Genomic DNA, 288,358 nt, shown 5'->3' with positions numbered 1-288,358 from the left:
CTTCAGTTTTAGGTGTTATTGTTGACTTTGACTTTTGGGCAATGCAGGATTGATTAAGATTATGGACCCATGGAGATGGACTAAATTCATTTTGCAATGAAAACTGGACATGTGATTTTGGGAACCAGCAGTGAATGTTATGGAGGGGATGTGAGGTATTTCCCAGATTTCCTGATTAGTGGCAAGAATTTTCAAAAGTAAATTGATTGAGTTGTGAGAGCTACAAACTAATCTGCCATCTTGGTTTGAATGAGGTGACTGGGTGGTAGCTTAGGCATATGGGGACATCACTGGATAAGATGGACACTGTTGTTAAGCCCTGGAAGCATCCATCTTCCTTCCATCCCCTTTTCTCTTCCCTATCTTTGCTTCCCTGCAGCCACATCCTGAGCAGCTTCCCTCTGCTGTGTCCTTCCTTCATATGGCCACACCATAGGAACAAAGTAGTGGAATTTTCCAGTGATGACTAAAACTCTGAACTCCTGAGCCAAAATAGTAAAAGTATTTGTGAACAAGTTGTAGTTGGAAGTTCTACAAATTTGTCCTGTGGAATATAACACTGAATTGATGCTATGAAATGTTACAATGGTTAACTTTATGTCATGTGGTTTTCATCTCAGCAACAAGACATTTTGTTGCTGAAATGCAGACAGTGTTAGATGTTTCCCACTGTCTGGTTCATGAGTGAGTGAGTTTCTCATCTCCCTTAATGTTAACTGATCCCCATAAAGTCTCCTAACTCAGAGGTGAAGGATGCAGAGATGAGAACACAGAGTGAGACCACCAGCCTCTCCTCAGTGCTACTCACTTCTCAGCAATGACTAAGGGCGATGCCCAGCAGAGGATTCCCCTGTGTCATCCACTGTGCATGCTGGCATGTGGCCAAGTCCTCTCCCCTGGGCTCTGGAGATGCTGCTGCCTGGTGCTGTGCTCACCCCTCCAGCTGCCTTTGCAGGTTGAGCTCTGGGCTCCTGGAGTCCTGCTCCCACTGGAAACTCAACAGGTTTACATAAAACAAAAGTGACTGAGCTCTCCACATCCCACATGACACAGTGCTGGCTGGATAGATTCATTGGGGTGCTGACACAGTCGATGGTTGAAGCCAAGGACAGACACAGTTCTCATCTCACATGGAGAACAGGCAACACTCAGGAGTGAGTTATTGGCCCCTAGAGTATAAGTGCATCTGAGCCTCACTGTGTTCTGCCCATCATATTGCAGTCCCATCTAGAGAGTCAGCCAGCCCAGGGAAGGAATGAAGGGTTAAATCTGCAATGAACAGCAGGCACAGAGATGTCTTCTAAACACAGTAGTATTTGCTATGATATCAGGTGCTTGAGTTGTAAACATATCCACAGTATGGTGGGTGTCTGCACAGTATTTGCAAGTAAGGCAGGTGATAGGTCTTTATGAGTTTAAAATTCTTCTTGTCAAATGACTTTTACTTAACACAAACTCAGAAAATGAGCAGAAATATCTGCACAGATTCGAGAGGTCTCAAAGAAATACATTCTGATTAAGGAAAAAGGAAGAAAAAAGGCCAAATATCTTGTAGGTGACAGGAAGGTAGATGAGAATTCATGTATGCAAATGATATACATTCATGTTTTTAGTAGCTGTGTGAAATAAAAATGTATAGCATTGTACTCATTTTTCATTGAAGCATTTTGAAATCATCAATCTCATTTTTTTGGAATTCATCATCATATCTTTTACTGATCTCAATTATGCCCTCATTTCAATAATTTTTTACATTTTATATTAAAGTTATATCAGTTGTGATTATAGGACATGAGTGTCCAGTGGTAAAAATGTAAAAACAGAATTGTGCAGCCTTTGGAGGCACATTTTGAAGGTAAGGATATAATAAAGTGTGCTTTGGCTTTCCTCAAAGATTGATCAATAGCACTAAGTGATAATTACTAATGAAAAATGTAATTGAGAAAATAATTAATTCCTTTGTCTTACAATCCAAGCTAGACTTTGCATTTTTATATGAAATTGATTTACCATATTTTAAGCACTATAAAGAGAGGATCCAAAGGGAAAACACCAGCAATCACCATTTACAAAGGAAAGCACTGGAAAAATTCCTCTTCAAATTTTGACCATAACACATGCTAACTTCTGCTCCTACTTATTTTCCAGATCCTCATGTTACCAGAGCTTAGTTGTACTTCTGCCCCATCTTTTTGTTTTATGAGGGAATTTTCAACAAGCACTTTTCACATGTTAATAGAGAATGTAGTCTTAAATACTCCAAAATGATTGAGATCAAACTGCAAAAATTAAAGCTCATTTCTAATTTCATGTGACCCTACAATATGTACAATCAGAAAAGTGAAAAATTGTACTCCATTTTTGTATCATTTATCAAAATGCATAAATGCATTCTACTGTCATGTGTAACTAAATAGAACCAATAAAAACAGTTAATAAAAATCTAGATTCATAAAGTAATCATATTTTGTAGATTCCAAGTATATTCTAAGTGCCAGTAAAATTTGGGTGGTAATTAACGTATTTATTTTATTACATCCATAATCTGAAGTTTCCTATGAGACTGATCCATGAAAAAAGTAAAACAAATTTAGAAAGGAATATTTTAAGTTGTAGTTACACCACGTAAGCAAAGAAGGACATCTATTAAGTTGATACAATTCAAATGATTTACTGGAGAATTTACTAAATTCTTTTGGGAAAACAAAACATTATTTGGTTTAGTATTTAAAAAATTGAAACTAAGAACATGTCTCCATTGTTCTATGCCAGCTTCCAGATCCTAAACACAAAGTTAATTTTCCATCTTATATTTGACACCAATGCCTGGGGTTGATCAGCAATAACCCATGTAGGGTCAGGAGGTCAGTAGGGAGAGTGAAAGGCTGAAGGTATTTAACATGGATTTGTCTCATCACGCATCACCTTCTGAATTTGTCATATGTATTTACATACTTACACACTGTATATTGTATTATTTTCTCCCACACTAATCACATTATTTGAAAATACCAATATTTTTATTCTTTAAAACCTCAAGATCTGAAATACCTGTGACCACATCTGTGTCATCAGTTAATTTATTGAGGTAGCACTACTCTAAAGAGACTTACCTGGCAAGTACCCAGGCCCCTGGGCTTGATGACCTCCCTCCAGCCTGCACTGTGTGTGCTACAGCAGTGAAGAAGGGGCAGAGCCTGCTTGGGGGCTCTTCCTCTGTCAATCAGAAGAAGAAAGAAATTCAGTCCAGGTGAATTGTCAGTCAACAAAACAACCAGACATTTTAGTTCATTAACCACTGTCCAGGAAGTCATGCACTTGCCCCTAAAAGATAAAATGATGAATGATACATGGACCAGAATAAAGTAATTTGCACCAGCGACCTGGGGTGGTGGATACATACAGATTTAGGAAAGGGTAGTATAACATGTTCATTTCCAACACTTCACAAAATTGGAATGAAAATTTGAGATTATGAAGAAGGTTTCAGAGGAAAGATTGCATTGGAGAGTCTTTTAAAGTCCAGTACTTACTAATGGTAAAAATTAAATCAATAGCTCACTGTAAAGAAGTCAGTAGTGAACAGGTGGCTCCCTCAGCCTGAAAGCCAAGTTTGTGTTAGGAAGGAATGGTGATGGGGAGACAAAGTCTGCAATTAGACTGCATAGGACCACTTGAATTTCACACTGGCTATGAAATTAACACCATCCTACCTCTGTCTGAGCACCCACATGTGACAGTGGGGGACACACATTTTTCCTTAGGAGCCCAGACAGGCTCATCAGGATCACTTTTCTAAGAGCAAGTGAGGTTAAACTGGCAAGGTGCTAAGGAGGACCCAGGTTTCCAGAGGGCACAGGAAATGATGATGCAGGGGAATCAGGACTGAACTGTTCTAAGATGCTGCAGAAGTGCTGTAACTATGAGCAAAATCCTCCTTTCAGTGTAAATACTCAGTGTCTTTTTGTAGAATTATGACAGTGAGAAGAAAGGAATATAATGGATGGTGTCAACAAGAACAGGACAAATAAGTGTTTAGATAATAGAATATTCAGTTTCATGGTGCTGAACACAGAGTAAAAACATATTAAGGTAAAAAGTAGGAGTTAGGAGAATGTCAGCTGGGTTGGATGATGGAGGCTTTAAACACCTTACACTGATCAGTTGGAGAAGAAAACAGAGCCCCATGGGAGCTGCAGCAGGTCTGGCTGAGGTAGTGGCCAGAAGACAGCACCAGCCATGTCCTGAGAGCAGTGGGGAGAGTGTGGGACTGAGGGGAGTCCAGGTGCAGTCAGTCACCTCAGATCACCACAGCACTGGACTGGTGGGCCTGGAACAGTAACGTGTGCTTTTTAGAGATGCTTACTCATGAGTAAAAATTTTTCATGTTCATACTGATAAATATTCTGACACTGTGAATAGATTCCTACTTAAAATATTTACAAATTGTAATTTGAATAATTTAGTGTGGATACAATGACAAAATTACACTGAAACTGTATTTATGGAAGAGAAAGAAGGTTACTAAATCACAGAGCATTAAGACCACACTGTCACTCAGGTGGCCCTGCAGCAGAGAAGGTGAGCATCACCTGCAGGTGTTCTGCAGGGGAGTCTCAGGAGGTCAAGGGAGGCATAATGGAGGAACTGAGGACAACCCTGTAGGTCACACCCAGACCCTGGGCTTCAGAGCTCCACACCTGCATGGGGAGTTGCTCTCTGCTCAGAAATGATTGAACATATCAGAAAACCAGGAGTGACATTTCCTCTGCAAGAAAAGAAAGTGCAAAGTACAAGAAAACACTGGACATGGTATATAGAGTAATTCCATTAATAACTCTTTGCCTCCCATTCACCTCTTTATCTTCCCAGTCATCCAGAATTTGCAGAACATGGCAAATTCCACCATGGTAATGGAATTTCTTCTCCTGGGATCTCCTGATGGCTGGAATATGAGTTTCCTCTATTTCATGGTATTTTCTACTGATGTATTTGAGTACCTTGTTAGGGATCCTGCTCATCATCGCTGTCACTTCTGCTGATCAGAAACTGCACACACCTACGTACTTCTTCCTCAGGAACCTGTCCAACTTTGACATGTGCTTCATTTCCATCACTGTACCCAATGACTGTGTCAAATCCATCACCATCAACAGGGCCATTTCAGTGGCTGGTTGTTCAACCCAGATCTTCTTGGTCATTTTTTGTGCATGTGTTGAACTTCTTTTTCTCTCCATCATGGCCTGGGTCCACTATGTCATCTGCCAGCTCCTCCAGTACCCAATCATCATGAACCCTCAGTTTTGTGTCCACGTGACCCTGGCTATCCTGCTCAGTGGCCTGGTGTATGTATGCAGGTGTGCACACTGGGAACACCTTCCGGCTGTCCTTCTGCAAGTACAACATGATCCCTCTCTGCTGAGGCTCTCCTGTTCTGACATGACCAGCAACAAGGTCCTTATTCTTGTGTCCACTCTGGTGGTCTGAGTTGGTTGCTTCATTTTTAATGCCATGTCATATATTCACATATTTTCTACTGTTCTAAAATATCCCAACAGAGTCCCAGGGATGGCCTTCTCCACCTGCACCCCTCACATCCTTGTGGTGTCTGTCTTCCTCAGTTCTGGGACAGGTGTGTACCTGAGACCTTCAGCAACCTCTGACACACTCCAAGACTTGATTCTCCCTGCCTTTTACACCATGGTTCCTCCCTTCTTAAATCCCCTCATCTACAGTCTCAGAAACAAACAAGTAAAGGAAGCTGTGAGGAGAGTCATGGGAAGACAGTTGCTCTCAGAGAAATGATAAGGATGGGTTTCAGCATTATCCTAATTTCACTGATTCAGATTCTAAATTAGGTACAATGCTCTTCATAGCTATGCTTTACAAGTCACACTGCCTTCTCTAATGTCACCTATTTGGTCCTGGATACTTGATCTTATGAAATATTTTTATTTACAACAACATTTCTATTTATCCTTCATAAAATGTATAATGTTAGCAAATGCATCTTTTAATGAATGAATATAATTTACATATTTACTGAAATCTTTTAAAATTATATATGTTTATGATTCACCAAACTGTTTGCAATAGCTCTATCTCATAATGTCACAGAGGGAAACTTCACAAAGCAAACATGGAGACCACCTGCACTCACATCATTTGATCTCATTCAGTGGTCTTATTTGGTGATGAGTGAAGTAAATATGGAAAGTCTGTGGTACACATCTGTGTCAATTTAATTACATTGGAAATATGCAAAAATCAAATCCTAAGGCAGTTATCACCAAAATTATAGAGAGAAAAACAGTAATAATTTCTTCCTCTGGAACATGGAAAAAGAAGTATCTCCTTGTCTCTGAAGGAAACAGAGGGCTGTGGTTATGGCACCCTCCTTCCTGACATTCAAATCCACCCACTGGGGAACAGCACCTGCCTTCCTCAGCCACATTAGCTGCCAGTCATCTATTATGTCTGAGATTGACCCTGTGCCAGGGACCCAACCTCAGGGCTGAGGGGAAAGTCAGTTTTCTGACAGTTTTCCTCCCACTCATTTAATTTTGTAATATTTAAGAGATGTGTCATGTCTGATAAAGATGAGGAGATGGACTGCAATTGACTGGCCTCAGAGTCTCACCCATGTCAACTGTCCACTCTCTCTGGACATTGTAAGGTAAACCTCTGTATTTGTTCCCTTGCACCCTGTGGCAATCTTTCAACCTTTTACACCATTTATTTGTTTCAAAAACTTCAGTGTCCTCACTGGCATTTGCTCTGCAAATTATTAATTGCAAATGACATATACTCACTGTCAAGCTATCCAGGAAATCTAATATAGCAAAATAAGAACAAAAGAATTCATAAAAATCACAGTCAATGCATCAAATTCCAAATTCTGAGAAGAGTTTTGTTCACCTGTAAGTAAATTGTGGACAAAATATATAAATGCATTTACTACCTAGGAAAAAACAAATGCCTAGACATACATGATTAATGAATAAAAGCATTTCTTAATGTTTGCAGACAAGGGAATGCTTGCTTTAGGATCCTGTGAGCACCCCAGTGATGGCTGATGCAGGAAGCTTTGACCTGCTGTCACAGGATCCAACCCAGAACACAAACCCCATCCACCAACTGTGTCCCATGGCTTCTGGTTCTCATTGTTCCATGTTCTCTGCTAGAACAGAAGGACCTTGAAAGAACCCCAGTGAGTTCTGCACACTCCACCTTGACATGCATTTCCTGGTACAAATATAGCTCATTGAATCCTAGTTATTGAATTTTGTCATAGTTGAGGTATTCCAGGTAAATTGTTTAAATTTAATGGATAAAATCAGGAAGTAATTAAGTTGCAACCCCCATTCCTATTGAGAGGTATCTCTTAGAGGCATAGTTTTGGACATTTAACTTCTGTTTCTTATTGAAATACCTGATAGCAAAGAGATGAAAAAATGAAATATGATATAAGGACCTCATGACATCTCAAATTTTGTGTCAAATAATGCAAAATCCTGTGTATGTGGATGTGGTAAGGAACTTCTTCAAAATTTAGTAAAAACTTTAACTTTGCATATTAGGTATGAACCAAGGAATGAATATTTTATAGTAAATCACTTATGTCAAAGATACATTTTTGAAAGTCAGTTTTTCTCAAATATTAGGTCTATCCTAATAAGGACACTATTTAAGAGTACTTATTAGAGCATTTTTTGTGTTTATGTGCTTTGAACTGCACAGATGTTAATTCAGATACCAGTGAGGGGTGATGTGGGATTATTAAAAAAAACATACTAACATTTAAAGACAGATGGAATCATATGGGATACTCATTTCTGGTTGAGAACAGTGACCCAGAGCTGGCTCAGCATGTTTATTATATAGGTATATCATCAAAAGGTTATTTCTGAAAAAGTTTCTGCATAGCAGGCAGGCTTGAAGGTCACAGCACTGATGCAAAATTATGGTTATTTTGCTATTCTCAGAATTCCCTGTCCCAGGGGACTAGTTCCTCAGTTTGAAGGTTATGACTGATCTCTGAGCCTTTGCACAATTTCCCTAGGCAGGACATCACCATAGCAAATGGACAATCTTAAACCTTACTTTTGCTCAGAATGTTCCCAGCACAAGCAGTCACCAAAACAACAGGGAAATCAAAAGCCTTGATCCACATCACCACTTCCCATGACTAGGTTTGTCAGTGCTTTGTAGAATCAAAACTGCAGAAGACAAAGATTTACCATAGCACATAGTCAAAAATTTGATGAGAGCTTAGCAAACAACAAGACAATGCAGAAGCATTGTATAGATCATTTTAAGGTAATATCCCTCACTGAAAACATTAGACCATATCCTTCAGAATTTCTCAATTTTATTTTTGTAAGGCCTTGAGAATATTTCTATCAATACAAAAGACATATAACATTATAAGAAAATTGTTATTTCTATCAGTAGATTTAAAAATCAGATTTGACCAAAGTTTAAAACAGATCATTTTTCAAAACTGGTATCAAAGAAGAAGTGTTTGTAAACAGAATGCAGACCCTAAAGAAATGCTAAGTATTTCATACCTAGACAACAGGAAAGGGGCTACAGCTATCTAAGGAATTGCAAGACCACAACCCTTGCACACTGAAGAATATAGAAGTGAAGATTATCTGTAGAAGGTTCTTGGGGACACCCTGCTTGCACAGGGGACCCTGCTAGTGAGATTACTATACTGAGCAAGGAAGACATTCAGAAACCACCATGAAATTAATTTTAGAAACCCAACGATGGTGTGAGCTGCCATCAGACTTAGCATTATTTACATGGTGCTGGCTCTGCAGGAATGCCGGGTAATCATGTTAACAGATCATGATGATTTCCACCATCATTTCAAAGAAAGGCCTGTTAATCTAAGAAAATTGTAGCATAGTCTGAGACCTGGAAGACCGTCCCTGACAGGGTAATGGGAGAATCTCTGAAGGTGAAGCCAAAGTCGGAATGGAATCCCCAGAAATTAATTGTTCCAAGTAGCATGAACTGTCTGCCAAGAAAAGCTTCTGGCTGCAGAGAGAGCTAAAGGCAGAGAGAACACTTCTGCTCTACAACTGGCAAGACCACTAGGGCAGGAATTCCCAGCCCTTTGGAAGGAACATCTTTCAGTCAAGTGTCCTAGATGGTATATGAGGAGTTACGGGTGGAGTTATGTTTGCTCAGCTTGTTTTGGTTTTCCTCCTGACCATCCATTCTTTCCATAGCCCTACCATTCCCTTTTGTAATGGGAAGGTTTACATTTTACCAGTGGATGTTGGATGTATGTAACTCGATTTTGATTTTTATTGGGGCTCAGAGTCAAGAGTTTACCTTCAGCTTCAGGTGAGATTTTTGACTTGTACTTTTGGGCAAAGTTGGAATTTTAAGACTATGGGAACCTTGGAGATAGACTAAATTCATTTTGCAATGTGAAATGGACATGAGATTTACATGACCATTGGTGAAATGTTATGAATAGGATGTGAGATGACTCCCCAAAAGTTCCTATATTTGGGCAGAAATTTTCAATTGTGAAATGATTGATTATGAGAGTTAACACATAATCAGTGCATCCTGGTTTGAATGAATTGACTGGGTGGGAGCTTTAAGCATGTGGGGGCATTGATGGAGGAGGTGGAACACTGTCATTAATCCCTGGAACAATCATCTTCATTACAATCCCTTTCCCATTCCTGGTCATTGCTTCTGACAGCCAATCCTGAGCAGTTTCCCTCTGCTAGGTCCTTCCTCAATGTGCCCACAAAATTGGCAAAAATTCATGGAATTGGTTGATGATAAACTAGGCCTCTGAACCACATGAGTCAGAATATGATTTGCCTCACATGAGTTAGCATTTGTTTATTGTGGACTTTTTTAAAACAGGTACTTTGGTCACAGAAATAAAAATCTGACTGATAAAAATTATTCATCATAATCATACAGAGTACAGAATGTGTACCAGAGATATAAAAATGGCAAAACAAATGACAACTAATAAATCAGTCCATTATATTAATAGACTGAGGAGAAATAGGTCCAAAATGGAAGTGTTGATTAAAATATTTCTGCATATGCATATAATGGAATGTCATTCTTCTTTAAGGAATGAAATAATGAAACAGTATAAAAGGTGGAGTAACTTTGAAAAAGTTAGACTAAGTCAAGCAAGAAGAAACATCATAAATTGAATGCTTTTATTTATATGAAATCTGACAAATATTTAAATTCAACTGTATAGAATATACTTAGTTTTCAAGTGGCTGAAAGTAGAAGTAACAGGGACAGCATCTGTAACAGATTAGATGGGTCATCTGAAGTAATAAATATATTTGGGAACAAGTTGTAGCTGGATTTTGTGCAATTTTTTGATGTGGTAAATAATACTGATTTGTTAAACATGAACTGTTACAACTGTTAACATTATGTCATGTGGATTTCATCTCAAAGATAAGAAATGTTGCTGCAGGATTCAGACAGTGTTAGATGTTTCCCACTTGCAGTTTGCTGAGTGACTGAGAGTTGCACACCACTTTAATGTCACCTGACCCCAATACATACCTCTAACTCACACTGAGATGAAGGAGGCAGAGATGAAAACACTCAGTGAGCACCATCAGTATCTCCTCAGTGTTACTCATTTCTCAGTAATCACTTCAGACGATGCCCAGCATCACTGTCTACCCTGGCACATGGCCAGGTCCTCTCTCTTGGGCTCTGGAGATGCTTTGCCTGGGGTGTGAGATCAGGCCTCCTACTGTCTCTGCAGGCTGAGCTCTAGGTTCCCAGAGACCATGCTCCCACTGGGAAGCACAGGTTCACATGAAGCAGGGTTGACTGAGCACACCACATCCCATATGGCACTGGGTTAGAAGGACAGGTCCTCACTGGCTACAGACACAGTTGATGGGAGAAGCCAAGGAGAGACAGGGTTCTGCTCCCATGTGGAGAACAGGCAGCACTCAGATGTAAGCACTTGGCAGTAAGAGTTAAAAGCATATGAAGCCTCATTTTTATTCTGCTTAGAAAATTGCAATCTCATCCAGGGATTCAACTAGGCCAGGAATTAATTTGTTAATTCTCCAAGATAAGAAGCACAGAGATGTCTTGTAAACACTCGAGTATTTTCTGATTCCTAGTGCTTCATTAGTAATGTAACTGGAGTGTGTTGAATGTCTACACAGAGTTTGCAAGTAACCCCTGTGATAGTCCTTCATGCTGCCTTTTATGGGTTTAAAATTATTCTTTTCAAGTTACTTTTACTTACCACACACTTCAAAAATGCACAGAATTCTCTCCTAAGACTTGAGAGATGACAAATAATTTCATTCAGATTAAGGCAAGAAGGACAAATTGTCAAGGAGTTGGCAGGTGACAGGTAGGTAGATTTGGATTCATTTAGCAAATGACATATTCTTATTTTTCAGTAGCTTTAGAAATAAAGTGTCTAATATTGTATACATTTTTTACCAAAGTAGTTCAAAATCATCAACCTCACCTTTTGGTTCTGATCACAATTATGTTCTCATTTTTAATAATTTTAAAATTTGTTCTAATTAGTTATACATGACAGCAAAATGCATTTATTTGTTTTGAAAAATCATACAGAAGTTAAATACAATTTCTAACTTTTTTCATTGTGCATATTGTAGGATCACACCTGTCATGGAATCCTATATATACATGAGGTAATAATGTATCTTCACTCTACTATGGTACCTACCCCTTTCTTCACTTCCTTCTACCTAATCTAAATTAAATGTATCCTTCTTTAGCACCCCAGCATTATTGTGAATTAGCATCTTCATATCAGAGAAAACTTTTAGTCTTTGGTTTTTTGTGGTTTGGCTTATTTCACCTAGCATGATATACTCAAACTCCATCCTTCTACCAGCAAATGCTAGCATTTCATTTTTCTTTAAACCTGGGTAATATTCCTTCATACACACACACACACACACACACACACACACACACACACACACACACATACACATTGTCTTTTTGGTTATTGAAAATTCCCTCATAAAAACCATAAGATGGGACATAAATAAAACAAAGCTCAGGTAGCAAGAGGGTCAAGAAAAGAAGTAGGAGGAGAAGTTAGCACATGTAAAATGCCAGAAGGATGAGGAGGGAGTGCTCCAACTTCTTTCCTCTATAAGGGAGAAAAGCTGGGAGTTTTCCCTTTCGGTTCTTCTCTTGATAGTATTTAAAATTAGGAAGGGTATGGGAAGCAGATTGCATTTAAAAATGAAAAGGATTGCTTGGGTTGTAAGATACAGGAATTAATTATTTTCTAAATTACTTTTTCCTATTAGCAATTATGGTCTAGTGCTATTGATCAGCCACTGAGAAATGCTGAGAGGCAATTTGTCACATCCTGACCTCCATAATGTGCTTCAAAAGCCTTGTGATCTTATTTTTATATTTTGCCAGTGGACACACATACTCATTACACCTGATATACATTTAGTATGATGTGAAAATTTATTGAAAAGGAGAACATAATTGTGATCAGGACAAAAGATGCGCTTGAAGAATTCAAAACACTTAAGTGAAAACACAATATTAGAAGTTGTGTTCCCAAAGCTGCTAAAACACAAGAATTCATGTCATTTGCTAAGTAAACTCTTATCTATCTACCTGTTACCTTTCAGTTGTTTGAGATTTTGTCTTTCTTGCCTTATTATGAATGTATTTCTTTGTCAGCTCTCTTATCTGTGCAGATAATCTTGTCCATTTTCTAAGTGTGTGGTAAGTAAAAGTAATTTGAAAAGAGTAATTTTAAACACATAAGCAGCAGCATGAAAAACTGTCACATGTGTTACTTGTAAACACTGTGCAAACATCCATGACAGTCCAGGCACATTACTACAGAAGCACTAGGAGTCATAGCAAATACTACGGTGTTTACAAACTTCTCTAGTCTGTTATTTTGCATAATTAAACATTTGTTTCCTGGGATAGCTGACTCTCTTGATGAGATTGCAATTTTTGAACAGAATAAAAATGAGACTTCAGGTGCATTTAGATCCTAAAGGTCACTCCTAAATAATCCTAAAATAATCATTCCTGAGTGTTGCCAGTTCTCCACAGGGAAGAAGAATAGAGTCTCTCCTCAGCTTCTGTCAATTGTGCCTGCAACCAGTGTGGGTCTTTTCATCCAGCACAGTGCCATGTGAGATGTGAGAAGCTCAGTCTCTCTGCTTAAAGTAAACATGGCACCTTGCCAGAGGGAGCAGGGCCCTCGGGACCCCAAAGCTCAGCCTGCAGAGGCAGCAGGAAGTCTGAGCAGAGCACCAGGCAGTGCATCTCCAGAACCCAGGAGAGAGGACCTGGCTACCTGCCAGCATGGGCAGTGGATGGCACAGGGGAATCCTCTGCTGAGCATCACCCTAAGTCTTTGCTGAGAAATGAGTAGCACTGAGGAGAGACTGATGGGCTTACTATGTGTTCTCATCTCTGCCTCCTTCACCTCAGTGTGAGTTAGGGGTGTTTATGGGGTCAGTTAACATTAGGGTGGTGAAAACTCTCACTGGCTCAGCAACCTGCAAGTGGGAAACAGCTAACACTGCAGTTCAACAGCAAAAAATCCTTACAATTGAGATAAAATTCAGGTTACATAAAGTTAACTGGTGTAATAGTTCATGGTGACCAGTTCAGTGTTATTTATTGTACTGCACAACTGTACAACTTCCAGCTTCATCTTTTTCCCAAATACTTTTATTACTTCAAATGACTCATTGATCTATTACTCAACATTGTCCACATTATCTCTAACTGCAGTCTCTGGAAAACGCTAACTGTATTCTGTGTCTTTGAACTTACATGTTTGTGAAATATCATATAAATAAAATTATTCAGTATATGATCTGTATTCTGACTGAAGTTAGCCTAACATGATTGAAATTAATCCACTTTATAGCATGTACCATTATTTCATTACTTAAGGATGAATGGCATTCCATTAAGTATATGTGCCAGAAATATTTTAATTAACATATGCATTGGTGGGCATAATTTTTTTCATGCTGCTAATAAAAAACAACTGATTTATTCATTATCATATGTTTTGCCATCTTTGAAATTTCTGATAAACAATTAACACTCTCTAAGATTATGTTGAATAATTGTGTCTGACTGGTTTGCGTTGTTGTGAAAAAAATACTGGATCAAAAACCAAAAAATAACCCAGTGTAGTGGTGCATAGCCATAATCCCAGTGATTCAGGAGGCTGAGGTAGGAGGATCATGACTTCAAAATCAGTCTCAGCAACAGCAAACTGGTAAGCAACTCAGTGAGATGATGTCTCTAAATAAAATACAAAAGAGGGCTGGGGATGTGGCTTAGTGGTTGAGTGGCCCTGAGTTCAATCTCTAGTACTAAAAACAAACATCAAACAACAACAACAAAAACCACACCCCAAACAATAAAACAACTCAGATCAAGGAAAGCACATTTTTGCTCACAGGTTCAGAGTTTTCGTCACCTGTCTTCTGCTAATTCCATGGCTTTGTGCCAAAGGTGTGGGCACATTGAGGGGGACCTAGCAGAGGGAAACTGCTCAGGAAGTGGCTGCCAGGAAGCAAAGACAGGGAAGGAAAAAGGGGATGGAAGGAAGATATTGCTTCCAGGGCTTGACCCCAGAGGCACCTCCATCAGCAATGCCCCACATGCAGAAATCTGCCACCTGGTCAAATCATTAATTCAAACCAGGATGGACTGATTAGTTTGTTGCTCTCAAAATCCAATCATTTTACCTTGGAAACTCCTTGCCAAACAGGAAATTCTGGGAGACATCTCACATTCCATCCTCAACATTTCAACACGAGACTTACTACACTCATGTCCATGTCACAATGCAAAATGATTTTAGTCCATCTGCAAAGGTCACTAGTCTGTGCAATTCCAGCATTTCTTCAAAGTGCAAGTCCAAAATTTCACCTGAAATTCAAGGTAAATTCTTGGCTGTGAGCCCCTGGAAACATTTTTAACACTGGACACACTGCCCCACACTTACACCTGATGTACCTTAATAAAGAATGTAAAAATATATTGAAAAAAGGAAAATGTAAATAGTGAGCAGTGAACAAGAATATTCCTCAGGTGAAAGTCAGGTTTGTGTCAGAGAGGAATGGGAGATGGGGAAAGAAACAGATTGCAGGTAGTCTGAGTAGGACCCCTTGAACTTCACCCTCACTGTGAAATTAACAGCAACATACCAGTATCTGGCCACCCACCCTGAACATGGGGAACACACACCTTCCCAGAGTGGCCCAGGCAGGTGCAGCAGAAAGATAACTTTGAAGGGTGTATGTGGTGAGGAGGAGGATCCATGTTTGCAGAGGGCAGAGGATGATGATGTAGGTGACTCAGGAATGAACTTGCCTGAGATGCTGCAGAACTGCTGTAACTGTGAGTGAACCCTCATTTTCAGGATATACAGTCAGTATCATTGTAAATAATTATGATCAATTGAGAAGAAAGGAATATAATGGAAAGTGTCAACAAGACTGAGGCAAATTGTTTTTAGACAAAGGGATCTTCTGTAAGGTGAACTGGTGTCCAGCTGTAAAGATTAAGGGGAGAGGAAATAAAAAGAAAAGCCCACAAGATGGTGAAAGCAAGAAGTGGCTCCCTTGTGAAAACCAATTCAGTTTTGCTATCTATCCCAGGGTTATATCAATTTACATGAACTTATATTTGTGCAGTTAGCCTTGGGCATTTGTAGACACATAACTTGCTTGCTTCTCAGAGTCCACTAGTACCAAATGATTTTATAATAAGATAATGTCTCCAGGCCTCAGGGGCAGAGGAGTTGCAGAGCATTTCTAACCTATTCAAACAGAAAGTCTTACTGTCCTGAGGAGTTTGCTCACTTGAAGGACGTACACTCCTCTGAACATTGACTGACCTAAAACCTCCACAACTCCCCTTTTTTGTTGTGTATGGCTTTTTAAATAGACATGACTTGACTTTTGTGTAAGGAAGGTGGAGGAAGAAAGCAAGGCAGAGGTTGGCAAAAAGTGGCACAGCATAATAAGGCAAGTAACAATAAACATTCTCCATAGAAAAGTTGTTTGATCCATGGAAAATTTGATAGTCATGAGGTTAACCAATCTAATAATTCCCAACCTCCATCATCTTTTTGATCTTTTGTTACAAAGCTTTAAGAAGATCCAATTCTTTTTGGATGGGGTTACTGTTCTCAGTTAAATTGATAAACCCACATATTATTAAGTTCCTGGCATCCCTTATGATGCAACAGCACCAAATAATCAGTAGTGATCCTATTATAATGAATAGCTTGATGATACAAATTTCAGAAGAATTAAAATTTTTACTAAGTTGACCCAAATATTATAATGAATGCAGGAAACCAAAGATGAAAGAGTACTTTGTACAGGGCCAACAACAACAGGGGTGCAAAAACAGAGAAAAAATGCAATAATAGGCTCAAGAGAGTTGTGGAATTTGGGGTAACATTTATAAACAGAGTTATAAACATTTTCTGGGGTACATTTCAAAATGTCTATGCTAGAATTCTTGGTCAGATGTTTTTAAATGCTTTGTGTCCCTCAAAGTCACTAGTTGATTAGAAGACATATTCCCTTGGGTCTCTTGTTCTTTGAGGAGTTTCCTTCTTGAATTAGGGTCCTCTTCATCTAGTAACAACTGGAATTTGGGAATCAGGTTTCAAGTCCTTGATGCCAACTCATGATTGGCATCACATACCTGGCAGGAATTAAGACACCACCTGCAGAGTAAGAACAGCAGCATATCCCTTCCCCCAAGGAATCAAAGGTACAGGGTCCTACCATTTTGGATCTGGTGGAACTCAGGATCTGGTGGAACTCAGTATTTTACATAAATTTTTGGTAGTGGTTCCTTAGGTGATAAGTGTCTGTTCAAGACAGAGGACCAGCACTGTGTACTGTGAACAAGGCAATATTGACAGCATTATTAACATGAATAAGGCTAGATACCCTTTTATGTTTTTGTTTTAAAAGGCACGTTTTAAGCATGCAATGTGCATGTTCAACTAAGGCCTTTCCAGTAGAATTGTGGGGAATTCCATGGGTTAGAATTATATTATATTGATTACAAAACTGAGCAAAGGCATTGGAAGTATAAGCAGTATTAACACTGTCAGTTTTTAAATGATGAGATTTACCCATGGTGACACTGCAGAAGAGGAAATGAGAGATACAGGCTGAGGCCATCTCTGAATGATGTGCACTGGCCCATATAAGGCCGGAGGACATATCTATCTATGGTAACATGTAAGAAAGAATAGGATTGGAAGCGAGGAAAATGAGTTGCATCTATCTGCCAAAGTGCATTAGAATGTAAACCTGGAGGGTTTAGAGTTTCCCAAGTAGGGGAACAACAGGGTGTGCAAGGAGAGCAATTATTAGTGATGAAACAGACATGTTAAGAGAAATAGAAAAGGATTTCATTAAACAGTGAGCATATTAATGAAAAAAATTGTGTGATTCCATGGCATCTGAAAAGAGAGAATAAAGTGATTTCATAGCAGCATCAGCATGAGCTTTTCCATCAGTGGGCAGTCTCGGAATCTTAGTGTGACTACATATGTGAGCAAGAAATAATGGAGCTGTAAGATCCTGTAAAAGAGATCAAAGACTGATAAACAGGGATAACACATTAGAGTCCAGATGAGGTGACAGAATTGCAGAGGAAATATGAGGTATCAGTTTGGCTATATACTGAGAATCTGCCATGATGTTTAAGGTGGTGGGAAACATATGAAGAGCCAAAATAATTGCAGCTAATATGGCCCACTGAGGAGAAGCTTGAGGAAATGTGTAATAATCAGTCCATTTTTTATCAGTCAATATGGATACCATGTCCCATTGTTTTCCTTCACCAGTGTAGACAGTAATCTCACTGGAAAGTGGAATGGAGGAGATTATAGAAGAAGGAACACAGAGACTTGACACAATAAGGAAAGGTGTTCATCTGGAGGTGCATGGAAAGCAACAAGAGCTAAAACATCAGTTAAGACAACTTGATGATATGAAGAAAATTGTAAATGTTGTGAATATAAAATTTTTCCATAAGTTTGAGAAAGTACATGAATATCAGTTCCTATAAGAGATAAAATATGGTTGTGACCATCAGAGATCCATTGAGCATAGATATCAGCATAAGGGTGACTACTTCTTCCTGAAAAGTGAGGAGCATATAACTACTCTATTATATACAAGTCTTGATTATAAATGGCATCAACTGCAGCAAAGGGATAAGGATTTCCTGTAAAGATTATTAGAGATAAAAGAGCAATGAATGTTGGGAGTCTATCCATAAGAACTGTATATAATTTTTCATTAACATGTTGAAGAGCTGTAATCAGTGCAGGAATTAACTGGAAAAACCTGGAGGGATTATGTTGCTTTTTCAACACCTGTAAAAAGTAATAGCATATCAGTAGTTAAAGAAATAACTGAACAAAAACTATAGAACTAAATAATACAATCAATGATATAGACCTAATGGATATTTACAGAGTATTTCATCCATCATCAAGTGAATATACTTTCTTTTCAGCAGCTCATGGATCCTTCTCCAAAATAGGCCATAGGGTATGCCACAAATAAGCCATTAGTAAATACAAAAATATAGAGATTCTACCCTGTATCCTGTCAGACCATAATGGAATACAATTAGAAATGAACAATAAAACAACAAACAAAAACTACTCATATACCTGGAGACTAAATAATATGCTACTGAATGATGCAATGATAACAGAAGACATCAGGGAAGAAATAAAATAATTCTTAGAAGTAAATGAGAACAATGACACAACAAATCAAAACCTCTGGGACACTATGAAAGCTGTACTAAGAGGAAAGTTTTTGCATTGAGCTCATACAGTAAAAAGATAAAAAGTCATCAACTATATGACCTAACATTACACCTCAAACCCCTAGAAAAAGAAGAACAGATCAACACCAAAAATAATAGAAGACTGGAAATAATCAAAATCAGAGCTGAAATCAATGAAATTGAAACAAGAGAAACAATTCAAAAAATTGATAAAACAAAAAGTTGGTTCTTCAAAAAAGTAAACAAAATTGATAAACCCCTAGCCACACTAATGAAGAGGAGAGAAAACTCAAATTACTAGAATTTGTGAAGAAAATGGAAAGATCATGACAGACACCATTGAAAGACATAACATAATTAGAAGCTACTTTGAAAATCTGTACTCCAACAAAATAGAAAATATCAAACACATCAACAAATTTTTAGAGACATATGATTCTCCCAAACTGAATCAGGAAGACTACACAATCTAAACAGAATAATTTTAGAAATAGAAGAAAGTCTTAAAAATCCTACCAACCAAGAAAAGCCTAGGACCAGATATTCTCAGCTGAATTCTACAAGACCTTTAAAGAAGTACTGATACCAATTCTCCTCAAAGTATTTCAGGAAACAGAAAAGGAGGGAAACCTTCCAAATTCATTCTATGAGGCTAGTATCACTCTGATACCAAAACCAGACAAAGACACATCAAGGAAAGAAAACTTTATACCAATATCCCTGATGAACGTAGATGCAAAAATCCTTAACAAAATACTGGCAAATTGCATACAAAAATATATTAAAAAGATAGTGCACCATGATCAAGTGGGGTTTATCCTAGGGATGCAAGGTAGGTTCAACACCCAGAAATCAATAAATGTATTTCACCACTGTTGCTTGCTGCCGCTTGCCGCTTGCCGCCTGCCAGTGGGACAAATGACACGTACTCTTCAGAAGTTCAAGAAGCAGCTTCCCCTTTATTCAGATAACATCCTCAATATATAAGCAGTCTCATGCATATGCAATTGTAACCAGATATGTCCATCCAATCCTATTAAAGGTCAAGCGATCACAAGCTCAAGCATACATGTAAGATATATCTGTCCACGTGCTAGGCAGCTGAACTAATTATCATACAGCCAATGGTAAATGCTTCCTGTTTTTCTCAAGGCACATTCAGCACGCCTGTTGGCTCTCTGCCAGTCACCATCTTTGGATGCATGTGGCGTAACCCTGGGCCCTGGGTCTCGCCCGCTACATTTCCCCCTGTCTGTTTATAAAGGAGACTGTGCCTGTCTTAGGTTGTCAATGGCAGAGCAACATTCTTACCTGTCATTGGACAATGAGGCTCTAGCCCTCATTTCCTGTCTTAGGTCGGTATGAGCTCCCCATGAATCTTATCCATCTTTGACTACCAGTCTAGCATATTTAACCAGACTTGGGGGGATGAGCCAGCATCAATTGCGATGAGAGCTTGGTGAATAATGGCTGTTTCTCTTCACCAATGTATATGCATTTTGTATAAACGTTATATGCACAGAAGAGATACAACACACAATAGACCTTCCCCAGACAAAAACCCAAACCATTCCTTTCCCCATTGAACAGCAGACTGGAGAAATGTGGCCAATTGTAAAAAAAGGAGGATATAGAATAGAGGAGTTGGTAAGGGGTACAGGATAGGGCCACATCTTTACTATCCCCCATAGTTCACGTGAGTCTCCTCCATTAACTTGGTGAGAAATCACCAACACCATCAGCAGGAGAAGCCTCCTCATCTTCTTCCTGTTTTGGGTCTCTGTTGAGACCTTGACCAATCTCTCCAGCACCCAAATTGGCAATTGTGCGTCCTGTGGGAAAACACAAACAGACCCTCTTGTCCAGATTAATACCGGATCTGGGCCTTTCCATTGTCCCGATAGAATGTCCTTCCAGAGCACTTGAGATAGATGTTTTTTATTAGGCTCTGAATGACGTTCAGCAGTCGATCAGCCCTCAGAATCGAGATTTTAAAAATTTAAGATGAACAAGGCAACAAATAATTTGTCTTTTTGGGATCTGTATGATGTCCCTATTCCCCCTTTTTGTTTAAAAAGCATGTTTTTAAGCATTAAATGGGCATGCTCAACAATGCTTTGTCCAGTAGGATTATAGGGAATTCCTGTGACATGTTGAATACCAAAGGTGGAAAGGGATACTTTTAACCTTAAGGATTAATTCTGCCACAGATTCAGTAAACAAAGATAAGACCTTGTTAGGGACATAACTCATGTGAACCCATAGAATAGGACACTTTTGCCAAAACACTCCTGTGGGTAACTTATTTGTGGCCAAGACAATGAATGATAAAGGCTTAGCTAGGTCAATACGATCAAGATGAACATTTTCCATAACTGTTTCAACAAGCTTGAGAGCGGTTCAAGCCTTAGGGGTAAGCACCCGCTTAGAAAGGGGGTCAGAATCACCTTTAAGAATATCAAACAGGGGGCCCAAACTTGAGATGGGTAAATGAAGGTAACATTGCTCTAAGACAGGTTTTTCCTTATGAGCTGGCAAAATATCATCCATATAATGATAGATTAAAAGTTGAGGGTTAATTTGTTGATACACACTGGGGTGGAGATTAATCTGATTACCTTGCCCTTCATATGGTCCTTGGCCTGTCAGCATGTTTAGATTCCATTGAGGATTGCCCACAACTGCATAACGTCGGGCAGTATCAGAACATAACTCCTGGTTAGCCACCTTCCATTTTAATATGACTGCACTTTTGTTAGGATTGGAAGCCATACCCAATCCCTTTAAAGTCTGATCTGCCTGTTGAAGTGGCCAGGCTTTGGGTCATTCTGTAATTTTGATAATACTTTTGTCAGCCCCAGTATCTAATAAGCCCTCAAAACTTTTGCCTTCTATCACTAACTTTGTTGTAGGTCTATCTTTTAAGTCCAATGTTAACATGACCATATTTTGGCCAGTAGAACCTAATCCTTTATTTCCCCTAATAATATGCTTTGATGGATATTGATCATGGCAGCTGGGTAAGACCAACAATTGTGCTATGTGATCACCCTGAGCTATTATTGCTACACCTCTTGGTGAAGAAGCAAGGATTTTTATTTCTCCTGTAAAATCAGGGTCTATAACTCCAGGGACAATATTTAATCCTTTTAAAGCAGAAGAACTCCTCCCCAGAACTAGTCCCACTGTTCCTTTAGGTAAGGGGCTGACAACCGAAGTTGGTATTGCTTGTACTCCCATCTCTGGAGTTAATACTGCTGTGGCGGAGGCACAGAGGTCTGAACATCTACTTTCTCTTTCAGAAGCTCGACTAGATTCTTCTTTTACAGTTTCTAATATCTTTTCCCCTTCTCTTAACCGTTCTTGAAATTTTGATTTTTTGGAAGTCAGACAGAAACGAACTAATGTCCATATCACCACAAAAACAACAAACAGAAATGAAACAAGAAAAGGTAACACAAACAACACCTTACGTGCCACAACAACAACAAACAGAAATGAAACAAGAAAAGGTAACATCTTACACATATTCATTCACCACAGGTCGTCCTTCGCTGTCTCTTGGGACAGCCTTTCATAACATTCCCTCTCTAGGGAAATCTTCCGTTAAAACCTTAAGGCCACCGTTTCCTCAAATAGGGAAACCTTCTCATTAATTACACTAGCGAAACTGTCTTTTACTTACCTGAGTGCTCACCATTCCTGGTACGGACCGCCACTTGTCGCTTATCGATACCCTGTCTGGGCCACCACTTGTTGCTTGCCGCCGCTTGCCGCTTGCCACCTGCCAGCGGGACAAATGACACGTACTCTTCAGAAGTTCAAGAAGCAGCTTCCCCTTTATTCGGATAACACCCTCAATATATAAGCAGTCTCATGCATATGCAATTGTAACCAGATAAGTCCATCCAAACCTATTAAAGGTCAAGCGATCAGGAGCTCAAGCATACATGTAAGATATATCTGTCCACGCACTAGGCGGCTGAACTAATTGTCATACAGCCAATGGTAAATGCTTCCTGTTTTTCTCAAGGCGCATTCAGCATGCCCCTTGGCTCTCTGCCATCTTTGGATGCATGTGGCGTAATCCTGGGCCCCAGGTCTCGCCCGCCACACACCACATCAATAGACTTAAAGTTAAGAATCACATGATTATTTCAATTGATACTGGGAAAGCATTTGATAAAATACAGCATCCCTTCATGCTGAAAACACTAGAAACAATAGGAATAGTAGGAACATACCTCAACATTGTAAAGGCTATCTATGCTAAGCCCACAGCCAACATCATTCTTAATGGAGAAAAACTGAAAGCATTTCCTCTAAAAACTGGAACAAGACAGGGATGCCCTCTTTCACCACTTCTATTCAACATCATCCTTGAAACACTTGCCATAGCAATTAGACAGACCAAAGAAATTAAAGGGATATGAATAGGAAAAGAAGACCTAAAGTTGTCACTATTTGCTGATGACATGATCCTATATTTAGAAGATCCAAAAAACTCCACTAGAAAACTTCTAGAACTAATAAATGAATTCAGCAAAGTTGCAGGATATAAAATCAATATGTGTAAGTCTAATGCATTTCTATTCATAAGTGATGAATCCTCTGAAAGAGAAATTAGGAAAACCACTCCATTCACAGTAGGGTCAAAAAATAAAATACTTAGGAATTAATCTAACAAAAGAGCTCAAAGACCTCTACAATGAATATTACAGAATATTAAAGAAAGAAATTGAAGAAAACCTTAGAAGATGGAAAGACCTCCCATGTTCTTGGATAGGCAGAATTAATATTGTCAAAATAGTCATTCAACCAAAGGCACTATACATATTCAATGCAATTCCAATTAAAATCCCAATGACATTCCTCATAGAAATAGAGAAAGCAATCACAAACTTCATCTGGAAGAAAAGAGACCTCAAATAGCCAAAACAATCCTGAATAGAAAAAGTGAAACAGGAGGTATCACAATACCAGACATTAAACTATACTACAGAGCAATCATAACAAAAACAGCACTGTATTGGCATCAAAATAGGCAGATCAATGGTACAGAATAGAAGAAACCATATAAATACAGTCACCTCACACTAGACAAAGGAACCAAAAATTTACAAAGGAGAAAAGATAGTCTGTTCAAAAAATGATGTTGGCAAAACTGGAAATCCATATGCAGTAAATGAAATTAAACCTCTATCTCTCACCCTGCACAAAACTCAACTCAAAATGGATCAAAGACATAGGAATTAGACCAGAGACCCTGCATCTAACAGAAGACAAAGTAGGCCCAAATCTTCATCATGTTGGCTTAGGATAAGACTTCCTCGACAAGACTCCCAAAGCACAAGAAATCAAAGCAAGAACCAATAAATGAGATGGACTCAAACTAAAAAGCTTTTTCTCAGCAAAGGGTACAATCAAGAATGTGAAGAAAGAACCTACAGAGTGGGAGAAAATCTTTTCCACACGCACTTCAGATAGAGCACTTATCTCCAAAATTTATAAAGAACTTACAAAACTTTACACCAAAAATACAAAGAATCCAATCAATAAATGGGCCAAGGACCTGGACAGACACTTTACAGAAGAAGACACACAGACAATTAATAAATATATGAAAATTGTTCAACATTTCTAGTAATTAGAGAAATGCAAATTAAAACAACTCTAAGATTTCATCTTACTCCAATTAGAATGGCTTTTATCAAGAACACAAACAATAATAGGTGTTGGCGTGGATGTGGTGAAAAGGCCCACTTTTACATTGCTGGTGGAGTTGCAAATTTGTGCAACCACTCTGCAAAGCAGTATGGAGAATCCTAAGAAAACTTGGAATGGACCCACCTTTTGATCCAGTTATCCCACCCCTTGGTTTATACCCAAAGGACATAAAATCAGCAAACCACAGTAACACAGCCACATCAATGTTTATAGCAGCTCAGTTCACAACAGCTAGATTGTGGAACCAACCTAGATGCCCTTCAACAGATGAATGGATGTAGAAAATCTGGTATATATACACAATGGAATGCTATTCAGCCATAAAGAAGAATAATATTATGGCATTTGCAAATAAATGGATGGAATTGGAGAATATCATGCTAAGTGAAATAAGCCAAGCCCAAAAAAACAACGGCCAAATGTTTTCCCTGATAAGTGGAGGATGATATATAATGGGGGTGGGGATGGGGAATGAGAGAATAATGAGGGAACTTTAGAATATGTAGAAGAAAATGAGAGGGAGGAGGGTATTAAAAATAGTGGAATGAAACACACATCGTTGCCTTATGTACATGTATGATTACACAAATGGTATGAATCTGCATTGTGTACAACCATAGAAATGAAAAGATGTACCCCATTTGTGTACAATGAATCAAAATGCAGTCTGTAAAAAATTAAAAGTTTAATAAAAATAATTTTAAAAAAAGAAATATATCATCAGGTCCAATTTAAATGTACTAATAATTATTGCAAATAAACTAAGAAAATTTTGGAAGAAAGAGTCAATTTTGGAATATGAGGAACATAATAACATTGGAGTATTTTATGTCCTAAATAGTTAATAGGAAGTTGTCATTTAAATTTTTTTCTGTGACCATATGGAGGACAGATTGTAATAGAATGTGTTGCAATTTAGTAAAGTACCTTCTGTGTTAGTATTGGCCAAGAAATCAAAGTATCAATCTTATAATGATAAACATGAATATGTGGGGATAATTGTCAGAAAGGCTGAAGAACCTTATTCACAAAATGTTGACATAATGTGGGGCTATTGAACATACCGTAAGGAACAACTTTGCACTGATATCAATCAGGAGGCTTATGATCATTGAAAACAGGAACTGGGAAGGTAATTTTTTCTCTATCATGATGAAAGAGAGGAATGGTTGAAAAACACCCAGTCTTTTAGGGCTATTACATGGAAGAAAAAATCCTAAGGAATTAGATTACAGTGAGGCAATCCACACTGAAGTAGACCCATATGTTGTATACATTTATAACTTCTCTTAATCTTGTAATATTCTCCATTACCCTGACTTCTTTTTTATGATAAAATGGGCATATCTCATGGGTGAGTAGAATGTTCAATATGTCCCAATTGAAATACTTCTTGATTGAGGGCCTCTGCAGCTGCCATTTTCTCCTTAGACCATGGCCATTTTTATAGCCAGACAAGAATGGTGACCTTCCATCCATTTTAGTTGCAAGGCAGTCAAATCTGCAGAGGCCCCTATGAAAAAGGAGATTCCATAGGCATTTGGAACTTGAGCAAAATGTTGCTGCCCCATATAGGAAAGGGAATTTCATAATGTATGGTTGAATATGAGTAATACCTTGCTCTGAATTGGAAGGGTGGAGCATCACAACCATAGAGAGCTCTTAAGCACCTGCTTATTATTGTCTTCTATGCTCCAAACTGGTGAGGCCCTTTGTAATTTCCATGCACAAGGATACATTGAGAGAGGTCTAACTCTAACATCAACACCAATATCCGATAACCCTGTGATGGACTGCTCATTCAAATAAAGGGTTAATTTTGGTCTATTTTCATAATACATAAACCTGCCCCAATAATAGGACCCAAATCTTACATTCCCCCTTTCATTGAGGAGCTATTGGGCAATAATATAAAGAATCACAAATAATTGAGCTATGATGGATACTTTGGGGAGATTTAAGGGCACATGAAACCAAATGTGAATGTGCATTACACCAGTATAATCAGAATCAATTAGTCTAGGAATTATAATTTTTCTTCTTTAGTACCATGGGAGTGGGAAAATTAAACCAAAGGCATCTTTGGGGAGAAGTCCTTGAATTTGGGTAACAAAACTGCCCCAGGAACACATATTTGAGCAACTCAGTAGTAATCAAATCTACGCCTGTGCTCCCTCTAGCAGCATGAAAGAATTTGTGGAAGGAGTTTCTGTTTGAATTGGAAACATTTGTGAAAGAGACATCTGCCTCTGCAGGTAAAAAGGTTTCCTCCTCCTTTGGTCCTGGGTGGGGAGGTGACCCGTATTTGGACCTTACATTATTTAAACTAAGGGGACAAACAGTCAATGCATGAGTTTCTCCCTCAGCAGCTCCCTGCCTGATACATTCAGATAAATAAAACTGGCCTGTGGGAGAAGAAGGAAGAGGATGAGGTGTGTGAGAAAAAACTTCAGTAGTAGAATTATCACAGAAGTTGGTAACGCTGTCATGGCTGTTTTTGAGATATCATCTCGACACAATTACCAAGCACATAATACAGGTATAGCATCCTTGTCTCCACACGCAATTTTTTACCTATATCTTCCCAATCTTTGGTTCTTAAGGACCCACTCTCCGGATATCATGAACCACAAGAATCTACTTCAGACAGCAAGGTAGCAAGATAAGCATTAGTTACACTATGTTTAGGCTTACAAAACAGAAAAGGAAATTCAGTCCAATGACGACATTGTGCATCAGACAGGGAATTCCCATAGCTTACCAGTGGGATCTGTACCAGCTAATGAGCAACACCTGCATGCATATTTCAGGTAGTAAGCTATCCCCTTTTTCTGTCAATGTCAGGGGCGGGCTCTGAGGGCCCCAGAGCCACACCGTGGCCTGATCTCTAAGATGGCGCCTGGCAGCTTGCCAGACATAGCTGCAATCATATACAAATTTTAGGAAGTAACTCTGGTTGGCTGTGTACATGAGGCAATCCTGGTATCTGCCTGGAGACTGTTCCTTGATAGGCTGACTTTCCTGGTAGTCTACTCTCTGATAGGCTGATGTTCTCAATATAAGTCTGAGACTTGTGGAATAAAGCCCTTTTTGGTTCCTGTGATCAAGAAGAGCGTACGTGTTGTGATTGTCCCCGCGGGCAGTGGGCAATCATAAGTGGTGCCGAAAACTGGGAACTCGAGTTACAAAGAAGGAACTGATCAGGTAAATACAGGGTAAGTAAAGTACAGTCTGACCAGGTTAAAGTTCGCGGGATAAGCGACGGAGTTAAAGTTCGCAGGATAAGCGACGGAGTTAAAGTTCGCGGGATAAGCAACGGAGACTAAGTGTTTGTGTGTGCTTTCGCTTTTGTTTTATTAGTTAAAGTGGTCTGCTTTTGGTTTGTTTAGCAGTAGCTAATGGGCACTGAAATGTCACGAATGCGCATGGAAGGTCCCTTAAAGGATTTGCCCTACAGACCTAAAAGGTCCCTTACGTCCTGATACTGTTGGAATTTTATTAGGTAGGACCTCTAGTGCACTAAGGGGATTTAGTTATCCCTGGAGTTATTGACTCTGATTTTACAGGAGAAATTAAGGTTCTTGCACATTCTCCTCAAGGAATTATCTCCATATCACCTGGGGACTGCATAGCTCAGCTTTTGATTATTCCCAGCCTTTATAATAATTTTCCATCAACCACAGCAACCAGGGGAACTTAGTTTGGGATCTTCTGGGGTTGATTTTGCCTGCCTTACCATGGACTTAAAAAATAGGCCAATGCTTAAAATAAAGATTAAAAATAGAGAATTTTCGGGAATCCTAGATAGAGGAGCTGATACTAGCATTATTACCCTAAAAGATTGGCCAAAAGAATGACCTCTACAAGTAGCGGAACAAACCCTGAGGGGATTGGGTGTAGCTACTAGCCCACAAAGGAGTAGTTCTGTATTGACATGGAAAAACAATGAGGGCCAACAGGGAACATTTCAACCTTATGTCTTAGACCATTTACCTGTTAATTTATGGGGCAGAGATATTCTCATGCAAATGGATTTAGTACTCACTACAGAAGGCCATTATAGCCAAAAGGCTCAAAATCTAATGGTAAAACAAGGTCATAAATGGGACAAGGGGATAGGCCGCTATGGCCAGGGAAATACCCAGCCAATTAGTGATAAGAGCAATCAAGGTCGCCAAGGCTTGGGTTTTTCCTTGGGGCCACTGAACAAAAGTTTGTAAAAATAACTTGGAAATCCAATGCACCAGTGTGGGTCTCTCAGTGGCCCCTGACATTAGAAAAACTTAAAGCAGCCCAAGAACTGGTACAACAACAATTAGAAGCAAATCATATTAGACCTTCAACTTCTCCTTGGAATACCCCTATTTTTAATACTCCAAATATATTATTATGCCACTCTGAGGAAGATATTTTAAAGGATATTTACTCTGAATTAAAAGAACAACTCAAATTATGGGGACTCATTATAGCCCCTGAAAAGGTTCAAGTTGGTACTACACAAGAATTCTTAGGAGCCCAATTAATATCTTAAAAGGGGATCCCCATCCCACATCTCCCAGAGAGCTCACTCCTGAAGTGCGTCTGGTTTTGAATATTATACAAAAAAGATTCGATGAGGCCCAAGTAGATCGTATTGATCTCTCTCAGCCATTACAATTCATTGTTATTCCTAACAAGAAACTACCCACTGTAGTCTTTTGGTAAGAGGGTCCCTTGTTTTGGGTTCATCTAGCTTGTTCACGCAATAAAACTCTCTTACCCTACCCTGAAGCAGTAGCTCAAGTAATCTTAAAGGCACTTAAATCATCTATCACAGTGTTTGGAATTCATCCAGCTACTATCATTATTCCCTATGATAAGCATCAACTTTCTTGGTTATGTAATTTCATGGATTCTTGGACTGTTGTTAGATGCTCCACTCAAGCTAACTTTGATATTCACTATCCTAAACATCCTTATATACAATTTTGTAGTAATAATTCTGTAATATTCCCAAGAGTTACCTGACAACAACCTATTCCTAAGACTCCTGTGATTTTCACTGATGAATCCAAAACAGGGACTGGAGCTATTTGTTATCTAGATAAAGTCCAAACATTCCTTTTCCCTACTCAGATAGTTTATATGTAGTTCAAGCTCTCAGTAACTTAGAATGTGCAGGGCTTAGAATATTGCCTCAAACTTCACTATTTTTTATACTTTACGGACTTTACAACAAATGTTTTGGGATTGTTATAATTCTTTCCTTATTGGACATATCAGAGCTCATACCAATTTACCTGGACCTTTAGCTCTAGGGAATAATGTAGCAGACATAGCAACTAAGGATTCCCACATTTTTTCTGCGTTTGAGGCAGCAAAATATTATCATCAACAATTCCATGTTAATTCTACAACATTAAAACTGAAGTTTCCCATTACTAAAGAAACTGCACGTGCTATTGTTAAATCTTGTGGTCAGTGTACAGTCCTCCATCATCCACCTTCTATAGGAGTTAATCCTAAAGGACTGTTACCTAATCATCTATGGCAAATGGATGTTACTAGTCTGCATGGTGGGGAAACTGAGGAACCTTGCAGGAATAGGGCAAGGGAAAATTCAAGATCCGACTCCGGGAATAGGTATGGCAGGAAAAGTAGGAACCTCCCAGGAGTCTCTGGCCAGAGCAATTTAAGGGCGAGGGATAGTAAAAAGAAATAGGGTCAATCAAAAACTAAAGGTCGCAAAGGACACTACAGTTGAAGTGTAAAAATGCGTGTATTTTGTGTTTGTGTTTTTGTCAAATTCAAGAGTCTTGCTCTAAGTAGCGAGGTAAGCTGAGGACCCTGTCTCTTTCTCTGAGGCAGTTAGGTACTCAGGTAAGCTGAGGACCCTGTCTCTAGGGCAGTTAACCCCTGTCCTAGGGCAGTTAGGTACTCAAGTAAGCTGAGGACCCTGTCTCTTTCTCTGAGGCAGTTAGGTACTCAGGTAAGCTGAGGACCCTGTCTCAAGGGCAGTTAACCCCTGTCCTAGGGCAGTAGGTACTCAGGTAAGCTGAGGGCCCTGTCTTCTAAGGCAGTTAGGCACTCAGGATAGCTGGCCAGGTGATGAAATATAAAGAGGATCATAAAGGAGCTCCGGAGTATGTGTATTGAGTGTTGTTTGTGTGTTTGTACTGCTGTTAGTGTGGCCTTTGTACAGTGAAGAATGGATTCAGAAATATCACAAAATCAGTCTGAAAGGATAATTCAAAAAGAGGCATGAAAAATATATTACAAGGAGAAGAAGTGCTGGGAGAGATTAAAGAGGAAGTTAGCTGGGGTAACCAAAAACAGGAAAGTTCTGGGGAGGAAAGAAACACTGGGGAAGAATTAGAAAATAAGGAAACCACTGTATGATCATATGTTCAAACTCTAGTAGAAATAAGCCCAGGTTTATAGAAGAAAAGCTGCTCAGTGTGCCACAGGGGGATCTTCATAAACAGGATCTAATAGCAACAGAAAAGAACTCGTAAAGAGAACAAAGTGAGGAAGAATTGAGTGGTAGTAACCTAGAAAACAATTTCTCAGAAAATTTAAGAACAAGGGAAAAAGGAGAGCTAAATCCAATACAAAGAACCCCCTAAAGAAATAACCAAGTGGTAGTGAAAACTTAAGAACAAGGGGAAAAGGTAGTAGAAAGCTAAACCTAATATAAAGAGCTTCAAAATTTGTAGAACCTGCCCGTATTTGAGGACCAAAATAGAGATACCATCAACCATTAGAAAAACTTCAAAGAGGCAGTTAAGACTGATTGGAAACAGGTATGCAGAGCAGTGTTATCTGGAGGACAATGTCTAATTGGAGAGCTCAGTGGCAAGAAATAGCTGTTGAAACTGCTTGCAGAAACGTAGTAGCAAGGTTTCCTGGTAGAAATGTTGATATGCTAATAGAAGGTTAATATAATACTCAAAATCAATATGATCCTGGAGTGTATGCACAGATATACAGCAGCAAAGAGACAATGCCCTAACAAAAGATAAGAGATAACTATAGTAAAATCTGTTACACCTTATGCCCCAGGTCTTTGTCCAAAGTGTAGAAAAGGAAAACATTGGGTTAACGAGTGCAAATTACTGATGTTGAGGGCAAGATGTTACCAAATCATTTAAGAAACAAGGCACAGGGCTCTTCAACTCAAGGCTCACAAAATGGAAGCAGCCGTCATAGCCCTTGTAGAATTTAAGGAGTAACAGATCTTTTTGCTGATAGTGATTGCATCACTCGGGCAATTCCCAAATTGGAATTGGTTGGACCCATAGCCCCTCATAAGCTTATTTAGCCACATAGATGATTTTCATCTTTTTCTCAGTAAAGCAAGCTGCTTATTTTCATCCTTGTAACTTTTTAATTCTTCATGTTGGTACCTCACCTTTAAGGAGGGTTTATAAGTAAAGGGAAGTTACACTGATTAGAAAGTTAATGGAGTTAATATTGAAAAATGTAGAGAGGGTGAAATAGTTTTTTTCAGCATAATTTGGCACCAAATATTGGGGATTTTTAGGTTTTACACTAATAGGCTTGGATGTGCTTGTATTAATCCTATTCTGCATCTACAAACGCCTCAAAGCCAGTTAACAGGCTTATAATGTGATCTTAAGATAAGATTTCTGAAAGTGTAGTCTCTCTCTCTCTTAAGCAAAGTCTTTCTCTTTTATGCAAAGCTTCTCTCTCTCTCTCTTCTCTTAAAGCAAGCAAACCTCAGTTCCTCTATCCTCTATACCCGCGCAAAGTGTTGCTGCAGGCGGTGACAAATTGCCATGGGCAGCGACAGTTACTCACATTCCTGAATTTGGTAATCTTAAACAACTTAAAACGGACAATGGCCCTGCTTATACTTCAACCTCTTTTAACCAATTTCTCACTAAATTTGAAATAACTCTAACCACAGGTATACCTTATAACCCACAAGGACAAGATATTGTTGAACGTGCACATCTCACCCTCAAAAATACTCTTTATAAACAAAAAGGGGGAATAGGGGAGACTTTCGGGTCCCCTAAAGATAAACTTTCTCTTTGCCTCTTTATTTTAAATTTTTTAACTCTGGATAATGAGGGTCGCTCTGCCACTGAGAGACATGGCAATCATAAACAACATGATAGAGCAATGGTAAAATGGAAGGATGTTCTTACTGGACAATGGAATGGCCTGGACCCGGTGCTTTACTGGAGCTGTGGCTCGGTTTGTGTGTTTCCACAGGATAAAACGTCACCTATCTGGGTTCCTGAACGGCTGACTCGACCAGTGGCAATGCTACCAACAAGTAATTCGGATCAACAAAATGAAGACACCAAAGACACTCCTGACGATCATGCTGTTGACTGTCTTTCACCCCTTAGCCACGCTTTCTTTTCGCCCAGGTGAAAATGGTTCTACATTTCAAGAATACATAAAAAACTTAACAGGAGATGCTGTTTTACTTTCAGGATGGGTACCTCGCAGACATAATGCTACAGGAACTACTTTCAAAACCCCTAGAATCTTCCCTCCTTGTACCAGTGACTCCTGTACAAAATGGATTTTTTTTTTCACACCTCCTATATGGACAGGTTGTCAACTTGCAGGAACTTACAATCTTTTTTCAGTCTCTTAGGAGGGGCATTTCGGCTATGTACTTGGAACTCCTCTACATGGACAAACAGTTCTAGGTTCACTGGTGCTGCCTCACAATCTACGTGTACCAGAAATATTACCTTTCCACCTACCCCAGTTTGTGTGTCCCCCCCTTTTTTATGTTTTTAACTTCTTCTCTTCTCAATTGCACCTCAAGCAAATGCATATTCCTACCTTCCTACCTGTTCCAGTCTCTGTTACAGATACAGAACTGCCAGTACTACTATCTAGAGACAAGAGAGATTTTGGCATCACAGTGGCTGTAGTCACTGAAATAGTGGTTTCTGCAACAGCAGCACTAGCAACTGCCATACCTACAGCAACAGCAGTCAATCACTTGGCCAAAAATACAGCTACAGCCTTACAGACTCAAGAAGCTCTAAACAACCATTTTAAGGCAGGCATACTCCTTGTAAATCAAAGAGTGGACTTACTACAAGAACAAGTGGATATCTTGCAAGAACTTTTGGGACTGGGATGTGTTTATCCTTTAAGAGCAGTGTGTGTCACCCCTATTGCTTATAATAACCTTAGCTCTGCAGCTATGTTATCTAAAAATCTGTCTACCTTACTGGCAATTGGTCATCTACGTTTGATAATTTAACCAGTCAGATACGAGCTGAAATACTCAGAGTCAATGCCACCAGGGTTCAAGTTGCATCGGTATCTAAAGCCCTGGGATTGACAAAACAGTGGGCTGGAACAGTAGCTGTTCTATTATCTGCTTAGGGATAGCCTATGTTATACGCAGCCAAATCAGAGCTCGCCAAGATGCCTGATGTCATCGACGGGCTATAGTACAGGCTTTGACAGCCATTGAGACAGGCACATCCCCCAAGTATGGCTAAGCATGCTGGACCAGTAGTCAAAGATGGGTAAGATACATGGAAATGCATACCAACCTAAGACAGGGTTCTGACGCCTGGAGGTCAGAATTCCAATGACAGGTAAGGATGTAATTTGCCATGGATGACCTAAGACAGGCATGGTCCCAAGTCATCTTTTCTTTATTTAAAGAATAAGGGGGAGATGTCAGGGGCGGGCTCTGAGGGCCCCAGAGCCGCACCATGGCCTGATCTCTAAGATGGTGCCTGGCAGCTTGCCAGACATAGCTGCAATCATATACAAGTTTTAGGAAGTAACTCTGGTTGGCTGTTGTACATGAGGCAATCCTGGTATCTGCCTGGAGACTTTTCCTTGATAGGCTGACTTTCCTGGTAGTCTACTCTCTGATAGGCTGATGTTCTCAATATAAGTCTGAGACTTGTGGAATAAAGCCCTTTTTGGTTCCTGTGATCAAGAAGAGCGTACATGTTGTGATTGTCCCCACGGGCGGTGGGCGATCATATGTCAACACATCCAGAAGAGTGCCTGTGCAGGAGCCAGCTGTAAAAGTTAGATGGGATGCAGCTGTATATATTAAGGAGAGGGGAAATAAAGAGGCAAGCACACCCGATGGTGTACAGCAAGAAGTGGCTCCTGTGGGAAATCAGTTCAGTTTTATAATCTATTCTAGGGTTGTATCAAGTTACATTAGGTAACATAGTGTACTTGGCTTTGTGCATCTGCAAATCATATAACTTGTTTGCTTCTCCAAGCCCACTAGTACAAAATGATTTTATAATAAAATATTGTCTCCAGTCCACAAGGACAGAGGAGTCACAGAGCCTTTGTAAGCCATTCAAAGAGGGGGTCTATTTTCCTGTGGAGTTTGCCTACTGGAAGGACTTTCTCTCCTCTGTATATTGACTGACCTGAAACCTCTACAAATTCATCTTCATGGTGCTGATCACAGAGCAAAAGTAGAAATTTAGTACAACGTCAGTTTGGCTGGAACCCACAGGCTTTAAAAACCTCACAATGAACAGTTGTAGAGGAAAAGAGAGTCCCACTGGGAGTTGGAACAGCAGATGTCTCAGGGTGTGTGACTGTGAGACACAACCAGCCAGGGCTCTGGAACAGGATGGAGAGTGGGGAACTGAGGGGAGTCCAAGAGCAGGCAGGTCACCTAGTTTTACACAACACCAGATCTGTGAGCCTGGAATGGGAAAGTTTCTTCAGTCTCCTGATGAGTAAGAATTCTTCATGTTCATGGAGATAAATACTCCCACATCATGAATATATTCCTACAAAATATAAAAAGTGATTTGAATATGAAGTGTTCAGACAATGGCAATATACTGTTGAAAATGTATTTGTGGAAGAGAATGAAGGTAACAAAAGTACAGAGCACTAAAGAAAACACTGTCAGAGAGGTGACCATGCAGGAGAGGAGAGAGCAACCCCTGCAAGTGTCTGCATGGGAGACTCAGGAGGTCAAGGGAGGCATGATAGAGGAGCTGAGGACAACCCTGCAGGTCACAACCAGACCCTCAACAGCAGACCTCCACACCTGCACTGGGAGGTGCACCCTGCTTAGAAATGATTACACAATCATAAAACTAAAAGTGGTCCATTTTCTGCAGGGAAAGCTACTGAAAAGAACAAGAAATCAGTGTGGGCAAGAATAAATACAGTAATTGTGTTTTTGAATTACATTTTTAGTTGTTGAAGTAATTTTCATTTTATTTTTTTAATTTACATGCAGGACATTGACTCAAACCCAGTGCCTCACACATAAAAGGTAAGTGCTCTACCACTGAGCTACAACTCCAGCCCCTAATAATAATATTAATCATTCTTTGCTTCCTATATCTTATCTCTTTATTTTCCTGGACAATTAGAATTTCAATAAAATGTCTGGCCTCACCATGGTAACTGAATTTATCCTCCTGGTCTCTCTTAGTGGCAAGGAACAGAATTTTCTCTATTTTATGGTATTCCAACTGACCTTCCTGGGTACTTTCTTAGGGAACCTACTCATCATCACTGTCACCTCTGCAGACCAGAACCTGCACATGCCCATGTACTTCTTCATCAGGAACCTGTCCATCTTGGACATGTGCTTTATTTCCATCACTATCCCCAATGCCAGTATCAACTCTCTCACTTGCAACAGGGCCATTTCAGTGGCTGTTTATGAAACTCAGATCTTCTCTGCTAATTTTTGTGCATGTGTTGAACTTCTTTGTCTTTCATCCATGGCCTGGGACCACTATGTGAATATCTACCAGCCCCTGCAGTACCCCATCATCACAAACAGTCAGCTTTGTGTCCACATGACCCTGGCTTCCATACTCAGTGGCCTGGTGTATGCAGGTGTGCACACTGGGAACACATTCCAGCTATTCTTCCCCCAGTCAAACGTGGTCCTACAGTTCCTCTGTGATGTCCCCTCTCTCCTGAGGTTATCCTGCTCTCACACCACCAGGAACAAGGTCCTTAATCTTCTCTCTGCTGTGGGGATTTGTGGTGATGGCATTATATTTATTGCCATGTCATATATTTGCATATTTTCTACTGTGCTGAAATTTCCCTCCAAGCCTCAAGGAAGGCCTTCTCCACCTTCCCCCCTCACATCCTCGTGGTGTCCATCTTCCTAAGGTCTGCTACAGGTGTGTACCTGAGACCTTCAATGAACTCTGACACACTCCAGGACATGCATCTCTCTCCCTTTTATACCATGGTTTCCTCCCTTCTTGAATCCTCTCATCTACAGTCTCAGGAACAAACAGGTAAAGGAAGCTGTGAGAAAAGTAAAGGAAGACAGTTGTTATCAGTGAAAAAGAAAAAGATGAATTTCAGGATTACACTCCTTCACTGAGTGGAGTTAAATAACATCAAGTGCTCTTCTTATGTGGGCTTTACATGTTACACTGCCTACCCTAATGTTACCTTATTTGAAGCTGAGTTATTTTATAAAATGATTAATTTGTCATTTACCATATCATTTTCATAGATCCTTCATATAATGTAATTTTATCAATACATTGAAATATATAAATATAACAATATATTTTCTGATATCATTTGTCTTTATATATATTAAAATTTTATTTAATGCTGCACAGCACTGTATCAAATACTGTCACAGAGAAAATCCTTCACAAATAAAACATGGAAATGACCTATACTCACATAATCTGCTCTTATTCAGAGAAGTACTAAATAAATTTGAAAGCACTGTGATATATATATAATTGTGCCACGTTAATTACTTTGAAAGCATATAAAAATCAAATCCTAAAGAATTTATAAGCAGAAATGTATAGAAAACCACCATATTACTCCTCTCCATTTGGAACATGAAAAAGGAAGAAGATCCTTGTGCATGAAGTAAACAGAGAGCCATGGGTACCATACCCTGTATCCCGAGAGTCAAGCACATCCACTGGGAAAAGCACCCTGGGCTTCCACAGCTGTGACAGCTGTCAGTCATTTTTTATATTCATGAGTGACCCAGTGTCCAGGCCCAAACCACAGGGCTGTGTTGCAGGTCATCCATCTGAGCGTTTTCCTCCCATATACCTTACTTCTGAAATATTCATGCTAATGTGTCATGCCTGATAATGAGGAGAAGATGGACTGTAATTGACTGTCCAAGGTGTCTGACCCATGTTAACTCCACAATTTCTCTCAGATTACTGAAGTTCATTAGGTAAAGCTCTATCTGTACTTGTGGAAATCTTTGTTTTTCTAATTATTGCTTTTGGTAGGTTTTGAACCCAAGTGTACATCTCTGGCCCTTTGTTTTATTACAGAAAACAGGGTTATTCTAAGTCCTTAGGGCCTCATAAGTTGCTGAGGCTGGCTTTGAACCTGAGATCCTCACATCTTAGACTCCTGAGCCACTGAGATGCAGGTGAGCACATCTGTGCCCAGTTTGTGGCAACACATCATCTCACACAAGTTATTTTGCTCCAAATATTTTAGTGTCCTCACTGGCATATGCTGGGCTAATCATTAATTATAACTGAAATATGGTCAATGTCAAGTTACCCAGGAACATTTACATAACACAATGGGAAAAAATTGTTTCTGCATTGTCAAAATCAATGCATTAAAATCCAAATACTCAAAAACAATTTTATTCACCAGTACAGTAATAGAAAAAAAGTGAAGAAAAGCCTAAATGTATTTATTACCTAGGAAAATAAATAAGACTAAACTTACCTGATCAATTCATAAAGCATTTCTTTTTTTTTTCTCTATAGGTAACTCATTTGTATTTTGGGGGGTGCACAACTGTTCATTTTTATGTTTGCACTGTGACTGCCTGACAGTTTTCACTCCACGAACATGTTGTAGGCCAGGCTATATGGACAATGACTAAGCACACTCCATTTTGCTCTGAGACTCCATGTTACACAGGAAATGCTTCTCCCATGGGTAAACCAGTCCTCTGTGTCCATCTATAGTTGCTTAGCTTCTCCCATGGGAATACCCCACCTCTGTACCCATAAGCAGTTGCTTAATATCACTTGGTTGGCAATATAAAATGACAAAAAGGCAATTATTGTGTAATAAAATTTGGTCTCTATTTGTTTCCCATTTTTCAAAACAATGTACTATATCAACAGTAATGTCAAGTGCAATTGCTTAGACATTAGTAACCATTCTTTAATTTGTACCTAAATAAGGTCATTTTGACCCACTACCCACTTCTGCTAATGATTTCAGATTTCATGATATTATTTATAATTTTAAGTCATAGCAAAAGACACTCACGAATTCTGTACTGACTTATGGTATAAATCCCCTGCAACCCTGTGGTTGTGGCTGTTCTCTCAATAGCCATTTTTGGGGCATTGTGTGAGACACTCAGCTGGTGGGTTTAATAAAGACCCTCAATTTGGATTCTCAGTGGTGATCAGTCTGTTCTTAAGTTGTGCCCCTAACAGTACATGATGTAGATTCACACCATTCATGTAATCATACATGTATATAGGGTAATGATGATCTTCCCTTCCCCCATTTCCTCCCCACCACTCACTTCCCTCTACACAATCCAAACATCATTCATTTCATTACATCCCCAAACCTCATTATGTATCATCTTCCACTTATCAGAGAAAATATTCGTGCCTTTAGTTTTTAGGGATTGCCTTATTTCACTTGGCATGATATTCTCCAATTCCATCCACTTACCTGTAGAAGCCATAATTTTATTCCTCTTTATGGCTTGAATAATATCCATTGTGTAGATATACCACTGTTTCTTTATGCATTTATCAACTGAAGAACTTCTATATTGGTTCCACAATCTAGACCTTATGAATTGAGCAACTGTAAACATTGATGTAGCTGTGTTCCTGTAGTATGCTGATTTTAAGTCCTTTGGGTATAAACAGAGGAGTGAAATAATTGGATCAAAGAGTGGGTCAATTCCAAGTATTTTCAGGAATCTCCTCACTGCTTTCCAGAGTGGTTGCACCAGTTTGCAAATCCACCAGAAATGTATGAGTGTGACATTTCCCCCACATCCTCACCAACACCTATTATTTCTTGTGTTCTTGATTACAGTCATTCTAATTGGAGTTAGGTGAAATCTTTGGGTGGTTTAGATTTCTCAATTACTAGAGATAATGAGCACTTTTTCATATACTTGATGATCCCCTGTTTATCTTCTTCTATGAAGTATCTGCTCAGGTCCTTAGCCCATTTATTTATTGGGTTCTTTGTATTTATGGTATAAAAATTTTAAGTGCATTATAAATTTGGAGATTAGTGCTCTATCTCAAGTGCATGTGTAGAAGATTTTCTCTGACTCTGTAGGCTCTCTTTTCACATTATTTATTGTTACTTTCTTCAGAAAAAACTTTTTAGTTTGAATACATTCAATTATTGATTCTTGCTTTCATTTCTTGAGCTCTGAGAGTCTTGTTAAGGAAGTCTGGTCCTAAGCCGACATAATGAAGATTTAGGCCTACTTTCTATTCTGTTTGCTGAAGGGTCTCATGTCTAATTCCTAAGTACTTGATCCCTTTTGAGTTGAGTCTTATGCAGGGTGAGAGATAGAGTTTTAATTTTATTGTATTGAATAAGGATTCCCAGTTTCCCAGCACCATTTGATGAAGAGGCTATCCTTCCTCCATTGAAAGTTTTTGGCACTTTTGTCTAGTATGAGGTAACTGTATTTGTGTGGGTTTGTCTTCATGATTCTATCTTGTGCAATTGGTCTACCCATCTATTTCAATGCCAATACCTTGCCATTTTTGTTACTATTGCTCTGTAGTATAGTTTAAGGTATCATATTGTGATAACTCTTGCCCCACTCTTCCTTCTTAGGATTGCTTTGGCTATTCTGGGTCTTATTCTTCCTGATGAATTTCATGATTGCTTTCTCTATTTCTATGAGGAATGTCATTGGGATTTAATTGGAATTGCATTAAATCTGTATAGGACCTTTGGTAGTATGGGCATTTTGACAATATTAATTATTCCTATCCAAGAACGTAGAAGATCTTTCCATCATCTAAGGTTTTATTCAGTTTCTTTCTTTAGTGTTCTGTAGTTATCATTGTAGAGGCCTTTCAATTCTTTTGTTAGATTGATTCCTAATTATTTTGAGACTATTTTGAATGGAGCAGTTTTTCTAATTTCTCTTTCAGAGGATACCTAACTTATGAATAGAAATGCATTAGATAAATCAGTGTTGATTTTATATCCTGGTCCTTGGAAGAATTCATGTATTAGTTCTAGAAGTTTTCTGGAGGAGTTTTTTGTATCCTCTGAATGTACAATCATGTCATTTGCAAATAGTGATAGCTTGAGTTCTTTTCTTATTCCTATCACTTTAATTTCTTTGGTTTACATAATTTCTCTGGCTAGTGTTTCAAGAATGATGTTTAACAGAAATGGTGAAATGACATCCAAATCTTCTTTCAGATATTAGAGGAAATGCTTTCAATTTTTCTCCATTTAGAATAATGTTGACCTTGGACTTATCATAGATAGTTTTAAAACATTAAGGTGTGTTCCTACTATCCTTATTTTATCTAATGGTTGATCATGAAGAGGTAGTGTATTTTAGCAAACACTTTTTCTGCATCTATTAAAATAATCATTATTCTTAAGGTTAAGTCTGTTGATGTAATGAATTCCATATTTTGATTTCTGGGTATAGAAACCTTGCTTCCCTAGGATGAACCCCACATGATCATGGTGCACTATCTTTTCTTTATTTTTTTGTACATGATTTTCCAGAATTTTGTTAAGAATTTTTGCATCTGTGTTCATCAGGGTTATCGATCAAGTTTTCTTTCCTTGATATGTCTTTGTCTGGTTTTGTATCAGACTCATACTAGCTTCATAGAATGAATTTGGAAGAATTCCTCCTTTTCTATTTAATGAAATACTTTGAGGAGTCTTGCTATTGGAACTTCTATAAAAGTCTTGCAGACCTCAGCTGAGCCTCCATCTTCTCCCCGATTTTTTTTTGGTTGTTAGGCTCTTGATGACTTCTTCTATTTTATTGCTTGAATTTGAACTCTGTAAATTGTGTATGTCCTCCTGATTCAGTTTGGGAGAATCACATGGCTCTAAAAATTTGTCAGTTTCTTTGAAATTTTTTGTTTTGTTTGAGTATAGATTTTCAAAATAGCTTATAATTATGCTTTGTATTTCAATGGTGCCTACCATGATATTTCCTTTTTCATCATGAATTTTAGTGATTTGAATTTTTGCTCCTTCTTTTCATTAATGTTGCTAAGGGTTTATCAATTTACTTTTTCAAAGAACCAACTTTTTGTTTTGTCAATTTTCTAAATATTTTTTGTTTCAATTTTATTGATTTCAGCTCTGATTTTTATTATTTCCTGTCTTCTTTTCCTTTTTGTGTTGATCTGTTCTTATTTCTCTAGGACTTTGTGATGTAATATTACATCATTTACTTGTTGACTTTCTATTCTTTTATTGAATGTGCTCCATGCAATGAATTTCCTCTTAGTACTGCTTTCATAGTGACCCACACATTTTGATATGTTTTATAGTTTTTCTCCTTTACTTTTAAGAATTCTTTTTATCTTCTTCCTGATGTCTTCTGCTATCCACGCATCATTCAATAGTGTATTATGTAGTTTCCAGGTGTTGGAGTAGTTTCTGTCTTTTATATTATCATTTATTTCTACATTCATTCTATTATGATCAGACAGAATACAGGATAATGACTCTATTTTATTTGTATTTACTAAAAGCTGCTTTATTTAATAACATATGTTCTGTTTTAGAGAACAATCCATGTGCTGCTGAGAAGAAAGTATATTTGCTTGTTGATGAAAGTATATTTGTTTATTCTACATAAGTCTGTTTAATCTAATTTATTGATTGTGTTATTGAGTTCTATGGTTTCTTTGTTTAGTTTTTGTTTGGAATATCTATCCAGTGGTGAGAGCAGTGTTTTGAACTCACCCAGTATTATTGTATTGTGGTGTATTTTGCTCCTGGAATTGAGAAGGTTTTCACATATATGGGTGTACCATTGTTGGGGGCACAAATATTTATGATTGCTGTGTCTTGATAATTTATGGTTCCCTTGAGCAATATAAACTGTCCTTCTTTATCCCTTCTAACCAAGTTTGGCTTGAGGTTTGCTTTATCTAATATAAGGATGGAAAAACCCACATTTTTACTGAGCATGCATGGTAGGTTTTTTTCCCATCCTTTCATCTTTAGTCTCTGGATGTATTTTTCTATGAGATGCATCTCATGAAATTAGCATATTGTTGGGTCTTTCTTTTTAATGCCATCTGCCAGTGTATATCTTTTGATTAATGAGTTTAGGCCATTAACCTTCAGGATTATTATTGATATGTGATTTCTATTGCTGGCCATTTTGGCTTATTTTTGATCAAAGGATTCTCCTTTGATTGACATTTCCTTTAGGGCAATTCTTCCCTTTACTGACTTACATTGTAATTTTTCATTTACTCCTCATGGAATATTTTACTGAGAATATTTTGTAGTGCAGGTTTTCTATTTGTAAATTCTTTTAACTTTGGTTTATCATGGAAGAATTTTATTTTCTCATCAAATCTGAAGGTTAGCTTTGCTGAGTATAAGATTCTTGGCTGGCATTCATATTCTTTCAGAAGTTGAAATATGTTGTTCCAGGCCCTCCTATTTTTTTTTTTTTTTTTTTTGGTCTGGGCTGACATATCTGCTGATATACATATTGTTTTCCTCCATATGTTACCTGGTACTTTTCTCTCATAACCTTTAAACAAAAATGCATTTATTACCTAGGAAATTGCAAAAGCCTTAATGCATGTGTTTGATTATCAAAGGCATTTCTTAAAGTTTGCTGACAAGGAAACACTTATAAAGGGAACCAATAAGCACCCACATGTTGTTGACAGCAGGGAAGTCCTTGACTTGCTGTGACATGATTCAACCAGCAAGCAATCTTCATCCAGAAACTATGTCTCATGGATTCTAGTTCTCACTGTTCAAATGTTCCCTGCTAGAGCAGATGAACCTTCAGAGGACCCCAGATGAATTCTGCAAACTCCACATTACTTGCATTTCCTCTAGAACTATAGCTCACTGAATCCTAACTCATGAGTTTTTCATGCTTTAAGGTTGCCAGGTAAATTAAGTTTAAATTAATGATAGGGTTGGAAATCAATTGAATCCAAATCACCAGTCCAATTGAGAGGTGTCCCTTTGATGAATGTTTTTCGACATTTAACTTATATTCTATATTGAAAAACTGTGTGGCCAAGGAGATGGGAATAAATGTAATATTGATATAATAACTCTGAGCTATGGTGTAATCTGGCAGCAGGTTTTAACAATATTTATGTGCTACTGGCTCTGCAGGAAGACAGGTTGGTCAAGTTAAAGGGTCATGAAGGATTCCACCATCATCTCAAAGAAATTCCTTAGAGGCCAGGCAAACTGTAGCAGGATCCAAGGTCCTGTAGGCTGCCTCTGATGTGATAAGAGGTGAAGCTGTGAAGGTGAAGCCAAATTTGGAATGGAATCCCCAAAAATTAATATATGCAAGTAGCATGACCTGTGTGTCAGGAAAATCTTATACCTGCAGAAAGAGCCAAGTAAAGAGATTCCCTTTGCAAGATTCCACTTAGCAAGACCAAAGGATAGTAATTCCCAATCTCTTTGAATATAAGGTCTTTCAGTCAAGGATCCTGGATGCTAATGAGGAATTGCGGGTGAAGTTATGTTTGCTTATCTGGCTGTTTTTTTTTTTTCTCTGACCCACCCATTGTTTCAATAGCCCTATTATTCCTGTTTGGAATGGAAAGGTTTGCTCTCTACCAGTGGATATTGAATTTATGAGACTTGCTTTTGGTTTCACAAGGGTTCACAATCAAGAGTTTCCCTTCGGATTCAGGTGAGATTGTGCTCTTGGACTTTGGGAAAATCCTGGAATTTTTAACACTGTGGAACCATTGGAGATGGACTAAAATCCATTTGCATTGTTAAAGGAACAAGAGTTTTGGGGGACTAGCAGGGGATATTATGCATTGGAAGTGAGGTGTATCCAAAAAGTTCCTGAGTCAAGACAGAAATTTTCAAAAGTAAAATGACTGGATTGTGAAAGTTGCAAAATAATCAATTTATCCTGGTTTGAATGAATTAACTAGGTGATATCTTTATGCATACGGGGCATTGCTGGAGGAGGAGGCCACTGGGGTAAAGCCCTGGAAGCATTCATCTTCCTTGTATCACCTTTTGCCTTCCCTTTCTTTACTTTCTCGTAGCCACATCCAAAGCAGTTTCCCTCTGCTGGGTCCTTCCTCAGTGTGCTGACACCATGGGTCCAAGGTCATGGAATCAGTCAATGAGATTAAGTCTCTGAACCCCTGAGCCAAAATATGCTTCCCCCCATCTAAGTTGTTTTTTTGAAGTGGTATTTTTTTATTGTTTCTTTATTTTTTGACCAGGTGTTTTTGTCAAAAAAATGCAAAGCTAACTCAAAAAATTACATAATCATACAGCATAATCATACAGTGCACAAAATGTGTACCAGAAATTTTAAAGATGCCAAAGCATATGAGAACCAATAAATCCACCACATTATATTAATGGAATGAAGAAAAATATGTCCACCAATGAATGTATTGATCAAAATATTTCTGATATATATATACATATATACATATATATGTATATATATACATATATATATATAATGGAATGTCATTCATCCTTAGGGAATGAACTAATGATACATGCTACAAGTTGGATTAATTTTGAAAACTTTAGGCTTAGTCAAGCCAGAAAAAAATGTCATATATTGAATGATTACTTTTATATGAGATTTCACAAACAGGTAAAGATTCAGAGTAAATTTAGTGTTTTCCAGTGACTGCAATTAGAGATAAAAGGTACAGTGTGTGTAAAGGATTTGAAAGTTCATCTGAACTAATAAAAGTATTCGGGAAGAAGAGGTATTTGGAAGTTGTACAATTTTGTACTGTGGTAAATGACACTGAACTGATAACCATGAACTGTTACAGAGGTTAATTTTGTGTCAGGAAGATTTCATCTGAATTATAAGAGATTTTCTGCCAAACTGCACACAGTGTTAGATGTTTCCAACTTGCAGGTTGGTGAGAGAGTGAGAGCTTTCATGACCCTAATGTTAACTGATCCCCATAAACACCCCTAACTCACACAGAACTGAAGGAGGCAGAGATGGGAACACACAGTGAGCCCACCAGCCTCTCCTTAGTGTTACTCACTTCTCAGCAATGATGTAGGGTGATGCCCAGCAGAGGACTCCCCTGTGTCATCCACTGTACATGCTGGCATGTGGCCAGGTCTCTCCCCTGGGCTCTGGGGATGCTGCTGCCTCCTGCTGTGCTCGGCCTCCTCCCGTCTCTGCAGGCAGTACTCTGCCCCCCCCCAGGGCCCTGCATCCTCTAGCTGGGCACCAGGTTCACATAAAGCAGAGGTGACTGAGCTCCTCACATCCCTCCTGGCACTGTGCTGGCTGCACAGGTCCACCCTGGATGCAGACAGAGAAGCCAAGGAGAGACTCTGTTCTGTTCACGTTGGCAGCAGGCGATACTCAGGAGTGAGTAATTACATTATATAAAGACACTAATCATTCACTTATTTCCCTAAAACTCAGAGTTTAAAATAGGTGTGGCCATAATTATGTCATCAATAATGTTTTTGATCAACTACTGCTTTAGATTTTACCTTATGAATGCATGGGGGGTTAGGCTTTCATTATTTCAAACCAGTCTGAGCTTATCTGTTACAGAAGTGAAGATGGTCTGCAGCCTATTTGGGTGCTATTCATTTGTATATCAGTAGAATAAAATCAGTCCCCCTTACTGGTTATTTATTAATATAATGATATAATTATTGACTAATTACTAGGCAGGGAGTCATGTCATTTCTACTAAATGTGTAAAAAGATGAACATTACATTGTCTAAAAGTCAAAGGGTGATGAACACATACTCATTTCCTGAAATTTAGTATGATATGCCAATTTTTTAAGAAAAGAGACCTGTGGAAAATAAACTAGAGGTTATGAAGAAGGTTACAGAGGAAAGTTGCATGTAAGCCTCCTCTCTATTCCATACATTATAATTGGAAAATCTGATCATTATGTGACAGTAGAAAAAGGGGCTCTGACAGCTGTGACAAGAGTGTCACTGAGGTATGAGTTTCAAGATTGTGTCAGGGAGGAACAGAGATGGGGATCAGATAAGATTGCAGGTATACTGAGTAGGACCATTTCAACTTCACCATGACTCTGAAATTAACAGCAACTTACTTGTGTCTGGGCACCCACCCCTGACCCTGGAAGACTCTCACACTTCCAGAGGAGTTCAGACAGGCTCAGCAAGAAGGTCTCTTTTGTATATGTGAGTGTGGTTAACATGGCAAGATGCTGAGTGGGACCCAGGTCTACAAAGGGAAGAGGAAAGGGTGATGTAAGTGAATCAGGATTGAGCTTATCTGAACTGCTGCAGCAGTGTTATACCTATGAGAAAAATCTCCCTGTTAGGGATTACAGTCAATGTTTTTTTTAATGATCATGATACCATTGAGAAGAAAGGAAGTAAATGGAAAGTGTTAATGAGAAAAAGGCAAATTGTCTTATGTAGAAAGGAATCCAACCTCATGGAGTAAAAACACTGAGGAAAAGACAGTATTACCACTGCATAGAATGGTAAATAATGTTCTCAGTTGTAGTTCATGGAAGAGAATGATGTTAACTAAATTACAGAGCACTGAAGAATGCCCCATCAGATAGGTGGCCCTGCAGAAAAGAAGGTGAGCAACTCCTGCAAGTGCTCTACATGGGAACTCAGGAGGTCATGGGAGGCATGATGGAGGAGCTGAGAACAAGTCCTGTAGGTCACGCCCAGACCTGGGCTACAGACCTGCACACCTGCACTGGGGGATGCACTCTACCTAGAAATGATCAAACATATGATAAAATTAGGGGTGACCTTTCCTTTGCAAGGAAACACTTTGGACATGAATATGTAGAGTAATTGTATTAATCATGTTTTTTGCTTCCTATTATCTCTTTATCTTCCCAGTCACAGAAAATATCCTATAAATGGCCAATTCCACCATGGTAACTGAATTTCTTCTCCTGGGCTCTCCTGATGACTGGAATATGAGTTTCCTCTATTTCACATTATTCACAGTGACGTACCTGGGTACCTTGTTAGGGAACCTGCTCATTGTCACTGTCACCACTGCTGACCAGAACCTGCACACGCCCATGTACTTCTTCCTCAGGAACCTGTCCATCTTGGACATGTTCTTCATTTCCATCACTATCCCCAATGTCTGTGTCAACTCTCTCACTGGCAACAGGACCATTTCAGTGGCTGGATGTGCAACCCAGATCTTCTTGGTCCTTTTTTGTGCATGTGTTGAACTTCTTTTTCTCTCCATTATGGCTGGGGACCGCTATGTGGCCATCTGCCAGCCCCTCCAGTACCCTACCATCATGAACCCTCAGTTTTGTGTTCACATGACCCTGGCTTCTCTGCTCAGTGGCCTGGTGTATGCAGGTGTGCACACTGGGAACACATTCCGACTGTCCTTCTGCCAGTCAAACGTGGTTCATCAGTTCTTCTGTGATGTCCCCTCTCTACTGAGGCTCTCTTGCTCTGACACCACCAGCAACATGATCCTTATTCTAGTCTCTATTATAATACTTGGTGGTGGCTGCTTTGGTTTAATAATCATGTCATATATTCGCATATTTTCTACTGTGCTGAAATCTCCCACCACAGCCTCAGTAAAGGCCTTCTCCACCTGCACCCCTCACATCCTCGTGGTGTCCGTCTTCCTCAGCTCCAGCACAGGTGTGTATCTGAGATCTTCAGCAAACTCTGACACACTCCAGGACTTGATTCTCTCTGCCTGCTATACCATGGTTCCTCCCTTCTTGAATCCTCTCATCTACAGCCTCAGGAACAAACAGGTAAAGGAAGCAGTGATGAGAGTCATGGGAAGAAAGTTTATCTCAGGAAAAAGGTAAAGATGCATTTCAGCATTATCCTAATTTACTGATTGAAGTTCATAATTGTATACAATGTTTTGCACTTCAGGACTTTACAAGTTGCACTACCTACTCTGTTATCAGTCATTTTCATTTTGGTATGACTTGTCCCCCAGAAGCCCACGTGTGAGACAATTCAAGGAGGTTCAGAGGAGAAATTATTTGGTTGTAATACTCTCAACCCAATCAGTGATTTAATTCCCTTGAGGTATTAACTGAGTGGGGTGTGACTGGAAGAGGTGGATATTGGGTTGTGACTTTGTGGTATATATTTGTATCTGGACAGTGGAGTCTCCCTGCTTTCTGATCACCATGATGTGAGCTCCTTCCCTCCACCACCCTCTTCCACCATGATATTCAGCCTCACCTTGAGCCCTGAGGAATGGGGAAAGCCTTTTATAGATTAAGACCTCTGAATCTGTGAACCTTCAAACAAACATTCCTGCTTGTTAATTGATCTGGCCAGATCTTTTAGTCCTATCAGTGAAATAGCTGCATTAAGCTTCACCTTGTTCATATTTGTTTTTGTATGAAATAAGTTTATGGGATTACCACATAATTTCCATGGATCCTTCATAATATGTGTAATTTTTTCAGTGCATCTTGTTTTTGGTGGGTGGGTACCTGGAATGAAATCAGGGGCACCCATCCACTGAATCATATCCCAGTCCTACTTTTCATTTTATTTAGACAGGATCTCACTGACTTCCTTATTGCCTCACTGTTAATGGGGGAGGGTTTTGAACTCAACATCTTGCTGCTTCAGTTACCCAAGCCATTGGAATTACAGGCATGCACCACCATGCCTGACTCAATTCATCTTTTAATGAGTATATATAATTCAAAATATTTGCTGAAATTATTTGAGTTTACATATATTGAAGATTCATTGAATATGTTGCAGCACCTATATTTAAATATGGTCATACAGGAAAAGTTTACAAATCAAATCCGGAGATACTTACACTCACATAACTGGTTCTTTTTCAGATCATTGTCAATATTTAAGAACTGCAATACATAATTTTGTCAATTAACTACATTTAAAATATTCTAAAATCAAATCCTAAAGCAAATATCTCCAAAAATGTGAGAAAATCACAAGAATAATTCTGTCCATCTTCATATGAACATTAAAAAGATACTCTTTGTTCATTAAATAAACACAGGGCCATTGTTACCACACCATCTTGACAATAAAATCCGTACACAAGAGAAGAGAACCCTGACTCCCTTGCCTGTGAGGACTTCCAGTCCTTTATGTTATGTCCATGGGTTGCATAGTGTGGTTGAACAATCCAAGAGGTTGAGTTGCAGGTTGAATTAAGTGTGGGCTTCATCCCACTCAACTAAATTCTGTAAAATCTATTCTAATGTGTCATGTCTGATAATGAGGTAAAGATGGACTCTAATTGGCCTGCGTCTGACCAAGTCAACTCTTAAATTACTCTCAGTTTACTGGAATTCATAAAGGTAATATCTATCTTTCCTTGTTCCCTAAATCTTGAGACAGACTATTTTTTTTCTTACACAGCAATTGAACACAGGGCATATTCCCAGACTTTGTTCTGTTTAACATAGAGACAGGGTCTTGATAAGTGGCTTAGGGCCTCTCTCTGTTGCTGATACTGGCTTCATACCTCCCATCCTCCTGCATCAACTCCTGATGCACTGGGATTGCAGGCATGTGCCACCATGCCTGACCTGTGGCTCTCTTTCATCTCAAACAACTTATATCTCTCCAAATAGTCTAGCTTCTTCAATAGGATATGCTTTGCCAAATATTAATCATAACTGATATATGCTCAATTTCAAGTTGGATAGGAATACTTATATCAAAAATGAGAAAAATATATATGTCATATCACAATCAATACACCAAATTCCAAATTTAGAGAAACAATTTTTTTCACCATTATACTAATAGAAAATAATTGGAGAACACATAAATGTATTTATTACCTAGGAAAATACAAAACCTAAAACTATGTGGTATATTAATAGAGGCATTTCTTAAAGTTGACATAGAAGAAATAGGAACCAGTGGGCACCCCTGCACTGGCTAATGCCTAAAGCCTTGCCTTCCTGTAACAGGATCCAATCACAACACAAGCTCCATCCACAAGTTCTGTCCCATGGCTTCTGGTTCTCACTGCTAGAGAAGAAGGACCTTCAGTGAACTCCAGGTGAATTCTGCAAACTCAAACTTTATGTGCATTTCCTCCAAATCTACAGCTTTCTGAACCTCAATACATGACTTGTATCACCAATTGTTGAGTTGTTGGGCAGGTAAATTGAGTATATACCTAATGTATGAATTTTGAAAGAAATTAAATTGCAAGCACCAACCCTAATGATATGTATTCACCTTGACATAGATTTTGGATGTTTAACTTATGTTTTAAACTGAAAGACTTGGTGACACAGGAAATGAAAAATAATAATGATATATGAACATCAAATTATCTCACATCTTGTGTCAAAGAATGGAAAACTCTGTGGGTATGTTGGTGTGGTATTGAACTTCTCCAGAATTTACCAGAAACATTTACTTTGTTTACTATTCTTTAATCAGCAAAGTGATTTTAGTAATATGAATTAAGTCAAAAGTATCTATTGGAAAGAAATCTTCTCTGAATAATAGATCTACCATTATAAGTAAACTGTATTTAGGAGTCTTTGTTAGAGTCTATTTCATGATATGTTTGTCAATACTTTATAGAATCAAAACTGCAGAAGACAAGAGCCTTGGAGCAGCCTGTAGTTAGAAATTTGATCAGAGTTTAACCATCAAAAGGACAATATTGCCACATAATCTATGGACCATTTTAAGGTAATATTTATGACTAAGAACATAAAGTCAAAGCCATCAAACTATTCCAAGTTTCATAAAATCTTTAGAATATTTATATCAATATCATAGACATACAGCATTTTAAGAAAGCAGTTATTTTTGTTAGTAGTTAAAAACCATTTTTTTTTAAGTCTTCTTTTTTTTTTTTTCTTTTTATTGTAAACAAATGGGATACATGTTGTTTCTCTATTTGTACATGGCGTAAAGGCATACCATTTGTGTAATCATAAATTTACATAGGGTAATGTTGTTTGATTCATTCTGCCATTTTTTCCCTTCCCCCCTCCCCTCCCACCCTTCCCCTCCATCTATACAGTCCTTCCTTCCTCCATTCCTGCCCCCCTCCCTAAACCCAACTCCAACCCCAACACTAACCCTTCCCACCCCCCATTATGTGTCATCATCCATTTATTAGCGATATCATTCTTCCTTTGGTTTTTTGAGATTGGCATATTGGACAGAGTTTTAAAGGAATCATTTTAATAACTGGGCCAAAGGAAGTTATGGTTATAAGAAGATTTCAGCCCCTAAAGGCATGCTAAATATGTCACATAGAAACAATTGGAAAGAAGCTGAGAGTATGTAAGAAATTGCAACCCCACACACATTGGATATTCAAGGATGAAAAAGGGAAAATTCTCTTGAGAGGTGTCTTTGGGCACCCTGCTTGCACAGGGGAGCAGAAAGTGTTTTTAAAATTCCCAGCAAGAAAGATATTTAGATATCACCATGGCAGTAATTTCAGGGGTACCAATATGGTGTGCTGGCAGCAGACATCTATGTGGTTCTGGCTCTACAAGATTGGAGGGTGCTCAAGTTAAGGGGTCATGGAGGTTTCCACCATCATTTCAAAGAAAGGCCTGGGAGACCAAGCAAACCGTAACAATTTCTGAGCTCCTGCAGGCTGCCCCTGACAGGGTGAAATATGAACCTCTGAAAGTGTGCCAAAGTTAGACTGGAATCTCTGGGAATTAACACATGGAAGTAGCATAGACTCTTTACCAAGAAAAGTTGCTGGCTGCAGAGAGGGGCAAAAGAAAACAAAACCTTTGCTCTATAACTGGCAAGGCCAAAAGGGCAGGAATTCTCAAGCTATCTGGAAATATCACATGAAGTTAAGGGTCCTTGATGCCTTATGGTGAATTACAGGTGGACTTGTGTGACCTGTTTGCTAAGTTGATTTTGGTATTCCTCAGGTCTAATCCATTATTTCTATGCTCCTAGTAGTTCCTTTTATACTTGGAAGGTTTACTGTTTTCCAGTGGATATAGGATGTATGTAACTTGCTTTTGATTTTTACAGGGAGTCACAGCCAAGAGTTTATCTTAATTTTCAGTTGATATTTTGGACTTGCACTTTTGGAATGATGGAATTGTTATGACTAAGTGACACCTGGAGAGGGACTAAATTCATTTTGTATTGTTAAATGGACAGGGGACTTGAGGGACCAGCAGTGAATGGTATGGATGGAATGTGAGGTGTTTCCCAGTAGTCTCTGTGTTGACACAGGAATTCTCAAAGTTAAGTGATTGGATTGTGTGAGTTGCAACCTAACCAGTCCATCCTGTTTTCAATGACTTGCCTGGATGGTAGATTTCAGCAGGTGGAGGCATTGATGGAGAAGGTAGCCACAGATGTTAAGCCCTGGAATCATTCATCTACTTTTTTTTTCTGGTTTGCTTTAGTATATTTGACATCTTTCTAATATAAACTATGAGAAAACAAGTCCAATTTAATGGAAGAGATGCTGTAAGTGTCAAGATTAAAGTTATCCATTATTAGCTTGTAAAAGTAAGGGAAAAATTAGTGAATTGTGCTCATTGAACTTTGTACCCATGGGACATGTAAGGGTCAATCCAAAGACATTGATGAAAAGATGAAGAAAGATGGACACTCGTAGCATGGGTTTCTGGGTGTAACTTTTTCATTACTCACTATGTCAATTTTTTTTCCCAGTCCCCTCACGCTAATTCTCTAGGTTAATATGGTGGAGATCATGTTTGCTGTAGTAGAGAAAGGAAGTGATGGACTGAACCCAGTGGCAGTGTTTAAAAGCCTCCTGAGTCACATCTGGCCCAGGCTTCTCCAGGGAGGATGGACAGAGGGAAAGGAGGTGCTGGCACCAAGTGAGGGCTTGGCATAGGGCTCTGGAAAGTACAGAGGAGCTGGCAGCACAGGGGGCAGGACACACCTGGATAGAAAGAACTACTATGGCCATGAAAATCTGCAGTGCCCATACAAGGGACAACAGCCCAAACCCTATCATGCATAAGCAGATGGAGCTATATGGGGAATGACAAGGGGACTTGCCCTAACCTGTCTCCCATGTGGGACTGACCCAGCCCCATTAAGCCCATGGTGGGTAGCCTGGGAGAGTGCTGGTCAGGGTAGCCCAGTGATGGACAGGATACCATGGCAGACAGACCCCATTTTGTTTCTGAGGTGAGTTGATTCATCTCCATCCCTCAAAGCCTTTGGACATGCACAGACCTGAAGGAAGTCTTGCTGACTGAAAACTTTGAAAAACTCCCTCTAGTGACACTGGGCAGGGGTGGCAGGGTGGGGACTACCTTGAGAAAGCAGCTGAGGAATGGATGGATTGGAATTTCCAGAGACTTCAGTGATGATGTTTGGTATGATAGAAACCATGATTCAATGCTCTGACTTGGGGCTAATTTGTTGAATGAGGTAGTTCCATCCTGAACTCCCCTGGCAGGGTTGGTCTGGAAAGAAAGGAAACATGCCTTCCCAAGACTCATGGGTATAAAAAGTGGACAAGAAAAGCTAGATTTGGGCTTCAAGAATGCAATGAGAAAAATGAATCCTATAAAGGATTCTAGGTGCAGGCTGATTTGATGGTGCCTTCTATCAATGATTCTGATTCTGACATTGGCTTGGAGGCAGAGGTGGTCCTCCCCTGATCTGTCAAAGTCCCTAAGGAGATAAAGTGACCAGTTGAAGGATCGACCTTGGGGCATCCAAGGGCATAAATGTGTGATGGCCACCCCTATGCAACTCAGCAGGGACCACAAAGTTCCAGACTCAGTCTGTTCTCAGAGCAACAAGCATGGAGTTTGGGGGGCTTCAGTCATGGAGACAAAGGCAGCATTGCAGGTCTTTCTTCTTGGCCTGGGAATATTTGAGATTTCCCCCAGGTAACTCTACTGGAATCACCTCTCTCTCCTCAGTGGACAGGAGATTGGTTGGGAGGGAAGCTTCACAAAGCAGGAGCCACCATCTCCTCTCTGTGGGATACTCTGCCCCTCTCCTGGGCAGGACCTCTGGAGAGACACAGGCTTGTATAGATCTCACTGTCCACAGGGTGAATGTTGCCCATTTTGTTCACTCTGACCCACAACTCTCTGTGTTTTCCCAGGTTCACTTTTCAAAGCAGTTTTCAAAGCACTTTTCAAAGCAGGCTCAACTCTGCTTTGGTTGAACGTGTCCTTCTTGTGTGGCAGCTGTGTGTACTGGTACAAATGTTGCCAGATAATCTCCACCCTCTCTACTTTCAACCACTCCAGCTCTTGGTGGTCACCATCTCTTCAAACCACTTGAACTGGACCTGGTTGTAGAGGTCCACACAGAGCATGAGGTCATCACCAGCCTGTGTGGGCTTCCTCTGTGCATGTCCTCCTCTTTCTTGTTGCTCAGTTTGATCTCCAACTGTTGAGTCTTCATCTCCAGGGCTCTCTGCCACTCTGTGAGGGCTTTCTGAACCTTCTCCACAAATGCATAGCAGCTGGCGAGTTGCTTGTGGAGGTCAGAGATATGGTGGTCACACTTTTTCATGTCTTTCTTGAAGTTCTCATGAAAGTTTATTAGGGGCTTTTCTACCTTGCTGTGAAAGTTGGTGGAGAACTTGAGATGAACTTCAGCTTCATCTGCCAGTCTCTTCTTCACCTGAGTCCCTGCTTCTCCCAGGGAGCCTTCCTCCTGTGTTGCCAATGAATTCTGAGAGAGCTTAACCAAGTTCTTTGCATATTCTTCTTCAATCTTTATCCTCTCTAAGACAAACTAAGACATTTCTTTCTGCATTTGTTTGCTCTTCAGTTGCTTTTGGAGCAGCGGTTCAAACCCTGCCTCAGTGCCATTGCCTTGGGGGTCTTTCTTATCAGCCCAGAGGTAGTCACAGTAGCTCCACTCCGTTGGCTTCAGCAACTGCTGTTCAGGCATTATGTCTGGGTGAGGGAACATCACACAATTTATCATCTTCTCTGTGTGGTCAAATTAATTTTCAAAGTTATATATTTTGTCTTCATTGCCTGAGGCTCTGTCTTCCAAGTGGTCTCCTCTGTTGGTGCTACATTCCATTGAATTTTATTTTGGTTTATTGATTCCTTCATTTCAAAGATTTCTTCTAGATTTCTTTTCAGGATCTTCATCTCTTTATTTAAGTTATCTTCCATCTCCTGAAACACAGCTCTGATTTCACTCTTTATATCCTCCTCAAAGTCATGGAGCGGTTCTACTAATTAAATTCTGAACTCCTCTTACATTTCTTCTACTCTGCTATAATTGGAGCATCCTGGTTTGTTTGAAGTGTTTATTCTCCGCCCCCCCTTTTTTTTTCATTTTGTTTGTGTGTCTTCCCATCTAGCCATAGTGATCTAAAGCAGTACAGTTTCTACCCTTTAGACTTATAGTTTCCCTGAAGGTTTCCAGTACCTCACAAATCTGGGTTTCAGTTTCCATAGGCTCTGCCACTCTACAGTCCCAAGATGGTACCTGGATTGCAAGCACTCATCTTCTTTGCAACCCATTTCCCCTTCCCTATCTTTGCTTCCTGAAAGTCACATCCTGGACAACTTCCCTCTGTTGTGTCCTTCTTCAGTGTACCCACACCATGGGCACAAATCCATGGAACTGGCCAATGACAGAATAAAACTATGAACTCATGAGTCAAAATAAGTTTTTCTTTATCTGAGTTGTTTATGGACATAATTATTAAACATAATCATACAGAGTTTTAATTGTATACCAGAGAAGTCAAAGTTGGTAAAATATATGAATACCAATATATCAGTCTCATTATATGAACAGTATGAAGAAAAATATGTGCAAAATGGAATGTTTCCAGCATATACATATAATGAATAGTCATTCATTCTTAATGAATGAACTAATGATACAAGCTACCAGGTGGATTAGTAGTGAAAACAATAGGTTTAGTTAAACCAGAATAAGGATCACATAATGAATGATTTTATGTATATAAAATTTAACAAATATTGAATTCAGATACCCAAAGTACATACTCAATTCCCATGACCGTAATTAGGAATAATAGGGACAAAGTGTACAATGGATTAGATGGATCATCTGAAGTAATGAAAGTATTTAGGAACAAGATATAGTTGGAAGTTATCCAATTTTGAAAATATGATAAATAACACTGAATTGACATCATTAACTCTTACAAAGATTAATTTTATATCATGTGAATTCCATCTCAATGATAAAAAATTTTGCTATTGAACTACAGAGAGTGTTAGAGGATTCTCACTTGCTGGTTGGTGAGTGAGAGTTTCTCATCTCCCTTAATGTTATCTGGCCCCCATAAGCACTCATAACTCACACTAAGGAGGAGTGCAGAGATGAAAACACACAGTGAGACCATCGGTCTATCCACAGTGTCATTAGTTTCTCAATTACAATTTAGGGCAATGTCCAGCACAGGAGTTCCCCTGTGTCTTCCACTGCCCATGCTGGCACATGGCCAGGTCCTCTCTCCTGGGCACTGGAGGTTCTGCTGCCTGGTGCTGTGCTCAGGACTCCTGCTGTCTCTGCAGGATGATCTATAAGCTCCTGGGGTTCTACTCCACTGGCAAAGCACCAAGTTAACATAAAGCAGAGGCAACTGAGCTCCCCACATCCCATATGGCACTGTGCTGGCTGGACAGATACACTGTGGTGCAGACACAGTTGATGGGAGAAGCCAAGGAGAGATTCTGTTCTGCTCCCACTTGGAGATTAGACAACGCTCAGGAGTGAGTATTTGGCAGTTACAGTCCAAACACATCTGAGCCTCAGTTTAATTCTGCTCAGCAAATTGCAATCTCATCCAAGGGTCAGGTAGACCAAGAACAAAAATTGGTTAGTTCTGTGAAGAACACAGCAAGTTCAGAGGGTCCTTAAAACTGCATAATTCCATTTTCTATGATTGCCAAGTTTGCAATAGGAACACAGGGAACTTGGGAAATGTCTGCAGGGTCATGCAAATAAAGTGTGTGAGAGTTCCTCAGGTGGCTTCTGGTTGGTTTCAATTTCTTTTCTTTAATTACTCTTACTTATAATATACTCAGAAAATTCACAGAATAGTCTACACAGAAATTCCAGAGAGGACAAATAAATACATTCATTTTAAAGCAAAAAGTATAATGTGGAAAGTAGCTGATAGACAATAGGTAGGTAGAATACCACAGTATGTATGTGTGTGTGTGTGTGTGTGTGTGTATATATATATATATATATTTATATATAATATACATTAAAATGTGTCAGTTACTGTAGGAAAAAAAATTCAACATTGCATACAATTTTTATGGAAGCATTTTGAATTCATCAACCTTATCTTGTTGTATTGATAAAAATTATGTTTTCTTTTTCAACTAATTTTACATTTTTTACTACCAATATATGAGGTGTGACTATGAGGAAGTATCTGTCCAGTGGTAACCATACAAAAAATGAAATTCTGGAAGCATACTATTAATTTCAGAAACTATAAATATCACCTTAATGTTTGTCAAAGATTTATCAATAGCAGTAATTAATAATTTTAAAAATGAAAAAATGTGATTTAGAAAATGATAATTCCCTGTGCCTTGAAAACTGAATAATCCTTTGCAGTTTTAAATGACCTTTTTATCATTCATTTCCTTGTTTTAAGCACTATCTGGAGAAATACAAGAAGTGAAACTCCCAGCTTTCCCCACTTTTAGAGGCAGCCCTGGGCACGCCCTCTTCATGTTCCTGGCATTAAGACCTGCTTGCCTCTCCTCACAGGCATTTCCCTGCCTTTCTTTTCCACCTTTTATTTTATTTTCTATTTATCTAATTGTTTGTAGATTGAAATTTTTTGATAGGCATTTATCTGCACTTAAATATTAATACTGTTCTGAGTAACACTAAAATTACTGTGGAGCAGATAGCTGAACTAAAGCATGTTTGATTTTTTAAAAATCTGTCTTCCTGAAGAAACGATGTTTGAAGCCTACTGAGATTGACTGAGGCTTTTTGTAGAAATTAGGGGGTGTTTCCTATTCTTGTTTTTCCCATGTTACACATGAGGATGGATCAGTGCTCCATGATCCCAGATAACCTCTGAGACTGAAGAAATAAGAGACAAAGTCAAATTCAGGAAATTTCTAAAACTACAGTTAAATCACATAAATAACAAGAAAAACAATTAAGTTCATATAACTCAAACTACTTAGTGGGGAAAGCACTAAGTTCTGTTGGAGAAATGAACACAAAGTAGAGTATATAGTGTTCAACATGAAGGAAATGGTTCCATGGTTCAATGCACCTCCTGGATTTTAAACACATATTCTGCTTTTCCATCATAGATTTTATACAAAGAAGAAAAGAAGAAAACAAATCTCTCCTATAGTCCTGCAATTCACAGCAAGGGTGAGAAGCCTGACCCATGTTCATATTCATTCATCACATCACTCATCACCTTCTGAATTTTTGTATTTATTTGCATTCTTCTATAGTCTGTTATCATATTTTCCCTCTAGAGTAATAAAATTATGTAAAATTCCAATAATTTTCTTGTTTCCCTAAACCCAGCATCTGGAATAGCTGTGGCCATGTTTGTGTCAGCAGTAATGTTTTCTGAGCAATTACTGTTTTAGATCTTACCCTGCAAAGGCATGGGGGGAGGAGTATCCTCTTATATCATTTCATACCAGTGTGCATTGTATCTGTTACCGGACAGAAGAAAGTCCAAAGCCTATTGGGGGACTAGTCATTTTTAAATTAGTAGAATAAAGTCAGTCCACATTAGTAGTTAGTCAATAAAGTTACAATATTTTTATTTATTAATTACTCTGCAGAAAGTCAGGTAATTGCTACTAAACATGTAAAATGATGAATATCACATGGTCAAAAATTCAAAGATGTGCACAGTGTTGTGGGGATGATAAACACACATATTAGCTGCAATTTGGAATAATATGTCAATATTTCAACAAAATACAAAAGTGGAAGAATGAATTAGAAATTACGAATAAGTTTTCAGAGGAAGAGTGAATTGGAGCCACCTCTCAGGTCCAGTGCATTCTCATCGTTTGTCTAGTAGAAAAAGGCATGTCTGTCAGCTCTGAAGAGTAGGTCACTCAGGAGTGAGCTTCAGGTTTGTGTCAGGGAGGAGCTGAGATGGGGGCCAGACACAGATGACAGGCAGACTGGATGGGATCCCTTGAACTTCACCATGACTGTGAAATTAAAAGCCACTTGCCTGAGTAGGGCCACCAACCCCTGGCCATGTGGGGCAAACACATTTCCAAAGGAGCCCAGACAGACTCAGCAAGAAGGTCACTCTTAAAGAAAGAGTGTGATTAACATGGCCAGGTACTGAGGAGACGCTGCTTTGCCGAGGGCAGAGGAAATGATGATGTAGGTGACTAGAGATTGAGCTGCTCTGAGCTGCTTCGTAAGTGTTGCAATTATGGACACAACCTTACTTTAAAATATAGAGTCAACATGCCTTTAAAAGATTATGATGCCATTGAGAATATAATGGAAGGTGTCAACATGAATAAGGAAAATTATCTGAGATAAAAAACAATCAAATATCATGGAGTGAAAACACTGAGTAAAAACATTACTAACACTAGATAGAGTGGTAAAACATTCTTTTCATTTGTAATTTATGGAAGAGAATGAAGGTACCTAAATTACAGAGCATTGAAGAATGCACCTTAAGACCAGTGGCCCTGCAGGAGAGGAGGTGAGCAACCACTGGAAGTGCTCTGCATGGCAGCCTCTGGAGGTCAATGGAGGCATGATGGAGGAGCTGAGAACAGGTCCTGCAGGTCATGCCCAGGGACAAGGGCTACAGACCTCTGCATCTGCAGTAGGAGGTGCAATCTACTTAGAAACACTTAAAAAATCAGAAAACAAAGAGTGACCTTTCCTCTGCCAGAAAAGTAACTGCAAAGTACAAAAAACACTGGATGTGATATGTAGAGTAATTGCATTAATCACTCTTTGCTTCCCCTTTCACCTCTTTATATTCCCAGTCAACCAGAATTTCCAGAACATGGCAAATTCCACCATGGTAACAGAATTTCTCCTCCTGGGCTCTCCTGATGGCTGGAATATGAGTTTCCTCTATTTCACGGTATTCCTACTGACTTATCTGAGTACTTTGTTAGGGAACCTGCTCATTGGCACTGTCACCACTGCTGACCAGAACCTGCACACACCCATGTCCTTCTTCCTGAGGACCCTGTCCATCTTGGACATGTGCTTCATTTCCATCACTGTCCCCAATGCCTGTGTCAACTCTCTCACTGGCAACAGGACCATTTCAGTGACTGGTTGTGCAACCAAATCTTCTTGGTCCATATTTGTGCATGTGTTGAACTTCTTTTTCTCTCCATCATGGCTGGGGACCGCTATGTGGCCATCTGCCAGCCCCTCCAGTACCATCTCATCATGAACCCTCAGTTTTGTGTTCACATGACCCTGGCTTCCCTGCTGAGTGGTCTGGTTTATTCAGGTGTGCACACTGGAAACAGCTTCTGGCTGTCCTTCTGCCAGTCAAACATGGTCCATCCATTCTTCTGTGATGTCCCCTCTCTACTGAGGCTCTCCTGCTCTGACACCACCATTAACAAGGTCCTTATTCTTTTGTCTTCTGTGGTGCTCTGTGGTGGTTGCTTCGTTTTTATTACCATGTCATATATTCGCATATTTTCTACTGTGCTGAAATCTCCCAACAGAGCACCAGGGAAGGCCTTCTCCACCTGCACCCTTCATATCCTCATGGTGTCCGTCTTCCTCAGTTCTTGGACAGTTGTGTACCTGAGACCTTCAGCAAACTCTGATGCACTCCAGGACTTGATTCTCTGTGCCTTTTACACCATGGTTCCTCCTTTCTTGAATCCTCTCATCTACAGTCTCAGGAACAAAGAAGTAAAGGAAGCTGTGAGGAGAATCATGGGAAGACAGTTGCTCTCAGAGAAATGATAAAGACTGGTTTCAGCATTATCCTAATTTCACTGATTCACGTTCTAAATTAGGTACAATGCTCCTCATAGCTATACTTTACAAGTCACACCGCCTTCTCTAATGTCACCTATTTGGTCCTGGATACTTCATCTTAAGAAATATTTTTTTATTTACAACAACATTTCTATTTATCCTTCATAAAATGTATAATGTTACCAAATGCATATTTTAATGAATGAATATAATTAAAGTATTTACTGAAATATTTTAAAATTGTATATGTTTATGATTCACCAAACTGTTTGCAATAGCTCTGTCTCATAATGTCACACAGGGAAACTTCGCAAAGCAAACATGGAGACCACCTGCACTCATATCATTTGATCTCATTCAGTGGTCTTATTTGGTGATGAGTGAAGTAAATATGGAAAGTCTGTGGTACACATCTGTGTCAATTTAATTACATTGGAAATAAGCAAAAATCAAATCCTAAGGCAGTAGTTATCACCAAAATTATAGAGAGAATCACAGTAATAATTCTCTCCATCTGGAACATGGAAAAAGAAGAATCTGCTTGTCTGTGAAGTAAGCAGAGCGCTGTGGTTATGGCACCCTGCATCCTGACAGTCAAATCCACCCACTGGGGAAGAGCACCTGCCTTCCTCAGCCACATTGGTGGCCTACCTTCTATTACATCCATTAGTGACCCTGTGCCAGGGACCCAACCTCAGGGCTGAGGTGAAGGTCAGTTTTCTGACAGTTTTCCTCCCACTCATTTAATTCTGTAATATTTAAGAGATGTGTCATGTCTGATAAAGATGAGGAGATGGACTGCAATTGTCTGACCTCAGAGTCTCACCCATGTCAACTGTCTACTCTCTCTGGGACATCGTAAGGTAAACCTCTGTACTTCTCCCCTCACAAACTGTGGCAGTCTTTCAACCTTTTACACAGTTGATTTCTTTCAAAAACTTCAATGTCCTCACTGGCATTTGCTCTGCAAATCATTAATTGCAACTGACATATACTCACTGCCAATTTATCAAGGAAATCTAATATAGCAAAATAAGAACAAAAGAGTTCATACAAATCATTCAATGCATCAAATCCCAAATTCTGAGAAGAGTTTTGTTCACCAGTAAATAAATAGTGGACAAAAAATATAAATATATTTATTCCCTAGGAAAATACAAAAGCCTAAACTTGCATAATTAATGAAAAAATGTATTTCTTAATGTTTGCAGACAAGGGAATGCTTGCTTTAGGATCCAGTGATCTCCCCAGTGCTGGCTGATGCAGGAAGCCTTGACCTGCTATCACAGGATCCAACCCAGAACACAAGACCTGTCCACCAACTGTGTCCCATGGCTTCTGGTTCTCACTGCTCCATGTTCCCTGCTAGAGCAGAAGGGCCTTGAGAAAACCCCAGTGAGTTCTGCACACTCCACCTTGACATGCATTTCCTCTACAACTAAAGCTTGCTGAATCCTATTGAGTGGTGTTCAAAGTTTTTCATGAGATGAGGTGGCCAAGTAAATTATGTTTAAATTTAATGTATTAAGTTAGAAAGAAATTAAATTGCAAAACCAGTCCTATTGAGAGGTGTCCATCTTGATGAAAATTGTTGGATGTCTAACTTGTGTTTGAAGATGTTTTATACTAAAAAAGCTGGTGGCAAAGGAGATGCAAATAATTAAATATTGGTACAAAGATTTATGGAATCCCACATTTGATCTGAAAGAATGCACATCTCTTCCCCATGGTAAAAAAAGAAAGAAAGAAAGAAAGAAAGAAAGAAAGAAAGAAAGAAAGAAAGAAAGAAAGAAGAAAGAAGGAAGGAAGGAAGGAAGGAAGGAAGGAAGGAAGGAAGGAAGGAAGGAAGGAAGGAAGGAAGGAAGGAGAGAGAGAGAAGAAAAAGAAAGAAAGAAAGAAAGAAAGAAAGAATGAATCAGGTTAAAATAAAAAATCGATTGGAGCAGTAGCTAAGTATTCAGATATTTCTTTCACATATAAAATCAGGGATGATTTTAATCTATTTTCAGTTTGTGGTTCCATATTTAACTGAGATCTTTTCTGGGATCACCAAATTATTCAGAACACATTAAAGAAAATGAAAATATGAAAAATTATTCAGTTTAGCACACTAAATGGAGCCACGTCATGAAACATGAATTCCAGTTTCAGTAGCTGCACACCATATTCCAACTTGGTCATGTGAATGTAAGAGAATGAACTATTTGTGCATACACATCCATGTCCACATCAGAGTTGCCTCAGGTACATTCAGCAACTCATCCCTCACCGCTTCAGTTAATTAATGTACAGGTTAAATCTGATAATGAAATGAACAATGTTGATGAAATGATCTTCACTTTCAAACTAACCTTTATGAAGTGATTTTTACTCATTGATGTTCCTCTCTCCTTCACATGTACTATAAACAAAGAAAAAAACAGCATTTGCCACTGTGCCTCCTTTAAAATTCTTTTAGATTCACTGCAAATAGACTTACATTACTATACATCTGATAAGAATGGCAGCTTACTGATTCATTATCGATTTACCACTCTTTAACACACATGCTGTCTTAATTCACAAGCCAGCAAGTAGTCAATATGATCAAGTTTCTTTATTAAATTCTCTGCAACAGGCTGTAGCTCTAAGCTCAGTGGTAGAGCACTTGCCTAGCATGTGTGAAGCATTGGGTTCAATCCTTAGCACCACATAAAAATAAAAAAATAAAATATATGTATTGTGTCCATCTATAATTATATATAAATATGCATATATATTAAAAATTCTCTGTATCAAGGGACAATATCACCTTCACAGAAATGGATATGGAAAGATTTACTAAGAGTATGAATTTGGGGGACCTACATTTAAATGTTTTAAAACAGAGTGAAAATGTGAGATTATACTCCATTCACATATGATCTATCAAAATGTAGAAATGCATTCTACTTACATGTACAACTAATTTGACAAAGGAAATTAAAAGAATGAAAATTTTAAAAAATTCAATGCCCATTCATGATAAAAATCTTCAGAAAAGTAGTAAGAAAAGGACACTTTCTTAACTTTATAAAGAGTATCTACAAAAATAACCATGGTTAGAATTATATGAAAAAAAAAAGAATGATCAAAAACATCTGGCACCTTGGTGAAATTGGCCGTGTGAAGGCTGAGACTGGGGACCCCAGAGGCACAGGTCCTGGTTGGGATCTTGGGTGCAGGGGCAAGTCTTAGCAGCATGACTTCACAAGCCAGTTCCTAGGCGGGTTGACAGCAGGTGAGGTCACTGGGCCTGACTTACTGAATCAAACGAGTTTCCTGAGCTAATGCTCAAGTTACTCTGATGTTCCAGTTCCGTTTTCTGAGTAAGGACTTACAGGAGCCCAAATTGTGTTAGTGCATCTAGTGTACAAAGCCGGAGTGTAGAAAATGCCCAGGGATAGAAGAGGTCAATTCAGATATGCACCAGGATTTGCTGAATCATCTGTGCAGATCGATATTTACATCAAAGTCAATTCAAAGTCTTAGATTTTCTTTTAATTTTTTTGATATTATGAATGACAACTCAGTCTTTCAACATTTTAGAAAATGGAGACACGCCAACAGAAAAGTAGGATCAGAGTTTGTGGTGTGTTTCCACCTGATCCAGCAGCCAACCATGCTCAGGTCAAAGCACACAAGTCCCTTCTCTAATGTACCAATAGAAGTGCATTTCCTGTGAGAAAAAGTACTCATCCCCTGATTTCAAGATATTGATCCAATGCAATAGCATGGAAGACCATGGACTTCTGTAGGATGTAAGCAGAAGATTCCCCCTAAGACAGGTGTTCTTCCATCCTAGGAGTTTGATGCCATATCCAGAGTTTGCTCTGTCAAATGAGCACGAGTCCAGCTCTGTCTACTCCTGAGGGTATAAGGTTTACACTATTGGGAGCATCGGAACTCTGAATCATGGCATGTAGCACTTTTTGCTAACTTAGCAAGCCCTAATTAAACCTGGAATTGAATAGGATTTAGGACATAAGACAGGGTGGAGAACTTCCTTTCAGAAGTTAAACTGTTGGTTTTTAAACTGGGACTGAGGTTTCCTCCTCCCTGAGTCACATTGCTTATGATGAGAGTGGAAAATGAATTGCCAGTATCAGTCCTGGATGACTACAGGGTTTATGTGAATGTAAGAAGCCATCACAGGAATCCCCCGCCTGGCCTAGGAACAGGAACCACATTCTCTCAGGGGCTGGGATCACATACCAGTCCCTGTAGGAATGCAAATTATTTTTGGAAAAATACCTCTTTGGGATTGTGTGATAACACAGTTCAAACCTCACTTCCCAGAACTGGAGTTTTATTAGGTGGAAAGACTTACAGTAGAAAGATCAGTAAGCAGAAGTAAAGCTAAGCAGAAAACCAAAACTAATGAGTTTTGAGTAATGAGTTCACTAATGAGTTTGTGAGTAATGAGTTCACTAATGAGTTTACCACGAGGTTATCAGATGGAAGATTTGAAATTTCTACATCCATAGTCACATCCACAGTCTCTCCCAAAACTCAGTTTTTGTGAAAATCTGAATAAGTGACTAGGGTGTACAAAGTACCCCCTTGTTATTCAGCAGTCAAAATCTATTCTGTCTTTGGTCGGGGTCCAGCCCTAGCAGGGGTCAGGGGTCCTAGGTGGATGGGAGGCGTCAGCGTGGTGGAGAAACAGCAGACAGAGACACCAAGTGTTCTGAGGCTGAATCTGAATCTTTATTTTTCTGCCAGCCTTTTCATAAATATTTTTCTTTAGTAATGATTACATCATTTTACAGTTAGTTTAAAATAAGAAAAACCTTCAAAAGTATAATCCATGCTTCTTCTCAAAGTACACATCCCCTCTGTATGACAGCCCAGACCAAAACAACCTTATTTACCAGCTAGATTAGAACAACCTTGTCTCCCAGCTAAACTAAAACAACCTTGTCTCTCAGCTAAACTGAGGGCACCATGATCTGCCAGCCTTCAACCTTCAGAACAAACACGTCACTAGATTTTCTGAGAAACCACCCCCACCATGAACTCCACTGTTTAACAGGGAAAATTTTTTACTATTATTAAAGGGCAAAGAAATCAACTTATAGTTAATATTTAGTCTATTCCATTTCATATAATGGTAAACTACAATCTTATTCTGATTCTCAAAGAATTAGACTAAACATAGGAAAAACACAAATTATATTTATGACTAACCTAAATATTTTTATTATGTAAAGTATCTCTAGAATCAATTATTAAAACTAGGAAAGCAACAAAGGCTAAACACCGCATCCAAGCTCAGAGGAATGCTTCTTTATCCATCTATATTTAGAAATTATTATACCAAAGCAATCACAGGCTCCTTTTAACTTGAGCATAGCTACAATTTTTTTATTTTTATATATTTTATCTATGTATTACTGCTAAATTTTTATTGTGTACTATTTTGTGTCCCAATACAGTAAAACCTTCCCAATGTTTTTGCAATAAGTTTCTAATGATATATTGATTATTAATACTAAAAAGCAACTACACATGGAGACATGGTATGCCTGTGGCCCCCAAGAGGGAGGATGATCAACAGAACCGTGTCAAGTGTTGAGTCCTCTACTCCAACAGAACCGTGTCAAGTGTCGGATCCTCTACTCCAACAGAACTGTGTCAAGTGTCGGAGTGGCAGGAAATAGATGCGGCAGGCTTTCACTTAGTAGGACTTACAGAATTGTGGTCACTTCCATTTGTGGTATTTTTATCTAAAATGCTGTTTCAAGTTCGAGTGGAGTTACTTATGAAAAAAAATTCACCACTAAATCTTAGTAACAAATGGGTCTTGGTGGCACTCAAAGAGAAATAAGGACAAACACAACATTTGATTGACAGTTCTCAGCAGATTCTAAGTCAAATGAAGTCACATATTGTCTTTTTCATGGAGGAAGTAGGAGCACTAAGAACAGGAAAAGAGTGATGGGGAAGAAGAGCTCCAACTGGTAAAAATGCTGTCACACATCCAGAGTCTTAAACAGAAGCACAGAAAAGCAAAGAGCTAGGAAAAGCACAGAACACTCAGCTAAAGAACCATGAAGGGCAACCTCAGTAGGCTGGATGGTGCCCATCTGGAGTCTCAGGATCCAAGTAAAGCTTCCCTTTGGATGGGAGTAAACACTGGCTCCATGAGGTCTTTACTGTGTCTGAGTTCTCCCACCTGGGTAGCCTCCAGTCATTTCAAGAGTGATTGATTAGGTTTAATTGTGAAGGAGGATTCTACAGGGCACCCTTTGGGGATCTCACTGACACACTACCTAATAACAATTGATAAAGGCTCTTTCCCAGTGGACCCAAAGTCCATGTTCCTCTGCAGACTCTTCTAAAAGTGAGGTCTCTTACTGTGCCTAGTGTTCATCATTGTCAAGAAGTTTCAAAACCATCATATCCAAACTCCTTATTGTTTAACATCCATTCACTTCATTTGTATCCCTTCTCTTTGGGGTTAACTAGGAGCAAGTTAAAAAAGAATGATCGCCATCTTGAACAGTGGATGTGGACATCTCCCTGGAAGGATCCCCTGTTCCACTTTCCATGTGTCTTTCAGAAACATGTGGCCAAAGTTCATGGCCACAGGAGAAGCGCCATCAGCGCCCAGGCCTCCTGCTTCACACACCTCTATGGCAGCCTCACTGCAGGGAGCAGGAGGCTGCGTCAGCAAGCCCACCTTCACAGACACACTGGGCATGACCCACACTGACCTCAGAATCTCTTCCTTGTCCTTGGGTTGGCTCCTGCTGTCCTTGTGTTAGGATTCACCCATCAGTACCAACTTACAATCATGAGTTCCAACTGAGTGAACAAGTCTTCATGGATCCATGAAACCCAAGAGCCACAGCTTCACAGCACATTCTTCACTTGAACCAATATGCAAACTTTAATCCCTAGTGAATCAGAGATTGTGTTCCACTGGGAAAGGCCACTGCTGCCCTGCCAAAGCTATACAGGAGCTGTTAATGGTTGCCCTGCCTCTCAGAAAGATATCTCTTCTTCCAGGATGACTGTGCACTGAGGAAAATAAAATAATCAGAACTTTCAGGGCTCTCTGGCAAGGCTCTGAACTCTCACCAACTCAGGAGACCTGAAACGGTGTGTGGACAATCAGTTGAAATAAGAGGTTGTGAAATTATGTGATGGATTAACGTTCAACTCCTTGCACTCACAGATCTGGAACAAAGCACTGGACCAACATGCACAGCAACCTGTGGAACTCCTCCCTGGCTGCCCGGCCTGTGCATGAAGACCACCTGTTGGGAACTTCAGGCAGCACCTCCAGAACTACTTCCTCACACAACTCTGGTGAAGAAGGAGCAACACCTGACTCCCAGGAGGCTGCAGAGTGGGTGCCACCACCAAGTGTGTGAGGGACACGGTGCTCATTCTCACCACGTTCTCACTCAGCACTGCTGTCTGATGAAGACATCTAGGGGATGCCTGTGTACTCTCAGAAGCTTAACTGGGTGCCAAATATGGATTCATTGCATCAACAAATAGCACTTTTCTGGTCACTGGTGCACAGCTATTGACCCTGCCTTTTCTTTTTCCCGGTATAATTTAGTACAGAGCACCGGAAGCAGTCTTCTTTCAGATGGAAAGCCCAAGTAGACACCCTCAGTGTCCTAACTCAGAAACATATCAATATATCAGCATTGATTCATGATTTTTAGCAGTGACCTTGATCACCTACACCTTTACGAGACTTGCAATGGGTCAAAACAGGACACTGAATGGACCAACCAAGGAGCAACTGCTCTTGACTGTCTGGCAATCATTTGTGTGTCAGAGCCTGGATAAAATTCAACAGAGCTCAAGAGTCTTACACATCAGGGAAACAGCTAGGGATATGGTGGTCTGGGTCATGAGAGTTGCCCTCTCACATGAAGAACAAGTTGTTGCATCTGGTCTCCTCTATAACTGAAAAGAGCCATGCTGGCCAGGAGTCCCCTCTGAATTTTGAAGACAACCTACTAGTTACAGGGGTGAGCTGATTCAGCCCATTTACCAGGTGGCCATGAAGCCTCTGACTCTGTGAGGAGGAGAGCAAAGCAGGTTCTGCCACAAGTCCAAGGTGCCACACAAACTTCTCAGTCACTTGGTCCCCATGCTCCAGTAGATCCAGATGTGTCTGAAGTGACAGTGGCTTCCAGGGACACAGCTCAGAACATTTGGTAGGCCAGTACAGGTGAAGAACAGTACAGACCCTTGGAATTTTAGAGCAGATTTTTGTCATATTCTGTGGATACACTTCTGTTTTTTAATTGGAATCTATTAATTAATTTAACATATAGCAAAAAATGCAAGCAGAATCACTTCTTTGTGCACCAGCTAGCTTTCTTACATCAAATTAAAAAGGAAAAGCTTCACATATACTAAGCACAAGGAATCCCCGCAGACTATTTCCATCTCTCAGCTAGTAAATAAGTCATGGTGGGATTCTAACTCCAGAATGTTCAGTGCATATTTGTGATGTTGTGTTAGCAATAACATATTCCTCAAAATTCAATCAGATAGGTCGTGTTCAGTTTTCTCTTAGCACATAAAATTTGAACATTTTTTGTGTGCCATACACTGGTATTACTTTGTACATATAGTTAAAATGATGACTTATGAAATCATAGAGGTAAACGATAAGATATAATCGACAGTGTGTGAGCTAAAGCCACCTCATATTTCAGAGACTCCCTTTAGAAATAAATGTGCCTGTCCATGACTGAGCTTCCTTTTGGATTCAAATCCTCCCTTATTTGCTTTTCCATAGGCTGACCCACTTTCTCATCAGTCTCAGCCAAGCATCCTTTACCTCTTTGTTCCTCAGTGTGTAGACAAGAGGGTTCAACAGGGGTGTAACCACAGTGTAGAAGAAGGTGAAAAACTTTCCATTCTTTGAAGCAAAGTTGCTCTTAGGGTCAGTGTACACCATGGCCACTGTCCCATAAAACATGAAGACCACGAGGAGGTGGGAAGAGCAGGTAGCAGTGACTTTCTTCCTTCCCTCCTCTGACTTCATGTTCCTCACAGCCTGAGCTATGCAGCCATAGGAAGCCAGGATGAGTCCCACAGGCACCATGGTGAAGATGACAGTGGTGATGGTCATCTGCCACTCATTGACAGAGGTGTCTCCACAGGCCAGGCGTAGGAGGACGGGCACCTCACACAGAAAGCCATTCAGGAGGTGATGGGGGCAGAAAGGAAGCTGGAAGATGGTGGAAGACTCGACCAGAGACACTATCAGGCCAGAGAGCCAGGCTAAGAAAACCAGCTTCCAACAGAGTGGACGGTGCATGAGGGCAGTGTAGCGCAGTGGCTGGCAGACAGCAACGTAGCGGTCAATGGCCATTTGCACCAGCAGCACACCTTCTGTAGCTCCCACACAGAGGAACACACACAGCTGGATGACACACCCTGTGTGGGTGATGCTCTTGTCTGACCCCCACAGGTGGACCAGCATCTGGGGCACAGAGGCTGAGGTGAGGCAGAGATCCAAGAAGGAGAGGTTGCTAAGGAAGAAGTACATGGGGGTGTGGAGACGGGGGTCCACACAGGACAGCAGGATGATGCTGGAGTTGCCAAGGATGCTCATGGTGAACAAGAAGATCACAACCCAGAAGAGAGTCCTTTCCAGCTGGGGCCACTCAGAGATCCCGAGCAGGATGAAGCCAACTGGGAAGGTCTGGTTGGTCCTTCCTGTGGTTTTTGGCATCAGGTTCCACATAATGATAAAGAAGATTTTGTGTACAAATTTTGAGAAAGACTCTACTGGAATTAATTTGAGAGGACAAGCACTGTTGTTTGAACAACAGGATGCAATGACTGTCCTATACACGTCTGCTGTTTAGACCAAAGGGGTTTTGCAGTATGTCTTGCAATTGCTCTGTAAACTCTGCAACCTTGGCATTCCCAGCAGAAAAACTCACACAGTCACTTAGAATACTTACATGCTCCTTCCAGATTATACTTTCAGTCATGTTTATATACATGGAATTAAAAGCTGAAAAAAGTGTTATCTTTCATTTATCTACATGTTTTTCTCCAAAAGAAGCGGATATTATTGTGCATTATTTGGTAATATTACTAGCAATTCATAGGATGGAGAGTATCCCAGAGCCAACAGTCATGTGCCCTCAGTGTAACCTTCAGTAAGTGAGACTTTGGACTGTGTATCGTTCTCTGAGTGACTGAAGAAATACTTTGGCATAGAAGACATAATGTTTAAAGAGCACAGACCAGTTGAGCCCACTTCCTTTGCCTTCACGAACTTAAATTAAGGAAGGAAACAAGCCTAGCAACCCCATCTCTGCTCTTACCTGATCAGTGGCTACAACAACCCCCGCCTCAGAGGATTCTCTTCCAGAAGAAGGGGGAACACAGGGTAGCAGCCCTGCTGCCTGTCAGCACAAAGCACTGAGAGTCACAGGACTGGTGGGACTGAAATCACCATCACTACTAATTTGCCCCACATGTGTCCATCATTGTGATCCTCAAAACCATCTGGGCATGAAGAATAAATACCAAGAGATTACCTTCACTGAAAAATAGAGCTGGGTTGGGCACGGTGGACATGCTTGTAACCTCAGTGGCCCAGGAGGCTGAGGTAGGAGGATCATGAGTTCAAAGCCAGCCTCAGTAATTTAGTGAGTCCCTAAACAACTCGGTGAGTCCCTGTTTCCAAATAAAAAATTAGGAAGGACTGGGAATGTGGTTCAGTGCCTAAGTTCCCCTGGGTTCAATCCCCAGTATCAAAGAGAGAGAGAGAGAGACATGGATCTAAGTGAGAAGTTCATGAAATGGCTATTATTTAAACATTGCTTCTTGGGAAGGTGAAAAAGCTTTGGTAGACACATTGGTTAGATAATACTCACTGGGACACTGGACTTAGCAGACAGTGCACCAGAATACTGATTTTTTTTTTTTCTCTTCCCACAAAGGAAGAAAACTTCAAAAGAAATCAAGAACATGAGAGGCACAAGACACCAAACCTCCGTTAGGGGAAAGGAAATTGGAGGTGTTCATTTGGAAATTAAGCTTCGAATGTGGCCAAATGGTGTAAAAACTTGTGGAACACTCTGGGGACCTGTCTCCATTCATTAGAAATCGACCCTCTTGAGCCAGGTGCTTTGCTGTGAAGCCCATGGGGAAATAAGTGAATAGATGAAGAAATCGATCACAGGGTCTGGTGTCTTCAGACAATGTGCTTCATAAAGGAAAACAAGGCCAGTTACTATGACTGAGGGTGGCCGTGGAGGAGCAAGAAGCAGAGGATGACCGTGTACTGCAGGAGAAACCAGAAGCCAGGGCTGAGCAGGCAGGGCTGGATGGCAGAGCGGAGCGCAAGTGGCCTGTGGCTGAGCTCCTCCTCTGCTGAGGAGCCCACCGCCTCGCCCGGGACTGCCCCGCGCAGAGTGGCCTGACGAAGTCCCTTTCTCCCTTACTCCCTGGTTCCCCGGTGGAGGAATTTCACCTGACCGCTTACCTCCTTCGACTCAGAGTGCAGTGCTGCGAGAACCGCTGGCATTCGGACAGAAGCCGGCAGGTTATCCCCCGGATTTTGACTTTTGGAATGATACCCACAGGTTCTGGTTCTTCATACATAAGGACGACAATAAGTCTAGGTCAATGATATTGCATGGTTACTTTGTTTAAAATTGCATTGAATTATATTTGTAAAATTATGTATACTTTGCAGTATGAATGAATTTTGTGAATATGATAAAGACATATAAAAAGAAGCAATAAAAGCAACTCTAATCCCACTATGACTTATAAATTAAAATATTTACTGTAGAAGTTTGATTTCTCATTTTCAAAATACATTTTAATGCATGCTATATGTAAATATATGCAGCCATTGTTTAGAAAAGATATCAGATATGGATTAGAATCATCAGTCCACAAGTATCATAATTGTGCATGCGACCTCATGTCAATAAAACTTTCATAAGTAGCAATCCTTGAGAACAATTCAGAACTTCATAGTACTTTACCATAGTACTTCACATAGCAAAATTTGTGTAATGATTTTATCCTACTTTGAATATTGTTCTTAGTCATATTTTTCTTGTCTAAACACTGAGAAAAATATCTGTGTGAGCAATCCCTTCATTCTAGCTGTGAGTCCATTTTTTATGAGAAGGACCCATCTCTTTTCAGATCTTATATTGACAGAGCCTCCCTGCAGGGATGTGGGATGCCTCCCCCGGGAGCAGCTGATCTGATGCCTAACTCACCACAACACCAATGCCCGTCTGCGGGCTCCTCTCTCTGATTCAGCAACTAAGACAACCAGACCCTGGTGAGCGTGTCAGGTGCATTTCATCATAAAGCTATTATTTTGTATTTGAGATCACCTGGTAATTCTTCCTCACTAAAATAAAATATTTATGATTCTTATTTAAATTCACATATTTTTATTTTTCTAAATAATGCATAAATTAACAGTACCCTTTACACAATGTAAGAATTACCTTGAGTTGATGCCTGTTATTAAATTGTCTTTTGTTTCTTTGATTTTATAGTGTTCATGCTCAGCCTGGGATTTTTCTATGACCAACACAAGACCCTAATTAAAAACATTTGATATCCTTTATCTCTCTTTATTCTCCTAAGGGTTTTTTTTTTTCTTTCTTTCTTCAGTTCCTAATTCATTTTTATTGGAATTTTACTCATTGCCTTTGCTGGTAATTTAGGTAGATTTTTACTAATACATTTGTGTACTGGTTTTTTAGTTTCGTTTTCTGCATCTAAAGTTTTAAACAATTAGATTTTGAAACATTACAAAATGAAATATGAATGCAGTTCCTCACTTGTTATTAAATTTTCAGAGTACTTTACTGAGAATCCTTTTTCACTTCTCTGAAACATAATGGTCGTTTTGACACTAGTATTTTCCAAAAGTCACATATCTCATTGTCCAGTCTATGGCCCCAAACTACCTGGTGTGCTGAGGGAGGATCTCCTTCACTAATACCTCCCTCTGGAATTTTCAGTTTATGGTCCTAGAAACTCGGGGCAATTACATCAAGTCTCATTAAATGAAGAAACCTGTGTATTTCAGTTCTACCTAGTCATGGTTTCATTAAGACTGATTCTGATTCTCACAAGCACGTAAATTGACCAAATGTGATAATTAATCAGTAGGATTTCTTGACAGTGATACTTCACTACATATTCCTCGACCTAATTTTATACTCTCAATATGAGGGATTTCTAAATCCACTGCTAAGGCATAGTAAATAAAATATGCTAAGAGATTTCCACACAGTCATAAAAACAGTAGTGTGTGTGAGTGTGTGTGTGACAGTGTGTGTGTGTGTGATTGTGTAACAGTGCGTGTGAGACTCTGTGTGTGTGTGTGTGTGCCACAGCCTGGAAATTCTGCAATGCAAGCTCCGTGTTCTTGGAGTTGACAATCTGTGTGTGTTAAGTTCGTGCTGCTCCACAGTCGCACATAACTTAAACTCCCTTCAAGTCTCGGTCATCCTACCCCTTCTGAGCCTTTTCTAGTCTTATCTATTCTATTTTTATTTCTACTTTCTGTCTCAGAAGGTGAGCAGCTTACCCAGCTAGGCAGCAGGTCAGCAGTGAAGCTGGGCAAAATGAAAGTCCCTGCCAAAAGCCACCTACAGACATGCCTGTCTTGGGGACCTTCCTCAGCCCTTGAGTAACTCTCATTTAAATATGAGTAGGGCACCGACAGTAGATCTGGGGAGAAAACATGCAACAAGTTTTTTTTTTCCATAAAGAAAGAAGGAGATGAGAAGAAACTGTCTCCAGGGCACTGTTCCTCACAGTCCTTAGTGGTCAGTCCCAAGACTTGGCAAAGTTGAAAGAATGAAAATAAAATGTTTCCCTTGTCTTCAATGAATAAATTCCCTGTACCTTTCAATGCTTTCACTAGAGAGTTTAATTCATGGCCCATGAACCCTGATCAGTGGTTCAGTGATTACATGTCCTCAGAGTTGCGAGGCACATGGTTTGTTCATTCATGGCATCGGGGTTACCGGGTGCCTGTTGCACAGCCCTCCCCGTGACAGCTGTGAAGACAAAACAGAGACAGAAGAGAGCCAGAAGAGCCAAAGAGCACTCTTGCCAGTCTGACACAACTGCACATGCCATTACAAAACTAAAAACAGAGGAGGTTGAACAATTCAAAGAAACGTTACATCACAGAGACAAATTTAAAATGTGGGTTTGGATGCTTAATGACAAAGTAGAAGATAAAGACAACCGGGCTCATCCCAGGCATAAAGTGATGGACAGCTGAAGCAGACCCAGGGCTCCAGAGCCCATCCATCGTCCTGGGAAGGTCCACGCACAGCAGTTCCAGGAGGCAAAAATGCATCTCAAAACTAATTTCTGAATATAGACCTTGATGGCTGGGAATAAAAACCTTCTCCTTTAAAGTGTAAGATACTTCACTTCAGGCAACATCAAAATCAAATGTAAAAACGTTGAAGGAAATATGAGAAGAAAGTTAGCAAGAGCAGGATAGAAATGCACAGACATGAGAGTAAACATGGTTTCCTTCAGAGAGAAAGGGAATATCAGGTAATAGTCTTGTGAAATAGAATCCAAATGTAATATATGAGGTATCAAAGCAGAAATAGAAAACAAAAATTGAAGTTAACATTATACGTCAGCAAACTTTAGGTTTAAATACAAAAGAAAATATAAAATTATGTCAAGAATAACTGAAATCACAAAACTGCTGCACATATTTAATAATTTGAAAAAGACACTTAAAATCTTGAGTAAAATAAGACAAAATTCAAAATATTAAAAGGAAAACATTTAATTTGGAAGACAACAAAAATTTAAAATATAATTACTACTTCTGAAAAAGAAATGAATAGAAAGAACAGAGAAATTCAATCAAAAGTATTACACAAAATTCTAAACCACATTGATTGCATCAGAATACACAGGCAGACCACATTTTGTTTGGCTGATATTGGATATTTACGGTAAACCATGCCAAGCTGAACAAAGTTCTTGCTGAATCTTGGTTTGAACTTTGTTCTGATCGGGACACTTAGAAGATGGCTGTCACTCTTTGACTTTGGATCCCTCCAGAGGTCCTGTGGCAAAGAGCAGCTACCCTAGTTGCCATGGACCTCCCACCAGATGGTACTCTTGAGACAGGGTCTTGCTAAGTTGCTCAGGTCCGTGCTTACTTGCTCAGGTTGGCCATGAACTTGTGGTCTTCCTGCCTCTGCCTCCCACTCACTAGACTGACAGGCATGTGCAAAACTGCCCATACTTCCCCCATATTCAAGTGGAATATCAGGGCAGGAAGCCAGTTTGTGAAGGTCACAGCTTGTAAGGCTGGGAAAATTGAACTGCAGAGTCTTTCTCACTTAATGCTGGACAGAAAAAGCAAACATGGAGACACATGAAGTCATAATATTTGATTATAATATAGATGTTTATTATTCTAATGTTGAATCCAGGAAAGGACACACACAAAAAAAACAAATAAAATTACACAAATGCAAATTGCAGAGATGCAAAAATCCTCAACAAAATACTAACAAACCAAAACTCAAGAGCACATTTAAAATATTGTACATTATGATCAAATGGGATCTTTCCCAGGGAATATCATTAACTGTTATGTTCAACACATATACACAAATACACAATGAATGTGATATATCACATTAAAAGAAAGGATAAAAGCTATATAATTATTTCAAAGGCACATAAAAATTACATGACAAACTCAACTTCTCTTCATGATCAAAAGAAAAGAATTCCACAAATTAGAGGTAAAAAGTACATATTTCAACATAATCAACAGCATATGAGACAAACCTTCAGCTAACATCATACTGAATGTGGAAATTTGAAAGCTTTACTCTAAAATATAGGAGGACAAGATGATCCCTCTCATGACTTTTCTTTAATATAGTACTGTAAGATCCATCCAGAGCAATTGGATAGGAGAAAGAAATAAGAAGCATCCAAATTGGAGAAAAGGAGATCAGTTATCACTGTAGGTAGATGATATCATTTTATACATTAAAAAAAACTGAAAACTCCACCAAAATATGTTATAAATAATGAACAAATTTATGAAGTAATAGGCTACAGAATCAACATACAAAACCAGTATACTCTGTACAGAGGAATAGAATAGCAAAATATCTGCAAAAGAAATTAAGAAGTCAATATATTTTAATGGCTACAAAAATAAAAGATACTTAGATATGGAAATAAGGAGAAGAAACCATGGTACCAAAATTCCCTACTTCACCATGTCCTGAAAGACAGGTCCCACGCTCAACATTTTCCTCAGAGCAGCAGTGACATCCTTGTTCCGGAAACTGTAGATTAAGGGGTTCAGCACTGGAGTGAGTATGGTGTAAAAGACGGACACCACCATGTCCTTCTGTGGGGTGTGGTAGGAGCTGGGGAGCATGTAGGTGTAGACAGCAGCCCCATAGAAGAGCGTGACCACCATCATGTGTGAGGAGCAGGTGGCCAGGGCCTTCCTCCTGCCCTCTGCTGAGTTCATCCTGTGGATGGTGAGCAGGATGCAGGAGTAGGAGCCTGAGATGACTGTCACGGGGATGAGGAGCATGAGGACACAGCACAGGTACATGAGCGTCTCGTAGAGTGAGGTGTCCGAGCAGGAGAGCTTCAGCACGGCAGGGACTTCACAGAAGAAGTGCTGGATCTCCTGGGATCTGCAGAATGGGAAGGTCATGGTGACAGAAGTCAACATGAAGCCATCCACGGATCCCAGGAACCAGCACCCAGATGCCAGGAGGAGACACACCTTTTGGTTCATGAGCACAGAGTAACGGAGTGGATGGCAGATGGCCACGTAGCGGTCATAGGCCATGGCTGCCAGAAGGAAATGTTCTGAACCACCTGAACCACCTAATGTCACATAGAGGAACATCTGCAGCCCACATTCAGGGACCGAGATGGTACTCACGCCCAGCACCTGGTCCAGGAGCACCTTGGGCACAGTGATGGAGATGTACATCATGTCCATGAGGGACAGCTGGCTGATGAAGAAGTACATGGGGGTGTGGAGCTGGGTGTTGGAGTGTATCAGGAGGATCAGGAGCGCATTTCCAGACAGGGCCATGAGGAAAACCAGGAAGATGACCACACAAAGCAGAGCTGGGCTGGGATTGACTGAAGAGTCCCACCAGGATGAAGTCTGCCCACCCCGTGTGGTTGGTCATCCAGGTGGTGAGGTCCATGAGCTTCCACCTGGGCCACTCAGAAAGCTTTGGGTAATGTCATGCCACAGGCTGAAATAAAAGCCTAGTGAGCAGGTACAGTCATGTGCACCAGCCTGATTGTGCCAACAGAGGATATTTCAGGGTCTACAGATCCCAGGAGGTTAACTTATCTGTGATTAGACAAACTGTAGAACAATTATCAAAAGGATTGGTAACTCATAGTGAGGTTGCCACCACTCAAGGTCAAGAACTTCTTGATGGCAGATAGTGACCATTATCACAAGTATTAGAGATTTGCGGAATTGCTGCCCCAAGATGCTGCCAACAGAGAAGGAGGCCGTTATTCCAAGTCTTCTTTTGATTGAAGGGCAAAGAGGTCCAGACCTCCCAGCTTAAGGATCCAGTTAGGATATTAAAACCCATGAGGGGCATGTTGCACATCAGAAATATTCAGAAAGAAATGGAAAAGTGATTTGGGGAACATCCCTGTCAAATCTTTGAGCCTCCTCTTCTCACAGGATTGGGTCACACTGCAGGGTCCCAAGTCTGTGCAGTGAGCCTCACTTCCCCTGGGCAGGACCCAGAGGCCCTTGGACTCCCAAAAGCTGGGTGGTGAGGGTTGTAGACTACAGCTGGATCTCACATGGGTCCAGCTACCCTGGACCCTCCAATCCTCTGCCCACTCTTCCTAGAGCACAGGAATAATATTTGGCTTCAAGTTTGGTGAAAAATATAGCAGTGAGAGTTCTTAGAATACTGCCACATGCAAACAAACAGATCCACACCATGTTAAAATACTAATGCATACACTGACTGTTCTGATGAAGCTATCCTGGAGAAGGCTGTTAATATTATGATATTGTGGGATATACTCATTCATTTCCCTGATTTGAGTACTTACTTGAACTTTTAAGAATGTAACTTTCAAAGTTGGAGATGAAACAATCCATAAATAAATGAAGAATACAGTTCACTTTAAAAAATTGAATTTGGAATTTTCATTATAATGTGCCGTGGTGTGGGTCTGTCGTAATTTTGTGTATTTGGAGTCCTATAAGCCTCCTGAACTTGATTTTCCATTTCATTCTTCAGATTTGGGAAATTTTCTGATATTATTTCATTGAATAGATTGTTCATTCCTTTGGTTTGTTTCTCTAAGCCTTCCTCAATCCCAGTAATTCTCAAATTTGGCCTTTTCATGATATCCCATAGTTCTTGCAGATTCTGTTCATGATTTCTTACCATCTTTTCTGTTTGTTCAACTTTGTTTTCAAGATTAAATATTTTGTCTTCGATATCTGAGGTTCTGTCTTCCAGGTGTTCTATCCTATTGGTTATGCTTTCTATGGAGTTCTTAATTTGGTTTATTGTTTCCTTCATTTCAAGGATTTCTGTTTGGTTTTTTTTCAATATTTCTAACTCTTTATTGAAATGATCTTTTGCTTCCTGTATTTGCTCTTTTAACTGTCGATTGGTGCGATCATTCAATGCATGCATTTGCTCTTTCATCTCATCATTCAATGCCTGCATTTGCTCTTTCATCTCATCGTTTGCTTCCCTGATCATTTTAATTATGTACATTCTGAACTCCCTTTCTGTCATTTCTTCTGCCATGCTGTTGTTGGATTTTATTGATGTAACATCTAGATTTGTTTGGGGCATTTTTTCCCCTTGTTTTCTCATATTGTTCAGGAATCAGTGGATCATTAAGATATTGCAGATTTCCTCTATTGACTTATAATGTCCCTGAAGATTGCTAGTATATCCCCTCTTATCCTTCAGTAGCCTGAAGTCTTGGAGGAAGTTGATAATGCTGTGCTCCACAAGGAAACTGCCTCTCTAGGGGTGGTGACCCTCAGGTGGGGTATATTCCCTGATAGAGGGCAGAGGTGTCTCCACTTGTTGACCAATGGTCATCCAAAGGGGAACTAGGCTGCAGGCTGAGGCAAGGCCTGTTTGTGCCTGTGTCTCTGGTTTTACCATCCTTGTGGTAAAACCTCACCCGGCGGGGAAGACTCACCCGGTGGGGAGGTCTCACCGGTCAGTTCCCCTCCTAGAGGTTCCCCTCAATCTACAACTACCACCTGGGCTGGGCTGTCTTCCTCTGCAACGTTCCCAAGGGCCTGGACCTATCTCCTGGGCCTGGGAGCCTCACCCTTCGCAGACGAGTTTCCTTAGGCTGCCTCTCCTCAGAGAATCTGCCTGCAGTCCTGGAAATTTCGCTCCGCCCTAAGCGTGTCTCTGTGCGGCTCTTCCACCAAGAAGCTGCCTAGGTCTTAGGACCCTGCTCTGCACCTAATGACCTGGCTATGCGGCCCCTCCTCTGAGCCGCCACCTGGAGCCCTGTACAGTCGCTCCGAGACCCAGCGACCCGCCACACGCCTCTTCCTCCGGACAGCCACCCGGTGTTCCGACGCAGTCACTAGGAGTCCAAGCAACTCACTTCGCGTCCCCTCCTCCCGCCAACCGCCCATAGCCCTAGGCAGTCACTCCGAGTCCAAGTGACTCGCCCTGCTCCTCCTCCTCCTCGGGGTAGCCCCCTGGGTGTTCAGGAGCAGTCGCTCCGAGACCAAGCGACCCACCATGCTCCTCCTCCAGGCAGGCCACCGGTGTTCAGGAGCGGTCGCTTTGAGTCAAACAACTCACCACTTGCCTCCTCCTCTGGCAACTGCCTGTAGCTCTGATGCAGTCACTCCTAGACCAAGCGACCCGCCGCGCTCCTCCTCTGGGCAGGCTCCCAGTGTTCAGGAGCGGTCGCTTTGAGTTCAAACAATTCACCACTCGCCTCCTCCTCTGGCAACCACCTGTAGCTCTGATGCAGTCACTCCTAGACCAAGCAACTCGCTGCTCTCCTCCTCTTCCTCCGGGCAGCCCCCTGGTGTTCAGAAGCGATCGCTCTGAGTCCAAACAGCTCGCCACGCAGCTCCTCCTCAGGCAGCTGCCCGGAGCCCCAGTGGTTGCTCCGAGTCCAATCGCTGTGCTGAGCAGCCACCTCTACGATGATCCCAGTTGTCCATGTTTACCGCTCCAGCGGGGGTGGGGGGGCATCTCGCTGGGCAGCTCTACTTCACAAAGTTCCCTGCGTTCCGGGACTACCGCCCCATCCGGGACGCCTCCCCAATGGGAAAGACTCACCCGGTGGCTTTGAGTTGGTCCCAAGTCTCTCACTATCTCCTCTTTTGAATCCTGCGTCCTGGAGCAACATGAAATGCAGCCGCCCTCTAGTCCACCATCATTTCCTGGTGCTCAGAAGCCAGTCTTTGTCCCTAGGATCTTCAGCTCCTGTGCGGCAGAGCAACCTGGGGCTCTGAAGCGGGAGAGTAAAATGTAGAGTTGAATGGCTAATATGGCTGTCTCAGGGAAAAACCGGAATTTTCTGTTATATGCATACTTATGTTGTATAACTTTGTATAAACTTTACACATTTATATAAACATGCTCACATGAACATGTAAATATAACCAACATTCTGAGATGTTTATTGGTGTGACACTGACAAAACATGGCTTCCTGGAAAAACTCATCGGTCTTCAACCTACCCCGACTCCCCCACACTCATCTTAAGACTCTGTCACATGCACAGAATCTCAGGTGGAGAAGCATAGGATGCAGAGGCTACTCACCAGTACAGTTTTGGCTGTTTCTTACATCATGTGCTTTATGGACTGCCACAATCAATTGTCATGGAAACTGAGAGCAGCGAGTTAACAACAACTCAGAGTGGTCTCAGGAGCAGCTGACCATTGCCCAGTCTGTCTTGATGCTTAGTTACCTCCGTGTAGATGCTAGACACAATCAAGGACTTGTTTACCTGGCCTACACTTCAGAAGGTCACTCTCAGTCTAAGCAGGAAAAACACTACCTGAATGACATTTGAGGTGGGATTTTTAAATGGTGACAAAATAAGTTAGGAACAGTGGTGGACATATAATTCACCTAACCTTTCTTAAAGAAATCAATAATTGCTTCTTCCACATTTTCTGTTAAAGAGATTAAACATTCTCAATTTTTCTATTTCTACATGCTGTGTATTAAACTTTGGTGCCCTTGCCACATAAAGAAACTAACATCTCCTTGTTCTGAGGAGACTGTAGCATGGGACATTTCAGCAAAAAAACACAGGTTTCAAGAACATTTCATGATCTTGTGATAATTCCAAAAACTAGTTGTGACGTACAACTCATCCAGAGCTCAAGGTTCCGAGATGTTAATGGAATAGGCAACAGTGCAGACGAACTTGTTGCTTAATATAAATACCCAACTGCAGATGACAGGTGAGAGAGACATGATAGACAAATGTCGATTTCCTCTCCATCAAACCCTAGCCTGTTAACAGAAGAAGGTTGAGCTCTGTGGAGGATGAACTGGAATCACACCTGCTGCTCTGAGTTGCTAAAAACTGAAGACAACTATATATTCATCAACAATAGGAGGTATTAAGAAATAATGGTATAGTCATGCAATTTAATCCTACACATAAAAATCAACAAATCCTTGGTACTTAACAACAGGGATCAACTGCAGGTGCCATGGTAGAGCCAGGGAAAGCACATCTCAAGAGACCACACACAGTGGCTGTGGACGCACACACACTTGATGGCATGTGGTGGGCTCCTAAGGTCGGGAATTCCAGGGCAGCAGACGCTCAGGCCACCTGTGCAGCTGCCCAGCGTCCTCCTTGGGGAACTTGATTAGGAAGTTTCTCTTCCTCATCTTGAGAGTGATGTGAAGTCTCAGGCTCCCAGAGGTCACACAGCTCTCCATTAGCCAAGTGGCAGTGCCTGGAACTCAGAGGGTGATGGAAATCCTCCCCTTTCCCTTCTCCACCTAAACACCAGAGTCCTGACCATCAGCAGCTTCAACAAAGTCTTCAGTGTTCCTGTGCACATTGCTCTCCAATAAACAAAGCACTTGTTAAAAACCAAGAATACAAAAGCCAAATAAAAACCCATAGATTTGATGGATGGGGGATACAGGACTTCCCAATGACACCAGTAATGCAATAGTAAGTGTGGTGATATGAACAAGGTCCTGATGGGGTTAGGATGGTTTACAGCGCTGGTGTTCACTGGGGCAGCCTGGCTCCTTTGGTCTAGTTAGTTTGATCACTTCACTCTACACCCAGAATTCCAACCGCCTCTAGATCAGTTCCTCTTTCTTCACCGATGATCCCTTTTTTCCCCAATTCAGGCAAATTCCCCTGATACTTTGCAGAACTAATGGTCAGTTAGAAGCACCCACCTCCCCTTCCTCGATGGTAAATGGTGAGACCAGCATGCCACCTGGCATGACTGATGAGCTCAGGACTCCATCACCTTGTTCCTCAGTCAGAGATGATGGGTTGCCTTCCACCTCCTCCATCCCAGAACCACTGGATACAGACTCTGTTGGTATTGAGAGCAATCATGATCTGCTGCTGGTGGACACACAGTCATGCCCGTGGCAGTATGACACCTGGCAGAGGAGGCACAGGCTGGTCACAAGCCCAAAATCATTTTATTGACTTCCCCAGTATCAAAGAAAAAAGCTTGTTTTGGGAGACTAAAGCATAAGAATGATGGGTTTGAAGTCAGCCTCAGCACCTTAGCAGGGCTCTGCATGACTTAGTGAGAACCTCTCTCAAAATTTAGAATAAAAAGGTCTGGGGATGTGACTCTGTGGTTAAGCACCTCTGCGTTTAATCCCTGCTACAAAAAATATAAAAAGAGAAAAGAAAATTGTAGAGGAGTCTAAATTTCCTAAATTCCCATCCTCCTCCATGACACTTTTCATATTCACTGTAAATACAGTGCACCATTGTCTACAGTAGTATACATTTCAGAGAATTATGTATGGAACCACTTTTATTTATGTCCTGTGAAATTAGATGAGCCTATTATCTCCCTGGATGTCAATATTAATGACATTTTGAGTAGTTTTTTGGTCACATGGTATTAAAACCACTGGTGTTAATACCATAAGGCTCACTTTCTAAAAATTTGTTCTTTTTAAATATAAAGTGTATTTCAACATACTACACATAATGGAGTATGCCTTATTCTCACGAGGACCCCACTTTTTTGGTCATTCACTTTCCACATTGTGAAAACTGTGCTCCTCTGTACTTACCGTGGTGACAGACTGCTGGGCACCTGAGGCTGTCACAGGTCAGCGATGGCTTACAGGGCAGCTGAGAGTGAGGGAGCAGCCAATGTCCCTCCAGAGCTCTGCAAGGTCTGGATCTTGCACAGTGAGTCTCTGTTAGGGCTAAGCTGGCACCTAGGTCTCAGAGGATATGCCCCGTGAACCCAGGATGGAGAGAGGTTAGTAAAAGCCACTAGGTCAGCTACTACTACCCAGTTTAATGGATTTTAAGAAGTAAAATACACTGAGATAAACAAGATAAATAAGCAGCATGGAGGAGAAGCTGCAGGCAGGAGAATGGGACTGTGGGAGGGTGCCACCTTGGGCCCCGAGCCCCAAGGAGAGCTGAGAGGACAGATCAGGAGAAGAGGAGGGAGAGGGGAGAAGCAGCTCACTCCTAGGCACTCCCTCTTACGCTCCTCTCACGACCCACCGGAGGTGCCCCCTTGACTCAACCAGGCTCCTCAGAGCCGCCATGACGTCTTTGTTGCGCAGGCTGTAAATGAGGGGGTTCAGCACGGGGGTGAGGATGGTGTAGAAGGCCGACGCCATCACGTCCTGCTGTGCTGTGTGGTAGGAACTGGGGAGCATGTAGGTGTAGACGGCCGCACCAAAGAAGAGCAGCACCACGGTCATGTGGGAGGAGCAGGTGGCCAGCGCCTTCCTGCGGCCCTCAGAAGAGCTGGTCCTGTGGACGAGGAGCAGGATGAGGGTGTAGGAGCTGGAGATGACCAGGCTGGGCACGAGGAGCATGAGGACACAGCACAGGTACATGAGCAGCTGGTAGAGAGAGACATCAGAGCAGGAGAGCTTCAGCAGGGCAGGGGCCTCGCAGAAGAAGCTCAGGATCTTCCTGGACTCACAGAAGGGGAAGCTCATGGTGATGGGGGTGAGCAGCAAGCCATCCAGCGTTCCCAGGAGCCAGCATCCGGACACCAGCAGCCGGCAGACCCTCTGGTTCATCAGCAGAGGGTAATGCAGAGGTCTACAGATGGCAGCATACCGGTCATAGGCCATGGCCGACAGGAGGAAAAACTCAGCTCCTGCCAGGGTCAGGTAGAAGAACATCTGGATCCCACAGTCTGCCATGGAGATTGTGTGGTCTCCTGTGACCTGGGCCACCAGCATCTTGGGCACAGTCACGGAGATGTACATGAGATCCATGAGAGACAGCTGACTGATGAAGGAGTACATGGGGGTCCAGAGGCGGGGCTCTGAATGGATAAGAATGAGGAGGGCATTCCCAGCTAGGGCCATCAGGAAAATGATGAAGGTCACCGTGTAGAGCAGGGTGGCATGTTTGGTGTCCCCAAAGAGCCCCACGAGGATGAACCTGGTGCTCAAGTTTGATTCCATGAAGTTTCCTTCCCTGCATGCATGTCTAGCAGGTAGTTTCACCTACGAACAGGGAGGGCTGTGACTTTACCTCCACCACACCTGTGTGACTGTCCCAGGCTGCTGGATAAGACATGCACCTTGAGCCACTTTCCCAAACAGAGGTGGAATCCCAAGTTCAGATCTCAGGGAAGTGAAGTTGTGCATGGCTGGGTTAAGCTGCTCCTGAATCCTGGGAGCCACTGGCTCACCCAGCACTCAGTGCTGAAATCAGAGAGAGGAACTGTCAATATTAACAATGTCAGTGGACCTAAAATCACACCTCCAACCCTCTGAAAGCTGCACTCTCCTCCAGGAGTCTCCCCTCTGTCTTCATCATGTGGACCTGGCACAGGGAAGGGAGCAGCAGCAACTGGTTGCCCTCACAACCCACATGACATCTAAGGAATTTAATCCACTAACCATCCTGCAGGGACATGATATTGACAAGGAATGGCAGAAATAAAAGCTGAGATGTCCTAAATACCAAGTACTTAGTTTAAAATGAATTAGGCACTTATGTTTCCTTCTGAGGATGCCATTTCTCCCCTAAAACAGGGCCGGGAGTCCAACATTCCATGCACAGTGAGTGGGTGAATGAATGAAGCTGAAGGACCAGGGGTAGCCTTTGTGTTAAGACTCAGCGCTGCAGCCCCAACCTGTCCCGGGATCCCTCCTGCCCTGCAGTCCACTTAGAAAACCAGTAGTGTCCTCCCCTGGGATCCACAGCTTGGTTCAGGAACAGCTTCACCTGAAGATGCACCTGGAGGTTTTCAGTTGACTGGTGTGAGCCACAATGGGCACATGGACAAGTGTCCTGCACTCAAGTTAAGGAGACTGCAGAGCACTGAGGGCTGAAAGTCCCGTGAGTGTCGGAGGCTGGTCAACCCACAGCTGCTGGACCCCAGGGTAGAGCAGCATGCAAAGGGGAAGCAGAGCACAGTGAATGGAGGGCAGGCAGAAGGGGTGAGCCTTCAGGAAAGCCGACGTGGGATCATGCAGGAGACAGCAGTCAGGATCCACGTCACTTGTGTTGCCTGGCCCCCTTCCCAGTGCAGAGTCCAGCAGACGGGCAGAGCAACCTTATGCTTCCCTCCTCTGCTCCCAGTGAGTGAATCTGCACCACAGCAGTCCAGGAAGCTGTCCCCTCCTAGAGCCTGGCGACTGGGTCCACTTGGGAGGCCAGTGGGGAGTTACATCAGCAGGTCCTCCTCCTGAGGGAGCTGAGGCACGCGCCTGCTGTGTGACCTTCACACTGCTGAGCAAGGTGCCCCAGTTCCCCGGGAGCCATGGGACCTGCAGCCACCATATGTCACCCATCCATCTTCCCCACGCTTGGCCTGTGCTCAGGATGGGGCACCAGCTCTCCTAAGCCTCTCCAGAGGTCCACCTCTCTGGGCTTGTTGTTGTGGTGGTTTTGATTTGTTCTCCATTTTATTTTCCAAGTATATTGTAACTTTCCTCTCATAATAAACATGGGAGTTGCACATAGTTGTCGTTTATGAAGTGAAACTATAGAAAACTCCACCTTAGTGTCTTGAGAGGCTTTTATCTTGAAGAAGTTCTTTCCCTGTAAGTTAGGCATTCCAAGGGAATGTCCAAAGATATAAACCTTGAAAGAAAGGGGGAAACCCTAAATATTTCTCTATGGAAAATGCATGCATAAGTAATAATATTAAAGTCAATTAATTGAAAACTCTTCAAAAAACAGGGCTAACAGAGGTCACAAAATGATCACTGTGACACCATTTAACAAAACCATCCTGCAAGATATTAAATATGAACACATGTATTTGCTGCAGTTGTTAAAAACTGATTAGCAGGATACACCTACTGCGAGGGAAGTGCTTTCTCTGAGAACAGTGAAGCGACACAAAGGGGTCAAGGCAGGGCTCAAAAGTGTCTGGAACATACTTTAAGATTTGATATTTATTTCAAATTTTTGTAGTGAAACTTGGGCAAGGTGAACATTACATTAATTTATATGTATATGTACCTGTATGTATATATGTGTGTGTGTGTGTGTGTATATATATATATATATACACACACACACACATAATATTTCTTGGTTATGAAATATTTTCTAATACATTGTATTAAATAGGTTATTTCCATTCAAAAGCAGAAACACTATTTCCTAGTGGCATGGGTTATTAATCGTCATTAGCATTTGCCCTTATTAGGGGGAAATGATATAGTAGGCAATACTATATGTAAATCATTAGGCTTGATAAATATGCAAGCAACTATCAAGCCTCAAAGACAAAATGAAGATAGAATACACCAGTAGTTATTCTCTCCTGTAGGAAACCACCCATAAGCCATCAGAGAAAGAATGTGTTGGTTAAATTTCAAAACTTCACATCATGCAAAAATGTTTAAATCCTGCTTTCATACCTGTGACAGTGACTTTATGCTGAAACTTCACCTATTCTGGGTTAACATCATGTATCTTACAAATTAATGTTTAGAGGTAGTTCATTTCTTATGGAAAGTGTTCATTGCCATAGCAATTTAATTATTCTAAAATTGAAATCACAAGCCAAGTATGTTGGCTTGCACAGTTTCAGTTACAAACCACCTAAATACACCTTGTTCTGTTGAAAGTTTTCATATAGCCTTTGGCCATTTCCATGTCTTCTTGCAGATCCTTTGCCATTCTGATCTTTTTTTTGGGGGGGCATCTACCAGGGATTGACTCAGGGGCACTCAACCACTGAGCCACATCCCCAGTCCTATTTTGTATTTTACTTAGAGTCGGGGTCTCACTGAATTGCTTGGTGCCTCACCATTGCTGAGGCTGGCTTTGAACTCAAGATCCTCCTGCCTCAGCCTCCAGAGCTGCTGGGATTACAGGCATGCGCTACCATGCCTGGCTGGTCTGTTCTTGTATGAAATTATGTTCAGTAAGCATAAGACTAGCATCCTCTCTGCACATACTGGTGATCTGTGTCACGCGGCTTCTCACGTCTGCCTGCTGAGTGCCATCCCTGGTGAGGGAAGGGCAACCAAGTTGTGCCCTGACTCAGGACAGAGAACCCTGATTTCTGAGACCATTCTGCTGCAGGCAGAGACTTACACATCAGCATTGTTTTTTTTTTTTTTTTTTTGTTCCAAGGATTGAACCCAGGAAGATTACAAAGATTAAAAACATTATTCATAGAAAAGAATAAAGATACATAAAATGTCAAGAAAGCAAAAACCTGATTGCTTAGGTTGGATCAGTAATATCCTCAAAGGCCCAGGATCAAAGGCTTAGTCCCCAGGGTGGTGCTACTGGGAGGAGAGTCACCTTTAAGAGGTGGGGTCTGGTGGGAAGCGGTTAGGTTGCTTAGGGTGTGTCTTTGAGGGGATATTGGGATCCTGGCATCTTCCTATCTTTCTTTGTTTCCTGGCCACCATGTGTACATCAGATGTACACCAGATGACATTCTGCCTTGCCACAGGCCCAAAGTGATGGGACCAAGCAACCACAGGTGGGAGCCTCTGAAGCTATGTGCCAGGATGATCTTTCCTCCTTGTAAGTTGTTTATCTCGGGTATTTTGTTACAGTGATGGAAAACCAACACGCTGATTATTAAACAAAAAAATCAAACAAATGGATAAATTACCGGCCATATCCAGAAAGAGAGAGAGAGAGAGAGAAAGAAATCAGTTACCCCCACATACATTCACATTCCACTTGCAATGGAATTGGTCTTACGGTGAGAACAGGGGATAAAACAATTCAAGTAGAGAACACAAGAGACAAGTTAGAGTAGATTGGTTCAACGTATTTTTTAAATATTGCTTTCATTATTATGCAGGTATTATGAGGCCCAGATCAGGAGAAGGCAATGAATGAATGTGGATAGAATGCTGTACCACAGATCTCAGGAGAAAAGGGAAAGTGGTGCCCTGGAGGAGGGTGAGGGAATCAGGACATGTTAGGAGGGTGAGAGAGTAAGGAGAAAATGCAGACAGGATGCAGCTCAGACACACGAAACCTCCTAGGGTGAGGTGTCAGCTGGTGGAGCTTCAATATTTCAGGACCTCACAGGAGTGGCCAGTCTTCCAGGATCTGCCATGGGAACAGTCACCATGGTGAAATGTGACGCCATCTAACCATCCCACACAAACCAGCAGCCAGATGCCAGGAGGAGCCACAGTCCATGGTCTGTGAAGACAGTGGAACAGAGGATGGCAGATGGCCACACAGTGTCACGGGCCATGGCAGCTAGAAGGCAGTAGTCTGCACCTCCTAGCATCAGGGAGAAGCACACCTGGGTTTCACACCCAAGGACAGAGAGGCCCTTGTTTCGGCCAATTGGTGAACCAGCATTTGGGGCACAGTGACAGAAATATATATCAGTCCTTGAATTGAAAGCTGGTTGATAAAGAAGGATGTGGGAACATGCAGAGAGAAGTTGGTGCATATCAGAAGTATCAATGCAATGTTCCCAGACTCGCCCATCAGAAACGTTCTTGAGGACCAGCAGAGGCAGCCAGGCTGGTGCAAGGACTGGCCAAGACCCTCAACAGGAAAAAGCCAGTACCCAGGGCCTTTCTGCCAGCCACATAACAGACCAAGTGGTCAAAGTGACTTTAACCAGAAGACGAAAGCAAACTTTATGTTATTTATAAGCATGCAGGTATCATTCCTGGTAAAGTTTCCATTAGTGTAATTTATAATCTCAATTTAAAAAAAAAAAACTCAGTTTCCAAGATCAGATGTGAATTTTCACACAAAAAAGAGACAGTATTTTAGATTATGAAATGGATTCCCCAACTAGAATAGGAATGTACCCTTTATATTTCCAACAAGGTATGCCACTGAAATCAAATATCATTTTTATGAAAAAGAAATTGAAGCCAGAAAACATGATTCCTCATTGAGAAAGATTTGGTGATATCACTAGGCAGCCTGTGGGTTGACGCTGAGGGTGGTCCTCTGTCTGTTACTGTGTGTCACCCACCTCAATTGTGGCCACCAAACAGCAACAATGAGATCAGAAACCTCTCCCTGTGTGTGGGCTGAAGTTACTGGCTAGGAACTGAGAACGAGAACATGGGAACAGTTATGTCATTTTGCAGGTAGGTGATTAGAAATCTGTGGTTTCCACCTCACTCATTCCTGCCTGCTCTCACTCACTTGGTTGTCCACTCAGAGGGAAACTGGCACCATGTTGTGGATGACTGTAGAAAGGCCCAGGTGGCCCTGGCCAATGGCCATTCAGGACCCAGAGTCTGCCAATTGTCATGGGAGGAAGCTTGGAAGGGGGTCATTCCCATCTGGGCCCAGACAGAGTAACTGTTCTAGTCAATATCTTCACTTGTTTTTGAGAGACCATGGACCAGAGATACCTGCTGAGCGGCACTATATTAGTCAGGGTTCTCTAGAGGAACAGAATCAGCAGGCAGTATGATTATAAAAAGGGGATTTATTAGATCAGCTTACACAACCAGAAGCTGGATAGTCCACAATGACCATCTGCAGCTGAAGAGCTGGAAGAACCAGCAGCTGCACAGTCCAAGATGCAGAAGTCCCAGAATAAGAAAGATATAGTGCCACCCTAGTCCAAGACCAAGGCTTCTGGAAACTTCCTGGAGAATCACTGGCAGAGTACATTTTGGAAGAGTGAAGAAGCAAGAGTATGATATCCTCAGATTATCAAAGCAAAATCAAGAACCTAATCAAGAAGAACCAAGTTTGCATCTGCTTCTGTTTCATTGTTCTTCCAACTTTTATTCCATCCTATTGAGCAGTGCTGCCCATGCTTAGGGAGGGGCTCCACTTCATTTCACTATCCCACGTTCAAATCATTCCTAGACACACCCTCATTGACACACCCAGAAGTGTCTTAATCATTGGCATCTCCTAATCCAATCAAGTTGACAATTCAAATTAACCATTACAAGTCCACCCCTTGTCAACTTGATATCCACACATGACTCTTTACATCATACTTCATCTCCAGATCAATACATTAACAGTTCATAATTCCACCTAATATAACTATCCTTCATACAACTGAAAACATACTAGTTCTCTCCCCAGAATATAAGAAAAAACAGAAACATTACTGATGTTAAGTCAATCAATACTACATTACATGATGAATAACAGGAGAGTAACAAACACTTCCTCTTAATGCATGTGCAAGCATACCTAAACATATTATTAACAGAATAGGAAAGAAAGATCCATGGCAATTACAACCCTTCTTTCTGTAACTGGTTACATTGCCATAGTTGCTATTTGTGACTACCTTCTTTTACTACCCATTCTGTATTCCCTCTACCTTCAGCAAGCACCTCAGCAGGTCTTGGCTCTTTACCTGGAGGTGTGACCCACACCTTTACTCCTGAATGGTCTGAGACATTTGCTGTCATGTCTGAATTGAGTTGTTTTAGTTTCCCATTGACCTTAATAACAGGACAGGGTAATACCAAGAGACGCCCCAAGGGATCTCCTATACTCCAGGAGTATGATTTCTTACCTCGATTGTGGAGTAACAGTCTGATGTCCCTTGGTAATCTGTGTCAACCATCCCTGCCAGCACTGTAACTCCCTTCCCATCCTGTTGACACAGAGGCATGAGGAGCCCAAGGTGGTCAGGGGGCATCTTAACTTCCAGTTTAATGAAATCCTTGTATTTCCCGGCTGAAGCATTCCTCCTGGAACTAAGACTCTAGGCCTACAGAGCATAGGTTGCAGGTACAGGAATCAAAATCTTTTCTAGTGAGTTACTAGGGGTAATGGTGAGTGGTACCATTCCTATTTCCACCTCTTGATTCCTGGATCCATTTGTTCTAGCAATAGGCGAGATGGTACCATATAGTGGATGCTGAGTCAGAGTATAGACAGCCTGCTGAAGAACCCTGCCCCAGCCCTGCAAGGTATTGTCACCTAGCTGGCACTGTAACTTCATCTTCAAGAGTTCATTCCATCGTTCTGTCAAACCAGCTTCTTCAGGATGGTGGGGAACATGGTAAGACCAGTGAATTCCATGATCATGAGTCCATTGCCTCACTTCTTTGGCTGTGATGTGAGTTCCTTGGTCTGAAGCAATGCTGTACAGAATACCATGAGGATGGATAAGGAATTCTGTAAGTCCATGGATAGTCATTTTTGTCTGAAGCACTACGTGCAGGGCAGGCAAATCCTACCCAGATTAAGTGTCTATTTCAGTAAGGACAAACCACTGCCCCTCCCATGATGGAAGTGGTCCGATATAATCAACCTGCGACCAGGCTGCTGACTGATCTTCCCAGGGAATGATGCCATACTGGGGGATTCGTGTCATTCTCTGCTGCCGCCAAGTTGGGCACTCAGCACTGGTTGTAGCCAGATCATCCTTGGTGAGTGGAAGTCCATGCTGGTGACCCCATGCATAACTGCCATTCCTGCCACCATTACCACTTTTTTCATGAACCCATTGGGCAGTGACAGGGGTGACTGGGGAAAGAGATTGACTTCTATCCACAGATTGGGTCACCCTATGTACCAGATTATTAAAATCCTCCTCTGCTGAGGTCACCTTTTGGTGGGCATATATATGAGACACAAATATCTTCACATCCTCTGTCCATTCAGAGAGGTCTGCTCACATACCTCTTCCCCAAGTGTCCTTTTCATCAATTTTCCAATGATGTTCTTTCCAGTTCCCTGACCAGCTAGTCCCAAACCATTGGCTACAGCCCATGAGTCAGTGTAGTCACACATCTGGCCATTTTTCCTCCCAGGCAAAATGTACAACTGGATGCACTGCCTGAAGTTCTACCCATTGGGAAGATTTCCCTTCACCACTGTCCTTCAGAGTTGTTCCAGAAAGGGGCAGCAGTGCTGCAACTGTCCACTTCCAGGTGGTACCTGCGTATTGTGCAGAACCATCCATGAACCAGGCCCTAGTCTTCTCTTCCTCCATAGGTTCATGCTGAGGGACAGAAGGCACTGCAGTTGGAGTAGGCATCATGGGCATTTGGGTCACTTCTTCATGCAACCTACTTGTGCCTTTGGGTCCTGCCCATGCTGGATCACTTATGTACCACTTTCACTTGATGATGGAGTGCTGTTGTGCATGTACAACTTTATGGTTGGGTGGGTCAGATAATACCCAGTTCATGATGGGTAGCTCAGGTTGCATAGTAAACTGGTGGCATTCAGTTTCCACTAAGGCCCAGTAGCAAGCCAAGAGCTGTTTTCAAAGGGAGAGTAGTTGTCTGAAGATGATGGCAGGGCCTTGCTCCAAATTCCCCATGGCCTCCTTTGTGATTCATCTATGGGACCTGCCAAGGGCTCCAGACAGCATCCCTCCCTGCCTGCCACTGATACTTCAAGTACCACTGGGTCTGCCAGGTCATGTGGCTTAAGTGGCAGAGCAGCCTGCACAGCAGCCTGAACCTGTTGCCGAGCCTTCTCCTGTTCTGGATCCCATCAGAACAAGAAGTTTTTCTAGTCACTCGGTAGATGGGCCAAAATAACACACCCAAGTGAGGAATGTGCTGCCTCCAAAATCCAAAAAGGCCCACCAGGCATTGTGCTTTTTCTTATTTGTAGGAGGGGCCAGATATAACAACTTATCCTTTACCTTAAAAGGAATACCTCAGCAAGCACCACACCACTGGACTCCTAGGAACTTTACTAAAGTTGAAGCCCCCTGAGTTTTAGTGGGATTTAGTTCCCATCCTTGGACACACAAATGCTCCACTAGCAAGTTTAAAGTGGTTGCTACCTGCTGATCAGTTGGTCCAGTCAACATAATGTCATCAAAATAATGAACCAGTGTAATACCTCATGGGAGAGAAAGACGATCAAGATCTCTGCTAACTAAGCTGTGACACAGTGCTGGGGAGTTAACATACCCCTGAGGAAGGAGAGTGAAGGTATATTTCTGGCCTTACCAGCTAAAAGCAAACTGTTTTTGGTGGTCCTTATTTACCAGGATGGAGAAGAAAGCATTTGCCAAATCAATAGCCACATACCAGGTACCAGGAGATGTATTAATCCATTCAAGCAAAGAAACCACATCTGGTACAGCAGCTGCAATTGGAGTCACCACCTGATTAAGCTTAGGATAGTCAACTGTCATTCTTCATGACCCATCTGTCTTCTGCACAGGCCAATTAGGAGAGTTAAATGGGAATGTTGTGGGAATCACCACCCCTGCATTCTTAAGTCCTTGATGGTGGCACTGATCTCTGCAACATCTCAAGGAATGCAGTATTGCTTTTGATTCACTATTTTCCCAGGTATAGGTAACTCCAGAGGCTTCCATTTGGCCTTTGCCACCATAAGAGCCCTCACCCCAAAGGTTAGGGAATCAATGTGGGAGTTTTGCCAAACACTAAGTATATCTATCCTGATTATACATTCTGGCGCTGGGAAAATCACCACAGGATGAGGTCAGGGGTACACTGGACCCACTGAAGTTAGACCTTGGCCAGAACTCCATTAATCACCTGACTGCCATAAACCCCTACTTTTACTGGAGGACCACAATGACATTTTAGGTCTCCTGAAATCAATGTCAATTCAGAACCTGTTTCTAGTAGTCCCTGAAAGGTTGTCATTTCCTTTTCCCCGATGCACAGTTACCCTGGTAAAAGGCCTTATGTTCCTTTGTGGAAGTATGGAAGGAAGATTAACAGTAAAGATTTTTGGTACTGGGGGTCCTGGCCTCCCCTTCATTCAAGGGGTTCTGGATCAGTAAATTGACTCAATTTTGGAAGTGGTTGACGGGACATGATTATCTGCTCTTATGCTCTAGGGCAGACTTTTGTACATTTCCCCTGCAATTCTTCTGCTTTTATAAGTTAAGTAAGAATTTGGTGGGTTTCACAGCTATTTGACTTCTACAAACACCATGATTAATTAGCCAACACCAGAGGTCTACACGAGTCACAACATTGTGTCCATTTCTTCCCCTTTGCTGTCCATTATGGTAACTCTGACCACCCTCTCTTTGGCAATTGAGGGCTACCTCTTGGCCCCTTCCTCCACGAGATCCAATCATTCTCATTACATTTAAGTCTTCCAAATGATTAACCGCAGCTCCCACAGTAAAGTCTGGCATACAAAGAAGAGCATTGACAGAGCTCTTCAAGGATGCTGGTGCTACCCTCACAATTTGTTTTTTTCTTTAATTATTTTTTTTTATTTTTGCAGATTTCATTTTGATTCATTGTACACAAATGGGGTACATCTTTTCATTTCTATGGTTGTGTACAATGTAGATTCATACCTTTCAGGTAATCATACATGTACATAGGGTAATGATGTCTGTCTCATTCCACCATTTTTCATACCCCTTCCTTCTCATTTTCCTATATGAAATTTAAAGTTTCACCATTCTTTTCTCATCTCCCACCCCCATTATATATCATCAGTCATAAAGAAGAATAATATTATGACCATTTGCAGATAAATGGATGAAATTAGAGAAGATCATGATAAGTGAAATAAGCCAATCCCAAAAAACAAATTTGTTTCTTATAGTTTTGGTGAAGCTCACATCTTCTAGATCCCCCAAGTATGGAGGAGAAGGTCATACATCACAGATCCATTCCAGCATTCCAATCTCTCTGAGTCTATGAATTTCCTCATCAACAGTAAACCAAGGAATGTCAGGCATTTTCAGTTCATTTATGGGAGGCCATCTTTGGACCCATACTTCAGCCAACCAGCCAAACAATTAGTACCTTTTTTAACACTGCAAGCTTTTACATTAAATCCATAATCTCTGCTTAATTGTCCAATATTAAAAATTCAGCCTGATCTAAGTTTATGTTCCTTCCTCCATTATCCCACACCCTTAAAATCCATTCCCATACATGTTCCTCAGACCTCTGCTTGTATGAATTAGAAAACTCAAGAAGTTCCTTCAGAGTGTAGCATACCTCATCATGGGTCACAATCTGTACCTCACCTCTAGGGACCTGCTTAGATTTGGATCTAGTTATAGGCCTGGAGGCAAAAGTGGGTAGTGAGGGTGTCTCAACATCTTCATGCTGAGTAGCTGAATCCCAGAAGGTTTTCACTGTTTCCATAAGCAAAGCAGGATTAGTTTCCTCCAGGGAGGGTGAGAAGTCAATGCCACAGAGGGTGGGGGTAGGGTTGCCTCAGTTGTGGCTAAGGGTGGGTACTCAACAACTTCTGGTAAAATAAACTCATCAGAATATGGGGAGTTCAGCCCCTTCAGACTCTTCCCACACATCACCATCCCAATTCGCAGGATTCCATTATTTTCCAAGCAGTACTCTAACTTTAACCATAGACACCTTCTGAGACTGAGAGTTAAACTTTAGTCTTAATTCAGCCAATTGCAGGATGAGGGTTTGTGTTAGGTTTTCAGCAACCTCAGCCCTATGACTACAAGAGAGAAGAGTCTCCTTCAGAACACATTTAGCAGCTTTCAGATCAGTTATGTACATGTGCAGCTGAGAAATAAACTTCTGAGCTCATCATCCTCTTTTGTTACTTTGTCCAGTAAAGCCATAAGAAACCAACCAACATCATCATATTTCTTAATTTTCCAGAACCCTTCAAATTTATCATGTATAGTCACTAAATGCCTTGCTTTTTATAAATGGCAAATTGGGAGCATCAAATGCATTTACTTTACGAATGTCTTTAAACAGTTCACATCATGGATTATCAGTGATTTCCATAGTATGAGTATGAGAGAACTTAGTAACTTTGGTTCTAACCAATTTAGACAGCCAACTACAAAACCCACAAAACCAACTAAGGAAATTCATCCTTACAATTCTGTTCCTACATAGCCAATCCTGGTACCAGGGTTCTCTAAAGGAACAGAATCATCAGGAAGTATGATTATGAAAAAGGGACTTATTAGATTGGCTTACATGACCAGAAGCTGAATAGTCCACAGTGGCCATCTGCAGCTGAAGAGCTGGAAGAACCAGCAGCTGTACAGTCCAAGATGCAGAAGCCCCAGAATAAGAAAGATCACCAGTGCCAACCTAGTCCAAGACCAAGACTTCTGGAAACTTTCTGGAGAATCACTGGCAGAGTCCACTCTGGAAGAGTGAAGAAGCAAGGGTATGATATCCTCAGATGATCAAAGCAGCAATCAAGAACCCATTCAAGAAGAACCAAGCTTACATCTGCTTCTGTTTCATTGTTATTCCAACTTTTATTCCATCCTATTGAGCAGTGCTGCCCATGCTTAGGGAGGGTGTCCACTTCAGTTCACTATACCACATTCCTGTCATTCCTAGACACACCCTCAAGGACACACCCAGAAGTGTCTTAATCAGTGGCATATCTTAATCCAATCAAGTTGACAATTTAAATGAACGATTACACCTTCCAACTCATTATATGAGGCTAGTATCACCCTTATACCATAACCAGACAAAGACACATCAAGGAAAGAAACTTCAGACCAATATCCCTCATGAACATGGACACAAAATTTCTCAATAAAATTCTGGCAAATCACATACAAAAATATATTAAAAAGATGGTGCACCACGTTCAAGTGGGGTTCATCCCTGAAATGCAAAGTTGGTTCAACATACAGAAATAAATAAATGCAATACATCACATCAATAGACTTAAAGACAAGAATCATATGATTATCTCAATAGATGTAGAGAAAGCATTTGACAAAACACAGCACCTCTTCATGTTCAAAACGTTAGAAAAACTAGGGTTAGTAGGAACATAACTCAACATTGTAAAGGCTATCTATGCTAAACCCAAAGCCAATATCATTCTAAGTGGAGAAAAATGGAAAGCATTCCCCCTAAAAACTGGAACAAGACATGAATGCCCTCTTTCACAACTTCTATTTCAACTTCATCCTTGAAACCTTAGCCAGAGCAGACAGAAATTAAAGGAATACGAATAGGAAAAGAAGAACTCAAGCTATCACTATTTGCTGATGATATGATTCTATATTTAGAAGATCCAAAAACTTCCACCAGAAAACTTCTAGAATTCAAAATGAACTCAACAAAGTTAAAGGATATAAAATCAAAACCCATAAATCAAATGCATTTCTATACATAAGCAATGAATTCACTGCAAGAGAAATTAGGGAAACTACCCCATTTACAGTAACCTCAACAAAAATAAAATACTTGGGAATCAATCTAACAAAAGAGGTAAAAGACCTCTACAATGAAAACTACAGAACACTAGAGAAAGAAATTGAAGAAGACCTCAGAAGATGGAAAAACTTCCCATGCTCTTGGATAGGCAGAATTAATATTGTCAGAATGGTCATTCTACCAAAAGTGTTATATAGATTCAATGCAATTCCTATTAAAATCCCAATAACATTCTTTATACAAATAGAAAAACCAATCATCAAACTCATTCAGAGAAATAAGAGACCCATAAGAGCCAACGCAATTCTTAGCAAGAAGAGTGAAGCAGGAGGCATCATACTACCAGACCTTAAATTTTACTACAGAGCAATAGTAACAAAAATAGCATGGTATTGGTGCCAAAGTAAACATGTAGACCAATGGTACAGAATAGAAGACACAGAGTCAAACCCACAGACATTATTACCCTATATACATGTGTGAAAAAACTTTTTTAAATTTAAAAAAATCCAAATTCCTTAGGGAAATACTCAAAACTGTATTATTGATCCATTTTAATCTATGGTTTGTTTCTCTCTCCCTTCAGTCTCCCCCTTGGATCTCAACTTCAGCCATCCTTTTCTTCCTTCAAAAAAAATCACTTAATTAATTAAATAGATTATAATTCAAATTTGGATGTATAGGTAAGTTGTTTTAAAGTATAGCATTATCTGCACCTGAGTTTTGCATTTAAGAAAATGTCCTAATGGGAGAGGAGAACTGAAGCGATGCTCCCCACACATGGCCCATCCTCCTCCTTTGATGGTTCCTTGCTCGTGAATTTGACAACTCACCAGGGTTTGTCACCTGAGACCAGGACGCTTCCACAGCTGCCCATGGACATGCACAGTGCTGTAGAAACTTTGTCACCAGATGTGCGTGTCCCCAGCTGCATAGGAAATTGTGCTCTGTCTTCTCAATCAGCCCTCAGGCTATAAAGAAGTATGTCCTGTGTTGCTTTTGTGTGATGCTTTTCATGTTTCTGTGCTTTTCTAGAGGAGGAGTTTGTTGTTGAAAATGGCCCCTAGGCATGGGCCTGAGTCTGTACAAAGTGACAGAAACAAGGAAGCTGTGTGCAGCTTATGGAGTGAGTGTGAGCTAGCTCAGCTCTCCCAGGCCTGGTGCTGGGTTCAAGTTCAGCACTAGCTGACTCAGTGAGGTCACTGCGTTCCACTTTCATGAGTGTTATTGAGCAGAGTAAGTCCTTAAAGAGAAACACATGAAACAGATGGAGATGCTGTGATCAGGGTCGACCCCACACTTATCCCTGTGTTTGCCTTGGGGTGATAACACTATTCTCTAATTCAGTGAGTTCGATGGTTGTAGGGAACATGAACACAGCATATAACAAGAACCAACTCTAGATCAAAAAAGGTGGATCTGCTTCAAACATGACGAGCAAAAACTGTTGTGACAAGGCCTGTGTTTTCCTCAGTACTTTTTAGAGGACGTGAAGTCACCTGATAATTCTGTCTCTTACAATTTCACAGGGAAATCTGGAAACTGGGAAGTGATGCCACTGAATTTGGAGCTGGGGTCCCGCACCTCAGATCCCTGATCTGCCCTTCACTCCAAATACCCGCAGAGGGGAGACAGCAACCCACAACCCTCACAAAAGAAGCTGGGTGACTCCAGGAGAGTCTCTGATCTACAGATAGCGATGGCCTCCTCCACAGAGCACCAGAGGGGAAATTCATCCTGTCCCTGTGTAGAGAAAAATGGAGTCTTGTTTAAGAGTGCTTTCAAAAAGTGAAATCAGGGCAAGGAGTAAACAACTTACATGAGAAACTTAGTGGTCTGGCAGTGCCCCCATTCAAGGACAGATAAGCTCTCTGCCCAAGAACATTAAAAAAAAATCTTAAAGACATCTGGTTTCTGCTCTCAAGGCCTGCCTCCTGGCCAGATCCAGGTCTGGAGACCAAACATACTGATGGCACTAAGCCCAGTGGCTCCAGACAATAACTGTATATGTTTACTCCAGTGTATTTAAGAGAGATGAGAAGAACTCAAAGGTGACAAGACTGCTTTCTTTGGTTATGTATGCTGTGAAATGCCCGTGATGTCTCTCTGGTGCTGAGTTGGTATGCTACCTGGGATGGTTTTCCTTTTGTATATACTTTATATGTCTTAATAAATACTATCTTTTCCTATATGGCTTGTGGTGGTACATTCAGTGGATTGGCCCATATAAATTATAAGTCTGTGCACAGCAATGGGAAATACATCCCAGACACACCGCTGGGTGGGGAGTTAGCCTGGACTCAGGCAGTGCCCTGTGGCCTCCGGGGCTGGTCCAGCCCTCTCACACAGCCTTCTTCATCCCTATGTGTCCTGCCTTGTGAGAAAAATTGCCTCAGAGTTCCCCTCCCAGGAGCTCTGTCTCACTCGGCCACACTTAAAATAATAACCTCAAGAGTCATGATCTGACCTGTGGAATGCTTTTCTTTAGATGAGGGGTCTTGCTGATTCTCTATGAGCAGCAGTCACTGGTTACCACAGTTCAGTTCTCCTCACCCTCTCCAGGGTGAAGTGGGTGTGAGTGAGCTAGTGCTCAAGAACAGGTGACCTTGGAATGGGCACAGCATGTGCCTCAGGGACCTTGCTGGCTTTCTCACCCTGGATTCTGCCTCAAGGATTGGGTTTGTTTGGAGAAACTTTTAAAAATTATTTTTTCTCTCCATTCTTCAAAAATCATCCAAGCAGTTAGTTATCATGCTGAAATGTGGAATATCTTTAATGTTTTCATTTCCACGGTATTAATAAAAAGTCAACTCTTATTTTGCAAACAAACAGTTCAGAACACTGGACAGCATTATTCTCCATAAGAAGTTTCTAAGGGCCCAGCACTTATTCAGCACTTATTCTGTGATTGATTGAAGTCTGGAGACAGACTCCTAGGAGACAGTCCTCGAGGGTCCCGGGTTTTGCAGCACCCAGAAGCTGTGGTTGGACTAAACCTGGTCCAGAAGATGCTGTCACATGCTCTTCTCAGACCTGAGCCAGGTGTGCAACAGAAATGCAGTTAACCCTTTGAGATGAGATGTCAGATGTCAGGTTTCTCAGGACAAGACTAAGTTAATGCCACAGAGCCATGGGACACAAGAAGGGCCTAGTAATGAAACTCACCAGGCAGCAGTAACCAGGGGGATCCTGTTAACTTACTTACTAACAAAGCCATTGCTTTCTGTGCAGGAGGTTGACTCTGGTAGTCTGGAACCACAGACTTGGGGAAGAAACATTCTGAAAAGCAAGAGCAGGTGAGTTTGGACCTGTGAAGGAAGGATGTCTCTCACTGAGTATGAAATATTTGCTGCATAGTGGAAGAGCAAGAAGGCAGAAACCCAGCATCCGGTGGTAAGGATGGGGATGTGAGTATATGAGTGACAGGGGTCCTGAGGGAGAGAGGCTCCAGGTACTGGTGGCACATCAGCCGGTGCCTGGCGGGGGCCAGCTGCAGAGCTCACTGCTGCCTCCCAGGCTGGTCAGTGTCCTCCAGGCCAAGGACAGAAGTGCTCCCGGTTTCAGAGAACCTTGCAGTGGGTCTCCGTTGTGTGTCCTCTGGTCAAGACGCCCAGTGCTGCCCTTAACTTCATGTTCTCAAGTAGGTGCCTGAAGGCTTCATCAATGACTTTTTATTTAATATAATCGTGAAGAGAAGAGAGCAGCCTTATAGATCAAATAGAACATGAAAAATCCTAAGTCCTGAGCTATACATTGATTTTCCAGCTTACAAGGATATTGAGGAACCAAGACATCCCTGATGAAAGTACTTCTACCACATGGTCCTATAAAATCTCATAATATTTTCATTTTATAGAACATCACATTATTATATTCACTCCTCATTCCCAACTGAAATGATAATTGGACACTTGAATGGGGGTCTGTGTGTGAGCAGGGATCTGTCAGCCACTGGTCATCGAGCCACATGCTAGGCGTGACCTCCATGTTTGGTCGTCACCTTGGTGCTAATTGGCAGTGTTGTCTCCTCCTATTCACAGTCCGTCTGCCACAGCGTGTGATTCACCGAGTCTGCATAGCCAATAACCCTCGCATGCTAATCACAGACATGATACTAATCACAGACTTTTACATGTGATAGTCGAGCACCAAGGGCTGTTACTCTAACGATCATTTCACTCCCCAGAAGGGAAAAGAGCCCATGCTGGGGGAAACATTTACCACCAAAAATTCAGGAAGAGAAGCATTATAAGGGAGGGGCCACCAGAAAAAGCTGCCCAGGACCCCAAAGCACCCAGGTCCTCATACCTCAAGGAAACAAAATTTCTCCAGGTGCAAAGTGCTGCCGAAGGCTTATCGTGACTCTACCCTGTAAATGCCACAGAGAAACCTGCTCTCCTTCCACTGGCTGTTAACACCACAGAGTGCCTTATTTTCATTATCTCAAATAAAGGAAGCCATAAGAGTACAAGAGAGGAGGACAGGCAGGGTAGTGCATACCTGTAATCCCAGCTGTGAGACTGAGTCAGGAGGATCACAAGTTCAAGGTCAACCTCCAAAACTTAGTGAGCCCCTGTCTCAAACTACAATAAAAAGGGCTTGGGATGTAACTCAGTGGTAGGGATGTGCCTAGCATGTGTGAAGTCCTAGGATCAGTCCCCCATATTGAAAAAAATGTAAGTCTTTTCAAGAGTATATTGATCAATAATGAAAGTAAAATTTCTAGTGGTTGTTGCTTGAAAAAAGCGAAAGATATTGAATATGAGTCATGAAGGTACACAAAGGAAATCAATTTACTGATTTAGAATTGAATATTTATGAGGTAGTTGTTATCAGATGAGAGTATAGGTCTTCATTTGTCCTAAGGGGAAAGAGTAAGGTGTTATCTACTGGCCTTTAGACAGCACCCTTGCAAACATGGGAATCTTAAAAATCATTTATGGGACTTTACATGACACTTTAAAATATTTTAAGAAATCTTATGTTATTCTGTGACCAATGAACAGTAATTGAAAAAATACAGACCCAGGGACATGACCACTGTCTTGGATAGTTAAGTAGGAGAGTATTTTATTTAACACAAAACTAAAGTTTAAAATTGTTCTCACCTAGAACAAAATGGAAAACCTGAATGTAATACAACATGGATCATCACAAGTAAAGCAGAATAAACTACCTAGTTCATTTGGTTGACAACTGGAATTTCCTGAGTATAGCTGTGAAGTAAAGGGCCACAAGGGAAGTATGGGAAGCCCTCTGAGTGGAGGTGGGAACAACAGGACCCTCGAAAGCAGAATCCCCATGAGCAGAGAAGGGCAAGAGCTAGCAAGCATCAAGAATTCAAACACCGGAAAGAGTGATGGGCTGGGAGGTTATCATCAGTCAAAGGGACTAAGGTCATTTGTCAAACCAGAGTAACTGTAGGATATGACTCTGCTAATGTCTAGGTAAAGGTGTTGTTGTTTGATGCAATTTCTTAAATGTCTCTTTTATGGGAATGCAGAGTTTTGCAGTCCTGGCTAGCAGTGAATGAAGAGGTGCTGACCAAGAGACAGCAGTCATGTTAACAAACACCACAAGCCCTATGGTATTGTGTCCCTGTGGATTTTAAATCTGAATACGATCACTTGGATGAAAACATGGAGAAGAATGAGGCCACCACAGACTTTGTCCTGCCTTGGCTCTTCCCCAGGTTGGCATGCCAACTTCCTGGTGCTCGTCGCGCTCCTCTGCTACACCACGGCCTTTCGGGGAACTCCACTCTGCTCCTCCTCACCTGGCTGGACCCATGCCACAGACCCCCATGTTCTTCCTGCTCAGCCAGCTGTCTGCCATTGACCTAGCTTACATCTCCAGCATGGTGCCCAGGATGGTAGCCAACCACTTCTTAGGGAAGAGGAGTAACTTCCTTCCTGGCCTGTGCCACCCAAATGTCTGCCTTGCTCACCCTGGTCCTTGCTGAGTGCATCCAGTTGACCCTCATGGCCAATGATGACCACATAGCTGTCTGTAACCACTGAGGTGCACGGTCCTCATGAGCCTCAAGGTCTGTCTGCATATGGTTGTCCGCCTGGACTGGAGGAGCCTTTGCAGCCCTTGTGCATCCCGTCTCCCTTGTGCACTGCCCTATATGTGGCTCCAGGGAGATGGACCACTGCTTCTGTGAGAAGCCCACCATTCTGAGAGTGTCTTGCGCAGATGTGTCAGTCCATGAGATCCTGAGGTCTGTGTTGGCTGAGGTGTTTCTGCTGGCCCCATTTCTTCCCATCCTGGCCTCCTATCCTGTCATCTTCTCACTGTCCTCAGAAAGAACTCTCGAAAGGGCAGGAACAAAGCCGGCCACCTGCCCCTCCCACCTGACGGTCGTGAGTCTCTACTTTGGCCAGGCCGTCTTCATCTACATGACATCTAGCCCTGCCCACACACCAGAGCAAGGTCAGAAAGGAGCTGTGCTCAGCACCCTGCTGACCCCCACGCTCAACCCCTCATCTGCAGCCTGAGGAACAAAGAGGTGGGGGGACCTGGGGAGGTGCCCAGGGAGCAACTGCTGCTGCCAAAACTCCCTGTCTCTCCAGCGCTGCCCTCAGGAATGTTGTATCCTCAACTTTCAGAGGAGCCATGTCAACTCACATCCTGAGGAAAGGACTTTGTGAGAGGGAGGGAGGGCGCCAGGATTTATGTGAATGGGCATCTGTTTATTGGCATGGAGCTGCTCTCAGTTCCATGTGGTGACTTCAGCTGAGTGCAGACACGATGATGGTTAACAACTGGCTCTGGGGAAATCACATGGATTCTGGTGGTGACGTCTGCACAGAGGCAAATGCTCTCGGCTCCTCTCCCAGCTTTAACGCACTGGGTCATGAAGCAAGAACTGGTATAGTAGCCTAGATCTAACACCTCCATGGTGCTTCTAATTCAAACTGGCCTATTGGTGTCCACTCTCACTCACCGGTCACTCCCCAAGCTCCTCCCTCAGGCTCCCTGCCTAAAACCCAAAGGTCTCCTGTCCCAGGACACCTCCCAATGAAATCCCCCCTTTCCCCAACTCTTGTGTGTCCATATGCATCATTTTTATAGTTGGTTACAAATTATTTATGCAATTGTATTCTTTTTCCTTCTGACCTAAAAAAATTATAAGTAATCATATGTAAATAGAAATCTGAGTGCATACAGGAAATTCTTTAAGAAAATAAACTTAACTTTTTCTTTTTTGTCCACCAGATTTTACCACTTGTACATCAATATTTATATTTAACTAAATAATTAGAGAGCTTAACTTCATAATTTTGTAATCATCTTCAGTGAGACTTCTGAGGCTTATAGTAAACTTTGATATGATGATGTGGATTCTAAGCAAAATAAGCAATAATAAAATATGACATTATAAAATCACAACTGAGCTTTGAAGATTGCCTTTCAACTTATTACTGTTGACATCATCATATGATCATCACGGTTATAACGTTCTAAAAAGATTTTAACAATTTTAAAATGACATGGTGTTTTACTCTTAAATGTAAAAGTAGTCAAAATCAACTTAGCAATCCTTTACCACTGGTGTGGCGAGGCAGGTGGCCTCTCTTCTAAAACACTGCAAATTATTTCCCCCTTTACCTTGAGATGCATTGAAGACCATCCCCACCCCCACAATCCTTCACAGACACCTGAAAACAGCAGGTTTTGAACATCTCCCAGGCTGCCCTGGCCATAAATCTGGGAGAGGTTCTGCTGGGTGGCTCTGGCGAGGGACTGTGGTCTGCTGGCTGTCAGTAGGAACTGCTCTTCCATCAAACCTGGACAGATCTTCCAGGCACTCTGACCTCACCCCACAGTGCTCTCCCTGGCCAGCAGGTGACTCCCACAGTGAGCTACCCACAAGTGCCCACACAGAGACAGACCTCTGATGTCACTATTCTCAGAAGTGAGATCCTTTGCTCAATCCACCCAGCATTCCAGGAAAGATGGTCACACACTTTCACCTGGAGATCAGGGACCCTCAGAGGCCATCTTGGGGATTGTCAGAAGGAGAGATGAAAACATGCCTTCCTTATCTACCAACCACATCACCCCAGACTCATGCATCTGGTCTGCAAGCCCTTGCATACTTCTGTTGGAAATTGGGGTGCCATAGAAGACTTTGGTCCTGAAAAAATGTTGCCTTGAAAAAACAACAACTTGGCCTGTACAAGGAGCTCAGTGAAAAAAAGGCTGCCCAGCCCCTGCAAGGCCAGGGTGGACTCCAGAGCTGAAGGAAACAAAACAAAACAAATACCTGCATCTTGAGTAGCTAAAATAATCCCACTTTTCTTTTTCATGTGCTTTCATTTTATTTTAATAAGATAAACACTTTAAAAACATAAAATGTATTTTCTCAAACTTAAAATATGGAGGTTCTTTTTAAATCATACTTCATGACCTATAAATACATAGGAAGAGAACACCTGGAATCTTGGCACCCAGCAGTAGTTCCAGGGTAACACAACTGCATCCTTCATGCACCTCATTCCTGAGCACACACACAGTTTACATCAGGTGGAACAACACATGTGCCCTAACAGTTCTGCAATTGTGAACATACTTTCTTCCCATTTTTCTTCTCTTCCCTAGATAAGGCTTCAAATTCCCAACAGACTACGGAGGCTACATGGTGACCTTCCATAATCAAATCATCAGTAGGTGTATATTTATATACAGACATATAAATATACAATAGGTATTATATCACCATTTATTTTTTAAATGAGATTTTATTGCTACCTTTCCACTGATTTTTATTTTCTTGCTCACTCTTTGTGAGCTCAGAGCTCCTTCTGAGTATCTGGTATAGTTTGCATTATTTCTTTATAATGACTGCATAATATCCCATGATATACCACATTGGATATACCACATTGTATCTGTTATTACCCCAGTTACTGCTTCTCTCTCTCTCTCTCTCTCTCTCTCTCTCTCTCTCTCTCTCTCTCTCTCTCTCTCTTTCAGTACTGGGGATCAAACTCAGGGCCTTGTGCTTGCAAGGCAAGCACTCTACCAGCTAAGCTATCTCCCCAGCCCTACTGCTTCTCTTTGAATAAGTGATCCTAAAAACATTCACATATATAAATTCTTGTGCATTGGCATTTCTGTTTCTATGGGAATGTTCTCAGAAATAGAATTCCTGAGAGGGCAGCCAGTATAGATGTCATTCCAAAGAAGTGACAACACTGGACATGTCTACCTGCCAGGCACAAGAGTGCCCTTTTGTACACCTCCTGTGCACCAAAAGAGTTTCGAGTGCTTTTCAGTCTTTGATGACCTGACAGGTGTTTTGTACACACTGGGTGCCCATTCACATTCTCTGTGGGCACAACTGCTTCCTGTCAACAGCAGTATGATTTGTTGACTGAAAGTTTTACAGTGATTCATGTGAACTCACATCCTTCAACCATGGTTTCTGTCAAAGAAAACTGAAAAAACTATTTTTCCATTGAGAAAATCTATTAGGGATATAATATTGCAACTCACCACTTCACCAAGATTTATGCCTCTTCTGTGAGGACAGCAGGACGGTAAGAGGAGAAGCTGCCACCACGTCAGAGCAGCAAACATGCCAGGTTGCTTGCCACAGCCCTGGCTCACGGTGGTGGAGGGCTGGACTCCCTGCCTGCACTCTGGACTTTGGGCAGTGGAGGCACCCTCTTGGCAGGTCTAAGAAGAAATCTGAGTCTGCAGGTTTTTTCACATGCAGTCATGGGTCTCCTCCTGAGGACCTCAGTTCAACCCCCATGCTGACACTCAAATGCCAACTGTGAGGTTTACTCTTTACTGTTGTCCTGTCGACCTCACTGAGGGCCTCCACTTCTCTCCAAACTGCTTCTTTCTATGTTGAAACTTATTCTGGCTTTACCTTGACTACCAAACCCAGCACACCAGTCTCTGCATCCGTGAGGAACTTCAGGGTCTTAAGAACTTCAAGTATCCCATGAGAAGAGAGGCTATGGCCAAAGGGAAGCTCCTCTAGACAGGCAGCAAGCTGCAAGGCCTCTCCAGCCCATTCTTCCACTCTCTGCCTTCAGTTCCACTTGCACTCACTGCCAGAGGAGGGAGCTAGGGCCTAAAGGATGAGGCCAAGTCAAAAGAGAAGTCAGCGCATCTGCCAGCCCACGTCAGACTTGGTTTTACTGGAGACTGGGATGCTTGTTTCAGTCTTCCTGCACCATACATGAACTACCAGTTAGAATTACTAGAAAAGTTTCCACCCAAGAGGAAGGGAGAAGAGAGTCAGCAGCTGGGACAGTCCAAGCAATCAAGAGGGAAAAAAATATTTTGCCATCATTGCCCTGAGGCAGTGATGTCTTCCCCAGGAGACTGGGATTTCCAACAGTAACAATTAGCATAACTGAGTCACCAATAAGACTGGACAGAGGTGAACCTCAAAGGAACTGAGAAGAGTCCAAAGCAGGTATGACGACAGAAACTGAAATTTTGTCTACGCTTATCAGCTGGTTTAAGAGAGACTCAGTGTTGTAGAGATGCTGTACATGTTGTCGAGACCTGTGACAGTGTTTCTGTATTATATGTATTGGCATCAGCTGCTGTCAGTATTCTGCTCCCCCCACACCATTTTACAACCCATATCATCAGTCTGCAAGTGTTCTAGCCAGCCATGAGTCCACTCATCAGCCTGTGAACATTCTCGGCAGTCATTGGTCCAGATTGTCAGCCTGTGAACATTCTCATCAGTCATTGGTCCATTGTTATTAGCCTGCAAAATTCGAGTACTTAAGAATAGCTCCACCACCATTCTCTGCCTCACTCTCGCTCTTGCATGAACTCTCTTACTCTCTCTCTATCTCTTTCTCTCTTTCTCTCTCTCTCACTCTCACCCTGCAGGCAGACACTCTGCCTGTCTGCTTAATAAAATCTCTTGCATGAGTTCCTGCATCTGGAGTGGTTTCTGGGTGCTTTCATTGGTGCCGTGACTTAGATGGGCTCTTCTACCACCACTTAGGTGGGTGGAATCCCATATGTTGCCCCAGACCCCCAGACACTGGTCTGACCTTCCATTCACCCAGACACTCTCCTCCACATCCCCCACCAGCTTCAGATTAGTGAGATTTCACCTAGGTCAACTTAAACACTCCTCTGCTGACCTGAGACATGACCATTGATTGTCCTGCACCCTCGAGGTGGTTGAGGAGTGGGGGTTCCCCCAGCCATGACTTTCACAGTTATGACTGGCCCCCTTAGTGGACCTTATCTGACCAGTGGGTACCTGATCTTTATGGTGGAGATTCTCTCTCAGGATTGAGGCTCCTCTTTGCACTCACTCTCAAAAATCCTGACATCAGGTCCTCAACTCTCTCAGCTTTTTCCCAGCACACATTAATGGTCAGGTGTTGACCCTATCACTGTGCTGCTTTCTCATCTCCAGCCAACTAGTCTGTGACCTAGGGATGTCTTGAACATTGACTCAGTTGTATCAGTCTCCACCATGGGATCTGGGTCCTCCATTTCGGCATATTCACCCCTGGGCTGTCTACTAGAGAATCTTAAACCCTTTATCTGACCCCTGGCCTAAAACCAACAAAACTTATCCTTTAGATAATCAATCCAAAATGACCACATAATGGCACACAACTTCTGTGAGCAAGTGGGAAGATGGAAAGGAAGTCCCTACCTTCAAGTCTTTTCTTTCTTGCACTTCTTTGCTCTTCCCACAAACCTGAATACCTCCTTTTGGCTTCTTCTCCCCCTCTTAATCCCTCCTTCTCCTCCAACTTTGACTCAGCTAAAAAACCACCCCCATACTGGTCCACTGCAGCAGAGGCCCCTCCAGCCCCTGCTCCTCCATCTCCTTTGCCCCATTCTGTTTCTGCTTCCATTACCCTGCCCAGCCCAGTCCTTCTACCACGAGGTCCTGTGTACATATTCTAGCCCCCCTACTGGAGGTGACTGGTGTGGAGGGAGTAACACTAACAAGTCAACAGCCTGTCACAGCAAGGAATATGATATAGCAGCCCCATTCCTCAAAAGTAATGGGAGCTAATGTTTACTAATTTTCTGCATCAAAACTGGGCCTGATTACCAACCAGGAGAAAGGGTTAAAAAGTCCTAGGCAATTTCCCCTGCCTAGCCTTGCTGAAGCCTACATTGGAATGTAGACTGCAGCAGGCTCAGTGAGGGACCAACCTGAGACTGAAAAAAAAGTATTTGTTTTAAATTTCTCCTGGGCTGCAACACAGAACACACACTCTCTCTCTCTCTCCCTCTCACCCCATCTCCTTGCCTTTCTCTTTCTTGCTCTCATGCTATAATTAATGGCCTTATCTTTTTTTCTTTTAGGACTCTTGTTCTGTTTTGTTTTTCTTAAATGCTATATTTTTTCAAGCTCACAATTTTGATCCTACATACCTAGGTTAATGGTTTTATGATCATTTCTATTTTTATTCAATTCTAGAATTATTTTTGAACATCTGTTACATTGCAATGGAGATTCACCTATAAAAAGCTTCAAGGCCTTTGCTTTTGTGTTATATGTACATTCTGTTGTCTGATATCATGTTGTCTGTCTACATATGTGTGTCCAAATATAGTGTTCCTGATTTAAAACTAAAAAATGAATCCATATGCCTTTAATTCACATGATTTAAAAAGGGTCATTTAAAATTGGGTAAACAAATGAAGGTGAAATGTCTTTGAAATTACTTACCTCACAAGTTTCCAGGTGGTCAAATTAATAAAATGTTGATGTCTATAAAATGTCTAATATCAATTGTTTCTAGGACTTCTCTTCAACAGGAAAGAGATACAGTTTAATACACTTGTCTGATATCTTGGTTTTTAATTAGTTTTGACATGTATGGGATTACTCAAATGTGTTTGTTGAAGACATCTAATTAATTTACAAATTTAAAATGCTAACTCCTTTAAAATTTGCTTTGTGTCATCACTAAAATCAAGGTTACTAAGACTTAAGCCCTAACAGGTATAATTTCAACTGTGTTTCAATCAGAGTACTGTTACATAACAAAATATTTCATCTTAACTTATCTAAATTCAGAAATTTCATGAGTTGTTTCAGAATGTGAACAAAAAATAATAAAGAGTTCTAGGTACAAAAATATATTTAGTAGAAGGGGAAAAATGTTTTTCTTTAGTATCAAGCACCTGGCAAGAAAAGAGCATGTTCCCATAAAGCCTTAAGGCTTTCCTGGCTCTCCCTTGAGAATCAAAATGATGTGTTGTGCACAAGTTCATCAAGAATTTAAACCTAAGCAAACTTCAGTATGTTGCTTCATCAGTCTGATCATCAGTCTGGGAATGTTCTAGCCAGCCATTAGTCCACTCATCAGCCTGTGAACATTTTCAGCAGTCATTGGTCCAGATTGTCAGCCTGCAAACATTCTCAGCAGTCATTGGACCACTGTTATTAGCCTGTGAAATTGGAGTACTTAAGAATAACTCCACCACCATTCTCTCTCTCTCTCTCTCTCTCTCTCATTTTTTCTCTCTCTCTCTCACCCCATGGACAGACACTCTGCCTGTCCACTTAACAAAATCTCTTTCAGGAGTTCCCACATCTGCAGTGGTTTCTGGGTGCTTTCAGTATGATCCTGGACTATTGCGCCCTTTGTATGTTCCTGGAGCTTCCTGTAATGGTCTCCTTCTTTCTGTTGCAGTCGGATATAATGTCCTACTGCCCATGGGTCTCCTTGAAGTTCCTTCCTTGCCCCTTCCTACTCTGTTGCAGGCTCAAGACCTGTCCTCTGAGCTTGGTAGAAGGGCATGTGAAGAATCAAGGGGTGCATTAATTACTAACATCAGTGTTCATTCATTTTTGCTTGAGCTTTGTGATGTTCGTTTTGTCCATGGGGCCTCTTATTCTTTCTTTGCTGCTGTTTAAATAGATGAAGTAACTGTGAAATTGGTTTATTCTAGACGTCATAATATAAAATGCTATATTTTTTATGTTAAAAGGGATTGTTTGGATTAATCTTCAGAAGTTCACATACTCTTCCAATAGATTGTTTTAGTGACTTCTGTAATTGAATACTATTGATAAGTAAAGCTCTTTCTGCTTTAATGAAAAAAGAAGAGAGAACCTCAGTTGTTTAGCCAATTTGAAACAATTGATCACAAACTAATTACTACAAAGTTTCTAAACTTCTTAATGAATTAATATTGGACACTGAATCATTGAACCTCAGCTTCCCAAAGGGGTACAGCCAAGTCCCCTGCTGGGATTTGAAGTATGGGGACGATCCAACACAAGTGCCCACCCCAGCATGGAGGTACTGTCCATCTGCTTGCCTGACTCTGGAGCAGAAGCATATGTGCATAGGATAGTCATGACCCCAGCATCTCACAATACCAAGAGTGGATTTTTCTGACTCTACAGATTGGAAGATCCTGGCATAGGATGCATGAGTCTGGGAAGGATGAATAATCTCTCACAATAATTACCTCAAACTTCAAGAGTCTATGAAATTCAATGGGAAAGCAAGTCCTGGTGTTCCTCAGCACTGTGGGTTGACTGCAGTCCACCACGCCCTGTTCTATTTCTTAGGAGCAGCTTAAAGAGAGACCACAAACATGAGGAGAAGACAAGGGGACAGACAGGTCAACCATCCTTAGGGGATGAGCGCACAGTATCTGCATGTGGATATACCACAGTGTCTGTCAGTGTGCAGTTACTTTATGTTAATCCAAATTGGAACACTTCAGATGTCAAATACCTTGAATGAATGAATGAAGCTGGTAAAAAGAAACCTAGTGAACCCCCTGCTGGCAGATGCTGCTCAGGCTTTGGTGCTAGGGCCAAGGCTGCTAAGCTGATGTGGCCTGGACATTGCATCTTGGTGTGTTCTGGTTGTGTGTGAGGGTGTGTCACACACTCCGGTTAACTGTAGCCTCTGCCACCACGGCTGCTCCCCAGCCTCTCTCACTTTCCTTAATACTCCTGGATCTGTGAAAACATGTGAGTTTGAATCTCATGAGTAACATTATATCCACAAGTCCAGATGAATATGCAGAAGGTGGTGTTGAGAGATCTGGGTGACACTGGCCACCAGAGTCCTCTCCTGGGCAAGCAGAGCCATCTGAATGAGTGCCAAGCTGCCCTCCCAGTCCTGGTCAAAGGAATAGAGCTGTTTAGGGCTCGCTGAGTGTCTAAGGGTGACCCTCCTTCCAAACCTGAAACAATGAAACAGGAGACTCCAGAAGCCGGTCTCTGGTGTCCTTTCTGCTCTATTCAGCTTCCACAAGACAGGACCCTGATGCCTCTAGCTATCCTGGGTAACCCTAGCCCCTGCACAATGCTCCAACCTAGAAGAGCTTCACTCTTACTCTGCTCCTCTGGTCTTGAGGACCCCGAGGTGACAGTTCCCTGGAGGGAGCTAGCAGGTGACTTCATCCAGATCACATGGCTTTCATAGCTTTCAGAGCACATGTGGTGCAGCAGGAGGCCTCTGGAAGCCCAGTCCACAGGGTTTGTGTACATTTGCTAAGAGTCGACTTTTAATCTCATGCTCTGCCTGGTTCAGACTGGTAGGTCTCTGTCAGGTGAGTGGGCAAGTGACTGGCCATTGACAAGGTTTTCATTCGGGCCCTCTCAGGACCCCACACGCCTGCACAAGGACAGCTAGAGTTCTGGCCATGTATCTGCAACCCCACCCACTTAGCAGAGCCTGACAGTCATGCTCATGTGTTAGTCCCAGTCAAGCACATAAGCCACAGGTAAGGATCAGAAGACAGCACAGCCCTGAAAGGAAAAGGAAAGGAAGGATGAGGCAGTGAGGGAGGGACCCTGGACTGTAAGGACCTGCTGATCCTGGGAACCCAATGTCACAACCATGAGCACTCCTCTCCAAGTGCTGCCTAAGCCACTCTGTCTCAAACTGGGTCTTGTCCCATTGTGTCGTGTCCCTCACCCGCAAGAAAGCATGACACAGGAATCTTCCTTCAGCAGTTTAATCAGGACCTTATTACTATACAACCATGGATTTTCTTTTTTCTCTTTTTTTCTTGAGCCGAATTCGTACACCTTTATACTCTTGCAATAGCCAATCTACTCCTGCCACTTGGCCTATGTTCATAGGTGCTCCCATATGCAACAGTTGGCACTACCAAAAATGGGCTTGTTTACTTCAGGCTTTAACGGAAACCAGCACCATCTTGTCATGGCGGTGTGGCGGCTTGCCACAGCTCCCCCTTCTTTATTTTATGAACACAGGTGAAGGTAGAGGCCCTATCCTACTGTGCAAAAGTGGCAGATAGTGAATGTCAGTCCCAGAGTGGCGCCTTCTCTGGGCCTGACATCACCTAAGCCGATGCCTTTTTTCGTAGGGTGGGACATGGACATCAAACCCACATGCAATAGGGCATGCCTTCCTTGAGGTTCAAAATAAAACTCTCAAGTGCAGTGCTTTGCCTCGCATCCTGCATCCATGAAGACATAGCGGTATGGAAAACCATACTTGGGGGAGCTTATCTAGCTTGCGCAACTGCAAAGGCCTGAGGTAGGAAAACACATCACCCTTCTTGCCAATGCTGCACAATACAGGGGCATCATAATGAACATAAGGCACACAGTAACAGTTCTCTCCTCCAACATCATTGTTATAGCTCAAGATCAAAGGTGGAAGTTACAAGACAATTGAAACTTTAATTAGTACAAGAAATCCCCAGGATGCAAATACACAGTCCTCAAAGAAAAGTACATAGTAATTACAGCAGTACCCTGCAGACACCTAGCATAAATGATAATTCTAACTTTAACAGAGATATGCTAAAAATGCCACTTATTCTTGTGCCAGATTAGCCAACCACACAGAAGGTGACACCCCTTGCTCAATGGCCAACACAGCCTGAATTAACACGGCCTTTTCACGTGCTTGACGCACTCTTAGCTTGTAAATAAGCCAAAGGCAAAGGCAAGTGCCTGCAAAACAAATACGTCCAAAGATCCCCACACCAACCCATTCTTTAAAATAACTAAAAGCAGAGGTAAGCCAGCTAGAGAACTGACTCAAAGTAACAGGCTCAACACGGGTGTCATTTAAAATCACAATCTGCAATAATTGTTGATTCATCAACTTCTCAGCTTCTAGGGACCAATTGCCTGCAAGAAAGGCGGAAATCAAGTGGCTTTGATTCTTTGCTTCTTCAAATCTTACTGGAGTTATACACATGTGTTTATGATTCCCGATACATCCAACTTGTGCAATGTTGAAAAGTTCATCCAACTGTACTTGTAGTAAATCGATCCTTTGATTCGCCGCCAAGATCCCTGATAGGATATGTCTGTTGACGCAGTCCTGGGATTCCAGCACCTGTGCAGTTTGCTGTATGACTTGATTAATGGTTTGTGCTGTTTGAACTTGATTGGTCATGGCTAGAGCAGCGGTAGTGGCTGCAGCAGCAGAGACAGTAATAGCAGTTATTATGGCTGCGGTAATGCCAAAGTCTCTCTTTTCTCTGAAGAGGTGCACCAACGGAAAATTATCTGGATTGACCTCCACTGGGACAGGTACAAAGGTGGGTACCTTTACAATCACAGCAACAGATTCACTACCGTTCCAACACTCTGAAAGCAGGCAGGTAATATTGTCATTAGAACAATTTAAAATCGCTTCCGAACTGTTTGATAATAGAAATAGAAAAGGGGGGGTTAAGCATACTGGAGCAGGGGGAAGAGCAGCGTTATATAGCTGCTTATGCAACGACAAGTTTCCTAGTCGATGTCCTCTCTGTATATCTTCCGTGATAGTACCTGTTGCATTATGCAAAGAGAAATTGCCTCCTTTTAATAAGGCTAAAGCAGAGATGTCAGCCATGGCTCCGGCCCAATTACCTATCAGCCACTGATAAAAGGGCCACCCCAATCCGGTAGAGGGACCATTTTTTGTGAAATTATAGGAAAACTTCTTAAGGGATGGAGATATAGAGAATCCCGGAGCCACCTCTTTATAATCCCAATTTCTGTCTTGACAACGAGTAAATATTGGGGGGAAGCTTTTGTAAGGGGTACAAGCAGGTGAAGCAAGAAACCATGTGGCATTTGTCGCATTTTTCCTTGCCCATGGAAAATGACCGGTACTCACAGTGACCAGGGTGGTGATATTTACCACTCCACTATTATTTCCCACACCAGATCCAGACTGCAATCCCTGCGAAACCTGCGTGAGGGCAGAAGTCAGTATGTTTAAGGATACGCTGTTATATTGCAAGGGATTGTCCCAGGAGGTGACATTTTTAAGGAGCAGACGCACACAGTGTTGACTGCTACTATGAAGGGAGAAACAAAAGACTTCGGTCAAATTAAAGGATGTAAGATTAAAGATGGAGGTTTCAGTAGACATAGGATCACGACATGGCATTTCCATCTCACAAGTGGTGGCGAAAAGGGTTGGCAAAATATTGGAATCAGCATGGATCGGCATGGGTATCGGCCATGCCCAAGTAACCGCCCAGAGCCTTATCTTAGAAACTGACTTCTGACTGGCCCATTGGATCATCAGGACCAGACACCACAGGATCAGTAGATTCTTCATTCTGTTCCTTCACACCTTTAGCTGAAGTCGAGGCTAACAGACTCCCAGGTATCCTATGCACGAGTCGCTCAGGCACCCAAAGCGGTTCCGTTCGATCCTGTGGAAAAATACAAACAGAACCTCGTGCCCATATCAGCACAGGATCAGGTCCATACCACTGGCCTGAAAGCACATCCTTCCACTTCACTTTCCCTAAGGAAGGGGGGGCAGGCGGCGAACAATGTCTATCAGTTGCAGAATTATCATGTGCATCCAAAGTTAAAAAATTAATGGTAAAAAGAGCCAAAGACAAATGCTCTTTAGGAGTACGGCTTGCTCCTATTCCCCCTTTTTGTCTTTGCAAAAGTTCTTTAATCGTTCTATGAGCTCTCTCCACGATTCCCTGACCTTGGGGGTTGTGAGGTAAGCCATGAGTCAGTTGCACTCCCATAGTGGAGCAGAAAGAGGTGAATTGTTGACCAGTGTACGCCAGCCCATTATCTGTCTTCAAGGAGCATGGAAGGCCCCAGGCGGCCCAAGCCTCTAGGCAATGGGAGATGACATGATGGCCTTTTTCTCCTGCCAAAGCAGAAGCATGCATAACTCCAGAAAAAGTATCTACTGAGACATGAACATATTTTAGGAAACCAAACTCTGCAATATGAGTAACATCCATTTGCCAAACCGTAAGAGGTCGCAAGCCTCGGGGGTTAACACCAAGAGAAGGGAGATGGTGAAATGGAACACAATGGGAACAATCTAAGACAATCTGTCTCACTTCTGCTCGAGGAATAGAGAAGCGCTTACGAAGTGTTTGGGAGTTAACATGAAACTTATTATGAAAGTCTCGAGCACTGTCAAGAGAAGAAAGAAAACAAATTGTGCGGGTAGCAGCATCTGCCCTTGCGTTTCCCTCAACAATAGGTCCAGGGAGAGCCGTATGAGCTCTTATATGTACAGGATAAAAGGGTGTAGAATGGCCCAAAATCAAATTTTGTAACTGAGTAAATAAAGATGAAACTTTGTTGTTAGGATTGATGGCACCTACAGTTTCCAACACCTTAAGTGCTCCTATTACATAATTAGAATCTGATATCAGGTTAAAAGGAAAAGGACAACTCTCAAAAACCTTAATGACAATTTGTAGCTCCATCCATTGTGGGTTTCCTGGTTCAAATTGATGTTGGATGGGGAACTGACTATCAATAACATAGGCTCCTATACCTGTTTTAGAACCATCAGTAAAGATATTCGATGCCTTCAACAAAGGAACAGTAGATGTTATTCTGGGAAATATGATCGGATGTTCCTTAGCAAATGCAAGGAGTGGATGAGAGGGAAAATGATTTTCAATTTCCCCTGGAAAGGAACATCTCAAGATGGCCCAATTGTCCAAAGTAGCACTGAGTATCTGAATTTGTTTGGTTGTATAGGGAGTAATTATAGAGTTGGGAAGAATGCCAAAAAACTGAATACTCTGCTGAATGCCAAGTAAAGCTAAAGAGGCGACAGCATCAGGGTAATGTTCTAAAGAACGTCCAGGAGAAACATGTGGATGAATCCACAACAATGGACCTTCTTGCCATAAAACTCCAGTTGGCTGCCTGAGCGTGGGCAATACACAAAGCTGCACAGGCTTATTTCCTTGTAATCTAGTAAGACTGGCATTTTGAATAGCCTTTTCAACCTTCTGGAGTGCCAATCTGGCCTCAAGAGTTAATTTCCGAGGAGAAGAGAGATGAGGGTCACCTTTAAGGATGTCATATAAGGGAAGTAAATCAACATTGGGAATATGTAGATAACTCCTGATCCAATTTATGTCCCCTAACAGTTTTTGGAAATCATTCAATGAGTGAAGATCCTCAGTCCTAATAGTTATTTTCTGGGGAGCAATACCTTGTGAGGAAATTTTTGCTCCAAGAAAGTCTATTATGCTTCCTGTTTGAACCTTTTCTAGAGCAATATGTAATCCTCGCAGTTCTAAAAGCTGAATTAATTCAGAATAGATTTCAGAAAGCAGCTCTTCCGACTTAGCTGCTAATAAAATGTCATCCATGTAATGAATACATTTTAACCCTGTAAACTTCTTCCTGAATGGTTCAAGAGTCTTACCAACAAACAACTGACATAAAGTAGGACTGTTAGCCATGCCTTGAGGCAACACTATCCACTCAAATCGGAGATCAGGTTTTTCATGATTGCAGGCTGGGAGGGTGAAAGCAAAGCGCTCTGAGTCTCGAGGATGCAGTGGAATAGAAAAGAAACAATCCTTAATATCTATACACATGACTCTCCAGTGATCTGGAATAGTGGAAAGTAGCGGCAACCCTCTCTGAACTGGACCCATTATCTGCATTTGTGCATTAATTGCTCTTAAATCATGTAACAGATGCCATTTACCAGACTTCTTTTTGATAACAAATATTGGAGTATTCCAGGGAGACGTGGAAGGTCTGATATGTCCTAAATCAAACTGCTCTTGAACTAATTCATGTGCTGCAGCCAGCTTGACAGAGGGTAAAGGCCACTGAGACACCCATACTGGTTCCTCCGTTTTCCAGATAATGGGTATCTGCGCCTCAGTGGCCCCTATGAAAAACCCAAACCCTCTCCACCCGTATCTTTCCTGGCTGGCACCAGACTCTTTCTCCCCTGTAAGTTTTTTCCTAATCCTAGATCAGGTCTAAATCCCATTTTCAACATCAGTTGATGAGACTCTGGAGAGTAAATATTACTGAGCTGATATCCCATATCACTCAGGATATCCCGTCCCCATAAAGAAAACGGGAGGTCAAATACATAGGGAATAAACTGTCCAGCATGCCCCTCAGTGTCCCGCCAGGAAAGTGATCTACAACTAATTTGAGGAGCTTGAGCATATCCAAGCCCTCTGAGTGAATGATCAGAAGTCTGGACTGGCCACCCCCTAGCCCAATCTTTTTTAGAGATAATACTACGATCTGCCCCTGTATCCATTAACCCCAGGATAGGTTTACCTTCTATGTTTAAAGTTACCAAAGGGCGTGTGTTCAAATCTAGAGTCAAATAGGCGCTATTCCCTTCTGTGCTCCCAATCTGTTCACTAGTTCTATTAATGGCATCAGCTTTAAAATGCTTATGTAGGCTAGGCAGCAAGAGCAGCTGAGCAATCCGATCTCCGGGGGAGATGGACACAATGCCTTTTGGAGCTTCCACCATGACTTTAACAGAACCCACCGCATCTGGGTTAATCACTCCAGGAAAGACATGAAGACCTTGTAAGATTGAAGAGGCTCGCCCAATGAGCAAACCTACAGTGTCCTGTGGCAGAGATCCTTTAAAATCAGTGTCAATCACCTGAACACCCATTTTAGGTGTTAAAATGAGTCTGGTGGTGGAACAGAGGTCAACTCCTGCGGAACCTTTAGTGGCTCTCTTGGGATCTTGGGGTGTCTCAGAGATGGCCAATACTCGTCCGGCCTGGTTATTTCCTCTGTGGCCCCATATATTTGCGGGCCCTGAGGACGGGGGCCCTTCCAGCCATTTTTTGAATCAGTCCTTTCAATAAACCGGCCATGGATATCTTTCACGGACTTACATTCATTAGCCCAATGTTTTCCTTTCTTACATCTAGGACACACTCCCGGGAGGCGATTTGGAGGAGAGTTATTTGTCCTTTCTGCCTTATGTTTACTAGGACACTCTCTCTTGAAATGTCCTTCTTGTCCACAAGAGTAACACCTCCTATTTCCAGAGGAAGTCCTGTTAGAAAGTTGAAGGAAAGCAGCGGCTAAGCCTGCATTTGTTAATGGGCCGCCTATTTCTCTACAAGCTTTCATCCATGCCTCTATGTCCTTGCTTTTAAATGGATTAATAGCATTTCTGCATTCTCTTGTACATTGTTCATATACTAATTGTTTAATTAAAGGCATAGCTGCATCAGCATTCCCGAAGATCTTCCCTGCTGCATCTACCATTCTAGCCACGAAATCTGAAAAAGCTTCTGTGGGGCCTTGGACAATTTTTGTTAAGTTACCTCGCACTTCTCCTTTATTAGGAAGTGCTTTCCAGGCAGCAATGCAGATCTGATTAATTTGTTCATAAACCTCTAATGGAAAGCCTGTTTGCTGATTGGCAAATCTACCCTGCCCCAGAAGCATATCCACATCCCAGGCAGGTTTGCCCATAGCTTGGTTGCATGCAGCCTGTTCATTGGCCCCCTCTAACATGAAGGTTCTCCAGTCTAAATATTTACCCGGGGAAACACAAGCTTTCACTAAACCGGCCCAGTCCGAGGGGGGCATGCAGAATCTATTGAGCCCCTCTATTTGGGCGATAGTAAAAGTAGCATCCACACCATAAGTGCGGACAGATTCTGCTATATTCTTTATCGTTTTAAAGTCTATGGGTTCCTGATATCTTCCCCCATTATTGTCCTGGAATACAGGACAGGCAAGCCCCAACTCTACATGGGCAGTCCTCCAAGCTGCAGAGTTAAAAGTTCTACCCGTGCCTGGAACCCCTCCCACATATGGGGGAGGATCATAGGCTAGAGCTGGTTCCTGTTCTTCCTTTTTTTTTTTTTTACATTTACATAGGGTAATGATGTTTATTTTATTTTTCCCCTCCCCCCACCCCTCCCACCCCTCTTTTCCCTCTACACAGTCCTTCTTTCCTTCATTCTTACCACACTCCTTAGCCTAACTCTAAACCTAACCCTAAACCTAATGCTAGCCCCTCCCACCCCCCCATTATATGTCCTCATCTGCTTATCAGCGAGATCATTCGTCCTTTAGTTTTTTGAGATTGGCTTATCTCACTTAGCATGATATTCTCCAATTTCGACCATTTGACTACAAATGCCATAATTTTATCATTCTTCATTGTGGAGTAATATTCCATTGTATAAATATGCCACAGTTTCTTTATCCATTCATCAACTGAAGAGCATCTAGGTTGGTTCCACAATCTGGTTATGGTGAATTGAGCAGCAATGAACATTGATGTGGCTGTATCTCTGTAGTATGCTGATTTTAAGTCCTTTGGGTATAGGCCAAGGAGTGGGATAGCTGGGTCAAATGGTGTTTCTATTCCAAGCTTTCTGAGGAATCTCCACACTGCTTTCCAGAGTGGCTGCACTAATTTGCAACCCCACCAGCAATGTATGAGTGTTCTTTTTCACCACATCCTCGCCAACACCTATTGTTGCTTGTATTCTTGATAATCGCCATTCTAATTGGGGTGAGATGAAATCTTAGGGTAGTTTTGATTTGCATTTCCCTTATTACTAGGGATGTTGAACATTTTTTTCATATATCTGTTGATTACTTGTATATCTTCTTCTGTGAAGTGTCTGTTCATTTCCTTAGCCCATTTGTTGATTGGATTATTTGTATTCTTGTTGTAGAGTTTTTTGAGTTCTTTATAGATTCTGGAAATTAGCGCTCTCTCTGAGGTATGGTTGGCAAAGATATTCTCCCACTCTGTAGGCTCTCTCTTCACATTTCTGATAGTTTCCTTTGCTGAGAGAAAGCTTTTAAGTTTGAATCTATCCCAGTTGTTGATTCTTGCTTTTATTTCTTGTGCTATGGGAGTCCTGTTAAGGAAGTCTGATCCTAAGCCAACAAGTTGAAGATTTGGACCTACTTTTTCTTCTATAAGATGCAGGGTCTCTGGTCTGATTCCGAGGTCCTGTTCTTCCTTATAGTCCTCCTGTCTAAAATCTTTTTGCCTCTTAGTTCCCCCTTCTTTTAACCTCACCTTTCGTAAGTGCTGCGTTAGCTCTTTCACTTCCTCATCACCATCTGATTCTGACTCCCCTGTTTCTTCTGGTGTTCTAAGGGCTTTTAAATCTGGGTATAGTCTCCTCTTTGGAATAGCTCCACAAACCTTCTCTCCTGCACTATGTTTACTGGAAATACTCATAGAATCCTCGGACTTCTCTTCATGTAGTTGTTCAAGAACTTTCTGTCCTTTATGAATAGCTTCCTGACATCTACCATCAAGAATACATCCTTTTATTAATTTCCATAGCAGTATCACCCCTTTCTCCAATTGTCCCTGCTCCTGAAGGAAATCCAAATCTCTTCCCAACTTATCCCAACTGGCAGGAGTCAAGCTTCCGGAGACAGCGAACCATGGGGCTGCTTTATCAATTCTTTCAATGAATGTTTGTAAAGTACTGCGTTTGACCTTGAGCTCTTTGGAGCGCAACAAAAAATCTAAAGGCTGTACTAACGAACTAGATGGAGAATTGCCCATAATGAAAGCAGCGTTCAGAGCAAGCAGAATGAAAGCGAAAACAAAATATCTTTCTTTGTTGATCAACTATGCAAGGTCGATCCCCGCTCTCTCTTTATCTACAGAGGAGCGTCCCACTATGTGTGGACCCCACTTACCTGTGGTACTTACCAGTGCACCCCCTGACCACTGAAAGTTCTGATTCCCGGGTTTTGGCACCACTTGTTGTGTCCCTCGCCTGCAAGAAAGCACGACACAGGAATCTTCCTTCAGCAGTTTAATCAGGACCTTATTACTATACAACCATGGATTTTCTTTTTTCTCTTTTTTTCTTGAGCTGAATTCGTACACCTTTATACTCTTGCAATAGCCAATCTACTCCTGCCACTTGGCCTATGTTCATAGGTGCTCCCATATGCAACAGTTGGCACTACCAAAAATGGGCTTGTTTACTTCAGGCTTTAACGGAAACCAGCGCCATCTTGTCATGGCGGCGTGGCGGCTCGCCACACCATTGCCAGAACCCTAAGGCCCAGGGGCTATGCACCTTCTTACAGTATCACTACAGGGTAGCTTCAGAGACTGGGTGGAGAAGGCTCTGGCCAGGGCCCACAACTCATTGGACATGATGGACTAAGTTCCCACTGCCTGGTTCTCTGCTGCAACCAGGTGATGCCAAAGTTACAGTTTTCTACCAAAACCTGATTGTGAAAGAGGAAATTACTTCTACATTTAAAATGTTTTCTAGGTAGGAATAAAGGCCTACAAGCCAGGGGGTGACACTGGAGTCTTGGCACTTGACACTGAAGGACAAGGAGGAGACCGCTGTTTAAGAGTCTACTCACTAACCACTAGAGACCTCCCAAGCGAGGAGGAGACAACTGGTTGGGGTGTCTGCTCACAACCTGCTAGATACTTTCCAAGGTAGGATGCTGCTCTTCAGGGAGTCTGCTCACTAACCACCAGAGACTTCCCAAGCTAGGAGGAAACAGCTGTTCAGGGTATCTGCAAAATTACTAGTAGAGACCTCACAAACTAGGAGGAGACTGCTGATTGGGGTGTCTTCTCACTACCTACAAGAGATCTACCAAGCTAGGAGGAAACCATGGTTTAGAGTGTCTGCTCACTATCTACTAGAGGCCTCCCACCTAGGAGGAGACTGTTGTTTGGGGTATCAGCTCAAAAACTACTAGAGACCTCCCAAACTAGGAGGAGACTGTTGTTTGGGGGGTCTGCTCAATACCCACTAAGAGCTTGCATGCTAGGAGGAGACCTTTGGTTGGGGTGTCTGCTCACTACCATCTAAAGACCTCCCAAGCTAGGAGGAGATCACTGTTTAGGGTGTCTGCCCACTACACACCAGAGGTCTTCCAAACTAGGAGACTGCTGTTCAGGGTGTCCACTCAATATCTACAAGAGACCACCCAAGCTAGGAGGAGACCTATATTTCGGTATCTGCTCATTACCCACTAGAGACATGCCAAGCTAGGAGAAGACTGATGTAAGTCTCTGTTCACTACCTACAAGAGACTTCCCAAGCTAGGAGAAGACTGCTATTCTGTGTTTCTGCTCACTACCCACCAGAGTGCTCCCAGACTGAGAGGAGACTGCTATTTGGGGTGTCTGCTCACTAACCACTAGAGACCCCCCCAAGCTAGGAAGAGAATGCTGTTCAGGGTGTCTGCTCAATAACCACTAGGATCCTCCAAAGCTGGGAGGAGAATGTTGTTGGAGTGTCTTCTAACTACCTACTAGAGACCTCCCAAGCTAGGAGAAGACCCCTGTTCAGGGTATCTTCCCACTACCTTCTATAGACCACTGAAGCTAGGAGGAGACCATTATGCAGGGTCTTTTCTCAATAACTGCTAGAGACCTCCCAAGCTGGGAGAAGAACACTTATTGGGGTGTCTGCTCACTACATATTAGAGACTTCCCATGTTAGGAGGAGATGGCCGTTCAGAATGTCTGCTCTCTACCCTGTAGGGACCTCCCAAGCTAGGAGACCACTATTTGGGGTGTCTGCTCACTACCCCCAAGAGACCTCCCAAGCCATTGAATCACTGTTCAAGGTGTCTGCTCACTTTCCCCAGAGATCTCCAAAGCTAGAAGACCGCTGTTCAGGGCGTCCACTAACTATCTACAAGAGACCACCCAAGCTAGGAGGAGACCTTTATTTCAGTGTCTGCTCACTACCCACTAGAGACATGCCAAGCTAGGAGAAGGTTGATCTGGGTGTCTGCTCACTACCTACAAGAGACTTCCCAAGCTGGGAGGAGACTTCGGTTCTGTTTTTCTGCTCACTACCCACCAGAGTGCTCCCAAGCTCAGAAGACACCGCTCTTGGGGGTATCTGCTCACTAACCACTAGAGACTTCCCAAGCTAGGAGGAGACCTCAGTTTGGGGTGTCTGCTCACTACCCACTAGAGACCTCCAAAATTAGGAAGAGACCACTGTTTGGGGTGTCTGTTAATGACCCACTAGAGATTTCCCAAGCTAAGAGGAGTTCACTGTTCAGTGTGTCTGCTAAATAACTATTAGAGACCACCCAAGCTAGGAGAAGACTGCTGTTTGGGATGTCTACCCACTATCTACTAGAGACCTCCCAAGCTAGGAGGAGACCACAGTTCAAGGTGTCTGCTTACTATCCCAAGGAGAACTTCCAAATTCAGAGGAAACCGCTGTTAGGGGTATCTTCTCACTACCCACTAGAGACTTACCATGCTAGGAGAACGAGTTTGGGGTGTCTGCACTCTACCAACCAGAGACCTCCCAAGCTAGGAAGAGAATGCTGTTCATGGTGTCTGCTCACTATCTACTAGAGACCACCCAAGAAAGGAGGAGACCCCTATTTGGATGTATGCACACTACCCACTAGAGACCTCCCACCATGAAGATGTCTGTTTGGGGTTTCTGCTCACTAACCACCAGAGTGCTCCTAAGCTAGGAGGAGACCACAGTTCAACCCACTGGAGACCCCCCCAAGCTATGTGGAGACTGCTGTTTGGGGTATCTCCTCACTATCCACTAGAGACTACCCAACTAGGTGGAGACCACTATTTGGGGTGTCTGCCTTACACACTAGAGACCTCCCATACTATGATGAACTGCTTTTAGGAGTGGCTGCTCACTACCTACTATAGACCTGCCAAGCTAGGGGGAGACTTCTGTTCGGGGTGTCTGCCTATTACCCAACAGAGACCTTCCGAGCTGGGAGGAGACTGCTGTTTGGGTTGTCTGCTCAATACCTAGGAGAGACCTCCCAAGCTAGGAAGACCACAGATTGGGGTGTCAACATACTGACCACTAGAGACCTCCAAAGTTGGGAAGAGATGGGTATTTGGGGTGTCGGCTCACTACATATTAGAAAGTTCCCAAGTTAGAAGGAGACAGCTATTCAGGGTGTCTCCTCACAATCCACTAGAGACTTCCCAAGCTAAGAGGAGTTCGCTGTTCAGGTTGTCTGCTAAATGACCACTAGAGACCTCCCAAGCAGAAGGAGACTGCTGTTTGTGATGTCTACCCACTACCTACTAGAGACCTCCCAAGCTAGTAGGAGACCGCCGTTCAAGTTGTCTGCTCACTACCTCAAAGAGAACTCCCAAATCCAGAGGAGACCACTGTTAGGGGTGTCTACTCACTACACACTAGAGACTTACCATGCTAGGAGACTCAGTTTGGGGTATCTGTGCATTACCCACCAAAGACCTACCAAGCTAGGAAAAGAATGCTGTTCAGGGTGTCTGCTCAAAAACCACTGGAGTCCTCCAAAGCTGGGAGGAGACCCCTACTTGTGTGTGTGTTCACTGACCACTAGAGACCTCCCACACTAGGCAAAGATGTCTGTTTGGGATTCTGCTCACTACCCATTAGAGACATGCCAAGCTAGAAGACAGCTGTTCAGAATGTATGCTCACTACCTACTAGAGACATCCCAAGCTAGGAGGAGACTGCTGTTTGGTGTTTCTGCTCACCGCCCAACAAAGTGCTCCCAACCTAGGAGGAGACCACAATTTGGAGTGTCTGCTCAACCCACTGGAGACCCCCCAAGCTACGAAGAGACCACCATTTGGGGTGTCTCCGCACTATCCTCACTAGAGACTACCCAGTCTAGGTGGAGACTGATTTTGGGTGTCTGCCTTACACACTGGAGACCTCCCATACTATGATGAACTGCTTTTAGGAGTGGCTGCTCACTACCTACTATAGACCTGCCAAGCTAGGGGGAGACTTCTTTTTTTTTGAGTTATTATTCTTTTTTTATTGTAAACAAATGGGATACATGTTTCTCTATTTGTACATGGAGTCAAGGCATACCATTTGTGTAATCATAAATTTACATAGGGCAATGTTGTTTGATTCATTGTTATTTTTTTCCATTCCCCCCACCCCTCCCACCCCTCCCACCCCTCTTTTCCCTCTATACAGTCCCTCCTTCCTCCATTCTTACCACCCTCCTTATCCCTAACCCTAAACCTAACCCTAACCCTAACGCTAACCCCTCCCACCCCCATTATATGTCCTCATCCGCTTATCAGCAAGATCATTCGTCCTTTAGTTTTTTAAGATTGGCTTATCTCACTTAGCATGATATTCTCCAATTTCATCCATTTGCCTGCCAATGCCATAATTTTATCATTCTTCATGGCAGAGTAATATTCCATTGCATATATATGCCACAGTTTCTTTATTCATTCATCAACTGAAGGGCATCTAGGTTGGTTCCACAATCTGGCTATGGTGAATTGAGCAGCAATGAACATTGATGTGGCTGTACTTCTGTAGTATGCTGATTTTAAGTCCTTTGGGTATAGGCCAAGGAGTGGGATAGCTGGGTCAAATGGTGGTTCCATTCCAAGCTTTCTGAGGAATCTCCAAACTGCTTTCCAAAGTGGCTGCACTAATTTGCAACCCCACCAGCAATGTATGAGTGTACCTTTTTCCCCACATCCTCGCCAGCACCTATTGTTGCTTGTGTTCTTGATAATCGCCATTCTAATTGGGGTGAGATGAAATCTTAGGGTAGTTTTGATTTGCATTTCTCTTATTACTAGAGATGTTGAACATTTTTTCATATATCTGTTGATTGCTTGTACATCTTCTGTGAAGTGTCTGTTCATTTCCTTAGCCAATTTGTTGATTGGATTATTTGTATTCTTGGTGTAGAGTTCTTTGAGTTCTTTATAGATCCTGGAAATTAGCGCTCTATCTGAAGTATGAGTGGCAAAGATATTCTCTAGGGGGAGACTTCTGTTTGGGGTGTCTGCCTATTACCCAACAGAGACCTTCCAAGTTGGGAGGAGACTGCTGTTTGGGTTGTCTGCTCACTACCTGGTAGAGATCTCCCAAGCTAGGACAAGACCACAGATTGGGTTGTCAACTCCCTGATCACTAGAGACCTCCAAAGCTGGGAAGAGATGGATTTTTGGGGTGTCTGCTCACTACAAACTAGAGACCTCCCATGTTATGAAGAGACTGCTATTTTGGGTGTCTGCCACTACCCACTAGAATTGTCCCAAGCTAGGAGGAGACTGCTGTTTGGGGTGACTGCTCAAGCCCCTGGAGACCTCCAAGTTAAGAGGAGACTGCTGTTTTGAGGGTCTCCTCACTACCCACTGGAGACTCCCAATCTAGGTGGAGACCACTGTTTGGGATGTCTAATCACTACCCACTAGAGTCCTCTCATAATAGAATGACCCACCCTTAGAGCTAGCTGCTCACTACCTACTATAGATCTTCCAAGTTAGGAGGAGATTTCTGTTCTGGGTGTCTACTCAGTACCCATCAGAGACCTTCCAAACTGGGAGGAGACCACTGTTTGGGTTGTCTGCTCACTATCTCATAGAGACCTCCCAACCTAGGAAAAAAAACCACAGCTTGGGGTGTCAACTCACATGCCCTCCCATGATAGGAGGAGACCAATATTTGGTGTGTCTGCTCACTATCCACTAGAGACCTTCCAATCTAAGAGGAGACCTCAGTTTGGGGCATCTGCTCACTAGCCACCAGAGACTTCCCAAGCTAGGAGAAGACTGCACTTAGGGGTGTCTTATCACGACCTAGAAGAGATTTCCCAAGTTAGGAGGAGACCATGGTTCAGGGTGTCTGTTTACTATCTACTAGAGACCTCCAAAACTAGGAGGAGACTGCAGTTCAGGGTGTCTGCTCACAACCCACTAGAAACCTCCCATGTTCAGAGGAGACTGTGGTTTAGGGTGTTTCCTCACTACCCACTAGAGACCTCCCAAGGTATAAGGAGACTGCTGTTTAGGGTGTCTGCTCACTACCCTCTTGAGACCTCCCAAGCTAAGAGGAGACCGCTATTTGGGGTGTCTGCTCAGTACCCACCAGAGAAATCCCAACTAGGAAGAGACCACTGTTCAGAATGTTGACTCAATTCCTACTAGAGACCACCCATGCTAGGAGGATATCACTGTTGGGGTGTCTGCTCAATACACACAAGGACCTCCCAAACTAGGAGACCACTGTTCATGGTGTCTACTCACTACCTAGTAGAGACCTCCCAAGCTAGATGGAGACCACAGATCAGAGTGTCAGCTCACTACCCTCTAGATACCTCCAAAGCTATTAGGAGACCACTGTTTGGGGTGTTTGCTCACTATCTACTGGAGATCTCCAAAGCTAGGAGGAGAACACTGTTCAGGGTGTCTGCACACTACCCACTAGAGACCTCCCAAACTACGAGGAGTCCGCTGTTTGGTAAGTCTGCTCAGAACCCAATAGAGACATTCCAAGCTAGAAAACCACTCTTCAGGCTGTATGATCACTACCAACCAGAGACCTCTGAAGCTAGGAGGCCACAGTCCAGGGTATCTGCTCACTACACACTAGAGACCTCCCAAGATGAGACCACAGTTTGGGGTGTCTGTTCACTACCAACTAGATACCACTCGACCTAGGAGGAGTCCAATGTTTGGAGTGTCTGCGCACTACATACCACAGACCTCCCAAGCTAGGAGGATACTGCCATTTGAGGTGTCTGCTTAATACCTACTAGCAGGTCTCCAAGCTAGTAGGAGACCACTGTTTGTGGTGTCTGCTCACTACCCAATAGAGTACTCCCAAGCAATGAGGAGACCTCTGTTCAAGGTCTCTGCTCACTACCCACCACAGACTCCCCAATCTTGGAGGAGAACACTGTACCAGGTGTCTGCCCACTACCTTCTAGAGACCACCAAAACTAGAAAAAGACCACTTTTGGAGTGTCTACTCACTACTCACGAAGAACTCCCAAGCTAGGAGGAGACAGCTGTTTGGGGTGTCTGCTCACAACTCACTAGAAATCTCCCAAGCTGGGAGACGACCTCTATTCTGGATGTCTGCTCAATATCCACTAGAGACCTCCCAAGCTAGGAGGAGACCACAGTTTGGGGGTCTGCTCAATACCTACTAGAGACCTCCCAAGTTAGGAGGAGACCACACTTTGTGGTGTCTGCTCACTACATAATTGAGACTACCCAAGCTAGGAGGAAACCACTGTACCTGGTGTGTGCTCACTACCCACCAGAATCCTCCCAAGCTAGGAGTAAATTGCTGTTTGGAGTGTCTGCTCACTGCCTACTGGAGACCTCCCAAGCTAGGACGAGATGACTTTAGGGGTGACTGCTAATTACATACTAGAGACCTCAAAAGTTAGGAAAAGAGAGCTGTTCATGGGTACATGCTCACTGCCCACTAGAGACCACCCAGGCTATGAGGATACCGCTGTTTTGGGTGTCTGCTCACTACCTATTAGAGAACTCCCAAACAAGGAGGAAACCACAGTTCTGGGTGTCTGCTCACTACCTACTTAGACCTCTCAAACTAAAAGGAGACCGCTGTTCAGGGAATCTGCTCACTACCCACTAGAAACCTTCCAAGCTAGGAGGAGACCACTGTTTGGGGTGTCTCATGACTACCCACTAGAGACCACCAAAGCTAGGAGAAGACCACTATTTGTTGTGTCTGCTCACTACCTTCCAGGTACCTAAAAGCTAGGAGGAGACCACAGTTCACAGTGTCTGCACACTACCCATTAGAGACTTCCCAAACTGTGAGGAGACCACTGTTTGGTGTGTCTGCTCAAAAACCAACAGAGACCTTCCAAGCTAGGAGACCACTTTTCGGGGTGTCTATTCACTACCAACAAGAAACTTCCGAAACTAGGAGGAGACCGCAGTTCAGGGTGTCTTCTCACTGCCCACCCGAGACATCCCAGGCTACTAAGAGACTGCTGCTCTGGGTTTCGGCTCAATTCCCAGTAGAGACCACACCCAACCTAGGAGGATACCACTGTTTGTGTGTCTGTTCAACACCCACTAGGAACCTCCCAAACTAGGAGACCACTGTTCATAGTGTCTACTCACTACCCAGTAGAGAATTCCCAAGCTATGAGGAGATCACAGTTCAGGGTGTCTGCTCAGTACCCACTAGATACCTCCCAAGCTATGAGGAGTTTGCCATTTGGTGTCTGCTCACTACCTACTAGGAACCTACAAAGCTAGGAGGAGATCACTGTTCAGGGTGTCTTCTCACTACCTGCTAGAGACCTCCCAAAACTACGAGGAGACTGCTATTTGGTGTGTCTGCTCAGAAACCAATAGAGACCTCCCAAGTTAGGAGACTGCTCTTCAGGTGTTTTCTTACTACCCACTAGAAACCTCCCAAGCTAGGAGGAGACCTCATTTGGGGGTGTCTGATAACTACACACTAGAGACCTCCAAAGCTAGCTGGAGACTGCAGTTGAGGGTGTTTGCATACTACCTACTAGAGAACTCCCTAGTTAAAATGAGACTGCTTTTGGGGGTGTCTGCACACTAACCCTAGAGACCCCTGAAGATAGGAGTCTGCTGATTGGACTGTCTGTTCACTTCCCACCAGAGACCTCAGAAGCTAGGAGGAGACCGCTGTTTAGGGTACCTTCTCCCTACCTACTAGAGACCTCCCAAACTATGAGGAAATCACTGTTTGGGGTGTCTGCTCACTACCTACTAGAGAACTCCAAAGCTAAAATGAGACCACTGTTCAGGGTATCAGCTCACTACCCACTAGGGACCTTGCAAGGTAAGAGGAGACTGCTGTTTGGGGTGTTTGCTTGCTACCTGCTAGAGACCTCCCAAGCTAAAAGGAGACCGCTGTTCAGGGTCATTGCACACTACCTGCTAGAGACTTCCCAACCTAAGAGACTGCTGTTACAGGTATCTGTACACTACCCAATAGAGACCTCCCAAGCTGGGAGGAGACCACTGTTCAGGGTGTCTGCTCACTACTTACTAGAGACCACACAAGCTAGGAGGAGACCACTATACATGTTGTTGGCTCACTACCCACTAGAGACCTCCCAAGCTAGGAAGAGACTGCTGTTTGGGGTGTGTGTTCACTATCGACTAGAGACCTCAAAAGGTAGAAGACTGCTGTTTGTGGTGTCTGCTCACTACCTACTATGGCCCTCACAAGCTATGAAGAAACCACTGATCAGGGTGTATGTTCATTACCCAAGAGAGACCTCGCAAGCTAGGAGGAGATAACAGTTCATGGTTTCTGATCACTACCCAATACAGACCTCCCAATATACGAGGAGACCACTGTTCACAGTGTCTGGTCCCTACCCGCCAGATACCTCCCAATCTAGGAAAAGACCACTGTTCAGAGTGTCTGCTCTCAACAACTAGAGACCTCACAACATGGAAGAGACTCCTGTTTGGGGTGTCTGCTCACTACCCACTAAGGACTTCCCAAGCTAGGAGGAGACCACTGTTCATTGTGTCTGCTCACTACCCTTTAGAGACCTCCAAAGGTAGAAGGAGACCACTGTTTGGGGTGTCTTCTCACTACCTACTTCAGACCTCCAAAGCTAGGAGAAGACCACTGTTTTGGGTATTTGCTCACTACCTACTAGATACATCCCAAGCTAGAAGGAGATCTCTGTTTAGGGTGTCTTCTCACTACCCAATAGAGACCTTTCAAGCTACAGGAGAACTCTGTTCGGGGTGTCTGTTCACTACTCACCAGAGACCTACCTATCTAGGAGGAGACCGCTGTTTGGGGTGTCTGCTCAGTACTCACTAGAGACCTCACAAGCTAGAAGGAGACCACACTGTGGGGTGTCTATTCAGTACCTACCAGAGACCTGCCAAACTAGGAGACCGCTTTTTGTGGTATCTGCTCAGTACTCACTAGAGTTCTCACAAGCTAGGGGGAGACCGCACTTTGGGGTGTCTGCTCAATAACCATCACAGACTTTCCAAGCTTGGCGGAGACCACTGTTCAGGTTGTCTACTCACTATCCACTAGAGACCTCTGAGCTAGGAGAAGAGTGCTGTTTTTGGTGTCTACTCACTACCCACTAAAGATTTCTCAAGCTAGAAAGAGACCACTATTTGGGGTGTCTGCTCACTACCTACCAGAGACTTCCCAAATTAGGAAAAGACCACACTTCAGGGTGTCAGCGCAATTAGAGACCACCCAAACTAGCAGGATACCACTGTTTAGGGTGTCTGCTCAATACCAAGTAGAGACCTCCCAAACTAGGAAGCCACTGTTCATGGTGTCTACTCACTACCCTGTACAGACCTTCCAATCTAGAAGGAGACCACTGTTCATGATGTCTACTCACTACCCACTAGAGACCTCCCAAGATTCATGGAGAATGCTGTTTGGTGTGTCTACACAGAACCCAATAGAGACCTCCCAATCTATAAGACCACTGTTCATGGTGTCTGCTCACTATCAACCAGAAACCTCCAAAGCTAGGAGAAGACCGCAGCTCAGGGTATCTCCTCACTACACAGAAGAGACCTTCCAAGCTATGAGGAGACCTTTGTTTATGGAGTCTGATCACTAGAGACCTCCCAATCTAGGAGGAAACAACTGTTTGGGTTGTCTGCTCAGTATCTACTAGATACCTTGCAAACAAGGAGAAGACTGCTATTTGATGTGTCTCCTCACTTCCTACTTAAGACTCCCCAAGCTAGGAGGAGAACACTGTTTGCGATGTCTGTTCACTATCCACTAATCACCTCCCAATCTAAGAGGAGACTGCTGTTTGGGGTGTCTGCTCAAACCCACCAGAGACGTTCCATGCTGGGAGGGGATTGCTGTTCACTACCCCCAGGACACCTCCCAAACTAGGAGGAGAACACTGTGGTATCTCCTTACTGCCTACTACAAACCTCCCAAGATAGGAGGAGACTGATGTTTGGGGAGTCTGATCACTACATACTAGAGACCTCCCAAGCTATGAGGAGACCACTGTTCAGGATGTCTGCTCACTAACCTCTAGAGACCTACCAAGCTATGATTAGTCCGCTGTTTGGAGTGTCTGCTCACTACCTACTAGAGACCTCCCATGCTAGGAGTAGACCACTATTTGGCATGTCTGCTCACAAACTATTAGAGACCTCCCAAGCTAGGAGGAGACCACTGTTCAGGGTGTCTGCTTACTAGCCACTAGATACCTCCCAAACTAGGAGGAGACCACCGATTGTGGTGTCATCTCACTACCTTTTAGACATTTCCAAAACTAGGAGGAGACCACAGTTCACTGAAGACCTCCAAAGTTAGGAGGAGACCACTGTTTGTGGTGTCTATCACTACCTACCTGAGACCTCAAAAGGTAAGTGCAGACCCCTATCTGGGGTGTGTGCTCATTACCCACTAGAGACATCCCAAGCTAAGAGGAGACTGCTGTTTGTGGTGTCTACTAACTATACACTAGAGCCTTCCCAATCTAGAAAGAGACTGCTCTTTTGGATTTCTCCTCATTACCCACTAGAGACCTCCCTGTCTAGGAGGAGAATGCTGTTTGCAGTGTCTGCTCACTACATTCTAGTGACCTTCCAACCACGGTAGAGACTGCTGTTTGGGGTGTCATCTCACTACTGACTAGAGACTTCCCAACCTAGGAGACAGTGCTTCAGGTGTCTGCTCACTACCCACCAGAGTCCTCCCAAGCAAGGAAGATACCACATTCTGGGGTGTCTACTCATTATCCACTAGAGACCTCCCAAGCTAAAAGTAGACCACTGTTCATGGTGTCAGCTCAGCACCTACTAGAAACCTCCCAAGCTACTAGAAGACCACACTTTGGGGTGTTCACACACTACTCACTACAGATTTCCCAAGCTAGGAGAAGATCGCTGTTTGGGGTGTCTGCTCATACCCACTAGAGACCTCCCAAGCTAGAATGAGATTGCAGTTTGGGATGTTTGCTCACTATTCTCTAGTGAATTCCCAAGCAAGGAGGAGACCACTGTTTCGGGTGCCTTCTCACTACCCACTAGACACTTCCCAAAGTAGGATACCACTGTTTGGGGTATCTGTTCACTACACACCAGATCCCTACCAAGCTATGAAGAGACTGCTGTTCAGGGTGTTGACTCAATTCCCACTAGAGACCACCCAATCTTGGAGGAGATCACCGTTTAGGTTGTCTGCTCAATAACCACTAGAGACTTCCCAAGATAGGAGGCTGCTGTTCATGGTGTCTACTCCCTACCCAGTAGACACTTCCCAAGATAAGATGAGACAACAGTGAAGGGTGTATGCTCACTACACATTAGAGACCTCCCAAGCTATGAGACCACTGTTCATGGTGTCTGCTCACTATCAAATAGAGACCTCCAAAGATAGGAAGAGACCATGTTCAGGGTGTCTTCTCAATGGCCACTAGAGACCTCCCAATCTAGGAGACTGGTGTTGGGGTTTCTGCTCACTAGCTACTAGAGTTCTCCTGTCCAGGGTGTCTGCTATTAACCACTAAAGACCTCCCAAGATAGGAGAAGACCACTGTTTGAGTGTGTGTTCACTACTCTGGAGACCTCCCAAGCAAGGAGACCACTGTTTTGAGTGCCTTCACACTACCGACTAGACAATTCCCAAACTAGGAGACCGCTGTTCGGAGTTTCCACTCACTACACACCAGATACCTCCCAAACTAGGAAGAGACTGCTGTTCAGGGTGTAGACTCAATTCCCACTAGTGACCACCCAATCTAGGAGGCAACCACTGTTTCAGGTGTCTGCTCAATAACCACTAGAGACCTCCCAAGTTGGAGATGACTGTTCATGGTATCTACTCCATACCCAGTAGACACTTCCCAAGCTAGGAGGATAAAACAGTGCAGGGTGTCTGCTCACTACCCAGTAGAGACCTCCTAAGTTAGGAAGAGACCACAGTTCAGGGTGTATTCTCAATACATATTAGAAACTCCACAAGTTACAAGAAGACCGCTCTTGGGGTGTCATTTCAATAGCCACTAGAGACCTCCCAAGCTAGGACCAGTGTTTAGGGTGTCTGCTCACTACACAATAGAGACCTCCATGCAAGGAATAGATCACAGTCCAGGGTGTCTGCTCATTAACCACTGAAGACCTCCCAAGCGAGGAGAAGACTGCTGTTCAGGGTGTTTTCTCACTATCCACTAGAGGCCTTCCAAGCTAGGAAGAGTCCTTTGTTTGGGGTGTCAGTTCACTACCTTCTAGACACCTCCCAAGCTAGGAGGAGAGCACTTTTTGGGATGCCTGCCCTCTACCCACTAGAGACCTCCCAAGCTGTGAAGATACTGCTATTTGGGGTATCTGTTCACTACCCACCAGAAACCTCCCAAGCTAGAAGGAGACCAATGTTCTGGGTGTCTACTCTCTACCCAGTAGAGAACTCCCAAGCTAGGAGGAGACCGCTGTTTGGTGTGTCTGCTCACTACCTATTAGAAACCCCCAAAGCTAGGAGAAGACCACCCTCTGGAAGACCTTCTCACTAGAGACCTCCCAAATAGGAGGAGACCACTGTTCATGTTGTCTGCACACTATCCTTTAGAGACCTCCCAAGCTAGGAAGAAACCACTGTTTGTGTTGTCTGTTCACTACCCACTAGAGACCTCCCAAGCTAAAAGGAGACCACTGTTCATGGTGTTAGCTCAACACCCACTAGAAACCTCCCAAACTATGAGAAGACCACACTTTGTGGTGTCTATACACTACCCACTAGAGACTTCCCAAGCTATGAGAAGACCATACTTTGAGGTGTCTACACACTACCCACTAGAGACCTCCAAAGCTAGGATGAGATTGCAGTTTGGGGGTGTTTGCTCACTATTCTCTAGAGACCTCCCAAGCAAGGAGAAGACCGCTCTTTTGGGTGACTTCTCACTACCCACTAGATGCTTCCCAAACTAGGATACTGCCGTTCGAGGTGTCTGCTCACTACACACCAGATATCTACCAAGCTAGGAAGAGACTGCTGTTCAGGGTGTTGACTCAATTCCCACTAGAGACTACCCAATCTAGGAGGAGACCATTGTTTGGCATATCTGCTCACTACCTACTAGAGACCTCCATGAAAGGAAGAGATCACTGTCCAGGATGTCTGCTCATTAACCCCTGAAGACCTCCCAAGCTAGGAGAAAATTGCTGTTTGGGGTGTCTGCTCACTACTCTCTAGAGACCTCCCAAGCAAGGAGAACACTGTTTTGGGTGCCTTCTCACTACCCACTAGATACTTTCAAAACTAGGATAACACTATTTGGGGTGTCTGCTCACTACACACCAGATACCTCCCAAGCTAGGAAGAGACACCCTGAACAGCAGTCTTCTCCTAACTTGGGTGGTCTGTGGTGGGTACAGAACAAACACCCAAAAATGCAGTCTTCTCTTGGCTTGGGAGGTCTCTAGTAAGTTTTGAGAAGATACCCCAAACAGCAGTCTTCTCCTAACTGAGGTGTCTCTACTGCGTGGTGAGCAGACACCCCTGACAGGTGTCTCCTCCTACCATGGGAGGTCTCTAGTGGATAGTGAGCAGACACCTCTATCAGCAGTCCTCTCCTAGCATGGGAGGTTTCTAGTGGTCAATGAGTGGACATCCCAAACAGCAGTCTCCTCCTACCATGGGAGGTCTCTAGTGGGTAGTGAGCAGACACCCAGAACAGCAGTTTCCTTCTACCTTGGGAGGTCTCTAGTGGTTATTGAGTAGACACCCCAAAGAGAGGTCTCCTAGCTTGGGAGGTATCTAGAGTGTAGTGGGCAGACATCCTGAACAGCGGTCTCCTTTTAGCTTTGGCGGTCTCTTGTAGGTAATGAGTACACACCACAAATAGTGGTCTTTTCCTACCTTGAGAAGTCTGTAGTGGGTAAAAGCAGACACCCCAAATAGTGGTCTCCTTCTAGCCTGGGAGATCTCTCTTGGGTAGTGAACAGACACCCTGAATAGTAGCTCCTTCATACCTTGGGAGGTCTCTAGTAGGTTGTGAGCAGACACCCTGAACAGTGGTCTCCTCCTAGTTTGGGAGCTCTCTGTTGGTTAGTGAGCAGACACCCTGAACAGCGTTCTCCTAGCTTGGGAGGTCTCTAGTGAGTAGTGAGAAGACACTGTGAACAGCGGTCTTCTCCCAGCTTGGGAGGTCTCTATTGGGTAGTGTACAGATACCTGTAACAGCAGTCTCTTAGGTTGGGAAGTCTCTAGCGGGTAGTGTGCAGTGACCCTGAACAGCGGTCTCCTTTTAGCTTGGGAGGTCTCTAGCAGGTGGCAAGCAAACACCCCAAACAGCCATCTCCTCTTAGCTTGCAAGGTCCCTAGTGGGTAGTGAGCCGATACCCTGAACAGTGATCTCATTTTAGCTTTGGAGTTCTCTAGTAGGTAGTGAGCAGACACCCCAGTGATTTCCTCATAGTTTGGGAGGTCTCTAGTAGGTAGGGAGAAGGTACCCTAAACAGCAGTCTCCTCCTAGCTTCTGAGGTCTCTGGTAGGAAGTGAGCAGACAGTCCAATCAGCGGACTCCTATCTTCAGGGGTCTCTAGGGTTAGTGCGCAGACACCCCAAAAGCAGTCTCATTTTAACTAGGGAGTTCTCTAGTAGGTAGTGTGCAAACACCCTCAACTGCAGTCTCCAGCTAGCTTTGGAGGTCTCTAGTGTGTAGTTATCAGACACCCCCAAATGAGGTCTCCTCCCAGCTTGGGAGGTCTCTATTGGGTAGTGTACAGATACCTGTAACAGCAGTCTCTTAGGTTGGGAAGTCTCTAGCGGGTAGTGTGCAGTGACCCTGAACAGCAATCTCCTTTTAGCTTGGGAGGTCTCTAGTAGGTAGTGAGCAAACACCCCAAACAGCAGTCTCCTCCTAACTTGGAAGGTCTCTAGTGGGTAGTGAGCCAATACCCTGAACAGTGGTCTCATTTTAGCTTTGGAGTTCTCTAGTAGGTAGTGAGCAGACACCCCAAACAGTGGTTTCCTCATAGTTTGGGAGGTCTCTAGTAGGTAGGGAGAAGGTACCCTAAACAGCGGTCTCCTCCTAGCTTTTGAGGTCTCTGGTGGGTAGCGAGCAGACAGCCCAAACAGGGGTCTCCTCCTAGATTAGGTGGTCTCTAGAGGGAATTGAGTCAACACGGTCACTATCCCCTAGAGACCTCCCAAGCTACAAGGAGACCTCTGTTTGTGGTGTCTGCTCACTACCCACTAGAGACCTCCCAAGAAGGGAAGTGACTGCTGTTTGGGGTGTCTGTTCACTACCCAATAGAGATCTCCGAATGTAGGAGACCACTATTCGGGGTGTCCACTCACTACTCACCAGAGAACTCCCAAGCTTGAGGAAGACTGCTGTTTGAAGTGTCTGCTCAAAACCTAGTAGATACCTCCCAAGTTAAGAGAAGACTGCTTTTTGGGTGTCTGTTCTGTACCCACCAGAAAACTCCCAAGTTAGGAGGAGACCACTATTTGGGGTATCTGCTCACTACCCACTAGAGAGCAACCAAGCTAGGAGGAAACTGCTCTTTCAGAATGTCTACTCACTACCCACCAGAGACAACCCATCACTAGGAGGAGACCACTGTTCAGGGTGTCTGCTCACAACCCACTAGAGACCACTCATACTATAAAAGAACTGTTGTCTGAGGTGTCTGCTCACTACCTACTAGAGATCTAGCAAGATAGGAGGAGACCACTATTCAGGGTGTCTGCTCACTATCCACTAGAGACCTCTCAAGCTAGAGGGAGATCACTGTTTGGGGTGTCTGCTCACTACCTACTAGATGCCACCCAACCTAGGAAGAGACTGCTGTTTGAGGTGTTGCTCACTACCTACCAAAGACCTCAGCAGCTAAAAGGAGATCACCCCTTGGGGTGACTGCTAAATACCCACTAGAAAACTCCCAAGCTAGAAGGAGACCACTGTTTTTGTGTGTGCTCACTACCCACTAGAAACCACCCAAGTAAGGACACCACTGTTCAGGGTATCGGCTCAATACCCACTGGAGACGTGCCAAGCTCAGAAGAGAGCTCTGTTCAGGATATCTACTCTCCCAAGGTATGAGACCGCTATTCGGGGTGTTGCTCACTACTCACCAGAGACCTCCCAAGCCAGGAGAAGACCACTGTTCAGGGTTTCTGCTCAAAACCTAGAAGAAACCTCCCAAGTTATGAGAAGACCGCTTTTTCAATGTCTGTTCTGTACCCACCAAAGAACTCCCAAGTTAAGAGGAGACTGCTGTTTGGGGCATCAGCTCAAACCTAGTAGAGACCTACCAAGCTAAGAGAAGACTGCTTTTTGGGTGTCTGTTCTGTACCCACCAGAGAACTCCCAAGTTAGGAGGAGACTTCTGTTTGGGGTATCTGCTCACTACCCACTAGAGAGCAACCAAGCTAGGAGGAAACTGCTCTTTCAGAATGTCTACTCACTACCCATGAGAGACAACTCATGCTAGAAGGCCAGTGTTCAGGGTGTCTGCTCACAACCCACTAGAGACCACTCATGCTAGGAAAGAACCACTGTTTGAGGTGTCTGCTCACTATCTACTAGAGATCTAGCAAGGTAGGAGGAGACCACTATTCAGGGTGTCTGCTCACTATCCACTAGAGACCTCTCAAGCTAGAGAGAGACAACTGTTTGGGGTGTCTGCTCACTACCTACTAGACACCACCCAATCTAGGAAGAGACTGCTGTTTGAGGTGTTGCTCACTACCTACCAGAGACCTCAGCAGATAGAATGAGACCACTGTTTGGGATGTCTGCTCACTATCCACTTGAGATCTCCCAAGCTAAGAGGATACTGCTGTACAAGTTGTATGCTCACTACCCACTATAGACCTCTCAAGCTCGAAGAAGACTGCTGTTCTTGGGTGTCTGCTCACTACCCATCAGAGACCTCCCAACCTAGGAGGAGACCACTGTTCAGGGGCTCAGCTCACTGCCCACTAGAGACCTCCCAAGCTAGGACACAACTGTTTGAGGTGTCTGCACACTACTAACTACATACTTCACAAACTAAGAGGAGACCGCTGTTTGTTGTGTCTCTTTTCTACCCACTAGAGACCTCCCAAGCTAGCAGGAGACTGCTGTTTGGGGTGTCTGCTCACTACCTACTAGAGACCTACCAAACTAGAAAGAGACTGCTGTATGGGTTTTCTAATCATTACCTACTTGAGACCTACCAAACTAGGAGGAGATCGCTGTTCAGGGTGTCTGCTCGCTACCCATGAGAGACCTCCCAAGTTCAGAGGACACAATGGTTCAGGGTGACTGCACACTACTAACCTCAGACCTCACAAACTAGGAGGAGACCGCTGTTTGTTGTATCTGTTTTCTACCCACTAGAGACCTACCAAGCTAAGAGGAGACCGTTTTTCAGGGTGTCTGCTCACAACCCACTAGAGACCTCCCAAACTAGGAGAAGAGCACTGTTCTGGGTGTCTGCTCACTACCTACTAGAGACCTACCAAACTAGAAGGAGACTGCTGTATGTGTTGTCTAATATTGCCTACTTGAAAACTCCCAACCTAGGAGAACACTGTCAAGGTGTCCACTCACTACCCACGAGAGACATCCAAAGGTAAGAGGAGACCACTGTTTATGGTGTCTACTCACTAATCAGTAGAGACCACCCAAGCTAGGAGGAGACCACTGTTCAGGATGACTGCACACTACCCTCTAGAGACCTCCCAAGGTTGAAGGACACCACTGTTTGGAGTGTCTGCTCACTACCTATGAGACACCACCCAATCTAGGAAGAGACCACTCTTTGGGGTGTTGTTCACTACCTACCAGAGACTTCAGTAGCTAGGAGGAGACTGACATTTGGGGTAACTGCTCAATACCTACTAGAAAACTCCCAAGCTAGAAGGAGACCACTGTTTCTGTGTGTGCTCACTAACCACTACAAACCACCTAAGCGAGGACACCACTGTTCAGGGTATCTGCTCAATACCCACTGGAGACCTCCCAAGCTATTAAGACCGCAGTTTGTGGTGTCTGCTCACTGCCCACTTGAGACCTCCCAAGCTAAGAGGATACCACTGTACAAGGTGTCTGCTCACTACCCACTAGAGACCTCCCAACTAGGAGGAGACACATGTGTGGGACCCACTAGGGACCCCAGCTAGGAGAAGACCACTCTTTGGGGTGTCTGCTCAAAACCTACTAGAGTCCTCCCAAGCTAAGAGAAAACAGCACTTTTGGGTGTTTGTTCTGTACCCACTGGAGACCTCCCAAGTTAGGAGAAGTCCGCTGTTCAGGGTGTCTCCTCACTACCCACTAGAAACCTCCAAAACTATTAAAAGACCACAGTTTGGAGTGTCTGCTCACTACCCACTAGAGACAACTTATTCTAGGAAAGACCTCTGTTTAAGTGTCTGCTCATTACCTACTAGAGACCTTGCAAGCTAGGAGGAGACCACTATGCAGGGTGTCTGCTCATACCCACTAGGGACCACCCAAGCAAGGAGGAGAGCCCTATTTGGGGGGTCTGCTTACTACCTACTAGAGAACTCCCAAACTAGAAGGAGACCACTTTGTAGTTGTCTACTAATTACCCACTTGATAACTTCCAAGCTAGGAGGAAACTCACTACCTACTAGAGACCTCACAAGAAAGGAGGAGACTGCTGTGTGGGGTGTCTGCTCATTACCCACTATATACCTCCAAAGCTAAGAAGACCACTGTTTAAAGTGTCTGCTGACTACCCATGAAAGACCTCCCAATCTAGGACACTACTGTTCAAGGTGTCTGCTGACTACCCACCAGACACCTCTCAAGCTGGGAGGAGACCACTGTTCAGGGTGTCTGCTCACTACCTACTAGAGACCACTCAATCTAGGGAAAGACCTCTGTTTGTCTGCTCATTACCTACTAGAGACATTGCAAGCTAGGAGACCACTATGCAGGGTGTCTGATCACTACCCACTAGAGACATTTCAAGATAGAAGGAGACCACTGTTTGGGGTGTCTGCTCACTACCTACTAGAGACCTCACAAGCTAGGAGGAGACTGCTGCTTGGGGTGTCTGCTCACTACCTGCTAGAGACTTCCAAAGCTAGGAGGAGACCACTGTTTGGGGTGTCTGCTCACTACCTACTAGAGATTTCCCAAGCTGGGAATAGACAACTGTTCAGGGTGTCAGCTCAGTACCCACTACAGACCTCCCAAGCCAGGAGGAGACCACTGTTTGGGGTGTCTGCTCACTACCCACCTCAGACCTCCCAAGCTAGGAGGTGTTCAAGGTGTCTGCTCACTACCTACTACCTACTAGGGATCTCTCAAACTACGGGGAGGCAGCTGTCTGGAATGTCTGCTCACTCTTCACTGGAGACCTCCCAACCTAGGCAGAGACCACTGTTTGGGGTGTGTGCTCACTACCCACTAAACACCTACCAAGAAGGGAGGCGACCGCTGTTTGTGATGTCTACTCACTACCTTCTCTAGACCTTCCAAGCTAGGTGGAGTCAGCTGTTCCGGGTGACTGCTCACTGGCCTCCAGAACTTTTCAAACTAGGAGGACAGCCCTGTTTGTGTTGTATGCTCACTCCCCACTAGAGACCTCCCAACCTAGGAAGAGACAGCTATTTGGAGTGTCTCCTCACTGCCCACTAGATTCCTACCAGCTAGGAGGAGACCACTGTTTGGGTTGTCTACTGAATACCTCCTCTAGACCCTCCAAGCTAGGTAGAGACTGCTGTTCTAGGTGTCTGCTCACTACCCACCAGAAACTTTAAAATTAGGAGCAGACTGATGTTTGGTGTATCTGCTTGCTACCCACTAGAGATCTCCCAAGCTAGGAGGAGACCACCATTCGGGGTGTCTGCTCACTATTCACTAGAGACCTTCCAAGCTAGGAGGAAACCGCTGTTTGGGGTGTCTGCTCACTACCTAATAGAAACCTCTCAATCTTTGAGGAGATCACTGTTCAGAGTATTTCCTCACTACCCAGAGGCCTTCCAAACTAGGAGGAGATCTCTGTTTGGGATGTCAGCTCACTACCTTCTAGAGACCTCCCAAGCTAGGACAAGACCGCTTTGTGTAGTGTTGCTTTCTACCCACTAGAGACCTCCCAAGCTAGGAGGAGACCGATGTTGGGGTGTCTGTTCACTATCAACTAGAGATCTACCAAACTAGGAGGAAACCATTGTTCGGGGTATCACCTCTGTACCAAGAGAGACCTCCCAACCTAGGAGGAGATCCATGTTCAGGGTGTCTACTCACTACCCACTAGAGACCACCCAAAATAGGAGTAGACCACTGTTTGGGGTTTCTGCTCACTACTCACCACAGACCTCCCAAGCTAGGAGGAAACCGCTGTTCAAGGTGTCTGCTCATTACCTATAGGTACCTCCCATTCTAGGGGTGACTGCTGTCTGGAATGTCTGCTCACTCTTCATTAGGACCTTCCAAGTTTGGCAGAGACCCCTGTTTGGGATGTGTGCTCACTACCCACTAAACACCTACCAAAAAGTGTGGCAACTGCTGTTTGTGCTATCTGCTAACTACCTTCTCTAGACCTTCCAAGCTAGGTGGAGTCAATTGTTCCAGGTGACTGCTCACTGCCCATCAGAACATTTGAAGCTAGATGGACAGCCCTGTTTGGGTTGTATGCTCATTACCCACTATAGAACTCCCAACCTAGGAGAATACAGCTGTTTGGGGTATCTGCTCACTGCCCGCTAGAATCCTACCAAGCTAGGAGGAGACCACTCTTTGGTCTGTCTGCTCAGTACCTACTCTAGACCTTCCAAGCTAGGTGGAGACCACTGTTCAGGGTGTGTGCTCACTATCCCCTAGAGACTCCCCAAGCTAGGAGGAGACCCCTGTTTGAGGTATCTTCTCACTACCCACTGGAGACTTTCTAAGCTGGAGGCCTCTGTTAGGGGTGTTTTCTCACTACCCAACAGTGACATCCCAAGCTAGGAGGTGACCACAGTTCAGGATTTCTGCTCATTACCTACTAGAGACCTCCCAAGCTAGGATGAGACCCCCATTTGAGTGTCTCCTCACTACCTAATAGAGACATCCCAAGGTAGGAGGAGACCACTGTTCATGGTGTCTGCTCACTATCCACTAGAGTCCTCTCAAGCTCGGAGGACACCGCTGTTTGTGGTGTCTTCTCACTGTCTACTAGAGACCTCCAACACTAGGAGGAAACTGCTGTTTGATGTGTCTGCTCACTACTCACTGGAAACCTCCCTAGATAGAAGTCAGCTGTTCAGGGTGTCTGGCCATTACCCATCAGAGACCTCCCAAGCTAGGAGGAGACAACTATTTGGGATGTCTGCTCACTAAGCACTTGAGACCCAGCAAGGTAGGAGATCACAGATCAGGGTGTCAGCTCATGACCCACTAAAGACCTCCCATGCTAGGAGGAGATGGCTTTTGGGATGTCTGCTCACTATGCACTTGAGACCACACAAGCTAGGAGACCACATTTTGGGGTGTCTGCTCACCACCCAATAGAGACCTCAAAAGCTAGGAGGAGACCCTTGTTTGGGGTGACTGCTCACTACCCACCAGAGACCTTCCAAGCTATGAGACAGACGTTTGGGATGGCTACTAACTACCCACCAGAGAATTCCCAATTAGGAGGTGAGTGCTGTTCAGGGTATGTGCTCACTACCCACTAGTGACCTCCCTAGCTAGGAAGACAGCATTCTTTGGGGTGTCTGCTCACTCCCCACTACAGACCTTTCAAGAAGGGAGATGACTGCTATTTGGGGTGTCTGCTCACTACTCAACAGAGACATTCCAAGTTAGGAAACCGCTGTTTAGGGTATCTGCTAACTACTCACCAGAGACCTCCCAAGCTAGGGAGAGACTGCTATTTGGGGTATCTTCTCACTGCTCACTAGAGACCTCCCAAGCTAGAAGGAGACCACTGATTGGGGTGTGTGCTCACTACCCTACCACAGACCTCCCAAGAAGGGAGACAACTGCTGTTTGGGGTGTCTGTTCACTACCCAGTAGTGACCTCCCAAACTAGGACACTACTGTTTGGGGTGTCTGATCACTACTCACCAAAGACTCCCAAGCTAGGAGGAGAACACTGTTTGGGGTGTCTGCTCACTACTTACTAGAGACAACCCATGCTAGGAGAAGACTGCTGTTCATGGTGTCTGCACAAAACTTACTAGAGACCTCCCAAGTTAAGAGAAGACCACTTTTGGGGGTGTTTGTTAGGTACCCACCGGAGACCTCCCAAGATAAAAAGAGACTGCAGTTTGTGGTGTCTGCTCACTCACTACCCACTAGAGACCTACAAAGCTAAGAGGAAACTGCTGTTCAGAGTGTCTACACAGTACCACCAGAGACAACCCATGCTTGGAGGAAACAGCTCTTCAAGGTGTCTGTTCACTACCCACTAGAACCTCTCAAGATAAAAAAGGACCATAGTTTGGGGTGTCTGCTCACTACCTACTAGATATATAGCAAGATAGGAGCAGACCACTATTCAGGGTATCTGCTCACTATCCACTAGAGACCTCTCAAGTGAGATGGAGACCACAGCTTGGGGTATCTGCTTACTACCTACTAGACACATCCCAATCTAGGAGGAGACCTCTGTTTGAGGTGACACTCACTGACTACCAGAGACCACACCAGCTAGGAGGAGACTGCTATTTGGGGTGACTGCTCAACACCCACTAGCAAACTCCCAAGCTGGGAGGAGACTGCTGTTGTTGTGTGTGCTCACCACCCACTAAAGACCTCCCAAGTTAGGACACCACTGTTCAGGGTGTCTGCTCAATACCCACTGGAGCCCTCCCAAGCTAGGAAGACTGCTGTTGTGGAGGGTCTATTCACTATCACACTGGAGACCTCACAATCTATTAGAAGACCACTGTTAGGGATGTCAATGCACTACCTTCTAGAGGCCTCCCAAGCTAGGAGGAGACTGTTTTTTGGGGTGTATATTCACTACCCACTAGAGATCTACCAACTTAGGAGGAGACTGCTGTTTGGGGTGTCTCTTCTCTACCCACAAGTGACCTCCCAAGCTAGGAGGAGACCCCTGTTCAGGGTGCCTGCTCACTACCCACTAGAGACCACACAATCAAGGAGTAGACTGAAGTTTGGGGTGTCTTCTCAATTCCTACTGGAGACCTCCCAAACAAGAAGGAGACCACTGTATGAATTGTCTACTCATTATCTACTTGAGATGTCCCAAGCCAGGAGGAGACCACTGTTTGGTCACTGTTTGGTTGAGTGTCTGCTCACTCTCTACTAGGGACCTCACAAGAAAGGAAGAGACTTCTGTATGGGGTGTCTTTTCACTACCCACTAGAGACCTTCCAAGCTAGGAAGACCACTGTTTGGAGTGTCTTCTCACTACCCTCCAGAGACCTCCCAAGCTAGGAAGAGATCACTGTTCAGGGTGTTTGCTCACTACCCACTAGAGGCCTCCAAAGCTAGGAGGAGACTGTTGTATGGGGGGTCTTCTCACTACCTACCAGAGAACTCCCAAGCTAGGAAGAGACAAGTAATAATGTTTTTTGGCTCACTACCCACTAGAGATCTCCCAAGCTAGGTAGAGACTGCTCTTTGAGGTGTCTGCTCACTACCCACTATAGACCTCCCAAGCTAAAAGGAACAGCTGTTCGGGGTGTCTGCTCACTACCTACTAGCGACCTCCAAATCTAGGAGGAGACCTATGTTTTTTTTGCATGCTCACTAATTACTAGAGACCACCCAATCTAGGAGGAGGCCACTGTTCAGGATGATGGCTCACTACCCACTAGAGACCTTCCAAGCTAGTAGGAGATAGATGCTTGGGGTGTCTACTCACTACCCACTAGAAACCTCCCAATCTAAGCAGAGACCGCTGTTTGGGATGTCTGCTCACTACCCACTAGAGACCTCAAAAGTGAGGAGGACACCCTTGTTTGGGGTAACTGCTAATTACCCACCAGAGACATTCCAAGCAGCCATTTGGGATGTCTGCTAACTACCCACCAGAGAACTCCCAATTAGGAGACTGCTGTTCAGGGTATCTGCTCACTACCAATTAACTAGGAGGACAGTGCTCTTTGGGGTGTCTGCTCAGTCCCCACTACAGAACTTTCAAGGGAGGCAATGGTGTTTGGGGTATCTGCTCACTACACAATAGAGGCATTCCAAGTTAGGAAACCACAGTTTGGGGTGTCTACTCACTACCCACCAAAGGCCTCCCAAGCTAGAAGGAGACTGCTATTCATGGTGTCTGCTAACTACCTACTAGAGACCACCCAATCTAGGGGGAGACAGCTGTCTGGAATGTCTGCTCACTGCCCTATAGAGACCTCCTATGCTAGGCGGGGACCACTGTTTGTGGTGTCTTCTCACTACCCATTAAAGACCTCCCAAGCTAGGAGGAGATCACTGTTCAGGTTGTCTGCTCACTACCTACACTAGACCTCCAAAGCAAGGTGGAGATCACTGCTTGGGGTGTCTTCTCACTGCCCACCAGAATCTTTCAAGCTAGGAGGCGACTGCTGTCTGGGGTGTCTGGTCACTACCTACTAGAGACCTCCCAAACTAGAAGGAGGCAGCTGTTGGCGTGTCTCCTCACTGCCCACTAGAGACCTCCCAAGCTAGGAGGAGACCATGATTGGGGTTTCTGCTCACTACCTACTAGAGAACTCCCAAAACGTGAGGTGACCACTGTTTTGGGTGTCTGCTCATTACCCAATAGAGACTCCCAAGCTAGGAGACCACTGTTTAGGGTGTCTTCTTACTATCTACTTGGTACCTCCCAAGCTAGGGGACAGCTGTTTGACGTGTCTGCTCACTAACCCCTAGAGACCTTCCATGCTAGTAGGAGACCGCTGTTTGGGTTGTCTGCTTACTACCCACTAGAGACCTCCCAACTAGGAGACTGCTGTTCAGGGTGTCTGCTCACTACCCCCTAGAGACCTCCCTTGCTAGGAGGAGATAACTAGTTGGGGTGTCTGCTCACTACCTAGGGACCTCCAAAGCAGTGTGCTACATGCTACTTGACAGATGAGTGACTGCAGCAGAGAGACCCCCTAACCTGCCACAGATGGAATTGATATCCAGGACAGAGCCTGCTTCTGAGCCAGGCAGCCCAACTCAGTCCCTGTACCATTCTTCACCTGCAGAAGACAGCCCTTTTGTTCCCTCTGCTAAGGCTTCCCTCTTGCCCTGTCTGCCACCCTCCTAACTCATCTCCCCTGGGCCACTTGTCCCCAGGCTTCTGCTCCATTTCTCTCCTGACTGTGTGCCACATCAGGACGATGTTAAAGAGAGAAACAAGCTAGTGGGTAGGGACTTCCTTCAGGGGTCTTTGCTCTCTGTCATCCCCAAAGCCTCTCTGATTATCCTCCTGGACAGAGTTGACCTGGAATTGAGCTTCATTCCACCCCAGGCAAGGGCCAGCAGAACAGCTGGCTTACAATGTCACTCCTGCCTAGGAAGTGACCACCCCAGAAAAAGGGTCTTCCCTGAAGCCATCAGACCTATTCTTTGTGGAAAGTGTACTGAGATGGTTGAACTGAGATTCACAGGGGGGAGCAGAGCCTGACCAGTATGAGCCACGTTGCCCTGGGGCTGTGTCCCTGCAGGAAATGGGGACGGACCTGAGAAGGCACATGGGGAGGGGAACTGTGTGATGACACCATGCCTGCTGTTAGACAACAGCCGCCGGGGCCCAACACCATGCCCCCCAGGGCTTCTGCCCCCAGACATTAATTAACCTGTGCTCTGGGAGCTGCTGATTGCCCCCAGATTCCACAGGGACTGCTGGAGGGTGGGAGGGGCTTTGGAGAACAGGGCCTGATGGCTCAGGGCTGAGCCAGGCACACAGGGCAGGAATGCAGGTGTGGTGCTTGGCACCCACAGCTTATGACGGTTCCATTTCCATGCCCTGAATCTACAATTAGGGACTCGCTGCCGTCTGCTCTGAGGAGGGACGCTGGTACCTGGCGGAGGCCATGCGGGGATGAGCTGGGCTGTAGGTCTCACCTGCAGGTGGGTCTGGAGCGGGAAAAGGATGCTCCAGCCGGGACCTGGTGCTCAGTCGAGGTGAGAGATGGCGCAGGAGCGTGGGGTGGTGACCCAGATGTGATGGGGTGGCAGAGGGGAGGGTAGCATGGCAGGTCTCAGGGGAGGACATCCACAGGAAGGCATGGCACACGGCCTCCTAGTCAGGCTGCCTGGCTCAGATCCAGGCCTGCCTTTGGCACCCGCTTGACCTTGGACCGGTTAGGTAACACTGCTGCTATGGGAAAACCCAGCACACAGCTGGCGGAAACGATCAGTGTAGGACTCAGTGGCTGCCGCCCAGTTAGCACTTAGGTAGGTCCGACTGCTTCAACTACGGTCCGCTTTCCATGTGTTGGCACTTCTGCCTCTCCAGAAATTCATTTTAAATTTCATAAATAATTTATTTTTTCTTCCTTACATCATGATTTTTATCTGACTATTCTTCAAAAACTGTTGAAAAACAATGTAACGCTGCATCACCAGATTCAAGATGACCAAGCAGAACCAATTGTACAGCTCCAAGTCAAAGGCAGGACAACAGGACCTGGCCACTCAGCAGTGCGGCTCCTGCTCTGACCAGCCCAGGCTTTAGGATCAACCGGCCATGACATCTGAGGAAACCCAGGGTAGCTTTTCCACAGATGGCCCTGCACTTGTAACCAGACCCAGGCAGGTACCGCCACAGGCGCTGCTTCCCTAGGTGAGTGCCCCCCGACGCTGCCAGTGGGATTTCCAGCATGGCCCAGTGGGATTTCCCTGCCGTCCTTGACTCTCCTCCCTCCGTTCCATCCCCTTCCTCAGTGCTGGGGAGCGCTGTGTGCCGTCACTGTGTCAGAGCACCAAGACGGGCACAGGAAGGACAGCGGCGCCTCCCAGCGACAGCCAGTGCAGTGCCTGTCAGCGCGTCCAGGGCTCCGTGGGGTCCAGGCTCTGTAGGTGGCCTGCCCATGTGGCGGGCAATCATTTGGAGCTGCCCACCAGGTACTTAAGAACCCACTGATCCACATCAGTCTGTCCTTAAGATCAAAACTAACTTTATTTTATTATCTTAAAACCTGCTGTGAAGAGTGAATGCTAGTGTAGACTGCAGTCTGGTGATGGCACTAGAGGTGGCACGAGCCAACCATAACAGTGCTGGGGAAGGCTGCTGAGTGGAGGCTGCTGAGCCGAGGCTGCTGAGCCGAGGCTGTGCACTGCGGGAAAGGGGTCTGGAAATCTACCTACCTTTCTCCCGATGTTTCCATGAACTTGAAAATGCTCCCAAAATCACCAAGTCTACCAAGAGTGGTTCCAAAAAGAACTTCTAAATCCCCGTCCCACATCAGTCCCTGTGTGTCTTGAAAGGGAAGGCATCGTCAAGAGAACTGCTCGCCAGCTCCCTCTCCAGAGGGAGAACCGTCTCATTCAGGCCCCAGGGACCAACACCGCAGAGCAAGAATGAGGCTCTGTTGGGCGGTTGCACTGTGCAAGGGGCTGGTGGCACTCAGGACAGCTAGTGGCATCAGTGGGTGTCATGTGGGTGTTGAATAGGGAACTCAAAGGACACGAGAGACCAGCCTCTTGAATCTCCTATATCGTCATTCCAAGAAGGAGGCCAGAACCTGGGCTCTGCACTTCATCTCAGACCAGCTCCATGAGTTCAACTAGGATCACGGGGAACAAGTTGACAGCAGGGGTGGTGGTGCAGACCTGCAGCCCAGGAGTCTGGGAGGCTGAGGCAAGAGGATTGCAAGTTCAAAGCCAGCCTCAGCAATTTAGCAAGGCCCTCAGCAACTTAGGGAGACCTTGTCTCAAAATAAAAAATAAAAAGGGCTGGGGATGTGACTCAGGGACAGGTACCCCTGGGCTCAATCCCTGGTATCAAAAAAGGAGGAGGAGGGAAGCAGAACATCTTTGTAAGAGTCAATTTCCTCCTAAACTGTGCTAGCCAAAACAACACATCAACAGATTCACATTCAGATTTGGCCACTGAGCAGCCAGCATGCTAGACTCAAACCAGAGCCTAAGATCAGAGCACTTGTTCCATTTTCTATGATTAGATTTGACGACTAATGTCAGAAACAGTGCTCAGCATGAGGCACTGACCACTGATTGCTACTGCTCTTACTTTAAGAAGACGTCTCTGGAATGGTCAAAGCGTAAGCACTACGGGTCTCTCACAGAGAGCAATGTGCACATCTCTGTTGCACCCGAGCCACCCCGAGCCGTTCTCTTATGTGCAAGGCAGCTGTCAGCTGGGGTCCCTAGACCTCCCAAATTGGAATAAAACTGACACAAATGTGTGCTGCTTGCAGAAGGAAGCTTAGCACCTGTTCAAACTTTCTGTCCACCTCTTGCTGGCCACAGTTTGGGAGGGAGCTGAGAGCCTCCAGCCCTGAGCTGCAGCTTGTGCAGCTGTGGTTCAGGGCGTGGTTCAGGGCGTGGTTCAGGGCGTGGTTCAGGGCGTGGTTCAGGGCATGGTTCAGGGCACAACAGCTCATCCCACACGTCACCTCTGTGCTGACCCCCTCCACAGGTGCCCCAACAGGAGGCGAGATGCACAGCAGATCCCCGCAAAGTTTCAGAATAATGAAAGGCATTTCCATGCCAGCAGCGCACTGGATAGTCGCCGTTCCCTCCCTCCCTCCCTCTGGCATGTTCCGGGGGCACCATTCCCAAGTCCACTCAACACTGTGTGAGATTTAAGACGTCCCTGTAGCCTTGGTACCTCACCTCTCATATCCACATATATCCCCCTCTCAAAAAAGAGCTTTTTCTCTAGAAAGAAAGAAAAGAAACCCTCTGGTGCCAGCTGTTGATTTTTTTTTCCTTCGCGCTAGGCTGCTGTTCCAGGGAAGTACATTTGACAAAGTCCTAAGAGCAACGGGGCCAGCACCTCCCTCAGTACCGCACCCTTCAGTGGGGACCCTCTGTCGGCCTCGTCTGGGAGCCCTTCCCAGCATGGACGCAGGGAACGACACGGGGACCGGGTTCCTCCTCCTGGGGCCATTCCCAGGGCTGCGGCACCGCGGCGCCCTGGTCACGTGCGTCCTTCTGGTCTACGTCCTCGCGGTGGCGGGGAACGCGGCCCTGGCGCTCTTGATCTGGGCGGACACTCGCCTCCACACGCCCATGTATGTCCTCCTCGGCCAGCTGTCTCTAATCGACCTGGCCTTGATCTCCACCACCGTGCCCAAGATGGTCATCAACTTCTTCTCAGGGAAGAGGGACATCTCGAAAGCGGCCTGCGGGGCCCAGGTTTTCTTCTTCTTTGCCCTCGGTGGCGGCGAGTGTCTGCTTCTGGCCCTCATGTCTTACGACCGCTACATGGCCATCCGCAGCCCCCTGCGGTACCCAGCACTCATGAACCCCCGGGCCTGCCTGCGGATGGCGTCGGCGTGCTGGGGCGGAGGAGCCCTCAATTCCCTGGTCCACACCGTCTACACCATGCATTTCCCCTTCTGCGGCTCCAGGGAAATCCGCCACTTCTTCTGCGAGATGCCGGCCATCCTGAAGCTCTCCTGCCAGGACACCTCCCTGTACGAGGCGGTGGTGTCTGTCATCTGCATCGTGTTCCTGCTTCTCCCCCTGGGATTCATCCTCTCTTCCTACATCCTCATCTTCCTCACCGTCCTCGGGATGAACTCTGCGGAGGGCAGGAGGAAAGCCCTGGCCACCTGCTCCTCTCACCTGGCTGTGGTCAGCCTCTACTACGGGCCAGCCATGGTCATCTACATGACCCCCCACTCTTCCCACACTGCAGAGCAGGACGAAATACTCTCCATGATCAACACCGTCTTCACACCCCTGCTCAACCCCCTCATCTACAGCCTGCGGAACAAGGAGGTGCTTGCAGCGCTGAGAAAGGTAGTGGGGCAGAGGTGCACTTGGAGGTGGAAATGAACAGCCTCCCCAGCTGCAGACTCAGTGGGCCAAGGGGCCGCAAGGCTTGGCTCCAGGCCTGGGGCACCTGTGAGGTGCAGCCCTGTTCCCTCCTCCATCCTGTGACCTAAGGTCTCACTTGGCTGAATGAACAGAATCTGGACGCTTGGACATTACCCAGCCTGGACGCCTGCCAGCTGTGTGACAGTAAGAAGTGTATTTCACTTCTCTGTGCCAGTAAAGACCTGGAACTTGGCCTCAGAGATCATTTCCAGACTTAAAATGTTTCCCAATTCTCTCCTAAGATTTCAGGGGATGTATTGGGCTCCATCCCTAATTCATATTTTTGAAGTACCTTCTGAAGTTTATCCTTTAAAATTTTTCATCTTAATTTCTCTTTAATAGTAAACATTGAGATTGCACTCAGCCATTATTACATTGCTCTGGGTTTTTGAGGGTGGAACTGCCCACTTTGGGTAGATGTGTAATTCCCTACAAAACTGTCTATGGCCAGTTCATTAATAAAGAAATTGTTTAAAAGAAAACACATTCTGAAGCAACCATCCTGAGAACCAGGGATGAGACTGTGCCCTTGAACACACGCTGTCATAGTCCTGGGAGGTCACAGGAACAGTGTCTCGGTTTTATACAACAGGAAGCAGGTATGGGAACCTGCCTGGGATTGAAAAACAGCCACTCATGAGGAAGCAGGGCTGGAAAGACTCACCAGGCTTGGGAGGGCTGCTTCCAGGTCTGCTGGTCACAGCAGTCGGGGACTGGGGCCTCCAGGTGAGCACAGGCTCCCTAGGAATGCACGTCTTTAGTGGAGGCTCAGGTAGAGACACCTGAGTGCAGCCGGGCGAGCCGGCTGTACAAACGAAATACACGTGAAAAACGTCACACTCGCAGTGCCACTTACATAGACCAGAGGAGGCATCCTGTGGACGGTCCAGCTTCCCCATGACCACCCGGACCCCAGGAGCACATAGACCAGAGGAGGCATCCTGTGGACGCTCTAGCTTTCCCATGACCACCTGGACCCCAGGAGCACGTAGACCAGAGGAGGCATCCTGTGGACGGTCCAGCTTCCCCATGACCACCCGGACCCCAGGAGCACGCTGAGTGCTGGTTCTAGGTTCCACCCACGCTCCCAGCATCTCCACAGGGATGATTCCTGGGCTCCTCCCTCCTCATTGTCACCACTGCCATCCAGCTATGTCCCTTAGTGGCTTAGAGATGGCCCAGTTAGCCTCTATGGGACTCTTTTTGATGATAAGGTTAATTATGACATTTTTTGGTACCACTCTCAATTCTAAAATTTTATGTTATTCACTAGTGAAATTATGGAAAGCAAATTGCAAATAAAAACACCTGAAACAGCATGCCCATCAGGAAGACTGATGCCCAGGACTTTCTGGCAGACACTAGCGGGCTCCTTGACCTTGGCTGCCCATGGCATCAAGCCATGCTCATGCCCCAAGTGTGAGCATAGACTGACCCCAGGAGCAACGCGACTCCAGGCTCCTGGGAGGGATCATTCATTCTCCAACATTACACAGTGGAACCTCCTTCCCTGAGTCACACAGTTGTTCAGTGACCTGCCCTGGGCCACACCTGGTTCTGAAGGCAGGTTCCTGTCTAACTTCAGGGACATTTTACCAGGACCGTAACACTGAATCTGTAAAACCAGAGTGGCGTCGAGTCTTCACAATAGTGGCAGCAGGTGGCAGAGAAGGGAGGGACCTCTCCAGTGCTGAATCCCTTCAGCACCCTCCTTATACCACAGGGTGCAGGGCTGATGGGGAAGGGAGACTACCTCAGCAGGGCCCTGCCTAGTTTTCCAGCAAGGGTGAGGAGGAGGGGCTTGTGCATGCCGACCTGCGGTTACAAGGACAGAGATGGCTCCCCTGGTGACTGCACAGCCCCCTGAGCCACAGCAACACCTTCCACAGCCGGAGGCCACTGGGCTAGAGTCTCAAGGCCTTGGCGCATGCCATAACTCACTCAGCAAGTGACCCACACTGGACAGTGAGATTCTTCTCCTCTAGACCCTGGCCATGCAAAAAGGGATAACCAGAGCTGGCAGATTTCTCCAGGAAGGGCTAGGGCCATGCTGAATGCTTTTCAGTTTGTGAAAAGCCAGCATGAGAACCTGGGCTGCAGAGGTCAGGGAAGTGGTGGCTAAGCATGTATCACGAGGACAGGCGCCCGTCCCACCTCCTCTGACGTGTGGCGACAGAACCTCGCTCAGCCTAAGCTCCACACCAAGGTCGAACCAGACAAAACAGCTAGCTTTAACTCAGTTCTCTAATGATCTTCTTTTCTGTTTTTAATCTTTGTTTAATTGATTTCTGCAAACCAGAAAATCATGGTGTTGTAAATTGGGAGAAAATGGGATTCTCAGCAGCACTCGCCCCCACCCTGATTCTGCACAGCTGAGTATTCAATGGAAGAACATGAGGACAAGGGGATACTTCTGTGAACTGAGTGACTTACAGAGTGACCTTCAAACCAGGTCACCTTCTAAAAGAGCAACCACATGCAACATGGCAGAAGGGTCTCATCATGGAGAGACTCTGCTGTAATGGTTGTGCATGCTTCTCTTCAAAATATGTAATGTTGTTCAACAAAATTGACCCATAAATGTACTTAAGACACGCCTGACTGATTCCTGTATCCATTTAAAAACTAATCCAACTTTGGATTTCGATGACAGCTCTAATTCACAAATCTGAAATATGCTGAGAGAGCTAAAGAAAACCACAGATGAAGAAGTAAAGAAAAACTACATGTATCATTAAAGAGACCAAAATTAGGGCTGGGGATATAGCTCAGTTGGTAGAGTGCTTGCCTGGCAAGTGCAAGGCCCTGGGTTCAATCCCCAGTACTGCACAAAAAAGAGAGAGAGAGAGAGAGAGAGAGATAAAGACCAAAATTATAGAAGGAAACCAAATTGTATTTCTGCAGCTGAAAAGTACAATAGTCAAATGAAAAACTAACTAGAAGGACTTAATAGCACATTGAGGAGACAGAAGAAAGAATGAGCCAATATTTGAAATTATATAAAACCATTGAAATTATCCAGGAAAATTAAAAGGTACCCATTATGAGGGGCAGAGAGGAAAAAAAGAATAAAATAATGTGCACAGACCTGTTTACCTGTAGGGCACTGCCAAGAAGATTGATGTGCTCAGTACAGGAGTGTTGACTTGAAGCAAGAAGTGATCACCATGGTGTGCACCTGCAATTCCACAACTCCAGAGGCTGAGGCAAGAGGATTGCAAGTTCAAGGCCGATCTGGGAAACTCAGAGAGACCCTGTCTCATACGAAAATTTAGTAAGGGCCTGGGGGTACAGCTCAGTGGTAGAACACCCTGAGGTCAATCCCAAGAATGAAACAAAAAAATCCCAATCACAAAACAAGGGGTGGGGTGAAAATCACTCATGGGGCGTTCACAGTAAAATCAGCAGCAGAATTCCCAGCAGACGCCACAGAGGTCAACAGCAGTGGGATGACACGTTAAAAATACTGAAAGAAAAAATTTAGCCAAGGACTTTGTATCCTCTCATCCTCTCCTTCAGGAATGAAAAGGAAATTGAGAAATTTCCCTGAAATGAAAGGTCACGGGACAGTAACCCAAAGCCTTGTGAGGAGACAGACACTATCAAAAGTAACCACAAAGGTAAGTATAAAAATCGGTACTTCTGTGACTCCCCTTTTATCTTGTGTGATTGAAAAGGCAAATGCAGAAAACAATAATTCCACGTCTACACAAACCAGAACGTCATCTACAAAAGTTCATGGCAAGAGCAACATGGAGGAGAGGTGAGGAGATAGGAACAGTGTTTCCAAGCTATTTAAACTGAATCGGTAGAATTCAATGTGTGAGTTCAGGAATCAGTTGTGATCCTCAAACTGACCACTTAAAAACTAACTAGAAAACATTCAGAAAGAGAGAGAGGAAAGGAATGGAGACAGCACACTGCCACACATCAATGAAACACAAAAAGGGAAGTAGAGGACGTAAGCCCATAAAACATTAAGACAGCCTAAACAATCCTGAAAAATGACAAAGTTGTGGGACTACTTGATTTTATAAGTTCTGACCAAACGATGGTATTCAGATGGTATGGACCAAAGAACAAATAGTCCCCATCCAGTAAATAGGCAAATGATCTGATCAGACAGTTCTCAAAGGAAGAACTACAAATGGCCAATAAATACATGAAAAAATGCTCCAGATCTTTAGCCATCTGGGAAATGTAATTCAAAGCTACACTGAGATTCCCCCTCACCCCAGTCAGAATGACTGTTATTAAAAAAATTAAAGTAACAAATGCTGGTGAGGATGTGGAGAAAAAGGAACATATACACTCTGCTGGTGGGACGCTCAACTGGTACAGTCACTATGGACACAGTACAGAGTTTCCTCAAAAAACAGAAAACAGAACTACCATACAATCCAGCTATACCACTCCTGAGGATATACCTGAAAGAAATGAAATCAGCAGCAGCACTCACAGTAGCCAAGTTGTGGAACCAGGTTAGGTGCCCATTGACAGGCGGATGAATGAGGAAAACATGGTGAATATACACTATGGAGTATTAGCCATTAAGAAGAATCAAGTCATGTGCAGGAAAATGAATGGAACCAGAGGTCCTCGTGGTAACTTCGACACATGTTTTATTCTGATATGTGGAAACAACAAACAAAAGAAAGTTGAAAGCAGAGAGGGACCAGTAGGGAAAGGGGAGGGGGTGGAGAGGATCGGGGTGAGGGGTGGAGAGGGGAGGGAAAGAAAGTAAGGAGGGTGGGTCCAATTAACCTTGGTACGTGCGCATACGGGAATGTCCCACTGAAATCCATTATTCTGTACAACCAATGCAGTTAATATTCATGATAAAAAGGCAGAGGATAGACAGGCCAGCGGAAGAGAGCTGAGAACGGGGGAGGAAACTTCACCCTACAGCCCACTGATGCTGGCATACAATTTCCACAGCGTGCCAAGATCAGTCCAGGGGGAGAGAGCCGTTTCTGCAAACAAACGGTGCTGGGAAACTTTATCCACAATCAAAAAATCAAAATCGGACTTTACACTATGTACAAAATTTAGTTCAAAAAGTTAAAGACTGAGAAGAGTAAAAACTATAAAACTCTTTAAATACAAGGGAAAGCTTTGTACATTGGATTTGATGATGATTTTGTAACTGTGACACCAAAATCACAAGTAACAAAAGAAAAAAAGATATCAGTTGAACTTTGTTAAAATTAAGAAGGTTTGTCCACCAAGAACACTATCAACAGTGAGAAGGCTCCGTGGAATGAGAGATAACAAGTCCTGTACCTGATAAGAGATGGATGTTGCTGGCGCACCTGGGACCCAGCTACTTGGGAGGCTGAGGCAGGAGGATTTCCAGCTCAAGGCCAGCATGGGCAACTATGTGAGACCCTGCCTAAAAGAAAGGGAAGAAAAACCACAGTGAGACTCCATTTCACACCTGCTAAGATGGCCTTAATTTTTTTTAAAGGCTCTTGTGCTCACTCTGGCCTCCTCGGGCTGGTGATGGTCCTTTGCAGTCTCGGTTGGATCCATTCACTCTCACAATCTCTGGTCAGCCTGGGCAGACAAGACCGGGACCAGCATCGGGTCCTGGCTCCCAGCCGTGGGCACTCACACGAGGTCAGCCCCTGCCTTTGCAGGCCCGTTTCCCCACTTTCTTCACACTTGGTGATTGTGGCAGTTGCCTGAGTCAATTTTAGTTTTACAGTTAAGTTCTTCCATAGCACAATTTGGTTATGCCACTCACTGGTTATTTGTGCTATGCCCTAAAGCCACACTGGTTCCATTTTGGCACTGTTGGGTTTCTGGACCTAGGTTGACCACCTTGCACTAATCACCACTAATTCCTCTTCCACAGACAACAGTGGAACAGTCTTGTGTGATCCTTGTATTTTTCGTGCACACTGAATCCTTTCTGCTAATGTAGCTTGTTAGCACCAGCATTACAAGCCTTTCATGCACTTATTAGTATTATTCTGGATAACTATCGTGACAAGAGCTACCGTTTGCCCTGCCCTTGCCAGGGGCTGTCACCGAGCTAGGATCTTTATGGTACCACAGCAAGCACATGAAGGAGACCGGATCTAAGTAACACCACCTCCTCCGTGACCTGTGTGCACACCTCACGTCAACATACACCTGCTCATCAAATGTGCAGCTGCCTGAAAAACCAAACTGCAGTCATGAGACGCTGGACATCGGACACACCTTAGCATCCGCCTGGCACTACTCAAAGCTGTGCAGTCATTTGACTGCTTATATAGCAGTCGGGCACCTTCTGCTGAGAAACAGGCCAGAGTCAGAGTTGTCAGCAAGTAAGTCCAATCCAAGGTGTCAGTTTACTGGGCCTGCGAAGACCTGCCCACTGGACAGGCATGCTGTGGGCACCTGTGCCTGCTGACCCCCACAAGCCCCAAGGGCAAACACAGGGCTGCTGAAGCGCCTGCTGGCTGCCTCCTACATCGACCAGGAGGGCCTGTCGGGACCTAGCCTGGGCTCACTTACCAGACCTGCCATTTGCCAGCAGATGACCTTGGGCACTGAGCTAGTTAACACTAGTTAACACTAGTTAACACTAGTTATTCTGTGTTTACAGTGATGATCTGTTTCCCCTTCGGAGGGCTGTGTTCCTGAGGAAATGTGCTGCATGCCTGGCACAAAGGAGGAGATGAGGGAATGTCAGCCCGCTTCCCACCCTAACCACTTCCCAGCTGAGGAGAACACATTAGAACACACTGGAAGCAAGTGGGGACAGGAAGGAGGTGGCGGGAAGGAAGGACTTCCGCTAATTGCCAGCTGGAGGGTGTTTGGCTGTGTCGATCTGTGAACACACCCCCAGCCTGCCCCAGGTGCCTTGGGGACACAGACAGTCCTTTGCCACAACTGCTCTGGGTCCCGGTTCCCCGAGGGCACGTCGTCACAGCTGAGGAGTCCCAGCCTGTGTTCACAGAGGAGCCTGGATTCTCTGGAGACCAGGAGCTTTGTCTCCAACTTGGACACTCGCTCTCTTAGAACACACTGAAATCTACGTGTGTCTCCCTCCTGAGTCACTTCGTCCCCTCACCGAAAACCCTGGGACACCCCTGGCAGCCAGCAAGGAGGAAAGCACTGGCTGTTGGGTTTGTAGGGCTCAACATTCAGGCTACAGGGTTCCGGCACCTGCACAGAGTCCCCAACTGTAAGGACTCCTGAAGAACAGAGCCAAGTCTCCCTCCAGCAGCTGTTCTGACACAGCAAGTTCGCTACCCGGATGCCCTTCTCCCTCTACACCCCCCTGCCTGTCCTTAACGCTGGGTCTTGCTCCAGCATTTAGCTGGGGGAGGGGCAGAGCTGGGAGTGGGCTTCGTTTCCCTCGCCTGCTCTTTCCTTTGGGTACATATGCAGCATCTGTAGATGTTCACACCTGGGTTTGACTGGATCAGCGTCCAGGAAGCATGTGGCCTGGGGTTAAAGCAGGTCTCCTAATGGGCGTTTTTTAAAGAAGCTATTTGAATCCGACTGTCACTTAGACTAGTCACCACCACTTCTGGAGAGGCACAGGCTGTGGCCAGAAAGAGTCAGTGGCCACTCGGCCACTCTGGGTCCTGGCTTCCTGCTGGACTGTAAGAGACACACCGGGCACAGTGCTGGAGCACAGGGCTGGCGGGTGGGGCAGGGCCACCTGAGTGCCCAGAGACGGCAGAGCTGAGAAGCCCCTGCTGCAGCAGACTGGAGCAGGAGGCACCTGCCCGTCCTCCCCAGGCCTGTGTCAGCTGGTGACAAAACAGCTCCCCAGTCACTCACTCCCACTGCGTCCTTGGTGCCGAGCCCTGATGTCAGCCATGTGTGCAGAATGGCAAAGCAAGCCAGCAGAGCCGTGGAGGCTGTGTCCCTAAGCCAGGCGTCTGCCCGATGGCAGCAGTGAGCCCCTGGCACTGCCACTCCTCAAGACCGAGCTCACCTCAGCACCCGTGCATCACAAAGCAGCACGTCCCACACCTCTGACGCCGCCTCAGCCAGGCTGGCTGCAGCCTGAGGTTGTGTGGATGCTGGCGATGAGATGAATTTTCACTCCTTCGAAAGCTTTCCCTTCCTTCTGTCCACTGAGCTTCAGCCTTGGCTTTTCTTCTGCGATTGTTGGTGACACATCCATCCTCCCAGCCTCCCATGGCCTTGCCCGGCCCCCAGGGTGTGCCCGGCTGAACTTGCTGGCTCACAGGTGGGGGTGGCCTCACCATCTGAGAGCCAGTGGCCCTTTGGGAAGGACCAAATTCACCACGGCAAGTGGGTCAGGAGCAGCTGTGCCCAACCCTGGTACCAGGCACTTTTGAGGCTGGTTGAGTTTTGCTGTGAGGGCTATTCTGGCCTCCTCCCTCCTGATGCCCTTAGCAGCCCCTCCTCATCAGGACAACCAGACTCTGAATAACATCCCGGTGGGGTGAAATCACCCCGGCTGAGAGCCCAGGCCGGAGCAGGGCTTGTCAGAGTAGACTTGGGGCCCACTGAGTCTCCGATTTGGGGAATGCAGGGCAGAGAGTAAGAGCTTCCCCTCTGCACAAGTGACAGACGCTGCTGGTCCAGAGTCCACGCTCAGGTCTGAGGAGCCCGGGGACACCAGCAGCTGACATGTCTGTCCTCAGTCTCTGAAATCCCCAGCTCAGTGGGGCCGGACTTTCTGCACAATCACTCACTTGGGAATCTTGCAGACCTTCCAAAGACCAAGGGAATTCCCAGAGCGAGCAAACCCCATACCTGGGAGTGCACATGCGAGTCTGTGTGCCCTGAGCTCCTCGGTTTGGGCCTAAGCAGTTGTCATCTCGGCAAGTTGTCATGTCAGCCTCAGTTGCATAGCTAGATCCTGAGTGCCAACAGGCCTGTGTCCCCCAGCCCCTGGGGCTGGGACAACTGGCAGGTTCAATGGCAAGAGCCCTTCGGCCCCACCATTCCGAAGTGGGAAGGAGCAGATGACAGGGGCAGCTCACTCTGGTTGCAGTAAAGAAAAGAAGAGGCTCTGAGGACAGTGAGAAGCCCTGGGGTGTGCTCCATGAAGGACGGTCACACCTCAGCTCTCGTGGCCCTGCGCATGGCCCTCCAAGGGAACCGCCCTGGCTTCTGAGCCGTGGCCTGAGGCGCAGGAAGGACAAGGGAGGAGAGCCAGCATGAGAGCCAGAGTCCTGACAGAGCCTGTGGGCTGGGGCCGTGTGAGGTGAGTGGGGAGCGCCCGGGAGGGGAGCGGGCAGGGGAGGGCGAGACACACCCCAGGCCAGCAGCCCCCGACCCTGGAGATGCCACGGCTCTCCAGCATGTAGCATCTGACAGTCTAAAGTTATTTTAACACGGCCCCTTACATAAGTGAGAATGTCTTAAACTGTGAAAGTCCAGGTTTTGCTCTGTACGAGAGCAAGAGAGGAAAAGAAAGAAAGGAGGAGGAATCAAGCAGACTGTGGGGGATAAACCACGGGGCTGTGGGACCTTGGCCAGCTTTCACTGCCCCAGTATACCAGGTATGACCTAAGCTGCTGCAAGGCAGGAAGACAAGATGGGTTCTTCTCTGAAACAGCATGAAAGAATTCCCCTAAGGAATTATTCTGAGACACACCACACATACACACACACACAGGCACACACCACACAGGTGCACACATACACACACACACACACACAGGCACACACACACACAGGCACACACCACACAGGCACACACCACACACACACAGGCGCACACACACACACAGGCACACACCACACACAGGCACACACCACACAGGCGCACACACACACACACAGGCACACACCACACAGGCACACACACACAGGCACACACCACACAGGCGCACACACACACAGGCACACACTACACAGGCACACACCACACACACACAGGCACACACCACACAGGCACACACACACACAGGCACACACCACACAGGCACACACCACACACACACAGGCACACACCACACACAGGCACACACCACACGGGCATACACCACACACACACAGGCACACACCACACACAGGCACACACCACACACACACAGGCACACACCACACACAGGCACACCACACAGGCACATACACAGGCACACACCACACACACACAGGCACACACCACACAGGCACATACACACACCACCAACACTTCAGTGCATCTGTGCTAAGAACCTGTCACAAAAGGAAAGACCAACAGTGCCAGGACTTTCCAGGAGGCAGGTGTGCACGCACAGCCCTGCAGAGGGGCTGCCAAGTTCAGATGGAGGTGATGGGGCCGCAGTGCTTCTGTGAACAAGTGTGCATTTCTTTCATCCATTCGCCACACATGCACCTGAGTCCACCAGCACTGACTGAGAACCACCATGCCTAGTCCCACGTAATCTGCAGTCTACATAAGGAGGTCCACTGTGCAGCAGAGGAACCCATCCGATCACAAAGCACCCCACCGTTTCAGAAGACAAGGCAAGTGGAGGGAAACCTCCAAGAGGAGGGACTGGGCGCTCTTGGCCGGTAAGTGCAAGCGTCAACTGCGTGATTCTTTTGCAAAACTATTTCACAAAACCATCTTGCTTAAGAGAAAGGAAGAGCGCTGACGTTTATTGCGTGTCTTCTATGGGAAAGTGCAAGCTCCCAGTTTTATTCACCCCTCACGATAACCCTGTGAAACAGGCATGATGATCCCATTTTAGAGAGATAAGCAGAGCCTTGAGGTCATGAAAGTCCTAATGTCATCAGCAGCTGGTACCCAAATGCTCATTCCTCCCGCAGACTCTCTCCCAGGCACTCCCCGTGGATAAACCACTGAATGCTCTCAACAGTGTTTGAGATGAGGACCTGAGTAGGCCGCCCAAGCCACAGGGCTGGGGGTACAGCTCAGGCTGAACCCACGCAGCCTGACTGCAGACCGCACCCTGGATCACAGAGTTGTAACTCGGTAAACCAGCAAAGGACGCTCAACCAACCAGGATTTTAATCATGTGAGCTATTAATCATGTGTGCTCTTATTTTCCCTGGTGCAGGGGGAGGCAAGGGAGAGGACGGTAACTAATGTGGGGAGGGGGGGGCTCCACTGCAGAGGTTCTCTCCGGGAGGAACCTGCAGGCGACGTCACTGGGAAGGAAGGGCTGTTGCTGCCACCTAGAGGGCAGAGCCCAGGATGCTGCTGAATATTCTGCAATGCACAGGGCAAGGAGCTAGCCAGACCCAGGCGCCCCTCAGGCTGAGGTCCAGGAAGGCTGCTCCAGAATCGTTATGTGGACTTCAGAGGTGGCCTGCAAGGTGGCCTGCAAGGTCCAGAGCTGCTGGTCAAGGTTCAGAGTTCATGCTGTGACCAACAAGACAGGGATGTGAACAGGTCCTACCAGGTGTTAAGTCCAGTGGTTCTGAGACATTAAAGACAGAAAACAAGACATGCCTAAAACAGGGTCAACGTGAGAAAATTCTCTTTAGGGGAACTTTCTAAATGTCCCTGAGACCATTTTTATTCTGGTCGGGTAAGGCATTGTTTGGAAAGGTGACTTGTGATTCAGTTCCCAGGAGGAGCGTGCATGCCACCAGAGGCAGCAGGGCTGATCCTTCGGGAGGCAGAGTGTGGAGACGGCATAGGCAAAGCCGTTCGTGGGTATTTTGTGGGATGCAACAGGCAAAGCGGGGCTAGCAACTGCACGAGCCTTGGACTGCATGGTTTGAGTGGCTGGCGCTCTGGGCTACAGGGTGGTCTCTAGTTGCCCAGCACCTGGTCCTGAGGCTATCCAGGACAGAAGGAGAGTGGCCAAACTGTAAGAGACTTACACAGGAAGGTGGCTAGGGACATGGACTCCAGTTGCACGGCCTGCATATCAAAAGCAGCTGGTGGACGAGTTGTTGGCCATGTCCAGGAATCAACCAACCCTTACAGACACAGGCTCCACATTCTCAAGGCTCTAAGATGCATCACGAAATACAGAAAATAGAAGCAGTACATCAGGTCTTCCCTGGGAACCTTGTGTGGAATGTGTGGTTTTAACAGTGGTAACTCTGACTCTGGGATCCTGGGATAATCAAGCTCTGAGCTTGCTTGGGTCAGATATGAGATCTGTGCCTGGGCATGGCGTGGTTCAAGGCTGTAGAGAAGAGGGGCCTCCTGCTATAGCAGGAGGAGCAGAAGGCCACTGGGGACAGCGGCTCCCTGCAGTGGCTCCCAACTCTCCAACTGTGGGTGCAGGCAGGGCCTGGCCTCAGCATGTAAGATGAGTGAGTGGTGTGGTTGGTGGGTCCCCACTCAGACACCCACCAGAGCAGGCAGGAAGCCCAGCCTCAGGGATCTGATTCTCCCGCAGACCCCAGGACCCTGCTGGCAATGTCAGCAGGTACACAGGATTCATACTGCTCTCCGTCACACATCCCCACTGTGCCGCCAAGACACTGCTTGCTCCCTCCAGCTGGTCCACCAGTTCTGTTCCTTAACAGAACTCAGCAGCTGGCCTCACGACCCTCCATCCCTCTGTTGTGTCATCTGCTATAGACCCAAGCTAGAACTCAAGCATCCCTGGGACTCGGATGCAGGGACCAGGGTTCCCACCTGCACCATGGCCTGGGGCTTTGCCCACGGAACAGGTGTTCACCAGCTCTCTATGGCCTCACCTTCAGGCACAGGGAGCCTCTGGTCTGATTTCCCCTCCTAAGATGCCTCTAGGTGGCCTTACCATGACAGCTGGGCTTGGTGTTCCTTGAGGTGTGACCCCACCTGAATGGAGGCAACTCGAGAAAGGAGGACTCTAGGCTCCTGATCCCTCCCCAGGGAAGCCATCGAGCCTGGTTTGCCTACTCCTGACATGGAGTCCACAGATTCATATTTATAGTGAGACCCGATCTTTATTTAAAAGTTATAAGGGCTCTTCTTACAAAGATAACACTCAGTTATCATGAATCTATTGAAATAAGGAGAGAGCACAATACAAGGATGAGAACACACTACCAAAAGCCTATGTAAAAAAGTCACTGCACCCAAGCACAGAAGTGCCACTCTGACTCCTAGGGGACAAGACAGGTAGAGGTTTTGGCACTGCAGAGCTCTGCAGCTGTGGAGACCACCTTCTCGTCAGACGCGGGTGCACAGCTATATCTAAGGGAAACGTATCCTAAGGATCCCCATGGAAATAAGGGTTTTCAACCATATAACTTGCATATTTGTGGGTATAATCTTCGCATTAGTCATAAGCAAAAATCTTTAAAATCTTTTTCCATGTGCATTTGCTTATCAGTTTATTCAGGATTGAAAATATTAACTATGCATATTTTGTAAACCATGGGACATTGCAACGTACTGTCCCTCTCTTCGCTCTCTTGAGGTGGAAACCTGGACCACTGGTTTCCAGCCTTTCCTCTTTCCCAGCATGCTCGTGGGAGCTAGTTTTCCTCTGAACACTGCTCTGGCTGCGTGCCATGCCTTTTGTAATCATTTTTCCTTGTGAAGAAGGGTCGGCCTTCACAGATTCCCAAGGACCTATGGACACCTTCTGCTGCCCCTGGGCGTGCCGTGTTATCTTGCTGCCTTCACCTCCCCTCTCTCCTCTCTCTGTCTCTCTCTCTCTGTCTCTCTCTCCCCCTCTCTCTGAGTGAGCACTGTCTGCTGAGCCCTTGTGAGCTGCTTCCCTTCCCTCCCCACAGTGAGGCGCAGCAGGAGGCAGGCAGAGGGCCCTGGAACCACTCCTCCGCCACCGGCTTCATCCTCACCAGCCTTTTTAACGAGAGTCGAATGCACCTGTTCCTGTTCGGCATGGTGGTGTTGGTCTACATCCTCGCTGTGGCCGGCAACGCGGCCATGGTGCTGCTGATCTGGGCTGATGCCCGTCTGCACACGCCCATGTACTTCCTCCTCAGTCAGCTGTCCTTCCTGGACATCTTCTTCACCTCAGTCACTGTCCCCAAGATGGTGGCGGGTTTCCTCTTCGGCTGGACGAGCATCTCCTTCGGGGGCTGTGGGGCGCAGATGTTCTTCTTCATGTTCCTGGGAGCTGCCGAGTGCCTCCTGCTGGCCCTCATGGCCTACGACCGCTACGTGGCCATCTGCAACCCCCTGCGCTACCAGGTGCTCATGAGCCGCCGCGTCTGCCTGCTCATGGTCGCAGCCTCCTGGCTGGGGGGGGCCCTCAACGCCTCCATCCAGACCTCGCTGACCCTTCAGTTCCCCTACTGCAGCTCGCGGAAGATCTCCCACTTCTTCTGCGAGGTGCCCTCACTGCTGACGCTGGCCTGTGCGGACACAGAGGCCTACGAGCAGGTGCTCTTCGTGACCGGCGTGGTGGTCCTCCTCGTGCCCATCACCTTCATCACCAGCTCCTACGCCCTCATCCTGGTGGCCGTGCTCCGGATGCACTCTGTGGAGGGGCGTCGCAAGGCCCTGGCCACCTGCTCCTCCCACCTGACGGTCGTCAACCTCTTCTATGGACCCCTGGTCTACACCTACATGCTACCTGCAACCTACCACTCTCCTGGCCAGGACGACATGGTGTCTGTCTTCTACACGGTCCTCACGCCCATGCTTAACCCTGTCATCTACAGCCTGAGGAACAAGGAGGTGACAGGGGCCGTGAAGAGGGCCACAGCCAGATGTGGTGTCTGCAGGAGTGCCTGAGGCCAGCAGAGCACAGGCTGGCAGGTGCAGAGCCCGTGGCCCAGTCACGTGCACTGAGGCAGAGGCGGGTGCTGGACCAGGTTGGGAGGTCCTTGGGGTCTATGACCCCAGGATTCTCTTCTGAGATTCCTTCTGGGACAAGAGTTACACACAGAGAAGTGAAAGGAGAAGCCCCTCGCTCCCCTCCAGCTGCTGCGCTTGCCCCCTAGCCAATTCCTCCCCCTCCCCACACCCAACAAACTCCAGTGGGCTTCAGTTCAGCCTTCCCTTGTGGATGTAGCAATGACCCAGAATCTCCATGTCACTGGAGGTCCGAGGGCTTCCCTTCCCACCTGCAGCAGAAGCCGAAGTCCCCACAGAGCCCACGACCCCAGGCATCTCCCCATCCCCTGTGCAGCCCCCTCCCTTCCCTGGTTCCTGCGGCCTCACTGCCCCCACTGCTCCAGCCCCTCAGCACAACCTGCCTGGCGGTCACTCGGCGCCCTGCCTGGGGCTCAGCCTCCGCCCCCGCAGGCCCTGCCTCCGCTGTCTTCAGAGCCACCGAGTGCCTGACAGCCCCGCCCAAGCAGCACCTACCTGCACCCATGGCCGGGTGTGCCAGCTTCCTTTTTCCCCTCAGCACGGGCAGCTCAGGCCAGCAGAGGTCCACTTTATGACCTAGTCTCAGTTCTACAACACCTGGCACCTGGCACCGATCAATAAACACAGAGGGCGTTCACCACCAGGGTGGGTCAGTCTCCATCCTCCTTCCCCTCCTGCGAGGCCCACTCCTCCCCTCGAGTGTGCAGGTGCTGGGCCCATGCGAGTTCCTTCTCGTCCCAGCCACAGGCTCTCCAGACACTGCCGCTCGAGGCCACAGCCTTGGTTACACCTGACCCCAGAGTGGCCAGCGTATTCACGGGCCAGCCAGACGTCTCCTAGAGCTCCTCACCACACCAAATCCCCCTCCGCATCCCTATTGGATGCTGCAAAGACACCCCAAGTGTGTCATGCCGGGGGCACTCATGACCTCAACCCAAGCCCACACCTCTCCACAGCTGGGTAACTGAGTGTGTGTCCCTCCAGGCTAGTGACTCACCATCCCCAACCACGGCCAACCCCTGGCCATGTCCTAACAGGTGAAATGCCCTCCTTTCCACGAGGGGTACTCCAAGTCATGGCTGCCACCACTGTGGCCACAGCCCCCTCACCTCAGGGAAGCAGGGAATTCCAAACAGGCCTCACCACCCCTTTCTTAGGCTGCCCCCACACACCACTCGCAGCTCGCTTCTCCAGGTCTGGCCTGAAGGCTCTCCAGATGCAAACACATGGACAAATCCCGCTCCTCTGCCTGCTCCCAGTCCCCCGGGGCAGTCCCATTGCATTAACGAGGCCCCTGCCTAAAAGCTCACACCAGTTACATGCACTGCCTACGGCCTGTCTCCCAGGGCCACGTAAGCTCCCTGAGAACAGACACTGTGGTTCTTGCAAACATGAAGAGCAACAACGCGGAAGCTCTTGAGATAAAACCTCTTTCTCTGTCCACTAAGCCCTGCAGCGCCCGGCCTCCGTGAGCTCACCCCAGCTCCTGGGTCTCTCCGCGGCTCCCTCTCATTTCTAGGTCGCCAGCAAAGCAGAGTGTTCGTCCACCTGAGGTGCTGCTGGCTCCCTGTGCTGAGTGGACCTGCCCCTCTTTCCCCCCTCAGCAGAGGCACTGCGTCCTCAGGGGGCTTTCTCTGACATCCCAACCGATGAACGCATGACATTCACGCAACTGAACGTTATTCAGCCATAAAAATCATGGTGTATGGTTACAAACTACAGCAACTTTCAAGGATGGACCTTCAAAGCAGTCTATGGTGAGAAACACCACAAACTGTGGTGGTCAGCTTACATTGAATGTCCAGAATAGGCAAGGCCCTAGAGAAAGGGACGAGTGGCAACTGAAGGGCTGGGAGGGGAGAAATGGGGTCCACCTGCTTACTCTGCACAGGGCTTCCTTCTGGAGGTGAGGAAAAGTGGTGGCTGCACCACACTAGGAGCCACTGGGGTGTGGGCGTTGAAACAGTGAGTTTTATGCTAGGTGGATTTTGCCACAATAAACACTCTGCAATGCTTCATGTTTCCTTTAATCCTCACAGCCAGTGCTGACACCCAAACTCTGGCTCCAAAACCTAAAACGAAACCTCCCACTGCATCTCAACAAGGACCACCGTCAGGAGACTAAACCAGAGGACCACCTCACCCAGACTCCCACTCCACTGCTTCCCTCTTGCTCCAGGTCTTGCACGGACTCCCGAGGCCCAGAGAGGACATTTCCTTGGCATGTGTGACCCATCTCAGCTGCAGACCCTCTCCTGGCAAGGCATGCTAATGCTGACTTTCACTCCAGCCAGATGGCCACACACCCCCAAGGCCTGCAGCTCTGCCTGACTGGACCTTTGCCCTGGCTCTCCCTGTGCTGGGGTGTGCTGCTCTGTGCACATCACTTCAGCAGGACGTTCCACCTCCCAGACACCTTCGTCACCAGCCCTGTCCAGTGGGATCCCTAGATCACAGGGGAGCAGGACACAGGCCTTGACCTCCTGCTCCTTGGCAGTCCCAAGTCTCCCCTACAAGCACCCTCCAGTAGATGATAAATCCATGACTACCCATATTCCATCTATCCCTATTCCATCACCCCTTGGAGTGACAAAGCTGCAGCCTTTTAAAAACCAAGCCAAATAATGTTGTTCACCTGCTTAATACCCTCCAGCAATTCTCCCTACCCCAAAAAGTAAAACACAAACTTTCTTGTGGTCTCAAAAAGACCCTTGGGGATCTAACCCTAACTACCTTTCCTTGGCTTGTGACCTCAACATGCCAATCTCTGTCTCCATGACAACAAGGCCTGTTCTTCTTTGTGTCTTCCCCATCTCAAAACTCCCTCTGAGCCAGGTTGGTGGCATAAGTCTGTAATCCAAGCTTACTTAGGAAGCTGAGGCAGAAGGATCGCAAGCTCAAAGCCATCTTGGCAACTTAGTGAGACTGTCTCAAAAAATAAAAAGGGCTAGGGTTGTACCTCAGTGGTAAAACACCTCAGGATTCAATAGGAATGAAGGGAGGGAGGGAGGGAGGGAGGGAAAAAGAGACAACCAAACACCTCCCTCCGTCTGCTTTCTCTTATAAGGAGCCATGTGATTTCAGGGTCCACTTGGATAATCCAGGATCAATTTCCCCTCAAGAGTCTTAAGTTAACCACACATTTTGGCAACAGGTGGGAGAAATGCTCACCTAGCCAACAGCAAAGACTGTTCTGAGAGAGAAAAGGCACAGAGAGAGCGAGGCTTTCAGTGCCAATCTTGCAAGATTGGGAGTCTAGAGGAGCAGGCACACCCAGAGCAGCTACAATCAGCATTTCAGTCCCCGGACTGCAAGGTCCTCCCCTGGTTCCTCATGACTGGTTGACATCTGGTGTACAGTCTTTCCCAGTGTCACCCAGGTTTTACTGTCTCCTACAGGGTTATTTAAAGGTACATAAACAAATAAAAAAGTGAATAAAGGTACCGTCAATTGTCTCCACCTTTGTTCTCTTGTGGTAAGACCTTCTTGGATTGAGTGCATTTTGGCACATATTTGGTTGGCTAATTGGGCCCCAGTCTCCTTGCCTCCTGTCTGTCAAGGGGCTGTGACATGGTCACAATCAGGTATTAACTGCTAGTAGCCAACATTCAATTTCTTCAGCTTGTTTTCTTACATTCTCAGTCATTTCACATTTAAGGCTAAACAGCCTTAAATGAAAATGGACCACCAGACCTTCTATTTCTCACATAAGAGTCACAGGTCCTGGGGATTAGGACACAGACATGTACTTAGGGCTGCAGTTCAACATGCTACAGTACTGTATCATACAGCACAGGTGTGAAACTGCTCTATCACGGCAGAAAGTTCTTTTGCAGAGCATGTAGAACAAGGTTTTGAATCAAGGGGAAACATACTTGACCAACTGCCAAAAATGACCTAGTGGTTGGTGAATCTACTGCAAAAAATAAAGGCTTTTGGGTAGAGGTAGATGATGATGGTCTTTGTAATCCATAAATCACACCATATAACCATTTAAGAGTACAATACAGTAGTGTTGACTATATGTTCATTCTTGTACAAATCTCTAAATTTTTTTCATTTTGCGAAACACATTCAATTCCCACTCAACCATTTCCCTTTCCCCTTCTGCCCCAGCCTCATAGGAGGGAACCGTGCACTGTTGTTCTCGTGACTTGCTTATTTCTCATAGCAAAACGTCCTCAGGTTCATTAATGTCATAGCCTATGCTAAGAGTTCCCTCTTTAAGGCTGATGTGTAGTCCACACTCTCCTTATCCATTCATCCATCCTCTGATATATATTTAGATTGCTTCCAAAAATGAGTAGAGTTTTTGGCAGTTGCTGGAAAAGCAAGACCTCAGAACAGCAACGGGGAAGCAGGAAGATTCACAAGCCACTCATGGCAGGAAGGATCCGTCGTTCGGCACAGGCTGACAGCGCGTTCAGGTCCACAATTTGGCGCTAGTGACTCGAGGGACACAGACCGCACACGAGCACGTGGGTCTCACGCAGAGCGGAAGCGTTAGAAAACACCAGGAGCTGCAGAACTGCCCCGAGCGCGGCTGCCAGGAGGGCACAGGGAGGCCGCACTGCTGGTCAGGGGACGAAGCACAGGGCCATGCTCCCCGGGGTGCTCAGCGGACGCAGGCAGAAGGGCCGCACACGGCAGAAGGGCTTGCAGGGCGGGAAGCTCCGCGGCAGGATGCGCGCTGCGCCTGGCTCCCCAACCTCCGCGCAGTGTGCAAACGGCCCCCAGGCGCTGGTCACGTGCGGCAAGTCCTTGGACTCTCATTGGCTCAGGGTCAGGAAGGCGGGCAACCAATGGGGGCCGCCGCCTGAGGCCCCCGCCCTGCGCGTGCGCAGGGGCGTCCCGCCGGGTTGGTGGTGCTGTGGGTGGCCACGAGGTAGGTGGCCGCCATGGGCTGCAGCTGGGAGGGCGCTGCCCGCACTCCCCCTCGCGGTCTGTGCCCACCGTCCCCGCAGACTGCGTCCTGGCTGGCCCACGTGGCGGGCGGGACCTGTGCGTGACAGGACCGGCAGAGCACGCTGGTCCACATGGCGGGCTTCGGGGCCTCGAGGCCGCCCAGGCCTGCTCCCGGGAGGGCGGGTGCCCGCCAGGACTGCGCTCATGCTCCCCGGTGTCTCTTCCGCAGACGGGACCGACCAGCCACAGCCATGCACCCCGCAGCCCGCAGCAGCCTCCTCCTGGCCTGCAGCCTCGCCCTCGCCTGCAGCCTCGCCCTCATGCCCCTCATCGCAGGTGAGCATGGGGCGTGGGGTGCAGCATCCAGACCACGCTCTCGCCTCTTCCCAGCATTCCCGCTTCCCCGCATTCGCGTGTGCCCAGCCCAGCCCTGCTGCCTTGTGTTCATTGCTGAATCCCCACCTGCATTCTCCACCCCAGGCCAGCCAGCATTCCTCAAATCCCATATCTCATCCCGCGCACTCCAACACAGTGTCCCCTGTATTTCCAACTGCATTTCCCCTCCAGTGCCACCTTCCTTAGTCTGGCACTGTGCTCCGCATGGTACCTGCAGGAATAGAGTCTGATGTCAGAATGCCCAGCCTAGTTACTGTGATGGGGACAGACCTGTCTGAGGCCTCCAGATCAGCCAGTGCTGACTGCCGGGTGTGCCGCTTAGCCCATTGGGACTGTTGGAGTTGTGAGGAGTATGTGAGCTGGTGAGGAACAAGGACTATGCCCGACACTTAGGAAGCTCTCGTTTGGGAGTAGCTGCTGCTGCTTGTTGTTTTTCCAGAGATGACATCAGGTAGGCCGAGGGAAGGAGCTGCTGAAATGTTTATCACTGATTTTGTTCAAGGGTAAGGGGTATTCAGGAACATCTTTTTAACTACCCCTGGGTTCAGCTGTGCCTCTGTCTTCCCCCCTCCACACATGCAGTGGGGATTAAACCCAAGGGTACCTAACCATTAGCAACATCCCCAGTCCTTTTGTTTTGTTTTGTTTTATATTTTTGAGTCAGGGCCTTGCTAAGTTGCGGAGGCTGGCTTTGCACTTGTGATCCTCCTGCCTCAGCCTCCTCAGCCACTGGGATTACAGGTGTAGGCCACCATGCCCATCATGCACATACCTTTAAATATTCATATTCCCCATTATTGCCAGGTCCTCTCAAGCCAGCCTCCACTGTCACCCAGTTAGTCCACCATTTCAGGGATTGGAGGCTCTTGACTGCCCAATCCCACCACCTCATACTTTCCTTTTTCCTTCAGCCTCTTTTTGTTTTTTCTTCTTTCCTTCAGCCTTTTAAGTGCTCTTTTCCCTTGACTGAAAATAGACTTGCATTATGTGCTCTTTCCTCTTGCCCCATACCAGTGGACCAGATTTCACAGTAGAGATACTGTCACTTGGTAGGAATTTCTTATGAGACAGTTTAAGTTTAAGTCTTCAAAAAGGAAGACTGGAGTGTTCAAGAGAGGCTTGGACTCAGATCACCTTCCAGACAAAGAAGTTTATCAGAGCCCATAGTACAAGAGGGGTCTAGAAGTGAAGTTTCATCCTGCCCAGGAAAAACAAAAGGTGTTCTTTAAAGGTCTCTCCGAGAGGGGGAGGAGTTTCACTACCAGGAAAAGAGTCTCAGGTCAGTTGACATCACTAATTAGGTTGGACTATACAGTCAGTGCTTGGGGCTGGGGCAATGCTTGGAAGGTCCCACGCATTGGGTAGAAGAAAACAATCTTACAGATTAGCAGGCCTGTTAACATGTAGCCTTGGTATGTGACATTTAGGACTTTGGATAAAAAAAGTCAGCATAATGTTACATAAAGTTCCAGCTCTTTCTTTATTTCTTCTGCTTTCTAAGAAAAGGTTACAGAAAATCACTTGATTTATTTGAGGAAAAGCTTTAGGCAAATTGTCGTTTATCTTGGAACTTTGAACCTTTGAGCCCTGTTCTCCATTCTCCAAGTGTTGACTTTCCTACTCTGTCATATCGGGCCTTGCCAGGCCAGACCAGCTGAACCCTGGACACAGTGAATGAAAGACGCAGAAGCAAAGTTGTTCTGGAGTGGGGAGTCTGGGACTTCACCCAAATGAGCAATGGTGTGGTGTTAACACAGAGCTAGAGATAAGATGAACACAGGCGTGGGTTCTCAGGAACACGGAACCAGAGATGTGATCACAAGGAACCAGGACTGCCAAGCTGCTTGCTTTTATTATTTCAGCAAGCAGTTCTTCACACCCACAGGCAGGAACTTAGGTGAAATTAAAAGGGGATGAACACAGCATTTTTGAGAATAGCTGAGGGAGCCATCTGTGTTTCCTCGTCTCTCCTGAGGCAATCTTGGTGAACCCTAAATGAACATCCTGTTTTCAGGACATTCCAGTTCTGAGATCAGCTACTTTCTGCTGCTCTGGCCAAGGCATCTGGACCAAGGCAAACCAAGGGCCTCTGCAGTGCCTCCTCCGGAGTCCAAAGCCAGCTTCACTGAAATTTCCAAAGCTCATTTTCAAAAAGGATGGGAAAATCACTGTTTTTTCACTGTGAATAGCTGTGGAGAGTGTTGCTAACCAGGCTGGGTGCTCAGCATTTTGATAGAAACCAAAGCCCAGAGCTAAAAAGAAAATATTAAAGCAAAAAGACACGTGAAAGTCTTTTCCTGGGATATTGTGGTGAAGATGGTGTGGGATGTGCCCTTGAGAGAGCAGAGACCTATCGGTGTTCTCAGCATACTCTCTAGTAATTTCTTTCCCATTCAGCCCCAATGTTGCCAGAGTCCTAAGCTAGAGGCTCCACTCTGGGGGGGGTTCCAGTGAATCAGGTGAAGTCCTTCCCCCAAAACCAAACAGAAAGGTACTAGTGAGAAGCATGAAGGAACTTTAACCAGCATGACTATACCAGGAATACAGGGACCCCGTCCTTAACCCTGTCCTCGAGCTTCTGACAGGATGTAGAGGTGTCTTAGAAAGAGGAATAAGGACAGGGGGCAGAGGTCTGCACAGCTGCCAGAGCAGGTGACACTGGCTGGGCACCATCTGGTCCTTCATCATCTGGAGATTAGGCGGGTCGGGCCTTGTCCAAGATAAGGAAGTCACTCTTGCCTGGGCGTAGTTTTGACTCTTGCACTGTTGTTCCTATGACCCGGGATAACTGCTGGAAAGAATGACTCAGAAGAATTCAAGTCCAAAAGAAGTCAGAGAGACAAGAGGGAATCGAGGTGGAGTTAGGTCCGCAGCTGGACCTCCTTCCCCATTGCCCTGGGAATCAGCACCCCACATGGGCATAGAGGAGCAGCTCCCAGGGAGGGCAGCAGCCTGGGACCTAGCCGCACAGTTAACCAGGGGACTGATTCCTCAGGAGTGCCCTACTTTTTTGCTGTGCAGAGCTTGTGTTGTGGTTGTGATATGCAAGTGAAGTTTACTTGACCTCTTTCTATAATGGACCTGTTTGTTCAAGAGCAGAAGAAAATTTCTGAAGCCTCCCCTCAAAGTATATATGTATTCCATCCTCTTACCTAGACAAGTATACCTCCAAAAAAACCCAAGAGACCTAGAATTTTCCGTTTTCAGAGTTCCATGCTGGGAATGACAGCACTGAGAGGCTGCAATCCTGGTCCCAGCCGATCTCCTTGCCCCCGGGGCTATGCACCACCACGGAGTCCGTGTGTGTAGACAAAGGTGCTGAGGCCCAGGCTCCCCACTCCTGCCACCCCTGAGGGCTGCAGAGATCCGGGATTCTTGGTGCCCAGGCAGGGTGGGGGAGAGGCTGCACGTGCTCCAGAGGGAATGTCCCCTGGGCACTCTTACACTCACTTTGTGGGGGCAGCAGCTGAGCAGGTAGGCGAGCTCCTGGCAGGGACAGGGAAATCAGAGAAGCGGACATTTGGCAGCCTGAGGAGGAGTCTGCAGGTGCATACCTTGCTCTTGCTCCCTTCTTCCCCTGCCCTTACCTTCCCACAGGTTTCAAGTCTCCATCTGTAATTCCCTACACTCTTGCTCTGCATCTTTGGGAGCCCTTTGTGGTGACTGCAGGTGGCATTAGGGACACATGGATGGGGGCAAGAAGTCCCCACACTAAGCTTAGTTCATCGAGACATTATGGAGCCCCAGAGACAGACAGGAGGAGGAGCCAAGGCTCCTTGTCATTTGGAGCCCCTTCAAGCATCCTGTTTGCCATATCCTGTGACCTTTCCCTGTAAAACCAAATTATTCTGTGCCAGTGTTTGGCACTAGACCTCTGTTAGGCCTCCTCTGACAATACCTCCCCTTCCAGAAGGGCCTTCCCGCCCACACTGTGGGCGCCACCTGCACTCGACCCTGTTCTGCTCCTCTGCAGCGTTTGTCGGTGTCTGATGAATTGTGCCCTTGTAGTCTCTGTCTGGTTTCACTCACCTCCCCCTTCAGAAAGTAGGCTCTGTGAGGACAAGGACTTCTGTGGTAGCCCCAGGGCTGAGGGAGCAACTCAGGAGTGCAGGGTCTGGGCAGGGCAGGTGGGTCTGAGAGGCTGTTCCGAGACCATGAGGAAGTCTCCAGGCGGTGGCAGCTACCATCCAGATCTCTGTATTTTTTTATTTCCTTAACAGTGTCCTGGGAGATTAAAATGAGTGACTTTGAGGAGAAGGACGTTGATGCATTCGCCTCCAATGGGTTCAGGTGCCCAACCTGCTTCGCGGTCAAGGGTAGACAGTGCAAGACGGAGTTCAAGTGGTGCGCAGGGAACAGGACCAAGTGCGTGGAGTTCTCGGGCATCATCGACACAGGTGCTTTCCTACTTTCCTAGGAGGGTGTTCAGGGCAGAGCGAGCAACCCCTCAAGCTGACTGGGATGCCTGAGAGCAGGATTAAGGACGGTTCTGCTTTTGTCCACCCCACTACCACTTCATCTGCATGTGTTCATTGTCAGGCTTTGCTAGCTTCCAGGATGGTGGCTCAGCGTACCCCATGAACCCCCATCCTCTGAAGACTCAGTGAGATTTTTAAACACAGGACAGGTTGTGGGTTTTTTTTTTTTTCTCACTGGGTTTTTAATTTTCAAAGTCAATGTTTTGGAGAGAGGCAGTGACTAAACAAACTTTCTTCAAAGTGGTCATTAAGCATAATTTACTTTCTATAAGAAAATCTAATGCAAAATTCTAAATTGAAGACATAAATTAGAAATCACTTAGGAGTGGTGGTGCAATGCAGCATGCGAGGAGGCTGAGGGCCACAGGGTTCGGCGTTTCAGCTCTTTTTCACCCTCTCACTTCTCTGACTCTGGGGAACTCAAGCTTCCTGAAGTGATTGTGAGGGAGGTGATGACAGGGCCTGGTGATGTTGCCTGGTCTCCTGGATTCTTATGTTTCTGCTTCCTGAATCTAAAGTAGCCATCATTAGATGGCTCTCAGTATCCAGAGAGGTGATACACAATCCTCAAGAGTGCCTGCCATACGAAGGGATGCATCTGACGGTTCTTTGAAAGGCAGCAAATATGAGCAGAGTGATAGCTTTTTTTTTTTTTTTTTTTTGGTACCAGGGATTGAACCCAGGAGCACTTAGCCACTGAGCACATCCCCCCACCTTTTGTTTTTTTTTGTTTTTATTTTGAGACAGGGTCTCACTAAGTTGCCGAGGGCTTGTTAAATTGCTGAGACTGACTTTGAACTTGAGTTCTCAAGCCTCAGCCTCCCGAGCTGCTGGGATTACAGGCCTGAGCCACCACACCCAGCTAAAATTATAGCTTTTTGATTGATGTGTTATTTATTAACAGATACCTCATACCAAGAGTAAGAGGAGGTTAGCTCTGTCCTCAAGATCATAAGGCACACAGGTGCCCCAGCACCCTGCAAGTGGTGGTATCCAGGATGCCCTTAACAAGGCATTAGGACTTTAACCGCCATCACCTTGGAGTGGGTACAAAGCCCATGCTGATCCCCAGTGCTGGTGTGGGCTAGAAACACTGACCTCATCTTTAGAAGAAGGTACTTGATTGACCCAGAGTGTGAGGGGGCATAGGGATTTGCAAGCCCTGTGTTTGGGTGAGATCTGCCTGCCCACTGCCTCTGCTCCAGAGGGTAGTACTGAGTGCCTCACACGCAGTGTGATTTCTACCCTGCTCCAGACCAGTCTGCACGTGAAGGGGAGTATACAGAAGGAGGAGAATAGAAGTCTCACGGATGGTCTCTTGCAGGTTTTACCAACTTGGCCATTGAACTGAAGAAGTGCGCACAAGCAGACCAATGCTCAGAGCCGATAACTTCTTATATGGGTTTTCCAGTTTCTAACGAGAGTAGGTATTGCAAATCAGCCTTCGGAGGCGGGGCCAGAGCCAGACCCGCGACTCCCATCTTGTTTGTTCTCTTCCTGGGGAAGCTGCTTCACTGATCTCCTGCAAGGGCCCAGCCACCTCCGCGTATGAATTAAATTGCATCGCTTGTTCCTCCATGGGTATTCCAGTTGTCTGTGTACTCATCCGGCAAGGTCCACTGGCTGCATACCCAGCCTCACTCATAGTGGACCAGACCAGGCCAGGTCCCTGCCCTCGAGGTTTCTGAGCATGTGGAGAACAGGACATGCGTGGGAATGGCGTCAGTAGCCAGTGTGGGAGTCGGGGGCACAGGAATGCTCCATGGAGCACTCGCAGGGACTGGTTCACACACAGGGTAGAGGTGGTGCATGTGGACTTGACTGGGGAGGCGAGAGTTCAGATGGACTTCGAGGACATCTGCACAGCATGCTGGGATGGCTGGGACATGGAGTTGGGAACTGGCGGAAGCCAGGGTGGCCTGGCAGGATCCACAGGAAGGGGAGTGGGGGAAGAGCGGGGTGACTGTGGCCAGACTGGAACCACCCTTCACAAGAGGCCACAGTGCTGCCCATAGTGGACACGCTGTGCCCAGTACTGCACACGGTGCTCCACACAGGCCCCTGAACGCCCCACCTTGCACTCCCAGCAAGGTGGTGGGGGCGCCTGCACCCAGCACCTCCACTGAGCCTGCGCCTCAGGCCCCCAGCCACTCCTCAGGGGCACCTGGCAAGCCAGAGGCTGCCGGGAGGACGAGACTCAGGGCCCAAGCCACTACCCTGGTTGCCACTGAGGATGACCCCGCGTTGGCCATGGGGTCCTTGGGCCACACCCACCTCAGCCAGGAGCCACACAGAAGGCCCTCGCTGGTGCCAGCACTGCAAGGACAGAGGGCCAAGAGTGCACTGAGGTGGACACAGGAGAGGGCTGGGCTGGTGGTGAGCAGTGGCCCCAGAGGGAGGGTCCCCAGCACACCTCCCCTGCTTTCCCTGTGGCTGTCACCTGCGCCCCCATCCCCTCACCATTCCTGTGTGTGTGTATCCTCTGTTCCCTTTTGTGTCATGTCGTTTTTTGTATGTCCAGATGCGTTTGCTTCTCTCTGTCCCTGCTGTGTGCACCTGGCAGGACCAGAGAAATGAGAACTGAAGCCAATGTTTCATTTTCATTTTCCGTTTAACCTACCACATTTTTAAAATTTCTTAAATAGATCAATAATCTTTCCTTTTAAAAATAGATAAGTGTATTTGCATTTTGTACTAAAATTATTTTTATAAAGCTAAATCAATTTGCTTTTTGCCGCTGTGCTCTCCCCTCCTCCTAGGGCGGTTCCTCTGAATAGATTTAACAATACAGGTCAAGTAATGAGCTTTTTTTTTTTAACCTTGGTAAGCAAACTAATTCCTTGTCCTGCAGCTCACCTGCAGAGGTGGCCAAGGCTTTCCTGGGTGACAACATCCCCAGTTTCCTTCCAGGCAGTCTCTGGGGGCCCTGGGTCTCAGGAGTCACCAGGCGCACATGCCCCCTCACCACCAGCTCCTCCACACCCTTTCTACCCATGCCCAGCAGATGCTTCCTCACCTGCAATGGAAGTTCATGAATTGTGTGTCCCTGGCTCCAAGTTCACCTGATATCCTGGAGCAGAAGGTGGAAGAAGATGGCTGATTACTCCCTACAATCCCTGGGAGGCCAGGGCAGCAAAGGAGAGCAGCTCTGTTCTCACAGGCACCCTGACAGCGGGCTCCCTGCAGGGGCAGAGGCTGCTCTCATATGTGGTGAAGGGAAGGTCCAAACCTCAGGCACTGAGATTGCTTATTATAGAATAGAAATGTGGGGGAAGATTAGTGAGACTGGAAGATAAATAGGTCATGGAGAAATGAAAATGGGGTGAGAAATGAGAAGACAGGGTATAGATGAGAAGGAAGAAGACCAGGAGGAGAGAAGGGGCTTATCTGGAGTGAGCACGGAAGCCACACTGGTGACCACCTCCCTGGCCTCCCCTGCCGGGAAGCCTGTCTTCTCCCCAGTCCTTGGTTATGGGCTTAGTTGCTTCCTTGGAATTCATGTGTCGAAGTCCAGGCCCTAGGACCTCAGAGCGTGACCTCTCTACAGAGGCCACAGGTTTTGGATGTCATTTTACAGGCTCTGATCAGTGTGTATGATGTCCTCATAAGGAGATTTGGCTACAAGGAAGACCATGTAAGGACACATTGAGGAGACCGCCATATACTAGCCAAGGAGGGACTTCTCAGTGGAAACCAAGCCACACCTTGACCTCAGATTCCAGCCTCTGTGACTTGAGAAATAAGCCCCTGAGAACTTGGGCAGGCTGGAGTCCTCATCACTGCCCCAAGCATTTCCTCATGCAAGGCCTCCCTCCCTGAAGTCTAGTTCAACTCCCGCCTCTCTGGGGACTCCACTGTTGAGCCAGTTTCCAGCCTGCATGGGTATGGGGTACTCACGCATCTGCATGCTCCCTCAAGCCCCCTCAGCTCACCACCTGAAGGCGTCAGCTCTGAGTGCACTTTGCTCACCCCCGCTGAGTGTCCTTGTCCCTGCTGGCCAGCTGTGCTTGGAATTCTGTGCCGTGACATGCATCCTACCACTGTTCTCCAGGTGTCAGCTCCTGAGGGAGGGGCTTGTTTTCCATGGTTTGCATCCTGGTGGGTCAGTGCATGAAACGATCAATGTGAGAACAGTCAACAGGCGGGGAGTCCCAGGAAGGTAAACCACAGCCCACCCTCCTCCTCCCACAGCCGGTGGACAGCTCAGGTGGTATTTGAAAGTCTGTCCTCAGCTCCCTGTAGAGCCTGCTCCACTCAGCTTTCCATGACTGGGACCAAAACACCTCACAAGAGCAAAGTAAAGGAGGGAAAGCTGATTCAGTGCTCACCCTCCCCAGGACTGCTCCCAACTACAACAGTTTCAGTAGTTCCCATTTATGAATAACTTATTAAAGAATGTCTGATTTTTTTATTTTATTATTTATTTATTTATTTATTTATTTATTTATTTTGCAAATAGGTCAGTTATGTGATGGGCTGACTATTGTTCTCCAAATAAGTCCACATGCTAATCCCCAATTCTGTGACTGTATCTTATATGGTGAAAGAAACTTTGAAGATATGACTAAGGACTGTGCAGTGGGGAAATCATGCTTACTTAGCTGGTGGACACAGTATGATCACAAGAACCTCATAAGAGGAAGAAAGGCATCAGCATCAGTGGGAAGGGACATGGTGACAGAGGCAGAGAGCCAACAGGTGAACTTGGAAGACATCGGAGGAACCACAAGTACAGGAATACAGGTGGCCACCAGAACTGAGAAGACAGTGTCCAGAGGGAACCCACCCTGCCCCTGGGCTGTAGCCAGACTTATCTCCAGAACTGTAAAGGAATGAATTGGTGTCGCTTTAAACCACCAATATTTTTAGTAGTTTGTAATGGCAGCCATAAAAAACTAATATAGGTTATAAAAAATAAAGAATGGGAGATCCGTGATAGCAGACTTGAGGGAGGCTGCGTTCCTTGTTGTTCCATAACTCGGGTTTCAAGCAGAGGATATCTGTTTCTTGGTGAGGCAGATACCCCATTTGTCCACTGCATTCACCTGCAGTCTGCCACCATATCGACTACTTTTTGAGTGCAGGTTGCTGACTGGTGCCTACCATCCACCATTTGCCTGCCTCTTGCTTGTCCATCACCCACCTTTCACCTACCCATCACACACCACCCAAGGTTCACCTGCTGATTGTCCAACAGCAGCCAGCAGACTGATGACAGACCGCCAATGGAGAGCCAGCTGCCTGCTGTTGCCTGGAAGTTCACTGTCACAGTACCTGCAGGTTTGGTTACACATGGCTGCCACCATTTTGAGACAACAGCCAGGACCTGAGGACCCCTGGCCAGACTGAGCCCCATCTCCAGGACCCCTCAGCCCGACTGACAACTCCCTGTCTCTGGGGCCCTCACATCAACTGACTGCTCCCTGCCTCTGGGGCCCTCAGACTGACTGCTCCCCAGCCACCAGGACCCCCAGGCCAACTGACTGGACCCTACCACCAGGACCCCCAGACTGACTGCACCCCATCTCCAGGACCTCCAGATGACCACGTCCACACCCCAAGCTGCAGCTCCCCATTTGCTAACACATTTGGAAGCCTGAGTGGCCATCTTGGATAATCCTGGAAGCCGTATCTCCCATCTTTAAGTGGGGCAAATATCATCCTAAGATGCCTGCTGGAGACTGGGAAGCTCATTGTCAGGTACCTCTCATATATCAGGCTACTGAAGACTGGGAGGTTTGAATACTATATGACTGTTAGAGTGTAGATTTTTTTTTCTCCTCATTGAAAAATTTTAAGTTTTTATATCTTTACTTTTCTTGTTCTCTTTTCCTTTTGTTTACCTGTTCCCTCAGTCTCTTTCTCCCTTTCCACATGCTAACAACCAACTTCTTTTGATTACACTCTTACTGTATGACCTAGAACTTCTGTATATTCTTTTCTTATCCCATTAACACTACATCCTACACCCCTTCCCATCTTCTTTGTCTGCCAGGGTTCAGCCCTAGCAGGAGTCCATGGGTTCCACACTGGTAAATGGGGTGCGGGGAGACAGTGTCGGCAATGGATGGAGAATGAAAGACACAGACTAGTTCTGGTGCAATCAATCCCACTTTATTCTGGGGAAGGCTGGGTTTATATACATTTTTCTTCAGGCTATAATGGCAGTCTTGTGGTTAATATTAAAGAAGTTTCCAAAGCATAGGCAGAAAACAACAACCTTACAGATCATCCTTACCTAATCACAATTGTTTTAAGAATATCTAACTACGTTGATGAGCTAATACAATATTTACTTCCTTAATATCTAAAGTCTATGTGACCTAAAACTATTCTTATTATTCTCGCGGTTATTATTCTCATGGTTAAAACAATAGACGAGTAATTGTTGAGAGCAGGGTGATATCTGTGCTGCTAACTGTCTCAATCACCCAGATGCAGGCAATACAGGACAAACAGGACTGCTGGGCCCCTGTGCTTACCAAGGTTGTTAAGAGATATTTGTCCGAGGAATGTGCAGTTGCCTGGAGACCTTATCTGTCAAGGACGGGAGCAGGGCTTAGCCCCGACTCATCTCCTGCATAGTTCACCCCTTCCCTCCTCCCTTCTTCCACTAGGACCATTCAGTTCTGGCGGGACCCAATGAGAATCAAATAGATTGGCAGGACCCAACCAGAGGAGGACTAATGTTTAGCTGTTCAAATGTTAACCAATTAGAAGAACACTGTAAAACTGCTTGCCTTTCATTATAAAAACCCTGCTAACGAGGGCTGGGGGCCTCTCAGCGTCACTGGTTAAGGACACAGAGGACTAGGCTCGAGCTTGCTAATAAATGACTCTTTGTTGCTTGCATTGATCGTGGTCTCTGGTGGTCTTTGCGGGGTCTCGAGCCTTTGGGCACAACATATGGGGGCTCGTCCGGGATGCCCCAAGCCCACCCAGACACCTGATCATAGAGTCATAAGTGACACCTTCGGCCGGTGAGTAAGGCATTGCTGTGTGTTTTCTGGTCTGGATTGCCTGCAGGTTCTGGTTCTGGGCTGGCATAGTCCTGGCGGACGCACTATAGGACCCCAGCAGGGTCTCGGGAGACATCCCCTCGACCCATCGGGTGACTCTGTCACATCTGGGAAGCTTTTGTGCTGCATCTGGGCAGCGTCTGTGCTGCATCTGGGCAACTCTGTCGCATTTGGATGACTCTGTCACATCTGGGCAGCGTCTGTGCTGCATCTGGGCAACTCTGTCGCATTTGGATGACTCTGTCACATCTGGGCAGCGTCTGTGCTGCATCTGGGCAACTCCGTCGCATTTGGATGACTCTGTCACATCTGGGCAGCGTCTGTGCTGCATCTGGGCAACTCCGTCGCATTTGGATGACTCTGTCACATCTGGGCAGCGTCTGTGCTGCATCTGGGCGACTCTGTCGCATTAGGGTGACTCTTTGTCACATCTGGTCATTGTGTTGCGTCTGGACAACTCTTTGACACAATCGGAAATTGTTTGTTTTTGTTGACAAAGTACCAGCTACCAATTTTTGATTTAGCGCACTACATGTCTGTCTGCATATTGTACTATATGGTCTTTACTCTTGCCTTCTATTAAGTTCTTCATTGTGTTAATCCGATCTTAGGCTTAGGGGTACTCATTGCAGGGTACTTTACAGTCCTTCTCCTTGTTCCTGAGAGATTTGTTTACTCCAATCCCCCTAGGCAGAGAGCTCAGCAGCTCCATTCCTCAAAAGTAGTAAGAAATAATGTTTTGTGATTTTCTGCATTCAAACCTAACCTGATTTCTCAACCAGGAAGAAAAAGGGTTAAAAAGTCCTGGGTGATCCCTCCCTCCCCCCTGCCTGGCCTTGCTAAAGCCTGCATTGGAATGTAAACTGCAGCAGTCTCAGCGGGAAAGGGGGGGTGACCTGAAGAAAAGAAAAAAAAGGTGTCCATTTTAAACTCCTGGGCTGCTACACATAACTAACTCATTCTCTAGGATTCTTGTTTTGTTTTGTTTTTCTCTAATGCTGTATTTTTGAGCTCATAATTTTGATCCTGCATACCTAGGTTAATGATTTTTTTCTTTTTGATCAGTTCTATTTTTATTCAACTAGAGTTTTTGAACATGTTACATTGCAATGGAGATTCACCTATAAAGTTACAAGGCCTTTGATTTTTTTATTATTTGTATGTCGTGCTAATGTCATGTTTTGTCTGTATCAAAACTGAGCGCTCCTAAAATTAAAATTTAAAAATGGATCCAAATACCTTTATTCACGTGATTTAAAAGGGTTCGATTTAAATTGGGTAAACTAATAAAAGTAAAATGTCTTTAGAAATAACTCGCAAGTCTCTAGGTGGTCAAACTAATGGAATGTTGATGTTAAACAATGTCTAATATCAATTGTTTCTAGGACTTTTCTTCAACAGGAAAGAGACAGCAAATACTGTTCAGGACACTTGTCTGATATCTTGGTTTTTACAGAATAAGTGAATTAGAATTAACATGTATGGGATTACTCAAATGTGTTTGTTGGTGACATCTGATTAATTTGCAAAGTTAAAATGCTCATTGTTAAATAATATCAAGTACTTTTAACTCCTTAAATTACATGGGGTAACATACTTAAATATTATTGGTGTTTTCACAGGTTGGTAAATTAAAAAGGGTTTAAAATTGCTTTGTGTCATTACTAAAAACAAGGTTATTAAGAGTTATGTTCTAACAGATAAAACCTCAACTCGGAGGGTGAGCATTCCATCTGCTCCCTTACCACTTCCCCCTGCTCCCCCTCCCATTCTGCAAAGCTCCAAGGAGCTCTTAGATTTGGATTTAGAGTTACCATCTCCCCTTTCACTGTGTTTCAGTTAGAGTACTATAAACCACAAAGTATTTTATCTTGTTAAATCGGAGTAATTTGTCTTAAATTCAAAAATTTCATAAGAGTTGTTTCAGAATGTGGACAAAAAGGGGTCAACAGATAGGAAAGAGAAAATAAAAGGTTCTGGGTTTGGAAATATATTTAATAAAAAGGAAAAGAAAATGTTTCTGGGTAAGAAAGTGCCTGTGTGATGGAATACATGAGGGTCTAAGTAAGTGCTAAGAAAGTCTGTGTGTAAGTGAAGGGCAAGTTTCAACAAGTCTGTGTGTAATTAAGTTGGTTGTATGTATGTGAGACAGCTAAAGCTATTTAAGGTTTTTCCTAAGGTGAAATACTAATGTTCTGATATAAGCCAAAGTTTAATCTATATGGTAAAATGACATGGTAAAATAACAAGGATTTCTTAGACACTAATTTACTCTTAACTTTGTGTCTATTAAGTTTTATTCTTTAAAACAATTTGTCAGGTTTTTCAAGATGGTGGACTAGAGGGCGGCTGCATTTCACATTGCTCCAGGATGCAAGATTCAAAAGAGGAGATAGTGAGAGACTTGGGACCAACTCAAAGCCGCCGGGTGAGTCTCTCCCATTGGGGAGGTGTCCCGGACGGGGCGGAAGCCCTGGAACGCAGGGAACTTTGTGAAGTAGAGTTGCTTGGCGAGACGCCCCTCCCCCCACTGAAGCGGTAAACAGACCACTGGGATCATCATAGAGGAGGCGGCTCAGCACAGCGCTTGGACTCGGAGCAACCACTGGGGCTCCGGGTGGCTGCCTGAGGAGGAGCTGCGTGGCGAGCTGTTTGGACTTAGAGTGAGCACTCCTGAACACCAGGGGGTTGCCTGGAGGAAGAGGAGAAGTGCAGCGGGTCGCTTGGTCTAGGAGTGACTGCATCAGAGCCACAGGTGGTTGCCAGAGGAGGAGGCGAGTGGTGAGTTGATGGACTAAAAGCGACCGCTCCTGAACACTGGTGGCCTGCCTGGAGGAGGAGCATGGTGGGTCACTTGGTCTCAGAGCCACCGCTCCTGAACACCCAGGGGGCTACCCCGAGGAGGAGGAGGAGGAACAGGGCGGGTCACTTGGACTTGGAGTGACTGCCTAGGGCTACGGGCAGTTGGCGGGAGGAGGAGACCCGAAGTGAGTTGCTTGGACTCCTAGTGACTGCGTCGGAAACCGGGCGGCTGTCCGGAGGAGGAGGTGTGTGGTGGGTCTCTGGGTCTCAGAGCTATTGTACAGGGCTCCAGGTGGCGGATCAGAGGAGGGGCCGCATAACCAGGCGATTAGGTGCAGAGCAGGGTCCCAGGAGCTAGGTGGCTTCTTGCTGGAAGAGCCGCACAGAGACACGCCTAGGGGTGGAGCGAAGTTTCCAGGACTGCGCGCGGGCAGAGTCTCTGGGAGAGGCAGTCTAAGGAGACTCGCCTGGGAAGGGTGAGGCTCCCAGGCCCAGGAGGTAGTTCCGGGCCACTGGGAACGTTGCAGAGGAAGACAGCCCAGCCCAAGCGGTAGTTGTAGATTGAGGGGAAACTCTAGGAGGGGAACTGACCAGCGAGATCTCCCCACTGGGTGAATCTTCCCCGCCGGGTGAGGTTTTCCCACAAGGACGGTAAAACCAGAGACACAGGCACAAACAGGCCTTGCCTCAGCCCGCAGCCTAGTTCCCCTTTGGATGACCATTGGTCAACAAATGAAGGCACCTCTGCCCACTAGCAGGGAATATACCCCACCTGAGGGTCACCACCCCTAGAGAGGCAGCTTCCTCGGGGAGCTCCGCATTATCAACTTCCTCCAAGACTTCAGGCTACTGAAGGATAAGAGGGGATATACTAGCAATCTTCAGGGACATTATAAGTCAATAGAGGAAATCTACAATATCTTAATGAGCCACTGATTCCTGAACAATATGAGAAACAAGGGAAGAAAATGCCCCAAACAAATCTAGATGTTACATCAATAAAATCCAACGACAGCATGGCAGAAGAAATGACAGAAAGGGAGTTCAGAATGTACATAATTAAAATGATCAGGGAAGCAAACGATGAGATGAAAGAGCAAATGCAGGCATTGAATGATGAGATGCGAGAGCAAATGCAGGCATTGAATGATCGCACCAATCAACAGTTAACAGAGCAAATTCAGGAAGCAAAAGATCATTTCAATAAAGAGTTAGAGATACTGAAAAAAAAACAAACAGAAATCCTTGAAATGAAGGAAACAATAAACCAAATTAAGAAAGAATTAAGAAGAATTTCCATAGAAAGCATAAACAATAGGATAGAACAGCTGGAAGACAGAACTTCAGATAATGAAGACAAAATATTTAACCTTGAAAACAAAGTTGAACAAACAGAGAAGATGATAAGAAATCATGAACAGAATCTGCAAGAACTATGGGATATCATGAAAAGGCCAAATTTGAGAATTATTGGGATTGAGGAAGGCTTAGAGAAAAAAACCAAAGGAATGAACAATCTATTCAATGAAATAATATCAGAAAATTTCCCAAATCTGAAGAATGAAATGGAAAACCATGTCCAAGAGGCTTATAGGACTCCAAATACACAAAATTACAACAGACCCACACCAAGGCACATTATAATGAAAATACCTAACATACAAAATAAAGACAGAATTTTAAAGGCTGTGAGAGAAAAGAACCAAATTACATTCAGGGGGAAAACAATAGGGATATCAGCAGATTTTTCAATCCAGACCTTAAAACTAGAAGGGCCTGGAACAATATTTTTCAAGCTCTGAAAGAAAATGGATGCCAACCAAGAATCTTATACTCAGCAAAACTTACCTTCAAATTTGACGATGAAATAAAATCTTTCCATGATAAACAAAAGCTAAAAGAACTTACAAAAAGAAAGCCAGCATTACAGAACATTCTCAGCAAAATATTTCATGAGGAAGAGATAAAAAACAAAGAAGCAAATCAGCAAATGGAGGAATTATCCTAAAGGAACTGTCAAATAAAGGAGGAACCAAGACGTGTCAAAAAATAAATAAAAAAATAAAATTTTAAATATGAACCAAATGACCGGGAATACAAATCATATCTCAATAATAACCCTGAATGTTTATGGCCTGAATTCCTCAAACAAAAGACATAGACTGGCAGATTGGATTAAAAAGAAAGATCCAACAATATGTTGCCTGCAAGAGACTCACCTCATAGAAAGAGATACCCATAGACTAAAGGTAAAAGGATGGGGAAAAACATACCATGCACATGGACTCAGCAAAAAAGCTGGAGTATCCATCCTCATTTCAGATAATGTGGACTTCAAGCCAAAGTTAGAAGGGATAAAGAAGGACATTTCATACTGCTTAAGGGAAGCATAAATCAGCAAGATATAACAATCATAAACATCTGTGCCCCAAGCAGTGGCTGATCCAGGTATGTTAAACAAATCCTTCTCAATTTTAGAAACCAAATAGACCATAACACAATAATACTAGGTGATTTTAACATGCCTCTCTCACCACTGGACAGATCTTCCAAACAAAAATTGAACAAAGGAACCATAGATCTCAATAACACAATCAATAATTTAGACTTAACAGACATTTATAGAATATACCATCCAACCAAGAGCGAATACACTTTCTTCTCAGCAGCACATGAATCCTTCTCTAAAATAGACCATATATTATGCCACAAAGCTAATGTCAGCAAATACAGGAAGATAGAGACACTACCCTGTATTCTATCAGATCATAATGGATTGAAGTTAGAAATAAATGAAAGAGTAAAAAACAGAAACTATTCCAACACCTGGAGATTAAACAATATGGTATTATATGATGAATGGATAACAGAAGATATTAGGAAGGAAATTAAAAAATTCTTAGAGGTAAATGAGAACAGAGAAACATCATATCAAAATCTCTGGGACACTATGAAAGCAGTACTTAGAGGAAAATTTATTTCATGGAGTGCATTTAATAAAAGAAGTAAAACTCAACAAGTAAATGACCTAACACTACAGCTCAAAGACCTAGAAAAAGAAGAACAGACCAACACCAAAGGTAGTACAAGACAGGAAATAGTTAAACTCAGAGCTGAAATCAACAAAATTGAAACAAAAGAAACAATACAAAAAATTGACAAAATAAATAGTTTGTTCTTCAAAAAAATAAACAAAATTGATAAACCTTTAGCCACACTAACAAAGGAAGACGAGAGAAAACCCAAATCACTAAAATTCGGAATGAACAAGGAAATATCACAACAGAAACGACTGAAATACAAAACATAATTAGAAGCTATTTTGAAAATCTATACTCCAACAAAATAGAAAATTTCGAAGACATCAACAGGTTTCTAGAGACATATGAATTGCCTAAACTGAACAAGGAGGACATACACAATTTAAATAGACCAATTTCAAGTAATGAAATAGAAGAAGTCATCAAAAGCCTATGAACAAAGAAAAGTCCAGGACCAGATGGGTTCTCAGCCGAGTTCTACAAAACCTTTAAAGAAGAGCTCATTCCAATACTTCTCAAAGTATTCCATAAAATAGAAGAGGAGGGAACCCTCCCAAACTCATTCTATGAAGTCAAAATTGCCCTGATACCTAAACCAGACAGAGACACATCGAGGAAAGAAAATTTCAGACAAATATCCTTCATGAACATCAGCACAAAAATTCTCAACAAAATTTTAGGAAATCGCATACAAAAACATATTAAAAAGATAGTGCACCATGACAAGTGGGCTTCATCCCAGGGATGCAAGGTTGGTTCAACATCAGGAAATCAATGAATGTAATTCACCATATCAATAGACTTAAAGTTAAGAATCACATGATTATTTCAATAGATGCAGAGAAAGCATTTGATAAAATACAGCACCCCTTCATGCTCAAAACACTAGAAAAAATAGGGATAGTGGGAACATTCCTTAACATTGTAAAGGCCATCTATGCTAAACCCATGGCTAATATCATTCTAAATGGTGAAAAACTGAAAGCATTCCCTCTAAAAACTGGAACAAGGCAGGGATGCCCTCTTTCACCACTTCTTTTCAATATCGTCCTTGAAACTCTAGCCAGAGCAATTAGACAGACCAAAGAAATTAAAGGGATACGAATAGGAAAAGAAGAACTCAAACTATCCCTGTTTGCTGATGATATGATTGTATACTTAGAGGAACCAGGAAATTCCACCAGAAAACTTTTAGATTTCATTAGTGAATTCAGTAAAGTAGCGGAATATAAGATCAATGCACATAAATCTAAGGCATTTTTATACATAAGCGATGAATCTTCTTCAGAAAGAGAAATTAGGAAAACTACCCCATTCACAATAGCTTTGAAAAAAATAAAATACTTGGGAATCAATCTCACAAAAGAGGTGAAAGACCTCTACAATGAGAACTACAGAACACTAAAGAAAGAAATTCAAGAAAACCTTAGAAGATGGAAAGATCTCCCATGTTCTTGGATAGGCAGAATTAATATTGTCAAAATGACCATACTACCAAAAGTTCTATACAGATTCAATGCAATTCCAATTAAAATCCCAATGATGTACCTTACAGAAATAGAGCAAGCAACTATGAAATTCATCTGGAAGAATAAAAAACCCAGAATAGCTAAAGCAATCCTTGGCAGAAAGAGTGAAGCAGGGGGTATCGCAATACCAGATCTTCAACTCTACTACAAAGCAATAGTAACAAAACGGCATGGTATTGGTACCAAAATAGAAAGGTGGATCAATGCTTCAGAATAGAGGACACAGATACAAACCCAAATAGATACAATTTTCTCATACTAGACAAAGGGGCCAAAAATATGCAATGGAGAAAAGATAGCCTCTTCAACAAATGGTGCTGGGAAAGTTGGAAATCCATATGCAACAGAATGAAACTAAACCCATATCTCTCACCATGCATGAAACTAAACTCAAAATGGATTAAGGAGACCTTGCATCTTATAGAAGAAAAAGTAGGTCCAGAGCTTCAACATGTCGGCTTAGGACCAGACTTCCTCAACAGGACTCCCATAGCACAAGAAATAAAAGCAAGAATTAATAACTGAGATAGATTCAAACTAAATAGCTTTCTCTCAGCAAAGGAAACTATCAGCAATGCGAAGAAAGAGCCTACTGAGTGGGAGAAAATCTTTGCCAATCATACTTCAGATAGAGCACTAATCTCCAGAATCTATAAAGAACTCAAAAAACTCTACACCAAGAATGCAAATAATCCAATCGACAAATGGGCTAAGGAAATGAATAGACACTTCTCAGAAGAAGATCTACAAGCAATCAACAAACATATGGAAAAATGTTCAACATCTCTAGTAATAAGAGAAATGCAAATCAAAACCACCCTAAGATTCCATCTCACCCCAATTAGAATGGCGATTATCAAGAATACAAGCAACAACAGGTGTTGGCGAGGATGTGGGGAGAAAGGTACATTCATACATTGCTGGTGGGGCTGCAAATTAGTGCAGCCACTCTGGAAAGCAGTGTGGAGACTCCTTAGAAAACTTGGAATGGACCCACCATTTGACCCAGCTATCCCACTCCTTGGCCTATACCCAAAGGACTTAAAATCAGCATATTATAGAGATACAGCCACATCAATGTTCATAGCTGCTCAGTTCACAATAGCCAGATTGTGGAACCAACCTAGATGTCCTTCAATTGATGAATGGATAAAGAAACTGTGGCATATATATACAATGGAATATTACTCAGCCATAAAGAATGATAAAATTATGGCATTTGCAGGCAAATGGATGAAACTGGAGAATATCATGCTAAGTGAGATAAGCCAATCTCAAAAAACCAAAGGACCAATGATATCGTTAATAAGTGGATGATGACACATAATGGGGGGTGGGAGGGGTTAGTGTTAGGGTTAGAGTTAGGGTCAGGGAGGGGGCAAGAATGGAGGAAGGAAGGAATGTATAGCGGGAAAAGAGGGGTGGGAAGGGTGGGTGGAAGGGGAAAAATAACAGAATGAATCAAACAACATTACCCTATGTAAATTTATGATTACACAAATGGTATGCATTTACGCCATGTACAAACAGAGAAACAACATGTATCCCATTTGTTTACAATAATAAAAAAAAGCAAAACAATTAGTCTTAAAAATTGAGGTTTATACAATTATGGTTAAACAACTGTTAAGAGTATTGTACTATGTTACAGAGTCTAAATTTTTCTTTAAAAACTGAATTTAGTAAGATTAAAGTGTCAAGGTAATTGTGAAATGGTCACTCCTTGTATATTAAATGTATTTATATTTTCCAGGTATACAAGTTTTTAAAGCAGGAAATTTGTCAAGCTGCTATTCTCCAGAATAAACTTGTCTGTACTGGTAATATTAAACTTAAAGAGTACATTTTTGGGGGGATTTATTTCTATCATTTAATGTTCTATTATGGGACATATTATCAGTAAGGTATATGTAAAATTGGTTACTTATTTCACTGAGATAAAAATTTAAATGTAAATGTATATCTAAGAGTTAGTGACAGCCTGATTTGTTTAAAGGTTCATATTGTAGAAGGTGAAAGCATTTTGCTACACAAAAGAAAAGTTAAAAGCTCTCTCAGCCTTTCTTTGATTGATTCCTATTTTGGATATAATGTTAGACTGTGTTAACTAATGTTCATATGGACTCAGAAATCAATATATGTAAACTTCTTAAAATGACATTTAAGAAAGAGTATAATGCACAATAGCAAAAATGGGACAACAATGACTGAGATTGGGGTCCCTGACTTCATGACTGTAGCATGCCTGGTGCCTGGGAGTGTTCCTGTGTAGGAGCACAAGATGCCTAACTGCTGTGGCAGTAGCCTCCCTGGGGAGGCTCTGTACAGGAGTCCTATCAGTTCTTACATTGATCTCAGGCACACAGCTCTTGGGCAGAAAGAAATTGTTTTGCTAGATAACCAGTGTTTCATCAGTTCCCTTCTCTAGTTCCTGCCCACCTTACAGTAACTTTGGACAGTGGACTTCTTTGAGAGCTACACGGAGTTCCTAACATTGCACTTTGCAGTTGTGGGAAAAAGTTATGTAGATGTTCTAGTCTCTGTAACTCTCCTGAAAACAAAGAATAATGCTTACATAGTCTTTAACCTAATAATAAGACATGTATAAATGTTGCTAACATAACTCTTTAGATCTGCATTTCCATCAGAGAACAGAGCTCCATCTGATCTCAGCTTAATCTTCAAAATCTGTGTTTATAAACCTTTATTTTCTAATACTCCTTTGACCCTCACTGAACTTGAAAATTTGGTCATGCTGGTCATGGCAAAAGGGGCAAAAACTAGTTTTAGGATTAGAACATTTTACTTAAGACTTGTGAAGAGCCCTGCCTTACCTGAGATAAGGCTCTGCCTCACTCTGCTACATGTTAGAATGACTCCAAAGTAAGCCAGGCTTTAACTCATTTAAAGTTGTGCTCAAAAGTTTGATGTTTGGTGTAAAGATTACTGTGATCTCAAACAGGGTATATAATGTAGAACTCAGCCAAAATTCAAGATAACTATTATACAAGCTAAATATGTTTTTACTCTTGCTAATTTCATTTTGTAAAACTGTTGCCTGTTACTATTTTGCAGAAGGAGCTGCTTCCAGAACATACAACCTAGGTAACTTGTGATAATAGGCCATCACCTTCAAAACAGGTAGTATGTGGTAGTACTTTAATAAAAGGGTAAATGACTGTAAAGTTATGGACATTAAAGTTAAAGCCCAGTACTCTTACTTTATGACTGGTGAGACTGGCTTGCTGGATGATTAAGATCAAACTTAGAAATTGGAATTAAATACAGAGGCCAAGAGAAAAAAAAAAAAACAGTATCTTGCCCTCAAAGTCAGCCTGAAGCCAGGGAATAAGAGGACTTCTCTAAGGAGCGCTGCAACTCTGGGTCACACAACCTCCTGATCAAGGAGATTGTTGAGACTAGAGGATGAAAATCACTCAGTGTGTCTGCTGCAGAGGAGGGTCATGGAAAAAGGGAGACACCCCTAATGCTTTCAAGGAAAGCCACCTCATCGAGAAGACCCTGCCTAACCAATGGCACTAATGGAGCTAAGAAGCTGCTCTTAAGTTCTCTATGAGTGGCCCCTGTGGAAACTCAGCTGACTCTTTAACAAGACAGGAACCAGGTCAATTTGACCAGCTTGATCTTGGACATCCAGCAAAACAGTTAAAACCAAAATATAGCCATTCTTGGGCATTTAAAAGAAATAATAGTTAAAAGTAACTTAAGATGTACACTTGTGTTAACCCACTAAAATTAAGAGTGGAAGCTACAAAAGAAAGATTCTTAGACAAATGTGCCTGTTAACTATCAAGGAAAACTGCCAGAGTCAGAAGATTTTAGTCAGTTTAAGGCCTACAGTCACAGGTAGGCTTAATCTATGTTTGCTAGTATGATTATCTAGCCCTAAGTAACAGAAATATAGAGATCTCTACTTAACACAGGCTATACCAATAAAGGGATATTGTATAAAAATCAGATGACATTAAGTAGCTTAACTATATTTTCTGGGGACCTCAATGACATTAAGAGTTAAATATTATGTTTACATTCCTGATAACCTGGACAATGTTAAAGTCCCCAAATAAAGGCCTTGTCCCCTCCAGCCTTTGCTAGGCCTTGTTATGGGAACAACTTCTCAGTTCTTCCACCCCCTGGTGAGGAATTAATTGACTTCTGTCATCTTTATGATATTCATTGACATGTTCCAGAATCCACAACATTTATATTGTATCAATCTCATTTCATTACTCATGTCTTTTTGTTCTTCTCTCATAGAAGCAACCAACCCCAGATGCCTTTACAGCCTGCTCTTCCCCAACCAGACTTCTACCTTGGACCCCTCAGTTGACCCGATTTCTAAAAAGGGAACTCCAAACTGCTTGCCCCACGCTGCCCACTTCCAGCTCAAAGAAGCCAGATTGGTCATCGCCCATTTTCCCTACAGCAGTGAAGGAGTTCCTAGTATTAGAGGGGTAAATGAAGTCAGAATTGGGGACAGGCAGTTAGTATAGAAATATGGGATCGGGTCAAATTAAGGAAGTGAAGGCCATGAAGGACATCTGCCTCTGGAAGTTGGAGACTGCCCCTGGGAGAATAAAATGTTAAGGATCTCCTAAGCTCATTAATTACCAAATTTACCTGCCTTTAAAGACTGTAAGCAAGGAGGTCTATGTGCAGCTCTGGGAGAAGAATATTGGTTTTATGCTAATCATTCTGGAGTAGTGAGGGAATCCATGGCAAAAGTCAGAGAAGGACTAACAAACAGAAAGAAAGAATGGGAAGCTAGTCAGAGCTGGTTTGAATCCTGGTTCAATTTTTCCCCTTGGTTAACTACTCTGGTGTCCACTATAGTGGGACCCCTAATATTGTTGTTACTAGCTTTAACTATAGGACCTTGTATAATCAATAAGTTAATTGCTTTTGTTAAAGATAGAATAAATACAGTACAGTTAATGGTGCTAAAGGCCCAATACCAGCCCATTAAGCAGCAAGAATTAAAACAATAGAGACCCAAGATTGGCTCTCTAAATGTTCTTGGAAAGGGGGGAATGTTGAGAGCAGGGTGATATCTGTGCTGCTAACTGTCTCAATCACCCAGATGCAGGCAATACAGGACAAACAGGACTGCTGGGCCCCTGTACTTACCAAGGTTGTTAAGAGATATTTGTCCGAGGAATGTGCGGTTGCCTGGAGACCTTATCTGTCAAGGACGGGAGCGGGGCTTAGCCCCGACTCATCTCCTGCATAGTTCACCCCTTCCTTCCTCTCTTCTTCCACTAGGACCGTTCAGTTCTGGCGGGACCCAATGAGAATCAAATAGATTGGCAGGACCCAACCAGAGGAGGACTAATGTTTAGCTGTTCAAATGTTAACCAGTTAAAAGAACACTGTAAAACTGCTTGCCTTTCATTATAAAAACTTGCTAACGAGGGCTGGGGGCCTCTCTGAGTGTCACTGGTTTTCGAGGACACAGAGGACCAGGTTTGAACTTGCTAATAAATGACTCTTTGTTGCTTGCATTGATCATGGTCTCTGGTGGTCTTTGTGGGGTCTCGAGCCTTTGGGCACAACATAATCTCATGTGACCATCTCTACTAGGTCCATCTGGTTAATATCTAAATTGCTGAGTTAAGGGTTACAGTAGGGCAGTGGTCCCAATTGTAATTGTGTACCAACATTTATTATAGGGGTGACATATTCTTTGTAGAAAGGAAGGAATGTTGTGAAACTTTATTCTCTTACCTCACCACCACACATGAACAAAACCATTGTTAAAATTTAACCAGCCTGTTGGAGACAAAGGCAGATCTACAACTATTTTCTCCAGAGGCTTTCAGGGACTCATTGCACAGTTGCAAAATTATTTTTAATTTTGTTAGTGGTAAAGACCCATTGTTTTTCAGATTATAGGTAATATTTTCTGGAATTTTTGTTGTATTCCCCTCATCCTCTTAAGCAATCCGTTCAGACTGAAATGAGTAATATATTATCAGAAAAACACAGCAGAGAAAACACCATGCTTTGGAGCAAAACATCTGGCAATTCCTTTTAGGATGAGCCTTTGCAATCATCCTCCAGAGGATCTTTGTCAAACACTGGAGGAATTCCAGATGCCCCCACATTTGTCCTCCCTTAGAAACTGCAGACCTTATTGCAAATCTATTTGTTAAACTGAAGATAATATTTGGACTCATTCTGTTTATTATGACAACATTGTTAACATCCTCATGGGGCTATTTGGTTTCAGGTTACATACTGTCTGAACTGGGCACTGCTAATATTGATCTCCCCATTGAAGAAAAGGTATTTTAAACCTATAGGGTCACTATAAGCCTATGGGGGGAAACTGCTACCCCAGATCTGCACTGCTAGAGGGGAAGATACATGAACAACATGAAAAAATGAGAAGAAAATGATCCAAACAAACCTAGATTCTATATTAATAGAATCCAGTGACAGTATGGTAGAAGAAATGTCAGAAAAGGAGTTCAGAATGTCCATAATTAAAATGATTTGTGAAGCAAAGGATGAGATAAGAGAGCAAATGCAGGCAATTAATGATCACACCAATAAGCAGTTGAAACAGCAACTGTAGGAAGCAAAAGATCATTTCAACAAAGAGATAGAGATTCTCAAAAAAAATGGAAATTTTTGAAATGAAGGAAACAATAAACCAAATAAAAATCTCAGTGGGAAGCATCATCAACAGACTAAACCACTTGGAAGACAGAACCTCAGAATGAAAACAAAATATTTAATCTTGAAAATAAAGTTGCCCAAACACAGATGGCAAGAAATCATGAACTGAACCTCCAAGAACTATGGGACATCATGAAAAGATCAAATTTAAGAACTATCAGGATTGAGAAAGGCACAGAGAAACAAACCAAAGGAATGAACAACCTATTCAATGAAATAATATCAGAAAATTTCCCAAACCTGAAGAATAAAATGGAAATTAAATACAAGAAGCTTACAGAACACCAAATGTATAAAATCTTAACAGAGTCACACCAAGGTACATTAAAATGAAAATGCCTAACATACAAAATAAAGATAGGATTTTTGAAGGCTGCAAGAGAATAGCATCAGATTACATATAGGGGAAAACCAATATGGATATCAACAGATTTCTTAGCCCAGACTAAAAGCTAGAAGGGCCTGGAACAACATATTTCAGGCTCTGAAAGAATATGGTTGCCAACCAAGAATCCTATGCCCAGCAAAACTAACCTTCAGATTTGAAGATGAAATAAAATCCTTCCTTGTAAAAGAATTTACAAATAGAAAGCCTGTGCTACAGAATGTTCTCAAAAAAATAGTCCATGAGGAGGAAATGAAAAACAACAATGTAGATCAGCAAAAGGAGGAAATACCTTAAAGGAAAAACCATTCAAAGGAGAAACCAAGTCAAGTTAAAAACCAAAATAAGCCCAAATGATTGGAAATACAAATCATATCTCAATAATAACCATGAATGTTAATGGTCTAAACTCATCAATCAAAAGACATAGACTGACAGATTGGATTAAAAAGAAAGACCCAACAATATGCTGCCTTCAAAAGACTCATCTCATAGAAAAAGACATCCACAGACTAAAGATGAAAGGATGGTAAAAAAAAAAAAAAAAAAAAAAACCTACCATGCTCATGGACTCAGTAAAAAAGTGGAGGTTTCCATCCTAAAGTGGACTTCAAGACAAAGTCAGAAGGGATAAAGAAGGACATTTCATACTGCTTAAGGGAACCGTAAATCAGGAAGACATAATGATCATAAATATTTATACCTCAAACAACGGTGCATCCATGTACATCAAACAAATCCTTCACAATTCCAGGAATCAAATAGACCACAACACAATAATTCTGGGTGACTTTAACACACTACTGTCACCACTGGATAGATTTTCCAAACAAAAACTAAACAAAGACACTGTGGAACTCAATAAAACAATCAATAACTTAAACTTAACAGGTATATATAGAATATTCCATTCATCGACGAGCAAATTCACTTTCTTCTCAGCAGCACATGGAACCTTCTCAAAAATAAACCAATTTTATGCCACAAGGCAGCCCTTAGTAAATGCAAAAAAATAGAAATACTGCCTTGTGTTCTATCAGATCATAATGGAATGAAATTAGAAATCAATGACACCTGGGGACTAAATAATATGCTATTGAATGAAGCATGGATGACAGAAAACATCAGGGAGGAGATAAAAGAAATTCTTAGAGGTAAATGAGAATGACAATACAACATCAAAATCTCTGGGACACTATGAAAGTAATACTAAGAGGAATATTCATGGCAAGGAGTGCATTCAAGAGGAGAATAAAAAGTCAACAACTAAATGACCTAACATTACAGCTCAAAGCCCTAGAAAAAGAATAACAGAACAACACCAAAAGTAGTAGAAGACAGGAAATAATTAAAATCAGAGCTGAAATCAATGAAATTGGAACAAGAGAAACAATTCAAAAAATCAACAAAACAAAAGTTGGTTCTTTGAAAAAGTAAACAAAATAGGCAAACCCTCAGCCACACTTACAAAGAGAAGGAGAGAGAAAACTCAAATTACTAAAATTTGTGATGAAAAAGGAAATATCATAACAGACACCACTGAAATACATAACATAATAAGAAGCTACTTTGAAAATCTATATTGCAATAAAATAGAAAACACTGAAGATATCAACAAATTTCTAGAGACATATGATCCTCCCACACTGAACCAGAAAGATATACACAATTTAAACAGATCAACATCAAGCAATGAATTAGAAGAAAACATCAAAAGCTTACCAACCAAGAAAAGCCCAGAACCAGACGATTCTCAGCCAAGTTCTACAAAACCTTCAAAGAAGAATTCATTTCAATACTTCTCAAAGTATTCCAGGAACTAGAAAAGGAGAGAACCCTACCAAACTCACTCTATGAAGCTAATATCACCCTCATACCAAACCAAAGACAAATCAAGGAAAGAAAATTTTAGACCAATATCCTTGATGAATATAGATGCAAAAATCCTTAACAAAATATTGGCAAACTGTATCCAAAAGCATATTAAGAAGATAGTGCACCACTGTCAAATGGGGTTCATCCCGGGAATGCAAGGTTGGTTCAATATCTGTAAATCAATAAACGTAATCCATCATATCAATAAACTTAAGGATAAGAATCATATGATTATTTTAATTGATGCAGAAAAAGCATTTGACAAAACACTCCTTCATGCTCAAAACACTAGAAAAAATAAGGATAGTAGGAACATACCTTAACATTGTAAAGACTATTTATGCTAAGCCCACGGCCAAAATTATTCTTAATGGAGAAAAACTAAAACCATTCCCTTTAAAAACTGGAACAAGACAGGGATGCCCTCTTTCACCACTTCTGTTCAACATTGTCCTTGAAATACTAGCTAGAGCAATTAGACAGACTAAAGAAATTAAAGGGATACAAATAGGAAAAGAGGAACTCAAGCTGTCACTATTTGCTGATGACATGATTCTCTATTTAGAGGATCCAAAAAACTCTTCCAGAAAACTTCTAGACCTCATAAATTAATTCAGCAAATAGCAGGATATAAAATCAACATGCATAAATCTAAACCATTTTTATACATAAGTGATGAAACATCTGAAAGGGAAATGAGGAAAACAACTCCATTCACAATAGCCTCAAAAAAAAAAAAATACTTGGGAATAAATCTAACCAAAGAGGTGAAAGATCTCAGCAATGAAAACTACAAAACATTAAAGAAAGAAATTGAGGAAGACCTTAGAAGATGGAAAGATCTCCCATGTTCTTGGATAGGCAGAATTAATATTATCAAAATGGCCATACTTCCAAAGGCATTATACAGATTTAATGCAATTCCAATTAAAATCCCTATAAAATTTCTCATAGAAACAGAAAAGGCAATCATGAAATTCATCTGGAAGAACAAAAGACCCAGAATAGCCAAAGCAATCCTGGGCAGAAAGAGTGATGCAGGAGGTATCACAATACCAGACCTTAAACCAATACCTTTTGGTATTGGCACCAAAATAGACAAGTAGACCAATGGTACAGGATAGAAGACACAGAGACATGTCCACATAAGTACAGTTTTCTCATATTAGACAAAAGTGCCAAAAACTTACAATGGAGAAAAGAGAGCATCTTCAACAAATGGTGCTGGCAAAACTGGAAATCCATATGCAGTAAAATGAAATTAAACGCCTATCTCTCACTCTGTACAAAACTCAAAATGGATCCAGGATCTAGGAATTAGACCTGAGACCCTGAAGCAAATAGAAGAAAAAGTAGGCCTGAATCTCCATCATATTGGTTTAGGACCAGACTTCCTTGACAAGACCTCCATAGCACAAGAAATAAAAGCAAGAATCAATAAGTGGGATAGAATCAAACTAAAAAGTTTTTTCTCAGCACAGGAAACAATCAATAATGTGAAAGGAGAACTGACAGAGTGGGAGAAAATCTTTTCCACCCACACTTCAGACAGAGCACTCATCTCCAAAGTTTATAAAGAACTTACAAAATTTTACATCATAAATACAAAGAACCCAATCAATAAATGGGCTAAGGAAATGGGCAGACACTTCACAGAAGAAGATCTACAGGTTATCAATAAATATATATAAAAGTGCTCATCATCCCTAGTAATTAAAGAAATGCAAATTAAAATCACCCTAAGATTTCCTCTAACTCCAATTAGAATGGCTATTATCAAGAACACAAGCAATAATAAGTGATGGCATGGAGGTGGGGGAAAAGGCCCACTCATACATTGCTGGTGGAATTGCAAATTGGTGCAACCACTCTGGAAAGCAGTATGGAGAGTCCTCAGAGAGCTTGGAATGGACCCACCATTTGACCCAGCTATGCCACCCCTTGATTTATACCCAAAGGACTTAAAATCAACATACTATAGTGATGCAGCCACATCAATGTTCATAGCAGCTCAATTTGCAATAGCTAGATTGTGGAACCAACCTAGATGTCCTTCAGTTGATGAATGGATAAAGAAACTGTGGTACATATACACAATGGAATATTACTGAGTCATAAAGAAAAATAAAATTATGGCATTTGCTGGTAAATGGATGAAGTTGGAAAATACCATGCTAAGTGAAACAGGCCAAGCCCAATAAACCAAAGGTCTAATGTTTTCTCTAATAAGTGGATGACAATATATAATGAGGGGGAGTAGCAGGGGAAGAGGAGAATGAAGGAACTTTGGATGGTGTAGAGGAAAATGGGGTGGAAGGGAGTGGAGGACAGAAAGATAGTAGACTAAGACAGACAGTATTACCCTATGTATATGTATGATTACATGAATGGTGTGAATCTACATTGTGTACAACCGTAGAAATGAAAAGTTGTACCTCATTTGTGTACAATGAATCAAAATGCAGTCAATAAAAATTAAAAAAGATTTTAATAAAAAAAAATTTTAAATAAAGAATAATGTTCCCAAATTTTTAATTCCTACAACTTGGAATGAGACAGGGACAAAGGACAGGTGGTCAGCATAAATAGTAAATGTTCAGTGGAAAAGATGGGGACTCATTGGCTAATTATCAAAGAAAAGGAAGTGAATTGCTAATACCTCCAGGGAATCAATCCTCCCAACACAAGGAGCTGCTATTGAGGACCCCTGGGCTGCTCTTCTCCTGCCCTAGGCACTAGGCAGGTGGAGAGTGGGAGGAAGCCTAGAATCTACAAAAAGGCAAGACACACCCACTCCCAGGGTAAATCCAGCTCTGGGTGCCCTCCTGACTGGAAAGGGCTATCTCTGTCTCTCCCTCTCTCAAATAAAACTTGCTTTCAAGTACTCTTGCCTTGGTGTTTCTCAGGTGTTTAACCAACACTGGAATTTCCAAGATTGGTATCAGATGGGGGCTCTCCAGGATCGTCGCCAAAGCAAGCTCCTCTGCACCTCACATCTTTCTGAGGTGTGTCTTTTTGTCTCCTTCTTCTATCCAGAGGACAATATTGGGCAAGTGTCAGCTAGTTAAATGCAGGTAGGGCAAGCTGCCAATCTGTCCTGTGGGTCACCCATGTTGGGCTCTGCCAAAGCCATTTCCGAGTTTCCTGTCCAGCCTGGGAGCCAATGTGGCATCAGAGGATAGCCACCCCCACCCTGATCTTACTTTGCCTAGTTAGCTGACTGAGGGGATGACGCAACTATGAAATTCTGGCCAGGGCTACTCCCTGGTGACTCTCAAAGTCTTCTCCACACATCTCCTCTCCTGACTGCCCAAGGCAGACTGGTTAATCCATCAGTATTGAGCAAAGGACCCAGTAACACAAGCACCTCTGTATGACCTGACTACACTTGCTCCTCAGAGCACCCTCTCCCCTTGCCACTTGACATTGAGAGGGACATCTTCATGGGATTGTTCATAAGGAAAATCCTGGGTTCCCTTTGTTGGCAAATTGGGCCTTTGCAAACCGGTAGGGATTCTCCCATGGTTGTTTCTGTGCTCCTGTGTGCCCAGCTAGCTCCTTTGGCTACAAAAAGGGAGACATATTCACATCCTTCTCATTTCAGCTCTTCCATAAAACCTTCCAGTAAAAGGACATTAAGACTCTAACAACCACTGGACAGCCTGCTGACCCTATGGAAATTTTGTTAGCCCACAGCAAGTGTAACCTCTTCATTCCAGCTTTATTCCTAATGACCCTAGTTCCCCATAATTTACTAAAATCCTCTGTGAATGAGGGGCGATTAATACACACAAACTACATGGTCACATAGAAACACGGAGTGGAGGAGTGTGCCCACTCCAGGCCTTTCCCAACCACATGGTCATATAGACACACGGAACGGAGGAGTGTGCCCACTCCAGGCCTTTCCCAACCACATGGTCATATAGACACAGAGCAGAGGAGTGTGCCCACTCCAGGCCTTTCCCAACCACATGGTCATATAGACACACGGAGCGGAGGAGTGTGCCCACTCCAGGCCTTTCCCAACCACATGGTCATATAGACACAGAGTGTAGTAGTGTACCCACTCCAGGTCTTTCCCAACCACATGGTCATATAGACACACAGAGCGGAGGAGTGTGCCCACTCCAGGCCTTTTCCAACCACGTGGTCATATAGACATGGAGTGGAGGAGTGTGCCCACTCCAGGTCTTTCCCATCCACATGGTCATATAGACATGGAGTGGAGGAGTGTGCCCACTCCAGGCCTTTCCCAACCACATGGTCATACAGACACAGAGCAGAGGAGTGTGCCCACTCCAGGCCTTTCCCAACCACATGGTCATATAGACACACGGAGCGGAGGAGTGTGCCCACTCCAGGCCTTTCCCAACCACATGGTCATATAGACACAGAGCGGAGTAGTGTGCCCACTCCAGGCCTTTCCCAACTACATGGTCACATAGACACACAGAGCGGAGGAGTGTGCCCACTCCAGGCCTTTCCCAACCACATGGTCATATAGACACAGAGTGTAATAGTGTACCCACTCCAGGTCTTTCCCAACCACATGGTCATATAGACATGGAGTGGAGGAGTGTGCCCACTCCAGGCCTTTCCCAACTACATGGTCATATAGACACAGAGTGGAGGAGTGTGCCCACTCCAGGCCTTTCCCAACCACATGGTCATACAGACACAGAGCAGAGGAGTGTGCCCACTCCAGGCCTTTCCCAACCACATGGTCATATAGACACACAGAGCGGAGGAGTGTGCCCACTCCAGACCTTTCCCAACCACATGGTCATATAGACACACAGAGCGGAGGAGTGTGCCCACTCCAGGCCTTTCCCAACCACATGGTCATATAGACACAGAGCAGAGGAGTGTGCCCACTCCAGGTCTTTCCCATCCACATGGTCATATAGACATGGAGTGGAGGAGTGTGCCCACTCCAGGCCTTTCCCAACCACATGGTCATATAGACACAGAGCAGAGGAGTGTGCCCACTCCAGGTCTTTCCCATCCACATGGTCATATAGACATGGAGTGGAGGAGTGTGCCCACTCCAGGCCTTTCCCAACCACATGGTCATATAGACACACAGAGCGGAGGAGTGTGCCCAGTCTAGTCCTTACTTTTCCTCCCATGAGTTTTCACATTTTGAAGTTTAATAGTGGCAGTGGGAAATTAGTCCTTGCCCCTACGTGTGGGGGTCCTCTCTGCCACATCCCACGTGGATGAGGAAAGGTTAACTGCTAGATGTGGATGTTGTCGGTATATCACTCAAGATACTTATCTACTCAATAAACACAAAAGAGCCTATGAGAGTGTGTCTATCATGCCTGGCCACACCAGCGCTGGCCTCTTATAAGGAGTAGCCCAACTCTCCTTTATTTATAGACCTGCAGTTAAAGGGGGTAAGACTGGGAGGAGTTTCTTCTGTGATGTACATGATAGAGTGGAGTTAGGGGAGTCATTCTCTTAGGGGAAAGTTCCGGAAGGAGAGCCACCCAGCGCCACATGCCTCCCAACCATTCCTGGAAGCCAGGCCTCTGCGTCACCTGGCTCAGCCTAGTCTGGTTCTGCTGAATGAGGACAGCTTCCCCTGATTCTCCAGGGTCTTTGGCAGGAGAGACTCTCACATTCTCGCCAGTAAGGCAGCAATAAATCCAGCAGAACCAGGTAGCCAGAGGCAGGTTTTTCTGACCGTCAGAAACTCACTTATGGAGATGTCCCTAACAAAATGGACAGTTCTCTCCAGTGCAGGCACCTGAGTTCTGTTTTCTCTTACGCATATGTGAGCTTTGTTCTCAATAGCTATGTCAGGTTCACTGCTACCCTGCATACTGAAAAGCTGAGATAAGCTTGACCCACAGATGCTCAAGAAAAAGCATTTCATTTCTTCTGCTGCCTGGCCCGGCCTCAATACAAACTCTCTGATGGAGAATCTTGGCTGCCAGAGGGAAAAATAAATTTTAATATTATTTTACAGCTTAGCATGTTTTGCAAAAGTGAAGGAAAATGGTGAAAGTTCCCTACATCTGGCCTTTCTTTTCTTTAAGAGAAAATTCCAACTACACCAACAGTACCAATTAGACTCAGCTGTAGTCGCTACCATGATAGAAGAGGGCCTCAAGGAATCACTGAGGGAAGGAACAAGAAGGACCCAAAATGTCTACCTTCTGCCATCCCCCAACCACCATTTAGTCCTCCATACCCAGACATTCCCTGATCTGCCCCAAGAAGCAGGTCAAATATACCACCTCTCCAGGAGATGCCGGGGGAGAATCCGGACCAGTTAAACTACATACCCCTTTCTCTCCCTCCAAGAGGTATGACGGATACAAATAGATTAAGGGAGTTTTCGGAGGATCCAGAAACATGTACTGAGATGTTTCAGGACTTATGTCAGGTGTCTGATCTCACCTAGGAAGGTCCACTGCTATCACGCCACTGACCTTTAACGTCCAATGAAATGAGGCACTCTAAAAGCCACCAAACACCTTGAGGATGACCTGCATCTCACCCATGCCCTAGCAACACAAGGTAGAAGCAGACCTGCTTGTCCATCTAGAGCCCAAGCAGTTTCTAGGGCTGATCCTGGAAGATCCAGATGATGAACAGGATGACTGGAAAATTAGAGGTTTACCGACGTTAATCCTGATGCTCTCAGAAGACCCAAACAAAAACCAACAAAAACCTACTATTTCAAGCTGTCCGAGATCCAAAAAAGCCCAAAGGAAAGATGCAGTATCTTTCTGGAAAAACTCACAGAGAGAAAATACACCACCATGGATCCTGAGTCCACAGAAGGTCACGTATGTTTAAAAGGTAAATTTATCATTCACTCAGCCCCAGACATTTGGAAGAAATCTTAAAAATTGGCAAGTGTCGCTGATCAATCCTAAGATGATATCCTCCAACTTATGACTTCTGTCTTTTATAACAGAGATCAGAAGTAAAGGAAGGAAAGGGAAGAAAGATAAAAAAAGGCTGAGGTGCTGGTTATGGCCCTACAAGGAGTAAGCTCCCAGAGTAAAAAGGAGAATAAAAATGATTAAAATTCCCTATGAATGAGGTTTTGCCTCTCAAACTCAAAAATGTAGCTTTTCCTACTTCCATGAGATCTCGCTCTCTCTCTCCCCAAGCTTGCATCTGAAATGTAAGCTGCAGCAGTGATTATCCAAAACCGGTTTGGAACCAAAAAAGTGTCACTTTTAAATCCAAGCTACTGTGAGACCTAAGTGGCTATCTTACCTGCCCCTGCACTCTTAAATTCTGCTTTTCTTAACAGGTTCCTCCCTAAACACTACAGCATAGGGAGAGAAAATTGAACACTCTCATATATATAAGTCTTCTTTACCTTGAGAATCTGTACCTGGTGATTTCAGGATGCTAACATTATTTATATAACTGGACTGACTCTAAATTGACACAAAGGTGCACTCTGATCTGATCTGTTTTATTGCTCTACTTTCTCCTTTACTAATTATGGCCATGTCACTTTTTATAGAACTCTTGTATTTTTTTTAAATTTCTGTACGTTTGAGCTCATTGTTTTGTAGTGAATTCACATTTGATCCTGTTGCACCTAAATTACCGTATTTGTTCTGATCAGTCTTATTTTATCTAACTACAGAGGTTTTGCACTCTTTATCAGAGGTCAAGGGAAAACTCAAATCCTTGTGTCCTGTTGGGTCTTGTGTACATTTGTGGGCACCTGTGTATTGTGTGTCTGTACATGTGTCTTTGATCGTTTACACAGTGCCAAAATTGGCACACAGATATATGTGGGCTCATAAATTAAAATTTAGGAATAGAAATTAATCCAAAACCTTTAGTTCATGTGACTTTTTTAAAAGTTCAATTAGGTAAACAGATGAGAGTAAAGATGTCTTAAAATTACTAACTTACAAGTATTTTTTAGGTGGTCAGATTAATAGAGTGGTCAATTTTAGTGGTTAATTTTAGTGGTCAATTAATAAAGTATTGGTCTCTATAAATTGTCTAGAATATAATATCCATTACTTCTAGGATTTTTCTTCAGAAAGGAAAAGATGGTTAATACTTTTATCCATACTTGTCTGATGTCTTGGTTTTTAAAGTTAAAAACAAGTAAATTAGATTTAACATGAATGGGATTAATCTTCACAAGTGTGTTTATTAGAAGAGGCATCTGATTGATTTGCAAAGTTAAAATGCTAAAACATCAACTGCTAAACATAAAACTTACTCTTTACTTCTTAAGTTCTAAAAGGTAATATCTTTAAACATTGAATGTGTTTTTATAAATTAATAAATGAAAAAATGTGATCGCCCACCGCCCGCAGGCGGTGGGCAATCACAACACGTACGCTCTTGATCACAGGAACCAAAAGAGCCGCTTTATTCCACAAGTGTCCGACTTATATTGAGAACATCAGCCTATCAGAGAGTAGACCACCAGGAAAGTCAGCCTATCAAGGAACAGTCTCCAGGCAGATACCAGGTTCGCCTCATGTACAACAGCCAACCAGAGTTACTTCCTAAAACTTGAATATGAGTGCAGCTATGTCTGGCAAGCTGCCAGGCGCCATCTTAGAGATCAGGCCATGGTGCGGCTCTGGGGCCTTCAGAGCCCGCCCCTGACAAAAAAAATTTAAGATTGCTTTGTTTCTGAGTCTTCACTAAAAGCAAGATTTCTTAGAGGTGAGATTATATCAGGTGTAATTCTATATGCAAAGAGTACAAGAGATTTAAGTTGTGTTTCAATTAAAGTACTATAAAAAACAAGTATTTCATCTTATTAAAATGGAATAATTTGTCTAAATTTTGAAATTTTACAAGGATTGTTTCATAATGTAAATTTTAAAAGGGTCAACAACTAGGGAAGAGACAAAATAAAGTTCTAGGTATGAAAATATATTTTAATATGGAAAGTAGAAGAAAAAATATTTCTGGATGAGAAAGTTTTTGTGTGGTAAAGTAAAAAAGTTACAGAATATTAAGTTGCACAAAGTTTGGGGTGGGTAAATCTCAAAAAGTTTGTGTGTAACTAAGTTGGCTGAGGCCAGAGGTTCTAAGTCCCTTCCCAGTAAGTGGTCATGTCTTCTCCAGCAAGACCTGCTGCTCTGGGCTCTTCTTGGGGTTGGGAAGCTTGAGTTACAAGCCCCAGCTCTGTCTGCCTTAGCACAATCAGCTAAAAGTTACTTAAGGCTTTTTCCTAAGGTCAAATATTAACATACTGATATAAACCAAAGTTTAATCCTCTATGTGTTAAAATAACAAGAATTTCTTAAGACATTAACCTGCTTTTATCTATCATGATTTTTTTATGTCTGTTAAGTTTTATTATTTAGGAAAACTAGTCTTAAAGAAACTTGGATTTGTACAACTCTGGTGAAATAACAACTGTTATCTTAGAGTATTACACTATACTATGGATTCTAAATTTTTCTTTAAAAGATAAATTTGGTTAATATAAGAACATCAGTGTAAGGTGGTGCTGTTACTTACTTCTTTATATACTAAATGTATTCATGTCCTACAAGTATACAAGTCTTTACAACATAAGGTTTAAAAGGGCATTTTACTAAGCTGGTGTTCTTCAAACAAAAGTTCTCTAGCAATAGAGTCTTTCAGACTTACATAAAAGTAAAAACTTTAGTTGGGAATTTATTTATATCATTTAATATTTTGTAATTGGATAAGAATAACCTGTCATCAATAAGTTATGTATAATATTTTGTTACTCTTTACAGTAGGATGGGAATTTAAATATATTTTTTATTTAATTTTTTAGTTTTTAAGTTTTTACAGACTGTATTTTGATTCATTGTACACAAATGGGGCACATCATTTTTTTTCTATGGTTGCACACAATGTAGATTCATACCATTCATGTAATCATACGTGTGCATAGGGTAATGATGTCTGACTCATTCCACCATTTTTCATACCCCCCTCCCTCTCATTTCCTTCTACATATTCTAAAGTTCTTCATTATTCTCTTTCCCCATCCCCCCACCCCCATTATATATCATTCTCCACTTATCAGGAAAAACATTCAGCCTTTGGTTTTTTGGGCTTGGCCTGTTTCACTTAGCATGAATTTATTTGCATTTACTTCCATTTATTTGCAAATGCCATAATATTACTCTTCTTTGTGGCTGAATAGTATTTCATTATGTATATATACCAGAGTTTCTTTATCCAGTCATCTGTTGAAGGGCATCTAAGTTGGTTCCACAATCTAGCTATTGTGAACTGAGTTGCTATAAACATTGATGTGACTGTGTTACTGTAGTTTGCTGATTTTAGGTCCTTTGGGTATAAACCAAGGGGTGGGATAGCTGGGTCAAATGGTGGGTCCATTCCAAGCTTTCTGAGGACTCTCCATACTGCTTTCCAGAGTGGCTGCACCAATTTGCAACTCCATCAGCAATGTATGAGTGTGCCTTTTCCCCCCACATCTATGCCAACACTTATTATTGCTTATGTTCTTTTTTTTCCTTTCATTTTCTTCTGGTGATGCTAGGGATTGAACCCAGGGCTTTGTGCTTGCAGAGTGGCTGCACCAATTTGCAACTCCACCAGCAATGTAAAAGTGTGCCTTTTTCCCCACATCCATGCCAACATCTACTGTTTGTGTTCTTGATAATAGCCATTCTAAATGGAGTAAGATGAAATCTTAGAGTTTTTTTATTTGCATTTCTCTGATTACTAGAAATGTTAAACACTTGTTCATATATTTATTAATTGCCCATGTGTCTTTTTCTGTAAAGTGTCCAGTTCCTTTGCCCATTTATTGATTGGGTTCTTTGTATTTTTGGTATAGAGTTTTGTAAGTTCTTTATAAATTTTGGAGATAAGTGCTCTATATGAAGTGTGTGTGGAAAAGATTTTCTCCCACTCTGTAGGCTCTCTCTTCACATTTTTTATTGTATCCTTTGCTGGGAAAAAGCTTTTCAGTTTGAGTCCATCTCATTTATTGATTCTTGCTTTGATTTCTTGTGTTTTGGGAGTGTTATTGAGGAAGTCTGATCCTAAGCCAACATGATGAAGATTCAGCCCTACTTTGTCTTCTATTAGGTGCAAGGTCTCTGGTCTAATTCCTATGTCTTTGATCCATTTTGAGTTGAGTTTGTGCAGGGTAAGAGATAGGGGTTTAATTGCATTTTATTGCATATGGATTTCCAGTTTGCCAGCACCATTTGTTGAAGATGCTATCTTTTCTCCATTGTATGTTTTTGGCTCCTTTGTCTAGTATGAGGTAACCATATTTATGTGGTTTTTGTCTCTGGGTCTTCTATTCTGTATCATTGGTCTGCTGTCTATTTTGGTGACAATACCATGCTGTTTTTGTTACTCTTGCTCTGTAGTATAGTTTAATGTCTGGTATTGTGATACCTACTGTTTCACTTTTTCTATTCAGGATTGTTTTAGCTATTTGAGGTCTCTTGTTCTTCCAGATGAAGTTCGTGATTGCTTTCTCTATTTCTATGAGGAATGTCATTGGGATTTTAAGTGGAACTGCATTGAATATGTATAGTGCCTTTGGTAGAATGGCCATTTTGACAATGTTAATTCTGCCTATCCATGAACATGGGAGATCTTTCCATCTTTGAAGGTTTTCTTCAATTTCTTTCTTTAATATTCTGTAGTTTTCATTGTAGAGGTCTTTCACCTCTTTTTGTTAGATTAATTCCCAAGTATTTTAATTTTTTTGAGGCTACTATGAATGGAGTGGTTTTCCTAACTTCTCTTTCAGAGAATTCATCACTTATGAATAGAAATGCATTAGATTTATGTGTATTGATTTTATATCCTGCTACTTTGCTGAATTCACTTATTAGTTCTAGAAGTTTTCTAGTGGAGTTTTTTGGATCTTCTAAATATAGGATCATGTCATCAGCAGATAGTGACAGCTTTAGTTCTTCTTTTCCTATTTGTATCCCTTTAATTTCTTTGATCTATCTAATTGCTCTGGCAAGTGTTTCAAGGACGATGTTGAATAGAAGTGGTGAAAGAGGGCATCCCTGTCTTGTTCCAGTTTTTAGAGGGAATGCTTTCAGTTTTTCTCCATTAAGAATGATGTTGACCATGGGCTTAGCATAAATAGCCTTTACAATGTTGAGTTGTGTTCCTACCATTCCTATTTTTTCTATTGTTTTAAGCATGAAAGGATGCTGTATTTTATCAAATGCTTTCTCAGCATCAATTGAAATAATCATGTGATTCTTAACTTTAAGTCTATTGATGTGGTGAATTACCTTTATTGATTTCCGAATGTTGAACCAAACTTGCATCCCTGGGATAAACCCCACTTGATCATGGTCCACTATCTTTTTAATATATTTTTGTATGCAATTTGCCAGTATTTTGTTAAGGATTTTTGCATCTATGTTCATCAGGAATATTGGTCTAAAGTTTTCTTTCCTTGATGTGTCTTTGTCTGGTTTTGGTATCAGAGTGATACTAGCCTCATAGAATGAATTTGGAAGGGTTCCCTCCTTTTCTATTTCTTGAAGTACTTTGAGGAGTATTGGTATCAGTTCTTATTTAAAGGTCTTGTAGAATTTGGCTGAGAATCCATCTGCTCCGGGGCTTTTCTTGGTTGGTAGGCTTTTGATGGCTTCTTCTATTTCGGTGCTTGAAACTGACCTGTTTAGATTTTGTATGTCTTCCTGATTCAATTTGGGAGGATCATATGTCTCTAAAAATTTGTCGATGTCTTCGATATTTTCTATTTTGTTGGAGTATAGATTTTTCAAAGTAGCTTCTAATTGTGTTATGTATTTCAATGGTGTTTGTCATGATCCTTCCTTTTTCATCACAAATTCTAGTAATTTGAGTTTTTTCTCTCTCCTCTTCATTAGTGTGGCTAGGGGTTTATCAATTTTGTTTACTTTTTCAAAGAGTCAACTTTTTGTTTTGTCAATTTTTTTGAATTGTTTCGCTTGTTTCAATTTCATTGATTTCAGCTCTGATTTTAATTATTTTCTGTCTTCTACTATTTTTGGTGTTGATCTGTTTTTCTTTTTCTAGGGCTTTGAAGTGTAATGTTAGGTCATTTAGTTGTTGACTTTTTATTTTTTTTAATGTATGAGCTCAATGCAATGAACTTTCCTCTTAGTACTGCTTTCATAGTGTCCCAGAGATTTTGATATGTTGTGTCATTGTTCTCACTTACCTCTAAAAATTTTGTTTATTTCTTCCCTGATGTCTTCTGTTATCATTGCATCATTCAGTAGCATATTATTTAGTCTCCAGGTGTATGAGTAGTTTTTGTTTGTTTCTTTATCATTCATTTCTAATTGCATTCCATTATGGTCTGATAGGATACAGGATAGGATCTCTATATTTTTGTATTTACTAATGACTTTTTTGTGGCATCACATATGGTCTATTTTGGAGAAGGATCCATGAGCTGCTGAGAAGAAAGTATATTCACTTTATGATAGATGAAATACTCTGTAAATATCCATTAAGTCTATATCGTTAATTGTATTATTTAGTTCTATAGTTTCTTTGTTCATTTTTTGTTTGGAGGATCTATCCAGTGGTGAGAGTGGTGTGTTAAAGTCCCCCATATTAATGTGTTTTGGTCTATTTGATTCTTAAAATTGAGAAGGATTTGTTTGATAAACATAGATGCTCCATTGTTTGGGGCATAAATATTTTAAATTGCTATATCTTGCTGTTTTATGCTTCCCTTAAGCAGTATGAAATGTCCTTCTTTATCCCTTCTGACTAACTTTGGCTTGAAGTCCACTTTATCTGATATAAGGATGGAAACCCCCACTTTTTTACTGAGTCCATGTGCATGATCTGTTTTTCTCCATCTTTTCACCTTTAGTCTGTGGATGTCTTTTTCTATGAGATGAGTCTCTTGCAGGCATCATATTGTTGGGTCTTTCTTTTTAATCCAATCTACTAGTCTATGTCTTTTGATTATTGAATTTAGGACATTGACATTCAAGGTTATTATTGAGATATGATTTGTATTCCTGGTCATTTTGGCTTATTTTTGGTTTTTTTACTTATCCTTTGATTGGCTTTTCCTTTAGGGTAGTTCCTCCCTTTGCTGACTTGTATTGTTGTTTTTCACTTCCTCCTCATGAAATATTTTGCTGAAAATATTCTGAAGGGCAGGTTTTGTATTTGTACATTCTTTTAACTTTTGTTTATTGTGGAAAGATTTTATTTTATTTTATTGTCAAATCTGGGTATAGGATTATTGGTTGGCATCCATGTTCTTTCAGAGCTTGAAATATATTGTTCCAGGCCCTTCTTGCTTTTAGAGTCTGAGCTGCTGATATTCATATTGCTTTCCCCTATATGTAATCTGACACTTTTCTCTTGCAGTCTTTAAAATCCTATCTTCATTTTGTATGTGAGGTATTTTCATTATAATATGCCTTGGTGTGGATCTGTTGTGATTTTGTGCACCTGGTGTTCTGTAAGCCTCTTTTATTTGATTTTCCATTTCATTTTTCAGGTTTGGGAAATTTTCTGATATTATTTCATTGAACAGGTTGTTCATGCCTTTGGTTTGTATCTCTGTGCCTTCCTCAATCCCCAAAATTCTTAAATTCGGTCTTTTCATGATATCTCATAATTCTTGGAGGTTCCATTCATGACTTCTTAACATCTTCTCTGTTTGTTTAACTTTGTTTTCAAGATTAAGTATTTTGTCTTCATTGTCTGAGATTCTGTCTTCCACAAGGTCTATACTGTTGATGATGCTTTCTATTGAGTTTTTAATTTGGCTTATAATTTCTTTCATTTCAAATATTTCTGTTTGTTTTTTTTTTTTTCAGAATCTCTCTCTCTTTATTGAAGTGTTCTTTTGCTTCTTGCATTTGTTCTTTTAACTGTCTACTGGAATGGTCATGCATTGCCTGCATTTGCTCTCTTATCTCATCTTTTGCTTCACGGATTACTTTAAATATACAGATTCTAAACTCTTTTGCTGTCATTTCTACTGCCATGCTGTCATTGGAGTCTATCACAATAGCATCTTGGTTTGTTAGGGACACTTTCTTCCCCTGTTTTTTCATATTGTTTCTATATATTCCCCTCTAGCAGTGAAGATCAGAGATGCTGAAGTTCCCCCCCTGCAGGCTTATTATGACTCTGCAGTTTTCCACCACCTCTCCTTTGAAGGAGAGATCAATACCTATAGCACCCAATACAAAGAAAATGCAACCCTGAACCAGATACCCTATAAAGACTTTAACATTTTTAAAATAAAAAGGATCAGTTCAATTACTATTTACAATATTTCTAGTTGCGAACAAGAGGATAGGAAAAGGGTGTAGGATATAAGTGAGTAGATAGAGGTACCTGTCAAAGGGCCTCCAGTCTCTTGTAGGTGTCTCAGGAAGGGAGCCACCCTTCCAATGATGATGGCCACACCCTCAGAAATAATTCAAAATGCCTACACCAGCCTCCAAAGAAGCTGGGGAGCCCCAGCAAGGGTGGGCGGAGTCAGCACAGAGGCAGGCACAGAGTCCTTCAGCAGTAGGGAGGCAGGCGGGCAGGCAGGCTCAGCGACAGCCTCTGACCTCAGTGTGGGTCAGGCTCAGTGACGTCATCCGAGCTCATTGTCTTAAATATATTTTGATAGGCAATAAGGAAAGTCTGGCTAACTTAAAGGTTAACCATGGGGCACATGAAAACATTTTGTCACTTTCCCACAAAAAGGGCTAAAAGCTCTCTTGTCTTGAATTATGTTTCAGATGTAATACTGTATTGTTTTAACTGAATATCAGTTAACTGATATTCATATAAACTCAGGAAGTACTATAAGAGGGATTTATAAAATAATAATTTTAAAAATAGGCAAAGATCAGCTATAAAGATCACTTTTACCCAAGATTTATCAAAAGACCACCTCACCTGAGTTAAGATTCTGCCTCTTACCTTAGTCTGTGTTAGGAAAACTACTTGTGTTCACTTTAAATTAAGTTCAAAAAGTAGATGTTTGTTGTTAAGACTACTGTGATTGCTCCTGTTAATTCCATTCTTCTACTTTCCTTATAAACTTCATAACTATTGTCTGTTAGTGCTTGCAGAAGTACAACTGCCAATACAACAACCCGAGTTAATTTGAGATAATAGACCATCACCTACAAGACAGGGTATAGGCTGACTTCCAGTACTAATACTGACCCTAACTAAATGGGAACAGTAAAAAGAACTATAAAGTTATAGACATTAAAGTTAAAACCCAGTACTTCTACTTTAAGATTGGTGAAACTGGCCTGTTACATGTTTAAAACCAGACTTGGAGAATAAAGTTAAAGAAGTAAAAGAATCAAGAAAGAAAATAGCCAATATTTGATTCTTGCCCTCTGAGGTTAACTTGAACCCAGGGAATGAGGTGACTTCTCTAAGGACTTTGCAACTCTAGACATGTGACCTCCTGATCAGGGGGATCAATGGGACCCTGGAGAACAGAAAGTCAACCAGTGCACATGCTGCAAAGAGGAGGGTCATTGGAGAGGGAAACATCTCTAATCCTTCTAAGGGAAGCCACATATGGTCAGCAAGACTCTGACCCATCCTGGCAGATGGCACCAGAGAAGCGAAGAGGAATCTCAGCTGACTCTTAACAATAGATAGGAACAGGTCAATGTGACCGGCTTGGTCTCAAATACCTGGCAAGAGTTAAAATCAAAGCACAAACATACCTGGGCATTTGAAAAAGAAAGACAATAGTTCTTTTAAAGTAACTTAAGATGTACACCAAGAGTAAGTAAAGCTGGAGACTGTAAAAGAAGGATTCTTAGAAGTGCCTGACAACTATCCAAAAAAAAAAAAAAAAAAAAAAACTATCAGTGTCCAAAGCTTTTTTTAGTCAATTTGAGACCTTCCATTCTTCCTAACCTCCTACATAGGCAAGCTGGATATGTGTTTGCTAGTATGACTATCTAGCCCTAAGTGACAAAGTGACAGAAACAAAGGGATTTCTACTAAACACAGGTAATGCCAATAGAAAGATATTTTACAAAAATCAGATAGCATTAGATATCTTAACTACATCTTATGGGGTTATCTGTGACATTATAAAAACTAAACATTATGTTTATATTCCTGGTAACTCTGGCAATGTAACTGATATCCTAAGAGATCTACATTCCCAGACAGAGGCCATGTCCTCACTGGTCTTGCGTAGGAACACCTTCTTAGCTCTGCACCTCCTGATGGAAGATAGCTGGTCCCTGTTTCCATCATTGTGTCCTTGTCATGTTCGGATGCTGCAGTATTTATTGTTGTGCCAATCTCATTACAGTACTCGTGCCTTCTTCTTTCTCTCATAGAGCACCTGCCTCCCAATTACTTTACAACCTGTTTTTTCCAAGCCAGATTTTTACCATGGACCCCTCAACTGACCGGACACATTCCTAAAAGGGAAACCCAAACAGCTTGCCCCCATTGCCCCCTCTCAGCCTGAAGCAGCCAGAGTGGCCATTGTCCATTCCCCCCACACAGCAGTAAGGCTTCCCTTAATCAGACAGGGGAATAATACCAGGGCAAAGGACAGGTGGTCATAGATAGTAAGTGATCAGGTGGAAAAGGTGGGGGCTAATAGGTTAATTCCTTCTAAGGAAAAGGAAAGGGATTGCTAATGCCTGGGAGAATAACTCCTCCCAGCACGGGGAGCTGCTAGTGAGGACCCCCTGGGCTGCTCTTCTCCTGCCCTTAGGAACTAGGCAGGTGGGAGTGGGAGGAAACCTGGGATCTATAAAAAGGCAAGACACACCCACTCCTGGGGAACCCAGTTCTGGTGCCCCTCTCTCCAGAGAGCTAGCTCGCTCTCTCTCTCTCTCTCTCTCTCTCTCTCTCTCTCTCTCTCTCTCTCAAATAAAACTTGTTTTCTACTCTTGCTTTGGTGTGTCTGGGGCGTTTAATCTTCAACACCTGGGAATGAGGACTGTATCCTGATTTGTAGGACCAATATCAGTAAGTTTGGATAGTTTGATTCTTTCACCGACAGGTAGACTGGATTTAAACCTCAACTCCTCTGTCCACTGGGAGGACAACTTATCTCATCTCTCAGTGCCTCTCTTTCTTTCTTTGTGTTCTTTTTGTTTGCTGTTTGCTTTGCAGTGCCAGAGATGGAACTCAGGGCCTCCCACAAGCTGGGCATCTAGCACTGAGCCGCAGCCCCAGTCCCGTGCCTCTTTATCTGCAAAATAGGGACGAATATAGTACTTGCATTTCAGGACTTGTGGAGAGTGGAGTCAGTGCATCTGGTGTGTAGTAAACCCTTGACATTGTTATGCATTTTCATCATTATTGAAATTTAACTCCCTTCTCATGGTGTGATGGGCTGACAGATCTGGCTCCATGAGAATGTTATAGTCCAGGCTGTGAGGGAATTGACTAAACAGATTCCATTTTGCTCTGAGACTCCATGTTATGTAGGAAATAAGTTTCTCCCATGGGAACACCCCACCTCTGTGCCCATCATCAGTTACTTAGTGTGACATGTTTAACAATACAGAATGACAATTCCTATGTAAAGAAAAATTGCTCTCTTTTGATCCCTATTGCTCCTAAACAATGTACCATGTGAACAGTGATTGTGTGGATGTTAGTAACCATTCTTTAGTTTGTACCTAGGTAAGGGTCATTTTGACCCACTTCCCCCCCTTTAATGATCTCATGATGTTAGTTTGTAATTTCGAATCATAGCAACAGACACTTATGATTGATGTGATTTTTGGTATAAGAACCCCTACAACCTTATGCTCGGGGTTGTTCTCCCAATAGCCATTTTTGGAGCATTGTGTGAAACAGTCAACTGGCCGGTTTAATGAAGACTCTCAAATTTGGACTTCTCAGTGGTGATTGGTCTGTTCTTAAGTTGCACCCCATAACAATGGGAAGGAGAAGGAATTGATTCTTCCTCATCAATTACAGGGTCCAACAAGGACCTACATATCGCTTCCCAGATAACTGTACATGCAACAATCCAAGTGCCAACTTGGGCCATCTTCTCTCCTACTGAGACTCCTCTGGGGACCAGAGTCCACCCCACACAGCCAACAGTGCAGGAAACGTGGACGGGCATGTGCCCAAGGGCTCCCAAAACCAGGCTGGAAGTGTGCTCCCCTCATCCAAGGAGAATGGCAGAGAGAGCTGTGGGGTGGGCCTGGCTGGGCCCAGGAGGAGAAGGGGACCTACTAACAGGAGATCCCAGGAAAGCCCAACCTGGGCAGAGGACACCCTTGGTTCTACAACCTCCACATAAGATAAAACTGCTGGGGACACTGGTGCAACGTCAGGAGATAAGCTGTGCCCTGCAGGAGAGTGACCAAGGTGTCCATCTGAGCAGACGGCAGGGCTACTTTGTGGTGGGGTCAGACCATAGGTGTCTATAAGGGTTCTTCCTCTCCTGGATCCCCCACCTCCTCACAGGCTCCGTATGAAGCAGGGCAGTGATCACACAGTTTCAGACCCTGCCACGTGAGGACACGCCTGTCTTGAGTGCCGGTGTGCACCTGCACCCTTTCAAGTAGCCTTCAGAGACCACCTCACCTGTGTCCCAGAGCCCATCCATCTTTGGAAGCAGAAGTATCCAGAGTACGTGTGGATCTGAGGCAGGGAGATCCAGCTGTGCCTGGGACTTTACAAACTGTGGGAGAGCATCCTGCTGGGCCCTGAATCATTCATTCAGAATCCTTTTCATTAGCAGAGGGAAATTAAGAACTGGGGCCAAGGGCTGAGAATGTCAGAAAAGAGGTGTGTTTCCAGATGTGTGGGAATATGCATGGAGTCTTCAGAAGGACCACAGAGATTCTTAGAGATCTCATCTCAGACTTCCACCAAACGTGCTACCTGGGTGACAAAAAAGGCCCTTAGAGAATGAGCAGTTTTTTGTTTTGTTTTAACCTAAGGTACAAACAAGGAATCACACACCTGTGTGTTAGCATCAGCTTTTTACTTCAGTCCTTTTGGCGATATTGGAGAAGAGACCATCCAAGGACGGTCACATTTCCAGGTTGCAGGATGATGGGCTTGCGTCATGGGCTGAGCAATCAGAGCAAGACTTTGAGCAGGAAGAGACTGGTCAGAGTCCACAAGAGGACGGGGGTCAGCGGGGGGCTCCCACTGGCAGGGCCGACACAGTAGGTCCGAATGTTCGTTTCAGATTGTATCACATTCATGTCTTTCAAGTTGCAAGCACTCTCGGTGGCACAACCCATACCAGACATCGTTAAGAAACGAACACCATTAACCAACGCTGCGGGAGAAAGACCGCCAGTTAGACTCACCCTGTCTCCCCTCTTCACCGTGTCCTCGAGTCAGCTTGCCTGCTTCCTTTGGGAAGGAACGGCCCTCAATCCCTGACCTCAGCCTTCTTCATGAGAATCATGCAGCTCCACCTAGAGACGGAGCTCGTTTCCCTCTGATCCCACTGTCTCCCAGTACAGGAAGGACCTTACAGGGACCCCGCTAACCCGGCACAGTGGCGCATGTCTGTAATCCCACAGACTCGGGAGGCTGAGGCAGGAGGATTGCTCAGCAACAGCAAGGCACTAAGCATCAGTGAGACCCTGTCTCTAAATAAAATACAAAAAAAAGACTAGGGATGTGGCTCAGTGGTCGAACCCTGGTACCCCCCCCCCAAGAAAAGGGGTACTGCTGTCTAAGATGCAAGACAGACTAGAGCCTCCAGGGTCTCCATAGGAGAGGTGTGGGGAAGGAGGCTGGAGGTCGGGCCTCACGGGTTTGGCTGAACACATCTGAGGTTCGGTTCCTCTTCTGTACCTTCGCTTCCTTAGGGAAACAGAGGGGAATGCTGCAGATAAGGTCCCTTCTGCCAACAGCTGACATTCCCACGGAGAGCTGGAGTAGAGAGGCTGTCCCGCTACAGATCACCTACGTCTCCTGTGTGTCGCAGGTGACGCCCATTTCCCTCACTCAGGTCAGCTCAGCCAGACAGAGGGCCCTCCCTGCTTGTATCAGACCCCCTTCAAAATCCTCAAAAAAAAAAAAGTGTGATTCACCTTGACTCTCATCAAACTCTCGACTTCACCTTTAAATTAGCTCCTAAAATACCACTAATTCCAGGGAACCTTTTACATGTTGATCAGAAAATAATTGGCAGTGCCCTCTCTAGCTGTGCCGTCCAGAAAGGACGCCCCATGGTGGCTCTCCTGTTCCACCTCCGTGGCACCTGTGCCCCCACCACAGATGCATGCTTTTCCCCTCCTCAGGAAAACAACAAAACCTTCACTGAACCCAAAACGACAACCCACAAAAAGCCAGGGCTTGACCACCAGGCTTGGTATCAGAGGTGAGGGTGGCGAAGGTGACCAAAGGGCTGTGGATGTCACCCCTTCATGACACTGGGCCACAGCCCCCTTCCAGGACAGCTCGACAGCACACGTGTCCTGGTCCTCTCTTCTCTTGTCTCCTGCCAAACGACTCCCTCCACACTGGGGAGGAGCAACCACCCCCTCTTGCTGTGAGGGGCTCAGGCACGAGTATGGCTGCTGTAGCTCCCACCCCTGCTGACGGCGCCACCTGTGGCTTCCTCCCACGTGGCTTCTGCCGCGTTGCATCAGGGTGGGTCTCTGTGGCTAAGAGGGTCGAGGCAGAAATGACGCAGTGCCTCTTCTGAGATGGGATCATGACAAGCTACAGCTCCCCTCTCCCTCTCCACTTCTCATCCCTTGCTCTGAGGGAAGCCGGAGGGCATGTCATGACACCCTACATGGAGGCCTGTGTAGAGGCCGCAGGAAGAGGAATGGAGGCTGCATGGGCTTGGAAGCAGTCTCCACCTCTGAGCAACCACAGCCCCTGCTGCCAGGTGGACCACAGCTCAGGAGACCCTGAGCCACCAGCACCACTCTGCCCACCCGCAGCGGGGTGACCAGTGTCCTCTTAAGCTAAGTGTGGATGTAACGAGGCCCACAGCAACAGACGGCGAATACACTGAACCCTTTAGGAAGACGAACTCAAAATTCCGGGGGAGACGTCCATACCTATGCCAATGACCTCGCCGCACTTGGTCTCTGCCCCTCTGCACTTGAGGGGCTCTGGGCTACAGAACGTGCCGTTCTCTGAGATGCAGGCAGGACATTCAATGCCATTGTAGTCCCGGGACACTTGAGACACTGAGTACAGAGAGAACATGTTCATCTTGAGCGTGGGCAAAAAGAATAACTGAGAGAAGTACCACCCCTGTGTCCAAGTCCCTCAGGCGACCCACAGCTAGACTGGCATAGGAGCAGTGGGGAGGAGTTAGGAGTCGCTGGGAAACCGTAATCAAAAGGAGCTCGTAGGAATTTAGGGTTATCCTCCCTTTCATCAAAAAATGTTATCCTCCCTTTTTTCTCTGCCCTGGCTGGAGAAAAATTCCCAGACAGTGGGGGAGGAGATCATCTGTGGCCTAAAAAGATGCTGCTAAAAAGGCCAGAGGACAGTCAGACGTGCGGCTGTGACCTGCAGTCCAGCCATCCTGCCCAGGAGCTGAGGCCACAGGGCTGCTTGAGCCAGGGGTTGAGGCCAGCCTGGGAAGATAGGAGACGAGAACAGGAAAGGTGAGGAGTTAAACAGGGAAGGAGAGTCTCTCTGCTGGGATGGCAACGAAGTGCGTCCATCTAGACTCTCACTTGGAGAAGACACCCGGACCCGTCCTGCCTTCCAGCAGGAGAGGGACTTATAGCCAACCAGATCCTTCACAGGAAAGCAGAGACCCCCCGCTGGAAAGCCTCCAGATGGGGCCAAGGCATGCACGCGGAGGCGGAGGAGCGGAGGGCGGGACCGCGGCACTCACGTTGGATGTCCCCTTGGTTACATCTGTCGCTCTCACAGCACTGCTGCTCATACCCGAACGTCCGTCCACGCCCCAGCGAGGCAGAGAAGGCCACGGGCGTGCACGCTCTTGAAGAACAGCCTTTGTCCTCTGTGGTTATTGACGGAAAACCTGTGCAGAAGCAGAACGCAAGAGAATGAGCCCTGAGCTGCAGCCTGGGTGGTGCCCACGCAGGTGGCCTGCGTCAGGGGACTCTGCAAGGGCCACTTCTGTCCTTAGTGTTTCCACTTTCCGAGAGGCCTCCCATGGTGGTGTGCTTCATAGAACAAACCCAGGCAGGAGGACGTGCTGCGGGGTGGGGCAGTGGTAGAGTGCTTGCCCAGCACGTGTGAGACCCTGGGTTTGAGCCCCAACATCAAAAAGTGGGGACAGTGTCGTTTCCCCCTGATCCACCACCCCTGAGGCTGACGGGGGCTGGAATCATCCAGCACCCCCCTCCACAGAGCCTTCATGTGGCGCAGTGCCCACCCCTGCCACCTCCCCACCACACTCCCAGTCCCACCCTGGCAGGACGTTAGGGGAAGGAGCCCGACAGAGTAGAAGGAGTAGAGGGGAAGAAGTCCACCGGTTCTGAGCAAAGCAGCCCTCCCCTGACCCGGGGAGCAGCCGCAGGGCGGGGGCGGGCGGGCAGCGGGTTCACCTGGTGAGATAAACTGTTGCTTGTTGTTGAAGCAGCCTTGAGAGGTCTCACAGGTCCCCGGGCTAGACTTGCATTTCTCCCCAGTGCATTGCGTACACGTGTAGCTCTCTACAGGAGGGAAATAACACCAAGCGAAGGTGACCCATTATTCTGTGTAAGCGGGCAAATCCGTCCCAATGAATTCAACTTTATGCATGGCATAGATTAATAGTGGAGGGGAGGGAACGCTGGGACAGAACAGAGAAATCATCTATGCATGCGTGAACTAAACTCAAAATGAGCCCCATGGTCATGCAAAACTGGAGGGCACGAGCACAGACTTTTAAAAAGTGATTCAAGAATAAAAACTGTCAAGTGTGGTAGTTACTGTTTCCAGTAGACAGAGATTCCTAGGAACGAGGGACAGGAAACTCCTCTCCCTGTGGCCAGGCGGGCCCTGCAGGCTCCCTCCCTGGGGCTAACTGCCCACCTTCCCACCTTGGGGCGAGCGGTTTGCTCATCCTTACCCACAGTGCTAAAAACCAGGGTGGCCAAGATGCAGAGAGTGGAGAGACTCTTCAGGGAGGAGGCCATAGTAACTTCAGGACACTGCAGAAAGATGGTCAAAGGGAAGCAGAGGGTCAGAGGGACGGCACTCTGACCCGAGGGAGTCAGGCCCTCCACACGCCAGGTAGCGCTGTTCTCATTCACTGGCTCAGCTTGTGGGGGTCTATCAAGCCCCCAGTCTGTGCCAGCTGTGGCTCTTGCCAAGGAAGCAGAAAGGAAAGGGGCTAGTTCCATCATGGAAGCTCCCAGAAAAGACAGCCTCCCTTCCTCAGAAGGACTTTCCTGCGGTGGCTGGAAGGTGCTGCAGCTCCCTCCAAAGCCAAAGTGTGTGGCTTGTCCAAGAGGCAGAAACCCCCATCCAGGGAGCAGACCCTGTCTCTCCCCGGGCTAGGAGTCTGGGCCACCTTTCCCCATGGCCCTTTGCTAAGGACAGGAAAGAGCGGAGCCCACCCCGTAGATGTCACCAGCCCACACTGGACATGCTCACCGCCAGGGGCTTGTGGTCTGAAGGAACTTCCTTGGGGTGGAGAGGAAGGTGAGCGCTCTCTGCCAGGCAGAAGCGGATGCCGTGCAGTGAGTAAGGCAGGCAGGCTCTGTCCCTGCCCCGGGATCTTGTTGACTTTTATAGAAGCAGTGGTCAAACAGCCCAGCCATCAAAGTATGGTGAATACATACGGCCCTGGCACGAAGCCTAGAGCACTCGATGGCTTATCTTCTACAAAGATTGGAACAGAGAAAATGTCCATGCATGCATGAATCTCAAAATGGGTCCCAAAGTTATGCAAAACTGCAGGGCATGAGCACAAACTTTTCAAAAAAGTAATTCAAGAATAAAAACTGTCAAGTGTAGTAGCTGCTGTTTCTAGTAGACAAAGATTCCTAGGAACAAGGCGACCAGAAACCACTCTCCCTGTGGCTAGGTGGGTCCGGCAGGCTGTGTCGATAGCTGTTCTACACAGCTCCAGGGAGGGAGTCGCCTTACACACCTCTGGGCATCTGGTGGTCATCCAGGAAAAGTCCAAGGCCAGCTCCCTAAATCCTGTGGGCACTCAGACACCATGTGTGGGTGAGCACCCACAGGGGTGTCGTTCAATTGCTCCTGCTGCAGATTCTAGAACCCACCCCTTCCTTCCTCACCTTCCTCCCCAGAACCACCCCAGGGCACACCTGCATCCTGCAGAAGAGGGGCCATGGGTGTCTTCCTGTACATTTCCCTTCTCTTTCTGCCTCTGTCGTATGCAACCTATTGTCAAGGCAGAAGTTTCACATCAGGCCATTTGTTTGAAAAGGGAGAAGAAGGCTAAATGGAGGAATTCGTGTTCCAACAAGCCCCTCTGTAACAGGGGTCCAGTTGATGTTTTGACTAGATCCCTTGTCGCTTTGGAACTGAAATGACAAGAGTCGCAATTTGAGTCTGATTTCATAGACCTATAAATCTTCCTAACCCCCTACATTGAGGAACTTGATCTGGTTTTTGCTGATAAGATTATGAGTTATGGTCATAGTTTGCAGAGACTGACTGAAATACTAATTGTTTTTGTGCTAATTGTGTACAAAAAAGCAACGCTTTACTGTCTTGTTTATTGTGGTCTTAGCATGATCCCTGCCTATATATGCCTTGTCCAGTCACCTGCCATCTGCCATTGTGGACTCTGGACTGCTCTGATGCTAAGTGCCCTAAGACATCCAAGCCCCACCTGATAGAGAACAAGGACTTTGGGTTACTACCCCCAACTTCACCCCCTTTCAGCAGGAGGTAGCTTGGAGATGTTGCCCACTTTCCATAAAAATGGAAGCTAGAAATTGACAGTGGGAAAATGTAAGGGTTCGCTTGTTTTGACTATCCCTTGAGGCTTTGAAACTGACATGGTTTTTCTTTTTCCCAACCTTTCCCTGACCTTCTCCCTGATCTTCTTTTCATTAAACTTCTCCTCCCTGATCTTCTCCTTCCTGACCTCTCCTCCCTAATCTCATTTTCTCTGAATCACCTCTAAAAGCTCCCTGGTCCCCATTATGGGCAGAATCATGCCTTTGGGACAGGAGTCCCCTGTGCTTCTCCTAATAAACCCTCTTTTTCCTTTTTGTCAAAACCATGTCCTCATCATTGGATCAGCATCAGGGACAAGGACCAAGCTTTCGGCAACACTTCCACCTAGCACTGAGCTGTCCATCATATACTCTGAAAATCCAGAACCCCATGGTGGTGTGGATGGCCCTCCTGGAGGCCAACTAAGTGGAGTGTTAAAGTATATGGGAGGCGCCCCAAGGCGTAGAGGGAGGAGGTGGAGCAGGGCAGCCTGGTTTTGCCGGCCTCCCTCAGTGAAGGCGTCCTTGCCGTCCTCAATGACACTGAATAGACTGCTCCTCAACATCACTTGCCCACCTCTCAACTCCCCCCGCTGTAAGCGGGTACTGCCTGGCCCACTTCTTGGGTGTGTGAGGACCACTGGAGTCCACTTGGTCACTAGGAACAGTTCTCAGCTCCAACGCCCACAATCTCCCTGTTTGTTCTCTTTACTCTTAAAGATCAGGCAGCATTTCAAGCCCAGCATTTGCCTCCTGATGAGGTCCTGGACTGTTCCATGGGTCAGGTACAGATTGCCCACCAGACCAACTGGAGGTCAGGTGACAGGCATCTGCTGAAGTCCTGCTGTCAAGAGAGGTGACAGTCCCTAACTCCAGACATGCCGAGGTCCTGTCCTTGGGCTGGAAGGAAGGTCAGGACCAGCGAGAACCCTGAGAAGCCCCTTCCTGGGATGAGTCTGGCTCCTCATGAGAGATTTGCTCTGATTGGAGGCCTGAACCATGAGTCCTCACCAGTCCCAGCAGGAAGAGGAAGGGGCTGTGCTTGTGACGGCCGGTGCCCAACACCAGGACACCAGGGCTGATCCAGCTGAGGGCCAGGAGATGGGGAGCTCGTGCTGCACTGGAGCCCGGCTTCCTGCAAGGCTGAGCTTCCAGAAAGAGAACCCAGCCCATTCCTAACGGCCAGTGGGTCCTGAGGTCATGGGGTGAAGGCAAGGAAGGAGCAGAGACGGACCCAGCTCAGTCCACTGACTGACAGACAGGGAGCCCTCTGCCCTCAGCAGGGCCTGGGCCCCTGCTCTGGGTTCCATGGGAAGCCAGCCACCTGCCTGGCTGTGGCTTTGAGATTCAGGATAGCAGTGCCAGGGGGTGGGAACAAAACAACAGGAAGTGGGGCTTCTCGCAACAAAGGAGCCTGCAGGTGCACATTGGGAGGGACACAGGTCCAGAAGGAGGACGCGTTCCCAGCCGCTGCTGGCCCTGCTGCCTGGGAGAGCTGTGTGGCGCAGGACGCGGGGGCCCTCCTCGCCTCCCTTCTCCGTCAGAATCTGGCACCTGGTCTCTCTGAAAGCCACCAGTCCCCGCCCGTGAACTTCTCTGGGGAACCCCTCCTGGGTCCAGGGCTGAGCCCACTGCCTCCTACTGGTAGCCAGGCGGCATGGGGTGAGGGACTGTGGGCACAGGGACTGCCCTGCCCTGGGAAGCGAATCATCCCGTGGCCCCAGGTGGGCCACAGGGCAACGGCGTCCAGCCTGACCTGTCATCTGCCTGGGGAGGACTTTGCTATGGCCAAGCAAGATGGAAACAGAGTCTCAGGCCCCGAATGCTTCCTCCCCACCCGCTCTTCCTCTTTGTGATGGCCACCTTGCCCTCGGCTCTGCTCCGTAGTCTGCTCTGGTGAGGAAGATGTCCAGGCGGAGTGGAGCATCAGGGCAGCAGAGAGGAGGCCCAGCTCCCCGCAGCAGGTGCCTGAGCAGGAGGAGGCCCCTCAGCACCCACGCCCCAGTGGCTGAGGACTCCGCTGACAAGGAGGAGAGGGCGCAGGGGGTGGCCTCCTCGTGTTTGCTTGGCCTTGACCTTCCTGGAGTCATCCAGGAGGACTTGAGGCTGAGAGGCTTGTTCTTGGAAGCCCTGCCTCTGCCCGCTGGCCATGACAGTACAACCCCGTCTCCTGAGGTTGCTCCTGAGCTGGGTGAGAGCAGGAGGCCCAAGTCCCCGACTGCACAGAGTCGACAGGGTTCAGAGAATACTGCTTCCCAGCCCGGGGGCCTCTGGGGCCAGGCAACCCCGGTGTGCATCCTAGTTCTGCTGTGTAATCCTCCTCCAGTGGCTCCACCTCTCTGGGCCTGGTCTCCTCGAGTGTAACATAAAGACAAGATGAGCGCAGTCTCCCAGGTGGTTGTGAGGCTTGCGTGAGGTGCATAGCTAGAGCGCGTAGAGCTAAGCTGCCTCACTCACAGAGCTCTCAGAAAGTGCTTGCGCCACTGTTACCATGGTTTATTGAGCATCCAGCGTTTGTCAGCACCATTAGGCCAGAGTGAGCGGGTCTTCAGCAAAGGTGTGTGAGGGAGGAGAGAGAAGTGCGCAGGTGCCCTGGTGACGGGCAGCACAAGGGACAAGGTGAGTCCCACCCCCCAGGGCAGATGGATGAGCAGCGGTGAGCAGGGCAGGTGCCGCAGGAGGGGCCAGGGTCGCTGCCACACTGCCCAGAGTCAGCTGAGCCCAGTGCATCATTGCAGGAAGAGGGCATCCCACTGGCCAGAGGGATGCACACTCCTGAGGTCACGCCCCGCTGGTTGGAAGCACTAGAGACATGGTGGAAGACAGGAGGGCTCCCAGGGAGTCACTGTCCACCGGTCAGACATGTGCACGGGCCAGACTGAGCGGAGGGCAGCGTGTCCCTCTCAGAGAAGTCAGCGCTGACGCAGAAGGGGACAGCCATTCTTCGTCGTCCAGGATGCAGGTCTGTGGCTTCTTCCTCGCAGTGTGGCCAGGCAGGAGCACCCATGAGGCCTGAAGCAGGAGCAGAGGTGGAGGCAGCCAGATGCAAGCAGGTGTCCTGGGGACCAGGTCCCTTTATGACCCAGGCACAGGAGGCTTTCTCTGCCACTTCTGGACAATGGCCATTCTTTCCGAACCTCAGCGCTGGGTACCCAGGAATCCCAGGGAGACCAGAGAGAAGTGGCCTCACTTCTGAGGCTTCGCTTTCTCTCACAAACTTCTAGAAAAATCCCTTGGATCATCCATGCGTTAACAGTGTCTGTTGACAGTTTATGACACTCATACCTACATGACGTGCATGTATTTACATACGCATATAAAACACAAAAATGTACACAATCTACAGCTTCCATATAAAGATAGCAACCTTTCATCATGTTTATTTTGTGGTTCAAGGTCTACTGTACAATGTTCAATGTGGGAAATTTCTTCTGATTCAAGTATCTTTTATTGTCATATAAATCAGTCTTGTAGCTTTTCCTTTCTGTGAGTTCCCTGGGGTGAGATTTCCACCTGCTTGGCAACTGCTAAGCTGACATCTAGCTGATGCTTGGTGGTTTTCATTGGTGAATGATTGTTCGTATTACTCCTGATCTAAAAACAACAATTTCTACTACTAGAACTCTTAAAAAGTGGAAAATGGCACAGAAATGGCTTTGGGCTTCAGGTGGTGCCAGGTGCCGGGTTCCTGGCCCTGGGATGATCAGACAGGTAGTGTGGCCCCTGGAGTGCAGGCCAATGCCAGAGGTCACTGTGGAAAGGTGTGTGTGCACGTCAAAGACACCCTCAAGGCTGGCCTTGCGTGGCCCGAGAACTGGTTGGGCCAGGGCAGGGCAGTGACTCCCCAGACAAAAAGATGTTTCCTTGTGTTTCTAAACTATCAAAGCATCATGATACATGAAAAATTCAGCATGTATGCACATATATACCTACCATACGCCCACCCGCAGGGGTCCACTAAGCAGTGATGTTGGCCCTCGGCCACCTGTGGCCATGGACGCGGTCCTCCAGTCCTGAGCAGAGTGCTCTACTCCACAGCCTCCCTGCTGAGCCTCCTAGAAGACACCCGGTCCTGACAGCTGGCCTGCACCTGGAGAAGCAAAGGCACAAACAAACCCCAACCCCAACCTGTCACCAGAGTCAAAAACAAACACACAACGGTCCCCCAATTCCCCACAGAACCGGAAAGACCTCCGTCTACACCACAAGAGCTTACCCAGAGCTGTTGAACGGAGGCAGCACACACACACACACACACACACACACACACCATCCAGAGCTGGAGGAGGCAAGACTTAGGAAAGGTGGTGTCAACAGACATTTTGAAACAGGAAAACTTCTTAAAACAATAAAATCATGAAAATAGTGAGATGTAAAAAAATAAGACGTTAAAAAAACACAGGGGATTTCTTTTTTTTTATTGTAAACAAATGGGATACATATTTTTTCTCTGTACATGGAGTAAAGGCATACCATTTGTGTAATCATAAATTTACATAGGGTAATGTTGTTTGATTCATTCTGTTATTTTTCCCTTTCCCCCCACCCCTCCCACCCCTCTTTTCCCTCTATACAGTCCCTCCTTCCTCCATTCTTGCCACCCTCCTTAATCCTAACCCTAAACCTAACCCTAACCCTAACGCTAACCCCTCCCACCCCCCATTATATGTCCTCATTCGCTTATCAGCGAGAATATTCATCCTTTGGTTTTTTGAGATTGGCTTATCTCACTTAGCATGACATTTTCCAATTTCATCCATTTGCCTGCAAATGCCATAATTTTATCATTCTTTATGGTGGAGTAATATTCCATTGTATATATATGCCACAGTTCCTTATCCATTCATCAATTGAAGGACATCTAGGTTGGTTCCACAAATGGTGCTGGGAAAACTGGAAAACCATATACAACAAAATGAAATTAAACCCCTATCTCTTACCCTGCACAAAAATCAACTCAAAATGGATCAAGGACCTTGAAATCAGACCAGAGACCCTGCATCTTATAGAAGAAAAAGTAGGTTCAAATCTTCAACATGTCAGCTTAGGATCAGATTTCCTTAACAGGACTCCCATAGCACAAGAAATAAAAACAAGAATCAACAACTGGGATAGATTCAAACTAAAAAGGTTTCTCTCCACAAAGGAAACTATCAGTAATGTGAAGAGAGAGCCTACAGAGTGGGAGAAAATCTTTGCCACTCATACTTCAGATAGAGTGCTAATTTCCAGAATATATAAAGAACACAGGGGGTTTCTAATGCTGTCATCAAAGGGAAGCTCCATGTTTGAGGAGGAGGAGGAGGTGTTTAGCCAGCTCTGAACATAGCACATGGATGCATAGATCAAATTCCCACGTGGTACTGCATGAATGTGTGTAACTGCTGTGTCTCAAAATTTCATTTAAAAAAGCAAATAAATAATCAAGCAAACTAGTAAAATAGACAAGATAGAGAAGCGCTGGCGTGTGACGGTAGGGGAGGAAGGAGGGCACGCCAGGAACCCGCCGGCCCACATCACACCGCTGGGCTCAGTGGCCCCACCACGGGGCAGCAGGGAAAGAGGGCGCCCCGCCTCGCAGGCCGGAACTGCCCCTGCAAGACAGGCTCCCTGAGGCAACGTGCGACTGGGCCCAGGAGCGGGAACTGAGTCTCCCTGCCTCACAGGTTCTGCTGGAAAACTTCTCAGTCTCCTGACGTGGTTGCAGCCAGGACTTGTGGCCAGGGACACGCTCCCGGGAGACGCCGGTGTGCATGCAGGGGACGCAGAACCTCCCTGGCTCCAAAACCGCGGGTCTGCCCGACGGCACGACTTTGCTCTAGGTGGACGGGCAGCTCCAGAGCATTGCTCACTGTGGACAAGCAGCAGCAGCGACCCCAGCTCCGGGGTCAGTCCTTCCCAGAGGACTCCAGCAAGAGCCACCGGGAGCCCCGCGGCCGTTTCCACAGCATCGAGCTCTTTAGAATGGCTGTGCCAAGTGGCGCTTCAAACGCAGCACCGCCTGCAGGGTCACCGGCCGCGGAGGAGCACACTCCCCGCTCAGCCCTGAACAGCTGTCACGTGATTGCAGCAGACGGTGTCCCTCCCCCTGGACCGTAGTCTGTGGGAAATTCCACCTCTACTCAGCACCGTGGAGGCGGGTGGCATCCTGGTGACATCTCAGCCCGTCTTCTACCTGCCGGCTGACCCGTAGCCCGCACTGAACCCAGGAGTCCAACAGCCGCTGCCCAGGTCCCGCTCTCACACCTGCTCATCCATCCGCAGCCACCAACACTGCGCTGACGGTCCTTCAGCCCTTGTGACACCAGGAACATTTCAACAGAACCAGCAAACCAGAGGGAGATCCAGCAGGAACTCCTGTGAAGAAATCGTTCTCCAGAGTGGCTTTGCCCACACTCAAGCCTCCAACAGGTCCCCTCAAGTCAACACCAGGCTTCAACTGGGCCCCTGACCCCACAGCTCCCAGGGTCAGTGCAGACGCCTTACTGCAGCCAAACCTGCGAGAAGGTGGACAGATGTGCAGAGTCAGCCCGTGCTCCTCCTCTTCCCAGATTCTGGAGTGACTTCAGCCTCCAGAAATGCATGGATTCTATAAAGTCTTCCTCTGACCATTGTGTCACACCCGTGGTCAGGCAATGGGCAGTGACCCTCCCCATAGAGAGCATGCACTCAGAACTTCAGTTCCTGACCTGAAGCTTCACCAGTTAGCTGTCCCCAACCCTTGGCGCTTCAAATCTTCAGCTCCTTCTTCATCGGGCAGCAGCAGACATTTAGAGGTCACAGACCTGGTTGTCACATTGTCATGTTGTCACACACACAGGCCCACAGAAATGTGGGAACTGAGTGCCGTCAGTTTTTGTGACTGAATTGAGCCCCCTGAATTCATATGCTAAGGACCTAACACCCAGTACCTCTGAAAAGAACTGTTTTGAGATAGGATATTTTCAAAAGCAACTAAGTGAAAATGAGGTCCTTGGTGCAGGTCCTAATCCAACACAGCAGGTGCCCTGTAAGAAGTCAGGGCACAATGTGTGCAGAGGGAGGAGCATGCGGGCACAGGAGATGAAGGTCACCCACAATCCAAACAGACAGGCCTTGAAGAAACGAAACCAGCCTATGCCTAGACCTCCCACCTCCAGGATTGTGAGAAAACTAACTCCTGCAGTCTATGCACCAGCCTGTGGCAGTAATGTATGGTGCCCTTACAGACCAATAGCTCAGCACGTCCAGACTGACGTGGAAGCCCCACCAGAGATGCGACTTTCTCAAACCCGGGAGTCCCATCCTTATCCCAGTGACAAGCTGGTATCTGCAGGTTCTCTTTCACCAAAACTCACCATCAAAACACCAAAGGCTCAAGACCCAGAGTTTGGTAAGAGAGCTCAGTGCCCTTGCTCTGCCCCTGGGCTTTGTCCCCTATGAACTGCAAAACTTAAGTCACGAAACCCAACACGTCCTCTGAAGCTGCATCAGAAGTCTAGGAAACCAGGGCAAAGTGGTGGGCTACTGGCCAAGGGCTCCTGACTGGCTTGGCAAGATTTTCTGTTAGAAAGTTTTAGTGAAACTTTACATATGATTAGAAAAGGACAAAGTCCAGCTATTTAAACTGTTTATTTCTGCAGATACCAGAGGGCAGAGGGGAGCTTCCTGAATTGGCAGGAAACTTGCCTTTTCCTGGAAATGCCTCCGTTCTGGGAAGCCAGTGTCTAAGGTCAGGACGAAGCAGTAGCTTGCCCTGCCTGCATGGCTGCGGAGATGCCCGAATCTCCATGGCTTCCGGTCCTCTCTACCGTTTTCTTCTGTTTTTAGACGTAGTGTGAAATGGCCTTTTATAACAATTTTATATGTGGTATCATTCACACACCACACGACTCGCCAGTTCAAAATACGCAGTTTGATGATACTTAGTTATTCACAGAGTCGTGCAACCGCCATCCAGTCCATTTCTTCATCCCACCAAAAAGCAACACTTCTCCCCGTAGACTCATTATGCAACGCTTGGCCTCTGTCACCCCCCTAGGCAAGCAAGAGTCTGCTTTTGGTTTACAGAGGTGACTGTTCTGGCGTTTCATGTCAATGGAATCAACACCATGTGATCTTGCGTCTGCTTCATTTTCTTAGCCTCAAGGTTTCTAATTTCAGCCAGGCCCACGTAGGGTGCTTCCTGTTTTTTATGGCTAAATAGTATTCCACTCAGTGGATACCGCCTTTTTCAAATCTATTGGGTAGCTTCTACTTTCTGATGGTCACAAAGGTGCTATGTTGTCTGATCCCATCGTGTGAATGTTGCTGTGCTCTCGAGAGTGTGACAATTCGTGTTCAAGTTCACATGAACAAGTTTTTTTTAAGTATCTTTTTTTATATGTATTTTATTTAGACACAGGGTCTCACCAAGTTGCTTAGCTCCTCGCCTTTGCTGAGGCTGGCTTTGAACTCTCGATCCTCCTACATCAGCCTCCTGAGACGCTGGGATTATAGGCGTGCATCACCACACCTAGTTTAAATATCTGGGTTATACGCCGAGAAGTGAAATTGCTGGGTCATGTAGGACTCAATTTTAACTATTTTTAACCACCCCCGAGCATATTCCAGAGTGATGCACCATTGAATATTCTCACTCAATTCTCATTCCAATTTCTCCACATTTTCACCAACGCTTTTATTATTTGTTGATTTTTTTGTTGTGACCATTCCAAAAGACAGAGCATGTCTCACTGTGGTTTTGGGTTCTTCTCTGATCGTTAATGATGTTTAGCATTTTTTCATGGACCTATAGGCCATTAGACTAATTTCTTGGGAGAAGTTAACCAATGTAGACCTTGTAGCTAATGCTAACTTTTGTTAACTAATTTTATTTTTTTCTTTTAGTGGGTAAACACAACCCTCTTTAAAACTACATCTGAGAAAAGCGGTGCCGTAAAAAACACATCGATAGTAAAGTGAAAGAATGCTCCAGGTTCTTCTCCATGGCCAATTCTGTACTTTGCACCCAGCAATGCCGATGTTCTGAGAAGAACTGGAGACCTACCTGGAGACTCGGCACAGCGAGAGACACAGGAAACACAAGAAGAATTGTGTGTTTAAGTCACATTCACAGAGTTTTGCAGTGGGCACTGAAACATAGTCTTTAATTTGGGGGGAAGTTTAAAGCAAAAGGCTTTCCAGCCCACCGACAGCCAATGGCCTTATCTGCTTGGCTTCCCTCAGAAACTCCACAAGGCTAAGGTCAACCCGGTTCCAGTGCCAGCAACAGCAACAGCACCCACAGCCCTTTCTGGGGAAATGCTAAGGGCTTTCCTGCTTGGACAATGGAGTTTCAAACTCCACAAGTTGTGATCTCCTGTGTATTTCTACAAGAATGCTGGCAATATCTGCCAAGGGCGGTGGGTGGAAAGCTAGGTAGGCAGCCCTGTCTGGGTGGCAGGTGTTCTGCAGAGACTCCAGAAAGTATGTGGTTGAGTGAGATTTGCCATAAAGACGGGCATTGTTCAGGGGTGCAGGGTCAGTGTGAGGTGACGAAGGTCTGGAGATGGGTGTGCTTGTGGGATGCAATGGAGGTGCCTAATGCCACCCCACGTACACTTGGAGGTGGCTTCCGTGGTGAATCTATGGTTTTGCCAGGACAAATATAAATGTTATAATTTTATAACAATAAAAGATTCTAAAAAAAAAAAATAGGTTACATTTTTCAAACACAGTATTGGAGTCCAAAACAAGGTTACAGGAAGAAGAGAAATACAGGAAAACGCAGATCAAAGCTCAGCAGCCCTCCCCAACCCCAGGCAGAAACACCACGCCCAGGTGGCCCTGAGGGCTGGACCCTCCAGCACAGGCCTGGCGTTCACAGGGGAAGGAACAGGGATGTCTAGCCCAGCCCACAGCAGACCATTTGCTGATCTGTTCAACGAAGATTTATTTATTTATTTCATAGCATGGCAATGGTTCATAATACCATGTGTTCAGGGTTTCATAGTTTCCAAATGTTCCTGCACTTATTACTCATTTTATCATCACTATAATTCTCTGAGAAAAATGAAATTCAGAAAGGTAAAGTTTACATAAAAGTCACTATTCAAATATGCATATTTTTAAATTTCAAGTCCCGACCTCCTTTTTTGGCAGGGCTGGGATTAACCTGCAGCTTCACACCTGCTCAGCAGAGGCCCAAACACTGAGCTCTCAAGCCCCATTTTCTTAACTGTGGCAGGAGCACCTCGCACGAGAGCAACGCTCTGAACACCTGTAAGCCTACCTACAGGACCGTTCACGCGGGTACCATGGCACAGCAGATCCCCAGAGCTCACTCATCTTGCAGAACATCTGAAATCGGGGTCTCAGAGGGGCGTCCGCCCTCCTGTGTTCACTGCAAAGCTATTCACAACAGCCAAGATGTGAACCCAACCCGGAGGTCGGTCAATAAGCAGAAAAGAAAAGATGGCGTATACATACACTCAGGTTATTCAGCCTGAATCCTAGATTCCAGAGGGAACAACATGGATGAGCCTCAAGGACATTGTCTGAAATAACATTAATCAGGCCCAGGCGGACAAAGGCCATTTGATCCCTCTCCTTAGAGGCATCCGTAGAGTTAAGGTCATAGAGCAGAGAGGGGACCGTGGCTGCCAAGATCTGGGCCGAGGGGCAGTGGAGTCTCAAAGCTAATGTTCCTCAGCTCAGCCTCATCTTTGGTTCTTATAAGTGATCGTGGACTTGCTTTCTTAATAAAACCTAACAAGATCCTGAATGTGTGTGTGTGTGTGTGTGTGTGTGAGATATTTAAAAATAAAGAACTCGAGGGGGTTGGTAGAGCAAGCGTATTTGGAATAAAAGAGCTGGAGGGTAGAAATTCAGGTCAGAAGGTAGCGTGCTCGAATTCAAGTGAGTGGGGTGGAATTCGCACTCAGAAAGATGGGCCAGTGGTGGAAAGTGTGGGTGGCAGGGAGGCTGCACACTGAGCAGAAGGCACCAGGACCTAGTGGCAGGGGGCAGACGCCCTGGGCAGTGCGGGGCAGTGATGGGCAGTGCTGGGCAGTGCTGGGCAGTGCCGGCTTAGGCCCAGCCAGCGAAGCCCTGGGGTTGGGCTGAGTGCTTTCCTCCACTCTCGGGACTTCCTCTTGTCCCTGTGGGATGGTCCCCTGGAAGCTGGATCCAACGCTGTAAGCAGAAATCAAACAGGCCTTGTAGGAAACAGCTTGGCAGCCTGTAAATCAAGAGCCTCGGAAGGTTTCTGGGGAGAAAGAGGAAGGTGGGTTAGAGGAAGGATGTACTGCCCGGCGCTCCTCAGTGCCAGTCGTGCACAGCGGCAAGAGAGTTCCTCCTGGGAGAGGGGACGGGGAGCTCGCTGACACCGGACACTGCACTGTGACAGAAGCCACAGAGGCAGGAGAGTCAGGAAGTGCTCACACAGTGTAATGAGTGGTCCATGACAGACGCATCGGCCTGGCTGCAGAGGTGAGCGGGCAGCTCGGGCAGAGAGAGGACAGTGCGGCTGGGGAACAAAGAAATTAAAAATGAGGAAAAACTGGCTCGTGGACACCTGGGGTTCAAGAGGAAGGCTGGTTTGAATGGCACAGAGTTAGTAGGGAAAGCGGCTCACTGAAAGCAAACCCCAAAACCGCTGGCCCCAGAGGTGGGAAGCATCCTGCTGGTGTGGAAATGCTCCCAGGCACAGCACGAGAAGCGGTTGCAGGGCTCAGGAAATGTGGGGCACAACTCAAGAACGGACCAGTCACCACTGAGAAGTCCAAATCTGAGAGTCTTTATTAGCCAACCAGCTATTGGGAGAACAGCCCCGACCAGAGGGCTGCAGCGGTTCTTATACCATAAGTCAGAACGTCAATCTTAAGTGTCTGTCACTGTGATTCAAAATTACAAACTAACATCATGGGATCTGAAATCATTAGCAGAAGGGGAAGTGGGTCAAAACGACCTTACTTAGGTACAAATTAAAGAATGGTCACTAACATCTAGACAATCACTGTTGACGTCACCGTTAATATGGTACATTGTTTAGGAAACTAGGAATCAAAAGAGAACAATTTTTCATCATATAAGAATTGTCATTTTGTCATTTTGTGTTGTCAACCATGTCATGCTAAGCAACTGTTGACAGGTACAGAGGCTGGACGTTCCCATGGGAGAAGCCTTTCCTACATGACAGGGAGTCTCCGGGTAAAATGGAGTCTGTTTAGTCATTGCCTATGTAACCAGCCCTACGACACTTCCATGGAGCCAAATCTGTCAGCCTCTGAGCGCTGCACAGCTCCAGGCAGAGACAGCGATCAGGAACTCATAAAGGAAGTTACCAAGAGTACATCAAAAATAAATTCCCAGGGGTTACCTAAACTAGAGAGACTGAAAGGGGAACAGAGGAAATTATCTGGACCACTAAGGTCCAGACCCCGAGGGAGAAAGCACCCTCTGTCGCAGGCGCCATGAGAGCTACTGGGAAGACTGACACCTGTCCAGCCACACAGGAGCGTCTGCACTCCGGGGTGGATACTGGAAATTCACATCCACTGCCATGAAGGTGAGGCCTGGAGAGGGTTGGTCCCTGTACCTTGAAAGTGGAATTTACAGGAGGCCCAGAGACCCGGGTGTCCAGCAGAGCCAGCGTCTCCCCAGCAACAGGGCTGTGGATCCAATCCCAACACCCCACCTCAGAGTTCCCGACTCAGCCAAGGCCAAACCCCAAGGCCTGGAGCCTCCAGTTCAGAACTCCGCCCCTCCCTGCTGCAGGAACACACAGTTTATCAACACCCCAGTCTGTCCCACCCTGAGCTGGGGAGCTGAGAGCAACTGCTGCAACCTCATCTGCAGCCAGAAGGGCAGGCAGCCAGGGGAGGAGCACAAGGATGTTGACTGAACAAGCCCCGCCCTGACCCAGGGTCACAGAGCCAAAGTGCATGCAAAGAATGAAAGTCACCCCCAACAGTCTGACCACCTCAGCAGACACAAGCCCCTTATTACTCAGTAAGATCTTTCTATTTTTTTCCATATTTCTTTCTCCCTGATCCCATGCTTTAATTTTTAAGTATTTTAACTCTTTGTAATTTCTTAAACATCATTTCATCATATTGTATTACTTCCTCCTTTTTCCCATCACTCATGATTCTGGGTGCATGTGTGTGGCTGTGTGTGAGGGGGGTGTTCTCACTGTGCAAAAGAACAGGTGCAAAAGCACAGCTGTATCCACATCACCACACATGGACTGTTCTCACTTGCCGGTCTCCTTGGCCTTCGTGGGACACAGGCGGGGTGGAGTTACAAGGGTGCGAGTCGGGTGGATCACATCTTTGCTGGTTTGTTCACACCTTGGTTCCTGCCCCCTTGTCTCCCCTTCTTCTCTCTTCCTCCACCAACAGCCAGATTTTCCTGTTCCCTCTTCCTTTTTTTCTTTTACTACTTTCAGTAGAATTTTTATTTCTTCTTTACAGGCAACACCTGCTACCCACCTCCTTCCTCTCCTCTGATCACTCTTTTAAATGTTTCAAACCTTCTCCTTCCCACCCTCTTTTCTCTTTATTTAAGAAACTTTAATCCCACTAAATAACATAAGTGTATAGTTTATATAATTTTCACGTCGTGGTTATTAATATGGGAGATGACGTAGTGGACTCCCGCGGGTGAATGCCTGATCCAGTTCATGGGTTTTTTGCTGGTGCAGATGCTCAATGCTGATCCCAGCATTCCTATACTGGTGACGTCAGATTAGACATTTATCCTAAGGCTGTACATCTGTGGCTGACATTACTGCTGCTCCTGCCTCCCTCTTCCTCTAGGGGGTCTGGAAAGTGATTGGGGCAGGTTCAAGATCACAGAATAGAGGTCCTGCTGCCAAGCAGTCCTCAACTCAGCAAAGCAAGGGGGAATCTCACCCCACACGTGATCCAGCCCCATCCAAGTCTCAACATGACTTCAACTTATAGAACCAGAGAGAGAAAAACCCCAACCAACAACAAGGACCTGAGCAGCTTCAGGTCCCAGTCCCTGACATCTACCCATAAGTCAAAAACAGAGAGAGATTCCAGAACAAAAAGTATGACCACACATGAAAGGACACATGTATGAAAGAGAAAGGGGAATCCATCTCAACTGATATTCAAGTCCAAATCTTCTGAAAACATGAGGAAACAGGCAAACAAATACACCCCCTGCCCCCAAATTCACAACCCCTCAACAAAGGATCCCCAGATGAAAGTGGAATGAAATTCCAGAGAAAGATTATAAAAACTGATTATTAAAATGTCCAGTGAACTAAAAGAATACCTAAGGAATCAATTAAGAAAGCAAATGCAGGAGATGAAAGATCATTTAATAAAAAAATAGAAATGTTGAAAAGAAATCAATCAGAACTGGAATGCAAGACACAATGAATTGATATAAAAATTCATGTGAAAGCATCTCCAACAGATTAGATTGCATAGACAATAGAACTTCAGGTCTTGAAAACAGGATATGTGTACTGCAGTGCACAGAATGTAATAAAGGAAATAAAATAATAGAACATGATCAGAATATACAAGAACTCTGGAACAACATCATGAAACCAAACCTGAGAGTCATTGGGATAGAAGAGAACAGGGAGATATGAGCTAAAGGCATTAAGAGCATTTCCAAAGAGATGGTAACAGAAAACTTTCTCCTGATCAAAATGGGATGTACATCTACATTCAGGCTACACATAGAACCCCACTTAGACAAGATCAGAAAAGGAGTTCTCCAAGACACATCATAATAAAAACACCTAACACAGAAAATAAGGCAAGAATATTAAAAACTGCAAGAGAGACACATGAGTTCACATTTAGAGGCATACCAATAAGGTTCACTTCTGACTTCTCAACTCAGACCCTAAAATCAAGGAGGACCTGGAATGAGATAGTCCAAGCTCTAAAAGAAAACAGTTGCCTGCCAAGATTGCTATATCCAGCAAAGTTCTCTTTCAACTCAACAAGGATGAACTAAAGGAATTCATGGCCACCAAGTCAGCACTACAAAGAATATTTGAAGATAAAAGACACACAGAGGAATCCAAAAATAAATCCCAAAGTTCCCAAATAGATGAAGATCAATAGAAATATAATCAACTAAATGAGAATCAAGATAGAATTGAACATAACAAAAAATTCAAATGACAGGAAACCACAAACACATATCCATATAACTGAATATAAATGGTCTCAACTTCCTAATTAAAAGATACAGATTAGCAGAATGAATTTTTAAAAAACAAGATCCAACTACATGCTTTTTACAAAAGACTTATAGACAAAGACATAGGCTGAAGGTAAAATGATGGAAAAAATATTCAATGCAAATGGAGTCCAAAAAGAAGCAGGAGTAGCTATTTTCATACACCAAAAAGCTGATTTCAAGCAAAAATTAATCAGAAGACACAAAGAATACCACTAGATCCTGGTCAAGGGAACAATCCAACAAGAAGATATAATAATATATCCCAAATGTCAGCACACCCATTTACATTTTTTATATCTCATTTCTTTTCTTTCTTGTTTTTATTTTTACAGACTTCATTTTGATTCATTGTACACAAATGGGGTACAACTTTTCATTTCTATGGTTGTGCACAATGTAGATTCATACCATTCATGAAATCAAACATGTAAATAGAGTAATGATGTCTGTCTCATTCCACCTTTTTTCAAACCCTGCTCCCCCATCATTTCCCTCTATGTAATCTGAAGTTCCTCCATTCTTCTCTCACCCCCCAACCCTCTCACCCCCATTATATATCATCATCCACTTATCAGGGAATACATTTGGACTTTGGTTTTTTGGGATTGGCTTATTTCACTTAGCATGATGTCCTCCAATTGCATCCATTTATTTGCAATTGCCATATTATTCTTCTTTAAGGCTGAATAATGTTCTGTTGTGTATATATACCACAGTTTCTTTATCCATTCATCTGTTGAAGGGCATCTAGGTTGGTTTCACAATTTAGCTATTATGAATTGAGCTGCTATAAACATTGATGTGGCTGTGTTACTGTAGTATACTAATTTTAAGTCCTTTGGGTATAAACCAAGGAGTGGGATAACTGGGTCTGTTGAGGGCCATCTTAGACAAGATGGCACCTGGCAGTGAGCCAAAGGGCACTGGATACCAAAATAAGGAAGTATCCAAAAAGGTTGCTTGCCTACTTGTTCCTTAAAGACTTATGACGTGTTAATGCCAGGCTCTAGGATTGGCTAATATCATGCTGTGCATGGACAGCTCGTGATTTACATAGTGTTATGCTGGCATTCCTCTGCATGCTCTTCTGTGTGAGAGAAAGCTTTGCTATAATTGGCTGATAAGCTAGGAGCCTGGGGGAGGAGAGATGGGGAGGGTATAAGAAGGGAGAGAGTGGCAGAACAAAGGAGGCAGAAAAACAGGGAGGACGCAATAAATCTGGTCAACTAAAGATTGGTGGTGTCTCCTTTCTCCGCGCCGGTTCCACTGGATGGAACAAGTGGTGGCCTGTACGGGGAAATTCTTTCTCCTTCTGTGTCCTCCCAGGTAAGTAACTTAAGGTAAGCTATAGGAAAACTAAGTAACTTAAAGTAAGCTATAGGAAAACTGTAGGATAACCTGCCGGAAATCTCTGGCCAGAGTGTATAAGGGGGAGGTCACACAGTCCCGGTGAAGGGACCCCACAGTCCTGGTGAAAAGGACCCCACAGTCCTGGTGAAAAGGACCCCACAGTCCCACTGAAAGGGACCCCACAGTCCCGGTGAAGGGGACCACATACCTTGGTAAAGGGAGACTACATTACCCCAGTAAAGGAGGTCACATAACCCCGGTAAAGAGAGGTCTCATAACTCCAGAATGGGGTCACAAGTGCCAAGAAATCAAATGATAAGAGTCATACAAGATGTATTTAAGGTTAATGGGACTGCCGTAAAATGATCTACTGTGACAGCACATGTAACCACGTTGGCCAAGGTTAGTCCTTGGTTTTTGGAAGAGGGAGTCCTAAATATTCCACAATGGGAACATGATAAAGAGGATCTTATTAAAGCAGAAAAGCAATCCCCATTACCTAGAGGTACTTTTCCCATGTGGCAGCTCATTAAGGAATGTCTAACATCTAAAAAAGGTAAAATAATAACTTTAGTAAAAAAAGGAAATATGTGTCTGGAAGAGATAAAGAAACAACTAAGTGTAACTTCTCATAAAGAGGAAGAAGAGGAGGAGGGGCTTACTGGGGAGGAATTAGAAAGAGCATCAAGTACACGGTCGCCCCCATCAGTTATATCAGGAAGGAATACCAATCCCTTCCTGGAGGCAGCAGCTCCCCCCCAAGCAGCCTGCCCCCTATAGCCCCCGAGGTATCCCTTGGGAGGAGTTAGCTCATGCTATAAATCAGATGGGTTTTTCACCGCGGGGAGAAGAAACCTCCCTTAAGGAAACCTCAGCAGTCCCACAATTCTTTCCTGTACTAGAGGACCAAAATAGACAAAGATTCCAACCTCTGGATTTCAAAACAGTAAAAAATTTTAAGGAGGCAGTGGCTACTATGTAGCCACAGGCCCCATTTACAATTAGTATGTTGGAATTAGTATCAGGGCTAAATCTAGTGCCAGAAGATTGGAAAAGACTATGTAAAGTTGTGCTATCGGGGGGGCAGTACCTAGTGTGGTAGGACAGAAGGACTGGAACAAATCATGGCCTGTTACAGCATCCAGTACTACCTTACAGGGACTTGGATTTGCCCAAACCCCATTACAAAGTTCAGCTGTATTATCTTGGGAGGACTCTGATGGGAAAAGGGAATATTCCAACTTTATGTATTAGCTCACCTGCCTGTCACTCTTTGGGGAAGAGACATTTTAACACAGATGGATGTTGTCATTTCTTCCTCAGTTGAGCAAAATATGTCCTATCTAAAACCAACTGTTTTGCCAGTCATGGTGAAACAAGGTTATATCCCTGGAAAAGGACTAGGCAAATTTACAAGGTGTTACCCGCCCCATTCAAGCTGAAGGACAAACAGGGACTGAGGGTGGTGTCTCCTTTCTCCGCGCCAGTTCCACTGGATGGAACATGGGTCAAATGGTGGGTCCATTCCAAGTTTTCTGAGGAATCTCCACACTACTTTCCAGAGTGGCTGCACCAATTTGCAACTCCGCCAGTAATGTGAAAGTGCACCTTTTCCCCCACATCCATGCCAACATCTATTATTGTTTGTATTCTTGATAATAGCCATTCTAATTAGAGTGAGATTAAATCTTAGAGTTGTTTAATTTGTATTTCTCTAATTACTAGAGGTGTTGAACACTTTTTCATGTATTTATTAATCGCCTGTATGTCTTCATATGTGATGTATCTGTCCAGTTCCTTGACCCATTTATTGATTGGGTTCCTTGTATGTTGGTGTAAAGTTTTGTTAAGTTCTTTATAAATTTTACAGATTAGTGCTCTATCTGAAGTGTGTGTGGAAAAGATTTTCTTGCACTATGTATCCTCTCTTTTCACATTATTGATTGTATCCTTTGCTGAGAAAAAGCTTTTTAGTCTGAATCCATCCTATTTATTGATTCTTGCTTTGACTTTCTTGTGCTTTGGGAGTCTTGTTAAGGAAGTCTGATCCTAGGCCAACGTGATGAAGATTCAGCCTACTTTGTCTTCTATTTGGTGCAGGGTCTCTGGTCTAATTTCTAAGTCATCGATCCATTTTGAGTTGAGTTTTGTGCAGGGTGAGAGATACAGGTTTAATTTCATTTTATTGCATATGGATTTCCAGATTTACCAGCACCATTTGTTGAACAGGCTATTTTCACTCCATTGTAAGTTTTTGGCACCTCTCTAGTCTGAGGTAACTGTATTTTTGTGGGTTTGTCTCTGTGTCTTCTATTCTGTATCATTGGTTTGCCTATTTTGATGCCAATACCATGCTGTTTTTGTTACTCTTGCTCTGTAGTGTAGTTTAAGTTCTGGTATTGTGATACCTCCTGCTTCACTCTTTCTGCTCAAGATAGCTTTGGCTATTCGAAGTCTCTTACTCTTCCAGATCAAGTTCATGGTTGCTTTCTCTATTTCTGTGAGGAATGTCATTGGGATTTTAATTGGAATTGCATTGAATCTGTATAGTGCCTTTGGAAATATGGCCACTATGACAATATTAATTCTGCCTATCAAAGAACATGGGAGATATTTCCATCTTCTAAGGTTTTCTTCAAGTTCTTTCTTTAGTGTCCTGTAGTTTTCATTGTAGAGGTCTCTCACCTCTTTTGTTAGATCAATACCCAAGTATTTTTGTTTTTTTGGTTTTTGTTTTTTTTGAGTCTATTGCGAATGGAGTGGTCTTCCTAATTTCTCCTTCAGAGGACTCATCACTTATGAATAGAAATGCATTAGATTTATGTGTATTGATTTTATATCCTACTACTCTGCTAAATTCATGTATTAGTTTTAGAAGTTTTCTAGTGGAATTTTTTGGATCCTCTAAATATAGAATCATGTCATCGGCAAATAGTGACAGCTTGAGTTCTTCTTTACCTATTCATACCCTTTAATTTCTTTGGTCTAATTGCTCTTGGTAGTGTTTCAAGGACAATGTTGAGTGGAAGTGGTGAAAGAGGGCATCCCTGTCTTGTTCCAGTTTTTAGAGGACCAATTACATTTTTAAAAAGCTCCTTGACATTAAATCTCAGATAGATGCCAAAACAGTAATACTGGGTGATTTCAACACACAACACACCCTAATTGCCAATAGACTGATCATCAGAATATAAATCATTAAAGATATTTATGGTGAGAGATCCAAGATGGTGGACTAGAGGGAGGCTGCATTCCTTGTCGCTCCATTTTCAAGCAGAGGATATGATATCTGTTTCTTAGTGAGGCAGTTTTTGCTGCTTATCGATCCCCTACTGTTTACCTCCTTTGTCTGCTGTGATCACCTGCAGTCTGCCAGCATGTCGACGTCTTTTTTGAGTGCAGATTGCTCACTGTCAGGCGCCTATCATCTGCCATTTGCCTGCCTCTCGCCTGTCCATCGCCTGCCTTACACCTATCCATTATCCAACACACGAGGTTCACCTCCCGATCGTCAGAAAACAGTCAGCAAACTGATCGCTGACCATCAGTGGAGCACGAGCTGCCTGCTGTTGCCTGGAAGTTCACTGTTACAGTACCTGCAGGTTTGATTACATGTGGCTGCTGCCATTTTCAGACAACAGCCAGGCTCCACAGGACCCCTGGCCAGACTGACTGAGCCCTGTCTCCAGGATCACTCAGCCCGACCGATCACTCCCTGCCTCTGGGGCCCTCACATCAGCTGACTGCTCCCTGCCATCAGGACCCCCAGACCAACTGACTGCACCCTATCACCAGGACCCCATACTGACTGATTGCACCCAGCCTCCAGGATCCCAAAACCACATCAAACACACCTGACCTCCAGGACCCCTGCCTGACCAACCACACCCTGCCTCCAGGACCTCCAGCCAACCACGTCCACACCCTGAGCTGCAGCTCCCATTTGCCAACACATTTCAAAGCCAGAGTGGCCATCTTGGATAATCCTGGAAGCTGTAGCTCCGATCTTTAGCTGGGGCAAATCCCAGCCTGAGACGCCTGCTGGGGACTTGAAGCTCATTGTCAGGTACCTCTCTTGCATCAGTCTACTGAAGATTGGGAGGTTTCATTGCTATATGACTGTTACACTGTAGATTTTCTTTTTTCTCCTTATTGAAAAATTTCAAGTTTTCATTTCTTTACTTTTCTTGCTCTATTTTCCTTTTGTTTACCTCATCCCTCAGAGTCTCTTTCTCCCTTTTTTGCATGCTAACATCCAATTTCTTTTGATTACACTCTCACCCTTTCTATTATCTAGAATTTCTGTATATTGTTTTCTTATCCCTTTAAGAGCTACATATCTACATCCCTCTGCACCCTCTTTGTCCTCCATTTGAAACTGCAGACCTTATTGCAAATCTGTTTGTTTTACTGAAGATAATATTTGAACTCATTCTGCTTATTATGACAATATTGTTATTGTCCTCATAGGGGCTATTTGGTCTAGGATTGCATAGTGTCTGAATTGGGCACTGCTAATATTGATCTCCCCTTAAAGAAAAGGTTTTGGAAACCTATAGGGCCACTATAAGCCTATAAGGGGAAATCTTCAATACCCCAGATCTGCACTGCTAGAGGGGAAGATACATGAACAACTTGAAAAAGCAAGGGATGAAAATGATCCAAACAAATCTAGATTCTATATTAATAGAATACAATGACAGTATGTTAGAAGAAATGTCAGAAAAGGACTTCAGATTTTACATGATCAAGATAATTCACAGCACAAAGGATGAGATAGAGAGCAAATGCAGGCAATGAATGATAATACCAGTAAGCTGAAAGAGCAAGTGCAGGAAGCAAAAGATCATTCCAACAAAGAGATAGAGATTCTCAAAAAAAAAAAAAAAAACAAACAAACAAACAAACAAACAAACAGAAATCCTTGAAATGAAGGAAACAATAAACCAAATAAAAAACTCGGGGTGGGTCAAGATGGCGGACTAGAGGGCGGCTGCATTTCACATTGCTCCAGGACGCAAGATTCAAAAGAAGAGATAGTGAGAGACTTGGGACCAACTCAAAGCCTCCAGGTGAGTCTCTCCCATTGGGGAGGCGTCCCTGATGGGGCAGTAGCCCTGGAACGCACGGAACTTTGTGAAGTAGAGTTGCTCGGCGAGACGCCCCTCCCCCCCACTGGAGCGGTAAACACGGACAACTGGGATCATCGTAGAGGAGGCGGCTCAGCACAGCGCTTGGACTCGGAGCAACCACTGGGGCTCCGGGTGGCTGCCTGAGGAGGAGCTGTGTGGCAAGCTGTTTAGACCCAGAATGACCGCTTCTGAACACCGGGGGGTTGCCCGGAGGAAGAGGAGGAGCACGGCGGGTCGCTTGGTCTAGGAGTGACTGCATCAGAGCCACAGGCAGTTGCCAAAGGAGGAGCTGCGTGGCGAGCTGTTTAAACTCAGAACGACTGCTCCAGAACACCGGTGGCCTGCCTGGAGGAGGAGAGCGGTGGGACGCTTGGTCTAGGAGTGACTGCATCAGAGTCACAGGTGGTTGCCAGAGGAGGAGGCAAGTGGTGAGTTGATTGGACTAAAAGCGACTGCTCCTGAACACCGGTGGCCTGCCTGGAGGAGGAGCGTGGTGGATCACTTGGTCTCGGAGCCACTGCTCCTGAACACCCGAGGGGCTACCCCAAGGAGGAAGAGGAGGTACAGGGCGGGTCACTTGGACTTGGAGTGACTGCCTAGGGCTACGGGTGGTTGGCGGGAGGAGGAGACCCGAAGTGAGTTGCTTGGACTCCTAGTGACTGCATCGGAAACCGGGCGGCTGTCCGGAGGAGAAGGTGTGTGGCGGGTCTCTGGGTCTCGGAGCTATTGTACAGGGCTCCAGGTGGTGGTTCAGAGGAGGGGCTGCATAACCAGGCGATTGGTGCAGAGCAGGATCCCAAGAGCTAGATGGCTTCTTGCTGGAAGAGCCGCACAGAGACACGCCTAGGGGCGGAGCGAAGTTTCCAGGGCTGCGGGCAGATTCTCTGGGAGAGGCAGCCTAAGGAGACTCGCCTGCGAAGGGTGAGGCTCCCAGGCCCAGGACGTAGGTCCGGGACCCTGGGATCGTTGCAGAGGAAGACAGCCCAGCCCAGGCGGTAGTTGTAGATTGAGGGGAACCTTTAGGAGGGGAACTGACCAGCGAGACATCCCCGCCGAGTGAGTCTTCCCGGATGGGGGAGGTTTTCCCACAGGGATGGTAAAACCAGAGACACAGGCACAAACAGGCCTTGCCTCAGCCCTCAGTCTAGTTCCCCATTGGATGACCATTGGTCAACAAGTGGAGGCACCTCTGCCCACTAGCAGGGAATATACGCCACCTGAGGGTCACCACCCCTAGAGAAGCAGCTTCTTTGTGGAGCTCCGCATTATCAACTTCCTCCAAGACTTCAGGCTACTGAAGGATAAGAGGGGATATACTAGCAATCTTCAGGGACATTATAAGTCAATAGAGGAAATCTGCAATATCTTAATGAGCCACTGATTCCTGAACAATATGAGAAAACAAGGGAAGAAAATGCCCCAAACAAATCTAGATGTTACATCAATAAAATCCAATGACAGCATGGCAGAAGAAATGACAGAAAGGGAGTTCAGAATGTACATAATTAAAATGATTAGGGAAGCAAACGATGAGATGAAAGAGCAAATGCAGGCATTGAATGATCGCACCAATCGACAGTTAACAGAGCAAATTCAGGAAGCAAAAGATCATTTCAATAAAGAGTTAGAGATATTGAAAAAAAAACAAACAAAAATCCTTGAAATGAAGGAAACAATAAACCAAATTAAGAACTCCATAGAAAGCATAACCAATAGGATAGAACAGCTGGAAGACAGAACTTCAGATATTGAAGACAAAATATTTAACCTCGAAAACAAAGTTGAACAAACAGAGAAGATGGTAAAAATCATGAACAGAATCTGCAAGAACTATGGGATATCTTGAAAAGGCCAAATTTGAGAATTATTGGGATTGAGGAAGGCTTAGAGAAACAAACCAAAGGAATGAACAATCTATTTGAAGAAATAATATCAGAAAATTTCCCAAATCTGAAGAATGAAATTGAAAATCAAGTCCAAGAGGCTTATAGGACTCCAAATACACAAAATTACAACAGACCCACACCAAGGCACATTATAATGAAAATACCTAACATACAAAATAAAGACAGAATTTTAAAGGCTGTGAGAGAAAAGAACCAAATTACATTCAGGGGGAAGCCAATAGGGATATCAGCAGATTTTTCAATCCAGACCCTAAAAGCTAGAAGGGCCTGGAACAACATTTTTCAAGCTCTGAAAGAAAATGGATGCCAACCAAGAATCTTATATCCAGCAAAACTTACCTTCAAATTTGACGATGAAATAAAATCATTCCATGGTAAACAAAAGCTAAAAGAACTTACAAAAAGAAAACCAGCATTACAGAACATTCTCAGCAATATATTTCATGAGGAAGAAATAAAAAACAAAGAAGCAAATCAGCAAAGGGAGGAATTATCCTAAAGGAACTGTCAAATAAAGGAGGAACCAAGATGTGTCAAAAATTTTAAATATGAACCAAATGACCAGGAATACAAATCATATCTCAATAATAACCCTGAATGTTAATGGCCTGAATTCATCAATCAAAAGACATAGACTGGCAGATTGGATTAAAAAGAAAGATCCAACAATATGTTGCCTGCAAGAGACTCACCTCATAGAAAGAGATACCCATAGACTAAAGGTGAAAGGATGGGGAAAAACATACCATGCACATGGACTCAGCAAAAAAGCTGGAGTATCCATCCTCATTTCAGATAATGTGGACTTCAAGTCAATGTTAGTCAGAAGGGATAAAGAAGGACATTTCATACTGCTTAAGGGAAGCATAAATCAGCAAGATATAACAATCATAAACATCTATGCCCCAAACAGTGGCTCATTCATGTATGTTAAACAAATCCTTCTCGATTTTAGAAACCAAATAGACCATAACACAATAATACTAGGTGATTTTAACACGCCTCTTTCACCACTGGACAGATCTTCCAAACAAAAATTGAACAAAGAAACCATATATCTCAATAACACAATCAATAATTTAGACTTAACAGACATTTATAGAATATACCATCCAACCAAGAGCGAATACACTTTCTTCTCAGCAGCACATGGATCCTTCTCTAAAATAGACCATATATTATGCCACAAAGCTAATGTCAGCAAATACAAGAAGATAGAGACACTACCTTGTTTTCTATCAGATCATAATGGATTGAAGTTAGAAATAAATGAAAGAGTAAAAAACAGAAACTACTCCAACACCTGGAGATTAAACAATATGCTACTATATGATGAATGGATAACAGAAGATATTAGGAAGGAAATTAAAAAATTCTTAGAGGTAAACGAGAACAAAGAAACATCATATCAAAATCTCTGGGACACTAAGAAAGCAGTACTTAGAGAAAGATTTATTTCATAGAGCGCATTTAATAAAAGAAGTAAAACTCAAAAAATAAATGACCTAACACTACAACTCAAAGCCCTAGAAAAAGAAGAACAGACCAACACCAAAAGTAGTAGAAGACAGGAAATAGTTAAACTGAGAGCTGAAATCAACGAAATTGAAACGAAAGAAACAATACAAAAAATTGACAAAATAAATAGTTGGTTCTTCGAAAAAATAAACAAAATTGATAAACCTTTAGCCACACTAACAAAGAGAAGATGAGAGAAAACCCAAATCACTAAAATTCAGAATGAACAAGGAAATATCACAACAGACACGAGTGAAATACAAAACATAATTAGAAGCTATTTTGAAAACCTATACTCCAACAAAATAGAAAATTTCGAAGACATCAACAGGTTTCTAGAGACATATGAATTGCCTAAACTGAACGAGGAGGACATACACAATTTAAATAGACCAAATTCAAGTAATGAAATAGAAGAAGTCATCAAAAGCCTATGAACAAAGAAAAGTCCAGGACCAGATGGGTTCTCAGCCGAGATCTAAAAAACCTTTAAAGAAGAGCTCATTCCAATACTTCTCAAAGTATTCCAGAAAATAGAAGAGGAGGGAACTCTCCCAAACTCATTCTATGAAGCCAATATTACCCTGATACCTAAACCAGTCAGAGACACATCGAGGAAAGAAAATTTCAGACCAATATCCTTAATGAACATCGACGCAAAAATTCTCAACAAAATTTTAGCAAATCGCACACAAAAACATATTAAAAAGATAGTGCACCATGATCAAGTGGGTTTCATCCCAGGGATGCAAGGTTGGTTCAACATCAGGAAATCAATAAATGTAATTCACCATATCAATAGACTTAAAGTCAAGAATCACATGATTATTTCAATAGATGCAGAAAAAGCATTTGATAAAATACATCACCCCTTCATGCTCAAAACACTAGAAAAAAGAGGGATAGTGGGAACATTCCTTAACATTGTAAAGGCCATCTACGCTAAACCCATGGCTAATATCATTCTAAATGGTGAAAAACTGAAAGCATTCCCTCTAAAAACTGGAACAAGGCAGGATACCCTCTTTCACCACTTCTATTCAATATCGTCCTTGAAACTCTAGCCAGAGCAATTAGACAGACCAAAGAAATTAAAGGGATACGAATAGGAAAAGAAGAACTCAAACTATCCCTATTTGCTGATGATATGATTGTATACTTAGAGGAACCAGGAAATTCCACCAGAAAACTTTTAGATTTCATTAGTGAATTCAGTAAAGTAGCAGGATATAAGATCAATGCACATAAATCTAAGGCATTTTTATACATAAGCGATGAATCTTCTTCAGAAAGAGAAATTAGGAAAACTACCCCATTCACAATAGCTTCGAAAAAAATAAAATATGTGGGAATCAATCTCACAAAAGAGGTGAAAGACCTCTACAATGAGAACTACAGAACACTAAAGAAAGAAATTCAAGAAAACCTTAGAAGATGGAAAGATCTCCCATGTTCTTGGATAGGAAGAATTAATATTGTCAAAATGGCCATACTACCAAAAGTGCTATACAGATTCAATGCAATTCCAATTAAAATCCCAATGATGTACCTTACAGAAATAGAGCAAGCAATTATGAAATTCATCTGGAAGAATAAAAAACCCAGAATAGCTAAAGCAATCCTTGGCAGAAAGAGTGAAGCAGGGGGTATCGCAATACCAGATCTTCAACTCTACTACAAAGCAATAATAACAAAAACGGCATGGTATTGGTACCAAAATAGAAAGGTGGATCAATGGTACAGAATAGAGGACACAGACACAAACCCAAATAAATACAATTTTCTCATACTAGACAAAGGTGCCAAAAATATGCAATGGAGAAAAGATAGCCTCTTCAACAAATGGTGCTGGGAGAATTGGAAATCCATATGCAACAGAATGAAACTAAACCCATATCTCTCACCATGCACTAAACTAAACTCAAAATGGATTAAGGATCTTGGAATCAGACCAGAGACCTTGCATCTTATAGAAGAAAAAGTAGGTCCAGAGCTTCAACATGTTGGCTTAGGACCAGAGTTCTTCAACAGGACTCCCATAGCACAAGAAATAAAAGCAAGAATTAATAACTGGGATAGATTCAAACTAAAAAGTTTTCTCTTAGCAAAGGAAACTATCAGCAATGCGAAGAAAGAGCCTACAGAGTGGGAGAAAATCTTTGCCAATCATACTTCAGATAGAGCACTAATCTCCAGAATCTATAAAGAACTCAAAAAACTCTACACGAAGAATACAAATAATCCAATCGACAAATGGGCTAAGGAAATGAATAGACACTTCACAGAAGAAGATCTACAAGCAATCAACAAACATATGGAAAAATGTTCAACATCTCTAGTAATAAGAGAAATGCAAATCAAAACCACCCTAAGATTCCATCTCACCCCAATTAGAATGGCGATTATCAAGAATACAAGCAACAACAGGTGTTGGCGAGGATGTGGGGAGAAAGGTACACTCATACATTGCTGGTGGGGCTGCAAATTAGTGCAGCCACTCTGGAAAGCAGTATGGAGACTCCTTAGAAAACTTGGAATGGACCCACCATTTGACCCAGCTATCCCACTCCTTGGCCTATACCCAAAGGACTTAAAATAAGCATATTACAGAGATACAGCCACATCAATGTTCATAGCTGCTCAGTTCACAATAGCCAGATTGTGGAACCAACCTAGATGTCCTTCAATTGATGAATGGATAAAGAAACTGTGGTATATATATACAATGGAATATTACTCAGCCATAGAGAATGATAAAATTATGGCATTTGCAGGCAAATGGATGAAACTGGAGAATATCATGCTAAGTGAGATAAGCCAATCTCAAAAAACCAAAGGAAGAATGATATCGCTAATAAGTGGATGATGACACATAATGGGGGGTGGGAGGGGTTAGTGTTGGGGTTGGAGTTGGGTTTAGGGAGTGGGGCAGGAGTGGAGGAAGGAAGGACTGTATAGAGGGAGGGGAGGGGTGGGAGGGGTGGGGGGAAGAGAAAAAATGGCAGAATGAATCAAACAACCTTACCCTATGTAAATTTATGATTACACAAATGGTATGCCTTTACGCCATGTACAGACAGAGAAACAACATGTATCACATTTGTTTACAATAAAAAAAATAATAATAAGTTAAAAAAAAAAAAACTCAATGGAAAGCATCACCAAAAAGACTAGACCATTTGGAAGACAGAACCTCAGACAATGAAGACAAAATATTTATTCTTGAAAATAAAGTTGCCCAAAACAGAGAAGATGGTAAGAAATCATGAACAGAATCTCCAAGAACTATGGGACATCATGAAAAGACCAAATTTAAAAAGTATTGGAATTGAGGAAGGCACAGAGATACAAACCAAAGGAATGAACAACTTATTCAATGAAATAATATCAGAAAATTTCCCAAGCCTGAATAATGAAATGGAAAATCAAATACAAGAGGCTTACAGAACACCAAATGCACAAAATCACAACAGATCCACAGCAAGGCACATTATAATGAAAATGTCTAACATTCAAAATAAAGATAGGATTTTGAAGGCTGCGAGAGAAAAGCATCAGATTACATATAGGGGGAGACCAATATGGATAGCAGCCAATTTCTCAACCCAGACTCTGAAAGCTAGAAGAGCATGGAACAATATATTTCAAGCTCTGAAAGAACATGGTTGCCAACCAAGAATCCTATACCCAGCAAAACTAACCTTCAGATTTGAAGATGAAATAAAATCCTTCCATGATAAACCAAAGTTAAAAGAATTTACAAATAGAAAGCCTTCACTACAGAATGTTCTCAACAAAATATTCCATGAGGAGGAAATGAAAAACAACAATGTAGTTCAGCAAAGGGAGGAACTACCTTAGAGAGAAACCACTCAAAGGAGAAACCAAACCAACTTAAAAACCAAAAATAAGCCAAATGACTAGGAATACAAATCATATATCAATAATAACCCTGAACATTAATGGCCTACACTCATCAATCAAAAGACATACACTGGCAGAATGGATTAAAAAGAAAGACCCAACAATATGCTGCCTGCAAGAGACTCATCTCATAGAAAAAGACATCCCTGGACTAAAGGTGAAAGGATGGGGAAAAACCTACCATGCACATGTACTCAGTAAAAAAGCAGGAGTTTCCATCCTTATATCAGAGAAAGTGGACTTCAAGCCAAACTTAGTCAGAAGGGATAAAGAAGGACATTTCATACTGCTTAAGGGAACCATAAATCAGGAAGACATCACGATAGTAAATATTTATGCCCCAAACAATGGTGCATCCATGTACATCAAACAAATCCTTCTTAATTTCAGGAATCACATAGACCACAACACAATAATTCTGGGTGACTTTAATGCACCACTGTCACCACTAGATAGATCTTCCAAACAAAAACCAACCAAAGAAACCATAGAACTCAATAACACAATCAATAACCTAGACTTAATAGACATATATAGAATTTTCCATCCATCAACGAGCGGATTCACTTTCTTCCCAGCAGCACATGGAACCTTCTTGAAAATAGACCATATGTTATGCCACAAAGCAGCCCTTAAGAAATGAAAAAAAATAGAAATACTGCCTTGTGTTCTATCAGATCATAATGGACTGAGAATAGAAATCAATGACAAAATAAAAAACAGAAATTACTCCAACACCTGGAGACTAAATAATATGCTATTGAATGAAACATGGATAACAAAAACATCAGGGAGGAGATAAAAAAAGTCTTAGAGGTCAATGAGAACAACAATACAACATATCAAAAACTCTGGGACACTATGAAAGCGGTACTAAGAGGAAAATTCATTGCATGGAGCGCATTCCAGAAAAGAATGAAAAGTCAACAACTAAATGACCTAACATTACAGCTCAAAGCCCTGGAAAAAGAAGAACAGAATAACAGCAAAAGTAGTAGAAGACAGGAAATAATTAAAATTAGAGCTGAAATCAATGAAATTGAAACAAAAGAAACAATTCATAAAATTGACAAAACAAAAAGTTGGTTCTTTGAGAAAGTAAACAAAATAGACAAACCCTTAGACACACTAACAAAGAGAAGGAGAGAGAAAATTCAAATTACTAAAATTCGTGATGAAAAAGGAAATATCACGACAGACACCACTTAGATACAGAATATAATGAGAATCTACTTTGAAAATCTGTATTCCAACAAAATAGAAACTACCGAAGACATTGACAAATTTCTAGAGACATATGCTCCTCCCAAACTGAACCAGGAGGACATACACAATTTAAAGGGATCAATATCAAGCAATGAAATAAAAGAAGCCATTAAAAATCTACCATCCAAGAAAAGCCCAGGACCAGACGGATTCTCGAGTTCTACAAGATCTTCAAAGAAGAACTCATTCCAATACTTCTCAAAGTATTCCAGGAAATAGAAAAGGAGGGTACCATACTGAACTCATTCTATGATGCTAATATCACCCTCATATCCAAACCAGGCAAAGACACATCAAGGAAAGAAAATTTTAGACCAATATCCTTGATGAATATAGATGCAAAGATCCTTAACAAAGTATTGGCAAACAATATCCAAAAACATATTAAGAAAATTGTGCACCAGGATCAAGTGGGGTTCATCCCTGGAATGCAAGGATAGTTTAACATCCATAAATCGATAAACGTAATCCATCATGTCAATAGACTTAAGGATAAGAATCATATGGTTATTTCAATTGACGCAGAAAAAATGTTCGACAAAATACAACACCCCTCATGCTCAAAACACTAGAAAAATAGGGATAGTAGGAACATACCTGAACATTGTAAAGGCTATTTATGCTAAGCCCATGGCCAACATCATTCTTAATGGAGAAAAACTGAAACCATTCCCTTTAAAAATGGGAACAAGACAGGGATGCCCTCTTTCACCACTTCTATTCAACATTGTCCTCGAAACTCTAGCCAGAGCAATTAGGCAGACTAAAGAAATTAAAGGGATACGAATAGGAAAAGAGGAATTTAAGCTGTCACTATTTGCTGATGACATGATTCTATATTTAGAGGATCCAAAAAAACTCCTCCAGAAAACTTCTAGACCTCATCAATGAATTCAGCAAAATAGCAGGCTATAAAATCAACACACATAAATCTAAAGCATTTTTATACGCAAGCGACAAAACAGCTGAAAGGGAAATGAGGAAAACAATTCCATTTGCGATAGCTTCAAAAAAAATAAAAACTTGAGAATCAATCTAACCAAAGAGGTAAAAGATCTCTACAATGAAAACTACAAAACATTGAAGAAAGAAATTGAGGAAGACCTTAGAAGATGGAAAGATCTCCCATGTTCTTGGATAGGAAGAATTAATATTGTCAAAATGGCCATACTACCAAAAGTGCTATACAGATTCAATGCAATTCCAATTAAAATCCCAATGATGTACCTTGCAGAAATAGAGCAAGCAATCATGAAATTCATCTGGAAGAATAAGAAACCCAGAATAGCTAAAACAATCCTTAGCAGGAAGAATGAAACAGGGGGTATCGCAATACCAGAACTTCAACTATACTACAAAGCAATAGTAACAAAAACAGCATGATATTGGCACCAAAATAGACAGGTAGATCAAAGGTACAGAATAGAGGACATGGACACACAACCAAATAAATACAATTTTCTCATACTAGACAAAGGTGCCAAAAATATGCAATGGAGAAAAGATAGCCTCTTCAACAAATGGTGCGCTGGGAAAACTGGAAATCCACATGCAACAGAATGAAACTAAACCCCTATCTCCCACCCTGCACAAAAATCAACTCACAATGGATCAAGGACCTTGAAATCAGACCAGAGACCCTGCATCTTATAGAAGAAAAAGTAGATCCAAATCTTCCACTTGTTGGCTTAGGATCAGACTTCCTTAACAGGACTCCCATAGCACAAGAAATAAAAGCAAGAATCAATAACTGGGACAGATTCAAACTAAATAGCTCTCAGCAAAGGAAACTATCAGCAATGCAAATAGAGAGCTTACAGAGTGGAAGAAAATCTTTGCCACTCATACTTCAGATAGAGCACTAATCTCCAGAATCTATAAAGAACTCAAAAAACTCTACACCAAGAATACAAATAACCCAATCAACAAATGGGCTAAGGATATGAACAGACACTTCACAGAAGAAGATCTACAAGCAATCAACAAACATATGAAAAAATGTTCACCATCTTTAGTAATAAGAGAAATGCAAATCAAAACTACCCTAAGATTTCATCTCACCCCAATTAGAATGGCGATTATCAAGAACACAAGCAACAATTGGTGTTGGCGAGGATGTGGGGAAAAAGGTACACTCACACATTGCTGGTGGGGCTGCAAATTAGTGCAGCCACTCTGGAAAGCAGTGTGGAGATTCCTTAGAAAACTTGGAATGGACCCACCATTTGACCCAGCTATCCCACTCCTCGGCTTATACCTAAAGGACTTAAAATCAGCATACTTCACAGATACAGTCACATCAATGTTCATAGCTGCTCAATTCACAATAGCCAGATTGTGGAACCAACCTAGATGTCCTTCAATTGATGAATGGATAAAGAAACTCTGGTATATATATACAATGGAATATTACTCAGCTATAAAGATTAATAAAATTATGGCATTTGCAGGTAAATGGATGAAATTGGAGAACATCATGCTAAGTGAAATAAGCCAATCTCAAAGGATGAATGATCTCACTGATAAGCAGATGATGACACATAATGGTGGAGGGAGAGGGGCAAAAATGGAGAAGGAGGGACTGTATAGTGGGAAAAGAGTGGTGGGAGGGGTGAGCGGGAAAGAAAAAAATAACAGAATGATTCAAACATCATTACCCTTTGTAAATGTATGATTACGCAAATGGTATGCTGTTACTCCATGTACAAACAGAAACAACATGTATCCCATTTGTTTACAATAAAAATAAATTTTAAAAAATATTATAAAGGGCATATATGACAAAACCAAAGCCAACATCATTCACACTGAATGGAGAAAAACTGAAAGTGCTTACTCTAATATCAGGAATAAGACAAGGATGTCCACTCTCACTACTTCTATTCAATATAGTTCTTGAAATGTAGCCAGGGCAATCAGGCAAAAGAAGAAATTAAAGGAATACAAATAGAAAAAGAAGTCAAACTATCTCTGTTTGTTGATAACATGATCCCATGTCTTAGATACACACACAAAAAAAAAACTCTGACACACACACAAAAAAAAAACTCCACCAGCAAAGTATGAGGATACAAGATTGACACTCATACAGCAATAGCTTTTCTACACTCCAACAATCATTCTGGTGAGAAAGAAATCAGGAAAGCTATCCCATTCACAATAACCTTAAAGAAAAAATAAAATACTTGGGAATTAATCTAACAAAGGAGGTGAAAGATCTCTACAGTGAAAACTACAGAACACTGAAGAAAGAAATTGAAGAAGTCCTTAGGAGATGGAAAGACCTCCCATGCTTCTGGATAGGCAGACTTAATATTGTCAAAATGATCATGTTACCAAAAGCAATATACCGATTCAGTGCAATCCCCTTCAAAATACCAAGGATGTTCTTCACAGAACTAAAAAAAAAAAAAAAAATTTAAAGTCCTTAAATTCATCTGGAAGAATAACAGACCCAGAATAGCCAAACAATCCTAGTGAGAAGAGCAAAGCTGAAGGCATCACAATACCAGATCTCAAATTATATTACAGAGCTTTAGTAGCAAAAAAACCGCATGACCCTGGCATCAAAATAGGCATGAAGACCAGTGGAAGAGAATAGAAGACACAGAAACAAACCCCCATACTTACAGTCATCTAATGCTTGACAAAGGTGCCAAAATATATGTGTGGGAGAGAAGATAGCCTTTTTAATAAATGATGCTAGGAAAATGGATATGGATATGTAGAAGAAAAAAATTGATTCCAGTCTCTCACTCTGCATAAATATCAAATCAAATTTGGATTGAAGACATAGAAACTAGACCAGAAACTGCAATGGCTAAAAGAAAACACAGGGTCAACAGTCCACCATATAGGTCCAGGTGCCAAGGTCCTCAGCAAGACCCTTGAAGCCCAAGGAGTAAAACCAAGAGTTTGTAAATAGGATGCCATCAAATTTAAAAGCTTCTGCATAGCAAAAAATATGAATAAGTGTATGAGGAGAGGGTCTACAGAATGGGATAAAATCTTTCCCAGTTGCTGCTCAGATAGGGGAATAATATCCATAATATATAAAGAACACAAAAACCTTAATACCTAGAAAAAACAATAACTCAATCAAAAAATGGCAAAACAACTAAACAGACATTTGACAAAAGAAAAACACAAATGGCCAACAAATATATCAAAAAATCTTTAACATCTCTAGTGATTAGGGAAATGCAAATCAAAACTACACTTAAGATTCCTCTCACTACAGTCAGAATGGCAATTATTAAAAACACAAATGATAATACATGCTGTGAGAATGTGGGGGGTAAAGGTACAGTCTTACATTGTTGGTGAGACTGCAAATTAGCACAACCATTCTGGAAAGCACTCCGGAGATATCTCAAAAGACAGGAATGGAACCCTCGTATGACCCAGCTATCCCACTCCTTGGTATTTATCAAAAATAACTAAAATCAGCATAGTATAACAATAAAGCCACTTAAAGTGTTTATAGTAACACAATTCACAATAGCCAGATTATGGAATCTACTCAGATGCCCATCAAGAGAAGGGGGGATGAAGAATATGTGGAATATATACAAACGAAGAAGAAAGAAATAATGACATTTGCCAGTAAATGAATGGATCTGGAGACCATCATGCTTAATTAAATAAGCCAGATTCAGAAGTCAAGGGCCAGATGTTTTCTCTTGTGTGTGAAAACTAGAGCAAAATAAAAGAAAGAAGTTGGGGATCAGATATAATGAAAATATGGGGAGTAGAAGGCGGAGACTAAGAGGGAAGGAGGAGGGATGGAAAAGGGAAGGAAACATGGAATGAATTCAACAAAAACATTTTATATGGATGTGCCAAGGGGCACAACTTTATATATATGCAAAAGTGCCAATCAAAAATAAATAAAGGAGTGAAAGGAAGCTCGGTAGAGTGGAGGAAGGAGAAAGAGGAGAAAGGAGAGGGAAAGGGGAGGCACGGGGGATTGAAGTCAAGTTCATTGCATGTGAGATTTTGTCAAAATGAACCCACCTACTATGTGTGACTATAACGCACACACACACACACACACACACACACACAACAGATTTCTTTATTGTACTTTAGTGGTTCTACTTTGGTGACTCTATCAAGGGAACACCCTACAGAGAGCTTGTGCGTGACTGTTTATCGCAGCTCTGAGTGGCTGTCGCCCAGGGCACTGACGGTTCACGGGAGCCAAGTCAGGGCCACGGCTGCAGGAGGCAGGGCCTCCTGGGCAGCACAGGCAGCAGGAGGCCTGAGGAGGGGACACGGAGCACCGAGCAGGGGCTGGGGCAGAGGCCCAAAGCCCTGGAGCACCGGAGCTCTGCCGCTGAGCATGCAGCGCAGGTGGAGTGAGGATCCATCCCCGCAGGGCTAGAGGCTGGGCAGCCGGAGCTGCGTGCCCGCCTGGTGCCAAGCCGTCCATCAGTGCCCAGGATCCACTGCCACCAGGGGAAGACGTGCCTCCCCGCAGGCCGCCACCAGGCCTCTCTGGGCTTCACTCCAGCAAGCGACTCCCTCATGCCAAGTAATCAGGCATTTTAAAAGAAAACCTCTAGACAGCTTAATTCTAAGAGAGTGTATTTAAGCAGAGGAAGGGTTCACGACTAGGGAAGCCCAGCCAGCGGACCGAAGCGCAGGGACACCCGCCTGCGGGAATGGCGTTTGCCTCCGCCGACCGGCACATGGCGCAGTGCGCAGCCCGCCACCAGGGGGACACCGGCTGGGGGGACCCGCTGCGGGGACCGGCCTGCTCGAGCCCAGCCGCAGCCTCCAGGCGGGTCGTGGTGGGTTCACCGGACCCCTGCGTCGCCGGCTGTAGGACCGCGTACCGTGGCGGAAGCAGCCTCGGTGCCCAGCAGAGGAGCGGCCGCCTTGCAGAAGGAATGCGGGCAACGCTGCGGGGAGCTCTGGGGCGGCGCTCAGACAGCGCGGGTCCGGAGTGGGATGCAGAACTGCCGGGTGCAGCCGGCTGGAAGGAGTGGAGACTCCAGCACGCACACCGCACGTCAAGAGAAGTCGCGGTAGTGAGCGTCTGCCTTTCATTTCCAATACTCGTTTTCAAAGTTTAAGAGCAGTTTGTAGCATTGACAAGCCTGAATACAGTAATTAATATTTAAGGTATTTAAAAATAATCCACGATTTTAGAAAGCGACAGCCATTTGAAGAGACGTGTTCCCTGTGGTGTCTGAGGTGCACCGCAGGTGTGACCAGGATGCCCACCGGGGGCCTGGGCCCGGCTCCTGGACGCCCACCGCTTAACCCTGTGGGCTGGCGCTGAGACGCACTTTCCTTCCCCCAAGTGTCCGTGGCTCCCAGCTGGTCCCTCTGGTCTTCCGCGGGTCCAGGGACAGAGCGCCCAACTGAAGAGGCCCCACTGTGAGCCCAGGCACAGTGATGTGCTCAGGCAGCCCGGACAGGGGCAGGAGTCCCAGTGTCGGGGGATGAAGAAGGGGACCCAAAGATCCGGCGAAGGGTGCGTTTGAGACAACCCGCCGAATGGCAGTGAGGCCCTCGAGGCACAGGGAAGACCGCTGTCCAGAGCCCTGCAGGCACAGAGGACCTGCGGAGGAGGAGTGGGCTCGGCTGCTGCCCAGGAACCAGGCACCAAGGGACGCAGTGCTGGGGGGATCCAGGACCGGCCCACCACCTCCGTGCAGGACCCTGAGACCACAGACGGAGCTGGGCGCTTTTGATGAGCGCGCCCTGGCCGCAAGGGTTGTTGGCAGCTGTGGCTGCTCTGTGCAGAATGGACTGCAGGGGACACCGGCAGGCCGAAGGTCTGAGAGGGTGAGTGGAGCCGGGGAAGTGGGGTGTCTCCCTCGATGTCCTTGCTTGGGAGAACAAGGTGTCGCAGGTTAACAAAAATAATCTCCTTGGTTGTATTAATTGAGCAACTGCCATATTCTAAATACTTCTGCATGTTAACCCTGCCAGTCCTCAAAGCAGGTCCCTAAAGAGAGTTCCGCCCTGACCTCCAGTCTATAAATGAAGACGCAGCGAGAGGGACATGATGAAGCCTGAGGCCGGCTCGGGAGTGTCCAGCAGACCCCACGGCACACCCCGGATGTGCTCCTTGGAAAGCACCAGGTGGGGCAGGCGGAGGGACACAGGCAGGGAACAAGCCGGTAAGGGTGGTGCTGCTCACTCTGCACACCCAGCCCCGAGGTGCCCGCCAAGGGCCCGACCCCCTGAGGAGGCGCAGCCTGGTGTTAAGAACCCAGACAGAGGCAGAGAGCCACAAAGAGGCGTTGGTGGCACCCGCTGCAAGGGCCTGGGCTTGCAGCAGAGCCCCACTTTCTACCGTGGTTTCATGGCTTTCTACCATTTCCCCAGGTCCTCTTTACCACCCACTGAAACCAAGAATCCAGGGGCCTCCCTCCGCGGCCCCCACCTCCTTCCTCAGGCTCTAGGCCTGGCCTCCACCAGCGTCTCTCCTGGGGATGCCGGCTTCATCCTGCTGCGTATCCTTGGGCAAAGCACCAGGTGGAGCACCCCGGGCTCGGGTGTTCCCCCGACAGCCCCCCCCCTCCCTGCTCCAGGGCCTGTGTCTGACCCGAGCCTGTGCATTTCTTCCCACAGGCTGAGACCCAGTGGCTCAAAGCCGCCATCTCCAAACTCAAACTCAAATCTTAACTTATTTTTAAGATGACTCAAACAAGAAAAATTTGAGCCACTTGGAAAAGTTTGGTCGACCTACCTCAGGAAACCTCGCCCAAGAGCTGTTAGCTACTGATAAGATAAAGCCTTGCAGTTTCCAGGCCCCACCTGCGGCTGAACATCACAGGTCATTCCTCCTCTGACACCCTCCACTCCTGGAGTCCCTCGCCTTCCACCCCTCCGGTGGTGGCCCCTGGCCTCAGGCCCAGGGACAGTGTCCTGCTGACGGACTCCCTCTTGGGCAGCCTGTGTGCGCACTGCCTGCAAAGCCTGTGAGGCAGGCTCGCTCTGTGGAATCCCTCCTCCATCAGCCCCAGATCTCCTAAGCCTCCTGCAGTGGGCTCCACAGAAAGGATCCAGGGTCTGCGGGTGGAGAAGCCTTGTGGGCAGGCCTCCAGCCTCGGCTCCTCTCCTGCTGCCCACACACCACAACAGTGTCTGGAGCTGCTCACCCGTGGAAAGCAGAAGGCAAAGCAGGGCTGGGGTTCAGTGCTAAGCTGGACGTTGCAGTGCCAGGCACCAGGGCAAAGCCACCAAGAGCAAGGCTCCAGCAGAACATTCCATCTGACACTAGCAGCAGTGTGCTCTTGGTCACTGAGCGGCAGTGTCCCTGAGCATGCACCAGTCAATTGGCCACCAGAAAAGAGGGCAAGATGAGCGCTTCAGTTACAGAGAGGGAAACGGGTGTTCACAGGAGCAGACCCTGACCTTATATTATATGACCATGTCCAGCACAGCTGCCCCAGAGGAAATCCACACAGAACAGCAGAGAGCCAAGTGGGCCAGGTGCTTTTTTTCGTTTGTTTTTTGTTTTTGTTTTTCTGTACCGGGGATTGAACCCAGGGATGCTTAGCCACCGACCCACATCTCCAACCCCTTTTATTTTCCATTTTGAGACAGAGTCTTGCTAAGTCGCTGAGGCTGGCCTCAAACTTTGGATCCTCCTGCCTCAGCCTCCTGAATCTCTAGGATTACAGGCCTGCGCCTTTGTGCGGGGCACCAAGTGTGCTGACTCTTGGTTGAAAGTCAGAAATGTGTTATAAGGAAACCACAACACATCCAGGTGGAATCCATGAATGAGCCTCTGGTAGGATTGCAGAACATCACAGCCAGGGGAAGACAGCCAACACAAAGCAGCACGCACCACTGGCTGTCACCTACACGGAGTCCAAAACAAGTCCACCCCGCCCAGCCGTTCTCAGCAGGTGACTGGGGCCCAGAGCACGTTCCACACTGCCCGGAGGTCTGTTCAGGTGAACACAGGCCAGGATGCTGCCAGCCAGCCCTCCACATGCAGGACGGCCCACTGAGCCTTGGCCAGCCCCAGGGTCAGTAGTACAAGGTTGAACCCATTGTCCAGTGTCTGAAAGCAGACCGAGGTGGGCTGGACGGGGTCACAGAAGGGAGCACGAGGGAATCTCCCAGGGTGCTCAGTAGCACTGCTTGTCTCCACTGTGGCCGTCCTGACACCTCTGTGCACATTTCTCAGACTCCTGGGATGCTGCATCTCCTCTCATTGCAAGCAGAGTATAAAAACCTGGGTAGCCAAGTACAATGGCACCCCCTGGTGGCCTGACTCCCAAGCACCATCCCAAATCCACACAGGAGAGGAAAAACTAAATCCACCCAAAGCCACACGCCAGCCCCTCTTGAAGGCAGATAGCACCAAAGCTTCTGCAAAGAAGCAAGAAATGCAAAACAAAACAGAACAATCATCAAATCGTGGGACAAAGCCTCTCACCATCCCTCCCCGTCCCGCCTCGGCCCCTCAGATGGGAAAGAGAGAAGACAGCAGCAGCAAGAGGCTGGTCCGCAGGCGGCCAGCGAGGACCACAGCAGTCCTGCCTCTGGAAACACCAACGTAGCATCATGCTGGAAGCGTTAGTCCCTGTGAAAGACAAAAAGGAACCAATTAGATGTGTAGGACTGGTCACCGAAAAAGCACAGTGTCAGCCCAAGGGTCAGTTCTGAAAAATAGTGGCCTCCCAAAATAAGTAATAAACAAAAGTATCTTGTATTTACTTTCTCAGAAAAAAACTGAGTCTTCACAAGTCCTGTTCAGAGTTCTGTTTCCTGTGTCTTCTTTCTTTTTTCTCTGTAACAGTTTCCAACCAGAAATTGAAATCGCAGTGTAACTTGAAATAAATCGACACAGACTGTTCTGAAGCTCTGTGGTGGTATGAGACCTGTCACAGCACCTGGCCTTCCAAAGGTGCAAAGAGAAGAAACAAAACTAAAGTTTGGTACCAAAGACTCTCAGACAATGTTCTGGTGACTAACCCTAATTTTTAAAAGATATCATACAGAATGCCAAAGATAACTGACAAGCTGGGGTTGGATATTTACAGCGTATCATAAACAAGAGACTTGCACACAATGCCATCTCGTGATTGAAGGACACAGGACTTCAATCTGTGGCTGGGTGGGAGAGTGCCTGCTGGGCATGTGCCAGGCCCTGGGTTCAATCCCAGCACCAAAAAATAAATTAATAAATAAATAAATAATAAAAAAAATAACAAAAGACAAAAGTCATCAAAGTTTGAAAGTAAAAAAGCAAGAAGTAAAATTCCTCATTCATGGCAAAGTTATTTTTTATTCCTAAAGAATATACATGCAAAAACTTGAGCTGGTAATTAAGCAAAACTGCAGGATGTAAGATCAGCACACAGTCCATTGTGTTTCTGCACATGAACAATAAAAATTATGATAATTCCACGTACCAAAGCATCGAAAAGTTCAAAATACGTAAGAATCCACTTAGGCATGGAGACACAAGACTTGTACACAGAAACTTCACCACACCCCTGAAAGAAGTTAAAGAGGGTCCCGGCAACGGAAAGTCGCCCCGTTGATGAGCTGGGAGACTTGACAGTGTTCAGACAGGACACGCCCAGGGTTCACTGCGATCCCTGCAAACTCCCTGCAGCCTGTGTTGCATAAAAGGAAAACCCAGCCCAGCATTCCTCCTGATTTGCAAGGATCCCAAACAGTCAAAACTGTCTTGAAAAAGAAAGCAGTTGGTCCTGTGTGCCACCCGATTTCAACACCCAACACGGAGGGCTTTGGTCAAGCCTCCAGCGCTGTCCCTCTGGGTGTGACCTCCACGTCTGGGAAAGTCCCACCTCATTCTGCTTTAACTGCTGCCCCCACCGGAGCCTGGGAGGAGCAGGAGGTGGGGAGCCGTGTCCACAGGTGCACGTTCTGGGCGGGAGAAACAGGTCTGGCTTTCTGTTGCTGGGAGTGTGATGATGCACTGCCTGCTTCACAGTGCGAGGGGGAAGGATCCTGAGCGCTTCCCCGCACAGAAACCGTGAATGTGTGTGGAGAAGGACAGCTAACCTGATTCAGACCTTACACACGCATGCACCTGTATTGGAACATCACATAGCAGCCAATAAACGTGTGCAGGTTTGTGTGGATTAAGTGTTTTTAATTAAGTAAGTTACGATAAAAGCAAACCACCACCCTCCAAAAGCCCTGCTTCCTAGGATGACCCACTGTGAGCGCTGGGCACCAGGGTTAGTCCTCCCTTTGCTGGCAACGTCCCTCCCGAAGCTTTACTTCTCTTGTAACTTGACTGGTAGGAACACTCTTGGGGACACAGAATCCCAAGTTTCACTTGATGCAGTAACTATTTTCCCCAGTCTCCAAGCAACTCTGTCCCAAGTCCACCACCGCCTGCTGGACAGCTGCCTCTCAACCCTCCTCACTCCGAGGTGCAGACCTAAAGCTGGACTCTGGTGCTCCAGGACCCTGAGAAAGATTTCTAGATCCACCTGTGTAGTAAAAATATGCATGGAAAAGACTTGGAGGGATACGTGGGTTTTACTTTCGTTCAATTCATATTTCAGATTAAGGATTATTTGGAATTTGGTTCAGATCACAATTGGACAAGGTTGTAGCACAGGAGCTACATCCAGCCCAGAACACAGAGAAGAGGGCACACCCTCCCCTCTTCCTGACTGACCAGCGAGTGGGGCCAGCAGGGCCTGGGTCTCTTGCAAACAGCCCGTCTACCCACAGAGCTGCTGCTGGGCAGAGCTGCCCACCACCCGGACCTGTGCTGAGAGACGACTCAGCTGAAGGGCTGTGCAGCCTGTCACTTTCAGGAGGGGCAGGTGGCCAGAGGGAGGTGGGCTACGAGGGGCCCAGGGGTGCTTTGGGGGTGGGACTCCTGTGTCTGCCCTGGGGGAGCCAAAACTTGGGGAAGTTGGTTGGAGTTTGTCACTCTGCACATGTACACTTGGTTGTATAAAAATCATACATACAGTATGATTGTAGTTAAGTGGGTTTTACTTTATATACACAATTATATGTACAAGTTATACACACGAGTTATATGTACAATTTGGTTATAAACACAGGTTAAAATTACAATTGTATTCTAAATAAAATAAGCTTGGAGGACTTCATGCTAAGTGAAATAAGCCAGACTCAGAAAGTCAAGTGTCAAATGTTTTCTCTCATAATGTGGAAGCTAGAGAGAAAAAAGGAAGAAATAAAGAGGGAATCACATAAAACCAAAGGAAAAATCCGTAGAGGAGAGGGAGGGTGTCAAGAGGGAGAAAGGGAGGTTCTGAGAAGAGCTGGGGAGTAAAATCAATGAAATTATGCTCTGTGCTTGAATGAGTCTATCTCAAGGAATCCCACCTTTATACATAACGATGATACACCAAGAAAAACTGTACACATAGATTAATAGAAGGGAGACCAGAAGAATGGAAGAGGGGGAACAGGAGGAGAGAGGATGGGAGGGAAAGAAGAGCATCAGGGAAAGAATTGGAGCAGATTGTTATGGGCATCTCTGGATGTGTCCCAATGGACCCACTGCTAATAGAAACAAAGAAAAAAAGAATTCTGGCAATAGAGTTTTACAGACTGTAAAGTGCTGTTGAAAGGTGAGGCCATGATTTGCAATTAAGCCAGCCATCTGTGACTGTCAAAGTCTGTGGAGCTTCTCAGACACAACGGCTTATTCTGAACCAGGGTAGGACAACAGCAAAGGGCTTTGACCTCAGTAGGAAGCCCAAGACCAACTGGGGGACAGGAGTTGGGAGTGACCGTGGACAGCCAGGAACAGGAAGGGAGGATGGAGCAGGAACAGCACTTTGCCCCATGCCCTGCTCTGGTGAGGAGGAGCCAGCGATGCAAAAGCATGCTTTTCCAGGGTGCCCATTGACTCTGCGGCCCAGCAGGATGGCGGGCTTCTGCCGCTGGGTCAGCCCCCTCGGTTCTGCTTTAACTGTCCCTGTCCCTTCTTTCCGCCGTCCTTCCCGCTGCTCCCTGAGCTTCCAGAATGGAAATTCAGTCCCCCTCCTTCTCCTTCACTTACACCCAGGACCCTCAACCTAACACTGCCAAGTCACCGGCACTGCTGCGGGGACCTCCCAGATCTGGCCCTGCACACCCTCCAGGCCACCCTCCTGCGTGACTCTGGGGTCCCCAAATGCTTTGCTGCTTCATCACAGCAAAGCTGAGCACTGGGGTTCCCGAGGGTCTGAGAGCAGGTCGGCTCTGTGGCGTGGAAGCTGCAGACACGATGGAGTGGCACCCCCCTGTGATGCCTGGACCAGGCTGGCATCCCTGGAGGGCCTGGGGGCAGAGGAGGGGACAGGAGACTCTGAGCAGAACAGAGGCAGCCCTAGTCCGAGGGAAGACCACCCTGCACCTTTCCACACCGCCGCTTCTCCTGTCTCCCGCTCCCTGGTGCGCCCAGAGCGGCTTCCCAGCCGCAGACACCTGCTACCAGGAGCAGGCACGCCTTGCCGGCACCGTGCTGGGAGCTCCCTGGGAGGGCAGTCCCACCCACTTCCTCCTGGGCGGGGTGAGGGGATGCAAGCACAGGGAGGTGAGGTCGCTTGCCCAAGTCCAGGGCTGGTGCCCAACGTCAGGCCTTCTGGCTCTGGAGACCATGCTCTGACCACTGAGCAATGCTGCTCCTGTCGCTGAGGCTCAGGGAGGCCCTGGGTGAGCCATTCTCTCTCAGGCTATGTTCCGGTCACTGAGGTGGGAGCCTACGTGATGATGTCATGGACAGGCCTGGCCCTGGGGGCATCCTGCATGGCCTCTTAGACCCTCTGTGTACCCAGTGAGGACCACAGGCAGAACACCTCCTTGATAGTCCAGGAAGCCCCCCGGCACCATGGAATAGAGGAAGCCTGGATCCTCCCTCACAGCTGGAGAGAGCTGCCCAGGACAGCTGCCCAACCAGGAGCGATATGCAGAGTTCAGGCGACTGAGAAATAAACGTCCATTGTGAGGCTGTACTGAGATGTGTCTATCACAGCAGCAGAATCTAGCCTGCCTATTATTCAAAAAGTATTAGTAACCTCACAGAGGAGAACCTGGTAGATACCACCCAAGCCAGTGATGGAGATAGCATCACCAGCAGTATGACACAGTGACCGCAGGCGCCTCTGGCGAGAGGGCTGAGCACACGTCAACCACTGTGGCGCTCTTGCCAAAAACGTGCAGCCTCAGCCTCACCAGGAGAAAATGTCAGACGAGCTCAGACGGAGGGACATTCTACAAAACAATGGCCAATAATCCTCATTACCAAGGTCTTGAAGACGATTCCAGAACTATGGCAGACTGGAGGAGAATGAGGAGTAATCGCAAAGAATTGGATCCTGGGCCAGGAAAGGGCCCGAGGGAGAACTGAGGAAAGAAATAATATCTGGGCGCCCACAGCCCCGTCCCCACGCCTCCCCTCCTGCTGCAAGTGCCGTTTCTGGTCCCTACGCGTGCACGGGGCGGAGCTGGGCCAGGGGTCCTGCCACTCCGCGCTGTTTCTGGACATCTCAGGAAGTATGCAATCATTTCAAAACAAAAGGCGAAGTAGGCGAGAGTGAGGAGGTGACGCCTTGCCTTCGGGCCCTTACGGCCACTCTGGTCCTGATGTGCGGTCAGCGATCCTGGACAATGAAGACCCACATAGATTCACACCTTTAAAACTCTTTATTACAGCAGACCCCTCCATCCGAGGCCACCCCAGGCCCACCTTATTGTCTAAGCCTGAACTTGGGCATGTCCGGGATTGCGTGGCCTTCTCGCTCCGTGGACATCTGACACAGTCAACATCCTGGTGTTGACAGGGAGTCCTCCGAGGGAAGGGACCAGGGCCCTGTCACCACATTGTCCTGTACAAGGGCACAGTACAGAGCCAGGCGGGTGCCTCGGCACCTGACATGTCCCCGCCAGGGAGTGCTCTGGTCTTCAGCAGCCCTCCTTTGGCCCCCACGGTGACCACAGCCTGGACAATTGTGGACGCGCCAGACGTCAGCTGCTGGAACTTCTGTGTCATCACCGGGCATCGTGGGGCTTGGTGGGGGGCCCTGGTATGTGAGCGTGGGGAAGCACCACGTGGGACCCTGGAGGCGCAAGGCAGCAAGGGGAAGATGCCGGGAAGGTCGAAGGGCCAACTCCTCGGGAGCAAGAGGGACCAGGAGCAAGGATGCCCTCCCAGTCCTGAGACAGGCTCCGCTTCCAGTGCAGAGACGGGAAGTGGCGCTCAGACCAACCCCAGCCCACAATGCATCAGGACAGAGTTGGCAGATGACAGACCAGTGCTTTAATCGTGGAGGTCAACAGGGCCTGGCGTTACCCGGAGGCCCTGGGACTTAGACTGAAGGTGGAGGAGGAGAACGGGACGGTGGCACCCGAGGGGCACTGGGCGGGCAGATGCCCAGGACCTCAGAGCAGCAGCCCCAGCAGGAGGAGGCTGCTGAGGGCCCAGGAGGAGAGGCAGGCTTTGAGGCTGGCACTGGAGGTGGTGGTGGGACGGGAGGTGGTGATTAAGGAGGCGTCTCTACACTCGACCTGTTGGAAGGCCATTTTCCCGACCGTCTGGTTTCCAGTGGACAGGAAGTGACAGGTGGAGTTGCTGATGTCGGAACAGCCTTTCACCAGGAGACTCTGAAGCTCGGTGCCTGTGAAGCAAAGGGACCGTCGGTCTCACCCACCCTCCACCTCCTGCTTCTGCCCTGCTCCTGGCTCCTGTCTGCAGCTGGCAGCTTAGACCTTAGCTGGTCTGCTACTGACCCCCGCGCAGGGAGGAGTCAGAGTCAAGGGCAAAAAAGAAACGGAACAGGGATAGAGAAGATCTGGGGCCCAGACCCCCGTTCCACCTAGCCCTGAGGACCCTGAGGCTGTGAGAGGTGAATCCTGACCCCGCTCAGAATCGAGGGCCAGGCCCAGCTCAGACCAGCACAGGCCCCTGGGCTCCCCACCCTTCCAGGGTTTGCCTTCCACCCCCACTTCTCTGGGTCTGACTCTCGCTGCCCCAGTTTTCCCTGAAAAAAAAAAAAGGAAAAGCAGATAGAATGGATATAGGGAGATTGTGGCATCTCTACTCTAAACCCAAGAGCTGTTGTCTTTTTCCATGTCTGAGATTTAGGTTCCAGAAAAAGGCCGAGGACATTTGCACATAAGGCATGGCCGCAATACGGCTACCTTTGATTGAACAATTATTATGTGCCCCTGTCGTTCTGTCAGCTGCAACTCAAGTAGCCCTGGGAGAAGAGCAGCTCAGGGTGGAGGGTCTCGGGAAGCAGAGGGGCTGCACCTGAGAGGTGGGCTGACTCCTGAGTGCCTGAGGAGGAGGGGAAGCTCCTGAAGCTGGTGCGGAAAGCGCTCCGCTGCTATTTTGTAGCAAGGATCGTGCTGCAGTGGATGTTAAAATGAACCAGGAAGATACGCTACTTGACACATCTCTGGAGTTTTAAAAGCGCCATCTTGAACACAGACAAGCAAATAAGAAAGGCAACCCTCCCCAGGGCCTAGCCCCACGGGCCCTCGACTCCGGTCATGCCCTGGCTGCAGCCCCAGTGGTACTGCCCCAGACCCAGCTGGAGAGTCGAGACACAGCAGACCGACACCGCGGAGCCTGGCCTGAAAAGAGCCGTGGCTGGACGTGGGTCCCTGCAGTGTGTTCTCGGCAGGCTTGAGGCCTGGGCTCACCTCCAGCTCCAAACAAAGAGGAAAGCCCTCGAGTGCACCCTGCTGAGGAAGAGAAGCCCTTTTGGAGAGCCCCGAGCTGCGCCGTCCAGCCACAGGGGTACTAGGAAAGAACCTCAGGGACGCAGAGGCTGGCGGTCACCACGGTCTCCTGGGGAAGGAGGGAGCCTCAGGGCTGGGACCCAGGGACACAGAGAAAATGCTCCCTCCATGCTGCAGCAGGGTCACCTACATGTCACGTCACCCCCATTCAGACCCACAGAAGTCCACACTCGGAGCGACCCGAGCCCACATGGACCATGGTGACAAGGACGTGCCAGTGCAGGTGGACCCGGCAGCATGCCCTCTGTGGGGAAGGGACAGTGGGAGGCCCTCTGGGGGTAGGTGGGACATTTCTCTTCTGCTCCATGTTGCTGCGACTCTAAACGCTTTCTAAAGGGTCGATTCTATTTTGAAACAAGAAATACAAAGCGACTCAGGGTGAGTGCGGTGTTTGACCCCACCCCAAACTCCATGATCACAGTCAAGCCTTTGAAATGAGATTCAGCAAAAACTAAAGTCGAATCCTACTCGGGTGTTGGTGCTCTGAAAGCCAGAGACCGCGTTTCGGCAGGAACAGTAGGGAGGAAAAGTTTTAAAGGAAGTGCAAGTCACCCCAGTCACACCCCGACCAAGGGCAGCCAAGGACAGAAGCAAGCCGGCAGTTTCGTGATGCGATTGATCAGCTTGGCAGGATGGTAAGCCACGGGAGGACAGGAGCGGAGGGGAGGCGCTGGGAGCCGGAGCTCTGGTTGGCTCAGGCCCACTGAGCAGGCTGCACCTCAGGCTTCCTGGCCCCGGCCTCCTGTTTACTGGCCTCCCAGCCCCCATGTGAACCTGCCACCCAGGGCCGGACCCACTCTCAGCTCAAGCCCACGAAGGAGCCGGACTCCCAGACGTACCGTTGATGATCTTCACCTCCAGGTGGACACACCGCTGGTCCCCACTACACCTGTGGAGCTTCTCGCTGCAGGAGGTCGTGTTGAGGCCGAAACAGGCAGGACACACGGCATTGCTGGACCCGTCTCCCGGTGCAGGGGCTGGGCAGATGAGAGCCATCACTCAGGACAGCGCACCACGTGGAATGCGGCCCTGCCCAGGGGAAAGGGACCCGCAAGAGAAGAAGCACCCAGGATCCTGAGCACCCAGCAGTCGCTTCCTGGCCATGGGATCCAGCCCAGTTGCCGGGTCTCAGCAAGGTACATGCTGCTGCCCTCATGGGCCTGCCCTGCAGGCCACCAGCTTCAAGATGCAGGGGAACAGACTGAGAAGAGAGAGGTGATGCTACAGCCAAGAGCCACACTAGTGGACTGTGCACGGCCAGCAGGTGTCTCCGTCCAGCCTCACCTGGGCAGATGAGCAGGCCCTGATCTAACATCGCCATGAGAGGGACAGGTGGTGCCGAGAAGCAGCTCTGCTGGGAGCTCTCTGTGCTCAGTGACATGGCCCCTGAACCCAGCTCTGGGGCCACATGTCCTTCCTTCGAAGGAGGCTCCGGTCAGGAGCAGCGGTTCCCAAACAGTGCTCCAGGGTTCCCCAGTCCTACGGGTGAAGCCACCCGACGGCACCCTCTGGGGTTTTCAGGAGCTGTGTGGGTGAGGACCCTACAGACCAGCCCACGAGCAGGTGCAAGCCGCTGCTCCAGCCGCCGAGAGGCCCACGGGGACCCCCACCACACCTCTCCACCCACGGAAGGTCTCCGCTTTGGGAAAGGTAGGATTTCTACCTACAACCCTATTCCTGTCATTGTGCAATTATTGTTTTTGAACTATTTATGGTTTCTGTATTTTCTTAGTCTGAACTTCAAAGACAGTGAATATTGGAGAAACGGACTCCACAGAAAAGCCCTTTAGGATGCTCAGGGTCTTCACAGAAGTCCTGAGATCACCAAGTCTGAGAACTACTGAGGAATATCCACTGCCCCTTCTGCCCCTGACTTGACTGGGAAGGGACAGTGCCGCAGCAGGGCTGGTGTGTCCCACTGGTTTCTCTGGTAATTGTCGCGAGTCAGAAGTTAATGTCATCCAGGGACGCACACAAGTGCGGGCGGGGACTTGAGGTGTCCGGCCCAGGGGAAGGGGCATGGTTGATCGAGGGCCAGGAGCGGGGGTGGCGAGAGGCCCAGGCCAGCACGAACCCAGGGCGTTGCTGTCGTTTTGGCACGTCTGCCCTTGGCAGCACTGGCTGGCGAAGTGGAAATGCTCCCCAGCAGCCACGTGGACGGTGAAGGCACTCAGCTCCCCGGTGCAGTTCTGTGCCGAGCAGGACGTGTCCTGGTACAGCCTGATGAATTCTCCTGCAGGAAGGCCAGCACAGCGTCAGCCCCGGGCAGAGGCCCCGCGCGGCCCTGAACAGAGGCTGTGCCACCCAGCTCGGTGCGTCAGGGGACTCGGGAGGCCTCCCCTCAGGCACGGCCTCCTCTACCAGGAGACCGGCGAGACCACCAGAGACGCTGGCTGAACTCAGGCAAAAGGCTGGGAGGGGCCTGGACGTGGGTGGTGCCGGCGACTCTGGGGCCACCAGTCAGTCTTAACTTCTGTAGAAACAAGGACGCAGAGGTGGTGGGCTTGGGGGCACCCGACACCACAGCGCCACCCGTGTCCCTGCTCAGAACCTGAACTCGGTCCAGCCAGCCTTGGACCACAGCTGCCCCACCTGGCAGCCTCGGCTCTGCAGAAGTCACAGTAGATCCAGATCAATTAAAATCAAGCACTGTTTAAGATGAAGCACCTCAGCCACACTAGCCATATCACCAGTGCCCAGAGCCACCTCGGCCACCGGTGGGCAGCATGCAGGACAGCATGACATGGACAGTCCCACTGTTGAGGTGCCACTGGATAGCAGCAGGCAGTGCACAGGAAATACCAGGAGCTGGAAGACAGCTGACGGTCCCCACGGGGACGTCCTCACCGCAGCCAGAACACCGGACAGCCCCAGGGAGGAGACCCTTCCCTCCAACAACCAACCGAATAATCCAACTGACGGAGCGGCATGAAGCCAGGCAGGCGGAACAGGCAGAACACAAAGTGGCGCTGGGGTCCTGGAGCTGACCTGTCAACTAACTGCCTGTGGCATCTGTGAACAGCTGAGAGGTGGTGCGAGGCCCGGGGATTAGAAGAGATTCAAGAATCACAGCTAATTCCTTGCGTGTGATTACGATACGGCAGTTACACTTTAAAAAGCCCTTATCAGAGTCGGAGAGTGGAGTCTTTATGAGGGAAATGGCAGGCGACAGATAGATGGCACCTGGACAGAGACGCATGTCACACACACACACTCCAGAACACAGTGACAAGGATCGGAAGGCGGTAACAGCCGCTGACGAGGGGCAGGGCAAGGGCTCTCCCTCCCTCCGTTGCTCTGAGAGGCTAGCGACATGGTCAGCGACATGCAACAGTCAAGGTGCCTAGGGAGCAAGACCACAGGGCAGGGGTTGGTTCCAGAAGAGAAGGAAACCAAGAAGACCGGGGCAGGGGTTGGTTCCAGAAGAGAAGGAAACCAAGAAGACCGGGCAGGGGTTGGTTCCAGAAGAGAAGGAAGCCAAGAAGACCGGGCAGGGGTTGGTTCCAGAAGAGAAGGAAGCCAAGAAGACCGGGCAGGGGTTGGTTCCAGAAGAGAAGGAAACCAAGAAGACGGGCAGGGGTTGGTTCCAGAAGAGAAGGAAACCAAGAAGACCGGGCAGGGGTTGGTTCCAGAAGAGAAGGAAGCCAAGAAGACCGGGCAGGGGTTGGTTCCAGAAGAGAAGGAAGCCAAGAAGACGGGGCAGGGGTTGGTTCCAGAAGAGAAGGAAACCAAGAAGACCGGGCAGGGGTTGGTTCCAGAAGAGAAGGAAACCAAGAAGACCGGGCAGGGGTTGGTTCCAGAAGAGAAGGAAACCAAGAAGACAGGGCACAGGGCACTGTGAGCACCCAGAGCCAGTCGCCTGCCTTGGGGCTTGACTGATGGTCGTCCTGCTCCCCATACGTACTGCTGTGGCCGGGAAGGAGGCCTCTCCACCACAGCGTGGGCCGGCTGTGCCGCCTGGGCCAGGCCCTCTCTGACCCCGCCTGAAGCCACCTTCTTGACCCTGCCTCCCTGGCCAGCAGGCCCCGCCGGGGGCACCCTCCCCTCTCCAGCTCCGGCCCCATGCGATCCCCAGGTGAGGCCCAGGTCCCGCTGCTCACCTAGAGAGAAGTTGGCCGAGGAGTTCACACAGCTTTTCGCATCTGCAGCGCACTCGGTGGCACTCTCGTTGGCACAGGATCCCGACCAGGAAGTACACTGCACACAACTCAGGGAGTCTGGGGACACAAAGAATCCGACATCTGTAGAGCATACTCTGGGCAGGGTAGAGGACATAGGTGGGCTGGGGCCCCTGCCCTGTGGGGACCCCACAGCTGGTGCAGTGGGGTGGAGCCACACCCATGAGCTTCTCCCCACTTCCCCAGAAGAAGACCCAACCTTGACCGGTGACAAGGAAGGGCCCCTCAGAATGTAGGGTGCATGGACAGGTCCCCTGCTCTCCACTGACCACGCCTTGACCCCAGAGGCTGTGTGAGAAGTCCCCAGAGCAAAAGGCCAAGAAGGTCCCAGTGAAGTGGATAAAGGGCCTTCATCCCCAAACCAGCCTGTGCTCCGCTCACCTGCGGTCGCAATGACAAGAGCAAAGAGGACAGCCACGGTGAGGACAGCAGCCTCGAGGGCAGCTTTCATGGTGCCAGTGCTGACCTCGCCCATGGGTGGGCCACGTAGCGTCAACCTGAAGGAACATGAGGAAAGCGGCCCCAGGACTTAGAAAGACGCCCCTCCTCCCCCAGAGGTTCTGTCATGCTCTGACAAGTCCCATCCCGGCCCACCCTTGTGACAGAAAGAATCAGAGTCCTGTTTCAGCCTCGCCTGGCTGTGACTCTGAGTCCACCCTCCAGTGGAGAGGCTTCCCAGGACTTCAAGATCGCAAACACAAAGACCTAACACAAATCCTGCAGAAGCATCTACGCAGGGAATGAAACGGCTGGGCCCCTCCTAGGCAGCCTCTTCAGGTGCAAGTGGGCAAATATGTAGGCCAGTTTCCAGTTCCACTGGGGATGAGATCTGTCATTCAGTTTCCATGACTGTGACAAAATACCCGAGAGAATCAACTCAGGAAGAGGAAAGGCTTATGTGGGCTCATGGTGTCAGAGGTTTCAGTCCAAGGTCACTTGGACCCATTGCTTTGGGCTGTGGTGGCACAGGACGCTGTGGCAGGAGAGTGTGACAGAGGAGGTTTGTTCCCCTCAGGTAGGCAGGAAGCAAAAAGCAGAGGCAGAAGGAGTTCAGGCCCAACCTCCTCCTCCAGTTCTGCCCCATGAGGACCTTCCGCCCACCAGGCCCTGCCTCACTGGGTCTCCAGCCTTTCACACATGGGATCCTGGGAATAGTGAGGATCCAAAGCGCAGCAAGAGTCATGGAGAAAGAGCTGCCTGGAGCCCCGAGTCCCTCGCCCTCCCAGAGCTGGTGCTTCCCCGAGTCCCCACAGGGAGGTGCTGCAGCTGCCACGGAGCCAGACGCCATCCAGCACCGCTCCATCCCAAGCCCTTGACGTGTGCCGCTTTGGGAAGTTCCTCCCCCACCGCTGCAGCCACTGTCAGCACCTGGGGACCAGGAAGGCTGGATGCCCCCACCCAAGGGCTCACTCCTGGGCCTCAGAGCTGGGATGCGGCCTAGGCCCCGCCCACTCCACCTGCGGCCACCAGATGGCAGTGCTGAGTCAGCGCCGGGCACCCTTGACCTTAGACCTGGACTAGAGGCCCACACCTGAGTCCTGTTGGCTCACCCCTCCGCACTTGGCACTGGTTCCTGCAAAGCCTATGGGAGCCCAGAGGAAGTCTAAGTCCAGCTGTCATCACGAGGATCCGAGTCAGAGCTCCTTGAGTTGGACCTGCCTGTCACTCACTCAGAGCGAGCCCCACTGGTCACCTCGCCTGCCCTGTCACGGGAGCTGCAGGCCATGCTGGCCACACTGGCTGCTTGAGCTAACCCCTGAAGTCAAGTAAAATGAGCCCCCTGTTTCTCAGAGTCACATGTCCAGCACTCAGCAACCCCATGGAACACGCCACTGCGCTGGCCAGGGCAGGCACAGAGCCCTCCCTCGTGACAAGTCCTCCTGGACAGTGGCCATCACCAAGGCTGCCCAAGAACTGAGGAGACCTTCCAAGCACAGCCAGCTGCACCCCAGGGCCACACCACGTACCGAGGAGGGACTAGCCTCCACAGGGAACTGGGCCTGCGACCACAGGACATAGCACACAGCTCGACCCCTGCCGCCCACACACACCCACACCCCACACTGGGGTCCTCACCCGACTCAGCGGGTAGGTGAGAAGGAAGAGGAAATGTAACCCCACGGGGTCCACCGTTTAGAGACCCAGGGAAGGGCCAAGCAGGGCACCCGGGGCACAGGGCTGTGTGCTGGACCTGCATTCCCTGCATCAGGGAGACCCCTCCAGACCTGGGCAGGGAGAGGTCCTGGCGGGCCTCCTGGGGAGGAGGAGGGGAGGGAGCCACAGGGGAGACCAGAGCAGTCACAGCAGGCACATGAGTCACTCAGTGCCAGAGGGAAGGGACAGAAGCCCAGGGGGTCAGGACCTGCCCCACACGCAGCAGAGGCAGAGCCTGCAGGTAGCCCAAGGGGACCTGGGGCCTGCCGGCCTCCCCGTGAGTAAAAGGGAGCATCGAGGTTGGAGGCCAAGGCAGGGCCGGGGTGGCCTGAGAAGCAGCAGCCTCTGGGCACCCCCAGAAAGTCCCTCCTGCTTGTGAAGTTCTGCCACCAAATCTTTCAACAATCTGGCAAGTTCCTACCACGACTGCCCTCATCTTACCGGAAGCCGGAGCCCAGAGGCTCTGAGGACTCAGTGCCTCACAGAGCAGAGAGCAGATGGGCTGGCCACCACACTCCTGGCCCACACCCGCCCTCCACTCCAGCCTTCCCGCTCCTCAGAAAGGGGCAGCAGAGGCCCGTGCTGCCACGGAGTCCTGGAGCCCCTGACGGGCAGCCTGAGCTGACCCTGGGTCTCGCCTCTGGTCTCAGCTCTTCCCAAGCTGAGGCCCCTGCCTCAGCATCCCCTCACCTGCTGGGCTTGGCCTGGATACTGTCCTGAGGCAGGAGGATCCCAGCAGAGGGCTGCAGCGGGTGTGAGCACAGATCTTATATGGCAGGGCACGGCCACCTCCTGGGAGGGGCCTCGTGGGGCCCGGCTGTCGGGGGCACCGCCCAGCCCGGGATGCGGCCCTTACCCTCTCCACCCAAGCCCTCGGTGTCCTCTCCTGGGCCTCCAGAATTGGAAGTGGCTTCTCTGAGACGGCCTTTGACACAGTGTGCCAGGGTGCTGCTGGAGGGTCCTGGCAGCAGCTGTGCCCTTTAGGTCTCCTCCGTGGCCTCTGTGACCACTGCACACCCACCCAGTAAAACAGGGCCCTTCGCACTCCCCTTTAGCCCCGTTTACAGACGAGGAACCCAAGGCACAGGAAAAACGCAGGCGTGCCCACAGGCACAGCACCGGGGCCCGGTGGGCATCCAGACCTCGGAATAAGACCACATGTTGCAGCAACTGAGAAGCGTGCCTGAGCCCGGGTGATGTCTTAATCGCTAAGCTTCAGGGCCACCAGTCTAGACGAGGCTCTGTCCTGGAGGGCTGGGCAGCAGGGACAGGACGTGAATAAATGTGATGAGCGAGACACACAGGCGAGGCCAGGCAACTGTCCTGAGTCACTGTCCTTGCGCCAACACAGGGAAGCAGGTCAACCAGGCCCACTGGGCGCTGGGCGGTCCAGACGGGGAGGCCAGAGCTGCCCCAGGGAGGAGGTGAAGTGTGGGTCACTCCTGGGAGCAGGACTCTGGCCACCTCCCGCTCCTGCTGTGCTCACGGAGGTCCTCGGGCTGCTCACCACTGCATTTTCCTAAGCAGAGGTGGGTCCTTCCCTAAGAGGAACCTGTGTTCCCACCACACGTAGGTCACTTCTCCACCCCTGCCGTCTGACAGGGCCAGGGTAGCCTGGGACAGGGGTGTTGAGGGCCCCACACACGTGTCCTCCAGGCTGCAGGTGGAGGTCCCGAGTCCCAGGATTAAGACAGCATCTGGGAGGCCCCTGCAGAGCCGGGCAGGGACCTGGACCGAGAACCACGCCATTCAAGGTTCCCTCCTCTCAGCAGGTGATGCCTGGGCAAAGGGGCCGAGAGCGACCAGCAGGTCTGAGCTGCATGCGGGCTGTGCCCCTGCCGCACACCTGGCTCCCAGGCCGGGCTCCCAGGCCTGCCATGCACCTGGAGCATGGGGACCTCAGGCTCTGAAGAAACACGCTGACCCTGCGCGCCTGGAGTCCCCCCGGGGCTGCCGTGCTCTCCAGCTCCGTCCATCAGTACCACTGTACAGTGTCTGTCCACCAACGAGTGGTCTCAGTCAGGACCCATCCATGGGGACACCAGAGGCAGCAGCACCCCTGGCCTGGGCTGCTCACGTCTACACAGCTGCTCACAGCAGCCCCGTGCATTCCTCTGGAGCTCCCAGGTACTATTCAGAAAGTGGGGTCATCCTCCTTCACAGATGAGGAAACTGAGGCCCAGAGGGGTCTCCCCCCAGGTCCTCAGACACTGAGCCAACGATACTGCATCCCACTCACTCAGGTGGTACTGGCTTGCCTTACCTTCTCCCCACGTGACGTCACCTCTCTGTCATCAGTGTGGGTCCAAGTACCTGGTCATCAGGACATGCCTCCCAGGAGCTGACCTGCCTTCTGACTAGCCAAGAAGTCCAGGGACCAGGAGGAGCCAGGCCTGTCACTCGGCAGCCAGGAAGTGCTGGGCACCTCAGGCACTCAAGTGCCATCTCCACGAAGAACCAGTGGCCTGTTCTTATGACCAGCTCGCTGAGGCGAGCCCAGGACCCCGGGGTCACACTGCTGTGTAAGCCTGGAGCCACTGTGGGAAGGGTCCCTCCACCTCCAGCAAAGCATGGGACTGTTCCCAGAGGAGCTGCCAGTGTTTCCAGTAAGCACACAGAAGCGTGTGGGGTCAGGATGGCGGCCAGAGTGGGAATTCTGTCTCCACCGGGCTCCCCTGAGAACTCAGAAGAGTCCCCTCAGGAACACCGAGCTACGCTCCTTGCTTCTCGGAGCTTCACTGACTAACTCATTTCTCCATCTCGGAATTGCAAGAGCAGGTGAAAAATGATAAAATGACTGTCCCCAACATTCCTGGCCTCCAACCCCCACACACAGGAAACAGGGATGCCCTGGAAGATAAACTTTCAGGATCTGTGCCCCTGTGTGAGAGCATGACCCCCCAGTCTTGAGTTCCCCTGTTTCCAGCAAGAGGAAGGCCACGCTCACTTTCTAAAAACTGTTTGTTGGTGCACTTAGTGACGCGCAGTGATGGACCCGTTGTGACGGGTGCTACGTGCACATTACGTAATTTGGTCTCTTTTACTTCCCCGAGGCCGCTGCCCGCCCCCTTCCCTCCCCAGGCCCCCTCTAGTCCACTGGTCTGTCTCTTTCCCTGGGGTCCTTTCTCTTTCCTTTTTTCTCTCTAGCTTTCACATGTGAGAGAGAGCATGAGACCCTTGACTTTCTGAGCCTGGCTAATCTCCTTTAGCATCATGTTCTCCATTTTCCTGCAAATGAACAAATTTCATGCTTTTTTAATGACTGAATGAAACTCCATTGCACCACTCAATTCTTAGGAGTTATTCTAAGGGTCGACAGACCCCAGGGGCAGATCTTCAGCAACAGCTAGGACATCACAAGGCACCCTGAGAACAGTGGCTCCCTCCTGCCACAGTTGCGTGAGCTCACGCCAGTGACAGCCACCAAGCAGAGGGACACTCACGGACGCACAGAGCAGCGGTCTAAGGAGAAGCTCAACCTCAGGATGCACTTCTGTCACCTGTCAATTGAGTGAGCTGGGAGATTGTACATTATTTGAGTCTCGGTTTCCTCCTGAGACAAGTGACAGCTACAATACCTCATTTGTAGTAAAGATTAAAGCATGTCAGGGTTACCTTTAGCATTTCTATAAGTCGTACCAAAGCATCCACTGAAGGTTTTCCATTGGCACCATTCCTTCAAGTAAAGTAAATTTGTACACATAAATAAATAGAGCTTAAGAGAGAAAGCGTATGCTGTTCTTTGCACAGCGCATAGATCATAAATTGGGTCCACAACAGTTTGATATTGTTATTACTATCTCAGGCACAATCAGTTTAGCTGACCCTCCTTGGTGGCAGGCAATGGGTCCAGAACCAGATCTGTCGACCTTCTCAGGGAATTTCCCTAGAAACTCCAGGCCCTAAATATCTGGTATTCTTCAAGAATTGTGGCAGTCAACATTAGGAAGCCAGGTTCTTATCAATTATTATATTAATCGCACATATTTATACGGTGCCACGTTAAAATACGATACATGGATACCACGTGTAGGGACGGAAAGGCTCAGGCTGGCAAGGAAGGACCAGCACGCGGGCCGGCTTGACTTTGGTCCACAGGGCGACTCGCCGTGACCTGGTTGGAGGTGCTCAGGTCTCCATCAGGACAAGGAGCCGGGGCCATGGTGAGTGCTGCCCTCAGGTGACAGGGTGCTGCCGCCCCTCCCGCCTTCCTCCGAACAGTGAGACTTAAATTTACTCTTGTCTTCAACAATTAAGTGTGGGTGTCCGCCATGCCAGACGCTGGCACAGGTGGAAGAGATGGCCTCCTGGCCTCCCTGTGATCTCAGGCTGCTGAGAACAACGACAAGCAGACTTTCAGAACAACAAGAGGTAAGAGATGCGTGAAAGTAAGTGCAAACTGAAAGGTGAGGGAAAGAGAAAGGAAGCCGAGGTGGGTGGGCATGTGAAGGAGACAGACGGATCCAGTAGGAGAACAAAACCATGAGCAAGAGCCCCACGGGAGGGAGGGACGGGTGCCTTGCCCACAGAGCCGCGGAGTTTATGGAAGAACGACAAGGTCAGAGTTCCACCCTTCCTCCTGGGCTTACGTCAGTCTTCTCCTCCAGTTCTTCTCACAAGCAGCACAGACAAAGTGCAAAAAGCACCTGACTCCTTTGGAACATGATCTTGCAATTTATGAGCTGTGTGTTGACTTTTCTTCTTGGCTACAATTTCCTTCTCTATAAAATGGTGAGTTTTAAAATTGGCATTTTTATACACCCATAATGAACTTGCAGAGAAAGAAATTAAGAAAGCAATAACATCCATGATACCCCCCCAAAAAAAATAGTAAAATACCTAGTAATGAACTTATCGGAGGAAATGAATGCCTCTACCTTAGAATAACAAAAGTCTGATGAAATAAATGAAAGAGAATACAAAAAAAAAATAGAAAGACCTCCCATGATCATGCATTGAAAGAATCACTATTATTAAAATGTCTACACTACCCAAATCAAAATCCAGTCTCCACAGCATACCAAAGGCACTCCTCATGGAGCTACAAAGGACAATTCCAAAATTTACGTGACACCACAAAAGTTTCAAATGGTCCAAGAAATTCTAAGCAAAAAGAAAATCTGGAGGTATCTCAATACCTGAGCTTGAAACACATTGCAATATTGTGTGCAGGAATGAGCAGCAACAGTGAATCCACTGTTACATGTACAGTGAGGCACCCATAGGAATGTGGGGGGCAACAGCTGTGACAGCCCAAACAACAGGCACTGGTGTAACCCAGGGAACAGAATGGAAGACCCTAGCATAAACCCACACGCCCGCAGCCAAGGTGCAAAGAACCCCATGGAGAAAGACAGTGTCATCAACCGAGCAGGGAAAATCGGAGAACTTCACGCAGAAGGATGGAACTAGACCCTTCACCCCCAAGCACAGCACTCAACTCAAACTGGATCAAAGGTCAACCCTGAAACTAGGAAACTGCCAGAAGAAAACGCAGGAGGCACACTACAAGACACTGGTGCAGAAAAGGATATTTTAGGTAACATCCTGAAAGCACAGGAAACTAAGAAAAATAGACAAAGAGGATGGGGCTCTGTGCCCCGGATGGAGGGGGATTCCTGGGGAGAGGCAGCAGGACCAAGGCTTCAGAGGGGCAGACAGAAGCAGGACTGGAGAGGAGGGAGGAAGGCGGAGATGCAAAGAAAGCAGGGTCCTCAGGGCTCTCCCCCCTCCTCCTCCTGCTCCCTCCTCCTCCCTCTTTCTTCTTCTTCCTCCTCCCTCCTCTTCCTCCCCCCTCCTCCTCCTCCCCCTCCTCCTCCCCCTCCCTCCTGCTCCCTCCTCCTCCCTCTTTCTTCTTCTTCCTCCTCCCTCCTCCTCCTCCTCCTCCTGCTTCTTCCCCCTCCTCCCCCTCCTCCTCCCCCTCCCTCCCGCTCCCTCTTCCCTCCTCCCTAAGACCCTGACAGCCACACCTGCACCACACCCCTCATGTCTGCTGCAGACTGGACAAGACCTCCTGCTTCAGAGGGGAGGACCGTCACCTTGCAGCCCTCCCAGGTG

The 288,358-nt window shown here is 45.0% G+C and overlaps 5 protein-coding genes and 2 pseudogenes across 5 annotated transcripts; 4 read left to right on the top strand and 3 right to left on the bottom strand.

Moving 5' to 3' along the window:
* Positions 1–47,661: 47,661 nt before the first annotated feature.
* LOC124986465 (olfactory receptor 14C36-like) lies at positions 47,662–48,597 on the top strand. The gene has a single exon (XM_047554816.1). The coding sequence runs from the start codon at positions 47,662–47,664 to the stop codon at positions 48,595–48,597; it is 936 nt and encodes a 311-aa protein (XP_047410772.1).
* A 12,146-nt stretch (positions 48,598–60,743) lies between these two features.
* LOC124986464 (olfactory receptor 14C36-like) lies at positions 60,744–61,675 on the top strand (annotated as a pseudogene).
* An 8,791-nt stretch (positions 61,676–70,466) lies between these two features.
* On the bottom strand, positions 70,467–71,438 carry LOC124986463 (olfactory receptor 2H1-like). The gene has a single exon (XM_047554814.1). The coding sequence runs from the start codon at positions 71,436–71,438 to the stop codon at positions 70,467–70,469; it is 972 nt and encodes a 323-aa protein (XP_047410770.1).
* A 6,531-nt stretch (positions 71,439–77,969) lies between these two features.
* Positions 77,970–78,939, bottom strand: LOC124987249 (olfactory receptor 2T29-like; annotated as a pseudogene).
* A 6,516-nt stretch (positions 78,940–85,455) lies between these two features.
* On the bottom strand, positions 85,456–154,017 carry LOC124986462 (olfactory receptor 2T3-like). Its single transcript, XM_047554813.1, has 3 exons — positions 153,742–154,017; positions 86,471–86,528; positions 85,456–86,258 (listed from the first exon to the last, which is right to left on the bottom strand). The coding sequence occupies exons 1-3, from the start codon at positions 154,015–154,017 to the stop codon at positions 85,456–85,458; spliced, it is 1,137 nt and encodes a 378-aa protein (XP_047410769.1).
* Positions 154,018–154,372: 355 nt separating this feature from the next.
* On the top strand, positions 154,373–155,314 carry LOC124986461 (olfactory receptor 2T4-like). Its single transcript, XM_047554812.1, has one exon. It carries the CDS (start codon positions 154,373–154,375, stop codon positions 155,312–155,314), a length of 942 nt encoding a protein of 313 aa, XP_047410768.1.
* A 9,179-nt stretch (positions 155,315–164,493) lies between these two features.
* LOC124986460 (olfactory receptor 2T27-like) lies at positions 164,494–169,943 on the top strand. Its single transcript, XM_047554811.1, has 2 exons — positions 164,494–164,540; positions 168,977–169,943. Exons 1-2 carry the CDS (start codon positions 164,494–164,496, stop codon positions 169,941–169,943), a joined length of 1,014 nt encoding a protein of 337 aa, XP_047410767.1.
* The last annotated feature ends 118,415 nt before the right edge of the window (positions 169,944–288,358 follow it).

This window comes from Sciurus carolinensis, chromosome 6 (assembly GCF_902686445.1).
Source record: "Sciurus carolinensis chromosome 6, mSciCar1.2, whole genome shotgun sequence".
NCBI classification, from domain to species: domain Eukaryota; kingdom Metazoa; phylum Chordata; class Mammalia; order Rodentia; family Sciuridae; genus Sciurus; species Sciurus carolinensis.
This window is presented reverse-complemented; position numbering and strand designations above follow the sequence as displayed.

Coding starts and splice junctions, on each gene's coding strand:
- LOC124986465 (XM_047554816.1), top strand. CDS start 47,662: ATGGCCAATTCCACCATGGTAACTGAATTTCTTCTCCTGGGCTCTCCT.
- LOC124986463 (XM_047554814.1), bottom strand. CDS start 71,438: ATGTGGAACCTGATGCCAAAAACCACAGGAAGGACCAACCAGACCTTC.
- LOC124986462 (XM_047554813.1), bottom strand. CDS start 154,017: ATGGAAATGCCTTTCATTATTCTGAAACTTTGCGGGGATCTGCTGTGC. Junction 86,529..153,741: donor TGGACAGAAAGTTTGAACAG/GTGCTAAGCTTC, acceptor TGTTTGGGAAAG/TGGCTCAAGGTGCATGTCTT. Junction 86,259..86,470: donor GTCACACAGGTGTGGTGGAG/GTAAAGTCACAG, acceptor TTATCCATTCAG/AGCCCCGCCTCTGGACCCCC.
- LOC124986461 (XM_047554812.1), top strand. CDS start 154,373: ATGGACGCAGGGAACGACACGGGGACCGGGTTCCTCCTCCTGGGGCCA.
- LOC124986460 (XM_047554811.1), top strand. CDS start 164,494: ATGAGAGCCAGAGTCCTGACAGAGCCTGTGGGCTGGGGCCGTGTGAG. Junction 164,541..168,976: donor GTGGGCTGGGGCCGTGTGAG/GTGAGTGGGGAG, acceptor CCCTCCCCACAG/TGAGGCGCAGCAGGAGGCAG.